General features: G+C 32.1%; 5 protein-coding genes across 8 annotated transcripts; 3 read left to right on the top strand and 2 right to left on the bottom strand.

Moving 5' to 3' along the window:
- Positions 1-10,500: 10,500 nt before the first annotated feature.
- Positions 10,501-17,818, bottom strand: LOC148310639 (uncharacterized). The gene has a single exon (XM_088258044.1). The coding sequence runs from the start codon at positions 17,390-17,392 to the stop codon at positions 10,679-10,681; it is 6,714 nt and encodes a 2,237-aa protein (XP_088114170.1). The 5' UTR covers positions 17,393-17,818; the 3' UTR covers positions 10,501-10,678.
- A 1,617-nt stretch (positions 17,819-19,435) lies between these two features.
- On the top strand, positions 19,436-35,790 carry LOC148310640 (TBC domain-containing protein kinase-like protein). Its single transcript, XM_088258046.1, has 13 exons — positions 19,436-19,859; positions 20,693-20,942; positions 21,685-21,901; positions 24,235-24,497; positions 26,606-26,852; positions 28,583-28,744; positions 29,329-29,506; positions 30,224-30,430; positions 32,437-32,624; positions 33,133-33,216; positions 33,534-33,658; positions 34,533-34,704; positions 35,399-35,790. Exons 1-13 carry the CDS (start codon positions 19,652-19,654, stop codon positions 35,516-35,518), a joined length of 2,421 nt encoding a protein of 806 aa, XP_088114172.1. The 5' UTR covers positions 19,436-19,651; the 3' UTR covers positions 35,519-35,790.
- A 4,491-nt stretch (positions 35,791-40,281) lies between these two features.
- CrebA (Cyclic-AMP response element binding protein A) lies at positions 40,282-239,166 on the top strand. 2 transcript variants are annotated; one of them, XM_088258049.1, is made up of 8 exons: positions 40,389-40,909; positions 67,498-67,533; positions 231,831-232,038; positions 234,288-234,556; positions 235,761-235,878; positions 236,947-237,131; positions 238,300-238,443; positions 238,528-238,849. In XM_088258049.1, the coding sequence occupies exons 1-8, from the start codon at positions 40,844-40,846 to the stop codon at positions 238,714-238,716; spliced, it is 1,215 nt and encodes a 404-aa protein (XP_088114175.1). In that variant the 5' UTR covers positions 40,389-40,843; the 3' UTR covers positions 238,717-238,849. The 2 variants fall into 2 exon arrangements, with proteins under 2 accessions (XP_088114176.1, XP_088114175.1); XM_088258050.1 differs by lacking the exon at positions 67,498-67,533 and having other exon boundaries at positions 40,282-40,909; positions 238,528-239,166.
- A 5,636-nt stretch (positions 239,167-244,802) lies between these two features.
- PrBP (Prenyl-binding protein) lies at positions 244,803-250,153 on the bottom strand. Its single transcript, XM_088258051.1, has 5 exons — positions 249,820-250,153; positions 249,034-249,065; positions 248,794-248,945; positions 245,820-245,956; positions 244,803-245,029 (listed from the first exon to the last, which is right to left on the bottom strand). Exons 1-5 carry the CDS (start codon positions 249,864-249,866, stop codon positions 244,948-244,950), a joined length of 450 nt encoding a protein of 149 aa, XP_088114177.1. The 5' UTR covers positions 249,867-250,153; the 3' UTR covers positions 244,803-244,947.
- Positions 250,154-251,109: 956 nt separating this feature from the next.
- Ube3a (ubiquitin protein ligase E3A) lies at positions 251,110-271,694 on the top strand. 3 transcript variants are annotated; one of them, XM_088258052.1, is made up of 15 exons: positions 251,110-251,280; positions 251,804-251,868; positions 253,885-254,021; positions 254,721-254,863; positions 257,132-257,229; positions 257,367-257,552; positions 258,071-258,204; positions 259,201-259,581; positions 261,767-262,085; positions 262,705-262,907; positions 264,088-264,269; positions 265,479-265,647; positions 266,895-267,062; positions 268,414-268,569; positions 269,548-271,694. In XM_088258052.1, the coding sequence occupies exons 1-15, from the start codon at positions 251,246-251,248 to the stop codon at positions 269,884-269,886; spliced, it is 2,715 nt and encodes a 904-aa protein (XP_088114178.1). In that variant the 5' UTR covers positions 251,110-251,245; the 3' UTR covers positions 269,887-271,694. The 3 variants fall into 3 exon arrangements, with proteins under 3 accessions (XP_088114178.1, XP_088114180.1, XP_088114181.1); XM_088258054.1 differs by having other exon boundaries at positions 251,110-251,232; XM_088258055.1 differs by having other exon boundaries at positions 251,238-251,436.
- The last annotated feature ends 16,664 nt before the right edge of the window (positions 271,695-288,358 follow it).

Here is a 288,358-nt window from a genome sequence, read left to right on the forward strand (position 1 = left end):
GAAACATAATTATTAATGTCTATTAAACTGATAACTATCATATATCCAAAATTTTCATAAAATTCATCTTCCAATAGAAATTTGTATTACTCATTTCTAATCATAAACCTGGATAATTCATTGCCTTCGTGCCCTTGTCGAATAAAATCAATCAATTGTTTTTTTTCTTAATTTTATAAGAATAATATTAACTGAAATAATTACCCCCCAACGTAAGCGCAGGTATTTGATTTAATAGTATTCCAATTGAATAACCCTCCTTTAAATCCAGAAATCTTATTTGAAAATTCCCTTTTGTAAGTGTTGCCCTGAAAAAGAAAATGTGAAAAAATAACAATTTTCTGAAATTGAGCTCTTATTTCGACAACTTATCGGATGTTTTCGCATTCGACATTTTCTGCTTGTTAATACAAATAAAATTTTCAGAACGATTTAAATATCTGTTATTAATTCCATTTTTATACTATCACAACTTGAAATCTTTCGTTCAAGATGTATAAATTTTATATAATTAAAAAATATAAACATATGCTGCTCTTCTGTAGAGGAAAAACCACTCCAATTAAATGATAATTTATTGTAGTGTATTATCTATAGTTCAATGTTAAAAAGTTGTAACTTATCTATAGTTCAATGTTGAAAAGCCTGATTTTTTCAGAAATAATGAATTTGAAATGAAAAAGAATCTAATGAGCATCTTTCTACATTTTCAATGAACCACTTTTGATAATATTTCAGATTTTTCAATCAATGGTGATATCTTACCAAGAAAATTATTTATTTATTTATATCATAACCAAAGATTATATCCTTTTCAATTGAAATATTTTAAAAAGCTACAGAGAGATAACCACTCAAATTAAACGGTAAATTATTTATTTCAGTGTATCAAGGACAATACGGCTGTCCAAACTCAAAACACAGTAAGGGACATGACATTTTTTTGTAGTACGTTTTTTTTGCATTTTTGGATTAAGTAGATTCTACTTAGTCCAAAAATGAAAAAAAAAACCTACTACAAAAAAATGTCCCTTACTGTGTTTTAAGTTTGGACAGCCGAATACATACAATTGAATGTTTAAGAGTCTAATTTATTGCTGAAATAATAAATTTGAAATGAAAAAGAATTCAACGAATATATTTTTACATTTTCAATGAAACACTTTTGAAATTATTTCAGTTTTCTCACAACCAATGGCGGAACCAAGGAAATGTTTTATTTATTTATATCATAACCAAAGATTATATACTTTTTAATTTAAACATTTTGAAAAATGCACATGGCTGTTTATCAAAAAAGATTAGTACCGTTTACTAAATGTTTGCGTTTTCGCACGAAAACTGATCAATAATAAAAAAAATAAAACAAACATACTTTGAACATCACGAATGCATAAATCACGAATCAATAAAAAAAACTTACAATTTTTAGTATCAAAATTAATATAATAAATTTGAACGCTGATTTCCACAATACCGTCATATTCCCAACGGAAAAGAGTCATGACTATGGTAATAATATGTTTCCTCTTCGCTTTATACGACATTTTATATAACATTTCATTCACTATTGAATTATTTGAAACGAATAATTGATGCATTCATTCATGAGCACCTACATATGTAAGTAGCTACACGTATGTATAAATAACACAATTTTATGTAGTCCCTAACGGTTTTTGTTAAAAATTTCATCGGAGGAGAATAAAACGGTATAAACATGTCAATCAAGTATGTCAACTTGAGAAAATGAGTCTTTGACTGAATAATTCTATTTTTACCTTTGGTAATATTATAAAATCAAAATATTAATTTTGATTTTTATAATACTGTATTATAATCAAAAGATTTTTTTAAACATTAATATTAGGTGCCGAAGCAGATAAGACTTTTAAACTTTTATTTATGTTTAAAAAAAAACAATAGTATTTATAGGTTAATATTGTTACTTTTGCATTATAAATGATTTTAAATTCAGGAATTCTAGCTTGTAAAATTGATACGTTTCGGTGCGATTAATGATTTCATATCGATCTAGATCACATGTTCTTCGGGTGCGCGTTGAATGACGGCTACCCGAGCTTTCTTTCAGACCTCTCCAGCATAAACGTTCCATTTCCCACTAACATAACCTTATTAACCTCCCCTAACAAACTTGTATATAAAATAATTTGTAAATATCTTAAAATTAATTGTATAAATTTGTAAAGGTGTATGATAACTCACTAAACAAACTAATATTACTAATAAAACTAACCCCACTAACAGGAATACTAGCACTTGAAAGTCGAATGTAAAAATTGTAAATAAAAAATAACTCTACACTGAAAAGCCATTAAAAAGAAGAACAATGATTTCGTATTGGTTTAACACAGGATTGGTCACGTTTTTTCGCAACTTTAATTAAGATTTCGATAGAATACAGTAAACAGAACAGATTTGCATTTAAAGGATTATTTGTGCAATATTAGAAAAGTAACTTTTTGGTGAGGACCTCCACAGTTCTCTGGTCAACAAAAAAACACAGTCGGTAAAACAGTTACGTTGCTTTCTCTTCGGTTCCTTGTAGAGAAAACTTTGGTCATTTCATGAGGGAAGATAAATCAATACGTATTGTATTGTACTACAAGGTAAAGTGAAATGTAAAGCAGCATTGGAAGAAGACGCATACTCGTATCCTGATTTTGAATCTTGCTAGAGTGATACTCTGCAGAGTGACCCACTGTAGACCTAAGTCACTGTTTGGAGCGGCTGCAGACAAAGCGAAAAATTACCACGTCATAGCCAACAAACTCCGTTCAGCCTAGAGCTCCACAATAGGAAGATGTAAAGTACGGGTTCATTTCTCTTATCTTCATAAATATTCGGGAAGAATCTTTTTGAGGTCTAAGCAGTGTCCGAGTTACTTATGCTAGGAGAATGGGTACGTAACCCCGAGTTATCTAGATATCGCTGCTATTCTACAGTTTCTTTTCTATACTTTTACGAGTAACGTCTTCTCCTGAACTCCTTGAAATATTAATCCATATCACATAATTTATATATTATCTCCTTGTTGCAATAATTTGAAAAGCAGGACTGATCACCTTGCTATCATATCATTAATGATTAAATAAACAAGCATTAATCGATCACAAACTAATCCCTTTGATAATAACACTGATAGAAATAAAAAACAAATCTAAACCAAAATATCATTATGTTAATAAGTAATCTGGAAAATAGTAGAAATCTAACTTTGAAATACAATGTATTAGGATTAATTTACTTTTTTTTTAATAGTTTTATAGTATATTGAATATTTATATATATATATATATATATATATATATATATATATATATATATATATATATATATATATATATATATATATATATATATATATATATATATATATATATATATATATATATATATATATATATATATATATATATTATATATATATATATATATATATATATATATATATATATATATATATATATATATATATATATATATATATATATATATATATATATATATATATATATATATATATATATATATATATATATATATATATATATATATATATATATATATATATATATATATATATATATATATATATATATATATATATATATATATATATATATATATATATATATATATATATATATATATATATATATATATATATATATATATATTTATATATATATAAATATATATATATATATATATATATATATATATATATATATATATATATATATATATATATATATATACATATATATATATATATATATATATATATATATATTTATATATTTATATATATAAATATATATATATAAATATATATATATATATATATATATATATATATATATATATATATATATATATATATATATATATATATATATATATATATATATATATATATATATATATATATATATATATATATATATATATATATATATATATATATATATATATATATATATATATATATATATATATATATATATATATGTGTGTGTGTGTGTGTGTGTGTACTGAATAAGAAATGCAGGTAGAAGTAGTAGTAGTAATAGTATAACTACTCGTATATTTCAAAACCTATACGTCTTATCAAAATTAAATACCATTTTGTAGAGTTTTCTATTAGGATCATTTTGGCCTGAATAGTTTTTATTTAGCTCTGACTGTTTTTGTGAAATTCAGCGGGCAAAGGGAAAAACCCGAGTAGGAACTTTGGGAGTGGTAGGAACAGAATATAAAAATTAAAAAAAATACTGTTAACCTAAAATATAGTTTATTTGCTTGTTTTAAAAGTCTTAACCGATTCTATTAGGATTCCCAGATAACCCTAAGCTAGACAACATATGAGCGCATCCCGGAATCGTTTTCGACTCCCGGAATTTAAATCACAAGCAAACATTTTTCGTGTTCGTTTTTCTTTTAACAGACAACACTGAGGAATTAGATTTTTTTTGAGTAAATAAAAAAAAACATACTGAAAAACGCCCATGTGTTGACTGTAGAAGAATTCATTAAAATAGTATTTACTTAGTACCTACCTTGAAATATATTTTAAATTTTATATTGCTCATGACTTTTTACCAGCATGTAGATAGGTATGCATACTCAACATTATCGTATATTAAATCAACAGTAATGTGAGCATTACAATTTATTACAGCAGCGATTCCCAACCTTTTTTGGCTCACCACTTGGTAGTACATCACACTTCATTGTACCACTTCGTAAAAATTATTGTATTTCGAGAAATTTGTTATTCTACTTGCATTACAAATTGTAAAGGGTGACTATATTTACCATAACTCAATTTATTATAGTCAAAAAACAATAAGAAAGGTTTTATTTTTTTCTGATAAAAATGAGACATTTGAACTATATATGTATATATTTCATGACATATGAACTATATATATTTCACATTTTTTTAAATAATAGATGCAAAAAGTAATTTTGAGCAACAATTTTTTGTTAAAAAAAAGTATGCATAATTAAATCATTATTTGTATAAACAAAATGTGATGCGCCGCACATATTTTTTTCCTAAAATTTACACACTGTGGGTACATATGAACAACTGTACTGCATATTATTAATTAAAATGATCAAAAATTAAGGAAAAATACAAAAGTTTACATGATATTTTTAAGTCTGATTTTTTTTATTTATTTTATGTTTGCCATTACTAAATGGTAGCCTGGAGGGAAAGCCATTACTAAACGGTAGCCTGGAGGGAAAGAGAGGGAGAGGAAGATCCCCCACACGATGGACCGATCAAATTAAGGCAGCAGCAGGCACCTCAGTGGTTGGAGCGCTACGTGCAGCGCAGTCAAGGGATAACTGGAGAAGAGTCATTGCTTCTGCAAGGGTCACAACCCTCAGCAATGAGGATTAAGACGGAGAAGAAGAAGAATTACTAAATATTTTTCGCGCACCACAGGTTGGTAACCGCTGTATTACAGCATACTAAATTACCTCATATGCATCCAAGTACTCGTAATAATAATTTTTAGCGGTATTGTGTCTGCTGATGCGACGAAATTTTGTTAGGTCAAATAATTATTTGTTAATTCTCAATAAAAGGTACCGTTACATATACTGTATGGAGGTATTTTAATATTTTGTAACATCATAAAATTAACCTATTATGACTGGTTTTCATCGTTTTGACCTGCATCACACGTTAATTATTTATAAAACTATTTATGGTCGTATAATATGGATACTTATATCACATATAAAAAATAAAATAAAAAACATTACGGTATATTTTTCTTTGGGGGCTTGTTTTATTAAGGCCCAGTATTCGTTGAGTCACAACTTAATTTTCTCTAAATCCAGATAATGATAATGATAATGTTTTTTTTTTCAAACACTGTTTTTGCATTGAAAAAAGAAGTTTTTCTTTGAAATAATTATATGGTTTTTAAAATAAAGGAGTTCTTGAAAGGTTAGGAGTTAATTAATTTTTATTTTTTTAAATTATATACCTACATGTTTTCTTAAAGACATTAAATATGTGATCCACATTCTTTAAAAAAATGCGTGGAAAGACGTGTTACCTCTACGGCGGCCGGCCGGTGATTGAATTCTGTGTTGCGTTGTATCCCCTTAAAGAATAATGCCATTTACAGGGAAGTATGAATTAAGATATGATGCGTAAAATGAGAGAAATAACTCAATAATACAACATTTTGAGTGTGTCCGAATACTTGTTCACAAATCTGGATTATCTCCAATTATAGGAGTTATTTTTCATATTATTTTTTTGACATCTCATCAAAGATGAAGAAAAATATGAAAGTCTGGGCATTTACGGGGCTTACGACCGTCATAGGTTGGTTTAAGTGATCACTTACACACGTGTAACATTCTCCAATTCTGCCCATATTTGACAACCACACTACTCAAATACTTAGAACTTCTATATATGTATATTGTTCAAATTCCAAACATATTGCTTGAATTCACTAGAGACATCGATGGTGAGATGAAAGAAGCTTTTTATTGAGCGGATATTTTTTCTTCATCATCTATGTTGAGATATCAAAAAATAGTAAAAAATATAACTCCTAATTGGAGATAATCCAGATTTGTGAACAAGTATTTGGACATACTCAGAAGGTTTTGTTTTTTAAAGATAAATATAACAAAAAAAGGATGTAAAAAGAACTCCACCGACTAGACACACATAATGGCTTGATGGACCTCTTCCTACTACTACTACTACCGTCACGCGGGGGTAGGCAGAGAGGATGGAACGCCACACTCTTCTGTCCTGACATACACTCCTCGCCTCCTTCACATCCATGCATCTAGCCATACATGCCCTCCGATTACGCAGACTTTTCACACTGCCATATTTTAGGTTCTGATTGATCTGATCGTGCCAAGTCTTTTTCGGTCGTCCTCGTTCTGTTTTCCTTCTCACATTCGCCACATATATTTTCTTAGTCATTCTCTCGCTATCCATTCGCTCCACATGTCCATACCACCGTAAAGAACTCTTCCTAATAATTTCAATTATTCCTCGTTCAGCCTAACATTCCTTTCTTATACTGTATCTTCGTTTTTAATTCTGTAATACAATGGTTTTCCACACATTCGTCTGAGGGAGCACATTTCAACAGTTTTCACTCTAAGAATTTTTTTAATGAATGCATACAGTATATGTATTTATATGTATGTACATCGTTAAAAATAAATGTCAAAAAAAAAATAGTTACTCAAAGGGGGCAATACAGGTCGGTGGAGGAAATCATCACCAAACAACTCGAAACAGTACTACCCGAACACTGCTCGGGTTAGTCAATAAAAACAAATCCATAAATATATTTGGCTCGGGCAAATCAATACCACCATGTTGGAATACGATTTGCCCGAGCAGCACTCAGACTCATCGATGCAACACAAACTCCTTGCCCGAGTCAAGCTCGGGATAAACTGGGGTTAATTGTTATTTATTTTTAATAATAATATATTGACACATTTTCATATAAATACGTACATATATATCGTAGTCATACAGGAGAAAGTGACCAAGTGCATTGTTTTACATAAACGTGATCATTGACTATTTGCTATCTTACTAGCTTAATATTGCCCTGAAAAAATTCCAAAGGATTTTAAACTTGGAAGTATAATATATTGACTAGATAAAAATGACTAACTGCATTGGTGTTTATTTTCTTGCCAAGCAATAGTGACTTAAGTGGCCCTCCTGAACATTTTAGGTTTTGGAAGTTGGTCACTTTCTCCTGGATGACTACGATATGTGTATATATATATATATATATATATATATATATATATATATATATATATATATATATATATATATAATATATATATATTTATGGAAATGAATAAAGTATTACTAAATTTAACATTACTTCTATTCAGAAACAAGTACTTTTTTTAAATTTTTCATTAGTAACATTACTTTCCTAACAATACAGATCATATATATTCGTTATAAATAAAAGTCCAGAAGTAGTTTATTCATCAACACAACATATCTACATTAATAGAGTTTATAACAGGGGTACAGTGGGTCTGTAATGAATACTATATATATGTTGAAAAGAGAATTTACTCCTATTTGAGAAAATTCAAATATGTACTAAATTTTGATTGGTGTCATGAATTTACTGTACAATATGGTTTAAAATGTTTAAGTTATTAAAAAATGTTAAAGAAGGATGAAAGTAGACTGAATGCAGTCAAAATGCAATCTCTCAGAGAAATATGCGTAAAAACGACGTATGATAGATGTTCGAATAGTTAAATAAGAAAAGAATGCAAAGCTGAGATAAGCATTATCGACAAAATTAAGAAAAGTGTGTTGAGATGGTTTGGACATGTGGAACGAATGAGTGAGAAAAGAACTGTAAAACAAATTTATGAGGCTAATGTAGTTTGAAAAAGGAGCGGAGGAAGACCGAGAAAAACTTGGCACAATCAGGTATATCAAATACTTGAAAGTGGTCAGGTTAGGAGCCGAAATGATCAGCGGTATGTAAAAGGGGATGCGTGAACGTGAAAGAGGTGAAGAATGTTTGCAAAGACAGAGTGGTGTGGCGTTCTATTATCTTTGTCTATCCCTGCGAGGAAGCGTCATGATGGTTAGTTAGTTAGTTTAAGTTTTTAGAAATACAAGTTCAGGAATGAAGTTAAATTTGCACACATTTTATATATCTACAACCACAAAAAAAAATTTAATCAATGTTTTACTAAGTAAATATCAATATTTCTTAAAATCCACTGAGACTGTATTTTCAAATAGTGTTTGAAAATGATGCGGAATGCATCGAAACACGTGTCACAGTGGATTTTAAGAAATAGTGGTAATTACTTAGTAAAACATTAATTAAAAATGGATAGATTTTAACACAAAGTGACTGCCGAATCAATTTATGAAATTTTTTAATAATATTACCTTAAGGGAACTTCATATAGAAGTAAATATTGCCTTGTTTGTTAGCAATACCATATTCAAAATTCCAAATAAAATAAAAAGTAAATATACTGAGTAATTTAATCACTTAAGAAAAAAGTGGACCTCGAAAGTCAACTCCATGAACAGACTGGAAGCATTTGAGATGTGGCTCCATCGACAAATGCTTAGAATTCCCTGGACAGACATGGTTACCAATACCAAAGTCCTGAGGCGAGCTACAGTTGACAGGGAGCTGCTGTCAACTGTCAAGGTTCGGGAGACTGCATATCTGGGTCTTGTGCTGCGCGGGGAGAAACACCACCAACTCCAACTAATATTGAAGGGGAAAATTGAAGCACACTGAGAGCCCAGTAGGAGGTAGATGTCCTGGCTGCGAATCATAAGGAGTGGACCGGCATCCCAAGTGTGGAGAAGCTGTTCCAAGCAGCGCAGGACAGGGACAGACTCGCCGAGATGATTGGCAGCCTTTGGGGACGTGAAGAAGAATAAAAAATACCAATAGAACAATACGAAGTAATCAAAATGGATAGAAAATAATTACAAAAAACGAGCTTTAAACAGTGAGTAAAAAATTTATTAATTTATAGTATAAAATATTTTAAAAATATACATATGTAATACAATTTATTGCTTATTATTATATTATTACTAAACTGATAAAGGTACATTTTTTTATATATTTAAATACATTTCTATGACCGCAGTGACCTATGCACCAAGAGGAAAAAAAGAAGACAAATTTTAGGCTGAAATAGATTTTCATAAACACACATATCGCTCACTCCTTTCAACGTCATAAATAAAAAATAGTCAATTTTAAACTCAATATTTACCCGCTACAGGGCAGAAAGTGTTTTTTTTTGCATTTTGAAGAAAAGGTATTGTTTAATAATTTTTTAAAATATACTATATATTTTTCAAATGGAGCGAAAACATTCAGGTTTTACCTAAAAAGATCTGTTTCACAGTAAAAAGTTCAAAAAGTAGCTTGATATTTATTCTTAATACATTTTCTTATATTTATAAACTTTAAAACGATCTCCTGAAAAATCAAGTTTTTTTATATATGACGTTGTTGAAAGGAGTGAGCGATATACATATATATATATATATATATATATATATATATATATATATATATATATATATATATATATATATATATATATATTATCTCCGCCCCCGTAGTGTAATGGTCAGCACGCTCGGCTACCGTTCTGGAGGTCCCGGGTTCGATTCCCAAGGGGGGTAAAATAAATAAAAGTGATTTTTTCACTGTCATATTTATTCAATATTACCCTGGACTGGTACCTGAAGCGGAGGGCTGATCACCTTTCCTTCATGTGTAAACGATCAAGATAACACTGCGTTTATATGACGCAGTGCCCTATGCACCATTGGGTGAGGATAAGGGTTTTATTATTATATTATATATTTATATATATATATATATATATATATACATATATATATATATATATATATATATATATATATATATATATATATATATATATATATATATTGTCATTGCGATGCCAGCAGCAAATATTCAACAATGTAATAAAGTAAACACAAAATAATTTTTTAATAAGTTATGGAGACATTGGCATTGGGTTGACAATGTTTTGGAGGCCTTTTTGTAATGAACGATTTACTCAGAGGATTAGTTTTTAATTACTCAGAATCCGGTGGTAAATCTTCCGGATTTTCGATTAATTCACTTGGATCATGACCATAGAGAACCCCATCTTTTTCTATTGCTTCAAAAATATCATCTAGAAAATGCTTATTTTCAGAGCCCAATATTTTTTTTCTTTGATAAACACTTTCCTTGTGCATTTTCATCGCATTCAAGAATTTCCGTTGGGTGAAATAAAGAGATGATATGCAAGTTTGAGTCCTCACAGTGTCAATATGTTTGGATCCGAGGACTTTTTTCTGTAAAGCTAAAACCTGTTCATAGATTTTCAGAGCATCATCTGCTTGGCCTTTCACTAGAAGTACAGAAGCCATATTACAGTGTGCTCTCATAGTATCGGAGTGTGTTGACCCCAATACTTTTTGCCTTGCGATGTAGACTTTTTGATAAATACTGTACGCTTCATCTAACTTTCCGAGGTTGGATAGTACCATCGCTTTATTGTTATATTCCACGAGGGTAGAGGGATGCTGACTCCCATATAATTCAAAATAATGTCTACAAGTTTCTTCACTTATTTTCAGAGCATCTTCATATCTTTTCAAGGCATCGAGAGTAAGTACAGCACGACTTTTGGCATCGTATAAATCTTCATTATTCTCACCTAGAATTTCTGTCAGCTTGGGGATAATTTGGTCTAGAATTTCCCAAGACTCCTGGTGTCTTTCTAGCCTATGCAATACTAAGGCAATATCGCTTTTCGTCACTAAGGTAGGCTCTCTATTTGGCCCGAAAATTTTTATTTGCTTATGAAGAACTTCTTTCCATAACAATAAAGCTTCTGAATATTTTGATTGCTTATACAATATTCCAGCAATCTTTTGCTTTATATATAAAGTTTTTGGATTATCTTCTCCTAGAAGTTCAGTCCTTTCTTTTACAGCATTTTCCAATAGGCATAAAGCTTGCGGGTAATTTTCTTTCAAACACATTGCATGCACCATTCTTAGAGTTAAAGAAATGTTTTTTTGCAGAATTTCCATTAATAAGTTTTCTTGAGGAAACCCGCAATTAATAGCTACAACTTCGAGCGTATCGCCATTAACATTTTTAGTATTTAGCACAGCCTTGATGATGTCAGTATCTTTAATTTTCTTTAAATCTTCAATTACATTTATGTCCCACTCTTGTACTTTTTGGAAGGATCGTTTTACTAGATTCAATAAATCAATAATATTTCTAAAATTATGCTCAGTAGCATAATCAAGCGATGTTTTTCCGTGTTCATTTTTAGCATCAAATACGACACCAGCTTTTAGAAGAGATATGACAATTCCTAAGTGGGAATATCGAGATGCGTAATGAAGCGGGGTACACTTTTCCTTTCCTACAGCATTCGGATTAGCTCCTTTCATGAGTAAAATATTACAAATCTCCTCATAGCCTTTCCAAGAAGCCAAATTTAAAAGAGTGGAGCTCTTTACACACTTTGCATTGACAATAACATCTTTGTTTTCTATTATTTTTTTTACCAAGGGGACATTATTAGATTTCACAGCTTTAAATAGGAATTTTACAGTCTCAAATTGATTTCTAATATTTTCATCGTTAGATAAATCTTGAGGTTTCCTGTGATATTTATCTAAAGAGTTATATATAGCACCACACTGTAAAAGAGTTTTAATAACATCGGTGCTTCCTTGTTGGACAGCAACATGAACAGGCCGCATGCTATTAAAATCTACAGCGTCGATATTGGAACCGTTTTCTATCAAACACTTTACTACGTCAAGGTGACCTCCTTCTGCGGCATAAAATAATGGAGAAGAACCATTTTCATCGTGCTCATCCACGCTGGAACCATTCATTATGAAGTACTGAACTACAGTTTTGTAACCCGAGCGAGCTGCAATATGTATCGGTTTCAATCCAGATTCATTTTTGGTATTAACATCACATTCTCCACTTTCTCTCAAGAATTTGATCATTTCTATGTTTCCAGATTGCGAAGCAATGTGTACCAGTAAACTGGTATTGCATTTCATTTTACCTTCAAATTCAAACATTATTTTAACATTTTCGATCATACCAAAATGAACTGCGATTTCCAATGGCGTTCCATTTTTATCATGCTTGACATCAGGCTTAGCTCCCCAAAGCAGTAGACTCTTCACAATGTCAGAACAATTGTTGGCAGCTGCTTCATGCAGCAGAAACAAATATTCTGGGTCGGCATTGATCTTAGTGTTTTGTAAAAGGACATCTACAAACTCTTTGTGACCATATTTAACAGCAATAAATAGAGGTGTAATAGTCCCGCAGCGTAAATCAACAGAGACTCCCTTTTTGATAAGCTCTTTGCCAATATTCCAATCTCCACTAGTGGCTGCTAAGTGTAGCAAGCCTAAACCATCATGGTTTTTTATATCGAGGTTAATACATTTATTACTTAATAAAGACATGGTGACAAATCTGTGTCCTTTTGAAATAGCAGCTATTAAGGGCTGCCCTCCATTCGCATTTACATCGGCTCCTTTTGTTAATAAAATATCTACTATTTCCTTATTGTTGTGTTCGGCTGCACTATATAATGCGAGAGAGAGATCCATTTTTGTTGAATTTTTATTTATTTCCTTATTTAATAATATTTTAACTACAGATTTGTGATTACCTTGGGCCGCCAGATATAAGGGAGTTTCACCAGTTAACGTTTTAGAATTTACATCGGCCTTCTTGAGGACTAGTGCTTTAACAGCTTCACTATGGCCTAAAAATGATGCTATGTGTAATGGAGTACGGTGGTTGAATCGATTCTCTGCATTAACATCTGCATTATATATAATTAAAAGGTTTATAATATTCTCATTGTTGGATTGTTCCACAGCCCTATGCAGTGGTGTATATCCATTAACATCTAAAGTGTGAACATCCGCCCCCCCTTTTAATAAAGCTTCTGTAACATCTTGGTGACCTTCTCGAGAGCAACAGTGAAGCGGAGTAAGATCTTTAAAGGCTACTGCATTAATATCGGCTTTTTCCTTAAGCAGTAGCTCAACTGTATCTTTATTACCACAATCTGCTGCTATGTGCAAGGGAGTCAGGCGTTGCAAATTTCTACAATTTACATTTAATCCTTCATTTATCAATAACTTTAGTATATCATTATGGCCTCGTTCCGCACTAAGATGTAAAGCTGACGAACCTAATATACTTGTACACTTCAAATAGGCACCGCGCTCCAATAGAACTGATACAATGTCTTTATGACCTTCCCTCGCCGCATACAACAGTGGAGTAAGGCCATCGCGTCTCACAGCATTGACGTTAGCGCCGGCATTGATCAAGAGATCCACAATTCTTTTATGTCCATTTGACACAGCCATGTGTAAGGGAGTATGGTTGAATTTTGTGTCGCATACATTTACGGAGGCACCCTTTTCTAATAAATACTTTACTATATCCTCGCGCCCAGTTTCTACAGCATACCATAATGGGGTGCAAACACAAGATGTAGCATTTACATCAGCACCACTGTCAACTAAAGCTTTTACAACAAGTGTGTGACCTTGGAATGCAGCTAAATGCAAGGGACTGGCTCTCAGCGCTGTCTTAGCGTTAACATTAGCATTATTAGCTATTAAGAACAATACTACATCTAACTGCCCATAGTCAGAAGCAACATGTAAAGAGGTAAATCCACCGTTCACTTCGTTACTGTCAACACTGACATCATTCTGAAGTAAAAGTTGAACTATTTTCAAATAATTTTTTCTCGCTGCAAAATGGACAGGAGACTCTCCTCCAATTTCTTTAATGGCAGTATCTGCTCCGAGAGATAAAAGCACTTGAACAGTTTTTTCGTGCCCTTTTATCGCAGCCAAATGTAAAGGAGTCTGTCCAAAATAATCTTGCTCATCAATCAATAAGCCAACGTCATCAACAAAAAACTGGACAATATTTTCCCTGCCATAATTGGCAGCAATATGCAACGGAGTCTGCCCATTAATATCGTGGACATTGGGACTTATATTGTTTTTCACCAGAAATTGAACAGTTTCCAAACTTGATCCTTGGGCAGCAAGATGGACTAAGGTTGACAAATCACAGGTTCTAGAATACATATCAGCCCCTTTTTTTAATGTATTCACAATATCTTCTATACTTCCGTCAATCACAGCAGTGAACATTTTCTGTTGATTCTGGATGACATTTAAATTTGAATAATATTTTTCCTCTATTTCTTTTATATTACGAGTTACAACATAACCCAACTTACTATTTTTTGTAATGAGGTTTTCAGTGAGTTCCATGGCATTGATGACCATGGCGGTGAATGAACCATTGTGAAGTATATCAACAAAAGCATTTCCGTGAGCCAGGTAGTTGCGCAGGCATCTTCCAGTTAAAAGTGGAATCTCATCATCAAGAATAAGCACATTATTAGGCAAACAATCAGCTTCTTTTAACAAGTTCAGGATATCCAACATTAAAATTTCAATTATCAATTCTTTACTGTCCCTTCTTGTATCAGGGTTTAATAGACTTATCCGACGAAAGGAACTAAACAACGGAATATTATTCATTTCTTTTGATTCCGAAAGCACCTTTGATTTGCTACTACGAAGAAAATCACTCAAAATCTCCTTAAGTTCTGTGTTTTTTTGCTTAAGTTGACTCTCAAAGTTTTGAGCTACATACATTTTCATAGCTAAATTCTTCTTCTTGACATCAACATCAATTTTACAGCAATTGGCTAGTTGGATCTTAAACTCATTTATCCATTTGATATTGCTTTTCTCATAGGAAGCGATTTTGAGGACTTTCACTACAAGGAATTGTATTTTCATATCCACTTCAATAGATATTCTGCATTTCACACTATGATGGAACAGCATTAATAAGAAAATCAATTTCTTTAATATATTGCCATCATTTAAAGAAGAGTCTAATGTCAAATTTTCCAGCATTTTATTAGCAGTGTATTTCATACCTCTTATAATATTGTTATTAGAATTATTATCAGTGCTAAAATGATGAATTGTTTTAGACAAATTTTTTAAAAAATGTAATCCACTAATATACTTGCTTCTCAAATCATTTTGGTGTTTTTGAAAATTACCAACAACTTTATAGATATCAGAGAGCAACTTCAACTCCAATGGTGTTTTCTCATCAATTATACTACTTACTTCTTCAATAAGGCTCTTTATTGCCTGATGATCTGTTGATTCATTTATTGTTTTACTAAATAGATTAATATTATTTAATTTAATAGCAAATTTACAAATATCATCTACACTATCACATTTTATTACTTGAGCCAATAATAAACGAACTTTATTTAAGATTTTTGAGTCAATTATTTCATTGATTAATATTCCAATTGCTTTAACGTCCTTCTGAATTTTGGAATATAAAAGGTTATAATATTCAGTTCCTTCCATTTCAAAAAAGTTAGGGTGAGATAAAGAGTTACGTATGTCTTTAAAAAGTTGCTGCGTTTCTTTAGGCAGGGAAAGTAACAATAGATCATGCATGGAAAGAGAAAGCTTAGGGGTTTCCAAAGAACTCTTAAGATTTTCTCCAATTATTTGCAGCGCTCTGGTAATGATGAGTTGTCCATTTCTGGTTCCGCTGACAGTCTCTTGAATCACATCAATCGAGTTTTTCATTATTTGAAGGGAATATACATCTCGCATCTCTTCAAAATCATCGTACAAGTCTTGCAGTAATGGATACTTGTCCAAGATAGACGCTTTCACTTGTGCTCGATCTTTGCTTGTCCGAATGGGCTTATTGGAGTTTGTGGTTCCAATATTTAATAGTAAATTTTCTACAGGTTGCGAAAAATTATTCAACTTATTTAATATATTTTCTTTGTCTATAAGAAAACAATTTAAAGGGCTATTCTTAGTTTGTATCATCACAGAGTGTACTAAACAAAATTCCATTTCTTCCCACGGAACTGAAGTATAAGTAGGTACCAACTGCTTTAGTAAAATAATATTTCTCGTCACAAATTTGATAATAAACAGAAACTTTTCATCTGCAGGATTATGAGAGTATTCATTTATTAGGTATCTTATTTTCTCTAAAAGCAGTTTTAACCTTTCCTTTATATCAGAAATGGAAGGCTGCTTTATTGTTCGAGTATTGGAAAAAAAGCGATGGTCGAATAGTTTGCGGTTTACCAAAAAATCCATTTCGTCCGAGAGGAGGACATTCTTCAATTTCAATTCTTTATAAGAATCAGCGAGAAAACGATCCAAGTCCTGAGAGCCATCTGGCCAGTGAGATATCAGTAAATTAAAAAGGTGTACATTGCTCGAACGAATAGCATAATATAATGCATTATGGCCTTCATGGTCATCTATGGACAGGGCGAGTATCGGGTCTATGTCTCCACAGTTACTGAGGAAATATTGTAAAATGTCAATTCTTTGTAGTTTACAAGCCAGATTGACAAATCTCACTAATTTGGAATGGTCAGAGACACTGTAATATGAGTTATGAACACATGGCGATACACTGCTCACCCACTCGAGGACTTGACATAGTGTCTTCACGCCGGCAGCATCGCCTTTAATAACACCATCCTCTATCTTTTTAAATAATTGGGCGTGTATTTCCTGTACACTAGCCTCACTGCAATGTTTGTATGCGTTGAGAAAATCATCCTTAGATTTTGTTTGAAAATTTAATAATACGTTTTCACTGTTTTTGGATTTATTTTTCTTCTTGAATTTCATTGTCACTGTGAATGATTAATCTTATTTAACATATTTATAACATGCTTAGCTTTAAAAATATACGTTACATGTAATAATTTTTTGTCAAGCGAAAATTATAGGAAATTTTAATACTTTAAAATTATTAGTCATCTGTATCTTGATGGTCAAATAGAATGGTGTTGCGATTTTGAACACTTTGAAACGAAAACAAAACATTCATATCACTATTCATATGTATTTCTTTGGCTTTTTAGTTTCCGCTCTGTACAACGCCGCACAAACTACAACAAAAATTCAACTGCATTCGATATACGATTACGAAGTAATTGAAGAAGTGAACAAATAAGATGTGAATAAATTTAGTTCTCAGAAACAAGGACTAACTAATTTGTATACTCAGAAACGACAAATAAACCACCGCAAAAATATACTCAAGGTCAAAGATTCGCAACTATTCTCAATCTGTGAACTCAAATTATAATTGAAATGTGAGTAAATATTAACTAAATATGAGAGTAAATCATCCATATTTATTTTGACCTGTTGGGAATCGAGACCGGGACCTCCAGCGCGGTAGCCAAATGCACTGACCACTACACTACGGAGGCAGACACAATTTATGTCAATTGGTTAATTCAAGATTTATTTACCCTAATTTGGTTTATTAAAATTTATTATTAGTTTTTTAAATGTCCGCCTTCGTAGTGTAGTGGTTGGTGCGTTTGTGTACTATGGTGAAGATCTCGGGTTCGATTGCCAAAGGGGAGGGGGGGGGGCAAATTAATTATTAGTGAATTTATAATCCAAAATTATTTATTTACCCTGGACTGGTACCTAAAGCGCGGGATTGATCATCTTATCTTCAGCTAATTAATTATCAATGTTGCACTGCGTCGATGCGATGTAGTGCCCTATGGACCATTTTGGTTTGGATAAGGGTTTGAAAAAGTGTAATTCTAGTGGGATATTGCCGATAAATCTGGGATACCGTTTTAAAGGTATTGAGTATTTTAACCGTATTTTACGATTCTAATGATGTTACTATAAATGTATCACAAATACAGAAAATTAAGAATATAAAAAAATACATTTTGTGTATTTAAAGCATTGATAACTTTGTGGGATGGTAGTAAAACAGTTTCCTTATCATCCATTGTTCACTTTGTGTAATACCACTTTTATAAACACTTATTCGTGACTGCCTGTTTCAGAAAATCATTCCATCTCAGGTTCAAATTATTACGATTTATTAATGACGGAATGATTTTCCTAAACCGGTAGTCACGAATAAATATTTATAAAAGTAGTATTAAATAAAGTGAACAATGGATGACAAAGAGAGTGTTTTACATATCAAAATAAATTTTAAATTTCGAATTTCAGTTAAAAAAAAGGGACATTATGAAATGGCTCGCGACGGCCAGTAAATTTATGGCGACCACGTTGTTCTCTTTTTTTCTTCCAGAGGGTTGACAGCCAGCTGAAGCCCAAAACGTGGTCACGTAGGTATACTCGTGTGGGTGGATTTTTGTTGTCATTATTTTGAAACTACAATTTCTCAATTATGATTTTTTTATCAAGGATAATTTACCAATAAATGATTTAATCATGACGGGAGCGTGTTAAAATGGCAACAAAAACTTTTGACACCAGAAAAGTACCATAAGATTGAAAATAGATATCGTGGAAATAAGTTTATTTTAAAACATTATCTGTGCCAGAGATTAGCAATTTATTGATACTGGTGACTTTTTTTTTCAGTCCGCCTCCGCAGTGTAATGGTCAGCGCGCTTGGCTACCGTTCTAGAGGTCCCAGGTTCGATACCTAGAGGAGGTGAAAATGAATATTAGTGAATTTACACTCTAATATTTATTTAACATTACCAGAGATATTGAAAGCTTAAAAATATAAATTTACTCTGAGGAGACGTTTCAGGAATTTACCACCCTCGCTAAAGAAAATTTTGACTAGGAGGCACTTGATTAAAAAAATTGGGAGTCTGTGGTCTATTTTAATTTCGTACCTATCGTGAGATAGGTATTTAATTTATGAAGTATTGCAATAATTTATAACTGGTCATATGGCAACACTCTGTTAAATGTCAGATTTTCCGTCAGATCAAATTAACTGTCAGTTTTATATTATTGTCGAGTGTGCGTTATAGAAGTGCGACTGCATCCAATTATGTGTATTTTTAATTAAAGCTGTTATGAAATTATTTTTCTCAGCATAATATATGATATAGTAATATAAAGTAAAATTTAAAAAATATATACATGAAGATGCCGGTTGTTACCGAGTGCGATGTTACAAAGTTTGGTGCCTGCACATTCTTTGCTAAAAGTTATCCCAGTGAATCTTGTGGAAGTAATGGACTTCCTCTTACCCCGAATTCCATCACGATACTTGGCAGGGCGCAGAAATTGAAGATAATAGAACATCCGAATCTTTGTATTTACCTCGATGTCATCAGAGGCAAACATGGTATGCTCTTATTTTATTTATTGTTTCGGCATTTCCTTTGTGGTAAGACATGATGATATTATTAAAGAAAACACTCGTTTTTTTTTACCACTTGAGTTTATTTTTATGACGATTAGTTTCGAAAGCTAAGCTACCATCTTTAGGTCTAAATGTAAGCTTCCGAAACTAGTCGTCACAAAAATAAACTCAAGTGGTAAAAAACAAGCGTTTTCTTCAATATTATGGTATGATCAATAACTTTTAATTTATTTACGGAGGAAAAGTAAGCCAACCAGACCAGCGATAAAAAGTATTCTATAGATATGTCCGGATAGATAGAAAAATGTTCCTAATAAAAAAATCAGTTCATTAATCTGAATATAGAAATGATGAGATTTATATGGAACAAAGACAAAATAAAGGAATGGGTTAATGATCAAGAGTTAATTCTATGAAAATTGTAAAACAGTTTATATTCTTAGTTTTTTCTCTCTTTTTGTGTGAATATTAGGTTAAAATGGTAAAAAAACAATAAAAAAATGTATGTAAAAAGAACTCCACCGACAAGACACACAAGGTGGCTTGGTGGATCTCTACAAAAACTATTTTAAATATGTTTAAAATTAAATAAATGTACCTATACAGTTTATGTAAATATTTAACAAAAATGCATCTTATAAATTAAATAACCGATTTGATTATCGAGATAAATAAACTGAAAAGAAATGCCTGCCAAGGCATTTTTTAAGGATCAGTAACACCATTTAATAATAATAATTAATAATGTTTTGAATGTAATGAATGCTATTGCTCCACTCTTCTACTTTTCTTACCAATGTATTATATTTTTGTAGAACGAATCATTGTAGTGTCTGAATACACTGGAAAACCTCTGATGGAATGTTCATCAATGAACATCGATGAAAAAATTCACATTTGCAAACAAATTGCAAATGGATTGCACGCCTTGCATACTAGAGGTTATATTCACAGGAATCTCAGTCCAGATAATATTCTAGTGGACAGTAAAAATAATGTTAAACTATTTAATTTTGGTCTATATTACATGACGGGCGAAGGAAATGATGTTTCTTTTCCAATTGGGTAAGTTCCTTTTTTGTATACAGGGAATACCTGTACATAATATTCAATACACAGTGTCCCATTAAAAATGGGTAATCTTAAAACTGGTGATCTACCGGAATATCACTACATGACCTAAGTAAATATGAATTGATATTTTAACTTTAAGTGGTTAATTTATTTATTTATTGGTACATACGCCTGAAAGGCTTTTTCTAATACTCCAATATTTTAATACAACTACCACAGATCTCACATATCGCTCACTCCTTTCAAGAACGTCATAAATCAAAAATTGTCCAGAAAATGTACTATATCCCAGCAAAAGCGGCATATTTTTAACCTAATGTTTACCCGCTACAGGCAGAAAGTGTTGTTTTTGCATTTTTTAGAAAAGGTATTGTTTAATAATTTTTTTAAAAATACTAAATATTTTTCAAATGGAGAAAAAACCTTCAGGTTTTACCTAAAAAGATCTGTTGCACAGTAAAAACTTGAATAAGTGGCTTGATATTTATTTTTAATACATTGTGTTATATTTTTAAACTTTAAAAACGTTCTCCTGCAAAATCAAGTTTTTGAATTTATGACGTTCTTGAAAGGAGTGAGCGATATGTCAGGTACATACATATATTGTAAATAATAATTTCAGGTCTAAGACACGGTTTATTCTTTATACTATCAACGTGTGTCTAAATAAACCCAAAAAAAGAGCACTTAACAGAGTCATTGCACAATAGTCTAAGGAGTTTTTGTATTGCAGACAACCTCGCTTCCTCAGTCCCGAAGCCATACTGGGTGGAGGAGGACATGCCAGTGACATTTGGAATCTCGGTATTATAATGCTGGAATTGTTCCTGGGACCATTATGGTCCGGACTAAAACCTGGTCCAACGCTCAGGAGGATCCTTACACTATTGCAGACTCCCAATCCTGCGCAACGCATCGCAAGAGAACACGATTTCTTCGATATATATCAAGTATAGTAAAAATTGCACATTTAGATATATCGTAGTCATACAGGAGAAAGTGACCAAGTGCATTGTTTAACAAAAACGTGATCATTGACTATTTGCTATCTTACTAGCTTAATATTGCCCTGAAAAAATCCCAAAAGATTTTAAACTTGGAAGTATAATATATTGACTTAGTAAAAATAACTAACTGCATTGATGTTTATTTTCTTGCCAAGCATAAGTGACTTAAATGGCCCTCCTGAACATTTTATGTTTTGGTAGTTGGTCACTTTCTCCTGTACGACTACGATATATGGTGTTTCAACATACAATATATTAGGTGTTTAGACAGACCCCCTGGCGTAGTTGGGTAGAGGCTCGACTGCGAAACTGGCGTCGCGGGTTTGATTCTTGCCAATTGCAAAATGAATTCAAGAAAGATTTCTTTTCAATTGGTCTGGGTGTTTGTGGTGTATTTTTTACATTAACTTTCCTTATCCTTCCTATTCTACCTGCAGCCTTTTAAAGTAGGGGCTTTGCGGGTTATTCCTTATAAAAAAAAACAGTATATACATATATATATATATATATATATATATATATATATATATATTCTTTTTTTTTTTTTATGAAGATACAATGAAAATGAGAATAAAAAAAAAATATTAAATTAGAGTTAGGCAATACAAAAAATAATCAGAAAACTGCTCAGTTCTTTTGTTACTCTTCTCTTCTTTGGTCCAACGTCTTTACTACTTGACGCCATTGTATGGGTCTTGAAATTGTCACAATAGTGAAATACTTCCATATATGGGTATGATACGAACTACGCACGTTAAAATGTTGTTTTGGTGGTTTCATGTACACTTAAAGAAAAAATATGTGAAATGCTCCGCGGGCCGCAAGTAGACACCCGGCGGGTCGCGGGTTGGCCACCCTTGATCTAGTCCCTCTGAGCACATAGATTTTTCTGGTTGTGCCAAGTATTTTTTGCCGTCCTCGTTCTGTTCTCCCGTTCACATTTTCCAAATATACTTTATTAGGTGTGCGGCGTACCGAAGACGTGATATTTTTTATAAGAATCATGTTAGAAGTCAATCGTAAGAAAATTTGAGATTACCAACAGTGTCTAAAATATGTTTTCATGCACCAACATTTATTTCCTAAAAAAAATAATACATACAGCCAAAGAATGAATAATTTATTAGAAATCCCTTTTTGTAAATCCAGACTTGCGCAAAGACACTCATTTTTCATAGCTCCAAAACTGTTCAATTTATTCCACAAAGACTATTTGTTAGATGTTAATTACCTAAGTTTGTGTAGATTTAAAATTTTGTTTATATTGTTTATTGAAGAGACAGATTTAAGCTCCTTTTTCTTGTAGACATGTCACTCATGTAGTACATGATTTTTTGTTTATTGTTTCGGCATTAACTTTGTGGTAAGACATGTTACAATGATTAAAGAAAACACTTGTTTTTTACCACTTGAGTTTTATTATAGACTACATGTTTCAAATGTTGAATTAAAGAACATCATAGCGGTCTTGTTAGTAATTATTTTTCGGAATTGGCAAATCACATAATAGATACTAATCACTCATTTCACTCTCATAAATTAAAATTATTACACCTTGTTCCATATAAAGGCCAAATTATGAATTATCTTGAAAATTTAGAAATCCAAAAAAACCTAAATTCTAATAATAATTTATTAAATAATATATTGTTTCAAAATTCTTCACCTTTGCTTTCCATTTTTCCTTTGTTTTCAAACTCCGCCCCTTGACTAACCCCTTCCCCTAACTTTCCCCTCTCCCTATTTAAAGAACAATTTTATATTTTATATTTTAGTTATTATACAGACCTGAATGATGGAAGTTTAACTTCTGAAACATGTAGTCTATAATAAAACTCAAGTGGTAAAAAACAAGTGTTTTCTTTAATCATTAGTACATGATTGCTAACTTTTAACTTTTTAATTTTTCATCTTTTTTATGTTTTTAACTTTTTATTTTTATTTAAAAAAAAATATTTTCTGATATTCAAGTATTTTGTATTTTTTGTATTTTATATTAACACTATTATTCTTGTTCTACTTATAATATCTATTGTATTCTTGCCAGTGTCCTTTACTATGACCTAAATTATATTGTTTACCCACACACAGGCCATTGCCTTTGTGGGATCTTTTTTTGATTTACATTTTATTCATATTTTTTGTATTTCAATTTATGTCATGTTTGTATAATGCAAAATAATTTAAAATAAAGAAAAAAAAATTACACCCTTGGTTTATTATATGTATTACATTACTCTTATTTTTCAAATCATAAAACCTTTATTTTTCCACAGGAGCTTCCTGAAGACATTCGAGATCTCATAGAATTGTGTCTTCAGATCTCACCATCCCTGAGACCTTCATCGCAAGATGTCATTAAACACAAACTGTTTGAAGGTTCTCAAGAGATTTGTGGTAAAGAGAAAATACCCGGTTTACTTGGATGCAGTATGCCATTTTTATATCATTGGTGGCAGCTTGCAGGCGGAGATATACAAGTCGAATTAAAGAAACAGGGGTTGATTAAATGTACCCCACCAATACTCTCAATGCCTATGTACGTATTCAAAATTATTTACAACATTTTGAGTGTGTCCAAATACTTGTTCACAAAATCTGCATTATCTCCAACTGCAGGAGTCATTTTCATATTACTTTTTGACATCTCATCAAAGATGAAGAAGAATATGGAAGTCTGGGCATTTACGGGGCTGACGACCGTCATAGGCTGGTTTAAGTGATCACTTTACACACGGGTAACATTCACCAATTCTACCCATTATTGACAACCACACTACTCAAATTCTTAGAAGTTCTATATATATATGAGCCAATTTTGAAATATTATTCTTGAATCACTAGAACTTCACTAGAGACATCTATTGGCGAGATGAAAGAAGCTTTTTATTGAGCAGAAACTCTTTTATTAGAATGTAAAGTCCGAATCCTGGATTATAAAAGAGTAGAGAGGTAGAATTGGTGAATCTTAGACGTGTGTAAAGTGATCGCATACACCAGCCTATGACGGTCGTCAGCCCCGTAACTGCCCAGACTTCCATATTCTTCTTCATCTTTGATGAGATTTCAAAAAATGATATGAACATAACTCCTGTAATTGGAGATAATCCAGATTTTGTAAACAAGTATTTGGACACACTTAAAATGTTGTATTCAAAATTATTTATGTAATAATGAATATTTCAGATGCTTTGGTAAATAATCAAAATGTGTTAAAAAAAACTCTCAACCCGTTCTGTGCATCAAACACGGCTCTCTTGTCTATACAAATATTGCAGCCATGCCTTGAACTGGGAGTCGTGTTAAATATAAATAAGGATTTATAGCTGTTTTATGTGTTTTAAAAACATTGATTAACTTCTTCTTTTTGTAGATCCTAGGGATCTGTTTCTGCCTCCGCATGTCGCTCTTGGGATGTTGACTCCCAGCTGTCATTCCACCTTTTTGGAGGTCTGTCTGGGGGTCTGCGTCCTTCAGGGCTTCCTTGAAGGACCATACGTGGAAGTCTGTCTTCGGACATTTATGTACGATGTTTGAATAGAAAATAGAATTTGGTTTTGAACAAGGTTATGGGTTTTTAAAAATGTGCGATTTTAGGTTCATCCGTATGACATTATTTTATTCGCAGTGGACATGTTAGTAAATAAATCATTGTTGAGCGGACCCTATAGAAATGAATGGAACGATGTAAAGTACTCCTTAAATGACCATATATCTTGTCATTAAACTTAGATTCAGTATTGTAGAACAGCGCTTATTCATTTTTATACATATATTGCTTATTTCTTCTTCATTGTGAGTCTAGTGAGTTTTCAATTAGTCACCAGACTTACTCTAAATCACCAACCTTGAAGAATCATCTTCTTCAGTTAATGCAAGGGATCCAAAGAAGACAGACGTCCTGACTGCAAAATCTGAGAGACTGGCTTAGCAAAAGCACCACATCCCACTTTTGAACTGCAGTCTCCAGAATGTGAATACTCCCGATGACAGAAGATTATAGAACTAACTTATTAACCTTCCCCTCCCGGTGATATGTATTTACTACAACTTGACTTTAAAAATGAGAAAATCGATATAAAATATAATAGGTACGGGCTCAAAATTTTTGTATTCCTCCATAATACATAAAAGTATTGTAATTTAAAGTTATTCATTTGCAGCGACGGAAATAAATAAATTGTAAAAAAATCGGGGATACACAAACGTTGTATCAGAGTATGCGTGCGTGCCGCACTTTACGTACACGTGCACGTGGCTTCATACTGTTTCCGACGATCTGATTTTAGCTGCGCACAAGTCGTCGTTCAGGATGGTCGTGTCGCTACGCTAGCTATGGCGAGTACTTGCGATATATTTTTTCTCTCTATTTTAGGTACTTACCAGAGCTAACATAACAAAATTGATACATTTTAACTTCTACTATGGTCAATAAAAGTAACATTTAGGAATTTTAAAATTTTTCCTGTTTTTAATCACATTTTCATATGGTGTACAAAATACATATCACCGGTGCATGTGGAAGTTTTTAGCACCAGAAGGGAAGGGTTAAAAAGATGATAAAATTCACCCAGTGAAGAAAAAGTACATGTTGGGCTGCTTGTATAAGAAAAACATTACAAACCTATTGAAATATTATTATTCTAGTGCTGTTCTGCTTGATGGTTGCTCACTCGGTGGTCAGAGTACCGCGCTGATGGATCGCCGAGTCTCCTTATCAGGGATGGACTTGTTGCTGACAAGACTTTCGCATATTCCTCCGAGAGAATTTTCCCCTCTCGTTGATGTACCGCAGAAAGAATCCAGTGACACATCCCGTCTGCCGAGGGTTATAAAAGAAAGAGATACGGAATACCAGTTCCATAGGCTTGTATTATTTGAAAGGCTCTTGAGGGTACGTAAATCAAAACCATGTCATATGTACCCTATAAATATTGCAGACTGTTGATAATTATATAATGTCCGCCTCCGTAGTGTAATGGTTTGAGTCTATTCCCAGGGGGAGGTCAAAATAATATAAGTCATTTTTTCACTCTAATGTTTATTCAATCTTACCCTGTACTGGTACCTGAAGTGGAGGGCTAATCACCTTTCCTTTATGTTTTAACGATCAAGATAATACTGAGTTTATATGATGCAGTGCCCTAGACACCATTGGGGAGCGATTAAGGGTTTGAATGAATGAAATGAAATTGATAATTAACATGTAAGTCCTGTTTGTGTCCTTTAATTTCTACTATTACAAAATCTAGCTTGTACGAGACGTCTCTGTCTGAGAAGTCTTTAGAAAACTGCACAGGGGTTGTTCTGTGGTGCAAGAAGGGCAAGTCCCTAAGGTAGCGTTATCATAAATACCGCTTAATTTGGCGAAGGTTGAAATCGAAGCGTGGAACAGGTGTGGTGATACAAATAAAGCCATATCGTTTAATCGAAAGTATTCACCATTAGAGACCAGTACTTGGCGTTAGCTCTGTAATTCTTTGGATTTTATTACTCAGAGACCAGTGTGCTAGTTTCTTACTGCTTACTTTGTTGATTTATTGAGACAACTGTTCCGAAATATAATCAGTCCACCCCTAAGACCCCCTGCCCAAGAGCCGCTCCTTTTCCACAAGCCTTCCATGCCGCCCGCCTAACGTAAATGTAAAAGGCAACAGTGGCGGTCTCTAGCGGTCTGTTGGGAAACAGCTCCCGTGCCGGAATATACTTATCAGCGACACTCTCAGTAGACATTTCATAATATTATTATTTATCTTTTGCATACATTTAATAATATTACATTTATCAACTAGATTTCGGATAGGTAATTCCGAAAAGTTTTATCTAATTTCATATTATCTACAGGAGGTCCCCCCGAAAGTGAAACAGTTTCTTTATTCAAGGGGCAGCATAGCATTCCAAATTACATTGGAACATCAACAAACGGTCCTTTTTGGTCCCATGTTTATAGTCGTAACATATATTCATTATATTTATAGCATATATTAATTATATTTCGTAAGTACATATGACATCGCTAATATAGCTTGTACATATCGCTCACTCCTTTCAAGAACGTCATAAATCAAAAAACTTGATTTTTCAGGAGAACGTTTTTAAAGTTTAAAAATATAATACAATGTATTAAAAATAAATATCAAGCCACTTATTAAACTTTTTACTGTGAAACAGATCTTTTTAGGTTAAACCTGAAGGTTTTTTCTGCATTTGAAAAATATTTAGTATATTTTAAAAAATAATTAAACAATACCTTCTCTTCAAAATGCAAAAATGACACTTTCTGCCCTGTAGCGCGTAAATATTAAGTTAAAAATATGCCGCTTTTGCTGGGATATAGTACATTTTCTGGGCATTCCGAAAACATGCACAACTCAAAATTGGCAATTTTTGATTTATGACGTTCTTGAAAGGAGTGAGCGATATATCACATTCTAAGAAAAGTAAAAATAAATTTTATATTATTATTTTAGTAAACTAGATTTCAAGTAAGAAACACACAATAGTACATATAAATTGTGTTATTCACCTTATCGGATTTGATGAATATATACAAAAGTACTTGTGTAAAATGATTATTATGCGTATAAAATGTCATTTTAAAATAGCATTTTTATTTTATTTTAGGGCTATCCATTTACAGCACCAATAATAAAAAGGGAAGCAGCTATAGACATTCCTCCCCTAGTCAGAGGTAAAGTTTGGGCCGCTCTTCTCGATGTAAAGGGTGATATTGAAGATCAGTATATTAGGATAGATAAAGAAACTCCAACCCCTACTGATCGACAGGTATTACATGACATGTTAAGTTATTCTGACTACTTTGTGTTAATCTAGACACGAGCCTTGCCGATATCCTTCATCTTCAGCCTCCAGCCAGTACTGATGGTTACTTTATTTATTGTTTTGGCGTTTAATTTGTAGCACTCCATTTCAATTTATGAATTAATTTTTAAATCAAACACAGATTTTTTGAGTCTACTAAGTTGTATTTTATTAAAAACACATAAAAATTCATAATGTGACAGTTATTTCGCCTAGTTATGGTATTTTCAAACTAATGTTTGTTCAAACGAAACAAACATATGGAAATCTGGGCATTTACGGGGCTTACAACCATCATAGGCTGGTTTAAGTGATCACTTTACACACGTGTAGCATTCACCAATTCCTCCCATGATTGACAACCACGCTTTTCAAATTCTTGGAATTTCTAGATATATTGATCAAACTCGATACAGACTTCTTGAACTCGATAGACTACCCGAGAAACATCTATGGTGGGATGAACCGAGCTTTTTATAAAGCAGAAACTCTTTCATTTGTATGTGAGGTCCGAATCCCGGAAGTTTATTTGAATTTGATTGATTTAGATTGAAGTGGACATACCTCGGTGTCACCAGTATTGCTGGTTACTGTGCGGAAGTGCTGGACACAACGGACTCAGAAGAATCTTGAAGGCTTGGCTGTTGAGCAACCCTCAATATGTGTACTGGCAAGGACTAGATTCTCTCACAGCACCTTTTCTCTTCCTAAATTTCAATGATGAAGGTAAGATTGGACATATTGTGACTTTTTTCAATCAGAAAACTGAATTGTGTAATGACTTCTTTAAAAAAAGCCATTACTTAATTTGTTTTTTAATTCAATAGCCCTTGTCTACACTGATGTATATATTTAAAAATGCCTCTAGTTATAAAACTGTGCACATACTGGCAAAAAACGTTGACTCTAAAGCTTTTAGCCTAAATAAAATACCTGCTATTAAACATAAAGCTGAATTTACTTTTAAAACCTCATGTATATGACATTTCAAACTACTTAGTGTATTTTGCCAGTTTATAGAACGCTGAAATCTTGTCATTAAGTCAAAATTGCATATTTTCGAGTTAACATTTTTTGCCAGTACACCCACGAAAATCTTTCTTTTGCGATTCTTAAAAATTATTTTAAATTAATATGTACTGCCACATGTTAGTATTTTCAAAATTTATATTGCTTTTCATTTTTTGTTTTATAACAAACAGCGCTAGTTCATGTACCATATATATATATTTTTAAATTAAATACCAAAGAAGACTTTTTTATAAACCAAAACGTTTGCCATGCAATTTATTTTTTATATTAATTTTTTAAATTGTTTTCTATAGGATGAACTGCAAAAAAACTAAAAGAATTTCCACGAATCCTAAATGGCTGATTTTTATGACGTAAATAACCAATATTTTTTGCCTTTCAAATATTAAAATAATTTTCCTTTTTTTTCAGCAAGGGCATTTGCCTGTCTATCGGCATTTGTTCCTCGGTACTTGAACAAGTTCTTCTTAAAGGATAATAGTGCGGTCATTAAGGAGTATTTAGTTAAGTTCTGGCAGTTGTGTGCTTTTCACGAACCGAAGTTATCGAGCCATCTGCACCAGATTAATTTTATGCCTGAACTCTTTGCTATTCCTTGGTTCCTCACAATGTTTTCTCGTAAGTTATTTTCAAAATAATATTTGCAATATTTTTTAAGCAAAACTTTTTTTATAATTGATATGATTGAATACATTTAAGTTTTGTACTGATATTTTTTGGTGGAATTGCATTTTATAGAAAAAAATAACAACTATTGGGTTGATGCAAAAGTAATGACCGTTTTTTATGATCCCAGGTAAAAAAATTTTTTTTCATAAATTATGAATAGTATCTCCTTTTTTTATGATTCCATTGTATAAAGGATGCTTTCCCTCTACTTTCTATTCAGTTTTGGCCTGGCTAGAGTACAGTAATAACCCCTTATATTTTTTCAAAATGTCGTTCGATAAAGTGCATTTACGTCATTGTTTACTTTATGAATTCCGTAAAGACAATACGGCAATGTGGCAACCAAAAACATTTGTGAAGTGTATGGAGCAGATGTCATCAAAGTTCGACAGGTACGAAGACGGTTTACAAAATTCCGATCTGGAGATTTTTCGCTCATTGATAAACCACGTACCGGGCGGCCATTGAAGTCTGATGACGATGAATTAAAAGTCATAATTGACACCAATCCACGTCTAACCATCAGGGAGATTGTGTCAATGATGGGAGTCAACCAAACAATCGCATTAAGACATTTGAAGCGTATGGGAATGGTTTCGCGGTACGACGTTTGGATACCTCATCAATTGTCGGCTGCAAATTTATTGGATCGTGTTTCTACGCGCGTTGCTTTGAGTGCGAGACAAAAACATGAACCTTTTTTGGATCGTTTGGTAACGGGAGATGAGAAATGGGTCGTGTACTACAACGTAACAAGAAAAAGACATTGGACTATACCTGGACAAGCCCCATTAACAACTTCGAAGGCCGAAATCCATAAAAAAACAGTTATACTTTGTGTTTGGTGGAATAATAAGGGTATTGTGTATTTTGAAGTCTTGGAACACGATAAGACAAGTACAGCAGAATGATATTGTCAGCAATTATCCAAATTGAACATGGTCCTTCAAAAGGATAGACCAGAATTGGTAAACAGAAAAAGGGCAGTGTTTCATCACGACAACGCGCGACCACATGTGGCTATGATGACCCAACACAAGCTAAATGAGTTAAATTGGGATGTTATCAAGCATCCACTGTATTTTACAGATCTTGCTCTTTCTGATTTTTATTCATTCCGATCACTGCAAAAAAATTTAAATGATGAAAAAAATTATTCAATAGAGCAGGTAAAAACATCCCTTACTTCATTTTTCGCATTAAAATCCACGGAATTTTATACTACTGGTATTTATAAGTTGATAGAAAGATGGGAGAAGGTTATAAGAACTGATGGAAATTATATAATTTATTAAATAAATAATACACAAGAAAAAAAAATTTAAAAAAATATATGTAAAAAACGGTCAAAACTTTTGCATCAACCCAATAGGTTGTTTTTTCACACGAATTTTATTTGACCAGCAATCGGGTTTCGTCATCATCCGACATCAGACTGGTGTTAGGCTAGACAAAATTCTATGTTATATACACAACAAGGCAGGGGTTGATGAACAAAATGAATTTCAATTTAATGAGTTTAAGTATTGTATTATAATAATAATTACATACAAGTTATGGTAAAGGTTGTAGGCATGATTTCATATAATTTTACGTTAGAAATGGATTTTGTATGTGAATTTAAACTTAGTTGAATCTGGAAACGTTGGTTGACGATCTCTTCTACTGCTCATTTTTTTTTTAAATTAAAAAAAGAGAATTTTTTTTGTTTTTTTTTATTATTTACAAAAATATTTCAATTTTATACTATTTCTGTGAGCCATTACATATTAGAAATAGGTATCGAATTGTGGTAGAGTGGGTTTGAACCGACAAACTTTGACTCAAAAGTCCGCAACATTAAGCACGGGACCACAAGCCGACACATTTGTATGGGGAAGTTTTCATGTGTACGTTATACAGTAAAATTAACCTAAAAAATATATTGAAATACTGAAATATATTTTTTGCTTTAGATGTCTTTCCTCTTCATAAAATCCTACATTTGTGGGATGCATTGCTGGTTATGGATGGATCTTTGGCTTTATACATGGGAGTGGCCATTTTGAGACAACTCAGAGATACGCTATTGGCTTCTGGATTCAATGAATGTATCCTTCTATTTTCCGACTTACCCGAAGTGGATATTGAGCATTGCATTCAAGTGAGTAACACTTATTGCTAATTTTTAAAATAATAGCCCCGGTTCCTGGTTTTCACCAATTACAAATTCTCACACTAAAGCAGACATCAGTTTGCTTTAAAATTAAGTTAAATTTGGTTTTTAGTACAGTAAATGTCGAATAGGTGTTTTATGACATTTGGTGTTTTATGTGTAGACACGCTAATATTATAACTAGGGTACAAACACGCTGTTTGTGTGATCACCTGTCGATAAAAACATCTGTAGTTTTAGAAACTAGTCATTTGAAATAAAAACTCAATTATGGGTGTAATACAAGTGTTTGATTTTTAGTAATCAATATGTCAATCCATAATGTTAATGCCAAATCAATAAATAATACCTTTGATTTACACCACAGCTGACCACTGCTTTTGCTACGATCACTAGCATCCTAATTGTTATCATATTGATATTGAATTAATATACTTTTCAATTTATCTGTGTTTATTTTTCATTAAGGTTAAATAACATTTTATTATTATTTTAGGAAGCTCTAACTATGTGCAAATCTTCTCCAAAAAGTATATCATATAGAAGATTTTCCAATGAAGAAAAAAATTTAGATCCAATGGTAAATATACAAGTATTTTTTGTTGTGTACATACTGAAACTATAACGTACTGGTACATTTAAGTTTCACTATGGTTTCACTTTCAGTTTTACATTCAAGGATATTTTACATTCTTATTTCATAGGCTCAATTTAAGTTTTATTTTCTACATAACTGAATCACTCAGTTTTCTACAACTTCTGTAGGAAGCTATGATCAACCAGGATTAACATTTTTAAGAACATATATTTTAATTTTTTTTTTTTTTAAATAATTGATAAACTTTTTATTATCAGAGTAAGGTTCTAAAAATATTTGAAAATATGAATGTATTATAGGATTCTGTGGAGATTGATGACGCAACTCTTCAAAAAGAAAAATGTCCGAGAATAAGCTGTAATGAATTCATAAAAATGATGGAGACCAAAACAGTCTATGTGATAGATATCCGCCCACACTTACAGTAAGTGCTATTAAGATTATGCGAGTGTGCCAACTTGGAAGACGAGCCAGAATCAATTTGTTGTAATTATCTACCCTCCAAAATCTTCTCATCTCTTTTCCCATGTTCCCTCCCTCCCATTTGGCCAACACGAGACGTCTCCAAGTCACTGTGTCATGCGCCATCTCCTTGGCTTCCTCCCAGGTCAGTCCTTCATCTCTTAGATCCGCTGAGTGGTTGTTAGCGGCCTTCCGGGGTCCCAGAATCCTCGGGTTGGAAGAAGAGACATGAGGGGTTAATGCTCTCAGGTGGCGTTCTAAGGACATGTCCAACTTCTCCTCATTAGGACTTCCAATATGAAGGGCTGTTGGGTTCATCTCCTCACATCCTCATTCCTCACAAAGTCATACTATTTTACACCCAGTATTTGCCTCAGGCACCCTCCAAAATAACAAATATGTTTTAAAACCACTTTTAAACAATTTAAAAACAGTTAAAGGGGTTGTGGTCCCGTGGTTAGTGTCGCGGTCTCTTGAGTCAGAGTTTCTCGGTTCGAACCCACTCTACCACAATTTGATACCTATTGTAATAGTGTAATAATGAGCCACTTAGGCTCACATGAATAGTTTGAAATTGAAGTATTTTTGTGAATAGTAAAATCACAAATATTTCTCGTTTATTATTTTTTTAAAAAAACACAGTATCAAAACAGCATGTTTTTGTGTTTATTTTTTGTTTGGTGCATTTCTCTTCTTATTTTAAAATATATACCCCCATTACCAAATATTTTCATGGGAACCAAATGATTATACATAATGCAATAAAATAATTATTTAATATTTGACACTGTATCATATTTGCACCTAGTTTTTTTAATGCGATCTATTATTTGCAGGTTTGCCAGAATGAACATTGAAGGAAGTTTAAATATTCCATACAATAGTGTTCAATTAGGAAACCACAATTTATCTTCTCTCAGCCCGCAAATAGAAAAGGATATGAGATCTGCCGGGAAAGAAAATCATACTTTTGTGATTGTTTCAAGTGAACCAGAAACTGCTGAATTGGTATAAATTTCACATATGTATATATATATATATATATATATATATATATATATATATATATATATATATATTTATATATATATATATATATATATATATATATATATATATATATATATATATATATATATATATATATATGTATACATATATCAATCTATTTTCATCCACATTTTATCATTAAAAACCGTGTATTTGAAAAAAAAATACACATAAGCGCGGATATATGCATGTATTTTTCCGTTATTGTTGACAATATAAAAAAGCAATGTATGATATCTGTAATTCAGATCAGACTAAAAATATACACATTTATTCATTTTTCCATGTTTTTTGGTATTGTTGTTTTACCATAATTAAAAAAATTTATATTGCTAAAATTTCTACAAATATAATTATTTGAACTTTGTATTATAATTTTTTTGAAATAACAGAATACTTTATATGAAACCTTCATTAGGGACACGAAAAGTTTCTTATATATATTTTTCTAATTTCTATACTCTATAATATTACTAATTTATGTGTTTTTACTAAAGTTGGTAGTATTCATTACAATAATCAAAACAGCTGGAGATTTATTAATATGTATTTTATTTTTTCAAATAACTTTTCCATAATATGACGACTCTGCAGACACAATAATATTTTCGACATGTTGATATATGTTTTAATGTGACATTTTCCATTCCAGTTTGCTCAGTTCCTGGTACAATGTGAAGTGGCCCGAGTATGCATGCTTCATGAAGGGATCAATATTCTTCATTCTGTTTCACCCCCTATCCTGAAATCTCACAATATTCCCGTATTCTAAAGATTTATTTGGTATTTTGTACAAATAAGTGCATAAAATAACGTAACAAAATAGGTACAGTAAGTCCTCTACTTACGTGATTAATTCGTTCCAAAGGTTTTTTTGTAAGTCGAAAAAAATGCTTGTGATATTTTTGACATATGGTATGAAATAATATGCGCTAATTTCAAAAAATTATATAGTTGTACATATCGCTCACTCCTTTCAACAACGTCATATATCAACGAACTTGATTTTTCAGATCATTTTTAAAGTTAAAAAATAAAATAAAATGTATTCAAATGAAAATGAAGCCACTTATTGAACTTTTTACTGTGCAACAGATCTTTTTAGGTAAAACCTGAATGTTTTTTCTCCATTTCAAAAATATTTAGTATATTTATAATAATAATAATACAATACCTTTTCTTCAAATGCAAAAACAACACTTTCTGCCCTGTAGCGGTTAAATATCAAGTTAAAAATATGCCGCTTTTGCTGGGATATAGTACATTTTCCGGGCATTCTGAAAACATGCGTAACTGAAAATTGACAATTTTTTATACATGACGTTGAAAGGAGTGAGCAATATGTGAATACAGATTAGATCTACATGCATATATTTAATAACACATTTTAATTTTTAGAAGCTAATATATAATCAGATATATACATAAATATTCCTGTGTACATACATACATAGTTACATTTAAGTACAAATTACTTACATATTTATATTCCTCTATTTAACATAATTATTGTTGATTTTGCATTGGTAGTTTTTATTTACAACATCTTTAAAGACATACTAAGACGTTTTTTTAATGATTTGTTAACCAAAATTTGGTCTTTGTGACTTGAAGTGATCCTTTTTCTGGGAGTTTTGGGCAGTTTTTATAAGAACCAAATTTAAAAAATATTTTAAAAAAATATTTGGAGCACACACTGCAAGCATTGAATTTTTTAGCTATTTTTACCCGTGTCAACCCTTCTCAATTCAATAAAATTATTTGAGACCGCTCAGTTTCACTCAAATCACGTCTTAATAAAATAATGAAGGCTTAAATGAAAAGTACAAAAAAAATTGATCTTTTTTACTTTTTTAATGATTAGAATAACTGAATAAATAACATTTCACATATAAAACTGACCCTTGAAATTAGTAAGAGAGTTTTTTAATTAACCACGCCCCTAACTGTCTAGGGTCGGGATAGCAGGTAATGAGTAGTAGGTAAAATCCATCAAAATACGATACAATCCGAAAAGATTGCAAGAATTCCAAGAGTCGCAGCATTTAAAGACAAGCCGATTCTGTAGGGGGTGCCTATTACATTTGGCCACCACTGTATATATTTGTACATATATATATATATATATATATATATATATATATATATATATATATATATATATATATATATATATATATATATATATATATATATATATATATATATATATATATTATATATATATATATATATATATATATATATATATATATATATATATATATATATATATATATATATATATATATATATATATATATATATATATCTTAGTTTGTTATAAATTTTGTGTTTTAAAATATTAATGTATTTTTTACTAGCTGATCTTTGCACTGATCGATCTCTTACATATGAGTAAATATGTATGTTTTTATAGGTCTGAACAATTAATTATAATAAAATATTTTTATTTGCCGAGCATAGCTTCTATATTGCAAGTAGAGCTGACTCTGTATTTTTATTTTTCAGTTGAAAGTATAAAACGCGTCATCACAAATGAATTTTCTAGCCAAAGTTCTTTAAATTCTCCATTGCAAATGTGTTTGTAATGTCAAATTGCTGACATAAAAAATACCATCCTTGTAGTATTTGCAAATTTCCTGTGTGCAATTTGTGTACATTGTAAGTAAATTGATTTCTTTATTAAATGGAATTGTCGTATAATACTGTCAGGTCAATGCTAACTTGCTACTTTGAATAAACATTTCTTTTAATGCCGGGTTTTACTGTTTAGAACTAGTTTCTAAATAAACTTGTTATCTGTAACTAAACCAGATTCATATTGTAGTTAAATACCTATAATTTGAGATACTAAATAAAATATTTCACATATTGTTCACATGATGTGTGTGAAATATTGGAAACAAGTAGATGATTTTATATTATTTGGGGAGTATGTTTTCTAGGGAAAGAAGGATTGATAAAGATATAGAAAGGAGAGTGAATGCTGGGAACAGAGTGAATCATGCACTGAAATCAGTTATAGCAAATAAAAACCTTGTTCCTGAGTCCTGGTTCCAACCCTAATGTATGGAAGTGAAGCATGGAGTTGGCAAAATAAGGATGAAAGTAGACTGAATGCAGAAAAAATGTAATCCCTCAGACGAATGTTCGGCAAAACGATATATGATAGATGTTCCAGTGGTAAAATAAAGAAAGAATGCAAAGCTGAGGTAAGGATTATCGATAAAATGAAGAAAGGTGTGTTGAGATGGTTTGGACTTGAACGAATGAGCGAGGAAAGAATGGTAAAACAAATTTATTACTAATTTCTATTATATTATAAGCATTTTTTTAGATTTTTTTTTTATCACAAAGAAGTATTTGCATTTTTTATTATTTACAAAAATATTTCAATTTCATACTATTTCTGTGAGCCAAAGCGGCTCATTGTTAGAAATAGGAATCAAATTGTGGTAGAGTGGGTTCGAACCGAGAAACTCTGACTCAAGAGTCCGCGACACTAACCACGGGACCACAACCCTACACATTTATTTTCCCTTATATCGATTTAGGATTTTAAAAAAAAATCTTTGGATTTACCTTATGGCAATAAAACATATGTTCAATATTTACTGACAGCAATAAAAAAATTTAATTCTCTTTACTTATTCGTTAATTTTGACTGTAAATATTAAATACTCTCCAATAATAATTTTTATTACGCAAATTAAACATTTAATTGCAAAGATCAGTAAAATATGTAACAATATTTCCATAGTATATGATTCTAAATAAGATCTCATTTTCCTGTGAAAAAACAAAATGAATTGAGAGAATTAAAATATTTTTAAATACGTTTCGAAAATGTATATTTTTTTTTCGAAATACATATACATAATATTATTTTGTATAAAATCTCATATTAAGTATAAACTAAATAACTGTTATCAATTAATTTAGTTGAAAATATATATGCATTCATTTATAAAATAGAAAGCAATATCAATTAATATTTATCTGAAAAAAACATGTATTTTTATTTTCCTAGTACTATTGTGTGTATATATAATATATATATATATATATATATATATATATATATATATATATATATATATATATATATATATATATATATATGTATATATATATATATATATATATATATATATATATATATATATATATATATATATATATATATATATATATATATATATATATATATATATATATATATATATATATATATATATATATATATATATATATATATATATATATATATATATATATATATATATATATATATATATATATATATATATATATATATATATATTTTTTTTTTTTATTTTTATTTTTTAAAGGGTTACCGCAAAGCCTCTACGTTAAGAGGCTTGTCTGCAAGTAGGATGTAAGGATAGGAGAAGGTAAATGTGAAAAATACATCACAAACGCTTGGACCAATTAAAATAAATATTTCTTGAATTTATTTTTGCAATAGGTAGGAATCAAACCCGCGACGCCAGTCTCGCAGTCGAACGTCTACCCAACTTCGCCACGGCGCCTGCCAAAGTGTTTATGAAATAAATTAAAATTCAAAATTCTTTATACAATTAGAAACATATTCTCTTCATAAAATACTAAAATTACTTTAGTATCTTTTTTGCATTTTCTAGAGCAATGTTGCGAGCGCTGTTATTTTGATTTATTTATTAAATATGTATCTAGTTTTTAGATGCTGTTAAAAAGCGTTACGTCCGAGTTCGGAATTAATCCATACACGTTATTCAATAAATGCGCTAAAAAAGTTTGAGATGTTATCACAGTTCGTATTTGCGTGGAAAATTACGCTCAAAATTAATTGAAATGCGCGTGCGTGTTGGAGTCGAAGATTGACGGAAAATACCGACCGGTTACGAATCGAAATGGCGCAGAAATTCAAATATGTGTGATAACACAAAGTAGTCTATCACTCTTTTCATATTTTGTAGCAAAAACATAATTATAAAAATGAATCCCCCAATAAATGTTGATTATGTACAAAAATAAGTATAACGAAATTAGTTTATTAGTCTTGCTTGTAGTATTTGAGTCATGGAATGCCAGACTTTTCCTCTTTTGTTTGAAAATACAAAAGAGACATTTAATAATAAATATGTTGTTATACATTACACATACATAGCATAACTGCTAAAGTGATTAAGTAGGCAGTTATTATTCGGGTCTCGAGTAATGAATGAAGAATGAATCACCTAATAGATAGGTGACAGCAGTAAGCGAAAGAATTCCGTTACATTATCTATTTATCTAGCTTTTTTAATGAAACGGCTTCGGGTAGTTGCGAATGACAAGAGATAACGGCACAGTAGAGATTGCAAGTTTATAATAATGTTATAATTCAAATATTATGTACAATTCTCCCGCAAGAAGAGGACGCCGCACTATAAAACAAGTTTCATCTCTTTTTAATTTTATGAGTGTGTAGAATCCTCGCTTTTCACACAGTTACATCACTTGTTTTGTCTCTTTTTGTCTACTCTAGTTAGTGAAGGAGGGACAAGGATACATACATGACGTTTAACCCCCCGAAGCCCTCGCGTCGAGCTTGGGCGCCGATAACGGCACGGCTCCGGGGCGGGGTCCGACTTTACTTTGCCCACACGTACTGTAGCGCGGTGGGATAGACACGAACAACTTTGCTCGCCAGTCTCCCTCATTCGCCGGTCACATTTCGGGCGCAACAGGTGTGGGCTCTGCGCTCCTGTCAGATCGCCTGTTTTAACATATTTGACTTAAACCTCCCCAGTTCGAACTTGCTAAACATGTTATAAAGTGCACTATTCACCCGCACACCCTTTCATGTGCAGACCGCGTTACACCTTTGACCTCTTAAAGTGACATTTGACAGACATTGACCGCCGGGCGTTTCATTCAACTTTTCCAGTTATTTATTTTGTGTTGTGAATTGTTTAGGATTCAGTGGAATTTATAGCCGATCGGAAGGTGCGCGCGTGCCATAAATGCGCGGACCCATGCACGTTTCGTGTTGATTTGTGTTGTGAATTGTGCCCTTCTCGAGAGAATCCGGACCCCTGACGCCTCCGACATGGAGACGTTCTACGATATTGCATCCAATGACCTGAAGGAACTGTGGGACTCTGACTTGGATACGGTAAGTGTCTTCACCGGGCAATCCTCACAATACCCGGCGCGATGTTCGCTCTCTTATCGCTTCAATTGAAAAAGACGATGATTATTTTTTAATAAGTTGTAATAATAATTATTACTCGATAAAAATACTTAAAAAAAATATTCAGATGATTGTGGATAGTTCTTCTTGGAATGTTAATTTTTGTTAAATTTATCCGGTACCTAAATTAAGGAAACTGATAAGTTGGAAATTAACACTTGTGCCGTGCTTTCGTCTCTTGGGATTCCCGGAGAACCTCCTTTCATTTCACAAATAATCAAACATATTTGCGCAAGCATTAAACTTCTAAGAATAATATATGAAACTTATATACAATTTACTTACATAGGTACTCGCATATTATTCCCTCGTGTATTATTCCAGAATTCTCAACGCGCTTTCTAATTGGATTGAATGTGTATTAGTTGTATAAGACATACCTTTTACTTTTTTTTTACAACATTTTCAATAAAAAATCTGCTTTTAAAGCATCAGCAGTAAAGATTTTCCCTCAACAAACTAATGTGCATTTTCGATGAGAGTTTTTAATTAATTCTCGAGATCTACCACAAACGACTTCAATAGCATTTACAACACAACAATTTTGATTTTTTTTATTATTCACCAATCTATCAGAGCCTATCGCTTTGTCTTTTTAATTAAAGGTTAATAAATAATATAATTTAAAAGCTCATTTCATGAACTTTGTATGTGGCAAATTCTGGATCAAAAGCGCTTATTGATCAACTAATTATAACAAATACAAAGTTTGGAACTAATTCAATATATTTCAGTAAAAGTTTAAAATCAAAACGGAGCCGGTGAGAATCTAGACCGCCATACCTTCATTTTCAACACTCCAATTTTTGTTTTTTTTATTGTTGTTGTTTTTCATACAGAAGTCTTAAACATATTAATTTAAAAAAAAATCTCACTTAATCAGAGTGTGAAATATCAATTTAAAGATTATAACCATTTTCAGTTATAGCTACTCGATCCAAGGCGTGCAGCACATGTTCTGCTGGTCTAGCAATTAAAATAATTGAAACATATAATATTTTTATCGTTCTATGTCGCTGAACTCGTTAAAATTCTATAATTGAAAATAATTCTACTTTTTTCCCTCCTTTTTTAGAAGTTCAACGCTCGAAAAACCGCTATGTAGCTACTTTAATTTACAAGCCTCCGAACACTTCACGTGTGTACACATACATATTATGTACTTACCAGTCTTTTCTCGGAAATATGAATATTTCATTAATTGCTGTATCTTTATAAAACTTCATTAATATATTGAGTTTTGATTTCAAAACTTTCCAGTGAAATAATCAATTGTGGGAAATTATTCGAGGAAAATCATGTATTTATTTTTGCAAGCAAAAGTAGTAGAGAAGTAATCGTAAGTCTGATGGATTTTAATTGTGAGAATTGGAAGAAAAAAAAGAGGGACTTTGGTTTGAGTTGCTTTTCGAAAAAAATAAGGAAAAACTTTAATATGTGTATGTATGGATTATAAAATATCTTTAGAGGGTCGTGAAGAAGATGACATGTGTAATGGGTTGATTTTTTTAGATGAAATGACCTTTATTTATACCGAATACATTGAGGTACTTTTTGGCCATTTTTTATTTATTTTTCTACCATTTTTAACCTTTTACCTATTAACTTTTATACTTAACAACTTTTACGTATAACATTAAAAGAAATGAATCAGTGGGTAATTTGGGTGGAGTTGTTTTGGTAATTCCAACTCGAGTCTGATCCTACTGAAGATGAAGAATTATGTAAAATCTTATTCGGTTACATCCGCATTAAAGTCTGCGGTTTTTCAATCTAAAAACTCTCAATACTCTTCACTCACTATGGTTCCAATATCAAACCGTTGCGGTTTCTAATTTTATTCTGAGAATATAAACACATCACTTCGTTTGTTATTATTCATAATAAATCTTACTTCGAAGTAATACAGTTTTACTTTGGTAACGTGCATTTTGATGCTTAGTTTTCACAGATTTGTTGATATCTTTCGACCGCTTATCTTAAATTTTCTTAGGCATTATAATCCTTATTTAAGGCTGAGATCTCAAACGTTCGAATTCGCCACATTCTAATTTCTCAAAGAGAATACATTTATCGTGGGTATGCCGGCAAAAAACATTAACTCAAAAATATGCAATTTTGACTTAATGATGCAAATCATAAAGTTTTCAAAGTTCTACAAACTGGCAAAATACACTAAGTAGTTTGAAATGTCATGTTTATGTGATTTTTAAAGTAAATTCAACTTTAAGTTTGATACATATCTAATAGTAGTGTTGGAGGTCCCGGGTTCAATTCCCAGAGGAGTCAAAATAAATTTTGGAGATTTTCACTCTCATATTGATTTAATATCACCTTGTACTGGTATAAGAAGCGGAGGGCTGATCTCATTGCTTTCATGCAATTAATGATCGAGATAACACTGCGTCGCTATGATGCAGTGCCCTATGCAATCTGACCATTTATTTTGTCCTCAAAACGGGACATCTACAAAATTTTACGTAATAGTATGTATATTCAAGAAAACACGAATAATTTTTATGTATTAAAATAAAGAAAATAAGAGGAATAAATAATATAAATATGAAAATATTATGTTTTACATTTTTCTGATGATTTTTTTTCTTCTTAGTATAAGTGGGATTGCTTTTAAATAAGAATGGAATTCATAGTACGATTTTTAAAATTTATCTTAACTAACAAACGTGTGTTGGTTTTTTTTTAAAACGGGACATTTCGACGTCCCGAAACATTTCTTGGGGACAGCGGGACAGGCTATCTAAAAACGGGACGGTCCCGTTCAAAAAAGGACGTATGGTCACACAACCTATGCATCATTGGGTGCGGATAAGGGTTAAAAGAAGAAAAAAGAATAGTAGTTTTAAACATGGAACCTATGAAAGTACACTTTTCATGTACTAACATTTTTCATTATGTAACTTTTATCGAACATACTTAAGTGTTTTATCAATATTAATTTGTACTCGCTTTTTTATCCCATAATTCCACTCGATAGAGGTCGCATGCGGATTGCTTGATATCACTAACGGTGATTTTTCAACTTATGTGACCTCTTATTATGTTTACTTATATTTAATATATGTAATCAAACATTGATGATTCGAATATTTTAGTATTGCATAGTAAAAAATTAAAAATGTGGTTTTTATCTGTGTTTTGTCTTTTATTACGACCTGAATTCGCGATTAGAGTTAACAGTAGTTATTTTTTGACATCTCAACATAGATGAAGAAGAATATGGAAGTCGGGGCATTTACGAGGCTCATCCGCTCCCTACGTGTAGCTTTCTATGGTATCTACAACATTTTTAGTGTGTCCAAATACTTGTTCACAAATCTGGATTATTCTGGATTATCCCCAATTAGGAGTTATTTTTTATGTTAATATTTTTACATCTTAACATAGATGAAGAAGTATATGGAAGTCTGCGCATTTACGGGGCTTACGACCGTCATAGGCTGGTTTTAGCGATCTCTTTACACACGTGTAAAGTGTACGTTTTCGTATGTTACTCTGGATATTCAGTTGAAGTGCATGATTGCTTAATCACCTTAGATTTAAATAATTGCCGTTGAGTCAATACAGTATTGATCTAATTCAGTGCCCCGTACACCATTGGGTGAGGATAAGGTTCAGTAAAAAAAAAATCCCGGGATCGATTCCCAGGGGGGGTGAAATTAAATATTAGTGATTCACTCTAATATTTATTTAATGTTATCCTGGACTGGTCCTTGAAGCGCAGGAGTGATCACCTTGCCTTCGTGTAAGTAACGAAAAAATTAACAGTGCTTCAATATGATGGAGTGCCCTATGCACCATTGGGTGCGGATGAGGGTTAGAAGAAGGAGAAGAAGAAAATAAAATCAACCACGTGCGTGTTTGTCGCTCGCCCACTTCAGGCAAAGTAAACGATAAGATTATTTGACAATCGATCGCAAATCGATATATATATATATATATATATATATATATATATATATATATATATATATATATATATATATATATATATAAATATATATATAAATATATATATATATATATATATATATATATATATATATATATATATATATATATATATATATATATATATATATTATATATAAATATATATATAAATATATATATATATATATATATATATATATATATATATATATATATATATATATATATATATATATATATATATATATATATATATATATATATATATATATATATATATATATATATATATATATATATATATATATATATATATATATATATATATATATATATATACATATATTTATATATATATATATATATATATATATATATATATATATATATATATATATATATATATATTTATACATATATATATATATATATATATACTATATATATATATATATATATATATATATATATATATATATATATATATATATATATATATATATATATATATATATATATATATATATATATATATATATATATATATATATATATATATATATATATATATATATATATATATATATATATATTTATACATATATATATATATATATATATATATATATATATATATATATATATATATATATATATATATATATATATATATATATATATATATATATATATATATATATATATACTATATATATAATATATAAATCGTGTGATTCATGGTTTTACCCGAGAGCATGTGTTATTACGAGTAGTTTACCTGCCTACGTAGTCACTAATTTGAATTGTTTTTGTAAACACTTTTAAAAGGTACTAATGAGTGTTGATTTTTAATAGATAATTGCCTGTTTCATCCGATACAGGGTATACCAGCCAAGAGGTCTATTCCAAAGAAAATATATCGAGTTAACTATGTAGTGTAGATAACTTGTATTAAGTATTTAACAAATACATTAACATTTATGTTTAATTCAGTAACATTAACTTCCTGACAAGATGGATTATGGAAATAAAAGTCGAGAAGTAATTTATTTATTATTTATTATATCTTTAGTTACCTACCTTATATTACATTTAATACAAACTATTTTTTACGCTTAATTTACATCATACCTATTCATTCTCTTTTTATTCTTCATACATTCAGGCATCTTGTCATACATTTTCAAACCCTAATAAATTATACAATTGTACAATTGCGACTCTGTTTTTTTTTTAAATGGCAGTCTTGTTTTATCCTTATTTCTAGTACCATGTTTATGATTTTTTTTAATTAAAACTATTTTATCCGTAAAATATCTAGGTAATTTATCGTTAAAAAATTATATATAAAGATAAGCATATTAAGTATAAATAAGTCTCTTTTTTATAGGTAACCAGTTGAGTTGTTCTCTCATTTTTTCTATATTCTTATATCTATTTTTCTTAAGTACTATTCTCACAGCTTATAAGTAAATAGCTTGTAATGTTCAAAGTTATCTACACCATATAGTTAACGCGTTATCTTTTCTTTGAAATAGACTCCCTGGGTTTGCATGATAATGTTTGGATACAAGCTAATGGTAGATATGTACGTAGGTTTCTACTAATAATTACTCCGAAACCCTTCAAGGGCAAATGTTACTTTCTCCACAGCGAAGAAGTGTTTAGAAAAAGAAAATCTAATAAAAGCACCAATGAGTAAGAATCCAGTACAGACATTCATTCGGAACAATATCGGAAAGTTTCTAGATTTTTTTAAAAAAGAGTACCCTTGCAAAAAATGCTTGCATTATTGGGTCATACTTTAAATATGTTTTCTTCGCAATTACTCCTACGCGAACGCTACCAAAATAAGCGTACCATAAGTATGGGTCGTTTTTTTTTTTTTTTTTTCTTAGTGGGCACAGCGATCAAAAGGTGCCAAATTTTCGACACATTTTTGCAACTCTAAATTGTTAATATTAACGATGAAGTAAATAATATTTTTATGAATGGCATTTTGGCAAAATTTAACATTGATACTAATAAGTGTTACTCTTACCATTTAATTTTGCTATAAACACCCTCATTTTTTAACATTATTATTTTATTTTTATTTTTTACCATACAACCGTGGCCCACCCAATGAACGTTCAAGAAATCAGTTTTCTGGCTTATTAGATAGTAAATTGCGCCCAACATATCGACTTGAGAATTTAGTCGATATCTTTAAACATAAAAGTTGAATTTTTTATCGACGAATACTCGTATTATATTTTCATTCAACCGGTGTTTGTGATACCTCAAGGTTATAGTAGGTACTAAACGGGGTATTACTAGATTTAATTATTTAAAAAAAAAGTTCATTATTACCTGGCTTTAAAAATATTTATTATTGTACATACAGTAAAAGTACATACATATTTAAAATAAATTACTGTTGCTTACATTAATAATTAAAAAAAAAACTGTTAGTACCATCGTTATGTTATACCCGATAATGAAAAGAAACATTTTTTTCTCCCGTTTGTAAAGGAATAACAAAATGTAAATAAAAAAAAACAATGAAATAAAATAAAATAAGAATAATTTTATTTAATGAACGTTTTTTTTATTTAAACAGGTATTTTTTTTTAAACCTACATGTTTTTAATTATTTAAATGCATGTTTATATATGTATTTGAACGTGTTTGATTTTCTATTTTTTTTGTCTAAAAAACAGTGGAACCTCTCATAACATGCACTTCTCATAACGAGTAAAAAAATGTGAAAAAGTTGCTCCCTTAACGAGTGAAATTTCGTAAGAGTTACAGAAAAAGGGCAAGTCCCTTTTTCACGACATTCACTTGCGAACCGGGACTTCCGCGCTAGTCAAAATAGAAAATGTTTCGCTTAACAAGTGTTTCGCTTAACAATAAAGATTCTGGAAAGAATTATGCGCGTTATGAGAGGTTCCACTGCATAATATTTATAAAACACCATTTCTTTTAAATTCGTTAATGGTCTCAGATAACCACTAATTATATCTCGCATTCATCTTGGGCACTTGTTTTCCAGTATTTTATATTAAACAATATTATTTTTATTATTCGTATGGCCACTAAAACGTAGATAAGATAAAAAATAATCAAATAATCCATTAAATGCCACTGCTGTCAAAAAATAAAATTCGATGATCTGCTTTATACGATACGTAAAACTTTAACTTACCTAATCCACATCCGCTAGACCAAAATATCGAAATCTTTTAGTACACAACCATGATACACGTCCCAAGAATTAACAATAAATATGGGGGTCGAACACTGCAATATATCGTTCCGAACATTTTTAAGTTGTTGCCGACGGATGTTAGAGGTCAAAATAAAATATGGAACAAAAGCAAAATAAAGGAATGGGTGAATGATCAAGAGTTAGTTTTATGAAAATTGTAAAATGATTATATTCTTAATTTTTCTCTTTTTTTTGTGTATATTAGGTTAAAATCGTTAAAAACAATAAAAAATGTATAAAAAAAGAACTCCACCGACAAAACACACAAGGTGGCTTGGTGGGTCTCAAAAAAAAGTTCTAAACATGTTAAAATTGTGATTTAAATAAATGTATACAATTAAAAAAATATATTAAAAATATGTGTATATACAACTGACCAGGACCAATGCTAAAAAAAATAATACCGTACTGGTAAAACCAGTACAAATGGTCACCTTATGCTTTATTGAACACCGATTGGAGCGTAGAGGCAAAGTGAGCTATGTGCGATTTCGCATTCTCCTCTCTTTCGGCGCTTGTCAGTTCAGTAAAGCGGAGAAATGTTACAAGTCACAAAGGTCGCATTATTTTCTTAATTTTTTGCTGTTGAAGCGGTAGAGTTTTTGTTAGTTTTCTCTCTAAATCTGTTTATGTCTCTAATCATAATGTAATGGTGCGCGTCGTCTTGGAAATTTCTATTATTTCCGTAAAATTTTAATCCGATTTGCTCTCAGCCTGATTTCTTTAGTAAAAAACTAAATAAAACCCTTTGGATTTTCACCGAGACGCTCTATGAATGCAATGATTCAGAGAAAAATGACAAATCGTAAGACGTCCAATTTCAATACATATATTGAAATTGGAGAATATAAAAAAAAAGATTTTGAGTAATACAAATTTTTATTTCGACCTTTACAAATTTTTCTGTTATGTGGAAAAGATGATATCTGTCGAGTGGCTGCCACCTATTTGTGCCCGTTTTATCAATATGTTTGTAAACTGCAGCTGTCTAGTTCACAAATGATAAATATGATTGAAGTTCCACGCCATTTGCAAAAATTATAACATCTCATGACAGGGTGATTACTCATGTGCCACCCTGTATGTATGTTTGAACTTAGACACCGCCTTGTATATGTTGTGCAACAAAAACATGTCTAGTTCACAAATGATAAATATGATTAACGTACGACACCATTTGCAAAAATTATAACATCTTCCGATAGGGTGATTATTTTTGTGCTACCCTGTAGTTCTTCAGTTATTTATATTAGACTGATCGCCTTACATTCGTGTAATTTATCACCATGTTAGTGCTGCATCAATATGACGAGGTGAATGAGATATTTTGTTTTATTTTTCGTTTGTACCGGATGTGTCATCTTATTTTGTATTGAAACTGTAAGATATGTTTTGAGCATCCACTTAAACGGGATGTCGCGTGTTTATTAAATCATCTATTTCCTGTTGATTTCAACCGATCGATTTAAATTTACATCACAGAGAATCTCGTCAGGTATTTATCAAAAAAAATTAACCGTGGAAGATTATACGTAGATATCTTGTATGACTTCTGTTATCGTAATTGGAACGTGTTCTCAGATACATTGATTAAAACTATTTTTTATTCAGTGTATGTAGCAATAAATTGTTTGTTTTTAATCCTAATAATATACTTACCTAAAAAATACACTTTTGAAGTATCAGATAAAAAATACCTTATCTTTTAAGCTCTACAAAGGTATATCACTGAAAAAAATTATATTTTACTACAATTTTAACGGATATATTATACGAGTATATAATTATGTACATCTAAGTATCATAAATTAATTTGAAATCGTCGATTGCTATGGTTTTTATTATGTGGCTTTATATAATTTATATCCTTTGTCATGTTTAATCAAAAATCGTCAATTTTCAGTTGTGCATGTTTTCGGAATGCCCAGAAAATGTACTATATCACAACAAAAGTGGCATATTTTAAACTTAATATTCACCCGCTACAGGGCAGAAAGTGATGTTTTTGGATTTTGAAGAAAATGTATTGTTTAATTATTTTTTTTAAATACACGAAATATTTTTCAAATGGAGAAAAAAAACCTCCAGGTTCTAGATAAAAAGATTTGTTCAATTAGTGGTTTGATATCTACTTTTAATACATTTTATTATATTCTTAAACTTTAAACGATCTCCTGAAAAATCAAGTTTTATTATAATATATTTGTTGAAAGGAGTGAGCGAAATGTCAAATATGATTAGTTTTGTGCCACTCTGTACAAACATTATCGTTAGAAAACGCAAGTTGACCATAGAGTATGTCTGTTTTTGTTAAAATTACCCGAAATTATTTTACGCATACTTGAAAATCTTTCTTTATTATCTATCCATTACAATCGACAGTTATACCATGGATCCATGTTTACCTTTGGTTTTCTGATATTTGCTAAGATTTAATCTCGGTCGAAACAATAGTTCATGAATATAATTCCGAACGCTAAACGTTTCATCAACTCGTAAATTGAATAAACGTTACGTATGCATCGAGGGAAGCATTTGATTGATCAGTGATAAGAACGGATCCGTTATCTAGTGATTGAATATCTGTAGCGAATAAGTGAAAGTTATTCGCAATACCTGTTTAATATCAGAGGAATGACGAGGATTATCGAGAGTACTTTCAAAACTAAATCTTCTACTGGAATTAGAACGGAAAATGATCATTTCATTTCGTTTTAAAGTAGAACATTCCATCAACAGTATTTATTAAAAAATACTATAGGTACCTGTACCCGACAACAATGTGTTGCTCTAACTCAGTTTGGTTAGGTTAGATTAGGTTAGGTAAGGTTAGATTAGTTGCTCTCACTCCGTTTGGTTAGGTTATGTTAGGTTAGGCGTCATAATAAAATAAACATGTACGCGTATTCGAGTAAAACGTTGTGCCCAAATTTCAAAGCAATCGGTGGGTTACTTTAAAAAATATAAGAATTTGAACAAACGACCATTTACACTATAATTTTTATAGATTTTTTCTCCGTATGATTAATGGAAAATAATCAATGGAAAATTATATCGGTTTTAAAATATATCGGTTAAAAAGTCAATATCGTCGGGTAGTCGGAAATATACTGTTCTTATGTTCCAAAATTATATTATTTTTTAATATCTTTAGATAGATGAAGAAGAATATCGAAGTCTGGGCATTTACGGGGCTTACGACCGTCATAGGCTGGTTTAAGTGATCACTTTACACACGCGTAACACACACCAATTCTGCCCATGATTGATAACCAAACTACGCAAATTCTTGGAAGTATGATCCAATTCCGAAACCTTGTACTTGAATTACTAGAATTTTCACTAGAGACATCTATTGGTGAGATGAAGAAGCGTATTAATAATCAGAAACTCTTATTTGAACCAGCCTATGACGGTCGTAAGCCCCGTAAATGCCCATACTTCCAAATTCTTCTTCATCTATGTTGAGATGTCAACAAAATAATATGAAAAATAACTCCTACAATTGGAGATAATCCAGATTTGTGACAGAAGTACTTACACACTCGAAATGTTGTTCAAAAATTATGTTGGCAGTAAATTTTGTTCTCATATTAGTACAGCCCTTCGTGTATGTTTTGCATATCTTGACTAATCAGTGGCGCTTATCTACCATTCATTGTGCGGATAATGAGAGAGAGATATGTATTTAGCGATAAAACTACGTTAAATGAATATGGGTCGATACAATTCCCAAAATGTGTACTTGTAGAGGTCTTCACCTAAACGTTTCATTTCAATTATAAATAATTTTCCTTGTAAGACATGCATTCTCTCTAATGACTTTGTAAGACATGCATTCTCTCTAATGACTTTTAAGGAACGTCTATGACATTCCTATCTATCATTGGATTCCTAACTGTCCAACAAACCTCATCCGCTAGTTTTTCCCTCTACCTCCTTCCCTAAACTCCCTTTTTCCTTTGCCTTCCTCATTGTCATCAACTTGTAATTTATGTTTTTTTTAATGTTCAAGTACTGTCTACCCTCTGATTGCAAACAGCTATATATGGTATCAAACGTTTTGACCAATATCACTAGTCTGTTTTTGGTTGGTTGGAATATATTGCTTTTTAGCAATAAGCTCGCCAATGTACTTATTTCTTTTCTGTACATTCAGAATATTAAAAAAAAAACATTTATTACAAATTTATGATAATAAGAAAGGCAAAGAAAAATGGAGTTTACACAAGGAGGTAGAGGGAAAAATGAAGGGAAGAGATTTGATGGACATTTAGGATTCTAATGATAGATAGTTATGTCTCCGACGTTTCTTAAAAGTTATTAGGGAAGGTGCATTTTTACAAGGAGCGGTAATCAATTCAGGATACTGTAGGTTTTCATAATTCTTATTCTAGTGCAGCGGTCGGGGAACCGGGGTAAATTACCCCAAATGGGGTAAAGAAAATTTTTTAGGGTAGTAAGGAAATTTTTCTAGTTGGCTATTTCATAAACGTATTAGTGTTTTTAAAAATTTAAACAATTCAGAAATCGATTAAACGCTAAAGACTATTCAAATTGCTCTTACATCATACAGTCCTAATTTCGAATTGATTGTATCAAACATGAAGCAACACCATCTCTTCAAAAACTGAAAAGGAAACATGAAAACTTGAATTTTCCTTTGATCCAATTTGAGAATTTTATTTTATTTGTCTATTAGATACTTACTATTTTCATATTATTTTTGACATCTCATCAAAGATGGAGAAGAATATGGAAGTCTGGGCATTTACGGGGCAGACGACCGTATTACTATTTCCATGTTACTTTTTTTTGTTTTTCGTGCAAATTAATTCAATAAATAAGTTTTATTTTAAATATACATTGATTGCCTTCTTTTCAAAATGGCGGGAGGGGGTAATATCGACTTACGCAAAAATATTTTGGGGTAATGCATAAAAAAGTTCCCCGACCGCTGTTCTAGTGTATCGTATATCCTTGGCTGCGTCCTTAACCCTCGGTTGTCCTGCGTTTATTCTATAAATAGCCGGAGATGTTCATTTTATGGTGTGGCCGTCTCCAACGGTGGTAGGAATGCCACCACACCACGCCATCTTGCATATTGGTAGTATCTGATATGTCTGTACGAATGTACCATGCGTGAAACCGGTTACCTACTTACTGCCTCGATTGTACATCTTACTATGATGTATTTATTTGAAACGTCCAATCTCGAAGGATATCTCTATATTTGAATGCTGTATTTCGCAAACGTGACAAACCACAATTTACAACATTTTGAGTGTGTCCAAATACTTGTTCACAAATCTGGATTATCTCCAATTAAGAGTTATTTTTTGACATCTCAACAAAGATGAAGAAAAATATTGAAATCTGGGCATCTGTATGTGAATATAATCCAAGATTCGGATTATATTTACATGCAAATGAAAGAGTTTCTGCTTAATAAAAAGCTTATCTCATCCCACCATAAATATCTCTCGTATAGTATCTAGAAGTTCCAAGAATTTGAATAGTGTGGTTGTCAACCATCCATGGTTAGAATTGGTGAATGTTACACGTGTGTAAAGTGATCACTTAAGATGTACACATACACACATATATATATATATATATATATATATATATATATATATATATATATATATATATATATATATATATATATATATATATATATATATATTTATATATATATATATATATATATATATATATATATATATATATATATATATATATATATATATATATATATATATATATATATATATATATATATATATATATATATATTATACATATATGTATGTGCGTGACTGAAACAATGAAAACTGCGCTGGGAGATCGTTAAAATCTTATCAAATGCATGTACCACATATCTATGTACAGTGAATAGTGAAAACATTCATTTTTGGACCTACCCCTAGCGTGTTGTGTATGTGCAATCCTCAATTTACGATATTTCGGTTAACGTTACACATGCCTGTCGTTAAACGAGGTATTATTACCGTGAAACGCAACTGTTGCACTATTTATTGTACAGAGTGGCACAAAATTAATCACCCTACGAAAGACGTTATAATTTTTTCAAATGGCGTCGTACGTCAATTATATTGACATTTGTGAACTAGACAGCAGCAGTTTACAAACACATTCAGGGTGGCGCAAAATTAATCATCATCCAATTTTGTTCATGGATAACTTTTTTTTAAATAAAAAAAAAAAGATATTGAGTACCTACTAGAAATCTTGATTTGGCCTTTTACAATTTTTTTCTGTTATGTGTAAAAGATGATCCTTTATGTAGGTGTCGCCAGTGTTGATACCTACACATTTGTGCCTGTTTTATCAATCTGTTTGTATACTGCAGCTGTCTTGTTCACAAATTTCATATATAAATGACGTACGACACCATTTGCAAAAATTGTAACATCTTCCGATAGGGTGATTATTTTTGTGCCACCCTGTATGTTGTACTATTGTTTTAGTGTCGCACTTTTGATTTGCCAAGTGCGTGGCACGACAAGTAATTTCGTCGTTATCAAGTTGTTTATTTTTTTACATACACATTTCACAAAGCGTTTCGTAGACTATTAAATATTTACGATTTTTTTGATAAAACAAAATGGTAACACATGCGATGCATTTGAAACGCAGGAATACAAATCGCTCACTCCTTTCAAGAACGTCATAAATCAAAAAACTTGATTTTTCAGGAGAACGTTTTTAAAGTTTAAAAATATAATACAATGTGTTAAAAATAAATGTAAAGCAACTTCTTCAACTTTTAACTGTGCAACAGATCTTTTTAGGTAAACTCTGAAGGTTTTTTCCCCATTTGAAAAATATTTAGTTTATTTGAAAAAAAAATTAAACAATACGTTTTCTTCAAAATGCAAAAACAACATTTTCTGCCCTGTAGCGGGTAAATATTAAGTTAAAAATATGCCTCTTTTGCTAGGATATAGTACATTTTATGGGCATTCCGAAAACATGCACAACTGTAAATTGACGATTTTTGATTTATGACGTTCTTGAAAGGAGTGAGCGAAATGTGTTCGCTTAGTTACATTTTATGTGGTCAAAAATATTGACTTTCTTTTGATTTATTTGATATTTGTCTAAAAGAGGGGTAAATTACCCGGGGAACCAGGGTAAATTACCCTAAATGGGGTAAAAAAATGTTTTTTTGGATAATAAGGGAATTTTTATAGTTTGCTATAGTGTTAGTGTTTTTAAAAAAATGAAACAATTCAGGTCTGTGCTACAGAAATCGATTAAATGCCGAAGATTGCATTCAAATTGCTCTGACATAAAAAAATCCCGATTTTGAAGTAATTGTATCAAACATGAAGCAACATCACTTCTCCAAAAACTGAAAAGGAAACCTGAAAACCTAAATTTTCGTTCCAATTTGAGATTTTTATTTTGTTTGTCTATAAAATATTTTTTTTTTCATGTAACTTTTTTTATTTATTTTCTGTGTTAATGAATTAAATACATAATGTTTATTTAAAATATACATTGATTGTCTTCTTTTCAAAATACGTGGAGGGGGTACTATTGACTTACGCAATAATATTTAATAAAATGGGCTCCCTCAGACGAATGTGTGGAAAATCATTGTATGACAGAATTTCAAACGAAGATATAAGAAATGAATGTTAGACTGAACGAGGAATTATTGAAAAGATTAGGAAGAGTTCTTTACGGTGGTATGGACATGTAGAGCGAATGGATAACGAGAGAATCACCAAGAAAATATATGTGGCGAATATGAGAGGGAAAACAGAACGAGAACGACCGAAAAAGACTTGGCACGATCAGATCAATCAGAACCTAAACTCTGGCGGTGTCAAAAGTCTGCGTAATCGGAGGGCATGTGTGACTAGATCTATGGATGTGAAGGAGGCGAGGAGTGTATGTCAGGACAGAGGCGTGTGGCGTTCCATCCTCTCTGCCTACCCTTGCAGGGAAATGGCGTGATGGTAGAAGTAGTAATAGCAAAAATATTTTGGGGTAATGGTAAAAAAAGTTCCCCGACCGCTGTTCTAATGCAACCTCAAATATTTCTGTAGATGGATGATTATAAAATATAAAATATTAAATATAATTATCGTAAACAAGGATGTTTCGTATGCTGTCTAAAACAAACGACATTTATTTATTTTGATTTTTACTGTCTTGTTGGCAAAAAACAAAAGCCTCTAATTAACTACGTAAATTACATATATTTTTATTTATTGATTTGGCGTTTAATTTGTAGAACTACATATTAATCTATGTTATAATTGTTAAATCCAACACAGTTTTTTTAGTACTAAGTTGTATTTTATTGTTAAAAAACACAAAAAAAATCGCCTAGTTATGGCATTTTCAAACGAATGTCGACATTCGTTAGACGATATTTCTTTTAAATAACCCAAATATTTATTTATTTATTTTAAAACATAAGTCATATATATAACACTCATGGTGAGTAATTTTTATTTTTATTTTTTGGAAATGGGATTAGAGTTTTAGAAGACTGAAACACAAATAAAAAGTTTAAAAGAAGTAAAAAAAATAACAGAACTAACACAGGGTGAAATATAAAATATAAAAAAATAACCGTTGTTGTAAAAAGGTATGTAAAAAACATAAGAAACATGTTTAATTGAAACAAATGAGAAAATATAACTACACAAATATCCTTCTGTGCAGTATTATTTCGACGTGCCCTGCGTAAAGTGCTCTAACTACATTTTTGTCAATTTTGAGATATTTGGTGTATGTTATCTACTGACTGTTATCTACAAATATAAACAAATAAAAAAATATAATAAATTACGCCTAGTTTTCAGGCGTATAAGACGCTATCTACATCGAATTTTCGAAATGAACTGAACTCCAAAAACGCTAACTACTTAATTTTGACATAACATAAATTTTTTAAAACGATTTAATACATTATTTCATCATGTCTTGGATGGTATAATATTCGTTTAGAATTTCATATAAAACCGTTAATTTTTATTTGATTAATTTCAGATAAAATAAAAATACGTTGTAAAATCTTCTAAGCTCTCCTGTAAAGTAACAGATTTGCAGATAGAGTACTTTACGTAGGGGCCGTCGATTTGATCCCTGACTGATATCTTACTATTATAATAACGATGTAGTGCCCTATGCACCATCGGGCGATGAAAGACTTGTTTAGAAACGTTCAAAAAGGCCAGTTTCTCACGCCGTTGTATCCAGAGGAATTTTTTCACTTTCACATTTATAAATCATAATTTCTCGTCAGGCGTCAATGGGCGGCCAGTTGACTCGCAAGAGAAGGAAAGGACCACGGGAAGATGAGACTATTATATGTAGGTACAGGGTGATAGGAAACTAAATAATATAAAGACACACACACACTTAATGTGCTTGAATTTAGTTACTCTTTCAACATTTTGAGTGTGTCCAAATACATATTCACAAATCTGGATTGTCTCCATTATAGGAGTTATTTTTCATATTATTTTTTGACATCTCATCAAAGATATGGAAGTCTGGACATTTATGTTATTATGGACCTCACATACTAATAAAAGAGTTTTTGCTCAATAAAAAGCTTCTTTTCATCTCACCAATAGATGTCTCTAGTGAAGTTCTTGCGATTAAAGAACAACGTTTTGAAATTGGTTCATGTATATAGAACTTCCAAATATTTGAGTAGTGTGGTTGTCAATAATGGGTGGAATTGATGAATGTTACACGTGTGTAACATTCCTATTTCCTTAGTGTATTCGATATTTCATATTATCTTTTGATATCTCATCAAAGATGAAGAAGAATATGGAAGTCTGGGCATTTACGAGGCTGACGACCGTCATAGGCTGGTTTATGTGATCACTTTACACACGTGTAACATTCACCAATTCTACTCATTGTTAACAACCACAATACTCTAATTTTTGGATGTTGTATGTATATGAACCAATTTAGAAACACTGTCCTTGAATCACTAGAACTTCACTAGATATATCTATAAAGGTGTTTTAAGATAAAAACTCAATTACGTAAAGTGTTACCTGGATTTAGAGAAAATCATGTTGCTACTCAACGAATGCTGGGCCTTAAATCGGTGAGCTAATGTGTTACTCGCGACTGTATGGAAATATCATGTTTCCATTTTTTAAATATCGCGATTTACGTAATGTCACTTTTACGTAATGTAATTAAAGATCATAGAAACGTAGTATTTTCATATGTATATTTTTTTTAAGTAAAAAGAGAAATATTTGTAATTTTTTATTCACAAAAATACTTCAATTTCATACTATTTTAGAGTGATAGTGAGAGTCTTACAGTTTATTTCATAGTATATAAGAGTGGATTCGAACCGAGAAACTCTGACTCAAGAGTCCGCGACACTAACCACGGGATCACAACCCGACAATACTACGGTTTTATTACTACAATTTTTTTACTTGGGAATTATATGGTTATAACTTTAAAATTTAAAATAAATGAGTCGGGTCGTAGTCCTAAAAAAATGAATTATCGAGTATCAAATACCTATCATTTGCTCGCTTCTATTATAACTTTTTTCTTCTTAAAATATTTAATAAGAAATAAGTTAGTAAACTTTATAAATGCTAACTTTAATTTTATGTATTTTTTTAACAATGAAATACAACTTAGTAGACTCAAAAAATCAGTGTTAAATTTAACATTTAATATATAAATTATAAATTTTTGGATAGTCGATAATCACCCTGTTCGGTTTTAGGTGCTTGTCTAAGCGTATAATGGGTGTAGTGTGTATATGTATATGTGCATTACACATACTTACATACTCGTCGGTACACGCTCACCACGCCAGTCCAACTGGACAAACCTGAAACTGATTCTAGATACAAATGCCTATATGTACAGGATGCTGGTAATGTCGAGAAGCCAATAATTTAGACTCGGTTTCAATTCTTGTTTTTTTCCACCCCAACTCTCACCCACCTACTCGCAGTGACTACGAACAAAGCGTGAATCTGCATGTTATAATCTAATAGGGCATTTATCACTCGGGAGGAATATCTAATATAACATACTCAACCTATAAAGGATTGTTTAAGACTTGTTTTGTGTTTATAACAGCCGATATAATTAATATTTTCATTCATCATTTTCATATGCAATATTCGCATTCGTAAAAACGTTGTTTTCGTAAGTCGGTAACGAATGACGTCACGAAAACGAATCCACACTACTACTATGACCGATTTATAAAGCAGATACGTAAAGGGATACGCTCTATAATACACCCCATGACGTAAAATTTGAGTAACGAATGACGTCACAGAAACGAATCCACACTACTACTATGTCAGCTTTATAAAGCAGATACATAAAGGGATACGCCCCATAACACACCCGATGACGTAAAATTTGATGACGTATAGCGATGTCCGTTTTTCATTTTATTGAATTGTCTAAAGTTTGAAGCTTAATATCTCCCTTACTTCTTCAGATTTCAATAAAATGTTACCGATAGTCTGATGATTTTTCATATTAATTTATAAGCCAATAATAACGCCAATAATAATATCATGAGAATGATTGTGGAGGTCCTCACCAAAATGTTACATTTCAAATATTGGACAAAAATCCTTTAAATGCAAATCTGTTCTGTTTACTGTATTCTATCGAAATCTTAATTAAAGTTGTGACAAAACGTGACTAATCCTGTGTTAAACCAATACGAAATCATTAAATCGCACCAAAAATTAACAATTTTACAAGCTTGAATTCCTCTTTAATTAAAATTATTTATAATGGAAATGTAACGTTTGGTTTGGACCTCCACCCCTTTGGGCGCTTGTGCACTACACGGAATTTTACCGTCCGGCAGTCCGTTTTTGTCAAATAAAAGTGACTACGACAGTTTATAATTATTTTATGTAGTGATTATAGTCTCCTTTTATTTTTATCACAAAAACAACATATTTTTTTACAATTACTTATTTTTTATGTTTTAAAAATACATTGAAAAAAGGCCCGCATTAAAAAATAAATATATACTCGTATTAAGGCCCAGCATTCGTTAAGTCGCAACTCAATTTTCTTCATGCCTCTAGCGAGATAGCAGGTGTTTTCACTCATGAATTACGTGAAATTATAGTAACTTTAAACATAAAGAGTAAATCCACTCAAGAGTAGGCATAGGCTATTAAACTTAAAAAGTTTAAGCCTGATTAGGGCCATTATAAGCGGTGTTGCATAAGCCGTAGCTAGATTTCAGAGTCACATGGACGTTAGGTAATTAAAAAAACTCATTTCTCTCTAAACCCAGCTAACATTTTACTTAATTGATTTTTTTCTTAAAACGCCGTTTTCGCATTGCAAAAATAAGTTTTTCTTCGAAATAATTATATGGTTTTGAAAATAAAAGATTTATTAATTGGTAGGTAGTTAAAAAAAATTCCAAATATATTCTAAAGAAAATAGGTACATATTAAAAAAAAATAGGTTCTTTAAAAATCGAGCGTGAAAAGACATGTGACCTCTCCGGCGGAATGAATGCGACTTAACGAATGCTGGGCCTTAAAAGCTACCCGCATAAGTTCACCATAATTTAAAAAAACGAGGAATTTGGTGTGAAATAACGAGATATTTTACACGCAGTTCACGCGATGTTAAGTTTATTTTACAGGTCGCCTGCATAAAATCGCACCCATACGGACAAACTGATACTTCAATGCATCCCAGTGCGTTATTATGTTATATTCTATGAATTTTCTGTAGGTCATGGATGGCGAACCTATGGCATGCGTGCCAGTTAGAGAATAGTACAAGAAAAATAAAAAAGTGGTTATACAAAAAAAAAAGATTTAGAAATTGTATAAAAAATTCAAAACATAATATAAAATAACAACTACTTGTGTATTTTTTTCCACATGAATTTTATTTGACCAGCAACCGATTTCATCGTAACCGACATCATCAATTCAATATATTTTTTCAGATAAAATGAATATAAATTGAATATTTAAAATCATTGTTTTTCAACCCCTGCCTTCTTGTGTATTTAACATAGAATTTTGTCTTGCTTCACACAAGTCTGATGATGTAGGTTACGACGAAACCCGGTTGCTGGACAAATAAAATTCATGTGGAAAAATTACATAGTTGTTATTTTTTTCTATAAAATGCAGTTCCACCAAGAAATGTCAGTACAAAGCCTAAATTCAAAACATATTAAAATAACCATGCGTATTTTCTTCGTTTATAAATGGTTTCGCAAACGACGGAAACGGAAACGACATTCGTGCATAAATAGATCGCATTGTTAAATTCCCGTGCGGTGTTTTTATGTTGTTGTAAAAAACAGTATTTTTTAATTAGGTCGATTTTTATTTTTTTATTTTATTTTCCCATTAATGAGTACTTAATTATTTTCATTTCATTATTTTTTACATCTCATCAAAGATGAAGAAAAATAACTTCTTAATAATCTTCTACATCTTTGATGAGATGTCAAAAAATAATATGAAAATAACTCCTGTAATTGGAAATAATCCAGATTTTGTGAACAAGTGTTTGGACACACTCAAAATGTTGTAAACTTTATTATTTTTCTGATTTATTAATGGTTCGTTTATTTAAAAAATAAGAAGTAACGCACACCTTTGATGAAATTTAATTCCCATGGCAAATGGCACGCGACTTACTATTACATTGAAATAAAAATTTTGGCACTCAGGCTCTAAAATGTTCGCCATCCCTGCTGTAGGTCGTTCTAATTAGTGAATGAAGTCGAGGGGTACTCTATGAATGAACGAATTGGGGTTTGCTCAGGGATAATAACCCCTATTTGGTATTTTGTTTATATCGATTGTTCCCAGCTGGAGGGCTTAGTGACAAACAGTGACATCTGAAGCACTATAACTTCGTTAAGTAGATATGATCCCATGTATTTAAAAACATGTTTTTAGTATTCATGAAATGAAGTATTGACAATACGCTAATGTACATGACTACTTAACTAATAAAAGTTTACAACATTTTGAGTGTGTCCAAATACTTGTTCACAAAATCTGGATTATCTCCAATTACAGGAGTTATTTTCATATTGTTTTTTGACATTTATCGAAGAAGAATATGGAAGTCTGGGCATTTACGGGGCTGACAACCTTCATAGGCTGGTTTAAGTGATCGCTTTACACACGTGACCTCACATACTAATAAAATAGTTTCTGCTTAATAAAAAGCTTATTTTCATCTCACCAATAGATGTCTCTAGTGAAGTTCTAGTGATTCAAGAATAATGTTTCAAAGTTGGTTCATATATATAGAACTTCCAAGAATTTGAGTAGTGTGGTTGTCAATAATGGGTAGAATTGCTGAATGTTACACGTGTGTAAAGTAACCACTTAAACCAGCCTATGACGGTCGTCAGCCCCGTAAATGCCCAGACATTTTTATATTCGTCTTCATCTCGAGATGTAAAAAAACAATTTTAATAAAAAAGTTATGTTGACTGGTCATGAGCATAACCATAACATATTTTAAATATTAAAAGCATTGTTGACTTTGTGGTATGGTAATATAACACTCAATTTATGGTTAAAATCTATCCATTTTAAATTTGAATTTTACTTAGTTAATACCACTATTATTGTTAAAATTAAATTTAAAATATTTTATTTATTGCACTCGAATACTACCTTAAAACCCTAAGCGACACACTATATTTATTTATTTATTTATGTATGGTTCACAAACGATGAAAAACACATAACATTAAATGAAATACAGTGCAATACAAATCGTTTAAATGTTTTTCATCATTTAGATGAAACCTTTAACATTGAGAAAAAAAAACAAAAAAATACAAGTCAAGGCGCAGTTTAAATACACATATAAAGAAAGAATAGAAATTTGGTCGTAAAAAAGGGTAGTTATAATACAATAAAAAGTAATGAAATAAAAATAAGAAATAAAAATTAATAACGAAATTAAACTAAGCTATAAGATTGAAGCTAGAAGATATAAGATTGTCCGCCTCCGTAGTATAATGGTCAGCACGCCCGGCTACCGTTTTGGAGGTCCCGGGTTCGATCCCCAGGGGGGTCAAATAAATATAAGTGATTTTTTTACTCTAATATTTATTCCATATTTCCCTGGACTGGTACCTGAAGCGGAGGGCTGATCACCTTTCCTTCGTGTGTTAACGATCAAGATAACACTGCCATTGTATGATGCAGTGCCCTATGCACCATTGGGGTGCGGATAGTAAGGGTTTGAATGAAAATAAGATTGAGATGGAAAATTCAAGATTTCATTTCGATTTCAGAAATATATTTATATTACAAACATATTATATTTATATTTGTCCAAGAATGGTTATCAGCCCTATCGGTAAGTTTATTTTGATTTTTATAAACAGTTTCACCTAACTCTTAAAACTTCACAACAATAGCCGCATTTAAGTATGTCTGATGCAGAATTATATACCATCAAAGCACCCATTAGCTGCCTTATCTAACAAAATTATAGTATTAAAACCTTGGTCATTTCATTAAATTCGTATTAACGAACTTTTCATCGTTTCTTAAATTACCTGTTTAAGTTTTCGCTTCTCAAATTCAATTTGATGTTTAATGGTTATTACTTATTATGTTAATTACAGTCATTTGTTGTTAATAATTATCCAGTTACAGCCGCCATTGAAATAAGATGCGTCGACTGTGTTTTTCCTTTCCCCATACTGTCTGAGAATCTTTGATAGCTGGACGTAATGTTTCTTTCATTTTGCTTTAGACCGTTAAAATCGGGAAAAAACAGATAATAATAATAAATATAATAGAACGATTTACTTCAGATCATTGTAGATTAAAAGCATAGTGAACTTTGTGGTATGGTAATATAACACTCCTTATGATTCATCGTTCACTTTGTGTAATACCACTTACGATATTACACAAAGTGAACGATGAATGATAAAGAGGTACGTGTTATTTTTTATTATTTATGTGTTTTGGATCTTTATACGTTACCATAACGTGTGTCAATTGTGATTTGTGTGCTTTGCTGAGAGGTGAGATGTATATATAATTGTGTGATTTATTTTCATTTTGATGACTTGCTCGGGCCTCAAAATTTAAAATAAAGTATTTTTATTGTAACTGATAATTTTTTTTCGGTGTCATCATTGTTTCAGTGGGAAACTTTAATATCGGGTATATTCTACGTTTCATTTGTCAGGTTTGATAAGGTTTTGCGTATAAATCTATCGAATAGGCCCTATTCAATAGGGCATTGATATAATAAAATTAGAACTAAGAAAACTAGGTCTATTGATGTGAAATCGGTTTTTTTACTGTTATTTATTATTAACACTTAATTAGGCATTCTTTCTTGTAAACCTCAATCGATGCTGTAAATGATAGCCAATTAAAATATTTATTATTGTTGCATATTTAAAAATTTCCCACTGTACTAACTATACTTATTTTGATAATATAACTTCATTTTTATTTTTTGTTGTAGTATTTATAAAATTGAAATAATATTTTCTTTATTATGTAAATGAACGTCTCTCGTCACGGGTTCTCTCTAGCGAGACGTTCATAAATAGTAGAAGAAAATAGTAGAAAAAAATTGTAAATAGAACTAATAATACATAAATAATAATTGGGAATCGGCTTGATGTTGGATATGATCAATATTCGAAAATATGAGAAAAACTTGTGTTTCTGTTCATTTTCAATCATTACTTGTCTCACTTTGGTTGTCTGTACTGATCAGTCACGCTCGTAATCACGTTTTTAACGATACTTGAATCGTATGGGAAAGGGAAATTTACCTTACAGTCTCCTTCACCGCTAAACGGTCGAACGTCGAACCGAATTACGGTACGTATTAAAATAATCTCTAATCACGCGGTTAAAACGATTTTAAACTCTCTAACGATAAAAATACGGGTCATAATTCCGTAAATATTTCTCCATATTATTTACAATGTAAGTACTCTCACATGGAACGGAATGTTCGACCATACTTATGTACTTGCATATTTTTATTCAATACATCTCGTGTAATATTTTTGATGTAAATAGTAAGAGTATGCATATTGTATTCCTCGTTTGTTTTTTTTATTATTATTTATTACTTATTTTTACACAAATAAATTTATTTTTATTTATTTAAAAGAGAAGTATTCATGTTTTTTTTTTTATTTACAGCCTCGTGTTTACATTTATTAACTCAAATGTGGTCTTATGCAAGTGTTAAATTTTTCTATTTAAATAATCATGTAATTCCATAAAAATAATGCCAAATCAATAAAAAATATAAAAGTCAAAGAATACCTTAAAAAATATTAAGATCAGTAATTTTATCTTTAAAATCAGTGCCACCTGTATTGAAATATCTCATAAAATATGGATGTATTAAAAAAAAACTCTAGGTCGGTCAAGTAGGTATGCAAATTAGCATGGTGGTCGGCGTAACGCTACATAGAAGTAATAAATTTCACTTAAAGATATTTTTAAATCTTTCTTCGCTAATGTCAAGGCTTTGGTCGCCAAGAGCTCGGTTCCTTTCTAATTACATACAAAACTTAAGAATTTTTATTTATAGATTTGCATATATATATATATATATATATATATATATATATATATATATATATATATATATATATATATATATATATATATATATATATATATATATATATATATATATATATATATATATATATATATATTTATATATTTATATATATATATATATATATATATATATATATATATATATATATATATATATATATATATATATATATATATATATATATATATATATATATATATATATATATATATATATATATATATATATATATATATATATATATATATATATATATATATATATATATATATATATATATATATATATATATATATATATATATATATATATATATATATATATATATATATATATATATATTAAAATAAATTACCAGTGCTTTCACCCGACTATACCAGAGATTTCGAGTGCTAAATTGGGAAACAGTTCAAGGAAACAAATTCAAGGAAACAGTCTAAAGCAGTGGTCTCCAAACTCAGTAAGGATGTGAGATACTTTCAGAAATTGAACTTGTTTGGTGAGCTACCTATACAAATTCACTCTTTATAGTTTGTTATCGGCCCTTATCGTACAATACATAATATTTTTATATAAGTTTAAATAAATAAGAACATCAGGTTAACAGTCAAATATGAAATACGTACTTGAAGCATTTTTTTAAAAACAATATAATAATTGAAAATAGGTTTGATTAAAAATTAGTATCAAAAATAACGAGTCAAAATAATTAGTGAAAAGATTGGCATTCACTTTCCTCCATAATGTTTTCAATTCACGGCGAGTACCTTGTCACTGCCATCCGAATGCAGTTATCAAGATGTAAATCTGTGAGTCTGTTTCTATATTTAATAATAAAATTTACTGGGAAAAATTTATATTCTATGCGAGCCACCGAAAAACCCACGGCGAGCTACCGGTAGCTCACGAGCTACCATGGGCGATCGCTTGTCTAAATCCAGGTTTATTTTGAATTTTTTAAGATTTTCCATTAATTTCGTTGTTGGGCATTTTCACTGCGATTTCCCATACCACATTTTTTTTAAATCTGGTCTCACTTTAATATCTACTATTACCAAACGTTAACACATTATTTTATCTATAAAAATCAAGTACACAAATGCATTCGCTGCAACTTCATCCTAAATGATCGCATTTCAATAAAGCATTCCGTCGTATCACATCAACGTATGCTGTTGTTTGATGTCGATTGCCAGAGTGTTATAATTCATTTGAAATATTTTTCAATGTACCTACAAGAAACGTTAATTATTTACAAACTAACTAATCACCACGATACGTCTCCGCCGGGGTATGCGGAGAGAATAAAACGCCATATCACTCTGTTTTTGCAAACATTCTTCGCCTCTTAAACATTCATGCATCCTCTCATATTTACCCTCTGATTATTTCAACTCCTGACCCGGCCGCATTCAAGTGTTTGATATACTTGATCGTGTCAAGTTTTCCTCGGTCTTTCTCTGCTTTTTTTTTAAGCGACATTCGCTTTATAAATTTGTTTTACCGTTCATTCCCTACCCGTTCGAGTTGACATACTAAGGATATTTTGACAAGAATCGGGAATTTTAACTTATACAAGTGAAAGGGGAGCTTTTTAAAGTTTTTCTTCGAAAATAACGGAATCGAACATGTTTTTCATTGCTGATATTTTTTTCAGTCAAGAGGCAATGAAAGACATTCGCCCCAAGATCATGTAAGTATATATCTACTAAAAATATATAGACAAAAAAACATTAGTGGATCACTTGCCCTTTTTTCTTTTTCAGCCTAATGTATTAGACATTTTAAAAACACGGAGATTGGACTTCTATTTTAGATATTTGCTTAGCCACATATTTATATCTCATACATACAACATTTGGTTAAGTGGATTTAATTATGCTGGTATCTACTTATTCTGCTTGCACTGATACCTTCTTATAACCCAAAATAATGTGAAAGTTCTATGTGACACTGTATCAAAAGAAACCTAAACTTTCGACGTAACTTTTATTATTGTTTTGTCCAGGGCTTTTTTTCATGTAACGCTGCGGAACGGCGTTACGGCGTTACGGCACCTTTTTTCACGGATATATTTTTGAATTTTTTTACAATCAATTAGAAATTAGATGAACCAGCGTTTGCACTAACGTAATTGCAATCCAAATTTATATTATTCGTCGAAATGATAAAATATGTACTGTGGTAATATGGTATTGTAATATTTTAATGATATTTTAATATATTTTATTTTATTTAAAAGCTTGACAGGAAGTGAATCCCGGGACCTTTTTTGTTAAAAAAAAAAGCTCCGGTTTTGTCCAAGAATAAACAATGTACGTGTATCATGTATAATATCACAGCAAAGCACCCTTGGAGTAATATTTAACGAAAACGGAGCTATTTAAATTATTCAAAATTAAAATTACTAATTACTTATCAGGTAATTCTTTGTTATTTATGTTTGTATATTTAATATGTTTGTATAATCTTAAAGAAATAACCTGCAAAGCCTCTACTTTAAAAGGCTTTGAGTTTATTTTGCAATTTGCGGAGAATCGAACCCACGACGTTTGTTTCGCAGTCGAGCGCCTACACAACTACACCACAGCAAAAATAAATAATGGAAGATGGGCAGTAAGATCGGGTAAGAAGTCGCAAAAGTTCCCAGGAAAGGATATGATTTTGTCTGACATCTATCCGCCAATTCGCTAATTACTGACCGCAGGCATTGTTCATTGCAGCACACCCTGACGGGCCGAAAATCATGGGAGGTCATGTATTATTTCTTGTGTCATGCAGAAATCCTCGGTACCTTCCCACCAAAAGAAAGTAGATTTTCCATGAAATGCTAGAAATCTCCGTGGATCCACCCCAAAATTACACATAATTATTTTTGTTATATTTGGTTAAGATCTGAGAACCTGAATTTACAGCGTGGGATAGTGAAAAGTTCACACGATTCTGTAATCACACAACCCAACTCTGCCGCAAACTCCGTGATCGCCCTTTGAATAATGTGCATATTGGTATTAAAAAATGTTTCTTGATTAGACGGTGGGGTTTTTTATTTAATTGCAGAAATAATTTTGCGTACTTCTGGGATCTTTTAAAAGATTAATCCCATAAATGTGTGAATCTGTTGTTTTGGAGTGAAAATTCGCTTTAATCAGAAGTATGTCAAATGGAATATTCATCTTTATGCTAATTACTGTGAAATCCCGCTATTCGTCTGCCCCTTAATTCATACAGCGCGTCAGTGGTCCAAAATATTATAATATAAATAGCTTTAGTCCTATATGTATAAATAAAGGTTTCGGTAATATAACATAACAATTTCAACAGATGGCACTTTGAACTGGCACGTGGTTTGTTTCTTGTAGCATGTAATATATAGAAGATCTTAAAATCAAAGTAATGTGGTATTTAATCACAGGTAGATTGGTTAATATTACGCACAGTATAAAACGTTCGCTTACACCAACCAATGACATACTGTAAGCCCAATAAATATCAAGACATCCTTATTCATTCTTAATTTATATATATATATATATATATATATATATATATATATATATATATATATATATATATATATATATATATATATATATATATATATATATATATAAATATATATATATACATATTTATATAAATATATATATATATATATATATATATATATATATATATATATATATATATATATATATATATATATATATATATATATATATATATATAAAATATTCGATGAATAATAATGATAATAATAATATAAATTCTTTATCGTTTTGTGAGTCATGTCAACAAGAAATAAATGATAATGATAACATACCTATTAATTTATTTGCCTCCTACGAATCATAACGAATTACAGTTCTAGTTGAATATATTGCTAAGTGGAAAAATAGAACAAGTTGAAAACCAAATTATACCCGAATCCAATCGTTGGATGTTGTTCGTTTTTTATTGTTAATAATACAATAAAATCAACATAGTTTGTTGAGGTTGGATGCACTTACCTGCATCTACGTTAGTCCTTGGTCTAACGTCAGAAATGTCTAATGACTAATTAACTGAAAAAAGAGTACGCATAAACAAAAAAATAATTTATTAGATTCTGTATACGTACTTTTGTTCTTATGTTACTTATAAATAATTGAAAGTTTCAATTAAAATTATTATTTACTCATAACCCTTATCCGCACCCAATGGTGCATAGGGCACTGCATCGAATTGACGCAGTGTTTTCTTGATCATTACTTACATGAAGTCAAGGTGATCAGTCTTGCGCTTCAGGAACCAGTCCAGGGTAATATTAAATAAATATTACAGTGCAAAATCACCAATATTTATTTTCACCCCCCCTGGGAATCGAACCCGGGACCTCCAGCACGGTAGCTAAACACGCTGACCATTACACCACGGAGGCGGACAAAATTAAAATTATAATTTTAGATAATTTATAAGGCGCTATTTTCGTTAAGGGGATATTTGCAAAAACAATTCGCCGTCCAACCGCCGAAGACGTTTTTAAAAGAACGTATATTGGATTTTTGTTTGTCTTTAAGAATATAAATATAGAAAAAATATTTATACAACTTTTTTTAACTCCTTACCTATCAATAACTCTTTTCTTTTCAAAACCATATTATTATTTCGAAGAAAAACTTATTTTTTCAAAGCAAAAAGCGGTGTTTAAAAAATCAATTACGTAAAATGTCATCTGGATTTTGAAGAAGTTAATTTGCGACGAATATTGGCCTTAAAGAAAATAAAGTTGCGATTTATCGTATATTGGGTCAGCGTTTCTTTTTGCCAGCGGGTAAAAATATTTATTTATTTCAAAACATATTACATACATAAATCATATATACATATAATATTCCCGATGAGTAATTTCTATTTCTCATTATGGGACATGGGATATACGATCGTCAGGTTAGGGCAGCACTAATCAGCGCCTACAAAATGCTGTTATTCGTGTACAATATATATAATTATTTGCATATGTTACTTTTTTCTCATACGAGTAGGTACGTTCTACTAGGTACTTATCTACTATGAACGTAAATTTTTGTTATGTGTCCGAAACTTCGTCAACACGATTCGCAAACAAGTTTTTTTTCTGTGGATACATTCTACTGGTTTTGGTCGGCTTTTTAGTCGGATACAGTTAAACATTAGTCAACGAACCACGTGGAAGGTTGGTCTGAAATACCGTATTTATTACTCATAATTGCGAGGTTTTTGTATTTATTAGTTTTGTTATAATTGTATTTGGGTTTTTTGCTATTCCCTAGTGCCTAAGTGATTATAAACTTGCGTCTCGGCACAAAAAAATACCGCTAACATATGCTGGATATCGACATTCGAAATAATTTATTTATTTGGCATGTTAGAAGATATTTTTTTGTGTATTAAAAGCATTGTTAACATTGTGGTATGGTAATATAACACTCTCCTTATCATTTATCGTTCACTTTGTGTAATACCACTTTTATAAATAAAAATGGTATTACACAATGTAAACGATGAATGATAAGGAGAGTGTTTTTTGCCATGATTTATTTTTCTGACAGAAATAATTGCAGTTAATGTTTGATAGTTTAAAAAAAAATATTATTTTATTATTTCATAAGTATAAAATGTATATATTTTTTCTCTTATTTTGCTTTTTTTTATTCTTCATCCTCATTTTAAATCAGAAATATATGTTTAAAAATGTCATCTCTGTTTATTTTACTGTAATAATATAGATGTTTTCTTGCACTATGCTCAGAACTAAGTACAACTGTTTTGTTTTTGTTGTAAATATATCTTTGATTATTTTTTTTTAATTTGTACAAAATTATTTTCATTCGTAATTTTGACAAGCAATCCTTGCATCGAGCATTATGTGCCTATGTAAGTCTAAGTAGGTATCGATTACACTCAACGATTTGATCGGATTTAGGGCGACAGTTGTTTGAACTAATTCTTTGTCAAGGTTTTCTTGTCTCCAACGTAAGTATATTACTCAAAACAAAGCCACTTATAAATTTTATGTTAATATTTAGTTCGAGTGAGTCTTATTCGATCTACGACGGTGTTTTCCCCAAATTGGATTAAACTGATGGGTTTTCCATGTTTTCTTGGTCTCGTATTTCTTAAAGAGAGTATCTGATTTTACATTTCATTGGTAATAATTTCTTCAAAGGAATTTCCTTGTTATTTCCTTAGTGTATTCGATATTTCATATTATTTTTTGACATCTCATCAAAGATGAAGAAGAAGTATGGAAGTCTGGGCATTTACAGGGCTGACGACCGTCAAATGCTGGTTTAAGTAATCTATTTACACACGTGTAACATTCACCAATTCTACCCGTTATTGACAACCACACTACTCAAATTCTTGGAAGTTCTATATATAATACATATGAACCAATTTAGAAACCTTGTTCTTGAATCACTAAAACTTCATTAGGTACATCGATTGGTGAGATGAAAATTAATGAGATTTGTGAGCAAGTATTTGGACACACTCAATATGTTGTATTCGATATTTCTTTCAAATAAATCAGCAATCTACTTTATTGTATTGATAACCCCGGATATAGCAATGGATAAAACATAGTTTCTCGAAAACATCTAGGGATTTGTGTGCCATTAAATCCATTTCTATCTCACTAGATATATACAAATGAATTGTTAAGTAATATATCCAAAATAAAACCCAACAATTCAAAGAAAAACACCGTTTTTCTTTGAAATAATTATATGGTGTTAAAAAAGAGTTATTGAAAGGTAAGAAGTTAAAAAATACTTTTTCTGTATATATTCTAAAAAACAAAAACAAAAATCCAATATATTAACATTCTATGGGCTTGAACAGACATGTGACCTCACCGGTGGTCTCCGGTGGAATAAATTCTGTGTTAGCGAATACCCCCTTAATTTTAAAGCAGTATTTCCCTTATCCGAACAGTATGACTATTTACATTTTTTTTTATCGATTACCACAATTTCGATTCATGACGCTATCGTCACGGGTTCACTGGCATTTCTAACTAAAGATGACTGAACAACATTTTGGTCCATTTGAATTTCGCAATTTGAACTTTTTCAGTGCGACGAATTCAATGGGCGATGCACTAAAGCAGAAAATTGTGTAATTTTTTCCTAGTATCTTAACTAGAATATTAGTTAAATGTTGTGTAGCTAAGCCAACAAATTATTCAAATTAAATTTAGTTTTCTTAATTTCTGATATTTCTTGGTGCAACTGCATTTTATGTAATATTTACCAATTAAAGCTTAAATTAAAAATGGATAGATTTTACAACAAAGTGACTGCCGAATCAATTACTAAAATTGATAAAATAACATCTACATACTTATATAGTTTTTTTTCTCCATTTTACTTGACTAGTGACCGGGTTTCGTATTTGCCGACGTCATCATATCAGTCATTTGGTAAGTAATTATTAAAATCGATTTTAAGTTTTAAGGGAAATTTCTTGGCGGAACTGCATTTTATACACAAAATAAAATAACAACCATGTAGTTTTTTTTCTAAACATATTTTATTTGAACAGTAACCGGGTTTCGTAGTTACGGACATCATCAAACTGGTTCTGTAAACCCGGGAAATTTAATAATATTCATTTTAAACCTATGCCTTGAGATGGATAGCACAACAAATTGAATGTTAAGTATTATATTTGTTGACATCTTAACAAAGTTGAAGAAGAATATGGAACTCCGGGTATAAAGGGCTTATAGGGAAAGTGACCTCTTAGGTCATAAGCCCCGTAAAACCCAGAATTTCGTATTCTTCTTCATCTATGTTGAGATGTAAAAAAAAGTGAAAATAACTCCGAGTAAAGGAAAACAAGATTTGAGAAAAAGTATTTGAACACAATCAAAATGTTGTGTGTAGTATTTATTAATCATTTTGGGAACACGTGTTAACGATAATGATAATGATAATTAGTTAACCTTGACAGCAGAATTATTCGTGTATCAATTTAATAGATTATTCAAAATAGAAGCATCTGATACGCTGTTTTTTAAATGCGCAAAAAATACTAAGCCTTTTTTAAGAAATATTACAATAATTAAAAAAAAAAAACTTAATTGTTAGCTGGATTTGTTGTTACTACGATTTTTTTATTGTTTCGGCTTTCACTTACTGGTAAGACATCATGAAATTTAAAAGAAAGCACTTTTTTTACCACTTGAGTTATATTTATTTTATTTTAACGACTAGTTTCGGAACCTATGCTTCCAACTTCAAGTCTTAATATAAACTGATAAGTTTTATTGTTTTTTTTTAGAATATCGTAGTCATACAGGAGACCAACTAACGAAACGTAAAATGTTCAGGAGGGCCATTTAAGTCACTTTTGCCTGGCAAGAAAATAAACATCAATGCAGTTAGTAATTTTTAACAAGTCAATATATCATACTTTCAAGTTTAATATCCTTTGGGTTTTTTTTCAGGGCAATATTAAGCTAGTAAGATAGATCAAATAGTCAATGATCGAGTTTTTGTAAAAAATGCACTTGGTCACTTTCTCCTGTATGACTACGATATATACTCGTATGTTGAAAAATTTTTTTTTTTAAACTCTACCTCTCATTAACTCTTTTCTTTTCAATATTTTCATACTTATTTATAAAAAAAAAACTTATTTTTCAAAACAAAAATGGGGTTTTAAGAACAAAAATCGATTTCGTCAAATGTTGCCTGGACTTAGAGTAAATTCAGTTGGACCTTAATACAATAAAACACCCGTGATACTATTTGTGCAAAATTATATTTCTACAAATGAATGATTGAGATATGACGGTATAATTATTTGTTATTGGTTCATCCTCAAAAACTCTGAATTCAGCGACGTGAAAGGCATATTTTTATAGCCATGAAATACATTGATAAAGTTTTTTTTTATGACAATGCTTGTAGTAGTATATTTTTAATCTTAATAATTCAGATAACATAATTGACTACACCAGTAATGCACATCAAATGTTGATAACTCCCTTATCAATATATTTTTATTACGTCACTTTTATTGATTAATTAGGGTTATGCAATATAGAACTTAGTTGTAGGCAGTGGCGTGCACATAGTTTTTAATCACGATAGGCAGTAAGAAAAACAAGATTTTTTCAAACATTTCTACACTCCAATAATGCGTATTTTGACGCAAACAAATAAATGAGGATACGTATTAATAGTACAGTTTTCCATATTTTTTTCCATTCCATTTGGGTAGGCACTGCTTATGTGTCGAAATGAAATGCACGCCACTGGTTGTAGGACATTGCTATATTTTCAAAAGGTATATATAATTTATCTAGTGAATTAAAAAAAAATAGTACATATAATTGTGTAAAAAAAATATTAAATAATTAGTTATTAATATTACCAGAGTTGTAATCAGCAAATTTTATTTAAAATAACTACTACAATTATATTTAAATTTCGTCATCTGGAAAATACTATCCATATACACAATAGTTTGGATGAAGGAAATTCTTCAAAATGATCTTAAATTATTAGAAAAATTTCTTTAAATGTTGTTACTATAAATATGTATACTTTTAAATATTTATACAGTCGACTTAATCGAAAATAACCTTAACATAATTTTATTTGAATAGTTGGAAAAATGAGCAGACGAAGACCGAGAAAAACTCAATGGGAAAAACTTGAAAGCAGGTTAGGAGTCGAAATAATCGGCGGGTATGAATGAGGAGATGCATGAACGTAGAAGAGAAGAAGAATGATGCAAAGACAGTCTTGTGGCGTTCTATTCTCTCTGCCTACCCTGCGAGGATTCAGCGTGATAGTTAGGTAATTAGTTTATTTCGTCGACACGTCGTGTAAGTGTTTAGTGTTTAAATATATAACATAATTTACAAGGGTATATAGTAAGGTAGAATAATACGATGATATTTTGAATATTACACATTTTAACGGTTAATAAAAGCCATACAAATTCTTTATACAGTGATCAAAATATTTATTTAGAAAGATATAATATTTGTTATTTTTTGTGTGAATCGACCTTGTAAATAAACGAAAAAAAAACCTCCTGGCAACGCTTGTCTATTTTAGTTTTGACTATTTGTTGTTTGAAATAAATAATATATTAAATGATGTTTACATTAAATGAATTTATATAGATTTGTTTTTGTGATGAGATTTTTCGACTGAGCACCTTAGTAATAATAATTGTAAATCAAAGGTTGTTTCCTGTTATTGTCTTTAATATTAAAATAAAAGTTTCAAACCTTTACATAAATATTATAATTTGTTTTTTTTTTTAACAAAAAATGTCATGGTACTAGTTTCATGTCAATTTTTTACTAATAGAAATTATATTCAAATAACATTTTAATAAAATTTAAGATTTTTTTCTATTATTTTGACGAATTAAATGAATATAGATTGTTATTACGTAAGCTTAAACATTGTTTGTTCCAAATATATATTTTTTAATTTTGAATATTAAAAAATATATATTCGGAAAAAATGTGCCGGAACGCCGTTTCACTGCATTACGTGAAAAAAAGCACTGCACATAATATATTTTTTTGTTTTTTTTTTAAAGCAATAGTTAAACGTCAATTCTTAGCAATTTTTAAGTTAATTACATATTTTTGTAATGCTTTAATAATATGTGCTGTAGCGCGTATAATTTTGTAAATGACATCATAACTGTAACATCGTTCAAAGTAGGTATACTACGACAATCTAAGGTTATTTTTTAATATAAACTCTTGATATTATGAAATCGAAAATATGTACTATGTATTTCGGTTCAAAAAGGTTATCTTACACAGCAGATATTCTCATTTCTGACCCCTGAATGTCATTCAGTAATGAATATATGACATTAAGTTCTGAAGGTAAATAATAATTTGTAATATTAATATGATGCAGCTTTAAGGTCGAAAAGTGTGTGAAACTGTCGCCACTCGCGTCATCTGGAATGATAATCTCTAATTAATTAAATCAGTGCTCCGCAAAGTGTGTGTCGCGGCACACTGGTGTACCGTGGTGATTAGTTGGTGTGCCGCGGAAAAATGTCACATACCGACAAACGAGCACGAATAATTCATGCAGCTAAAAACTGATCGGACATCAAAACTGAAATTTTCCGCAAGAGATCTAGCACATTTTTGACTGCATATAAAAAATTAAATTGATGCCTTCGAAATGTGGTGTTGGAGGCGCATGCTCCGAATTCCATGGACAGCTAGACGCACCAATGAGTCCATTCGCCAGAAACTACGCTTGGATGGCTTGACTCTGGCCAATATCTGTACCCGACGGATTCTCCAGTTCTTTGGACACGTTGCGCGTGGCAACGAGGATAGCCTGGAATGACTAGTTGTGATCAATAGCCTGGAGGGAAAGAGAGGGAGAGGAAGATCCCCACACGATGGACCGATCAAATTAAGGCAGCAGCAGGCACCTCAGTGGTTGGAGCGCTACGTGCAGCGCAGTCAAGGGATAACTGGAGAAGAGTCATTGCTTCTGCAAGGGTCACAACCCTCAGCAATGAGGAATAAGACGGAGAAGAAGAAAAAATGAATACCCACTGCTTTCAAAGCGTGTTATTGCAATTCTTTTACCAATTCCCACGAGTCACTTGTGCAAAATGGGATATTCGACTCTAACTGCTTAAAAAAAGAGAGAACGCCTGTGGAAGATCAACGAAGAGATGAAAGCAGCCTTAGCAACAATTGCTCAAAATTTTTATTGCCTGTGCTCAGTTAGACAAGCTTAGATTTTGCATTAAACATAATATGTAATACATATTTTCGCATCATATTAATTTTAATAATTAATTCATATTAAATAAACTTTGTTTTTATCTTTGCTGTACCTCTAAAATTTCTTGATTTGGCAGGTGTACCTTGAACAGAAAAAGTTTGCGGAACACTGAATTAAATCCAATACCCTTCTAAATAAAACTCAATTTAATAATCTTTTAAGACAAATGGAAAATACATCTGTGTGAGGTTGAACTATCAAAGTTGTCTAACTGTCAAAAATATCTTTTATTAACGTAATATACGTGAGAGAGTAAATTACTAAACTGCAGGTAAAATCATAATATAATACTGTTGAAGATACATCTACGAAGACATCGTTAATAATGGGTAATTTTAAAAGATCAAATTGTTTACAAATTAATGGTTTGGAATTACCCTCAAGGTTCATGTTACTTCACGCTTTATATTCTTGTAATGTGATCATCATTGCTTTAAGATTTTTTGTTGATTTAAATAATTTGTTTTATATGTAATGTACGAGTATTTCTTTACTTTTATGTGCATACGTTATGCGGATAAAACGGTTTCAGAAATCATTCGGTCAACATTACAACATTTCAATTAATAATCTAATCCAGGTCTCATGAGTTCTAAAGCCAAGACGAAGAATCTGTGACGATATTCCAAAAAAAAAGAAAAAATAACTTGAAATGACGCAACATGCGCGATGAATTAGCTGACGATTAGACGATAGCTGGTCTTCCATTTCCCAGGAGCGGACCGGAGAATGACAGGACTTAGTCCTAAAAAAAGAAGAAGCAGAAGATATATATATATATATATATATATATATATATATATATATATATATATATATATATATATATATATATATATATATATATATACATATATATATATATATATATATATATAAATATATATATATATATATATATAAATATATATATATATATATATATATATATATATATATATATATATATATATATATATATATATATATACCGTAAAGTGGGTATACATTGCACCAAAATACTGCATTTTTTCAAAAAATTGTCTATTCAGATCAGGTTTTTTACTTTTTCTGAGGTTTCAACTATTGCAATGTAATAACACAAATACCTGTAACATGTCTGATACATTTTTAAATTTTTATCTATTTTGCCTGTATTTTTTTTTTATATTTATATTTTGGTGCAAAGTATCCCGGGGTAATGTACAACTTTGCACCATGATATTTTCTCTACACTTTTCGTACTAGAATCCAAATTGATGCAAAGTAAAGGCTATCCTACAAGTTTCGTTGCACTTTATGAAGGGTTTTGGCTCACAGTTCGCTAAATGCAGATTATAATATTGTATAATTATGGAAAAATAAGACACTTGATAGAAATTTAAAAAAAAAATATATTGAAAAATCCAACAAAAATGATCTTTTTTTCCAATACTGAAGGTTCAAAATTATATAAAATAAAAGGTGGATATTAAAACATATCGTACTACATAGGTAATAGGAATTAAAATTAAATTAGGTCTAAATATGGTCAAGTTCCGGGACGGTAAAGAAACCTCTTTTGGATTGCATTTTCGGTTCTTTTATGGAACCCACTACATCCTTCCAAGAATATTGAAGAAAGTCATCCTTCATCAGCCACTTCCACGATTTGAGACTCTCCTGCATAGATTTAACAGCTCTGTCTTTCTTTATTTCCAAAATCTGTCCCGGAAATTTTTCTCCTTCATAATGAAATACAACATATTCTCCCACCTTCTTTTTTACTGGTCCTAATGAAACGGAAGAACAAATACGATAACTGGTTTCAGTCATCGTTTTTGTTCTTCTCCCTCTTCCTCAAAGCTTCCGTGTGAACTGTTATCAGTTAATGCTAAATATGCTGGAAGTTTCGATGCGGAAAATGGGATCATTGATGTAGTTGGTTCAGGTAGCATTTGTGTCTCGTCAACATTCATTTCGACATTTGGATCGTGAGCAATGCTCTTACCTGGTTCTATCGGTATCGTTTTCCTGCGTTTTAAGACTGAATTCTTTAGGTTGAATCTGTTTTCTTCCAAAAACTGTTGAAAACTCTGGCGCACGTCATCGTCGTACGCTTTTAATGGCAACCGATTAAGCAACTGACTAGTTTTAGCAACAGTCAAGGTTTTATGTCTTTGCAAAAATGATCTTATCCATTCAGAGCCTGGTACGTTGTTCTTTAATATTTGTATTCTTCTGCCAAATCTATCCAAATAGGCTATAAGAATGTAGCGGATGTTAAAAACACTCACTGGGAAACCGTACTCACTCATGTCTACTATGCAGTTTACGAAGGATTGCTCTTCGCCCTTGTCACATATCGGAGGTCCTTTGAGCTTATAGTTAATCGTCCTTCTGGGGATTTTAAAATTTCTTCAGCCTTTCTTTGACTGATTGTACCATTTCGAATGGCCTCCAAACACTGCTCCACTCTCTTCGGTGTAAAATCGCAGTATCGTCTGGCATAAGGCCGCTGTTTGTGTGTTCTTGAGATTTTTGAAAAAAATATACCATCAGGAATTAAGTAAGTACACAAAACCTATAGATATTTAGCAAAAATGTCAAGTTGTATTAGCCGTTTTAAGACTTTTCATCAAATTAATTAACTATGGCCTTTTGTGGATACTTTGCACCTGGTGCAATGTTACCCCAAATGTGGTCAATACAAGTCAGTTCTTAAAAAAATATTATTTTTACATAAACTTGACAACGTAACTAAAAAATACAGCATTTGAGAAAAGCAGGGCTTACCTACCTACGATTTAGAGACCACTCACTTATTGTAACTTGTTTCAGTATACTGATTACACTGGATTTTTTCGGACACAATTTTCAGACAGAAAACTTTCTTTACATTCGGACAGGAAAAACGCATTGAAGCAATAGCGACCGACTGTTACTTCTATAAACCAAGAAGTAGATTGAAGTGCCATCTATCAGAAACAAAAGAAAGTAGAATGAAAAATGACATGTATCAGAGATGACCAGCTCCACAATATCTTTACAGAAGGTGGTGCAAAGTATCACCCATGGTGCAAAGTATACCCACTTTACGGTATGTGTATATATATGTTTATACATATTTATATATATATATATATATATATATATATATATATATATATATATATATATATATATATATATATATATATATATTACATATCACTACACTAGTTTTTATTACTAAGTTTCTGGAATGTTTTTTGCAGATACTTTATGGCACATTTTATAAAATTAAAATTAAAGATCTTTGTTGTAACCAGTTTATTATTATTATTAGTACACTTTAACCTATTATTTTATTACTTTTATTATTTTACACTTTAAAGTGTACCAATAGTAAAAAAGTGGTTGAAATAAAGTTGTTTAATTTTATAAACTTTATTACTAAGTAGTAGCGTCCTTGTGCGGGGGTCTATATTCGCGTAAAATATATCGAGCTACAATGTAGAGACGAAAGTTCGACCGTGGTCTGGTAGCCGTGACACGGGCTTTTCACACGGTGCGCGGTGGCGGAGAAGTGTACGTAGGGAGGTGAACGAACCCGTGGAAAGTGTCGAATACTAACCACGAATCTAAAGATAAATCAATCCGAATCCGTGATTTCATTTCGTCAGGTACGTGCGATGCTTTCTACTTGATTTCTATTTGACGAAAATAATCCATTTAGCGTACTAATTATGGTTGCCCAATCAGCTACCTAAATTATATCATCCTTACGTTACAATACAAGTTACGTAATATTTTTTGACATCTCATCAAAGATGAAGAAGAATATGGAAGTCTGGGCATTTATGGGGCTGATCTTCGATATCGACGCGGATATTCTTCTTCATCTTTGATAAGATGTCAAAAATAATATGAAAAATACTCCTATAATTAAAGATAATCCAGATTTGTGAACAAGTGTTTGGACACGCTCAAAATGTTGTAAGTTACGTAATATTTTGTACCTCAAAAGCTTTGTTTACATTTTGAGTGTCCCCAAATACTTGTTCACAAATCTGGATTACCTCCAATTATAGGAGTTATTTTTCATATTATTTTTTGACTTCTCAACATGGATGAAATGCTCAGACTTCCATATTCTTCTTCATCTATGTTGAGATGTCAAAAAATAATCAAAAATGCTTTGTTAATTTTGTGGTATGGTAATCGTTCGTTCACTTTGCGTATTTCAGCAATTAATAAAGACTTTTACCACACTTTTACCACATTTAACTGCAAGTCAACTTTTGAAAATATTCTCATTGTAATTCATTTAACTTCTTTCTCTCTCTTGTAGCTATTTCATTTTAGTCTAGGTACTGTTGACCTAACAAAACTAATTTATATACTAAATACTCTAATAAATACTATCCATAACACTCTCCTTATTATCCATTGTTCACTTTGTGTAATACCACTTTTATAAGCACTTATTACACAAATGTCAAATCGTAATTATTTTATTTTAATGACCTGATGATGGAATGATTTTCCGAAATCGGTAGTCACGAATAAGTGTTTATAAAAGTGGTATTACACAAAGTGAACGACGAATGATAAGGAGAGTGTTTTATTACCATACCACAAAGTTATCAATGCTTTTAATATGCAAAATATACTTTCCTTTTTAAATATTGGAAGAAGATTTTTGACAGGTACCTACAAACGAAGGATCTAACTAAAGGGAGACACGCGCAGGCAGCTTGGAGCTGGGTGTGTTTCCCAGAAATAATTAATTAAGTAGAAGTAAAAAAATCCCACTCTGTTGTTATTAGTAACCCTTTGCACTTGTTCCAAATGTTGCCTTTTTCCTAGAAGGCAAGCTGTTCATTCGCTAAGTTAGTCAGAGCTGATGTAACGTAACGATTTGCATAATGAACGTACTCTTGCGGGAAGTACTTCGCGGGAAATTCCAGCGAACTGTAAAGTTGTCACATACGACAATTGGTCGATTATTTTCTGTTATTACTAGGGAAACTACATATCGCTCACTCCTTTCAACAACGTCATATATAAAAAAATCGTAATTTTTCAGTTGTGCATGTTTTCGGAATGCCCAGAAAATGTACTATATCCCAGCAAAAGCGGCATATTTTTTACTTAATATTTACCCGTTATAGGGCAGAAAGTGTTGTTTTTGCATTTTGAAGAAAAGGTATTGTTTGATATTTTTTTAAATATACCAAATATTTTTAAATTCTTCAATCAAGTGTCCGTCGGTTCAAAAGGTCAAATTAAAATTATACCATATATGTATTAGTTCCAAGAATGCTAGCTTTTTACGAATCCCAGAATTATATCATATACTTACTTAGCTAATTTTGAAATAGATTCAAGAAAATTCTTACTAAACTGGAGAATGGCTTTGAAGCTTCCTGCTGTTTAAACCTAAAGATTTCTAAGTTCATAAGTAATTATTTATCGATTTGGCATTTGACTTGCAGAACTCCATTTTAATTTATGAATTAATTGTTACATCAAATACAGATTTCTCGAATCGACTAAGTTGTATTTTATTGTTAAAAAATACATAAAAATTAATATTGTCACAATTGTTTCGCCTATTTATAACATTTTCAAACGCATGTAAAATGTTTTATTTATTGTTTCGGCATTAACTTTGTGGTAAGACATGTTACAATGATTAAAGAAAACACTTGTTTTTTACCACTTGAGTTTTATTATAGACTACATGTTTCAGAAGTTAAACTTCCATCATTCAGGTCTGTATAATAACATGTTATAATCAGTTATTATACAGACCTGAATGATGGAACTGATTATAACATGTTATTATACAGACCTGAATGATGGAAGTTTAACTTCTGAAACATGTAGTCTATAATAAACTCAAGTGGTAAAAAACAAGTGTTTTCTTTAATCATGTAAAATGTGTTTTTCAACAATAAAATACAACTTAGTAGACTCAAAAAATCTGTGTTTGATTTAACAATCAATACATAAATTCACAAATGATTTTGAACGTTTTCTAATATTCGTCATAGTATCTCGATGAACGCCTTTAGACCAGGGTAGTGTAGTCTATATGACCACGATCTCTATTGAGAGCACATTTTGTTTCACGATATGTGAAAGCGAATCGTGAGGATGCTCCACTATTCTCACATGTGTTGGCGTAATATTATTGCCATTTTGAATGTTGCCAACAACACGATCGCACTTGTTCACACGATATCAGGGCAGACTAGAGCTGATCCGTATTTGAAGCTATTATTCTTCAAAAAATGGTTTTCCCGTGCGCCATTTTGTTAGACTTTCACTGCGGGAAGTCTAGGTTTTTTCTTTATTTTTTTTGCATTTCAGAATATAATATAAATACAAGTACTAAAAACATATATAATATAAATACAAAAAAATAACCCACAAAGGCATGGCCTGTGTGTGGGTATACATTGGGTTTGATCCAATTTGAGAATTTTTTCCAATTTTTCAGGTAACTTTTTTTATTTTCCGTGTAAATTAATTCAATAAATAATGTTTATTTAAAATTAACACTGTTTTCTTTTCAAAATGAGGGGAGGGGCTTATATCGATGAAATAATATTTTGGGGTAGTGGTTAAAAAAGTTCACCGACCGCTGCGTTAATAGTGCAACTGCATGTTACTTATTGTTATCAACATTCGTCTCATTAATTTTGAATGTAGTACCTATGTGGTAATTCAAATATATGTAGGTACCTACTCATAAACACGAACCCAATTTGACAACGTTTTTCTAAAATAATTGAACACTCAAATTTTATGTGTAAAACAATATTATACCGATGAAAATAAAGTCACTTTTCAAGCCAATGAATATTCTTGCTGCATTCTTTAAATAAAGTTTGTTTTTAGTCTACAAAACAAGAAAACTCAAAATCAAAAGTAAACACATTAGATAGAAGCGGTATTTATGAAATTTCTTGCGGTGACTGCGATAAAAAATATACTGGCCAAACTGCGAGAAGTCTAAAAATTAGAATAAGAGAACATCGCCGTGGACAAACAAGTAATTATTTTTCGGAATTAGCAAATCATATCTTGGAAACTAACCATTCATTTGACTACCCCTAAATATATTAAACAATACCTTTTCTTCAAAATGCAAAAACAACACTTTCTGCCCGATATAGTACATTTTCTGGCCATTCAAAAAATATGCACAACTGAAAATTGTCAATTTTTGATATATGACGTTCTTGAAAGGAGTGAGCGTTATGTCCGCGCCTAGTGCTGCATATTACACAGTGTTTGGTTGACGCTGTGTTAGCTTGATTGTTAATTATGTGAAGAAAAGGTGATCAGTCCAGAAATTCTTAAATATAGAAAATAAATTATTGTCAAACAATTATATTTAAAAAATTAATATAAAAATAAATGTGTACATATTAAAATGAGTAAAGTGCATTGAATAGATCTTTTTTTACATCCTTTTGTGTCGATGATGAACTCATTGCATAGTTGGTTCATGGACAGTTGTTTTGCTCAGCGAATGGTGCTCTACTGCAACGAAAGTTTGGTGAAGTTGTCGGTATTGATGTTTGATATTTCCTAGTTCGCCAAGTCTGACCCTGATACCGCGAAATGGCTTCGCATGCAATATTGTGTTCTTCTCGCTTGTACTTTCACCGCAATTCTTTCTCCTAGTTCCTGCCACCAAACCACCTTCATACTCTGCCCGTAGTTGTGTAGTTTATTGATGCAGTACAAAAAAATAGTGACCTTGATTCAATGCACGCGGACGTTTCTATTTTTTATCTGAAGCCAATCACCATTGTTTGGTATGTAGATCAGGACAGCTAAATATAAACATATCCGAGTGGTCAGATGACTGACGACGCATGTAAACATAGCCAATAAATAAGATGGACGAATCGTATTCTTAATACCAACGTATGGATTGGATGGACGATGCCATCGTTGCCCAAAATTTAATACTAACAAGATTATCCGGATTGGCTAATATGCTCTTGGAGGGTGGAATGTCATAAGATTATCAAAACGGGGAAAATACCATCAAATGAATTCATTCCACCGGAGAGGTCACATGCCTGTTCACGCCTAACTTTTTTAAGGAATGTATATTGGATATTTTTTTGTTTTTTAGAATTCACATAAATGTTTTTTTTAATTATTTTAATTTTTAACTTCTTCCCTTTTAATAACTCTTTTCTTGTCAAAATGATATAATTATTTCGAAGAAAAATTTATTTGTTCAAAAAAATCATTTCGTAAAATGTTACCTGGATTTAGAGCAAATTAAGTTGCGACTTAACGAATACTGGGCCTTAAAGTCCACTATCAGACGTTGACTCAATGCCAAGGGCGGGAATAAACCAAAACGGAAGCAAGCGATGAATTGAAGGTAAAAATATCGCGATAGAAATTTGCCAAATATTGAACGCCTTTCTAACCCGTTTGAAGATAATTATTGAGACTTAATAAATGTATATTTATTTACGTTTAGTTAAATCGTGTTATGCAAATCAATCATCGCATCTCGCTTTCGACATTATATTACCTTCCCTGGTAGGTATCCATTTGTTATTCATTAACCGTTTCGTGTATGGTCTTTCGGTCTTTGCAAAAAATATAATAAAATTGCGCTAGGTATTTTTTGCGATTGCGAATACGTGATTAATGAAACGACTGCGTACTCTTTCAAAGATGAGTTCACTTGTTTCTCATGCTTTCGGAGAAAGGTGCTTTCCTATTCTCATTGCTCAATCGTGCCCAAATCTGTTATAATTCGTCATTAACCCTATGACTGCGCTATCAATAAGAAATTTCGATGGTTTTTAAGGCCTAGCACTTAATTTTCTCTAAATCCAGGTAACATTTTACGATTTTTTTAATTCTTAATACATTGTTTTTGCATAGCAAAAATAAGTTTTTCTTCGAAATAATTATGTGGTTTTGAAAAGAAAAGAGTTATTGAAAGGCAAGGAGTTAAAAAAAAACATAAAAATATTTTTTCTGTATATATTCTAAATTGTCCGCCTCCGTAGTGTTATGGTCAGCACGCTCGGCTACCGTTCTGGAGGTCCCGGGTTCAATTCCCAGGGGGGGTCGAATAAATATGAGTGATTTTTTCTCTCTAATATTTATTCAATATTACCCTGGACTGGTACCTGAAGCGTAGGGCTGATCACCTTGCCTTTATGTGTAAATGATCAAGATAACACTATGTTTATAAAACGTGGTGCCCTATGCATCATTGGGGTGCGGATAAGGGTTTTATTTTTAATATATTCTAAAAAAAACGAGAAAAATATCTAATATACATTAAAAAAAAAGAATTAAGCAAAGCCTCTATCTTTACAAGCTTGTCTGCAGGTAGGATAATAAGGATAGGGAAGGTAAATGTGAAAAATAAATCGAAAACACCCAGAACAATTGAAAATATTTTTTTATTGAATTTATTTTGCAATTGGCGTTTGAGTTTTGTAACCTTCTTGCAGATGTATGGTTTATTGTTATTTGACATAATTTATAGATATTATTGTTAAATATGTCTTTTTTGAAGATCGCTTGGAATTTCTCTTAAATTTCTCTTTGAAGAATTGATAAGTTTCTGTATTGTATAACATATATTGTACTTGACACCTAGAATTTATTTTATATACATATATATTTTTCGTTATTTGATAACCTCCATGTCGTCAGTGTATTTTTTTAGCAATGTATAGGTCGGTACATGTACATACATACGTTTTTGCTAACTATTTATAGTTTTCTTAATAATAATCTCATGTATTCTGACACAAATACCTTCAATGTTTTCAAGTTTAAACATATTCAGCGCTAAAAAAATGTTTGTTAGATATTTTTTTTATCATTCAAGATAACCGTTTATAGTGGAAATGTCTCAATTGCTAAGGAATAATTTAATGTACATTCTAAAATATATGATAATGTTATTTAGGTACATAAAGAGATAAATATAATAATTTCATTTATAACACAAGATATTTTAAGTATATTATTAGATTAAAACCAATAATTTTAGCTTTTCCACTTTATTTTTATTTGACCAGCGACCGGGTTTCGTCGTTACCGACATCATCAGACTGGTGGGAGGCTATACAAATTGTTATGTTATATATAAAACAAGGCAGGAGGAGAAAACAAGGAGGAGGGCAACCGCAGCGTAGTGGAAGGAGCCGTCAACCAGCAGTTCCTGATACTTCGTTACATAATTTAAATTCATTTACAAAAAATGCAAATCTATTATAACTTTATATAAAATCGTGCTCTCAATACAAAAAAAACCTTTATAAAAAATATTTTTAATATCATACAATACTTAAATTCACTCAAATTAAATTAATTTCTCAATAAAATTATATCAAATCATGATTATCAACTCCTGCCTTGTTTTATATATAACAAAACAATTTGTATAGCCTCCCACCAGTCTGACGATGTCGGTAACGACGAAACCCGGTCGCTGGTCAAATAAAAATAAAGTGGAAAAGCTAAAAATATTGGTTTTAATCTAATAATATATTAAAAATGCAATTCCATCAAGAAGTGTCAGTGGATAATATAAAGATATTTTAAGCATTGGTAGGCGAGCGAATAAAAAGACGAATGTAAAACGACTTCTTTACCAGAAAACTTTTTATTAGAAGAGTATAACTCAAGACTGTTCCACTCCTACCACCTTATACCACTCTTGCGTAAAAGAAAAAAAAATAAGTATCATTAGTATATAATTACAAGGCATCAGGTTCGCGCCGCCCAGGACGACCACTGCTCACGATTCGTCGGCAGTTCTCGTCAGAACTTCAGGACGCGGATCTGACTTGGGAGGATGCAAGGTAGCTGGCAGCCGACAGAAAAGCCTGGAGACAGTTTGTGGACTCCATATGCTCCACCTAGGAAGCGGATATGTTTAAATAATAATAGTGTATAATTACTTATAAATCAGCGGATAATAACCAATTGAATTTAACTACAAGTCCACTTTTAAAAATATTATCATTGTGATCTCTCTCTCTCTCTCTCTCTCATAATGGGTAGAATTGGTGAATGTTACACGTGTGTAAAGTGATCACTAAAACCAGCCTATGACGGTCATCAGCTCCGTAAATGCCCAGACTTAAATAGTCTTCTTCATCTTCTTCATCTTTGATGAGATAACAAAAAATAATACGAAAAATATTGTAGGTGAGTGTTAACATTACTTAAGATTTAAAATACTTTGATGATTTATATGATGTCGCGGTGGTGCCCGAAATATGCCCACGTCAATCATTAACTTACGCTCAATCGGCCCAGCATGAGATGTGTTGAGAGATGATCAAAATTGTATGGTGTTAGACAAAAGAGATCGTCGTTATCGACCGATTATGAATGCTCAAATAATAATCCAAACGATAGCGATACAAGCGTAAAAGTGAGATTATCAAATTTCGATCGGAAATACCCGGAGTTATCAATATATCACATTGCACTTACTGAATTTAAGCATGCTTGTATAAAGTGTTAGTACCATACTATTAAAATATTAAAGTAGGCGGATGTTAATGACGCTTATAAAGTTTACTACACGTCAATTCATATCCAATGTTGCGGGTACTACATCATGGGAATCGACTACATATATGATTTTAAAAATAATATTGTGAAATATGACGTCAATTATAATACATATATTTTAGTTATTTAACCGACAAAATGTAAATATTCCGTTCATTCGTCAACACTTTACGTTAAGTAATTATTTTCCTTATACAATGTACCATAAAAAAAAAGTGTTTATCACGTAGCAAGAAAATAAATAACTTTTCTTTTTAAAATAAAACAACTTTGTTTTTAACCACTTTTTTATAGGTATATTTTTGTCTCCATTTTTTTGGAAAAAAATGTATTATAAAAAAGTAGTTAAATACAAAATTGGTTTATTTTATAAAGTTTATAAAATGTGCCACAAAGTATCTGCTAAAAACATTATTTTTCAATAATATACATACATATTAATGAAATAATAAAATCGAACAATGATTTTTAGAGAATTCTAAATCGTATTATATTATTAAAAACACATAAAATTTGTGACAATTGTTTCGCTTTATTATGGCATTTACAAACTACAATACATATGTTATGTTTTCAATAATATGTCATAAATGTGTAGGATATTATCCAGTTTTAACATATTATTGTTATTAAGGTTACCTGGTCTTAAGGTTACCGTTCTTACCAATCTTACCGATTTTACCTGATGTAATGGTCCTAAAGATGCTTTTTATACACATTTTAAACAAATTTTACAATTTTTTTTAAACAAAATGGAACCCTCAGCGGTGAAAACCAATCTAAGAAGAAGTAGTAGATACCTACACGAATGTTCCTACTTTAGTATGCATATGTATTATCACATGGGTAAAGTAATGCCATAGAAATAGTAATACACATATAATTATAGGCAGTAACTGTTCTAGCATACTGTTCGGCATCTGAGTATCTTATTCTGATGCCACTGCAGCCTAGCGTTACTAACGTAACACGGGCAGTATGCATACAACGACGACGCAAGTTTCTGTCGGCTAAGAGTAACCGTTTTGTTCAGAATGGGGCAGCAGACTACGGGCATGATGGAATGCTGATCGATGTAACAGAATTGACTATTTCTCATCTTTCTCCATTCCATGCGCGTCTCGACATCTGTTTTAATATCATTGGCTGTCATTACCGACAGTTTGTGGTGCATCTTCCGATGCCTACTTTTAGCATGCACGTGTGTATCATACGAGTACATGTGGTGCAATTCTCAAAGCCTTCCGTTAATGTTGAAAGTTTGATGACATATTAGCTATTAGATGGAACTTACCTTCTGTACATCATATTTCGCTCACTCCTTTCAAGAACGTCATAAATCGAAAATCGTTCATTTTCAGTTGTGCATGTTTTCGGAATGCCCAGAAAATGTACTATATCCCAGCAAAACAGGCATATTTTTAACTTAATATTTACCCGTTACAGGGCAGAAAGTGTTGTTTTTGCATTTTGTAGAAAAGGTCTTGTTTAATTATTTTTTTTTAAAAAACTAAATATTTTTCAAATGGAGATAAAACCTTCTGGTTTTACCTAAAAAGATCTGTTGCACAGTAAAAAGTTCAATAAGTGGCTTGATATTTATTTTTAATACATTGTGTTATATATTTAAACTTTAAAAACGTTCTCCTGAAAAATCAAGTTTTTTGATTTATGACGTTCTTGAAAGGAGTGAGCGATATTAGCTATTAGATGGAACTTACCTTCTGTACATCATATTTGTTATTGAATGTATCCATCACTCGGGTGCACTATATTTTTTATTTAATTTATTTAATTTATTGAACATACTTTGTATTCGCTCTTCCGACGACTGTTCTACCTAGGTTCGCACGAATGTGACAGATGAGTGACATTAATTTATTTCGGTTATTACTGCAAATTGAATATTAATTGTTAATTATGCAGTCTTAGAGTAGTCTCTCGTAATCTGTAATGCATGTGAACCAAAAATAGCTAAAAATTGAATATAAATTATATGTTTATATATTAATAAACCATAAAATACCCACATGTGTATTAAAATAGAAGTCACAATTAATAGCCTCCTAACATAAAAAATTACATCATTTTATAGATTTTGATACGTTTTTTACCATAACAGTGTAAGACACTTTCCAAGGACTAGTAGTTAAAAAAACCTTTAAATACCGTTATAGACGCAATAAAAACATGTTAGCAAATTATTGGAAATAAATAAAATAATCTACAATATACGTTATAAAAATAATAAAGAATATTAGAGAACACATATAAAATATCGTTATCATTTCAATTATAAAAAAATGATAACAAAAGTACATTATATTACATGTTACAATCATATCGTTACCTTGTGAAAAGGTGAGTATTTTTCAATGCTTTTTAGCATTATAAAATATTTATAGTCCATGAATGATATTAATAATTTGCTCTATTTAAGGTTACCACGCAAACAGTAATCGTTTTACGACCAAAAATATATTAAACTATACATGTTTTTGTTGCACGTACATACGCAAGCTAGAGTCTAAGTGAAAACATACATACAGGTTGGCACAAAATTGATCACACTATCGGAAAATGTTTAGTTAACAGATTAATTAAAACAAAACTTTTTTGTATTTTCGTAAAAAGTTTTGTAAAATCATTGGTTTATTACATATTTTACAAATTATTATCTAATATGATCTCATTCGGGCTCAATCAAAGATTTTACTCTTGGCATCTATTATATAAGGTTTTGGCACGTGAATGCCATATTTTCATAGCGAAACCATACCCGAAATGTGGACAAAATGAGCTTTTCCACCGTAGTGCAATCAATTTTGGAGAGCCGATTCTTAAAGATTGCCGATAGATTTTCAATTAGGATTATCTCTGGCAAAATTCTTGACCAGTCCAACGCAGTTCATTGTTTTTGTGTGAAAAATTTCATAATTTTTTTGGATTTGTGGCAGGGTGTTAAATCCTGCTGAAATATTCCATTACCATTTGACCTTCGTTTTTGTATCTCTGGTAGTATCTTTTCCAGTAGAATTGGGTGATACTTCTCGCTATTCATCATCTCAGTCACTGAAAGAAGGGTCCATGGATAATACGAGTAACCTCCCAAAACATTTTTTTAGAAGATGTTGATAATACGAAAAAGAAGTTTTGTTTCAATTATTCTGCTCGTTACTGTATATTATAAATACGAATCATTTATTTTCCTAAAAACGCATTCATAGAAGACAAGGCAATGCAAGCCAAATTTAAGTCGTATATAGTTCGGTTATTGTTATTAAGTGCACGATTGCATAATGCACTCAGATGATGAAGCAAAAAATGCAGACCGATTAATCTAAAGTTTTTGGTCGTCAGATACAATATGATCACGACTTACACTATTTGAAAGTATCTTTTATAATTGGGACTTTGATTGCATTTTCTCATGCGATGCTTTGTTTAATTTCTATATAAATTCATATTCGAGTGCTGATTTGCGTTTTAAATAAAAGAATACGATTAAATGAAAAATTAATTGAATGAAAAAAATATATCGTGTAAAAAATATATACTTCTAATTAACAGTTTGTATTTCGTTAAATCGAATATGTTTTCGGTTGCATTGCAAATCAAAAATCAATAATCCGTCAAGATTATTTCACTTTTATTTTTAAGATATATAAACAAAATATGCTATAAATCCTTGTAGATAACAGACAAGGATTTGTTAGGCAACCAATAAATATAAAATAAAATAACAACTAAGTATGTAGTTTTTTTTTCACGTGAATTTTATTTGACCGGCAACCGGGTTCCGTCGTAACCGGGATCGTCGTAACCGACATCAGACCGGTCTGATGTCGGTTACGACGATCCCGGTTACGACGGAACCCGGTTGCCGGTCAAATAAAATTAATGTGGAAAAAACTACATAGTTGTTATTTTATCATATAAAATGCAGTTCCACCAAGAAATGTCAGTACAAAACTTAAATCTAACTGATAAATATTTAAAAAATTTAAGCCTTGATACATTTATTGGTAATTTTTTAACGGTCTGTGTATATGTATGGTCTCTAGTTGGGAGTGCTAAGAAGATTTTACAAATATCCTGCAGGAACGTCATTAGTCAGTTTGTCACCCGCTTCCTCAATCTGCATACTCTTTATTCTCCATTTGTTGGAGAATAAGACGTGATGCATTACGTCTCTTTACCCCGCCCTTCGTTCGTCGCTTGTGCGAATTTTAATTGAATTACTTCGCATGCAGTGTAACTTAACACGTTCACTGCGCTCAATATATCGCGAACAATCACAAATTATATTAAATTATGAAATTTGTTTTTGTATATACTAACTACTACACACTGTTCTTTTTGTGTGTAGCATTCATGCGCGGCTCATTTTTATACTAGCTTTGAGACAAGCGAGTATAAACACGAGTCGTCAAGGGGGCTTAACCTGAGTTAACACTCGCATATTATTATTTTTTTACACATAAAATATTGAGTCAAGACTTATAGTCTTATAGCGTATACTTTCAGCTACGCAATGATACTTTTAAGTCTCTACTAACGCATATTACTCACTGGGGGAAATGTAAGATATACGCGCCTAGCGCGTATGCTGCACCCAACGTGTTAATCATGGAGCGTGTATCGTGAATTGTATCGTGAGTGCCAGTTGCATTCGTGATGCGGCCACGATCCCTGGAAATGCATTGACGGATGTGATTCAAGAGTAATTTAACAAACTAGTCTTGTGAAAAATTATACAAATTACAGCGAGAAATATAAGTAGTATCGTGATTAGTGTACTACCACAACTTGATACCTATTTTTTTTATATATATATAAAAAAATATATATATATATATATATATATATATATATATATATATATATATATATATATATATATATATATATATATATATATATATATATATGTATATTTATATATATATATATATATATATATATATATATATATATATATATATATATATATATATATATATATATATATATATATATATATATAAAAGCTTGTAACGTTAATAATTTAAATCTTCACTTCTTTTAATCCCAAGCTTTTGGTACTTGACCAAATAAATAATTTATTCTAAGTCAATCATGTTAATCAGATAATAGATTCTGCATGTAAATATCACATGTTTTTTAGTCTCCATACGTATAAAAACGTTTCAAATGGATCCATCTCCTTCTCGCCACTATCCAATAAACTATCCACTTTATTGCCCGTAAGTTGTTAGATTTTATCACTAGCGTATGCAAACGGTTCATTATCCAGTGTATTAAATTATAATGCATTGTTATCCGTGCGAGAATGAGGAAGTATTTGATTTTCAGCGAATCATGTGAGTCAAAATAATTTTGTGTGAGATATTTTTGACAGTTAATTTTTAAGGGCGTTTGCTGGTGTCTGAATTATGTAAAATACGTTTTTAATAGACTCAAAAACGTTATTCTTTACTTTAAAAATATTTTTATATTCTTCTTCTAACCCTTATCCGCACCCTATGGTACATAGGGCACTGTGTCGTATATAAACAGTGTTATCTTGATCGTTAAATATACGAAGGAAAGGTGATTAGCCTTCCGCTTCAGGTACCAGTCCTGGGTCATATAAAGATAAATTAGTCTGAAAAATCACTAATATTTATTTAGGACCTAGCCTAGTTGCCTAGCGTGCTAACCACTACATTATGGAGGGGTATATTTTTATTTCTTAAGTTAGCTTATATTACAACTAATATAAACTATTATTTACACTTAATTTATATCATCTATATATATAAATAAATATATATACATATATATATATATATATATATATATATATATATATATATATATATATATATATATATATATATATATATATATATATATATATATATATATATATATATATATATATATATATTTACATCTCCTTACAGTAAACAAAACATTTAATATTTTTTAAATTTAAATTTAAATTAAATCATACATTTTCAAACCCTTATACACTAAACAATTTTGTGACTCGGTTTTTTCAACAATGGTATTCTTATTTTATCCTTATTTCTAGTAATATATTCATGATTTTTTTGTTAATAAGTATTAAAAAAACACCATTCCAATGAATGGTTTTGATCATAGTTCAATAAAAACCCCGAGAAACGGAAATGATGTGAGCAAAACGGGGTGCCAATCATTCTTTCTCTACTGGTTTATAATTGAAAATCTCCCAATATAATTAATTATGAAGATCACGTTTTAGCAGCAATTCAGTATTTAAAATCGCTTCACTCCCTCGTCTTCCGAGAACCGACTACGTCAGACCTGAGTGAAAGGCTTTCCAGCGATTCCCAAAGACAGTGTTTTTAGAGAGGTTCTTTTTATTTTATTTTAACGCTACATTGAATTATCTAACTACCTTGGAAAATACTTAAATTGCATACAAATGCACTAAAACATAAAATTTGCATTATGTGAATCTAGGTTACCGTACACCGACTGCATACAAAGTGGGTAAAAGTAATTTTACGGTAAAATTGATGAATGAATTCTTATTAACTAACTGAAACTTTCACTGAAAAAACTTAATTTTTTTCTCCAGTGTTTGTAATTCACCACTTTTGCAATGTATATGACGATTGTTATGTTTTAATGCAATATATTGTACATAAACATATAACAGTACATATTGAATATCACATAACACTTGTGGATACATCTTCATGGCATCGTCTTTTTGAAATAGGAGAAAATGTACAAATTCCGACGGTATATGTAGCGTTTAAAAAAATATAAGTCTAGTGAGTACTTAATTCCAAAAGAAAACAAACAATTTCATTTGAAGATTTCAGGAAATCGCTCAGAAAAATGTTATTTTTTAAAAAAATCTTTGCTATAAAATGATTCCGTAAACTACCCGTGTAGGCAGTTTTTATGCTCAAGTGTTTTCTGCACCAATAAATAATAGGCAGGTACTAGATGGAATTAGAGATCAAATAGTGTTCGCTTAAAATATCTTAAGACCCTTTATATGTAGATATGTACATCATTGATTCTAGTTATGTATGTATGATGCTTAAGCTGACTAAACATGTACGGGCATTATTCTCTTTAGACCTTTATTAATGGACACTAACTCGCCTTCGGGTTGTGTTATTATTGGTAATAAAAATGACCCATATCAAAGACTTAACACGTTATCCAACTAGGCCATGACAGAAGCTGTAAACTTAAGTTAGGAAATAGGGTAAGATTTTTTAACTAAGCAGACAGCAGATGTGCTGTCTTACTAAGACTTTGGTAAATATATCATTTGCTAAAGGATTTTCAAAGGTTTCTTAATAAACTGTTTGTTGAGTCTGCGTCTACTGCGTTATTAAGTTTAATACGTGCAACATAAACCGTAACGTCTAGAGTGCATTTCCACGGACACTCACCTTACAATTCCGTCAACCGTACGCTACACCGACCGTGATTTATCCGCACGCCTAGTAGAAAGTAAATGGAAAGAGCACAGCCTCGTTGAGAAAAACGTAGAATAGCGTGAACTCTTTTCGTGCCCAACTAGTTGAGTTTTGCCAAACTCTTCCCGTCTAGACCGAGTCTGCTCCGAGAGAAGGCAAATAACTCTATGGCTAGATTCCGTCAGCAGGTGAATTATCGCGATACACTTTCTTTGATCTTATCATTAATTTAATTATTCAGTTCGTACAAACAAGCGCAATGTAACGCGGGGAACAAACAGGTATTGTGACAGATATTTCTTTTGTCAATATTGCTCTTTATTTGTCCTAATCCCCTTTATATTTTTATCGTTCTTTTAATTTCTCCTGTTGGTGTGTTGTTTGACACGTACTTTTGTGTATTTAGAAATATAACAATTAAATATATGTATGTGCATTTTGTGAAGTTGTAATTAGCTTAATTACTCAATTTATAAGTTAATAGCCTATTCTAACTGAAACCTAAAATCCTCGAGTGCATCCAAAGCCTTAGAAAATTTAAATACCTTTCTCGGAAGAGTCGTAAATATGTCCGGAAAATGATTACTTTCTTGGTAACAGTAAGGGGATACTCAACACGGTGAAGTTCTAAGTTCTAACCGCGAATAGTTTACTTTATGTAGCATCGTGCATTAAATCCGTCAGTCGGTGTACGATTCATCATTGCCTACATACACAAAATTATGATTCGCCGGCAAGAAATTAAGGAGATGAAACGCCACGTCTGCCGGCTGCTGTACTTTTTGCACCGGAACTGATTAAAAGCACTAAAGAAGGCGTAGACTATAAAACTATACATGTTCACAGCTTCGGAGAATTCCGAAGAGAGTACCGACTGCTACTGATGTCGGTAGTTGTTTTTGCTCATTGTACATTATGTTTCTGAATGTCATAAAGTATCTGATTTGTTATCATGGAGGTGTTGATAGCTGGAAATGATATCAAGATAAATTGGTTTTGAAGATAATTAAGTAAACGTATTATCCATGAATGTAAGTGATATGGTCAATTGGATTTGTGAATAAGAAGGTCGATGACTCGATGTTTGCATACCAAAACAGAATGTTCGTTCATAAAAGACACCTAGGGGGAAAGACACTTTGCTTATTGTTGTACGATTGCTGTCTTATGGGAGCGTGTGTTTTGTATTCAAGCTTTGTCATTCCTCGTGAGTCACGAGTAGGATTTTGTGAATTATTTTGGCAAAAGTGGACATTCTTGGAGGTGCGCTGACCAATTTTGGCAAACCCACGTTCCGCCCATTTTTAATGAACGCTAATTAAGATATTCCTTTTTTCTCTGATCCCTTTATGCAATACTTATTGAACTAGAAATGTATTCTGGTCAAATGTAATTATAATCTTTTTTTGTTTAAAGATATTCTATTATTGTTTTTGGTGTGTTTAACTTCATAGATATTATTTATTGTAACTGCAGACAGATAGAATTCCATTTAAAATATTTAAGTAATACATAAGTAGGTATATACAATTTTTTTGTCCGCCTCCGTAGTGTAATGGTCAGCACGCTAGGCCACCGTTCTAGAAGTCCCGGGTTCGATTCCCAGGGGGGGGCCAAATAAATATAGGTGATTTTTTCGCTGTAATATTTATTCAATATTACCCTGGACTGGTACCTGAAGCGGAGGGCTGATCGCCTTTCCTTCATATGTAAACGATCAAGATAACACTGCATTTATTAAAGGAGTGCCCTATGCACCGTTGGGGTGCGGATAAGGCTTTTATTATTATTATTATTATTATTACATATATCCAAAATAGAGCAAGGTTATTGGATTGAATTCTTCTTTTATTTACATATACTGTATATGATAATATGTGACGCGTTTCGTCTTATTAAGGCATTATCAAACACTGACCATAGTTTGTGATTGATAATGTCTAAATATGTAAATAAAAGTAGAATTCAATCCAATAATCTTGTTTAATTTTGAATATATCACCCAAAAATTCATAGTTATTGATCACTAACCTAGTTGTTTCAACGTTAAATCCGCGACACCTCCTCCGACTGACTTTGCTCTCCATCCCGAGTAGGGTTTCCATATATCACCTCTATTCCTATGTGCACGAATGCGGTTTGACAGCTTTACTTGAGAACAAGTCAGTTTGTTCCCTGTTCCGACGTTACCCGCGTCGTGTGCCAATAAACCCCACCCGCGAGTGTTGACCTGAGGCCCCCATGCGTGCCGGACAAACGGTCTCCATTGCTCAAATTATTTATGTATTTATGATGTGTAGTTATTATGGGACGAAATGATCTCTCTGTTCTATGTTTGTTTAGCAACTGTAACAATGCTTCCGGTACTTCTAGATGCTTTAACCGCCTTTGAAAGAAACGCAGGCGGAATCAATAAGATACGGATGATAAGCGCAACACGGCTGTCAAAACTTAAAACACAGTAAGGGACATTTTTTTGTAGTACGTTTTTTTTCATTTTTTGACTAAGTAGAATCTACTCAGTCCAAAAATGCAAAAAAAAACGTACCACAAAAAATGTCCCTTACTGTGTTTTGAGTTTGGACAGCCGAACAGTGTACACCACTAAAAGCACACTGTCTGTTTACCTTGTCTTTTAAACTTGTCAATGTCATTCTAGTTCAACTCGTGCAAAGTGTCGATTTTTGTATTGACGTGATTTTATTTCTTTAATCGATCGTGTTAATAAATATAAGTGATTGTTTCACTGTAATATTTATTCTATATAATTACCCTGGACTGGTACCCGAAGCGGAGGGCTGATCACCTTTCCTTCATGTGTAAACGATCAAGATAACACTGCGTTTATATGACGCAGTGCCCTATGCATCATTGGGGTGCGGATAAGGGTTTTATTATTATTAATCGATCGTGTTAATAACTCGGTATAGTGTTAAACCCTATTCCTGTAATTCTTGTAGTGGATTTGAATGACTCGAATTGATTATCTTATCTCTCACATTTTTACATTTTCTCTTGAGAATGAAGGCAGATCGTAAATATGTTTATATATTTGTAATTTTTGCACGTTGTCTGTATTATTATGATAATTTTTTCTTAAATTATCTTTTAATTGGGGTTTACGCTTTGTCGGTTAAGGTTAATACTAAATAAGTATGGTCTTTAACGCGTGCCAAATGATAAACGCACTGCTGAACATCTTAAGTATGTTTTTTTCGTCGTAGATAATTATTGTTAACATCGGTTGTTCTAGCATTTACTTATCTATCATTTATCGATCGGGACTGCGATTTTCTAAAATATCGACATATCACATGTTAGGCCATCACAATATCATTTCTTATCTCCTTGAACTTTGCTCGTAGTAGTAGAAAGGCGCTGTCTATTTTAATTGCGACATGGTATGCTTAAATTGTATCTATTAATAATGTTCTAAATATTTTGTCACCCTGTGTTAGTGGGTCAATTTTATTCCTTAGCAGTTTGACAGGAATCATGTACATAAATTTTGATAAGTCTGCGGGGTAACAAAAATCTCGGAATGCTAAGAAAGATTTGTTAAAACCAAAAATATTTGCATTTTATGAGCAGTCTATAAATTATAAAGGGTTCTTAACCCGTAAGCTGCGGATCGCATCTATTGTCGTTTTTTATAGAAGTACCGTTGACTGCGGATCGCATGCATTGTCGTTTTGCAACTTTACGTACTTATTTATATCAACACCTATGGATAATTTTTTGCACTTAAATTTGGTTCGAGGCATGGATGAATTAGTTCCCTTTGATTTATTGTCATAAAATATCAAAATTATTTTAATTTAGTGTCAACTTTATCGTGAATACTTCCGGTCGGCTCGTGCTCCGCAGATACGACAGCCGCGTCTTCTATACAGCCGCCATATTTTAGGCCGCGAGTCCGTAAATGTTAATATTTTTGTGTAAATACACCATAAAAACATAAGTGAAGTGCATTGTGTACTGTAAACATCTATGATGGATATCCGAAAGTTTCACTACAAAAAGTAGGCAAAAATATGCTTTTTTTTGTCAAAAATATTGTAATGTAAAATAATCCAGCACGGGACGGAAAGTTTGACACTCGAAATCGAGCAGCTTAGAGTTTAAAATTGTGAACTGTATAAATATATAAATAGGTTAGAAGAGTCAACTTGCATAAGATTATCTGATACGATTCTGACATTGCTGAATATTATTTATTATAAACGTTACATAAATAATTTAAAAAAAACTTATTCTTTAATATTATCTATGCACAATACGAAGTAAAGACAATAAATTAACTCACAGATTATTGAAACATAATATTTGATGTATTTTATGGAAACTTCCCTTAAAAAAATATTGAAAGAAATACACGCATATCAAATTGTGGCTCATAGTAGTATAGTATTTTTTTCTTCATAATTCACTGATAATGAATATCTCCTTGTCAAAATAAATCAACCTTTTAGTTTTACTCCATTCCACCTTAGCCTGGGGTTTCTGGCGTGGTGGGGCCCAGTAATTTTATTCGGATGGTTGTTGGTCCAAAAACTGGTTAGTGGTTTTATCTTTAACGCAGAGTTCACCGTTTTGAATCTTTGATTCTCCGCTGTTTACATTGATTGATCGACAAGTGGGTACATTTCTTGCACACGTGATCACGCTTCAGTATTTTGCCCACCTGTTTGTTGACCTTTCGATTCAAGTTTCCCAGACAATTGCCTACCATTGAAATTTTAATACTGGCAAAACTCGGGACATTGATAAGCACCCATTTACCATTTTCTCTACTTTCACGTTGGGTTTTAGATAGGGTTTTAATGTTATTTTTGCCTCTCTTCCTTTTCACATCCCATTTTATTACCTACATACCTGCAAATATATATTCTAGCTCTGATAATGTTGTTATGTTAAGTTAACTTTCTATAAATTGAAAAAAAATGTATCGCTTTCTTCGACATGGAAGGTGTCAATTATTATTTTGGTTAGTCTAATGAAGCATCCGGTCTGGCAATTAATACGTAATATTACATATTGGTATCACGTATCCCGCTAAGGAGTTGGATTGAGTTGGCAGGAAGCTCTGCATTTCCTGTCCACATAACTGGACAATTCGGATGTAAATATATATATATATATATATATATATATATATATATATATATATATATATATATATATATATATATATATATATATATATATATATATATATATATATATATATATATATTATATATATATATATATATATATATATAATATATATATATATATATATATATATATATATATATATATATATATATATATATATATATATATATATATATATATATATATATATATATATATATGCCTACATTCGTTTTTTTCTCAGTGGAAAAATTCATTAATTTTTGTACTATGTATTATTGCTTTGAATAAAATAATTTATCAATCAACATATTCTATCTAATTTGTAAATCGAATCGCTCTGTCTTATGATTACTACTAATTTCAATCTACCATTTATAAAACATATTATTTTATCTCTGCGTTGATACAAATTAATTTAATTTGAACACTCAAAATACTTAGAAATTTAGGAAAATATATTGTTTTCCAAATATGCAGCAGCAAAGATTGATCTATTGCTGCAATCCGGATAAAATCATCACCTTTTTTGATTTCCCAATTCTACCTTTTTTATTATTTCGTATCGAGATAATTTAGCATCTTTAAGAGTGATTCCATCACTTCACCGATGGTTCATTAACCTAAGACATAATTCGTTTTATTGGGTCGACCCGCATTTTAACTGAGGATACTCTTCAAGTTATAGCGACATATTGGTAGATATTTTATACAACTTCGAAGGTTAGACTCGCGTTAAATTAGCGTAACTTGTTTATTTTGTCCGCCTCCGTAGTGTAATGGTCAGCACGCTCGGCTACCGTTCTGGAGGTCCTGGGTTCGATTCTCAGGGGGGGTCAAATAAATATAAGTGATTTTTTCACTGTAATATTTATTCAATATAACCCTGAAGCGGAGGGCTGATCACTTTTCCTTCGCGTGTTAACGATTAAGATAACACTGTATTTATATATATTGCAGTGCCCTATACACCATTGGGGTGCGGGTAAGGGTTTGAATCGAATTGTTTATTTTTACTGTGAAGTTCCCGACTCATGTGTTTTGTTGTCTACCAGCATAAAATTTACCAACCCTACTCGTTCCTATATGTCAATTTGTCTCGTATCTAATTCGAGAGAACCTTTTGGTATTGCATCGTATTCTTCCATTTAAAATATCGTGTTCCTTTTTAGTAATTGTATTTTACCGCAACTGTTTTAAATTACTATTTTACGTACTTGTTTATGTTTTTTGGGATGATTCGAATCTTTAAAACAACAGTAATAAGCGGAGATCAATGAACTCCGGTTTTCTGGCACATAAAATTTCTTTAAGAATTCGCGAGGAAAGCATCGCCGATAAAAATGTATTCACGTTCTATCGGAGTAATTCATTGTGCATGCAATTTAATTTTAATGCCGATTGCTTCGATTGTCTTGTGATTTTGTGGGATTGGAGATTTGTGGCGTGCAATGAATGTAATTCTGCCAACCCCTACTGCGCCCGCATAACAAAATGTCGGAATTTCGAAAGTTTTCTTACTCTCGCTGTAATTACTTTCGTAACCGTGGATTTATCGCTTCACTTAAATAATTAATATTTTTCATAACAATTTTTTGAGATCTCAACATAGATGCAAAATAATATGGAGGTCTGGGCATTTACGGTGCTACGACCGTCATAAGCCCCGTAAATGCCCAGACTTCCATATTCTTCTTCATCTACGTTGAGATGTCAAAAATAATATGAAAAAACTCCTTTAATTGGAGATAATCCAGATTTGTCAACATTTTTTTTCTGTCTTCTTGTTTGGGTAAATTATCCCATTTGTCTCCTCGTCTTCCTAAGGGATCTCAATTATCAAAAATGACTGTAATAAATTTAAAATCATAAAACTAAATAAATAGTTCACATTCTATTTTGACATCATAACACAGATGAAGAAGAATATGGAAGTATGGGCGTTTACGGGGCTTACGACCGTCATAGGTTGGTTTGAGTGATCACTTTACACACTTTATCATATATATATAGAACTTCCAAGAATTTGAGTATTGTGGTTGTCAATCATGGGTCGAATTGGTGAATTTTACACGTGTGTAATAATAATAATAATAATTCAGTTGGCTTGGCCATGTACTCCGCACGCCTCCTGAGAGCCTTAATCAAGCTTGCCTCTTTTACAAGGCATCAGGTTCGCGCCGCCCAGGACGACCACTGCTGACAATTCGTCGGCAGTTCTCGTCAGAACTTCGGGACGCGGATCTGACTTGGGAGGATGCAAGGGAGCTGGCAGCCGACAGAAAAGCCTGGAGACAGTTTGTGGACTCCATATGCTCCACCTAGGGAGCGGATATGGTTTAATTAAAATGAAGTAATAATAATAAGAAAATTTACTCCTATAAGTTGAGATAATCCAGATTTGGTGCTAAGTATTAGAACAGATGAAGTCCTTGTTTCATTGGACAAAGATTCCCTCTCCTTTTTATCTGAGGAAGCAGGATCGAGAGTTGTCGGTAATTTTCTCGTAGCGGTACCGGTTCGGGAATGCCCAAACGGAATGTGGATAGGTCGTTATCACAATGTGTGTGAGTGCACGTGTGCTTGTGGGGAATGGAAGGAAAACCAGATAATCGGGAGTGAGAGGTGGACTGACGGGTTATTGGTAGTTAGTGGTAGGTACCTAGTCAACATTTGGGGAGAGTTGGGTCGCACGTCGTACAGCAAGCGGTGGTAGTTTGTTGTAGATTAAAATCGGGTCTGTTTGTACGCCTACCTACCTTCAGTGGTACTTGTAACATAAGAGCTTTATTATAATTTAATTATTTAATAAAAAAAAATTAATAGCGAAATGTTTGTGTTTTTATTATTTACAAAAATACATCAATTTCACACTATTCCTGTGAGCCTGAGCGGCTCATTATTAGAAATAGTTGAAAATACAATTTGAACAATGTACATAAGTATATACAATAGATAAAAAAATATATACAGGTGATTTTTTCACTCTAATATTTATTCACAATTACCCTGGACTGGTACCTGAAGCGGAGGGCTGATCACCTTTCCTTCACGCTAAGATAACACTGCGTTTATATAATGCAGTGCCCTATGCACCACTGGGGTGCGGATGAGGGTTTGTTGTTTTTGATATATAGAACTTCCAAAATTTTGTGTAGTGTGGTTGTCAATCATGGGTAGGATTGGTGAATGTTACACATGTGTAAAGTGATCACACGAACCGGCCTATGACGGTCGTAAGCCCTGTAAATGCCAAGACTGCCATATTCTTCTTCGTCTTTGTTAAGATGTCAAAAAATATTATGAAAAATTACTCCTATAATTAGAGATAATCCAGATTTGTGAAGTATATGAACACACTCAAAACTTTTAAAATGTCATTATGATGAGAAATATTTTTCGAATGTTTTCTACCATTACGTATGTTGTGCTTTTTCAATCAAGTGTCCACCAGTTTGGACGTCAAATCAAATTATATTTTTTTTCCAAGAATGCTAGCTTTTTATGAATTCCAGAATTGTAGCTTATCATATAGCTAATTTTGAAATAGATTTAAGAAAATTCTCATGAAAAAGCACGAGTACCTTTTTAAATGCAAGAGGGGAGTGCCATTTAAGCTTCTCGCAGTTAAAACTTAAAATATTCTATTTACTGTTTCGGCATTTACTTTGTGGTAAGACATGATGATATTATTTAAGAAAATAATTGTTTTTTTACCACTTGAGTTTATTTTATCACGAATAGTTTCGGAAGGTCATCTTTAGGTCTAAATGTAATCATTATCATATTATTTTTTGACATCTCATCAAAGATGAAGAAGAATATGGAAGTCTGGGCATTTACGGGGCTTACGACCGTCATAGGCTGGTTTAAGTGATCACTTTACACACGTGTAACTTTCACCAATTCTACCCTAATGGGTAGAACACACTCAAAATGTTGTATTCATTATCAGTTTACATTTAGGCCTAAAGATGGAAGCTTAGCTTTCAAAATTATTCGACATAAAATTAACTTAAGTGGTAAAAAAAAACGAGTGTTTTCTTTAATAAGTGTATTCTGTCAAAAAAATATGTAATAATAAAAAATATTCAATTTTAATTCCCCGCGTCTTTTGTATTGGATTAGATTTTATATTGAAATCTCTTCGTTGGATATTCAAATTGGATAGTATGGAGAGATAATTAGCATAAAGTGACCCTCCTCGCCCCGAGTGGGTCCACGGGCCCGGACAGCCTCCCAAACAGGTCCGACGCTGCATCAGGTGCTTAGATTAGACTCACATTATGGAAGGGCTTAACCCCGCACTAATGGAACCTTCAGTCGCGGACATTGTACCTTATCGCGTTGAGAAACCCCGCACAAGTATGTCTATACTATAAACACCTTCAATTTTAAGAGAGGACAGATCAAACAAGCTTAAAAAATGTTATTTTTATTCACTTTTAATATAAGTTTTACTTAGTAAATACCACTATTTCTTCAAATCTATTGTGACACGTGTTTCGATGCATTCGGCATCATTTTCAATCACCGTATGAAACGGTGAAACACACCGTATGAAATGATGCGGAATGCGTAGAAACATATCGCTCACTCCTTTCAAGAACGTCATAAATCAAAAATCGTCAATTTTCAGTTTTTCATATTTTTGAAATGCCCAGAAAATGTACTATATCCCAGCGAAAATGGCATATTTTTAACTTAATATTTACCCGCTACAGGGCAAAAAGTATTGTTTTTGCATTTTGAAGAAAAGGTATTGTTTAATTATTCTTTTAAATATACTTAATATTTTTCAAATGGAGAAAAAACCTTCAGGTTTTACCTAAAAAGATCTGTTGCACAGTAAAAAGTTCAATAAGTGGCTTGATATTTATTTTTAATAGATTGTATTATATTTTTAAACATTAAAAACGTTCTCCTGAAAAAACAAGATTTTTGATTTATGACGTTCTTGAAAGGAGTGAGCGATATGTCACAATAGATTTCAAGAAATAGTGGATTTTACTAAGGAAAAACTTAGATAGATTTTACCACCAAGTGACTGCCGAATTAATCAATGTAGTTACTTTTATTATTCGGGATTCCGTTTATTTAATAGGGTATTTTCAACATATTCCCGAGTAATTTTGTCACATCATGTTTTTATAATAAAACAATTATAAAGTTTTGCTTTAACTTTTAAAAATATAAAATAAAATTGATGAAAATTAAAAAGTTGTTTTATAACATAAAATCCACTAACTAATATCAGTACAAAACAAAAAATAATGTAAAGTTAATTTTTTAAGGTTTTGAGATTTTTCCCTAAAAATAATTGTAAAAAACTGTTTATGTGTTTGTATATATCGTGGGTATACTGGCAAAAAACGTTAACTGTAAAATCTCTGTTTGAATAATCCCGGTTATTTAAAGCTTTTGACCTGAATAAAATACCCGCTATTAAACCTAAAGATGAATTTACTTTTAAAACCACATATATAAATGACATTTCAAAGTACTTAGTGTACTTTTCCCCGCTCCAGACTCGACAGCCCGAGATCGATTGACGACGTTTTAATCCATTTTTTTTATATCATTATCATCATCATCTTATTATTATTATTATTATCCATGTCTTTATAAGCGCCCTTGAGGTAGTATTTTACGAAAATGGCGCTATACAAATTATCCAAATTATTATTATTATTATTTGGCCAGTTTATAGAACGTTGAAAACTTTATAATATGCATCGTATACCCTCGATATATAAATACATACGCAAACAAAGTATTCTGATTCATTCAGCTTAACGAGATTTTCACAGAAAATGTTACCTCAGTATTTACTTTTCCAATATCCCGAATTATTTATGGTATACAATATGGTTTTATTGGAGTTTACTATATATGTATGTCGAAATAAAGATGTATAGCACCCATGTATCGTAAGAAATACGTTAAAACCCATTTGTTTTGATAATGTCTCTCAATATATTTAACATAGACAGTTATCATGCATTGAAAATAATAGATCAACAGCTAATTACCAAATGGTAGGATATTCTTCTTCCTTCCCTTATCCGCACCCAATGGTGCATAGGGCACTGCATCAAATTGACGCAGTGTTTTCTTGATCTTTACTTATACATAAGACAAGGTGATCACAACATTCATGGTACCTAATAATAAATGAATATTAGAGTGTAAAATCACTAATATTTATTTTCACCCTCCCCCTGGGAATCGATCACGGGATCTCCAGCACGGTAGCGAAACACGCTAACCATTACACCAAGGAGGCAGACAAATTATTCATATTATTACTGTCCCACAATCGTCGTGTCTCAGAAATGTAGCCTTAGGGAAAAGGGTTTGACTGTTTTCATGCTGTCTGTATTGTGTGCGCTATTGGTCCTTTTACCTTTTTACTCAATAAAAATTCAAAGAAGGATTTATACCATGTACATTTGAGGTAATAATTGATGCGAACTTTTTGACTTATTTAAAAAATTTATCACACTATACGGTCGATTGTTGCTACCAACGGATTTTAGAATGGCGACTAGCATACAACATTTGCCGATAACTGACTGTTATCTTCTACTTACAATGTAAATGTGACATGAAATACAATAGCTAGGATTCAAATTATTATACGAGTGTAGGTGTTATCAATCATGTATATATATATATATATATATATATATATATATATATATATATATATATATATATATATATATATATATATATATATATATTTATATATTTATATATATATATATTTATATATATATATATATATATATATATATATATATATATATATATATATATATATATATACATATAAATATGTATATATATATATATATATATAATTTTTTTTTGTTGTTTTAAATTTATTGTTATATATATTTTCTTTTTTTCAGGTAAGTTTTGCACCCCGCCACCTTCTATTGTTCATCTTGGTCATATCTTCATAACTAAGAAAATCGGTCACATAGTAAGTTTTCAATTTTTTTATTATTTTTAAAGCTAATTTTTACATCTTGGATCTGCTTTCATTAAAGTATTTACTCACGAAAAAAGATTTATCATATTTTACGAGTATATGTACATATATACGAATATGTCAAAAAGCCCTTACATAATATGTATTTGCTATTGAGTATTCTATAATATCGAATGATAATAATAATATTTTAATTACTTATAACTTCTCAATTCTTTTCTTTCATTCTTAACTATTTTTTTAAATTTTTTTATTTTCGAGAATAATGACGACATTTTTCATTCATTAACCTTATTTTTATAAAACTTATTTATGTATCTTTTATGAGTCTCAATTCGCATACCGCTTTCTTTATTTTACATTTAACTTGAGTGCTCATGGTAAATACGCAGATAGTTGTGAAATATATATATGGTCTATTTATATTTTTCTACTCGTTTTTTTTTGCAAATATTTTTTATTATGTCCTCTGCAATCTATCTTTTATGATTTATATAAACAAGCAAACGGATAATTTTAATATCTTTATCATCTCATTTAAATATACCATATTTACTTGGAACAATATTTTTATAACAAACTCAACATGTCATTAATAACTGAGTCAATAATATATTCTTTATAAAAATAAAAACATGTATGAATATATTGTACAAACAAAATGTTTACTTTTTATTTTGTACTCTACGTAAATTATGTATTTAAAATTTTTTTCTTTTCGTATCTTAAGAAATTTTAGCAATTATGGAGAGAATCCAAAAGGTTGGACATTGAATCTTCAATCAATCTAATAAAAACATTAATTTGTATTCGTCTGTCGAAATGCCTAGAGATAGTTTTCATAAAATAAGACCAATACTGTGCAATAGAAATATGCTCATATTATTATTATTATTTTTTTTTTCTTCCATCTCACCAATAGATGTCTCTAGTGAAGTTCTAGTGATTCAAGAACAAGGTTTCTAAATTGGTTCATATATATAGAACTTCCAAGAATTTGAGTAGTGTGGTTGTCAATAATGGGTAGAATTGGTGAATGTTACACGTGTGTAAAGTGATCACTTAAACCAGCCTATGACGGTCGTCAGCCCCGTAAATGCCCAGACTTCCATATTCTTCTTTATCTTTGATGAGATGTCAAAAAATAATATGAAAATAACTCCTGTAATTGGAGATAATCCTGATTTTGTGAACAAGTATTTGGACACACTCAAAATGTTGTAAAGAAATATGCTCAGTATTGGTCCCGAAATGAGATACCCTCAAAGGGTTTGACTGATTAATATTATAGCCTCTGGATGTGAAGGCAGGACTCTCAAGTAAGGTGATAAAAATAAAGTAGAGGCCATTAAAAAGTGGCTTTATCGCAGGATGTTGCGCATATCTTGAATGGACCGAACATCGGAAGAAGGCGTATTAGGTAGAGTTGGGAAAACTTAAAAAATATTTACTAGATACTACTCTTTCCATCAAACGAAGGAAAGTAGAGTTAAGATACATCATGACCGGTACCTACTTGTCCCGGAAATAATGATGGAAATGTGGAGAGCACAAGAGGTGAAAAGAGGGAATTCTGGCACCCCGGTATAAGGGAGTGAACCTCGTTTTGTATTATTCCAAGTGTGTTTTTCTATTTATTTCATTTGTATTGCACGATTGACTTATTTGTTCATTCTATTAATTACTTCCTTCAAATAATTTGTAAATTACACACAAATTCTCTCTTCGGCGATTGTCTGGTCCGCCGATTGTGTTTTTCGAGAGAAAGTTTTACAGAGTGACACTTTTTTCGTTCGCCTTTTTATTGCAATTTAATACCATTAAAATTCTTAAGGCGGAACAATTTAAGCGCTTTTTTGACAGGCAAAAATATCCCGGAGTAGATTACACAAGTACTTACTTTCTTAATTAATCTCCAATCTTGCAAATACCACGAAGAAAAGATATGTTTCTTCCGACTTTAGCATGCGTACCTTGTCTTGCTCGTTCGTGAAGTATTTTGTTGATTGATCGATATATCTGTGTGCATTGCTTGTATCTTTCATCTTCTCTGAGCTAAATCTTCCGCTATATTGACACATGACATGCATATCAACATTTTAAATATCACTCTGTGATTTTGACAGTTACAAAAAATCGCTACTCTTTTTATATGTGTATAGTGAAAAAGTTACATTGCATAAATAAATCGTATATCAAATAAAACTACGAATCTGTCAATGTTTAATCTCGTTCGCGGCGTCTTGAAAGATGAGTTAGTCTACGTTGGACGAAGAGACGGGTACGTCTCGAAACCGGTAGACATAAAAATCTCGGTGAGTGGTTATATACTAATTTTACTAACATTTTTGTAAAAGTAACTTCGGTATTCGATTGCCATTCCGATTTATTTCATATGAGCCAACCTATCCACACAAACTCCTTCATCCTCGAGTACTGAGCACGTATTTCAAAACGTGCGCCACGATCACTGCTCGAAGTGAAATATCTAAGTCTAATGGGTAGAGAAGATACTGAATTTCCCTATGGAATTATTAGTTACGTGGGTATATCGCACTTTTGTAGTGAAATTGTTATTAACAAGCCAAGATGCTGTGCCAGTTACAGTAACCGGTTGGCCAAAAAATCCTTTAAGCACGATCGCTCACTTGCTCAATCGTGATTAGAGCGCTCTCTTATTAACTTACGCAACTTTGCAAATATTTGCTGTTTGACATTATACATAATACGTACTCATACACCGGTCAAATCTTATCGTATCAATCTATGTGTGTCACAAATAATTATTATGTCAGCTTGATTTTATTAGCCGAGAGAAAAGATCCGTGAAAATTAGATACACAGTAACATTTCATACATCAGATATTTTTTTAATGTTTTTTTTTAAAGAACACTTACCATTCCTCGCCATAACACATCTTTCTTCAGTAATTCATTATCTGTCTAAGCGACCAGACTATGGAATGAATGACCTCTCGTTAACACATGAAGGAAAGGTGATTCAGCCCTCCGCTTCAGGTACCAGTCGATGGTTATATCAAATAAATATTACGTGAAAAAAATACTTATATTTATTTGAACCCCCCTGGGAATAGAACCTGGAAACTCTAGAATGGCATGCGAGCGTGCTGACCATTACACTATATGTGAGGCTGACACACAGTGTTTTATTTTTTTTTGTTTCTACAATACTTTCAAATCGAAGACCTAGAGTAATAATTGTTGGCAGGTATAAAACCGCAATATCAGTGCTTATAACGCTGTTTATCGCCATTCATGTGCATATAAAACACATGCGCTCATTTCAGTACGAACAATGTTTATCATTGCCAATTTCTTTTATTGTGCTGTAGCTTGAAAGTAGTATTACTCCTTTTTATGATTACTAAACTACGGTATTGAACGATAATACATATATAATAATAAATTTACTTGTTAATGACCACTTATTTCTTTAAAATGAAATATTTAGATTTTTTTTCTTACTAGTTTCAAAATCTATGATGCAGGTTCTTTGCTTCAAATTGGACGTTTTACAAACCAAATTAGATGTTGAACAAATCAATTTGGATGTTTCACAAATAAATTGGACGTTATTGTGTATTATAAGAAATATATTCATATAAGTACTACATATACCGTTAGTATGATTACCTCCCCACATCTTTTATTCTTAAGACTGGCAAGTGCGTTAGTCGTCAAGTTGGCAAGCCTGCGCGGCGCGCTGTCATAGTCTGTACGCGCGATGCGTACCTACGATGAAGTTTCAGACACGATTTTCAATACTACCATCATTTTTCTTCCTGGCTACATCCCAGTTTATCGTCTTTGTAGACTGCTGGGGTCAGCTCTCCTCGTCCTCAGGTTGTAGGTCCTTCTGTCCTGGACAACGTCACCTAGGCCATGCCTTCAATCACGTTATCTTTCTGCAGCACCAATGAATTTTTTGGTCTTCATCTAGATAACTTTCGAGGAAGGTCCATTTCTATTGCCTGGTTAACTACATGTTCGGGTTCTCTGCGTCGTATATGCCCATACCATCTCAATACTACCATCATGAATACCACTAAAAATATACATATTTTAAAATTTCTAAAAATATATATAAAATATTATATAACGTCCAATTGGTTTTGTACGGCGTCCAATTTGATTTGTAAAACGTCAAATTTGAAGTCATAAACGTGCATATTAATATGCTGCCATTGTTTGAACGTCAATTGGTGCCAAATCTGGATCGTTTTCTGTATTACACTGCATTTATACAGGCATAGCGGCCTAGTGACAATAATTTAATATTTACTCAACTTGTAAATTTGAAAAACATATTTGTTTTTTTTCGATCAGAACGATCTCGTGAGTGTGTCCTCTACGCTTTCTTGTGCGAGCATTGGCGTATCTACGCAAGAGTTCCTCGGGCTATGTTCGCTGTATTGTTCTCTGGTTGAGATATACATTAATCAATTTGCTACTAACTTGCTTTAAATGTAGTGTAATGTTATGAGACCCAATAAAATTTCCAATTCGAAGCCCAGATATTGAGCAATCAGATCTCGACTCCTATCAATTAACTGTCTGTTTTCCTGACAACTCGCATTCGTACAAAAAGCGGCCGTTGCTTATTTTGAACGGAGCAAAAAACTAAGTAGGTTCCTTCCTACATAATTCCACACTCGAGCCATCGTACTTGCGCGACCCACTTTTATTATAAGTATAATATTTTCAAACGGTTCAGAGTCCTACGTCGAAATATGTAAGTTGATATTTTCAATAGGTTTCAGTAGGCTGTCGCTCGATTTTGCAATACACGTAGCGCGTCAATTTACTTAAGTGTTCGAACCATCCCCAATTTGCCCTTGAATTGCGAAAAAATGCCTATAAAATATTTCCAAGACTTTACACAGATGTGGTTCATTGTTTTCTTATTATTTTTCTCTTGGTTTTGTGTATTCACCATATTTCAATCGCCTATGTTTACAAAGCTGTTTCTTCTTTTGTCAGTTGCGTCATTCTGAATGCACACTTTTACAACGCAGACTATCAATCGTGCGATGTTAACTTTGCGGACAATTTGACCAGGTGTTGAAAATGTTTTTATCTAATTGTGAATTTATATTACTTGTCAATGTGGATCGAACTTACGATATGTAACCATGCACTTGCAACTTTCATTTGTGGAAAAGATACTCCAAATTTTTCGATGGATCATCTTTCTCGTAGCTTTTCGTTTTCTTGTAGCTTTTTTTCCATTCTTACATTTGACCCGTAAAGCTCCTATATTTTTCATTTTAGATTTATTTCCAAGTTCTATAAGAAATCCAAAATTTTGGTCTCTTATCTGTATGCCGTTCGCACTTCTTCAGACCATAATTACATTTGAACAACGTAAGTATAATTTCTTAGCTTCACCCAAAGCTTTAGCCAAAATTGTCAGCTGTCCATGTACTGTAGATTAATCCAATTAGACTACATTACCCACGACAACTAGTCCAAGATATTTAACTAAACCTAACTTCTTCTTCGACTATGCTCTGCCTTCGGCATTTACATACGTCACAATGAATTAATAAAGCCAGTTTTCCTTTTGGTAATAATGACTGACGTAATTAGTTAAAATATCACAGAATATTGAATTACCTTCTACACTTTGGACTTTCTATAAACGTAATTATGTCGTATATTTTTTAAAATCATATTGTTACTATGAAATAAGTTTAAAGTCGTAATATTACGATAAGAAATATATTTACATATTTTGAACAGTAATTTGTTAGCTGACACGTCTCGTTTTTTTTTATATTCTTACATTTGTAATGTAGCCACACGTGTATTTAGTGTTTTCTGACTGAGGATTAATCAATTTAATAATATGTTTATCTCGCAATATTGCGTTTGTATAGAATTTATTAACCATATATTGGTTTCTACAATAATAAATGTCAAAGTCTGAATCACCGACATATTTTACTGGCTTTTAAAACTATTTAGTTATATCAGTTTATAGGACCTCTGCCCGACCATAATGATGCATGGAATAAATGAGAAGAGTATGCAGAAAACTTAAAGCATTAGCTTGCATCTAGGAGATAGAAGTCATTTCGAGAAAGGCAGTAATTAACACTCCGAAACACTAAAAAAATTGTCACTTGTGGGGCACATAACCTGGTCAGATAGGGGAGAGAAATACATTGCCATAGTTGAAAGAATAGACAGTAAAAGACTCGCAATTTCTTTGATTCATCCGAAAGTAGTCAAGAAGCAAGTCTGTTATATCGTCTGTGGCTAGAACAGATCATCTGGTTGGAATCAAGAATACGAAAAAGAGGCTTTTAATCAAATTGCCAATATTTTGATTTCAATACATTTTCTACTGATCCTCCCCTGAAAGATCAATCATTTTTGATAGTTTTTCGTCAATTTTTACCAGTTTTTATGTTACGATGCGTTGCTTTGCCAAGACCAGCATTTTGTTGGTATATTGGCATGCATAGTGAATTAATTAGGGTAGGCAGTAGAGGTAGGTAGTGAGGTAAGCTAGATGCTACTTACTAGGGTTGACAGTAGATGTAGGTAGTAAGGTAAGTTAGTACTACTTAGTAAGGTTGAGTTTTTATCGCGGTAAATTAGGATCGCGGTAAATGTCCGCCTCCGTAGTGTAATGGTCAGCACGCTCGGCTACCGTTCTGGAGGTCCCGGGTTCGATTCCCAAGGGGTGCAAAATAAATATAAGTGATTTTTTCACTGTAATATTTATTCAATATTACCCTGGACTGGTACCTGAAGCGGAAGGCTGATCACCTTTCCTTCATGTGTAAAACGATCAAGATAATGCCCTATGCACCATTGGGTGCGGATAAGGGAAAGGGGTTTAAATTAGGATAGGAACTGTTTTTCTGCCTATACGGAAGACACGCTCCTGGGTATATGTATTCTTATTATGACATATACTCGTAGTATTCAACTCATAGATATGAGATAGGTATACATATATGTTTAATATTAATTACTCTGGCATCAATTAGTTATTCCCTGTTCACTCGTTAACTGATTAAAATGAAGACTTCGACGTTTGTACGGCGCGCAGCGATTCAAAATAACAATCTTGATTTTTTTAGTTCTCTCGCACACTCGACCCGTTTGGACGACATTCTTGCAATACATGTAGATACATAGTATGTTATATACCGGCGTTTAGTTGAGTCGTTATTTACGTATCTACATGCATGCGTACGTAAACATTTAGGTATATCAAATGAGTCCCCGTATTGATAATGTTTATTACAAGCCGGTTTCCGGCGGCATTTGAGCCCTGTCAATAGATAATTTCGATTGAGAATCCAACGCAAAGCACATGTGGTGATTTTGATTCCGCCGCTTCTGATAAGGAAATAAAATTTAAATATGTCATTAAAATCATTAAGGGGGTGCTCGCAAACATGAAGTTCAGTTAGCGACTGGCTGCGCCCGGGGCCACACGTGTATCTGCGCACATTTTTTTTAGAAAATATATATATATATATATATATATATATATATATATATATATATATATATATATATAATGGGCTTTTTTACATGTTACGCGGTAGAACGGCGTTCTGGCACCTTTTTTTCACTGATAAAATATGGTCTTGTAATAAATATTTAAATGGTATTTAAACATATTTTTTTAAAATAAAAAGTTTGACATGAAGTGAGTTCCGGGCCTTTTTTGTTTTAAAAACAGCCCTGCATAAGTATGTGTATTGAATAAAATATTTTTTTTTTTTCAACTCCTTACCTTTCAATAAGACTTTTCTTTTCAAAACCATATATTTATTTCGATGAAAGTCTCATTTTTTCGTTACAAAAACGGTCTTTTAAATAAAAAAAATCAATTACGTTTAATGTTACCTGGATTTCAAGAAAATTAAATTGCAGGCTATCGAATATCCCGCCTTAATGCTTAGATTGGTGCTATGTACAATTTGATTTTTGGTCGACCCGAAGACCAACATGCACTATAGTTTTCAGTACAGACATGCGTTACGAGCCGAGGTTAAACGTTGAGGTAAACCGTAAGCCTTCGGGTCTACCAAAAATCGCATGTGTTAGACATTTTGTGTAGTTTTGAATGTGTGAATGGTGCTATGGTGGTAAAGGGTAGTATTGTTTGCATGCTGTGTTAGTGATTGTCCTGACGAAGAGACGGGTACGTCTCGAAACCGGTAGACATAAAAATCTCGGTGAGTGGTTATATACTAATTTTATTAACATTTTTGTAAAAAAAAAAATAAGTATAAATATTTTATTATAATGTCTACCGGTTTCGAAGCTAGCCGCTTCTTAATCAAGACTGATTAATACTAAAACACTATCTACTTAAAAAAATTCAAAATATTTTGACGGTTAGGCAAAGGACCTTGGGTAGATCTCAAGTGGCTTTATTTTTTAATTGATTAGCAGTCACAGTCAAGGGGATCAGGGCTGTTGAGTGATTGGAAACATATTTAATAACGGACTTTTGGAAAAATCGTGTATTTATTAGTTGTAAATTATTATTGATTGCCATTTTTAATTTATAATATTTCTAAGTAATCTCATTTAAGCCCTCTGTTGCATGTGTGTAATATATTTAGACCCTTATTTTTATCAAATGAGTGATTATTTTATATTAGGTTTAATTCAGAATAATAATAAATCCCTTACCGCACCCCAATGGTGCATAGGGCACTGCTTCATATAAACGCAGTGTTATCTCGATCGATTACACATGAAGGAAAGGTGATCAGCCATCCACTTCAGGTACCAGTCCAGTGTAATATTGAATAAATATTAGAGTGAAAAAATCACTTATATTTATTAAACCCCCTGGGAATCGAACCCGAGACCTCTAGAACGGTAGGCGAGCATGCTGACCATTACACTATGGAGGCGGACAATTCATTCAGAATACATATTTTTATTTAGAATCACAAAGTTACTGCTTCAAATATAATTTACATACTCTTTCACATTAATTTCTAGAAATCAGGGCACTTGCTAAATTAAAACATTGTTTGCCGCGAATCGGTAAAGTGCGGGTCGTGATAAGATTACGAGGCTATTAAAAAATACTGTGCACTTTGTTGCAAACTTCTATTTCGAAATAATATTACTCGCCATGTATGCATCAATTAAAATAATTATTGTTTTAACATAGCTACATATTTTATGCCTTACTAAGTAACTAACCATAACGCCGCTTCCCCAGGGGAAGGCAGAGAGAATAGAACACACCACACTACTCTATTTTTGCAAACATTCTTCGCCTCTTCCACATTCAGGCATCTCCTAATACACCTTCTTCTTCTTCTAACCCTTATCCGCACCCAATGACGATTTAAATATATAAATAAAAGACTCGTATAAGACCACTTTTTGAGTTTATTCATGTAAACACGACTAGTTTCGAGAACTACAGACGCTTCATCAACAAGTGAAAATACAAGCTGAGAACTGCAAATTTGTATTTTCACTCGATGATGAGAGCATTTGTGGTTCCTGAAATAAGTCGTCTTAATATAATATTAACAAATTCAGAAAGTGGTCTAATATATCGCTCACTCCTTTCAAGAACGTCATAAATCAAAAAACTTGATTTTTCAGGAGAACGTTTTTAAAGTTTAAAAATATAACACAATGTATGAAAAATAAATATCAAGCCACTTATTGAACTTTTTACTGTGCAACAGATCTTTTTAGGAAAAACCTGAAGGTTTTTTCTCCATTTTAAAAATATTTGGTTTATTTAAAAAAATAATTAAACAATACATTTTCTTCAAAATGCAAAAACAAAACTTTCTGCCCTGTAACGGGTAAATATTAAGTTAAAAATATGCCTCTTTTGCTGGGATATAGTACATTTTTTGGGTATTCCGAAACCGTGCACAACTGAAAATTGACGATTTTTGATTTATGACGTTCTTGAAAGGAGTGAGCGATATGTGATTTATTTTTATATATAAACGGTCATCTAGTTTTCGTATATCCAACTTACATTATTTTCAACTGATATAAAAAATTGATTGGTGATTGAATTGAAAGGTGTGTTGATAAGGTTTGGTCGCGTGGAACGTTTGAGTGAAGAAAGAACGGTAAAAAAAATTATGAGGCGAACGTGGAAAAAGAGGCAGAAGATTACCGAGGAAAACTTGGCACAATCCGGTATGTCATTGAAAGCGGCCGGATCAGAAGTCGAAACAATCGGCGGGTTTGCATGAGGAGATGCATGAATGTGGAAGAGGCAAATAATGTTAGCAAAGACAGGGTGGTATTGCATTCTATTCTCTCCGCCTACCCCTGCGGTAAAGCGGTGTGATGGTTGATTAGTTGGTTTTGGACAGCCCTCCGGTATAAATTATTTACAAAAAGCCGAGATAAATTTGAAGAGTTTGTGGCAATAACGACACATGTCACAAAACCCACTTTTTTCAGGATACAGTAAAAATTAAATATCGTCGTTAACATATCGCACAGTGCAGCATATTTTTCACGTGGTTTTTCCTCATCATTACAGACAAGAAATCATAAAATAAAATAAAATAACAATACATTTTTTTAAGGACCCGCAAAGCCTCTAAAGCTTGTCTACAGGTAGGATAGTAAGGATAGGGAAGGTAAATGTGAAAAATTTATCGCAAACACCCAGACCAATTGAAAATTAATCTTTCTTGAATTTATTTTTCATTTGTCGGGAATCGAACCCGTGACGCCAGTTTCGCAGTCGAGCGTCTACCAAATTATGCCTCGGCGCCTGTTATATTATTAGACATTTCGCTCACTCCTTTCAAGAACGTCATAAATCAAAAATCGTCAATTTTCAGTTGTGCATGTTTTCAGAATGCCCAGAAAATGTACCATATCCCAGGAAAAGGGGCATATTTTTAACTTAATATTTACCCGCTACAGGGCCGAAAGTGTTGTTTTTGGATTTTGAATAAAAAGTATTGTTTAATTATTTTTTTTATATATAAGTACGTAATAATTTTCGAATGGAGAAAAAACCTCAGGTTTTACCTAAAAAGATCTGTTGCACAGTAAATGGTTCAATAAGCGGCTTGATACTTATTTTTAATATATTGTATTATATTTTTAATCTTAAATAACGTTCTCCTGAAAAATCAAGTATTTTGATTTATGACGTTCTTGAAAGGAGTGAGCGATTTGTCGTTTTTGACTCGGACTTCAATTGTATCTCAAAGTTCGTTCGGTACTTCGCATTTGGTAACGGGCCTCGTTCGCTGATTGATTTCTCGTATGCTACACATAATGCTTAAATAAATAACATTATGAAGAGAGATTCATGAATATGCGGGCAGCATTGTCATCGCAGCTACTCTGTGGGACAGATATAATCGAGATTTATTACCCAGTTGAGTGGAGAGAAATGACGGGGATATCTTAAAGTCGTCATGACGTCATGACGTCATGGCCCACCAAGCTCTTAATTTTTGTGAAACAAAAGCTTGTTCTAAGGGTCTACAGAGACTCTCTTTTAAAATTAACGTTGTCTTTTACTACATCATATACAGGAACATCGTTAATCATCAGTTTAGTACCTGAAACAGCGTTGAAGTCAACAAAAATACAATTAGGAATCAACTATCTATATAAATAACAATGTAAATATTATGTATTAATTTTAAATCAAACACAGATTTTTTGAGTCTACTAAGTTGTATTTTATTAACAAAAACACATAAAAAATTATAACGTGACAATTGTTTCGCCTTGTTAGGGCATTATCAAACGAATGTGAAGATCAAATGGACTACGGTCCTTATGTAGCCATACAATTCTAAGTGACAGTTTTAACACGTGCAGCAATAATTTATGGGAGACAACAGTAGCTAATGGGGGATGTAGGTATGTACCCTTATATTTATTTTCTGGGAAAGGAAGAATTTATTGACATGGCAATATTTAAGAGAATTAATATTTTAAAGCTTCTATTACGATCATTTATTGTAGCGATCATAAAGTATTCATACCTGTTCTGGTAATAGACGTTTAAAAAGCGTCGGTTAAATGAACAGTTACTCGATTAGATTACCAAATAATGGTGCCGAATATTTCCATAATACTGCCATTTTCCAATAATGTCGCTAATTGACTGCCAAGACGTACCCTGAATATCTGGCCAGTGAATCAGATACTGTTTACATCTTCATCTTAGTTCGTTGACCTCCGAATGCGTAGGTACCTAAGAATTCATTGAAAACATACATATTCATAAATTCATACGTGATTATTCAACGAGGCGTTAAAAATCTTCATCGCCATTACGGTTTACGTAATATTATTATGGTTTTGGTAGAAATTTGTATTATCAATCTTCTCCGGATAGGAAACGAAGGTGGAAGGGGCTAGATACTATTCGTGAAGGTTGCTGGATGTCGAAATGAGATAAAAAGAGCAGTCCGTTTGTTTGACTTTTATTGTTCTTTTTTAGTGGTTTCTTGGTTGTGTGTAAATATTAGTTTATCTTTTTATTTTTTATTTCTCATATTTTTATATTTTTTAGTTTTTTATTTTTATTTTATTTTTTGTTTTCTGTTAGTCAAGTATTTTTAGTTTATATTAACACTTTTATTCTAATTTTACTTTTTATATTATCGATTGTATTCTTTCCAGTGCCATTTACTATGACCTAAAAGAAATACCCACACACAGGCCATGCGTTTGTTTTTTGTATTTTTTTTTGTATCTGTATTTATATCATGTTGTAAAATGCAAAACAATTTTTAAAATTAAAAAAAAATCTTATTCTGAACCAAATATTTGATCACTGTATTTAAGTATACATATTTTTAAATATTTTTGTATTTTACACTTTTCTTCATCATACTGTTTTCTTGTTTATGTTAATTATCATATTTGTCTCCTCGTCTTCCTAAGGGATCTCAATTATCAGAAATGGTTCTAATAAATTTTTAATCATAAAACTAAATAAAAAGTTTACATTTTTTGTGACATAGATGAGGAAGAATATAAAAGTCTGGGCATTTACGGGGCTTACGAGCGTCATAAGCTGGTTTAAGTGATCGCTTTACATACTTAATTATATATACATATATATGTATATATATATATATATATATATATATATATATATATATATATATATATATATATATATATATATATATATATATATATATATATGTATATATATATATATATATATATATATATATATATATATATATATATATATATATATATATTTATATATATATATATAGAACTTCCAAAAATTCGAGTACTGTCTTTGTCAATCATGGGTAGAATTGGTGAATGTTACACGTGTGTAAAGTGATAATTTAAACCAGCCTATGACGGTCGTAGCCCCGTAAATGCCCAGACTTCCATATTCTTCTACATATTATCTTTAGTATGTTGAGATAAGCATAAGCTGGTTTAAGTGATCGCTTTACATACTTAATTATATATACATATATATGTATATATATATATATATATATATATATATATATATATATATATATATATATATATATATATATATACAGTATCTACTCAATGAATTAGGGCCACGCAGAATTTCGCGCAATTTCTCAATTCAAACAGGAATAACTCAGAAAAAACCTTGAATAAAACAACATTGAATTTTATTTACACATGAACACTTTATTACGCTTAAATTATGCATATATTTTCATATAAATATAGTTAGTATTTAGTATTTCCACCTTTGGCAGAAATAACTGCCTCAATTCTTTTTGGCATACTTAAAAAGCACTGTTTTATCATGTTTTTTATTTCTTCGTCTTCTGACCAAATTTTTTGAATATTTTTTTTAGACAGTCTGCTGTCGGATTTGGAAATGAGTATACCTTATTTTTCAACATGCTTCATACGTTTTCTATAGGATTAAGGTCCGGAGAATTTCCAGGCCAGGGGAGCAAAGGCAGATTTTTGTTAGAAAAAAAAATTATTATTGATTTAGCCCGGTGGCAAGGTGCCCCATCCTGCATGAAGGTGTATGGACCTTCTGTTGGGTCGAGTGTATGGTAAAAGGGCAATAAAATTCGTTCGAGGACCTGCTTATAGGAATTTTGGTTCATTGTTCCTTCCACGAAAAACAACGGCCCAGGTAAATTGTTAATAATACATGACCATATCATTGTTGCAGGGGGGTGTTTGATAACTTTTACCACACAGGCCTCATTGTAACGTTCCATTGGTGTTCTCCTGACGAATCGACGGCTCTCTGTCACGGCTTCTAACCGGCACTCATCACTAAAGATGACCTGAAAATTAATGAAAATTTAAGTTTAATTCAAATATATAAGTTTATTTACTTAAATGATATGTTGAAAATTCAATTCAAATAAATACCTTTTTCCAATCATCTACCGAGTAATTTCGATGTAGCCTGGCCCATTTTAATCGATCCGCTTTCATTCGTGGTGTCAATTTTGGTACTTTTACAGGGCGCCTGCATTTCAGATTTACTTCGTAAAGACGTCGCCTCAGTGTTGATACCGATATATTTATACCCTCTTCTTCCAATTTTATTTTTAATGTTTTTGCTGATGTACTACGGTTTTCTAAGGCACTTTGAACGATTTTTCGATCAGCCCTCGGTGTTGTTTTTCTAATCCTACGACAGTTCTTTCGCCGATTGCTGGTGGCGGGTGACTGATTTTTTATTGATTTTGATATTCTGTCCACTGTTTGACGAGAAACGTTTTCTTTTTTTTGAAATTTCTCTATTAGATAGTATTCCTAATTTCAGTAGCACTATAACACTAGACTTTTTTTCCTTAGAAATGTCTTTACTTTTTCCCATTTTGTCCTTTTCAAAAAAAACACTTGTGTTTACAATTTTTTTTTATACTTTATGAACTAAAATTAAAAATTAAGTTTTTTTTCACAAGACACGATAACTATATAACCTCTCTGAACAAAACAACAACCAGAACTCAAAAAACTTCACTAATAAATGAGATAGGACTATTTTTTGAACTTTCAACTTTCTGTCTACCTGTGCTAATTAGGGACCTTTCTCAGAAAAAGGGTTAAAAAAATTGTAATGGCTTAAATAATCCAGGTATATTTTACATATTATTGAAGGTAATATACATGATATTAGATGTCAATAGAAAACTTAAAGTATTTATGTAAAATAAATAAAATAATCCAAAAGATTTCAGAGTATTCAAAAAAATAATGGGTGGCCCTAATTCATTGAGTAGATACTGTATATATATATATTATATATATATATATATATATATATATATATATGTAATAAAATAACTAGGTACCTACCCATACATTTTATTAAGTACCTACAAATAGTACCTTAAAACAGTTCTACCAACAGATGTCGCATGCGTCACTCAGAAGAAAACAAAAGACTTCCGATAATATTATTAACTGTCAGAATCATATAGATATAAAAATTATTGTAAAGATTAATTAGGAATAAACTTTTATTGTCGTTTCTTTAATTACAAAGCAACACATTGTTTATTTTATTATTATACACCCACTTTACATATTATTTACACTTAATTTTCAAAAGGAAAATATTACCACGTTATAAAACGACAATTTTGTTAATCAAAAATAAAGAAACAAAATAAAAATAAAAATGGATACTGCTCCTCAAACATTACAAAACTTACTAGAAAAATTAATACAAAATGCTCAGGTAAGCAAACATCAAAATTTAAAAGATATTTCAGAGAAGTTCATCATTGAAAAATTTACAAGCAAAAATCCTAATGCAAACCAGTGGATGGATATTTTTGAAAAAGAATGTATACGTTTTGAGGTGACAACGGATGAGAAAAAAATTGAAATATTAAGATTGTTTATGGATAAAAGTTGTGAAGATTGGTACAGTTCGATGATGATAAAATTTTCCATGAACTCAGAATGGATAGTATGGAAAAACAACTTTTGTAAAACATTTACAAACAAGGGATGGAACCATGTAATGTTTGCATTATCTTTTAAATATAACGACGGTTCCTTGTTAGACTATGCCATAAGGAAGGAAAAACTTTTGTTGGAGATGAGAAGAACGATCGACATGGGTACCTTAGTAGATCTTATTGTGGCTGGTTTACCAGAATTTATAATTAATAAGATTGATAGAGAAAAATTAGAAGATACAGTCGATTTATTCAATGAAGTAAAAAAACACGAAAACATTGTAAATAAAAAAAGGTTTTCGGATCAAAGAAGATATGGAAATCTAAGAACTAGTGGTAAAATTAAAGATAAAAGTCCATGTAAGATTTGTGAAAAATTAAATAAGGGAACTCGATATCACCCTGAAGTAACGTGCTGGTTTAGAACAAAGGAGGATGATAAGTTTAATAATAAAAATACTATCAGACATGTAAACAATTCAGTTATAGAAGCTAAGTTAAACGAAACCGATCAAAAAAACGAATAGTAACACCATTAATAAATGTCAAACTATTACTAAATGATCAAATTGAAATATTTGGAATTTACGATTCAGGTTCAAATGTTTCTCTAATAAATTCTAAGTTATTAAAACTAAAAGGAAAAGGAAACAATATGAATGAAGCAGATTTAGTAACAATTAATGGTGTTAAAAAGACAAACGGTTTGACGACTTTGAAAATAAAAATATTTGAATTGGAAAAAAACGTTGATGTATATATTATTGATGAAGAAAATTTCAAATATGATTTTTTGATAGGATTAGATATGATAAAAAAATTTAAACTAATCCAAAATGAAGACTTAAAAATAACACAAAGACAATGCTTGAAAAATGAAAATAAAAAGAAAGTAGAAAAAATTTCTACAAAATATAAAATTAAAAATAGTGAATTTAAAAATACAGAAAATAACAACAGCAAGGAATGCAAAATAAATTATAATGAACATGTAAAAGAAGAAGATTTTGAAATAAAAATAAATCATTTAAATCAATTTCAAAAATCTAAAATAAATGAACTGATTTGCAAATATAAATCCGTTTTTGCAAAAGACAAATATGATATCGGCACTGTTAGTGGATACGAAGCGAGGATAGACTTACTAGTAGACAGATATTGCAGTAAGAGGCCTTACAGATGTACTGTAGAAGATAAAAAGGAGATAGAAAAACAAATTGCAAAATTACTGGATAATAAGCTAATAGAAGAATCCTACAGTCCATTTGCTGCACCTGTTACATTGGCATTTAAAAAAGAGGAAAACAAAAAATCCAGACTGTGTATAGATTTCAGAGACTTGAATAAAATAGTAGTGCCTCAAGCTCAACCATTTCCTTTAATTGAAGACCTAATGATAAAGACCAGGAATTGCAAATTTTTTTCAACACTAGATATAAACTCAGCGTTTTGGTCTATTCCTTTACGAATCGAAGACAGAAAAAAGACGGGATTTGTTACACAAGAAGGACATTTCCAATGGACTTGCCTACCATTTGGATTGAAGACCTCACCAGCAATTTTTCAAAGGATACTAGGTAACATATTAAGAAAGTATAAACTTACTGATTTCACCGTTAATTACATAGATGATATTCTTATATTTTCTAAAACTTTTGCTGAGCACATTAAACATCTAACACAGTTGCTGGAAGCGATCGAAACGGAAGGTTTCAGGTTAAAATTTACAAAATGCGCATTTGCGTCAGACTTGGTAAAATATCTAGGTCATATAATTCAAAATAATTCAATAAAACCAGTAAAGGATAATTTGATTTCAATAAAGAATTTTCCTGTTCCAAAAACGATAAAAAATGTAAGACAATTTCTGGGGAAAATAAACTTTTACCATGAATACATACCAAAGAGTGCAATAATACTAGATCCATTGCATAACTTACTAAGGAAAAATCAAAAATTTATTTGGTGTGATAAATGCCAAAAAGCATTTGAAATAACAAAAAGCATGCTTTGCTCACAGCCCGTTCTAGAAATTTTTGATCAGGATTTACCAATCAACATTTATACCGATGCTTCTTTAGAAGGTGTTGGGGCCATTTTGAAACAAAAGCAGCCCGATGGTAGAGAAAAACCAGTGGCATACTTTTCAAAAAAACTAAATGAAGCCCAGAAGAAAAAAAAAGCAATATATTTAGAATGTTTAGCAATTAAGGAAGCAGTAAGATACTGGCAATACTGGTTAATAGGTAAATCATTTACGGTTTATTCAGATCACAAACCTTTGGAAAATATGAATCTGAAATCTAGGACCGATGAAGAGTTAGGTGATTTAACATATTATTTATCGCAATATGAATTTGAAATAAAATATAATCCAGGAAAGAAGAATTTAGAAGCAGATTGTCTAAGCAGGAATCCAGTATTAGAATCGAGTGAAAATGCAGATGAACAATTAAATGTTGTAAATTTGGTTAAATTAGAAGATATTTTAAGAGATCAGAATAAAAATGAAAGAATTCAACAGAAAAAAAACAAATGGATTGAAAAAAACAATGTCTATTTTAAAAAGGTCAAGAAAAAAGAAAAAATAATTCTTTCAGAACCGTTTAGCATCGAAATCATAAAAGACATACATGAAAACCTATGCCATATTGGAATTGGACAAATGCAAAAGACTATTAGTCCACATTACGCAGCCAAAAATTTGACGAAAAACATAAAAACAATTTGTAGAAATTGTGAAATTTGTATTAAAAATAAATCAAGAGGACAAAAGAAATTTGGATTTATGTCTCATCTAGGCCCGGCCACAAAGCCTTTTGAAATAATATCTTTAGACACAATTGGAGGTTTAGGAGGTTCAAGATCAACAAAAAAATATCTACATCTCTTAGTGGATCACTTTACAAGATACGCATTTATTTTAACCTCGAAAACTCAGAATGCAAATGATTTTATAAAACTAGTCATGAAAATAACAGAAACCGAGGATATTGGTATGCTTCTCACCGACCAATACCCAGGAATAAACTCGAAAGAATTCAAGGAATTCTTAAATGATAAGCAGATCCCAATAATCTTCACTGCAGTAAATGCACCATTCTCAAATGGCCTAAATGAAAGGCTGAATCAAACATTGGTGAACAAAATCAGATGCAAAATAAATGAAAAAGGGAAAAGAAGAGCATGGACCACAATAGCTCAAGAATGTGTTAATAAATATAATAATACTAATCACTCAGTCACTGACTTTTCCCCAAGTTATCTTTTATATGGTACAGATGTAAATATTTTACCCAACGAATTAAAACAAGGAAAATCTAATAATGACTGGATTAGAGACAGGAAAATAGCGCTTGAAAATACAATAAAATCACATAATTACAATAAAACATTATTTGACAAAAATAGAATAGGCTGCGAATTCAACGTAGGAGACATGGTGTATGTGGAAAATGGAAACAAGCTAAACAGAAAAAAATTGGATGAACTAAAAATTGGACCTTATAAAATTATTGAAAAAATTTCTAACTCAATATACAGAATTGATACAGGTCACAAAAAAATAAAATCAAACCTTTATCATATCACTAAACTTATACCAGTCCCTTCACTACAAGAAGATGATCCGGAGGACGAGTGAAAATTTTACTATGAATTTTCATCCCCAAGGGGGGAGATGTAATAAAATAACTAGGTACCTACCCATACATTTTATTAAGTACCTACAAATAGTACCTACATAAAACAGTTCTACCAACAGATGTCGCATGCGTCACTCAGAAGAAAACAAAAGACTTCCGATAATATTATTAACTGTCAGAATCATATAGATATAAAAATTATTGTAAAGATTAATTAGGAATAAACTTTTATTGTCGTTTCTTTAATTACAAAGCAACACATTGTTTATTTTATTATTATACACCCACTTTACATATTATTTACACTTAATTTTCAAAAGGAAAATATTACCACGTTATATATATATATATATATATATATATATATATATATATATATATATGTATATATATATATATATGTGTATATATATATATATATATATATATATATATATATATATATATATATATATATATATATATATATATATATATATATAGAACTTCCAAAAATTCGAGTACTGTCTTTGTCAATCATGGGTAGAATTGGTGAATGTTACACGTGTGTAAAGTGATAATTTAAACCAGCCTATGACGGTCGTAGCCCCGTAAATGCCCAAACTTCCATATTCTTCTACATATTATCTTTAGTATGTTGAGATATAAAAAAAAATATGAAAAATAACTCGTATAATTGGAGATGATCCAGATTTGTGAACAAGTATTTGGACACACTCAAAATGTTCTAAATAAAAAGTTAATTGAAATAAAAAGCAAAGAGTACCACGGTATTTGGTGTTAGCGCAATGCTGTTTTAGGTTTCAACCTTGACAGGTAAAACAGGGTCATAACGAAAATGAAAGAATGTGATAGAAAAGTCGTCGATGCCAGACAGACAAGCAATGGAATTTTTGCATTATACCCGAAGATAATAATTGTAAAAGTTCAGGCAGAGTGGTGGGGTGCAGAACATCGCAAACCTGAATGACCACAGCGGACTCATGATTGGGCAACTAGGTTGGCTTGCCCCGAATAGCGGTCAGCCGGCGGCCGGTGAAATTCGTGAGCATTTTACCTTGGAATTGCACTACATACATTATTCACCGCGTTATTATTATATTATGGCGGTGGTAACTCGTGTTGACGACATTATCGAACCATGGAAAGACAACGCCCCGTATGATTTCGTCATGGCTAATCACGGTGAAATACTCGATAAGCTTTTAGCAGTAATAGCAAAATTAACACGTGCTTTTTGCATAGAGAACCGATACTTTCGCAACTATTTTCTGCCGTTATTTGTTTTGTATCGCCTTCAGGGGGCATTACTCCAACTTTGCTTATAAGTATGTATAATTTTATAATTTTTGTTTATTTTAAAACATTTTACATATCGTTGGTACACTGGCGAAAAACTTCAACGCTAAAATCCCTGTTTCAATAATCCCTGTTTAATATTTAACTTAAAGTTGAATTGACCTTTAAAACCACATTTGTATGATATTTCAAACTACTTAGTGTCTTTTGCCAGTTTAAAGAACGTTGAAAACTTTACAATACGCATCATTTAGTCAAAATATTTTTTTTTTGAGTTAACGTTTTTTGCCAGTAAAAAAACTGAAAAAGATAAGAATGTAATAAATAATTAAACACAGGGAAAAAATATAAAATATAAATCAATAAAAGTTACAGTAAATAGGCATTAAAAAATATAAGGGAAGAAGCACTTTTAAAGGAAACAAATGAGAAAATATAACTATGAGTTTTTTTAGTTAATTCATTTTGGATCCCTGACTGGGTTCTATTTTACATATTAATTATATTAATTTGTGTTTTTATTTTTCTCTTGAAAGTAATTCTAAATTCTAAGTAATATCATATCCTAAGAGATTTATATTATCCACTGACACTTCGTGATGGATTTGCATTTTAATATATTATTAGATTAAAACCAATATTTTTAGCTTTTCCACTTTATTTTTATTTAACCTGCGACCGTGTTTCGTCGTTACCGACATCGTCAGACTGGTGGGAGGCTATAAAAATTGTTATGTTATATATAAAACAAGGCGGGAGTTGATAACCATGATTTGATATAATATTGTTGAGAAATTAATTTAATTTGAGTGAATTTAAGTATTCTATGATATTAAATAAATAAATATTTAATAGAATATATAAAAAATATTATTAATATCATACAATACTTAAATTAAATTAATTTCTCAACAAAATTATATCAAATCATGGTTATCAACTCCTGCCTTGTTTTATATATTACATGACAATTTGTATAGTCTCCCACCAGTCTAAAGATGTCGGTAACGACGAAACCCGGTCGCTGGTCAAATAAAAATAAAGTGGAAAAGCTAAAAATATTGGTTTTAATCTAATAATATATGTTATATATAAAACAAGGCAAGAGTTGATAACCATGATTTGATACAATTTTGTTGAGAAATTAATTTAATTTGAGTGAATTTAAGTATTGTATGATATTAAATAAATAAATATTTAATAAAATATATAAAAAATATTATTAATATCATACAATACTTAAATTCACTTCAATTAAATTAATTTCTCAACAAAATTATATCAAATCATGGTTATCAACTCCTGCCTTGTTTTATATATAACATAACAATTTGTATAGCCTCCCACCAGTCTGAAGATGTCGGTAACGACGAAACCCGGTCGCTGGTCAAATAAAAATAAAGTGGAAAAGCTAAAAATATTGGTTTTACTCTAATAATATATTATATCCAAATAGTGTTAAATCATTTTTTTCATATTTTTTCTTCTTAGTTTACCGTCGCCAAAAACATGTCTCTTTGTAATGTTTTAAATGCCAGTTCACGCAAATCATTAGGCAGTGAAAGGAAATATCTCTCTTTTTATTTGTCAAAGGTCATTTTTTGTGGCGAACTCCTAAGCAGTATAAAAATAACACTCATACGTATGTAATTATTAAAACTTCTCAGAATTTCACTGCGGTCACACTAGCCAGTGATATTTTAGAGCGACCTTTTGGTGGACGACGGATACATTTTTTTCCAATGCATACAAGTCTCGAGAACACGAAACTCATTAAACAAGCATAAGTAGAGAAAATTATTGGTTTAATTTCTTTTCTTAAACACACGAGATAAATAGTCTCGCCGATGTCTTTCTCGCGATTACCTATTATTAAATGTTTAATTAAGTCATATATTATATATGACTTATGTATGTAATAAGTTTGAAAAATAAATAAATACGGCACAGTGGAACAACGCTTTTGTAAACACAGGCACTAGTTGCGGCGTTAAACAAAGTGCTATAAAAAAACACTGCCAATATCGTTACCCAATCAGTTATCTTGTACAGTAAGAGAGTAAAAAACAAAACGTATTGCGTATCATGTTTGCTAATTCGCATATTCCGCTATGATAATCCACGCCCTCTCCAGCCACCAGCCACATAGCGGCACCGCCGAACATTCTGGATTCTAGAACATTGAACTCGAGCGATTTTGACATTTGAATAATTATTAATACGAGGGGCATATGTAAAGTAAGGTCTCCGAGGCCCGCGAGTCGCCGCACGCAGCGTCAAGCAAAATCTGTCGTGTTTGTTGGTCCTTCCTCCGCCCCGCTGCATAAACGGCATCCCGCTAGCTTAGTGTCGGCGCAGCATCCATTTTCGAAGGGCCCCCCGATTGTTGCTCCCGCCAAGTGAGTAAATTTTTGCATGCTAAGAAGGTTGCTCCGATTGAAATTCATTAAATGTACTGTCCTAAGTGTACTGACTTGAAAAATGTGCGGAATTGGTGCAGAGAATTTTCTGCTGGCTACCTAAACGTTCATGATGAGGAGCGCAGCGGCAGGCCTTTGCAAACCTCGCAAGCGCGTTGAGTGTTCGTCACCGTCACCCGTCGAACAATTTGGATGGAAGGTGATTGATCACCGTCCAGACAGTCCAGACGTCACTCCTAGTGATTGTCATCTCTTTCCGGCCCTTAAAAAAGACTTGGAAGAGGGAAACTTCGAAAACGCTGAGGAAGTTCAAGAAGCAGTTCCGATCTCACACGGGAGGCGGCGGGAAGGTGGTATACAAAAGTTCGTCTCCCGGATGCGGACAGTCATCGAGCGCGAAGGTGACTACATTGAAAAGTAGTTGAATGTTCATATTTTCTAACCATGTAATAAACACTGGCGATAAATCTCGTAAACTATAGAAATATAATTTATGAGATTTATCTCATCAAAATTGGTCAACGATGAATATGGGAATTTTTATATGCTCTACTCGACATTGTCAGCACTGGGATCGCGTACATAGTACCTACATAGTAAGTCGATATTTATATCGTGGTGTGTCCCAATATTAACTTAATTTATCTTGGACTTGAGATTTGATATTTCCCTTTTCCCCCTTTCTTTCTTCCCGCTCCTCTTCCAGGTACTTATATTTGACGACATGGATATAAAATTTTGTAAATGGAATGTTACAATTATTTTTTTGTTACTCATTATTGTAAACGTATTTATGTAACTGTTCTGTTAAATTTCCAAATAAGTAATCAATAAAAAAATTGCAAACCTTACTTTTCATATGCCCCTCGTATGATTATTGCTGGGCGAGCGATTGGCCGGTTTTGCTTTTTCCTCTTACACTTATCGGGATGCTGGCTTCGCGCCTTACCCACGCGTCAACAGAAGAAAAAAAACTAGTCGGCTAGTCCGGTGAATACCGTTTTTGCTGAATTCTTATTATTCCATAGGATGTTGATATACCTTTGGATGTTGAAGTGGCGTTTGAAATTCCACACGAGGCATCGTGTTGCCTGTAAGATGATTCGATATTTCAGCTTGAGTTTCGACTAGGGACAGGAGTCACCTTTTAATCAACAAGTTGGGTGCGGCGTACGCGCCAGGCGCGTACTGCGGTGCAGAATACGCGCTAGGTTGATAACAAAGAGTTAAATAACTTTAAATTATCATTGCCTAGTTCAATGTATACCCTTACCGTCTTGACACTATATTTAAGGTCAGTGTGTAACGAATAAAAAAAAATACAATATGTAATGGAATAAATAAATTTAAAAAATGAATATATTATATGCGAGTGTCAGATCACTTTTAGTTCCCTCAGCGACTCATGTTATACTCGTTTATCTCAAAGCGAGTATAAATATGAGCTGCACGTGAATGCTACACACAAAGAGAACAGGGTGTACTTTTATCTACAATTTTTTCCTTCGTATTTACCACTTTTTAAATATATTTGAAGTGCTTTTTTAAAAAAATATTTTTACAGCCATAACCCGCATAGCGTTAGATGCTTGTATGCATGTAGGATAGTAAGGATAGGGAATATAAATGTGAAAAATACATCACAAACACCCAGACCAATTGATTTTTTTCTTGAATTAATTATGCAATTGGCGGGAATCAAATCCGCCCACCCCAGTTTCGTAGTCAAATATCTACCCAACTACGCCACGACGCCTACCAATAAATATAAGAGTGAAAAAATCACTTATATTTATTTGACCCCCCCCCCCATGAGAATCGAACCTGGGACCTCCAGTACGGTTGCAAAGCGTGCTGACCTTTACACTACAATCATCCGGACAATTTATCTTCAGTGGTAAACAAAAAACTCAAATTTGGTATTTGCAACCATAATAAAATGCATCACTTTAAATAATAAAACTAATAATTTTATTCCAGTTATACTAATAATGACGACATTATTTGCATAACGTTATTTTATTCTCGTATTTTCACGAATATCTCCTAAAACAGCGTTTCTCAACTTTTTTTTTTAAATCCGCTCCACAAGATGTCAATATCCTCAAGACTTTTCTATTTGCCAAAGTTTGCCACTTCAGGTCTCCGTTATTTTGAGGTCAACATTCCATCTTTCATGTGGTCTCTTTCTCATACATCGTGCCCAAACCTAATAAATACATATATGGAAATTTTGAATACATAATGCATCGCAGCCTTTTAAATATTTGAATAGATGAACATCACAACGTCGAAATTGCTCATATACTGCGCGTCTGCATCATATTCAATGATCTCTTGTATTAAACTTAACTCTTCCTTTATAGCAGTGCTCCGCAACCATTTTTCACCTACGGCTCACCAAAATTCTTCCTAGAATTCCGCGACTCACCAAAAGCTAAAATATTTAAACCGTTGAAAAATTATTAAGTCAAAATTCTTCTTCGTGATTATTCTATACTACATTTTGAAAAAATATTATGAAAAATAATTGTCAATGTGTATTAAGAGGATATTCGCAACACACAGAATTCATTCCACCGGAAACCACTGGAGAGGTCAGATGTCTGTTCGCGCCCGATTTTCTTAAATAATGTATTCTATTCTATTCACTGGTGCATAGGGCACTGCGTCGTATAGAAGCAAAGTTATCTTGATCGTTAAATATACGAAGGAAAGCCGATCAGCCTTCCGCTTCAGGTACCAGTCCAAAGTCATATTAAATTAATATTACACTGAAAAATCACAAATATTAATCTTGACCCTCTTAGAATCTCGAATGCGGGGACCTCTAGTATGGTATTCTAACGCGCTAACCACTACACTATGGTGGCGGACTAAGAATGTATATTGGGTATTTTTTTAGAATATATACAAAAATATATATATATTGACCAATATCACTAGTCTGTATTTGGTTGGTTGGAAGATATTGTTTTTTAGCAATAAGCCTGCCAATGTAATTATTTCTTTTCAGTACATGAAGTTTAAATACATGAATAAATAAATCTTTTCGTACATTTAAATTTGCCTAGTAAACTAGCACTCTTTTTGTACATCTCGATTAGATTTTTAAATAGAGCCTCTTTCGCTTTTGTTTTTACTTCCATGCAGTTGAAACACAACGCATCAAACACGAATTTGTGAATTATTTGAAAATACATTTAATTTTTTTAGATGGGTACTGCATTTATTATTTACCTTGCTTATTATGTACAAGGTTTATAGATCATGAAGTGGATTTTTGTTTTTTCCAACTAAATAAATGTTTTTTTTTTTAATCTGTATTGGGAACAGGGGGGATAATCTAGTGTGTATAATCAGGAACATGTCAGCATTTGCTCATTGCTGGGAGGAAACCATGTTGCACTCCTCAGGAGAAGGCGGACTGTTGACTGTCATCAGCAGACCTTCCGTTCCACTAGAAAAGGGTTCGGCATTTTGTAATACATTTAAGTTACATTAAATGTAAAATATTTAAATATGTTTTATTTGAATCTGTGTTGGGAACAGGAGGGATAATCTAGTGTGGGCCAATCAGAAACTTGTCAGCATTTGCTCATTGCTGGGAGGAAACCACGTCGCACTCCTCAGGAGAAGGCGGACTGTTGACTGTCATCAGCAGACCTTCCGTTCCACTAGAAGAGGGTTCGGAATTTTGTAACACATTCAAGTTGCGATTTATTCCTATTGACAGACAGATAAATCACGTCGGATTTATTGAAACGATGTTTTGTAAAGAGAACATCTCGCATGGGGTTTAGTCACGGTGAGATTTTTTGCCATTTGAAAGCAGGCACTATCACTTATTACGAGGTCAGAAATAATTAGAAGTGGAAAGTAAAAAGCCATTGAGAAATATTGCGAACCATTCATTACCTCCACAGATGCGAGTGCCAACGTGTTATGCAATAGAAAAGATAAAAAATCTGTCTCTTGTCTTGCATCTCATGTGTGCTATTCGCAAACCGGATCTCGCCATTTTTATTAAGCCGAAAATATATATTCTTACATTAAGTCTTTTGTTGTTCGGCTTTTCTTTCGCTGTTAGATTAGGAAATGTGGATAAGACTGAAATAATGAAATAAAACAAAAATAATGCGATAAGTCAATTTTGGACATATTTATTATCATATTACTTTAATCGACTGAATTATGCTTTAACCCCACATCAATTTAAGAAGTTAATAAAACAAATCAAAGACCCATTTTAAATATGATTAATTTTATGTCAGTTTCGGGCCTCAATTTCTAAATAAATTGAAAAGAATATCTGTTTAAAAAAAATTGAAAGTAAAATTGGAGCCATTAAAATGACATGACGCGTTGACATCAAATCGATAGTTAATCTTATAATTTTTTTAAATTTAAGTTTTACCACGTAAATACCACTATTTCTTAAAATCTATTGTGACACGTTGTCAACCTTCAACGTCCCAAGGACCCAACTCTAAAATTTAGAATTAGCTTCACATACGATGTTTGAAAATGATGCGGAATGCATCGAAACACGTGTCACAGTAGATTTTAAGAAATAATTGTATTTAATAAGTAAATCTTAAAATAAAAAATGGATAGATTTTACCACAAAGTGACTGCCGAATCAATTAATGAAATCTTATTCTTATTATTATTTTACTATATTTTTTTTGTATCTGCTAGTTCTTCTAACTCATCTTCATCAAATGGTGTAAAGGGCACTGCAACGTATCGACGGAGTGTTTTCTTGGTCGTAAAGGCAAGGAAGTCAGTCGTGCGCATGAAGTGCTAGTCCAGGGGATATTAATAATATAAAAGAACAATGTTTTTACTCTATGCAATATATCACGCTGCTTGTTTTAGGATAATTCAGTTTATCCCATTACAATCCCTTTCTTAGGACAAGACTTGACAATTATATCGTAAGGTACGTCAACATTGAATGCAAGCTCATCGATTTTAATATTCTGCACATGTGTTATGCAGATATTTTGAATTTACTTTTGTTTATTTTGCTCGCCAATTCTCAGTAAAAACGTGACTCTTTTTTTCCACTTAAATCGTAAGCACTATTATTTAGTCCATATATATACTTAACGTCACGACGCGAAAAATTTAGTGATAAGCAAAAAGATGGAATCGACTATTACAAAATCTGTTTTTTTTTTAAGCCGTGACCCTTCAAATGTTACTTTTTTTTGTTCTTGTGATCTTTCTATGGCCTCTTAGTCTCATCCAAAAGTAATAAACGATAGTGCTATAAGTTAATTCGTATTGATTGATTAATAGACTTTTTACGTAATGTGTTAAAAATCAGCCAATAATGAAATTTACTGCACTTATGGAGTTTTCCAATCGATTTAGGTGTAATATCTAGGGGTTGCACTGAGCACAATAATGAATAAGAATGTAAGTATGATTATGAATATGAAGATATTATTTAATGAAAAACAAGTAAGTCGTTGGAGGAAAGAGGAGAAGAGAGAGAGAGAATCCAAGATTTGAGTTCCAATGAAAGAAAGCAAGGTTTCAGACGTTTATTGAAGGTTGACAGAGAAGATGCAATTTCACTTTAAGAGTGAATTATTCCATAGACTTGGAATACTAGGAATTACTGAAGAATGGTGTGTTATGGCGAGGAATAGAAAGTTCTCAAGGTATTTTGTTAACAAGGCATATTTTTACTAGATTACATTATCTGACAAAACTTTTACGGTATTTTTGTTTTTAATTGATATTCAAAGATCGTTTACAGATTCATAATTCGTGAAAACTATCATTTTCCCAAAGTAAGATCTTCTTTTATTTCTTCACTATAATATTTATTCAATATTACCCAGGACTAGTGCCTGAGGCGGAGGGCTGATCACCTTTCCTTCATGTGTTAACGACCAAGATAACACTGCGTTTATATGATGCAATGCCCTATGCACCATTGGGTACGGATAAGGGTTTGAATGAAGATCTTATTACAATTTTATATTCAAAAAAGCAATCCACGTATTCATAGTTTTAAAGACTGTAAGGCAGCTTGTGCACTACACGGAATTTTACCGTCCGGTTGTCCGGTTTTGAAAAAATAAAGCGACCAAGACAGTTCAGCTTGATCGAATTTACGCACACCGTGATCACGCACCGATCGAACGCACCGATCCGAAGAAAGAAAAACAAAAGCATAAGCCAATCCAAGCCAATCATCCGCTTTACATGCTAACTGTAAAAAGTGCCGGACGGTAAAGTTCCGTGTAGTGCACAAACGCCCTAAGTCATAAACACTGAAAGGAGAAATGTTATTCATAAACCTAATATAACAAAAGTTACTTTCTATTTTCTTTTATTTAAAACCATATTAATGACTGTCAATTCTAAACAGCATGTCGTAGCGTTTGATTTGATCTAATTGATATTATGTAATATACCCTATTTATCTTACTGATTGTAATTTGCAATGCGAGGAAGGACTCGGCTTTTCGTTGCAAAAAATATTTACTGTAATACCCCGTTATACGTTACCTCTATGAACGATATCTCGCTGCAACGTTATTTGTAAGATTAAACTTTATGATTGGATGATAACAACAGTCTGTAAATTTCAGGAATAAAAATTTAACGTTACATGTTTATAAAACGAAAGAATACAATTCTAGTATCGACGAAGAGATGTCATCGAATGTTTTAATGACAAAAAATGATGTTTTTAAATTTTTTTCGGTTTATTCATTTGTCACACGTTATGACGAAAAATATGATGAAATGAACGAATTATATCTACAATTCATTACATATGTTAAATGAAATATCTAAAAAGAAGGGAAAAACAAGATAACTTTTACACCTTTTTATACGTTTAACTACTTCTAACATTTTCAGTGTGTCCAAATACTTGTTCACAAATCTGAATTATCTCCAGTTAGAAGATATTTTTTTACAACTTAACATAGATGAAGAAGAATATAGAAGTCTGGGCATTTACAAGACTTACGACCGTCATAGGTTTGGTCAAGTGATCACTTTACACACGTGTAACATTTACCAATTCTACCCATGATTGACAGTAAAAAGCTTCTTTCATCTCAACAATAGATATCTCTAGTGATTCAAGCACTATGTTTTGAAATTGAACCGCACATATAGAAGTTCCAAGAATCTGAGTATTGTGGTTGTCAATCATAGGTAAAATTTATGAATGTTACATGTGTGTAAGTGATCACTTAAACCACCCTATGACGGTCGTAAGCCCCGTAAATGCCCAGACTTCCGTATTCTTCTTTATCTTTTCTGAGATGTCAAAAAAAAATTATGAAAAATAACTCCTTTAATTGGAGATATAGCAATAGGTAACTTATATACCTACATATAACAATCTCGTACAAGTTCCTACTTACAATTCGACTCACGCAGACGGATAAAAACGACAGTAATTAATTAAATCAGAATTATCTAATTTAATTTCTTTAATTGAATCGGCAGTGGTGCTATATATCTTTTTTTAATTACTTAGTCAATACCACTATTTCTATAGAAAAGAAATAGTGGTATTTAGTAAGTAAAACTTAAATAATCAAGTTTAAGCTGTGTGTTAAATAAAATAAGATATATTTTGGATTTTGGAACCACTTACATTTGAGATACGTATCGTTGTCGTTAGTCGGGGTATCGTTGTGTTTAGTATTTAGGCTGCAAGATGAGCATCGGCCGAGAAAGCAACGGTCGTCACTTCTCCCTTGACATTTGGTTCTCGCAAAGAAATGTTTCTCAGAGAAGGTCACCACGAATGCTGGTTGAATTTGAAATGTGCAGCATTACTCAGTACCCGGCGAAGGAAACAATGGAATCCACATTCCCACGTTACAATTCATCGCGGATTTAAGAACAGTTAATAAAGTTTCGCTTTTTATGTGTTTTTCTAATTCATTCATTCACACTTTAAAATTCATCACAATACTTGTGAAATTTCATGTAAATATCATAAGTATGGCACACTCAGGGGCGAGCATTCCGTATAGGCAGGAAAGCAGCGCCTATCCTAACTTAACTCGCTTGACATATCACTCACTCCTTTCAACAACGTCATAAATAAATAAAAAACTTGATTATTCAGGAGATCGTTTTTAAAGTTTAAAAATATAAAACAATGTTTTAAAAATAAATATCAAGCCACTTATTGAACTTTTTACTGTGCAACAGATCTTTTAAGGTAAAACCTGAATGTTTTTTCCCCATTTGAAAAATATTAGGTATATTTAAAAAAAAAAACAATTAAACAATGCCCTTTCTTCAAAATGCAAAACCAACACTTTCTTCCCTGTAGCGGATAAATATTAAGTTAAAAATATGCCGCTTTTGCCGAGATATAGTACTTTTCCTGGACATTCGGAAAAAATACACAACTGAAAATTGACGATTTTTGATTTATGACGTTCTTGAAAGGAGTGAGCGACATGAGAAACGCCAGAAAATATCATTTTCATTTTCAGCCTATGACGGTCGTCAGCCCCGTAAATCCCCAGACTTCCATATTCTTCTTCATCTTTGATGAGATGTCAAAAAATAATATGAAAATAACTCCTGTAATTGGAGATAATCCAGATTTTGTGAACAAGTATTTGGACACACTCAAAATGTTGTTAATAAAAGGTAGATCAATTTACGTTTTTTTCGTGTGAAATATGTAAACAAAATGTTGTAAATAACTTAGTTAACTAATATTAAAACATTGTTCTTCATATTATTCATTATTATTCATTGAGTTTTTTAAACTCTCAACGAGTGTTCTAGACTTCGTGAAATGTGCTAAGAAAATACCAATACGGATGAAATATAGGTGAATAAAACGAAATAAAACAACGAAAATTGTGAAAAGGACATGTTCCTGGATTTTTTAAATAATAAATTTGCAGATTTAGTTAAAAGTCAGCAGTTCTTTGCGTCTATAAAAATATATCATAAATAATGAAAAAATTGTGACCTATAGATTTAGATTTTACTCGGGCCTTTAACATGCTGCTAAGTAAATATGTTAAAAGGCATGTAAATTCTGATCTCATCGTTACATCGAAAGATCACAAATTTCGTAATAGTTGTTGATAAATGAGTTTTGACTTCTAACGAAATCTTCTTCAGATGCAATCAAGAAAAACGTGCGATTTTTTAGAACACGTCTACCTACTTTTTTTGAATAGGCACTTACATGGTATTAAAATGACTATTGAGATGAGTCGAATAACTCAAATTTTCAATTAAAGAGACCGGTTATTTATTTTGAGGTTAATATATCTTATTTTATTCAACACACAGCTTGAATTAGATAATTCTGATTTATTTGATTACTGGCGTTTTTATACGTCTGCGTGAGTCGGATTGAAGGTAGGTACTTGATATTGTGTAAGTCGACAAGTTACTGCTAATGTGTACGAGTCCCGTGAGGATAAATATCATATTTAAATATTTATACTGGACATTCAAAAGTCAACGGGCGAATCAGATTACCTATTCCGCTTAATTTTCTATGAAATGCGAGTGATGGGAAGCTAAAAGAAATTAATAAAAGGTAGATCAATATACGTTTTTTTCGTGTGAAATATTTTAAAATTTCAAACCGTATGCAGTGATGCCTCGCATAACGTACTTTATTTGTTCCAGAAACAAGTTCGTTATCTGAAACACGTTTTCCGTTAACAATACTTATTTTAAAAAATCGTTTTATAGCATAAAATATGGTTTATAGCATAAAAAAGGTTCCCATTTTTACTTTTTAGTCAGATTCGGATTTCGAAGAGTCTACCTTGGCTTACAGGGTGAGATTCTCATGTTTCAATCTTTGCTATAGGGCTTCTGGCTTCTTGAAAAGCCTTTCCAAGATTGTCTGTTTCTCCCTCTTTTTTTAAAACCTCCCGGAAATAACGGGCAAGGGCGTCATTGTAGAGATCGTTGGTCCTGTTGGCTACAGCTGACTTTGGATAGAGATTGTTGTTAAGCTCCTGAACTCTCCTTATTTGACCAGGATGTCCTTGATGGCAGCAGTTAAGATTAATTGATTTGATTGCTTCTTCTTGTGGTCAGATGAAGTTTGCCTTTGAGCTTTATAATGTTGCTGGACTAGAAGTGCTTGGAGCTCTTCAGTTGTCAGCTCTTTTTGGTGTTCTTCAATTAGCGCGTTGATGTAATCAAATACATAATAAGAAATGTAAATAAATGCAACTCCCATAAAAAAGTGCGTTGATGTAAGTTCGTACAAGTTCATACGAGTGTATTGACTGCGTGCGACTTTGAAGTGTCAAGATGAAATACAGTACAGTCCGTTGTGTGAGTCGCGAAATGGACGAACAAATAGTTCATTGTGCTCAGCGTTCGTTACGCGAGGCGTTCGTTATGCGAGGAATCACTGTAATATGCAGGTAGCTGATTTAGGTAAAATTTTCACCTTTCGATTTTTAATGGAAAAATGGGTCGAGAGGAAAGAAAGAACTTTCATCAATACTTTTTTTCCTTTTCTGTTCTAAGTGCATTTTTATTTGCGTACACGCTAATACTCTCAAGTCACTACAGTATTTAGAAAGTTTTACATACGAATTAGACGGTGACGTTATCGCTAAATGTTGGCGGCCTTTTCCCTGAACCAAAAGGAGGCTGTGCGCCATTTTATAATTATTAGTCATTATGACGTCACCATCATTACGCAATAACACTAATATCTCGTTCCAATAATGTCATGTTGTATAGTTTTGTGGTTATTTTAAATAAAACTTTTGGATCCACCCTCGTCAACTTAAAGTATCTACGCACTTGCAAAATTGATATAATTGGTATTTTTTAATTAACATAATATTGTTTTATGACATCTCATCAAAGATGAAGAAGAATATGGAAGTCTGGGCATTTACGGGGCTGACGACCGTCATAGGCTGGTTTAAGTGATCCCTTTACACACGTGTAACATTCACCAATTCTACCCATTTTTGACAACCACGCTACTCAAATTCTTGGAAGTTCTATATACTTATATATATATGAACCAATTTAGAAACCTTGTTCTTGAATCACTAGAACTTCACTAGAGACATCTATTGGTGAGATGTAAAGAAGCTTTTTACTAAGCAGAAACTCTTATATTAGTATGTGAGGTCCAAATCCTGCATTATAATCACACACGTGAGAAACGCCAGAAAATACCATTTTCATTTTTATTATTTAAGCTTATAATTTGACCAGATAATTTATTTACAACATTTTGAGTGTGTCCAAATACTTGTTCACAAAATCTGGATTATCTCCAGTTACAGGAGTTATTTTTATATTATATATTATATATATTTACATATTATTTCAATATGAAAACAACTCCTGTAATTGGAGATAATCCAGATTTTGTGAACAAGTATTTGGACACACTCAAAATGCTGTTAACATAATATTCACCAGATAACAATGCTTGGTGTCTGTCACTCGTATGCTAATGCAATTTGTGTTTTTTTTCATTTATTTATTTATTAAGACATATTACAAAAATAACACATAAATTATAACTATTCGATAAAGTGCGATTAAATCAGTTTGTCATGTTTTACAACGAAAAAAGAAAAAAAAAGAGACATCTTTGGTGAGATGTAAAGAAGCTTTTTATTAAGCAGAAACTCTTATATTAGTATGTGTGGTCCGAATACTGGATTATAATCACACACATCAGAAACGCCAGAAAATAACATTTTAATTTTTATTATTAATCTTATAATTTGACCAGATAATTTATTTACAACATTTTTCATACACGGGGCTTACGACCGTCATATGTTGGTTTAAGTGATCACTTTACACACTTTATCATATATATATATATATATATATATATATATATATATATATATATATATATATATATATATATATATATATATATATATATATATATATATATATGTATATATATATATATATACATATATATATATATATATATATATATATATATATATATATATATATATATATATATATATATATATATATATATATATATATATATATATAAATGAGTTACAAAATTTGTGTATTTTGTTTGTCAATCATGGGTATAAAGGTGAATGTTACACGTGCATAAAGTGTCACTTCAACCAGGTTTCCCCTATGTATTTTATATCAAAATGTAAAAAAGACTCCTAATCAGTGAAGAAATCCAGATGTGTGAAACAACGATTTGGACACACCAAAAATGTTGTGAATATGTAGATACATATAAAGATAGCAGCGTATTCGTAATAGTTTATAAATAAGAAAGTCTCATAAATAATTTGTGAGCACTCAAATAAATGATAAACGTGTATTTTATTGTTCTGCTTTATATTCTCGTGTGCAGGCACAGCCACTTGTGGACCACCGCACAGTTTGATTAATAGGAACCAGTGTTCATACAAGTACAGTAGGTAGATATTAGTAATTATTAATGTAATAAAACTGTTCAAATCAAAGTTATATGGTATATTTATGATTAATCGATGCCGAGAACCAAAGTGCGATATCATTGTTTTTTTTGTTGTAAATGATTAAACGCACGTTTCTTTTACTTTCAAAGGTTTCTATATTTTTAAATAATGTAAGGCCCAGCACGGCTGTCCAAACTCAAAACACAGTAAGGGACAATCTTTTTGTAGTATGTTTTTTTTTAATTTTTGGACTAAGTAGATTCTACTTAGTCCAAAAATACAAAAAAAACGTACTGCAAAAAAATGTCCCTTACTGTGTTTTAAAATTGGACAGCCGAACATTCGTTAAGTTGCAACTTAATTTTCTCTTAATCCAGGTGACATTGACGCAATTGATTTTTTTCTTAAAACACCGTTTTTGCATTAAAAAAATAAGTTTTTCCTCGAAATAATTATATGGTTTTGAAAAAAAAATCGGGCTTGAATAGACATGTAACCTCTCCGGTGGTCTCCGGTAGAATGAATTCTGTGTTAGCGAATGTCCCTTAAAAGCAGTATATTTTGAGTAAGTTAAATTAGATATTCCTCCCGTCTGACAAAGATCCATTACGTTAAATATTACTTGGGTTTAAAGAAAACTATGTTACGGGCTATTGAATTAAATAAAAGCATTTGAAATACTTTTATCGATCATTTTTTTAACATTTATACTATATTATGTGTTATGCAATTAACACATTATTTATTAAGGTTAATAAATCTATCATTAAAGTAATATACCGTAACGAATAGATTTACGAAAAGAGATCACGATACATCCGCGAGATATGCACTTTTGTAGAAATTTATGTTTTTTTTACGCTAAAAATTCAGATAAAACATTCGATTAGTGGTGCCAACGCTAACTCACCACGTCATCCCGAATAGCGTAGATATGGACGATAATATCAGTAGGTATGCACAGAGTGTTTAATCAGAGTGGGTAGCAGGGTTGTTTAAGTATATATTGAAGCTGTCCCACCGCATGCCCAGATCTGATACAGAAGCATCTAGGCTTTCTGACAAACCTACTCTTGCAAAGCAATTTATTTTTAAGTAAGTTGCGAAATTTATTGAAAATGTGAAACAAAATAAAATTGTATCCCGATTTTACTGTGAATTTACATTTCTTCTTCTTATTAATGGCTTTTCACCCATCTTGGGTGTCATAGCCAGTGTCGAGTTATTTTTTATTTACACTTTTTACATTTGACTTTCAAGTGTTTGTATTCCTGTTAGTGGGGTTAGTTTTTTTAGTAATGTTAGTTTGTTTAGTTACTTATTTTAGTAGAGTTTTTTCTCCATTTAAAAAATATTTAGTATAGTTAAAAAATAATTAACCAATACATTTTCTTCAAAATGCAAAAACAACATTTTCTGCCCTGTAGCAGGTAAATATTATGTTAAAAATATGCCTCTTTTGCTGGGATATAGTACATTTTCTGGACATTTTGAAAACATGCACAACTGAAAATTGATGATTTTTGATTTATGACGTTCTTGAAAGGAGTGAGCGATATTAGTATTGTTTACTCTCTCTGCCGTCGATTTAAATTAGGTGGTTAGTATTTCAATCAAATCGTGCATCAAGTTCGCGAATATATTCGCCTATCGTGTTGCTGTTGGCTATTGGGTAATAGAAGTGATGTAATAACAGTCCCGCGGGCGCTGTTTTTCTCCACTGGATCAACTTGCGCACGCTCATGGCAGGGATTGTTTCGTAATTTTAGCCTCAAGTCATGATGAATGTTTTCACGTACTGACCTATAATACTGAAATACGTTTGAAGTCATCCTTACCATAAATCGCAATCACACGATTCACCGCGTTTCGTCGAATTGTCTTTTAAGAGTAAAAAAATGGCGAATTGCTGAGCGGCCGCATATGTACGAGTGTGTGTATATCACGAAGAGAAAAAGGCTGACATATCTAGTTGTCTTCTTCTTCTAACAATTATGTAATATTTTTTGCAAATGGCGTCGTACGTCAATCGAATATGAGATTTGTGAATTGGAGAGCTGCAGAATTAAGAAAAGTGTGTTGAGATGGTTTGGACATGTAGAACGAATGAGTGAGGAAAGAACGGTTAAACAAATTTATGAGGCGAATGTAATTGGAAAAAGGAGCAGAGGAAGACCGAGAAAAACTGGCACGATCAGGTATGCCAAATACTTCAGCGGTCAGGTTAGGAGTCGAAACAATCGGCAGGTGTGTATGAGGAGATGCATGAACGTATAAGAGGCGAGGAATGTTCGCAAAGACAGAGTGGTGTGGCGTTCTATTCTCTCTGCCTATCCCTGCGGAAGCGGCGTGATGGTTAGTTAGTTAGTTAGTTAGAATAAAAACAAATTGATAAAACGGACACAAATTTGTATCGATACTGGCGAGCAGCCACTTGACGGATATCATCTTTTCCACTTAACAGAAAAAAATTGTAAAGCTGCGAATAAAGATTACCATCACTCAATTAAAAATATTATTTAGTAAAAAAGTTATTTAAAAACAAAATGGGATGATTCATTTTGCGCCACCCTAAATCTGTTTGTATACTGCAGGTGTCTAGTTCACAAATGTCAAATTTGATAGACGTACGGCGCGATTTGCTAAAATTATAGCATCTTTCGATAGGGTGATTGATTTTGCGCCACCCTGTAAAATTAGGCTGATACTTTTACAACACGTCTCGATTTCTTTCAGCCGGTCGTTTGTTTATACCATTCGCCCCGTTTCTCGAATCAATATTAACTTTAACAATAACGTTCGACCGTAACTTTTTTTTATATGTTGTATGTATAGCAACAACCCAAAACCAACGGTTTGATCGAAGCCTGGGTCGTTCAAGAACCGTTTAGCCTAGGGGTCGGCAACCTCTTGGACCAAAAGAGCCAAATGCGAGTATCAAAACGGTTTGGAAATTTTCGTGGAGCCAATTTTTAATTAACAATAATTTTGATCTAATTAATTTAATGTTTAAAGGAACATACCAGTATATTTTAAGCAACAGACTTTTAATCGGAAATTTGCGCAAATTTATACATCTATCATAGATTTTTTCACTTTAATATTGATTCAATATTACACTGGACTGGTACCTAAAACGGAGGGCAGATCACGTTTCTTTCATGTGTTAACGATCAAGATAACACTGCGTTTATATGATGCAGTGCCTTATGCACCATTGGGGTGCGGATAAGGGTTTGAATGAATGAATGATATCTTAGATGTATAAATCAGGCCAAAAAATCTTTTGACAACGCCCTTTTCTATTAACGATCAAAATAACACTACGTTTATATGATGCATTGCCCTATGTACCATTGGGGTGCGGATAAGGGTTTGAATGAATGAATGAAATCTTAGATGTATAAATCAGGCCAAAAAATATTTTGTTAACGCCCTTTTCTATTAAATAAACAGTTTTTTCACAAGAGAAAGGTTTTATGCGGGCTCAATGTACTTAAACGGCACCATCCCTCCTTCCCAACCGAACTAAAAATGAATATGCACAGAATTTTTTGTTATTGTTGAATATATCGAAATTTCTGTCACACAAAGTGCTTAAAGAGCCACACGTTGCCGACCCCTGGTTTAGCCAAAAGCTACATTTTATTATTGTATTAGTTTTTTTTATATATATTATGAATGGACGCATTCCACGTGTTTTAATCTTGTTCATTTTGTTTTTTTTTTTCAACGTTTTTTTTTCTATTGTGATTCTGATACGCAACGCTACCTTTGATGATAAGGGGCCGAAGCGGTAAAAATCTGCAAAAAATTATATATTTTTTTTACTTTAAATATATTTTATATACTATACCTTAGATACATTACAACAATGTTATTTTTATTCATTTTCTTAAAGAAAAATCAATGTTTTATTTGGAAAATATTACGGTAAAATATTATATAAGTATAAGAAGTTTAAATAATTCTTCAGATTTTTGTGCTATGAAATAAAAGATTTAAAAATATATTTTGTGGATAATATTTATAAAAGTTATTAAAAAAAAATTTCTCCTTCGATGGTTATTAACTTAATGACGTCCCTAAAAATGCAGGTATGCAAACTGTTTTTTTTCAATACTATTTATTTGTTTTACTGTTTTTTATACGAATATCAAAATCAAAACATATATCCATACACGGCTGACGCGTATAAACAAGAAATGGGCAAAACGCTATCATATTTTTAAATTTATTTACTGTGGGAACTCACCTGAACCAATTATTTTTAATGGTAATGTCGAAAAATTATAATTTTTAAGTAAATTTTATCATTATGGATGAAATATTAAGTAAAACATTTTTATTCATTTATGTTTTGCTTTTGTTTTGTTTTGTTTTGTTATCTACTGTATTTTAAAACTGAAAATCCCTTGATGTTACTACAATAATACAATTAAAGCCCGTGCACGCCTTAATATGAAATGAATTATGAACCTATTCACATTTCTCAGTGCTTATAAGGGATATAAAAAGAAGAAATAATTTAGGTTAACATAAATAATATAAAAGAGCCTAACGCACTGTAACGTTTAGTTTAGGCAGGTAGTAAGGTAAGCTAGGTACTACATACTAGGGTAGCCAGTAGAGGTAGGCAGTAAGGTAAGCTGGTACTACTTATTAAAGTATAAAAGGTACTGTTTGCGTTTTTATATGCCACGCGGGTATGTTAGGATAGGCACTGCTTTTCTCCCTATATGGAAGGCACGCCCCTGTCTGGTAGTAAGATAGTTTCTCTATATGTTTATATAAAAATTACTTTACGCCAAAATTACCTAACTGGTATGTTGAAGCCAGACAGTTAAGCTGGTACTACTAAGGTATAAAAGGTACTGTTTGCGTTTTTATATGCCACGCGGGTATGTTAGGATAGGCACTGCTTTTCTCCCTATATGGAAGGCACGCCCCTGTCTGGTAGTAAGATAGTTTCTCCATATGTTTATATAAAACTTACTTTACGCCAAAATTACCTAACTGTTATGTTGAAGCCAGACAGTTCGATGGCCGCTTATTGTTAGCCTTTTCGGCAATTCACAAACTCTAATTTCAACTGATTTCTCTCTTGAAGATGGCTTACTTTTTATGACTGTTAAGATGGAAAACAATGTACAGTTTTAACGAATATGAAGTCAATTATTTTCGCCAATGTCAATTTTTCACTTGTGGAAAATGCAATTTGTTTTGAACCGTTACACACAGAACATCAAATAAATAAACAAACCGCATAATTATATTTTTTATTTTTAGAATGAATTTTAGCTTCTTTCTTACTTTATTTAATATGTACTATGTACTATGTATACTATTTTTTTTATTAGCTTGAGGTACCCGAAGGTCCCGGGTTCGATTGCCAGAGAAGTCAAAATAAATATAAGTGATTTCTCAGTCTAAAACTAATTTAAAATTACCATGGACTGCATCAAGATGCATTTTTATGACTTGTATCCCTTTTGCTTTCGCCGGCTAAATGATTTATTTATGTTATTTTAATTATTATTTCTTTCACACTTAAATCACGCATAAATCATGTAAAGACCATCACAGTGTATGGCTATAAAATATTCCATGGTAATTAAAGTGGTAAAATATAGATTTTAACGGTTATTTCTTAATTTCTTCGCTAACGGCAAACTCCATAACTACCGTCTTATAGCCTTGGAATTCGGCATTATATTTTCTTACTGTAATTATCAATTTTAATTGTAAATGTACTGGCCTTGAAAAAATATTGGTATCTGGACCATTAAAGTTTTTTTTATGTATGTATTATTACGGGTTATTTTTATGCAAATTCTTAAATTATATTCGAGTTTAATGTCAAAGAAGCTGTCCTTATTAATCAAAGTTAAAATATTTGTGACATTTTTTATTTAAGTGAAAATATATATTGATTTCATGACTGGCCCAGTTCATGTTTAGAGGGATATTCGCAAATACAGAATTCATTCCACCGGAGACCACCGGAGACCACCGGAGAGGTCACATATTATCTGTTCACGTCCGATTTTTTAAATAATGCAATATGGATCAATTTTTGTTTTTTTTTATAAAATATAGAATATATATATATATATTTATATATATATATATATATATATATATATATATATATATATATATATATATATATATATATATATATATATATATATATATATATATATATATATATATATATATATATATATATATATATATATATATATATAGAAAAATACTGTTTAATTTTTTTTTGCCAGCGTCAAGTATTATTTTAATTTACAAACTCTTTTCTTTTCAACAAATGTATTCTTTAGGTGTACATTCATAGATACATAATGTATTACGTGTAGATACGTTTGCAAATGTAGGTTTTTGTTTACTCAAATGATTTAGTCTGCCAACATAAAGTACCTACCCATGTTTCAAATGTGACATGTCATGAAAAATGTGTCAATTTAGCAGTTTCATTGCGAAATTCCTCGAATTTTTGCCCCGTCTTTTTACAATATATTGCTAACAACGAAGGTTGCGTTTATTTATATTCCCCATTCATACATCAAAAAGTTTTTTTTGCAATTTTTTTTAATTTGGGTCGTGTCGTAATGAGTCATTTTGCAATTTGCGTTGTTTTTATCTTTAGTGTTTTTTTTGTCACTTTAGTGTTGTGATGTTCTAAAGCAGTACCTAATCATTGTACTACGACGCTGCACTGAAGTAAATGGATGGTACTTAAATTCTACCTACAAAATGACAACGATTGTAGGATTCTATAAGCTACAGATGTAGAGGTCCTCACTAAAACGTTACATTTCCATTATAAATGATTTTAAGTAATCAGGAATTCTAGCTTGTAAAATTGTTACGTTTTGATGCGATTTAATGATTTCATATTGGTTTAACACAGGATTGGTCACGTTTTGTCACAACTTTAATTAATATTGCGATAGAATACAGTTGACAGAATAGATTTGCATTTAAATGGTTTTTTGTGCAATTGTAACGTTTTGTTGAGGACGTCCACAGATATGTTATATATTGAAAAAAAAAACTTTTACGTACCGTAGAACGGGGCTACTTGAACGTTGATGTGTTACTTGAGCCCAGTACAAAAAAACATAACATTAACATCAGGTTGATGCGATGTGGTGTCCTATGCACCATCTGTGTGCGGATAGAAGAATTGTAATATTAGTGATTCGATTCAGGCCTAGGTATAAAATTTATAATGAAATAATTACACCAACTCCTGTATGGTACCGTAGAACGGGGCTACTTGAACTTTGATGTGTTACTTGAGCCCAGTACAAAAAAAAATCTGTATTTGGTCTACAATAATAAACGTATGGACATGATTCATTGTTTCCCTGACAGGTCGGCTGTCCAAATTTAAAACACAGTAAGGAACATTTTTTTGTAGTACGTTTTTTTTGCATTTTTGGATTAAGTAGAGCCTACTTAATCCATAAATGCAAAAAAAACGTACTACAAAAAAATGTCCCTTACTGTGTTTTAAATTTGGACAGCTGAGGTGACACTTATTGTCACGATACTTTGATCGATACTACGATCTAAATATTTTTTTGTACTGGGCTCAAGTAACACATCAAAGTTCAAGTAGCCCCGTTCTACCGTACCTGCATATTACACAAATGATTTGTTTAAGTGGTTGTTTTGGAAAGGTTATATGACGGGCAGTCTACCCGGTTGATAAATCCATTAATCTTATTTTCCATTTTATCTTTAGACCTCAAACATGGTAGCTACTAGTCTACGAAGTAAGACAAAATACCGGTAAAATGCATGCATAATGTCATGAACTTCATAAACGTGGTTAATAATACAAGACAATAGACCTTGAAGACTTGCAGAGTATTATAAAGTTACACTATAATGCTTTATAATATTTAAGTGCCAGGTAATAGAAGGAGTTACGTAATCGAATCGAACCGGCGCAATGGATGACCCTCCCGGCGTGAGATGGGTCAGGAAAATATATAAAACGGCTAATACTAGTAGAAGTATGAATAATAATGTTATCCAGATAGAAGAACGCCGATGAAAATAACTGTTACAGAGGTCAACAGAACATAATGCAAAGAAAAAAATATTCAAGAGACTTCAATCGCTTAGCGAGCCGTGAGAATGATTGAAGGTCGAATGAATAGCGGTTCGGGATTAATAAAAGTAAATGATATAAGAATGGTATTATTATTTTTTGACATCTCATCAAAGATCAAGAAGGATATGGAAGTCTGGGCATTTACGGGGCTGACTACCGTCATAGGCTGGTTTAGGTGAGATGTCAAAAAATAATATGAAAATAATTCCTAAAATTGGAGATAATCCAGATTTTGTATTTGGACACACTCAAAATGTTGTAAATGGTATTATTAATAAACTTTTACCGTCGGGAAACATTGTATGGCATAAAGTAGCTGTTTGTGCTTCTTCTTCTTTCTCTTCAAACCCTCATCCTCACCCGATGGTGCATAGGGCACCGCATCATATAAACGCAGTGTTATCACGAAGGAAACGTTATCAGTCCAGGATAATGTTGAATAAATACTAGAGTGAAAAAATCACTTATATTTATATGACCCCCCTGGGAATCGAACCCGGGACCTCCAGTACGGTAGCCGAGCGTGCGAACCATTACACTACGAAGGCGGGCATGTTTATGCTAGGTTAAAATTATTTTTTTTAAAGTAATAAATCGTGTTAAAAAATTAAGCCTTCGACAATCATATGGTAATTGGTAATATCGAAAATGATAGAAAGCTTTCGTAAGATTTAGAAATGTTTATGATTGAAATATTTCTGTTTCATTTTTTTAATACAATTTTACAAAAGACGGAGAAGAAGAATTTACTGGGTAAATACCACTATTTCTTAATACAGAAATATTTTTAATAATTGAGTAAAACTTAAATTAGAAATAAATATGTACTCGTTTCGCATAATGGGATTTCTCGCATAAAAATGCATTCCCTCGCTTTCGTTTCGCCTTGGGGCTAGACTCTATGCACTTTATCATTCTAGTTGACCTTGCAGCTGCATTTCTGAGTAACTACCACGTAACTGCACTTATCATGAGACCGGACCCACGCGGCCGCTGCGCTAGACGCCTATTGCACCAACTGGATACCTGTATTCTGCAAACTGCAAACTGCAAACTGAAAACTGCATGGGTGCTTACCTGACTAGCTTTTTAACCTTTAGCCGCCCAGTGGTCCTTTGCGGGACCGTGGATTACGCGTCGTTTAATTACCACCGGTCCCATACAGGACCGGTGATTGTGATACATTTCGCTATGGATTACACTGATTTATGACAATAGTGCTCGAAATGTTAGCTGAAAAATTGGCTGACGTTAATAATGTCTTTGAGATACCGATCCATCTTTTTAATTTTTGGTTCCGATAAATATTTTAGTCATGGTGCGTAATATTAGTGTTTATACCTGCATAACAAGGTTGTCTGTTGGGAGATTATTGGGAGAGGCGGATTACTTATATTTGTGTTGTTTTTATTTGCACAAATATTTCAAATTCACACTATTTCTGTGAGCCTAAGCGGCTAATTACTAGAAATAATTATCGAATTGTGGTAGAGTTGGTTCGAGCCGAGAAACTCTGAGAGTCCGCGACACTAACCACGGGACCACAAACCGACACGTTTATACTTACATTATGTTTATTTTACACAGCTTTACTCACATTTGAGCAATTCTTGATCGGGAATTAGGCTAAATATAAAGAAATTAATGCTGATAATATATACAAGTTTTACAATGATGAAATTGTTTCATATTAAAAGTGTTAAATTTAATTATTATTATATCTGTCCCTACAGTGTTCTGTTAAAAACAATGGAAATAGACACCGTGGCAATATTGAAAATGTATATTTTATAAAATATTAAGACTCTGGTACATTATTAATGTTTATTCTTTAGCATTGTTGCTTACACATGCATAATTCCACAGCAGCGCTAAAAAAACACGTGTTCACTAATCAAATACCGGATTATTTATTTATGAACTGAGCACACGTTTGAAACAGGGCTCCAACGGATCTGAGCAAACCGGACCTGGACTTGTCCAATTAAAAAAATAATACAATGTGTGTGTATGTATGTATAAAAGTATATATCTATATATATATATATATATATATATATATATATATATATATATATATATATATATATATATATATATATATATATATGTACACACATATATACACATATATCTCCTTCCTTCTTTCTCTTATCCGCACACGATGGTGCATAGGGCTCTGCGTCGTATAGAAGCAGTGTTATCTTGACCGTTAAATACACGAAGGAAAAGTGATCAGCCTTCCGCTTTAGGTAACAGTCTAGGGTCTTACTTATTTAATAAATATTTGACTGAAAAATCACTAATATTTATTTGACCCCCTTGGTTATTTATTTTTACACTCATTTGCGGGTGTTGATTTTAACTAGTCAAATGGACACGTGACCTATATTAAAGTATTGATTTGATTCAACATTAAAATTCATCTGTATAATATTACGTATCGGTATTTTTAAAATACCGGGCAAGCCTACCTTTCAACGTTGAATAATTTATAAATATCCCGGCAGTAGACAAATAACTATAAAAAAGGCAATTTAACTATTTATATTCATGAAGATGAAATGGCATTTACCAAACCAGAAATAGTACAAATCCACATTTACGTGACCCTGAAGTTATAATAGGGGTAATATTGTATAATATATATATATATAAATCACACGTTTTTTGCAATATTTTCAAACTATGCACTAACCATTAATTTATAACATTTTGAGTGTGTCTAAATACTTGTTTACAAATCTGGATTTTATATAATTCGGATATATTTTTTTACTTGTTTTGTAACATCTCAACATAGATGAAGAATATTAAGGAAGTCTAAGCATTTACGGGGCTTACGATCGTCACAGGCTGGTTTAAGTCACTTTACACATGTATAAACATTCACCAATTCTACCTATGATTGACAACCACACTACTCAAATTCTTGCAACTTCTATATATATATATATATATATATATATATATATATATATATATATATATATATATATATATATATATATATATATATATATATATATATATATATATATATATATATATATATATATATATATATATATATATATATATATATATATATATATATATATATATATATATATTATATATATATATTAACCAATTTTAAGTTAATCCGAATCAATAAATAATATCTTTATATAAATATATTGTTCAAATTCGAAACATAGAGCTTGAATAGCTAAAATTTCACTAGAGACATCTTTGGTGAGATGAATCTCACTAGACACATTCTGGCACTAAGACGTTTGTTTATCTTTGGTGAGTAGATTTCGGGTGGATTATTTTGTAACCAAATATCATTTTTTTAAAGCCGTAATGTTTACTCGTTTGTGCAGCCCTCTTAGTAAACCTGCAATGTTTATTTAATGAAACTGTAATAAAAACACATTTATTACTAGAATACATGATTGAAGTGCTCAATCGTCAAACTGCAATATCGCAGTATATCAAAATATGACAGTTAGCAACTATTCAAACATTTTATATGTGTAAATGCACATATACTCGTATACGTATGCTGACAATGTGTAATAATCAGAAATGAGTGAACTTCCAATAAGTATACATATATTTATCCTTTCAGCGTTTTTTGCAACAATTTGTTTCAGTTGCTAACTGCATTAAAAATTCATGAGATACGTTATGAGTACAGACTACTGTATTTAGGATACATTCGCATTTCTTAGAAGGAATTTCATTCGGTTAGCTATATACTTTCAAGGTATTTATTGATTTGGCGTTTAATTTGTAGAACTGCATTTTAATTTATGTATTAATTTTAAATCAAAAACAGATTTTTTGAGTCTATTAAGTTGTACTTTATTAACAAAAACACATAAAAATTAATATTGTGACAGTTGTTTCGCCTAGTTATGGCATTTTTGGACATTCGTTTGAAAATACCATAACTAGGCGAAACAATTGTCACAATTTCAATTTTTTATGTGTTTTTGTTAGTAAAATACAACTTTGTAGACTCAAAAAATCTGTGTTTGATTTCAAATTCATACATATACTTTCAAGGTAATTTGTTGATACGAGTAGTATATAAAGAAGTATATATGTACAATGAGTAGTTGATAGTGATATGAGTAGTTGATACGAGTACTGGTATGTAATCATGAGTGTTCTAGCCATCGTTGTTATTCTACTTGCATACTGCGTACTACTTTTCCATTTTATTTTCCATATATCAGTAAATTAATTCACCTGAACTTTGACTCCTTCATTTGCGTTATATTTATTATGTTTTTATCATTCCTAGATCCGAAAATCTCCTCCCAGCAATGATCAAATGCTGAGAAGTTCCTGATTGGGACACACTAGATTATCCTTCCTGTTCCCAACACAGACCAAAGCCCTCTTCAACCCCTAAACGTCCCAAGGACCCAAATGTAAAATTTATAATAAGCTTCACATACGGTGGTTGAAAATGATGCGGAATGCATGAAAACACGCGTCACAAAAGGTTATAAAATGGTGGTATTTACGAAGTAAAATTTAAATTAAAACTGGATACATTTTACCAGTGACCATTTTACCATTTTTAAGTGACTGCCGAATTAATGAACGAAATAACTGTGTCGTTAAAAAACTCTCTCTTGTTATAAAAATATTGCATCCATTCGGTAATGTTTGGTACGCTTTGAAAAATCCGATATTTTCAGTACAAATATATTGTACATAGTACAGGCAATAAAGAATGCGCGTTCTTAAAAACAGGTTATCTTTTGATCGTTTACTTCTTACCAGTAAATACTTTTTACTTATCACACTCGCTAAATTAATTACAAACCATTAATGGTTGCATTAATGATCGCGTTAATATTCATTTATGTTCTTATCAGCCATAGTTAGGCGTTTGTTAACCGGTATTAGGGTATTAAACTTGTGTTTTTATTAACTTTTAATTAAGTCGCCTGCCCAAAGTGCGTTGACTCGACTTTCCATAAGTTTGAATTAACAAAAAATACGGTAAAGGATCAGTCTTAATTATTTAAATATGATAAGTAAATATGAATGACCAATACCTGAAGAGACAAGATTTTTGTGTTAGCATGTAATTATTATACAAAAGCTTGTACGAGGACGGGTACGCTACCCCGAGTGCCTTAGTCATTGCTGGCATCCTCTCAAACATGTTGCACTCTCAGATCTTAACCCTAGATTACTGGGTATTTGAAAATAATGTAGTTTATGTTCGTATTTTATACGTAAGTTATCAAAAACTTGTCGAAATTAATTTTAAAAAAATACCAAATGTTTTGGTGTGTAATATGAGTTTTTCTTATCGCTATAAATTTTATGAAGCTCCGTTTAAAGGTATATTGAAACAGGTCATTTAGTCTAGGGTTATAAAGCTAGCATAGGGGTCGTAATTACAAGCGACTAGTTTAAAAAATCGCAATAAATAAAGTTTAAAATATCAAATAAATATTTCCATTCCATTGTTATTTTTTACATTCAATATGCTACTATCGACCATAATTACAACGTGTGGAAGGGTGAAAGTTGCAAACACTGTTATGTAGATTCCAACATCATTCCGCGAAGCCAATTAATTACCTCGAGATTATGGCCAAGATTGGTCGATGCTGAACACGTTTATCTTCCTAACACCTGATCAATGCCAATAGCAAATTCTTTTTTATTAAAATGCTTTTTTGTTCCTTAATTTCTTGTTACTTTCCAATGTTTTTACTATCACTATTTTTCTGTCAACATATGTATTAATTGGTCAATTAATTTATCGTGTTTTATCAGAAAAAGATTTAGTACTCTAGGTGTTTTGTTTAAATAAATTTGACATAATTTACATTATTGCTTTGAATCTCTTTATTTTTAATGACATGTTGTTAATGTTTTCTTTTTTCATTTACAGGTAAGTTCAACCACTTTCTTCTCCAAGTTCATACTGCAATACTTGTAAGTTTAATTAAATTTATATTTATAATAGTAATTAAAAAAATATATAAATAATATAATAATAATATAACATTAAAACTCTTGCAAGTTTTAATGTATTTTTGAAATTTTTACTATTTTATTTATATTTAAATGTTTACGATATTTTTTATGTTTCTTATTCATTGATATTGAAAATTATTATTTTAGAAAAAATGTTTTGGTATTGCTCTATAAATAAAACAGCAAGATTAGTAACATTTAAACGTAATAAATTTGTTTTTCATTGCCAACTATTGTTTAAACACTTGTGCCAATACGTTATTAAAATAATCTTAAAAACAAACATGCTAGTCTTGTAAAAAAATGAGTACTATAAAAATTTATTTCTCTTACAATATTTGTTAAAGTTTTTAATTTATTTCGTAAAACCAGTACTTATAAAGTTATCTCATTTCTTATTTTGAAAAAAATTTAAAATTTTACTTAATTTTTATTTTGTAATTGGCGGGAATCGAATCCGCATCGCCAGTTTAATACTACCCAACTACGCCACGGTGTCCGTCGTTATTAACTTTATAAATAAGTTCGTTAGCAATAATTTTCTTTACATTTCTGAAAATTATTTTGTTGATTTTCTACTACACGCAAAATTTAATTCCATTCAACAAGATACAAATATGGGATTGAAAACCAGGATTTGATTTTCTTGTTGTTATTTAACTACTTTGTTTGCCAGTGATAAAATGTGCGTAGATATTTACAAGATAGTACTAACAGCTAAGGCTAACCCAAGGATTCTTATATAAACTCCTTGGTGCGAAGTAGACTCGAGAGTGGCTTGATGATTTGGGGGCCACACGAGCTTAAGTACTCTCTTATGGTAGAGAAAGTCCAAAAGAAGTTTCTGAGGTATCTCTACATGAGAGAGTACAGCTATTGTCCTTGGCGCTACCCGACCGAGTTTCTCCAGGGTATGCTTGGCTACAATAGTCAGAGACTAGAAGGAATGTGTATTTGATTACGCATTTTTATCGATTGTTGCGCGGTATGATCGATAATCCTGAAATTATCCGGAGAATTGTCTGTAAGTTCCCGATAGTTACCTAAGAAAGCGTCGGCATAGATTGTTTCACATTCCTATATACAGGACCAACCTGCCGATGGTTATGCCTGTAGGAAGAGCTACCGCTAAGCTGAACAATATCACTCTGAATATTGACCTGTCCCATGCGTCTGAAAGAGTATTTCGAAGCGGGATCATTCTACATCTTTATCTCTTACCACTCTGTAGGCCAGACATTCTGGCCCGTATGATTCTAGTAGGCTGCTCCGTGGGCCACAGTGTCTGGTCCGGCGCAGGTATAAATTTAATAACTGATTTCTTTATCACCCAAGTATATTCTACCAAAAAAAGTCCAGATAAATACAGTCAATCTTAATTAACGTGGTCATATGAATTGCCAGACAAATAAATATTTTGGGTCCCAAAATTAGGGAACCAAAATATTTATTTTAATGGTAGAAAAACGTCGCATTTTTTTATCAGAGTAGCTGATCAGCTATGAGAAAAAAATGGTCAGAGTGGAAAAAGTTATCAATAGTATTCTGGGTTATTTTACATTTTTGTTGATGTAAACGCCTTAAATTTTAGTTTGTAATGTGTATGTTAATTATAAAATAATAAATAAATTGAGATTTAAATATAACTATTGCAAGGATGTCCCATCTGCTGCCATCGTTGTTCCAAGGACAGGCATTCGATTGTCTGAGGTGTTTTTTGGCCATTTGCGAAGAATGCGGGTGACTGACTACTCAAAGTGGCTCGGCGCCGTCCGGGATACCGTTAGAACATTCTCATTTTTCTTATACAGGAAGCAATAGCTCCGCTTTTTGTTTGGCCCGTTTCGTTCGTTTTGTACGTTTTTCCAAAGAGGCTGAATGGAATTCTGCCCATTTCTCGTTCCCTCGCGTTTTTTGTTTGTATACACCAGTCCAATTTACTCTGATCGATGTTACTAAAGATCACTCGACATGGGCTTGTTGCGAACTCACCAAGGAGTTGATTCACAAATCCTCTTAAAATTTCATCATATTTATTTATTTAAACATAAAAGAAACATAAGTCAAATATATAATATTCCCGATGAGTCATTTCCATCACTCATTTCGGGAGACGGGATTAAGGTTAACAAGACTGAAACACAAATGCGAAAGTAACAAATTAGAAATCACAGAACAAAATGTAAAATATAAAGCAATAAAAGGTATAGTAAATCAGCATATAAAAAAGGTGAGAAGCACGTTTAAAGGAAGCATGAGAAAGTATAACTAATCACTAACACAAATATCTTTCCATAGTATTTTTTCAGTTATTTTATTTTTTTAAGTGTATCTTCGTTCTAATTCGATAATCACGTGATGCCGTCATATAAAATAGTAAAACAAATTTATGAAAGGAATGTTGTTAGTAATAGAAGCAGCTTAAGACCAAGGAAAAGGAGTACATACTTTTACGCAGTGGCGTGCACAGAGAATTAATAAGGGTAGGCAGTAGAGGTAGGTAGTAAGGTAAGCTGGTACTACTTCGTAAGGTAGATTAGGTACTGGTGGCGTTTTATTATGTCACGCGGGTAGCACTGCTTTTTTGCCTATATCACTCACTCCTTTCAACAACGTCATATATTTAAAAAACTTAATTTTTCAGGATATTGTCTTTAAAGTTTAAAAATATAATACAATGTATTAAAAATAAATATCAAGCCACTTATTGAACTTTTTACTGTGCAACAGGTCTTTTTAGGTAAAACCTGAATGTTTTTTCTCCATTTGAAAAATATTTAGTATATTTAAAAAATAGTTAAACAATACCTCTTATTCAAAATGCAAAAACAACACTTTCTGTCCTGTAGCGGGTAAATATTAAGTTAAAAATATGTCGCTTTTACTGGCATATAGTACATTGTCTGGGCATTCCGAAAAGATGCACAACTGAAAATTTACGATTTTTGATACATGACGTTGTTGAAAGGAGTGAGCGATATGGAAGGCACGCCCCTGGTTATGTATATAGAAGATCAGAGTTTAAGAAACAACCACAAATAAGGCTAAAATTTGGAGCTGTCATTCTTTATCTTAACAACGGCAACAATTAAAATTATTACAGCAAACAATTACCTGGGACCATGGCGGACTTTCTTTTCTAGATTTTCTTTAGTTAGAAATCTCATGCGTAATAAATACAGTTGATTATTTATGACCCATTATAAAAGTTACACAGCTGAATTAGTAGACTCGTTATCTCTCTAACATTTTTGACATCCGTTCTACGTCTTCCGCTGTCATTCATTGTCGCAGGTAACGAAACTATCATACCTTTCACCGAACATGCCACGGACAACCGCGCCTCGACAGACGTAGAGATGGCTTATCTCTTTCGTTGTTAAAATTTCATTAGCAACGTGTATATTTTTTAATGGACCAATTTCAAAACTGCTCATTCACAAAATGGTAATTTACTATATTTACTTCATATATTAAATCCTAAAATCAAACCACTTTTTTGAGTCAACTACATCGTATTTTATTGTCAAAAAATACGTAAAAATAAAATTTGTCACAATTGACATTACTTTGAAAATGCTATAACAGGGCGAAAAAATTTACACAATTAAAAAAAGTGTTTTTTAACAGTAAAATGTCATTTAGTAGTCTCAAAAAATCAGTGTTTGATTTTAGCAATTAATATATAAATTATAATAGAGTTCTAAAAATTAAACGTAAATATTTTCTTTACTCTAATTTACTTCTGCTAAGTTAATATCATCCATTAGAAATATGAATTTAACTGCCAGAAAATTTCATGACTAATGTTTAACTGTTATTCATTTTAAATTAGTTATAGTCATCGGGATATAACCTTTCTAACTCTCATAGGGTGACCATGGTGAAGAAATACTAATATGATTAGATATTATTTTTAAGATTATTTACTCGAAATTTTGTTTCGAATCTAGGCACTAGGATAATAAAGCGACAGTTAGATGTCTGATTTTTAGTCTGAGAGATATGTTTAATTTAAAAACGTATACAATATAAGTACTGATTCAATGCAAATAAAAATTTCCAGTCCTATTCCCAACAACATTAGCCTCATAAATTTGTTTTACTGTTCTTTCTACACTCATTCCTTCAACATGTCCAAATCATCTCAACATTTCTTTCTTAATTTTACCGATAATGTATTTCTCATCCTTGCATTATTTCCTTATTATACCATTTGAACATCTATCATGCAATGTTTTGCCGCATATTCGTTTGAGAAATACCATTTCGATTGCATTCTCCACTTTGTCAATCTTTTTTAACTCAATGCTTCACTTCCATACATTGTGGTTGTTACCGGGACTCCGTTGTGTACTGCTAGTTTAGCTTTCGCTAATGGGCTTTTATTTGTAAAAAGTAATTTCAGTGCACTATTCATTATTTTCCAAGCATTCACTCTATGTCTCTTCATATCGCTATCACTTATATCTATGTCTTTATCAATATTTCCATCCCTAGAAAACATGCTACCCGAATATAGGAATTCATCTACCTGTTCCAAACGTTGACAGTTTTCTACTTTTTTACACCCAGTTCTACAGTTATCTCCCACAAAAACGGTGAATTTAGATTTGTCAACATTCATCGGCATATCATTTTATATTTTCATTTTGAAAAAGAAAATTTATGAATTTATTACTTACAAAAATACTTCAATTTTATTCTATTTCCGTGAGCCTAAGCGGCTAATTATTAAAAATAGGTATCAAATTGTGGTAGGTTTGATTCTTTGACCCGAGAGTCCGCGACACTAACCGCAGGACCACAAGCTGACATTTTATAATCTGTTCATTTTAGACAAATGTGGTAAATGAAACTAATCATAGCTAGACTTCTAAGCGTCTATCAGTCGGCACGTGCCTGAACTAGCTGATAGACGCACGCGATACTCTAAGTCGGTGTACTTGCAAGTATTACACATTACTTGGTGACCGAATGAACCGCACTGCAAGTTCATCAATGACACAATCGCATTTCCTCGATCCAAATTCATTACTACTGTAAACGGGCCGGCACTTTGTGAAAGGTTCCTGCGTTTGGAACCATCGTCCGCTGAAGAGCTGTGGCTGTTTCGATAGATGTAGTATTAGTATTTTAAGTAACTAGTATTTTATTTAGTAATTGTTAAATCAGACACAGATTTTATGAGTCTACTAAGTTGTATTTAATTATTATTTTAAAAACCTATTACAGTATTACCAACAATCGTATTTAATACATTAATTCTCTAACAATTGCCATGTCAATAGATTATTTTTTTCCCAGAAAATAAATATAAGTGTACGTACCTACATGCCCCATTAACTATTGTTGTCTCGCGTAAATTATCACTGCACATGTTAAAACTATTACTTAAGTACCTACAATTGTATCTATATAAGGACCGTCAGTCTATTTAATCTCCACATTCGTTTGGAAATGCCATAACTAGGCGAAACAATCATCATTATTAATCAATATTAATCTTTATGTGTTTTTTAAACAATAAAATACAACTTAGTATACCCAAAAAAATCTGTTTGATTTAACAATGATTACGTAAATTAAAATGGAGTTCTACAAATTAAACGCCAAATCAATAAATAAATGAACTAGTATTGTTTGGCGCCTCGTTTGGCAGTCGGATGCAGTCTTATCGCGCCCGACAATGGCTCCGGAAGTCGTAACACCAGGAAACAGACGGTTCCTACATTTAAGGACCTTTATCATCATACTCGTACAACGCCCCTTTTCCTTTTGCGAGTATATTGAACGATGGAATGCACTTATCAGTATGGTGTTTTTTTTGGGGTTCATTCACATTTTGTACTTTCTTTGCCATTGATGCTGCTATTGTATTTGAATATTTCTCAAAAGTGTTTCCTCTTAAACCCTGAGATAAGATAACGGGCAATAAATTATCTTGTGTAGCAGCCATATCTAACCAGTGGCTTTCTACACATTCTTTCTCCCCTAATTTTAAATAATAATAAAAAAATGTTTTATGTACTGTGCAATGTCAAAATAATGTCTTATATTTGTCAACTATGGATCTTTGTAAAGAAGCGCTGGAGATGCAACGAGTTTCAGAAAAATTGATTCGCTATTTGTTATGTACTAGTTATGAATGAAAATGTCGATATGTTGTTGCATGTACCTCTATACTAAATTATTTTCAGTCACGGAGAAATTTCTCAAACTACTTACATATTCGTGCCAAATTGATATCCCTTCTTTTGAAGTCGATTAATAAAGGGAATTTTTGAACAGTTAGTTTAAATCGCAATAAGTAGCAAGTACAGGCGGACCTAATCTTTCGGACATTAGACTTTCGCACAATTCGCTATATAGCACATTTAAAAAAAAAATAAAAAAAAAAAAAAATAAAATATATATATATATATATATATATATATATATATATATATATATATATATATATATATATATATATATATATATATATATATATATATATATATATATTTGCATTAATTCAAAAATATTTTGGTTCCGTGTAGTGGTTTCCCTTTCACGCTATGCGAATAATATACAAATTGACAAGAAAATGAAAATTATATACCAACTGAAAGTGAGGAAGAAGAACCTGAAGAAAGCATCAACACCTAAACAATAAAAAATATGAACAAAGCTTTTACGCATCAAAAATATATGGAAGAATGTGATCCCACAAAAGAAAAAATAGTAAAATACAACTAACTCTTGACAAGTTTACTAAGAAAATATAATTTTAATCAATGTTTTATTTTAAGTATAGTTTTAAGTACAATTATGTTTGTTTTTTTATTATTTTTTTTACATCCCTTTACTTTCAAACATTTAACTTTCGCACACATTTTCAGGAACCAATCATGTGTGAAAGTTGAGGTCCGCCTGTATATGTACTTTTATGACCAAAGGGAAAATATTGGATACAGCTATACTACGAAAGTGTAGAAAACGTAATGCGTTTTCATTATTTCTCATCCAGATAAAAGTTATTCAAAGAATACTCGGTTTAACCAAACAATAGATAATATTAACTTTAATAAACCCTTATCCGCACCCAATGGTGCATAGGGCACTGCGTCATAAACGCAGTGTTATCTTGATCGCTTACACGTGAAGAAAAGGTGATCAGCCTTCCGCGTCAGGTACCAGTCTAGGGTAATATTGAATAAATATTACAGTGAAAAAATCACTTATATTTATTTTACCCCCCTTGGGAATTGAACCCGGGACCTCCAGAACGGTAGCCGAGCGTGCTGACCATTACACTACGGAGGCGGACTGTTATTAACTTTACTATTAACTTTACTTTAATATTAACTTTACTTTAATATTAACTTTACTTTACTGATATTTTTACATGCCTTATTTTACATTCCTTCTTTTATTTTTAATCTGTCGACAGGTCAGTATTTATTTTTTCTATTTTTTTGGCTACACATGAAATCCAAACATACCTTTTTTTGTTTATCACGCAATGCAATGTTTTGCATTTATTTTTACAAACATGAATACATTCTTATAATTTAAATACCTACGTAACTAAGCATTTCGTCATAACTTTTTTCTTTGCTTTTGATTTATTTAGGGTTTTCAGTCGATTGTAAAAATGATAAAAACAATGATTTTATAATTTTCGCGTTACTATGGTACTTTAGACTTTGGCTTCATGTTAGACGTATTGTAAAATAACGAGAAACTTCTTTAAAAAAACTTTTTAATAATCATCGTCAATATTATGCGCCCCTCGATGATTTTAAACGAAATCGACCTTTATTATTAATTTTATTAATTGACATATGTATTAAATACAACAAAAAAGTTATGTGATCAGTTTCCTATTCAAATCAGAAGAACATAATACGTACTCTTTTGATGACATGCATGTTTTTATTATCATAACGCTGTACATTAAAAACATCAGAAAAATTCACTTTTGTTCAGCATTTCAGTTTTTTGTTGTTGTTGTTTATATCTGTTTTATTGTAATGTAGTTTTGATTATAATCACTATAATAGGACACTACAACTGACATAAATATGTTGTTCATGAGTAAACATAATTTTTTTTTAAATTTATTTATTTTATTTTATTCAGACTAGTATAACGTGGTTTGCGATATTTACATGCTATTTTGTAGATAGAAGCAACATGTCAATGTCCAAATACCTTACTACGAATTCGTTAATTGTAAATACTTCACATAAATAATACAAAAAATGTCTCGAAACAGAGAAAGTAGGTACTGCAATAGTTTTTTTATGATATTAAGCTGCGTTAGGTTGCGTCTGACTTTTTAGTAGCCGACGCGACCATCCTAAGGAATTATGGAAGTCTGGGAATTCACTGGACGTTCGACCTTTCATTGTCTCGCTTAATAAATGTTTTTAAACTTTGAAAAGTACTTGTGACACATTAAATTCCTTTTTTTAAAATTATTATTATGAGGTCAAAAAACTTGCATCCCTTATGTGTCACTGCGACCAATAAGGTCTACTGTGACCTCCCTCTGTCGCTAGCTCACTCTCAAGACCTACGTGAGTCATGTAGCTCACGACATGTCTTGGTGGTAAGAGCTTCACCCTCTCGGAGTCCAGAAGTGGTCCTCCAAGGATGTGACTTCGGTTACGAGCGCGTCACAGTGACAGATAATGTGGAAGGATATTTCGTTATCCTCAGTACAAAATCTGCAGACTCGGGAATCATGTGGTCCAATTTTTTGAATAACCTTATATTATTTTTATTTTATTTTACTACACGTGCATATAGAATATATTATTTATTGATTCGACATTAACTTTGTGGAATGACATTTTGATTTAAAAAAAAATATTAAACACTTGAATATACCCCACGATAAGTTTTATTTATATATAGGTACCACTTGTTTCGAAAACATACAGATGTTTTCATCTTCTGGTAAAAATTAAAACCAACGAACAAAAATGATATTTAGGGGTATATATATATATATATATATATATATATATATATATATATATATATATATATATATATATATATATATATATATATATATATATATATATATATATATATATATATATATATATATATATACATATATATATATATATAAATTTAGGATTAATAATAAGAATAATAAGAATACAATATTTTAGGTAAAAGGAAACATTGATAATAATGGTGACGTATTTTGAAACGGTATATTATTAATTAACGTTTTATCTGAATTAAAATTTTTTGTATTTCTAAATTATTCATGACTTGACCTTTATTTGTAACAGAGTGTAATAATTTAAGTGTATGAGAGTAAAATGAGTGGTTAGTTTTCATGATATGATTTGCAAATTCCGAAAAAAAATCAAGTGATATATTCAAGTGTTTAATTAAAAAAAATATTCATACAAAATATGTTTGGTTCCATCGACATATTCCATTGGTCCATACTTTCCACTAAACTGGCTAGAGAACTGCATATGTACATATACTACATGTATCATAATTTGATAGCGCAGTGTATTACAGATGACATTTTAATGATGCCATCGCATTGGAATGAAGATTGGTTGGTTTTGATTACTTTTTAACTATATTTATAGTCATTTTCGCTACAACTCTCGTTTAGCGCTAGCCTGATTTTATGTACGTACCATTAGTAAAGTACATTTCTCTCAGGTCCCGAATGTTAGCTTTTCAACGAATAAATGAAAGTATTTCGTAGTATTTCCATATCATACATATTTCACGGAATAATTACTGAAAGAACAAATCATTGCGTCGATACTGACTTATTACACCCTTTTGAATTTATTAATACGTCGCAATAAATTCATTTATATATATACAGGGTGGCGCAAAATTAATCTTAACTTATCGGAAGATATTATATTTTTTGCAAATAGAGTAAATAGTACGTCAATCATATTTGAGATTTGTAAATTGAACAGCTATAGTAAACAAACAAATTTAAGGTGGCGCTAAAAATCAATCATGCAATTTTGATTTTCAATAAGTTTTATAATAAAAATTGGATTATTAGCGATAGAAATATTTATTTGGACCTTTACAATGTTTTCTGTCAAGTGGAAAATGTGATCTTTGTCCAGTAGCTGCCGCCAATATTGATACACGTTTGTGCCCGTTTTATCAATTTGATTGTATACTGCAGCTGTATGGTTCACAAATGTCAAATATGATTGACTTACGCCATTTGCTAAAATTATAACATATTCCAATAGGGTGAATAATTCTGCGCCACCTTATAAATGTATATTTTTTCCGTTTAAATTTACTTAACATTAATACATAAGTTCTGAAGTATGTTTGAGATTTCTAATTTTTAAAAAAATTACTTTAAAGATAAAATACATTTAAAAAAATCTTGAAGTATTTACGTATAATATGTTAAACGTGAATTTATTACAATTTTTTTTTCATAAAAAATTAATATGAAAAATGAAATAATGTAATGCTTTCCTTATTGGTGTCTTTTTTGCGTGATCTACACATAATATAGATACGTTGAAAAACTTATTTTCAATCTTTGTCATTCTAATATAACACATTCTAAAGATCTTTGTTGATAAATATACATAATACAAGGAAATATTCAAACATTAAAAATGCATGCTTTATTTTAATGGAAAAAATCTTACCGGTATTGTATTGTACAAAACATTTATTTTTAAATTCTTTCAGACTCATTTTATTCTTCATACATTCACGCATCTCATCATACATTTCAAACCCTTATACATTAAGCAAATTTGCGACTCGGTTTTTTTCAACAATGAAAGTCTTATTTTATCCTTATTTCTAGTAATATGTTCATGACAATTTTTGCTTAAAACTATTTTATCCTTAAAATATTTTGGTAATTTATCGTTAAAAATTTATGTATAAAGATCAGCATTTTAAATTTAAGTCTCTTTTTAATAGATAACCAGTTTAGTTCTTCTCATATTTTTTCTATATATCTATTTTTCTTGCTTAAGTCGCAACTTAATTTTCTTTAAATCCAGGTAAAGTTTTACGTAATTATTTTTTTTAAACACCGTTTTTGCATTGAAAAATAACTTTTTTTCTGAAATAAATATATAAATATAATGGTTTCGAAATGAAAAAAGTTATTGAAAGGTAATGAGTTATTAAAAAAAATTCTTTTAATGCAAATTCTAAAATAACAAAAAAATATCCAATATGTATTCTGAAAAAAAATGGGCGTGACCCGACGACCGACTGAATTTTTATAAATGCGAGTTTGGCCTTAAACGCTTGCGTTTTAAACTGTTAATAAAAATAATTAAAAATACATCATACAAAATACATATGAACTTTTATAAATAGGACGTGAAACCTACACCTTTCTAATAATAATTTGACTGCATAACTTAATACTGTGACATTAATTTAAATGTCATTATATAAATAACACTATTAACATTCCCGTATCTACATAACCGATACTTGTTTATAGGTTGACATTTCACAAATTCATAAACTCACAGATGTATTACATGTCGAAATTTTCGACCACATTATTTTAAATATGATTGCAATTTACATTATTTTTTCGACATCTCTATATAAATGAAGAAGAATATGTAAGTCTGGGCATTTACGGGACTTACGACCGTCATGGAGGCTGGTTTATTTCACTAACCTACCATCACGCCGCTTCCCCGCAGGGGCTAGTTAAATTGTACACCTTATATAATATTTACTTGATGGAATTTTACTGTTGTACTTTTAAGGGCATCCGTACAATTAAATCTCCCTTTGTACTTTGTAATGTCCCCAATATATTTTTTTTATTTGACTGCAATAAATTATCATTATCTATTGCTACCTATCTACTTTCATTCGGTTTATCATAAAATTGTAATGCAAAAAATGACTAGTTACGCACCAATGTACAATATACGTCTTTGTAGTCATAGACAACTCTAAACGAGCAAAAAAAAAACATTTCGAAAGTTATTTTCAACGATGTTCTGGGTTTTTTATAGAGCGCTATCGTATTATTAAAGAAAACGCTTGTTTTTTTACCACTTGAGTGTATTTTATGACGACTAGTTTCGGAAGCTAGGCTTCCATCTTCAGGTCTAAATGTAAACTAAAAATTAGTTTAAATAAACTCAAGTCGCAAAAAAAGTGTTTTCTTTAATAATATCATAATGTCTTACCACAAAGTAAATGCCGAAACAATAAATAAAATGTACCATATATTTTTGATTATTTATAATCTCGTAACATTTTTGGTACATCAAAGGTTTTATGAACAATATTTCAATGTGTAATATTTTGTCAGCCTCCTAGTTTAATAGTTTAATAGCCAGCACGCTTTTCTATCGTACTGGAGGTCCCGGACTCGATTCCCAGGGTGCGGTCAAATAAATATATGTGATATTTCATTCTAATATTTATTCAATATTACCCTGGATTGGTACCTGAAGCGGAGGGCTGATCACCTTTCCTTTATGTGTTAACGATCAAGATAACACTGCGTTTATATGATGCTGTGCCCTATGCACCATCGGGTGTGGATGCAGATTTGAAAAATGAATGAAAAACTAAGGGAGGAGGTTTGATTGACAGTTAGGATTCTAATGATAAATAGTAATGCTAGTAACTATTCGTATTAGGAAAATATTTCATTGTTTTACTTTAACACTAGATATTTATCTATGTAATTAATATTGCATAGATATTCATGGATATTTTTATTGCGTGGATTGCATATTTATTTATGTATGCAATAAAACGAGCCTACAGAAAATGATTGCCGATTCGATATCGTTATAAGTGCAAATGACACCGTTGTAGGTACAATTGTAGTTAAACAATATTAATAACCTTCTAGTAACCTATATAAATTTACATAGATAACATGATACGCATCTATTCTTTTCCATCTTGTAATTTTATTTGTGACGTAACAAACTATTTAATTAGTACCTATTTATTACTACTTCTTCTTCTTATTTTTATAGATCCGTAGAATCTGTCTGTGTCGCTCTTGGGATATTGACTGCCAGCTATCTCTGCACCTTTTTTCAGGTCTGCCTGGGGGTCTGCGTCCTTCAGGGTTTCCTTTAAGGGCGATACGTGGAAGTCTGTCTTCTGACATTCTGTTTATATGCTCATTTCAGTATCGCCTTCGTTGTCGTCCCCACTTTACGATATCTTTCGTCTTACTACTTATTGTATAAAATTTCATCCTTTTATTTTAGGTCCAAACTATCGAAATATTTTCAGGAAAGCAGTTTTTCCATGAAAATAATGCAGGGAAAATTAAAACTAATAATTTAGTTTGAATTTTATAAATATTTTTGAACACTCGGGCCTCATATATCACGGTTATATTGTTCCATAAAAACCCGTGTAATACAAGGTTTGATGTTCATACAAAATTAAGGTTTGCGTTCCAAAAAAAAATCTTCATTTTTTAATAACAAACATATTATTTTATTTATTTATTTTTCTCAAAGCCGTGTTATAAAGGGCGTGTGCAAAACATGTATATACAAAAAAATATATAAATAAAAATATATAAGTGAATATTTATAGACGAATCCTTGAAATGAGTTTAACCTCTGATTTCTAACAAAACTTCATACTGTCACTTTTCGTATTGGCATTTAGTAAATGTTTGTATTAGAATCTAAATAAAAAGTAACAAATGAATGGTCACACTTTTATCAATACAATAATTAGAATCAAAACTTGTTTTATACGATGTGTAATATTGTGACAAGACTACAGATTCCTAGTAAATACAGGGATGTCCAAAAAGATGTTAGCATTTATACTATATCATTATTTGAGTCACCCTCAATGGTAACAAAAAATCAGTAATGGTTTCATAAAGATCATTCAAGCCCTGTAACTATCCGACGACTTCATGACAAATTTGTACGTACTGGGTCTTTGATCAATGACTTTTAAGATAATAGCAAAAAATTTAAATCTCATATAAGTGGTAACATCTTTTTGGACAACCCTGAATTGGCATATATTATTTTAAAAACATAGATCAAAGGTCATAGACAATAATTATAAAATTATATATAGTTATTTTACATAGTTCCGAGCGTCACAATTTTACTATAGAAAACACCGATTCTCATCATTTTGAATGTGTCCAAATCCTTGTTCACTAATCTGAGTTTCTCCATTAAGGAGTCTACTGACTTTGTATATTTGAGAGTATACCCTTAAGACTCAGCATTCGATAAGTCGCATTCATTCTACCGGAGACTACCGGAGAAGTCAAATGTCTGCTCACGCCCGATTTTTTCAAATAATGTATATTGGATATTCTTTTGTTTCAAGAATATATAGAAAATAAATTTTTGAATTTTTTAGCTCCTTACCTTTCAAAAACTCTTTTCTTTCTAAAAAATATAAAATCATTTCGAAGAAAATCTTATTTTTTTAAATGCAAAAACGGTGTTTTAAGAAAAGAAAAACAATTACCGTAGAACGGGGCTACTTGGACTTTGATGTGTTACTTGAGCCCAGTACAAAAAAGAGATTTAAATCTGTATTTGGTCTACAATAATGAACGTATCGTGACAATAAGTGTCACCTGTCAGAGAAACAATGAATCATGTCGATACATTCATTATTGTAGACCAAATACAGATCTTAATATTTTTTTGTACTGGGCTCAAGTAACACATCAAAGTTCAAGTAACCCCGTTCTACGGTACGTAAAATGTCACCTGGATTAAGAGAAAATTAAATTGCGACTAAACGAATGCTGGGCCTTAAGCGGCGCCTGATTTTCCTGCTTAAAATGCCCCTATGATAGATCCGGCCCTGATAAAAGAAATAATAAAAGCGTTGAGCACTAATAAACATAAATTATAATTTATTCTAATGGATTCATTTTATCACTGTAAAGTACTGAGGCTTATCTTTTTATTGGGCGCATTCGGTTAGTAAAATTAACGCTTTGCCCATTTATCACTTCTTTTATTAAATGAAAGTTATGATAACAGCCGTTGACAAGTAACTATTTAGTTCTGGTTAGCAAAAAATATTGTACAACCCGCGATTACAAAAAAAATAAAGAAACTTTAAAAACAAGTGACGAATTTTCAAGATAATTTCATTTAATTGTCACCCTTTAGTTAAAATGATAACTAACTTACTAACTATCACTAAGCGAATAGAACGCCACACCACTCTGTCTTTGCAAATGTTCTTCGCCACTACCACGTTCATGCATCTCCTCATACAGTGCTCTGGAAATAACATCATGAATTGATTCCACTGCAAGAAAAATATGTATTTTTACAGTACCTACACTATTTTTTTGTCCACTTCTGCGGTGTAATGGTTAGCGTGTATAGCTACCGTGCTGGAAGTCCCGGGTTCTATTCCTAGGAGGCAAGTGAAAATAAATATTAGTGATTTTACTTTCTAATATTTGTTTAATATAACCCTGGACTGGTCCCTGAAGTGCAGAGCGATCGCCTCACTTTCATGTGTTAACGATCAAGATAACACAGCGTCAATCCTATACAGTGCCCTATGGACCATCGGGTGTGGACGGGGGTTTGAAGAATGAAGAATAAGATCTATTTAATCATAACAGTAAGTAACGATAAAAATAACGCTGCGTCAATCGGATGCAGTGCCTTATGCATCATTGGGTGCGGATAAGGGTTAGAAGAAAAAGATGCATACACTTTAATTGGTAATATTGAATTGGTTAGCGACCGTTGATAACCTTATATTTTTTCTGCTGGTTTGTTACGTAATTTTATCGTCATTATTATCTGTTTCTCACAGTTTTTTCGTTCTCTAAAATGCATGATTTGTTTTATAAGGCATGTCACGCACGATCGAAAATATCGTAAAATGAATGGTTTATTATTTGATTATAACTATCGGGTCGAATTAATTCGGAAAACACATCTCTTTAACGTTGATTTAATTTTAATTGGTGGTGTTTTATGGAGTGTATGAATTGTACGAACATGGCCATATGTCGAAATCGTTTCGTTCTTCTTTCGACAATATTTAAAAAAAAGTCTTTCTTATCCATCGTTTTAAAATAAAAAAATTAAAAAACACTTCTCCTTTTTCATCATACTTCTTCTTCTTATTGGTGTAGGTATACAGCCTGTTTTTAAGAGGGATTAGCCTCCTGCGATGTCGATTTCCAGCTGTCAATCCATCTCTTAGGTGGTCTGTCCTGGAGTTGTCTACCTTTAGGTTGGTCGCGCAGTGCAATATGGGAAAGTCTGGGTGTTTCCATTCTCCTCACATGCGGATACCATTGTCTTCTTCGTTGTCTTCCCGATATAACAACGTATTCGATCTCGCATATTTTACTAATCCTAGCATTCCTTATTATATCATGTAGATTAACAAAAATACATAAATAATAAATATATAAGGATGCGTTACATGCTTTTTTTGGGGTCAAGGGATCTTGCATCCCTTATGTCACTGCGACCATATTACTTCTATTGTGACCTCCCTCTGTGTTAAAGCTCACTGCCAAGACCTACATGAGTCATGTAACTCACGACCTGTCTTGGTGATAGGAGCTTCACCTTCTCGGAGTCCAGTAGAGGTCCTCCACGGATGTGAATTCGTTTGCGAGCGAGTGCGTTACAATTGTAGAGAATGTGGATTGGCGTTTCGTTATCCTCCATACAAAATCTGCATACTGGGTCATGAAGTGAAATTTTCGTCATGTGATTCCTCAGTCTGCAGTGTCCTGTCAAGGTCCTGGTTAGGATCCTTATTTGTTTTTTGCTAAGCTTTAGAGCTTCTGTGGTGAATTTCCGCGAGTACCCTTACATTACATGTTTGTACGATGCGCGTTATATACGTTTTGTCTTACGACAATTTCTTTAATCGTGTTTTGTTCGTGCGCGTCGTGGCTAAGTCTCGAGCCTTGCACACTGGTACTATTTGTCAGCGATAAACTTATTACTTTCTTTCTCTCCTCGGGAAGTACGAGTATAATTAAACCGCAGTCACAAAACACGAAATCAATTTTCTGCACAGGCAATAATGTGAGGGTTCTCATGTTTTTACTGCCGCTCTATTCAGTTCCTCGTTGCAATCGTGATGCTGCAACAACTGCATCTGTCGGGATGGATAACTATAACTACTAACCGCCGACTCGTCTTTATTCTTCCTGCAATAAGTCCAAATCACTCCTTTCAAGAACCAATTCTACTCATTATTGACAACCACACTATTCAAATTCTTGGAAGTTCTATAAAATAATAATAATAATAAAACCCTTATCCGAGCGAAATAAAACATCTTCGGCGATAACCGGTTTTTATTTATGGTATTTTTATTTAAACTAACTAACTAACTATCCATCACGCCGCTTCTCCGCAGGGGTAGGCAGAGAGAATAGAACGCCACACCACTCTGTCCTTGCAAACATTATTCGCCTCTTGCACGTTCATGCATCTCCTCATACATACCCGCCGATTGTTTCGACTCCTAACCTGACCACTTATCATTATTTATTCAGCTTTTTTTTCAATTCACAATACAGTATTATTACAAGTACATTTTTCCGCCTCCGTGGTGTAATGGTAAGTGTGTTTAGCTACCGTGCTGGAGGTCCCGGGTTCGATTCCCAGAAAATAAATATAAGTGATTTTCCACTGGAATTGTCCCTGAAGCGCAGGAGTGATCACCTTGCCTTCAAGATAACACAACATCAATGCGGTGTATTGCTCTATGCACCATTGGGTGCGAATAAGGGTTAGAAGAAGACAAGTACGAAAAAATCATATTAATACAAAAAAGATCCCATAAAGGCATGGCCTGTGTGTGGGTATACATTTCGTTTTAGCTTATTAAAAAGGAAACTCGAATAAATACAATACATATAAAAAATTTAAATAGATTAACAGTGCTTATATAAATTACAAATATTTGATAATATCAGAAAAAAATAATATTAAAAAATTGAACAATAAGTATCTATTTACTATATAATTTTTTAATATTTCAACAAAGGTGAAGAATATGAAAGTCTGGGCATTCACGGAGCTTACGACCGTCATTGGCTGGTTTAAGTGATCACTTTACACACGTGTAACATTCACCAATTCTACCCTTAATTTACAATCACACATTATATCCCTGAAAAACGACGCTTGAGGTACCCGAAGCGGAGGGCACCGAAGCGGAATCACCTTTCCTTCATGCGTTAACGATCAAGATAAAACTTCGTTTATATTATGCATTGCCCTATGCACCATTGGGGTGCGGATAAGGGTTTGAACAAGAAAAGAAAAAACGACAGCTAAAAGTTTTATTTTCAAACTGCTTTTCATTTACAACATTTTGAGTGTGTCCAAATACTTGTTCACAAAATATGGATTATTTCCAACTACAGGAGTTATTTTCATATTATTTTTAAAATAAAAAAAATGTTAAATAAATGCCCAGACATCCATATTCTTCTTCATCTTTGATGAGATGTCAAAAAATAATATGATTTTCATTTCTTAATTTATCAGTCGTAATTTTTTTCGATTGTCTACGACCGGCAGCGGCGTGTTTAATATTTCTGTAAGATAACAGTGAATGTTCCCTTTCTTTCATTAAAGTAGTGAAGAATTCAACATTATCTCAGTTTATGTTGAATATTCTAAATGTACTCGCATATGCGTGTGTTTATATTTAAGCACTGATTACCGTAGATATTACGATGGCCATTAAAAATACACCGAAATGCTTTTAGATTTGATAAAATTTCAATATAATTATTTTCTGAAGTATGACCATATTTAATACGGCATTCTCCATTTTGATTGAAATACTATTGTAAAAGCATTTATATTAATCTTAATAAAAATGTGGTTTTCGATTTTCTGCTTTTTCGTGAAAGCTGTTTTGACAATGTCATGTCAAGCCGAAACAGCTGTTACACCGAAACTAATCTAATATAATAATTCTGTCGCCTACTTTCGAAATCCGCCAGATCCAATTTTATAAGATTTTAAAATAAATACTCTATCCTCTATCGGAATGCCAATTGTGGGTTTTATTATTTAAAATACTTATACACTTGAAAACCCTGCTAAAAATACTTAAAAACAGCGTTGTATTTCAAATTCCGCTTTATTCATGGAACTTGCCTTCTGACCCATATCGCCCAATCAGAGAGCGGGGATAGGTCAAAAATTAAGATGACGTCATTTTCGGTTTGTGTCTCGTGTTTTTTTTTAATACAGAAAAAAATCTCTATTTCACAATATTTTATCTAAAGATACACAAATCTTTTAAACATAAATGTTACACGGATAGTTTTGCATTTTTTGGAAAATCTACTTACATGGATCTGGCGGATTTTGAAAGTAGGCGACACAATTAATAGTGTTTAATTTTATATTATGAATAATGAATTTTCTCTCCATTCAAAAATGCACATTTGCAAAACCTATAAGCCAAAAACTTATAACTAATAATCTAATAACGTTTAAGAAACGTCTGAATCATTACTATTCATCATTAAAATCCCAACTACGTCAAACCTCCTCCCTTAGTTTTTTCCTCTACCTGCTTCCCTAAACTCCCTTTTTCCTTTGCCCTCCTTATTATCGTCTTTTGTAATTTATGTTTTTTTGTATGTCGATTTGTAGTTTATGTTTTTTTTTAATGTTCAAGCACTGTCTACCCTCTGATTGCAAACAGCTAAGTATATATGGTATCCAATGTTTTGATCAATATCACTAGTCCGTTTTTGATTGGTTGGAAGGTATTGCTTTTTAGCAATAAGTCCGCCAATGTACTTTTTTCTTTTCTGTATATGAAGTTTAAATAAATAAATAAATAAATAAGCAACGCGTTGCCGGGTTGAAAATTGATGTATGAATCTAGTTGTTTTAACGCTTACACAGGTCTTCTTCAGGGCCCTGTAAATCAGTATTTAAAAATAATAATTATTCTAAAGCGACGAATTGAAATGACCTTTATTGTCATTTAAAATAGTTTTATTTTTACATCATAAAATAACAATTGTATATTTTTTCCACCACTCTGATGATGTCGGTAACGACAAAACCTGGTCACTAGTCAAATAAAAAAATATGTGGAAAAAACAATACAGTTCTTATTTTATTATATAAAATGAAGTTCCAACAGAAATGTTAGTACAAAAGTATTAAGAAAAATAAAAAGTTATATTTTAATTTAATTTTATAACATCATGCTGACATTTTAATTATATCAAAATGAACTTAGTTCTAATATAACAACTTTTAATGAACGTAACATGCAGAAAACTACCGGTAATTGCACTGCTTCATAAAATATAATTGCCGTTGCATTTTTCCGATCTCAGCATTCTCTACATCCGGTTTCTAATCACGACCGTTCCGTTTCCGGTACATACATCCTCTCCACTGTGGAAGTGCTCTGTGGAAGTGCTCTAACTAAAGACTCAATTGAACGGTAATCATGATCGTGCTGATTCCTAAAGATCTATGGATCACCGTCTCGTGATCTTACCCGCTATGCGGTGATGGTATCGGCACAGCATTTTTGTGATTTTTATTTCAGAAGGGTTACTTTAAAAAAAATGCGTTCAGTTGAAATTTATTTTATTATTTATTTAAGTTTTTTTTTAAATGTCATTATTATTTGGCAGTCATCCAGTGAGAGAATGTTTCTGCCAGTGTCAAGTCTTATTTTTATTTAAAAACAAAATAATAATTATAACAATTAATACAATTTTCATAGTTTAAATGCCTTAAGCTTTATCATGTCAGAGAGTTGGTGAGGAGTTGGATTCCTACCTGTGTTAATAAGGCTCAGCATTCGTTAAGTCGCATTCATTCCACCGGAGACCACCGGATAGGTCACATGTCTGTTCATGCCCGATTTTTTTAAATAATGTATAGTGGATAGATAGATGGTTTTCAGAACATATAGATTTTTTTGTTCGCTTCCGCGGTGTTATGGTTAACGTGTTTAGCTACCGTGCTAGAGGTCCTGGGTTCGATTCCCAGGGGGGGTGAAAATAAATATTAGTGATTTTACACTCTAATATTTATTTACTATTACCCTGGACTGGTCCCTGACGCGCTGGAGTGATCAACTTGCCTTCTATAATATATATAAGTAACGATCAAGATAACACCACGTCAATACGATGCAGTGCCCTATGCACCATTGGGGTGCGGATAAGGGTTTTATTATTATTATTATTACATGTATCCAAAATTAAACAAGGTTATTGGATTGAATTCTACTTTTATTTACATATATAAGTATGATAATATGTGACGCGTTTCGTCTTATTAAGACATTATCAAACACTGACCATAGTTAGTTTTGACAATGTCTAAATATGTGAATAAAAGTAGAATTCAATCCAATAATCCTGTTTAATTTTGGATTTATCACGGATAAGGGTTAAAAGAAGAAAAAAAAACTCTTTACTTTTTAATAAGTCTTTCCTTTTTAAAACCATATAATTATTTGGAATAAAAACTTATTTCTTCATTTAGCTTTTTCACCCAAGGGCTTTACGTATACCTACTGTTTTTACAAGTTATAGTACCTAATGATTTTTTTCATTCTATTTTCAGGTAAGTGTCCATAATCAATTCGTACCCCGACGAGACTTGTGCGGCGGAGTGGGTGTTAGTTAACCCTGTTTGGGAGATGAATAAGGTAAAAGGAAATTCAGTTATAAAGAGCCACATGGGACCCCATTTAAATGCAAACCAGGTGTTTAGTCGATGAAATCTAAAATATACGTATCTCGTAAATTCTGCCATCCGAATAATGAAAGAAATTTTCATTTCGCCAATTTCCTTTCGAGAGAAGCTTTTAAACAGTTCTCCGTAATATAATTGTACCGTTTTCCACATCCGATTTTGCATAGATTGGTTCGATACAGCATTACATCGATCATAATTGAATTATATGCATTATTAAAATCGTAATTTTGGTTCTTTTAACATCTTGGAAAAGATATGAAACTGCGAGCTTAAGGCTGAGATCGTGCAAATTAGAACGTGATCGGCCGCGCTAGGAGCTAGAAGTCTTTCTGCTCTTATTTTTTTTTCTCCAGAATGTATATTGGAATTTTACTTTTTTTAATAAATATAGATTTTTGTCACGTTTTGATAATATCTATCCTTTATTTCAACAAATTTTACTCAAACACCACTTTATCTTGGAATCTATTATGACACGTGTTTTAATGCATTCTGCATCATAGAAACACGTGTCACATTTCATTTTATATAATACTTATTATGACGTGAAATAAAAAAAAAACGGTTAAGTATCCTGTGCTTATGTATTTGCATATATGGTATATATATATATATATATATATATATATATATATATATATATATATATATATATATATATATATATATATATGTATATATATGTATATATATGTATATATATGTATATATATATATATATGTATATATATATATATGTATATATATGTATGTATATATATATATATATATATATATATATATATATATATATATATATATATATATATATATATATATATATATGTGTATATATATGTATATATATGTATATGTATATATATATATATATATATATATATATATATATATGTATATATATGTATATATATGTATATATATATATATGTATATATATATATGTATATATATGTATGTATATATATATATGTATATATATGTATGTATATATATATATATATATATATATATATATATATATATATATATATATATATATATATATATATATATGTATATATATGTATGTATATATATGTATATATATGTATATGTATATATATATATATATATATATATATATATATATATATATATATATATATATATATATATATATATATATATATATATATATATATATATATATATATATATATATATATATATATATATATATATATATATATATATATATGTATATATATGTATATATATATATGTATATATATGTATATATATATATGTATATATATGTTTATATATATGTATATATATATGTATATATATATGTATATATATATATATATATATATATATATATATATATATATATATATATATATATATATATATATATATATATATATATATATATATGTATATATATATATATGTATATATATGTATATATATATATATGTATATATATGTTTATATATATGTATATATATATATGTATATATATATGTATGTATATATATGTATATATATGTATATGTATATATATATATATATATATATATATATATATATATATATATATATATATATATATATATATATATATATATATTTATATATATATATATATATATATATATATATATATATATATATATTATATATATATTTATATATATATATATATATATATATATGTATATATATATATATATATATATGTATATATATATATATATACATACGTAACTGCGACAAGCATCGTGCTGATGTTCCTACGAGACATTTTCTTATGATATATCGTTTCCATTTTTCAAAATTGTAAATATCGGAAACATGAACCGTAAAATTAGACTAGGTACTTTATCTTGTTTGTGGGTAGAAGGTCACGCGTCGTTAGGGGTTAACTGTATTTATTTTCCTCTTGATTTACTCCATTCACAGAAGAGTTAAGATTCAAGCGAACTATGAGCCCGCCTACACGGATTATGTAGCTACGGAAATCCTTAAATAGATCTGTTAGCTTGTCTTCGTTCATACATTTTGGTCATATTTTCCTCAATTTTTACTCTACTGTATTTTTCCTTTGTAATGATTAGCGTGTTTAGCAACAAAGGTAAAGATCCCGGGTTCAATTTCCAGCTGAAATCCGAAGCTGCCTAATCATAAAATATACAACTTGTCTAAATAATCTTCAGAAAAAGGAAAATAATTTGTGTTTCTAATATAATAAACAAATTAAAAATCTGAAAGTTTTGAACATTAAAACACAATAACTATATTTTTTATGTATAAAAAGGTTACGCACAATAGTATTAAGTGATAGTTTATTTTATACTTATGGAAATATTTAATTAAAAAATGACTTTTACAAATATGTAATCGAAAAAAAACTTTTGGTAATATGTAATTGAAATAATTACATCAGCATTTTTGTGCAATACAGAAATTGTGCATCAACGTTTGAGGTGAAAGGAGGTGAAATTTTGACATTTTAATAAGTGCAATCGACAGGGATCATGCATATAGTAATTTCTGCATTGATGCTGAAAACATTTTTTTATAATTTCCACGTTTGCCCTCAAGACATCAATTATTATGGAGTTTATTTAATATTATAGAAACTCTTTAATTTGTATGTGAGGTCTGAATCCTAGATTATAATCACATATATGAGAAACGCTAGAAAATATCCTTTTCATTTATTTTTAGTTTATAATTTGACCAGTTAATTTATTTACAACATTTTGAGTGTGTCCAAATACTTGTTTAAATCTGGATTATCTCCAATTAGGAGTTATTTTTTTTTGACATATCACCATAGATAAAGAAGATTTTCTTCATCTGCCTTGAGATGTCAAAAAAATTATATGAAAAATAACTCCTTATTGGAGATAATCCTGATTTCTGAGTGTTTGGGTATTTGGGTACCTACGCTTAAAATGTTGAGTTAATTTAAAGTACCCCTTGCTTTAAATAGTAAATACAAGCCTAGTCTATTTTTTGTGAGTTAAATGGTGACCCAATTTTTTACAGCTTATTGAATCGGCACCTGCTTAGGTCATTACTTTGCAAAAAAGTCTAAGTGCAAGTGGTTATGCAATACATGGTGTATGTGACCTAGTCTAGTCTCATACTCCATTTTAGTTTTTAAACTGCGCAGTAACATTTCATTATGCTAAACTGAATAGAAAGAAAAAAATACTGGAATTGAGGTCTTTTAAATTCTCTCATCTCTTGAAGGTCTTTTTCCAAGTCAATTGGTTTTATTGTTAACGTTTTGTGTATGAGTATGTAATTTACCATCACGCCGCTTGCCGCAGGGGCAGGCAGAGAGAATAGAACGCCACACCACTCTGTCTTTGCAAACATTCTTTGCCTCTTTCACGTTCATGCATCTCCTCATACATACCCGCCGATTATTTGGACTCTTAACCTGGCCGCTTTCAAGTATTAACTATATACCTGATCGTGCCAAGTTTTTTTTTGGTATTCCTCTCTTCCTTTTTCCAACTACATTCGCATCATAAATTTGTCATTAAAAGATCTGTTATTAGAAATTTTGCGGTTTAAAGGTTGTGTATGAATCCAGGGTTAAATATTGGTTCATGTTATTACTTAGAATTTAGTTAGTATTACAAAATATTTTACGTACTTACTTTTTTCATAATACTAGTTCTTAGAATTCCTGTCCACATATCAAAAGCGAATTTCACATTTTTCTGACATTTTGCTCTATAAAAAGTGTTTTCTGGGAAGCCATCTAACAAGTTTCTATTTTTGTTATATTTTTAAACCTCGTTACGTCATTCTTGCGTCAAATACACGCCACGGATATAACATTCATCGTACATATTTGAGATTTCTGTGCCTACCGCCTGTCAGAACACTTGCGTACCCTATCTTTATATAATGATGTGAATCTAATTTTCTTTAATCTATGCATAAAAATTGGGGTAACCATGATTTTTGAGTTAATTTTTTTTAATACTTGTAAAACGCATCCATATTTTTTATGACCATTGTTCAAACAAAATAGTGTACATGGTTATGAATTTGATTCATGCGGTGATATCTTAATCGATTATTTTTGGGGTGACCAATCTTAAGCTTCGAGTGTCGATTCCTAGGCTATTTTGAATTCGAATTCAAGTTTGTAGGGAGTCAAACCCGGCACCTTATGTACTCGAGCCAAACGTGCTGATCGCAATAGAATAATGAATTTTTTTTTTAAATGTGGATATTTTGAGATTCTTTACTAGGCACATTATAATCGATGGTGTTAATGATAGTTCGAAAAATACTAGCATATTTTTGACATCTCAACATAAAGAAATCTGGGTGTTTACAGAGCTTACGACCTGTCAAAGGCTGGTTAAGTGATCAATTTACACACGTGTAATATTCACCAGTTCTACCCCTGATTGACAACCACACTCCTCAAATTCTTGAAACTTCTAAATATAAAAGCTTGAAAAGTGATCACTTAAACCAGCCTATGACGGTCGAAAGCCCCGTAAATGCCCAGACTTCCATATTCTTCATCTATGTTTAGACAAAAAAAATGAATTGGAAATTCATGAAAGTGTGAAAAAAAAATTCAATTATTTCGCATACCCTATAGGAAAAATCACCCCAATCTTTTGCATGTGGTCTCTCGGGTGGATATTTACCCGCCCACTGAGGAGATCATACGTCACGTCTCACCCCCGCTGACGTCACCGCCTTCGCGTTTTCTGCCCACGCTTTGAATTCTACGGAGAGTAGGCGGATTTCTGTATGGGATTTTATTTTCTGAAAACATAATAAAAAAGCTCTGTACTTACGTAATACATGATATAAGAATAATTGATTGAATAAATTATTTTTAATTTTTGGTATCTAAACGAGGAAGATGGAGAATATGAAAGTCTGGGTGTTTACAAGGCTCTCGACCTGTCGTAGACTCGTTGAGTGATCACTTTACAACATTATTTTCCATTGCTTTTATTTAACTTAACTTTTTTATTGTTTTTATCTGATGCTATCAATGTGTGTGTATGTGTATAAACGTATTGGGTTGATGCAAAAGTTATGACCGTTTTTTATGATCCTAGGTAAAAAAATTTTTTTTTCATAAATTATGAATAGTACCTTCTTTTTTTATGATTCCATTGTATAAAGGATGCTTTCCCTCTACTTTCTATTCAGTTTTGGCCTGGCCAGAGTACAGTAATAACCCCTTGTATTTTTTCAAAATGTCGTTCGATAAAGTGCATTTACGTCATTGTTTACTTTATGAATTCCGTAAAGACAATACCGCGAGTGTGACAACCAAAAACATTTGTGAAGTGTACGGAACAGATGTCATCAAAGATCGACAGGTACGAAGATGGTTTGCAAAATTCCGATCTGGAGATTTTTCACTCATTGATAAACCACGTACCGGGCGGCCATTGAAGTCTGATGACGACGAATTAAAAGTCATAATTGACACCAATCTACGTCTAACCATCAGGGAGATTGTGTCAATGATGGGAGTCAACCAAACAATCGCATTAAGACATTTGAAGCGTATGGAAATGGTTTCGCGGTACGACGTTTGGATACCTCATCAATTGTCGGCTGCCAATTTATTGGATCGTGTTTCAACGCGCGTTGCTTTGAGTGCGAGACAAAAACATGAATCTTTTTTGCATCGTTTGGTGACGGGAGATGAGAAATGGGTCGTGTACAACAACGTGACAAGAAAGAGACATTGGATTATACCTGGACAAGCCCCATTAACAACTTCGAAGACCGAAATCCATAAAAAAAAGTTATACTTTGTGTATGGTGGAATAATAAAGGTATTGTGTATTTAGAACTCTTGGAACACGATAAGACAAGTACAGCAGAACGATATTGTCAGCAATTATCCGAATTGAACATGGTCCTTCAAAAGGATAGACCAGAATTGGTAAACAGAAAAGGGGCAGTGTTTCATCACGACAACGCGCGACCAAATGTGGCTATGATGACCCAACACAAGCTAAATGAGTTAAATTGGGATGTTATCAAGCATCCACTGTGTTCTCCAGATCTTGTTCTTTCTGATTTTTATTTATTCCGATCACTGCAAAAAAATTTAAATGGTGAAAAAAATTATTCAATAGAGCAGGTAAAAACATCCCTTACTTCATTTTTCGCATTAAAATCCAGGGAATTTTATATTACTGGTATTAATAAGTTGATAGAAAGATGGGAAAAGGTTATAAAAACTGATAGAAATTATATAATTTATTAAATAAATAATACACAAGAAAAAAAAAATTTAAAAAAATATATGTAAAAAACGGTCAAAACTTTTGCATCAACCCAATATATATGCGTAATGCATATATATATATATATATATATATATATATATATATATATATATATATATATATATATATATATATATATATATATATATATATATATATATATATATATATATATAATTAACTAACTACAACGCTGCTTCTCCGCAGGGGTAGGTAGAGAGAATAGAACGCCACACCAATCTGTTTTTGCAAACAATATTCACTTCTTCCATATTCATGCAATGCGTTCAATGTAAGTAAATTTCTACGACTTTGTTTGCATTTAAACACTTACATAATAATGTACCTTTTAATTTTAACTTCCGTTTAAATATTAGTTTGTTTTAGTATTTTAAGAACGTGATAGCAAACTGCTTATATTACAGTTTATCGAGACGTTTACAATTTAAAAAAACGGATTTTTAACATCTAGCTTTGGATTTAAAAAATAATAACTCGTCCAACTGAGACAAGTCACTGTAGTAAGTCAGACGTTATCTACCCATCATACAACAGGCATTTTTTTATTTCTTTCTGCGTAGATATTAACGAATACATTTTTTTTCTCAACCTTGCTAGGTATTGATTTAGCTCATTTCAAAGTTCACTTTTTACTACAAATGTACGTACTACGAATGTATATGTATAAATGAAAGTTTTAATTAATATTTTCCTCAACTCCAAACTGTTAATTTACAGTTATTTTTTTCTTCTCTCAGTCATTATGATAATGTGGAAGTAGGTACCGCAATGTGATTCATTATTTTGTTGATACCCATTGCATTTTCAATCACTAAACCATCCTTAAATTATTTTTAACATCGAATGTGAATACCAGAATTTACTTCCCTCTAACGCCTAGTTTCTCAAACCCTATGCCAAAAGATTTTGGCTATTCAGGAAACGAAATTGCCACAATGTCCTCTTACAAAAAAGAGGAGGAAGACAAACACATATCCGTCAAGTGGCTGCCACCAGTGTTGACACACGTTTGTGTCCGTTTTATCAATTTGTTTGTATATTGCAACTGTCCAGTTCACAAATGTCAAATATGAATAACGTTCTACGCCATTTGCAAAAATCATAACATCTCCCGATAGGGTGACCAATTTTGTGCTACCCTGTATAATATTTTAATTTTTAAATATCATTAAAGATGAAGAAGAATATGGAAGTCTGGGACCGACATAGGTTGGTTTTAGTGATCACTTTACACACGTGTGACATTCACCAATTCTACCCATTATTTAACAACCACACTACTCGCATTCTTGGACGTTCAATATATATGATCCAATTTTGAAAAATTGTGCTTGAATCACTAAAACTTCACTAGAGACATCTATTGGTGAGATGAAAAGAAACTTTTTATCGAACAGAAACTTTTTTATTAGTATGTGAGGTCCCAATCCTGGATTATAATCACATACATGAGAAACGCCAGAAAATATAATTTTCGTTTTTATTATTTTAGCTTATAATTTGACCAGTTAATTTATTTACAACATTTTGAGCGTGTCCAAATACTTGTTCACAAATCTGGATTTTCTCCATTTATAGGAGTTTTTCATATAATTTTTTATCTGATGAATTTCTCTGTTAAAAGGCGATTTTCTTGTCGTATCCTCGGCGTCCATTGGAGTGCGGTGATTCGTATCGTAAAAGGTGACTTTAAGAAGACATGTAGGTTTGTATTGTGGTAATAATCTCGCACATTGTATGTACGTGTGATGATGTATTACACCGCCAACCGCGGCGCCCGCGTAAAAAGCACATTTGCGCACCGAGGCATGGCGTAGGTTGAAGACTCGCGCGCATTTTTTTGCGCACACGCGTCATTCCCGTTACTCGATTGTTTTTTTTCTGTTTTGATCTTCTTTCCGAACCACTGGCAATGAAACGTATGGACCGAGCATAAAATATGGACTCCCGAGGCGTGTGTGCTGGAGATAGCATGCTCGTATTGTTTAATGGGATATGTAGGGCGGCAGTAATGGATCGGAAGCAAATGGAGTATGAGAGAAATTCCAATTACTGACTTCCTTGGTCCATTCTCTTTTACTGCATCCGCTATCTTAAAATAAACGCGAGGAAACTTTTGAATTTCTTTCAATTCAATCACCGTCAAATGTTTGGATAGCGTTTGATCAAAGCCTGTTATACATAAAACAATAAAAAATGTATTAAAAAAGAACTACACCAGACACACAAGGTGGCTTGGTGGGTCTCTGCAAAAAAGCTCTAAATACGAATGAATTGTGATTTAAATAAATGTATACAAATAAATAAAATAATAAAATCACATTTTGTAGGTAACTCATATTTTCCTGTGTATTTCCCGTGTGTTGGTCGCGCTTCTCACTGATGTTTCGGGCTGTGTAGCAGCTTTCATCATTTGGCCCATTTTCATAGTTACATCAGATAACAATTTTCAAGGTGTACTCTCTAATACACAAATAACTACGCGACCGGCTGCGCGAGAGGCCACTCGTATTATCCGCGCAAAATTTATTTTTTAAAAGAATGTTTTGCAAATTGATTTTTTTTTATGTTTTGAATTTTTTTTTTTCATTTTTTCAAAACTCTTTTCTTTTCAAAACCATTTGTCTTATTTGTTTTTTATTTTTTTAATTTTTCCTTTACTTATCAATACAAAAACGGTGTTTTAGGCGAAAAATCAATTACGTTAAATGTTACCTGGGTTTAAAGAAAATTAAGTTGCCGGCTTTTGATTATCCCGCCTTAATTTTGAACGACAAACCTACTATCCGAAGTGTTTTTAAAAAAAAAAAACAACTCGGTAGACTCAAAAAATCTGTGTTTCATTAAATAATTAATACATAAATTTAATATTATATAAATTAAAATGGAATTCTACAAATTTAACGCCAAATCTTTAAATAAAGTAAATTAAATGAGCCATAAATTTTAAAAAAAGATTACGAAACGTCTGATTATAGTATGAAATTAATATTTTTATATATTATATGAACCGTAGCGTGGATTGTTCGAATCCTGCTATAAAAATAAATTGATAAGTGTGTTTATTATCTATGCGCGTACGTTTGCAATAATTACGTTCGCAAAGTGACATTGTTATAATTTCAAATGTGAATTTATAATTATTGTACAAAAGTTGATAAACCCGATGTTTCTAACTACTCATTGAATAAAAAAAACCACCTGCATTCTCGTTCATTATTATCAAACTAATTCAGTACATATTTCAGTAATTTACTTGCAAAAAACATGTTTTCTTCGAAAACGTTTTAGCACCAGATAACGCAAATATATATATTATTTTATTTTAATATTGTGTAGTGAAGAGTAGATAATAAAATACTCCGTATATCCGGTTGAGTGAGAACTGTAGTACAGTGAAACCACGATATAACTGACTAATTGAGGGGAGAGGGTGTCCGCTTAAGCCGAAAGTCCAATACATAAAAATAGTTTAAAAAAAATAAATATAAAAAAATAAACACCGTAATGAGATGTAAATAAACAATAAAAAACACAAATAAAATTCAATTTATTGTATTCGGATACTCGGATATTTGTAATTATCATGGCCGCTACAAATTGTTTACATGCGGCCACAGTTGAATTTAATCACGTATTAATTTAATTTAATTTAACAGGATGTTTAATTTTATTACATTTGACCGGATTTTTTGTGCATTATATCTGAAGTTAGTTAAATAGAGGTGCGTTATATCGAGGTTTACTTTATTCAAAACAAATATCAAACGCCAGTTAGCGATGCATTTTGCCCTTATAAAACGATAAAAGTTGATGAAATTGCGTTTAAAAAAAAAACATTATTTTTTTATATTTATTTTTTATTGACATTAAAAAAAACTACCCACATACACCAAATTATATCCAACATGCCTTGTAGCGTGTAAGCCGAGTTGATCGGACGAACGGAGGATAGAGTCGCGTGGAGACTGTCCATTAAAGCAAACCAATCACCGCAAATATTGTAACCCACGAAGAAGAAGAAAAAACAGTGTTCTGCGTCATAACATAATACTGTTTTCTCCGTTTGCTTTGGAATACTTAATATGCTCGCCTGAAGCATATTAAGGCCTATTTTTTATTATTATTATTTATTAATGAATTATTTAATATATTGTTTATGTGTCTATATTTTGGCCCTCTATGCATAGTATATTTAAGAAAAATACGTTTTAATGGTTTTTGGTCTAATTGTATTATGAAATAATTAAATGAATAAAATTGGCGTTTTAGTTTTCTCACATATAAAATAGTCATATGGTTTTTCGCCCTATTTAAAACGTGAAATGGTGCGGTTTGCAGCATGGTAAAAGCAGTAGCGATAAAATTAATTACCGCTAAATCGTTACAATAGAATAGTTTTTACGAGCATAAGAATAACTTAAAACAGCGATATGACTTTTCACGTTTGTTGACTTAAAACAAATACGTATATATTTTTATCATCTTAACGGGTTTGGTGACTTTGAAATGTCAGTGAATTTTTTACTACCGTGGGTCACATACTAGCAGTGTACTGCGATAACACGTTCATACATGGAAATACACAAATTATTTTCATTCACTTATTATATACAGTATATCGTTTACAAAATCATAGCATCCATTTCATTTTTAATTAAAAAATATATGATCATGTATCACCTTCTCGCACTGAACTAAAATGACTTTGCTTCTACCAGCGCATAAATCTTCAATCTCTCACGCTACTTTATAATTTTATTCATACCACCAATGCACCTTAATATCCTGCTGAAAACATAATACACCTCTCAGATCATGGTCTATCACTTCGTTCTTCCCAAGAAAGAAATCTTTCCATTCCTCGCCATAACACATAATTTTTCAGTAATTCCTTCTCTGTCCAAGCGGCCAGACTATGGAATGAATTACCTCTCCTTGTAAAAAAATGCAACTTCTCTAATAACTTTTATGAAACGTCTAAGACATTACTATCTATCATTAGAATTGTAACTGTCCATCAAACATCATCCCTTAGTTGTTCCCTCTACCCCCTTCCCTAAACTCCCTTTATCCATTGCATTTCTTATTATCATCAATTTGTTATTTTCATAAATATTCAATTGAATATAAATTAGTTGCTTAATTAATACAGCAGTAATTTGTAATTTATATATTTTTTAAATGTTCAAGCACCATCTCATTGCAAACTTAAGGTGTATAGGTGCAAAATATAAGGTAACAAACGTTTTGATCATATCACTTCTCTGTTTTTGGTTGGTTGGAAGATAGCAATAAGCCCGCCAATGTACATATTTCTTTTCTGTACATATAGTTTAAATAAATATACAAGTCCATTAACTAAATTTGATTCGAAAATCAGGTTAGATTTTCACTTTTAGTTATGTTATTTATGATTGTAATGCAGGATGTCCTGTTTTAAATAGCATAAGTATATTATGAATGATAAGATACCATTAGAAACAAAAATGGACCAAAAACACATTCTCTGTTATCAAGTATTTATATTTTTTGTATGGGAAAATCTCATACTTTTATGATCTATGTTTTAAGTCGTAAGAAACCGGACGCTTAGTTTCTGGGACGTCTTAAATAAAAAAAAATAAAAAAACGTTTTCCTAAACGATTTTCTGTGATCTTAAAGTATCTAACGGTCTTTCATTAACAATTTATTGGTTTATAATTGTGTATTTCACCGTTTTTTCAAATTAAAATCATTCAATACCGGATGACTTTTAAAATATCTTAATGTATCATAGTACAAAAATATATAAGATTATTTTATTTAACATTTTTAAACAGGTTTCAGTAAAGCATAAACTTATTAGAAAAAATCTTATAATTGGGCATTTCAAAGATAAAAGAGTAAAGCGAAGATAAGCGAAGTACTTGGAAGTATTGTATATATAGACTTGTGCCAAAGTTTTTTTGAGTTACCTAACGTCCAAGCGAATCGAACCTGGGACATGCAGTACGGTAGCTAAACACGCTAACCATTACACCACGGAGGCGGACTTTTATTAAAGCTACATACTTATTATACTTGAATACTTCAATAATAAGTACATTTCGAATAATCACGTCATGCGATTTGCATACAGTTCACACATGAATCTACATAAATAGAGTGAAATCTCTCATAACGAATAATTCACATTACGAGCGAAAAAAAAGTGAAAAAGTTAACGAGCGGCATTTCGCATAACGAGTGACAGAGAAAGGGCAAGTCTATTTTTCACGATGTTCACTTGTGACCCGCGCCAGTAAAAACAAAAAAGGTTTCGCGTAACGAACGTTTCTCTTAACGAGTAAGATTTTGGTACGAATTATGCTCGTTATGAGAGGTTTCACTGTATCTTGCAGCTACAGCATACAAGATGTCCGTCGCTCCGCCATATTTAGTATGATCTGTGTTATAATGGCTGCATAAAAAGAACAATGAGGAGGATGTATAAGTAATGATAGAATATATTGTGTATTGCATGCACACATATGCACAATACATACTTCCACATGACAATGTATGACGCTGTAGTCATGAATGAGTTTCCGATTATGCAATAAGCTGTGTGACATTTCTACGTATGACAGATTGCATCATGATATGTTATTAAAAAAAACTGTTTATTTTTATAAAAATCCGACGATATACGAGTATGTTCCTTGTTAAATTATGTTTCTATTACTCTAATACTCTATAGACCATTCTGAATCTGATTAAATGCAAGTTGTTGGCCGAGATGTTTACAAAAAATATGAGCTTTTATTTATAAATTGATTGTATCGTTATTTATTTTCCTGAATTTCTTCCGCGTTCATTATCCTGCTAAAGTTCATAAATTATTAACCCCATTTCGAACGATAAAAAAGTGCATACAACGTAATATTTTAATGTGAGTATGTCGTCTAAATTATCTGATTAATTGCCTATAGCATGCGTGGCCAACCTGCGGCCCGCGGTCATGTATGACGAATGTATTTTTAAACCAGTGATATAAATGTGATACACTGTTTGATACATCAACAAAAATTATGCGCTAAAGTATTATCTATGTGCCAAGTCATGCATGCTGTTATAAAAATAGTGAACTATATCCGTTCGCACACTCTTCAGTATAGTCAATTTAAAGCGATCTCGAAAAATCTCAAAAACTAGTTAAGGTGTGCAATTTCAACTTTTGAAATACAGTTAGAAATATTAAGTAAACGAAAAGAAATTAAAATCTCGCACTGAGTGACCATTGATAAATGGGTTATATTTAAAATAAAATTGGCATTTTTGTTTGATTTATGTGTTCTAATTAATATTTTTGATTGTTAAACTTTTTTAAATGTTTATTACTATACAGATAATTTTTTTATTGGTTCAATGTTGGTTTTCTTCTCAAATCTGATCGTAGTAATATTTTTTTCTCACAACTACCCTGAGTGTACTTTATGATTACCTCTACGTTCAAATTATTTACAATACTTACAAAAAATAAATAAGTATGAAGTTCGTTGTTATAATTTTTTTCTAATGTCTATATGCAGCCCCTTGGGAAAATTTTAAGTTATCGATGCGGCCCGGGACGCAATTTGGGTTAGCCAGGCCTGGCCTATAGCATAACATGTATGATCTTTTCAATTAAATAATTGTTGTATCATGCGAAGTGATATGCCAGGGATCATTAGATTTGTTCTGCTCGCGTAATCACAACAAAGTATTTGCATAATGCAATAAATTGTAATATTGTTGATTTAACCTAAATATCCTGCAATGCTTTGCTTTTTTTAAAAATGGTTTTTAGTTTAAATAATAAAACAAGACCTAGATACCCTTTTATATTTTTATTTCATTTGTTCATTGATCTGATAACGTCATTACTATTATCATTACTATTTATCATTAGAATCCTAAATGTCCATCAAACCTCCTCCCTTAGCTTTTTCCTCTACCTCCTTCCCTAAACTCCCTTTTACCTTTGCTTTCCTTATTATCATCTTTTGTAATTTATATTTTTTTAATGATAATTGTAATTTATGTTTTTTTTAATGTTCAAGTACAATCTACCCTCTGATTGCAAACCAAAGTAGACACAAAATGCCGAACCCTCTTCTTGTGGAACGGAAGGTCTGCTGATGACAGTCAACAGTCCGCCTTCTCCTGAGGAGTTTTGTGCGGTTGCCTCCCAGTAATGAGCAAATGCTGAGAAGTTCCTGATTGGCCCACACTAGATTATCCCTCCTGTTCCCAACAAAGATTCAAATAAAAACATATTAAAATGTATTACATATAATGTAACTTTAATGTATTACAAAATGCCGAACCCTCTTCTAGTGGAACGGAAGGTCTGCTGATGACAGTCAACAGTCCGCCTTCTCCTGAGGAGTGTAACGTGGTTTCCTCCCAGCAATGAGCAAATGCTGAGAAGTTCCTGATTGGCCCGCACTAGATTATCCCTCCTGTTCCCAACACAGATTCAAATAAAAACATATTTAATTAGCTAGAAGAAACAAAAATCCACTAAATGATAAACCTTGTACATAATAAGCAAGGTAAATAATAAATGCAGTACCCATCTAAAAAAACCCATCTGATTGCAAACAGTTATATATGATGTCCAACGTTTTAATCAATATCACTAGTCTGTTTTTGGTTGGTTGGAAGATATAGCTTTTTAGCAATAAGCCCTCCAATGTAGTTATTTATTTTCTGTACATGAAGTTTAAATAAATAAAGCTTTAATTAAAAATAAATTGTTAAGTTTTTCCGTTTTCTTGAGGAATGGTGCTGGTGGTGTTAGAATTAATTAGATACACCTCATTAATTATTCATTATTTGTATTGGATGTGTGATGAGTGATTCTTTGAATCGGACTTTTCCGTGCTTAGCACATGGCCAGTTTTCTGGCACTCGACCATTTTCTAAACACTTTGCAATATTACAGGAAAATATAACGACTGCACTGAAAATTCTTTCTAAATATTATTTGGCATAAAAGGCTAACAGGAAAGGCTATAAATGGGTAACAGGAATAAAGTAAAACAAAATAACAATATGTGATGAAACGTTTTACATAATATAATACATTATAAACGATATTTTACATACATAATAATATATCGTATAAGTAAATAATTATATATATATATATATATATATATATATATATATATATATATATATATATATATATATATATATATATATATATATATATATATATATATATATATATATATATATATACATATATATATTGGGTTGATGCAAAAGTTTTGACCGTTTTTTACATATATTTTTTTTAATTTTTTTTTTCTTGTGTATTATTTATTTAATAAATTATATAATTTCCATCAGTTCTTTTAACCTTCTTCCATCTTTTTATCAACTTATTAATACTAGTAGTATAAAATTCCGCGGATTTTAATGCGAAAAATGAAGTAAGGGATGTTTTTACCTGCTCTATAGAATAATTTTTTTCATCATTAAATTTTTTTCGCAGTGATTGGAATAAATAAAAATCAGAAAGAGCAAGATCTGGAAAATACAGTGGATGCTTGATAACATCCCAATTTAACTCATTTAGCTTGTGTTGGGTCATCATAGCCACATGTGGTCGCGCGTTGTCCTGATGAAACACTGCCCCTTTTCTGTTTACCAATTCTGGTCTATCCTTTTGAAGGACCATGTTCAATTTGTATAATTGCTGACAATATCGTTCTGCTGTACTTGTCTTATCGTGTTCTAAGAGTTCAAAATACACAATACCCTTATTATTCCACCAAACACAAAGTATAACTTTTTTTATGGATTTCGGCTTTCGAAGTTGTTAATGGGGCTTGTCCAGGTATAGTCCAATGTCTTTTTCTTGTCACGTTGTTGTACACGACCCATTTCTCATCTCCCGTCACCAAACGATGCAAAAAAGGTTCATGTTTTTGTCTCGCACTCAAAGCAACGCGCGTTGAAACACGATCCAATAAATTGGCAGCCGACAATTGATGAGGTATCCAAACGTCGTACCGCGAAACCATTTCCATACGCTTCAAATGTCTTAATGCGATTGTTTGGTTGACTCCCATCATTGACACAATCTCCCTGATGGTTAGACGTGGATTGGTGTCAATTATGACTTTTAATTCGTCGTCATCAGACTTCAATGGCCGCCCGGTACGTGGTTTATCAATGAGTGAAAAATCTCCAGATCGGAATTTTGCAAACCATCTTCGTACCTGTCGAACTTTGATGACATCTGCTCCATACACTTCACAAATGTTTTTGGTTGCCACACTCGCGGTATTGTCTTTACGGAATTCATAAAGTAAACAATACGTAAATTCACTTTATCGAACGACATTTTGAAAAAATACAAGGGGTTATAACTGTACTCTGGCCAGGCCAAAACTGAATAGAAAGTAGAGGGAAAGCATCCTTTATACAATGGAATTATAAAAAAAGAAGATTTTATTCATAATTTATGAAAAAAAATTTTTTTACCTGGGATCATAAAAAACGGTCATTACTTTTGCATCAACCCAATATATATATATATATATATATATATATATATATATATATATATATATATATATATATATATATATATATATATATATATATATATATATATATATATATATTATAAGGTGCATAAGGCACTGCATCGTATTGACGCAGTGTTATCTTGACAGACGAAGACAAACTGATCACTCATGCGCTTCAGGAACCAGTCCAGGGTAATGTTAAATAAATATTAGAGTGTGAAATCACGAATGTTTATTTTCAACCCTGGGAATCGAACCTAGGACCTCTAGCACGATAGCTAAGCACGCTAACCATCACACCACGGAGGCGAACATAAAAGACTGTGCGGTACCCAAAATAAGTATTCATGAATTAAATCATTCGCTCTTGTTAAGGGTTAACGTGAAAAATTGCACGATGTTCTGTTATGTGTTTCGTACAACGTACACACGTGAACATACACACTTTAATTACATGCCCATCAAACAACGGCTCCATTCGTGAGTCGTCCGTAATTTTTATCATGAAGCTAACAGTAATCGTATGAATTATTACAAGTTACTGCCTCGAGATCGGGGCGTGTACTAGTATGAAGTATTTATGTACAGTGAGTCCTATACTTGCGTGATTTCGACTTACGTAAATTCGTACTTACACGATTTCAAAAAAAAATCCGTCACAAGTAGTTTGTTTACGTAAACTATTGTTTTGATGGGATAGTGAGAGAGAGAGAAAGAGAAAAACGGCACTGGCACATGCCATAGAGCGCTTGTGCACTACACGGAATTTTACTGTCCGGCAGTCCGGTTAGCATGAAAAAAACGGATGGTTGGCTTGTGCTTTTGTCCGTATTTCTTCGGATCGGTGCGCTCGATCACGGTACGCGTGAATTGTCGTAGTCGCTTTTATTTGAAAAAAAACGGACTGCCGGACAGTAACATTCCGTGTAGTGCACAAGCGCCCTTACATCCCCTCTCCGCTTTTACTGTCCACAGGTGGGATTTAGAACTTTTTCATAAATTAGATTTCTTCCTTGTTAGTTACGTGTATTTTGCGCTCAGGATGCTTTCCACGTATTTATTTAAAAAAAAAAGTTTTTGAAAGCATTAACCCACAAAGCCTTTAAGACTTGTCTGCAGGTAGGATACTTGGGATAAGGAAGGTTGATTACCATAATTATCAAAAATAGGGTAATATAAGTAATTAATAAGACTTAACCGTAACTATGCATTTATACATAAATAATTACATACGAGTACGTATTTGATTAAATAATAACTTCTGAAAAAAGGTTTCATTAAATAAATGCATACATGTTGTCACAAATCGCTCTCTCCTTTCAAGAACGTCATAAATCAAAAAACTTGATTTTTCAGCAGAACGTTTTTAAAGTTTAAAAATATAATACAATGTATTAAAAATAAATATCAATCCTCTTATTGAACTATTAACTGTACAACAGATCTTTTTAGGTAAAACCTGAAGGTTTTTCTCCATTTGAAAAATATTTAGTATATTTTAAAATATAATTAAACAATACCTTTTCTTCAAAATGCAAAAACAATACTTTCTGCCCTGTAGCGGGTAAATATTAAGTTAAAAATATGCCTCTTATGCTGGGATATAGAACATTGTCTGGGCATTCCGAATACATGCACAACTGAAAATTGACGATTTTTGATTTATGACGTTCTTGAAAGGAGTGAGCGAAATGTATTTCTTATGTATTTTGATACTAGCGCATATTGTTACTTACCGTATATAAAAAAAGTCAACAACAACAAAAAATATTCGACTTACGCGATTTTTGACTTACACGTAAACCTTCGGAACGAATTAAACACGTACGTAGAGGACTTACTGTTCTATACTCAACATTCACACGTCATAGCGATATCACGACTTCAGACTCCATGTCAAGCCGTCGCTCGTTGCTGGATGGAATGTTACTGGATATTTTCGGACCTACTAGTATAACCTGTCTGATTCCACGGAACCAGAAATTACACCATCGATATTTTGCATACTTCGTTAAAAAAAATATTCGTATATTAAATACTTGCGCTGACAAAGTTTGTTAGGGTAAACAAGGAATATATTTTGTCAATAGATTCTGCAGTCACTCTGCGGTAAAATCTATCCATTTTAATTTAAGTTTTACCTATTAAATACTACTCATGTGTTTCAATGCATTCCGCATCATTTTTAACACCGTATTTGAAATATGCAATGTTTGAAAATGATGCGGAATGCATCGAAACACGTGTCTCAATAGGTTTTAAGGAAAATAGGTATTACTAAGTAAATCTTAAATTGGAAAAGGAATATCTTTACCTATTTAGTGCGCAAATAAAACTAATGATAATAATTCAATTAAAAAGTCATATGACAGAAGGTAAGAGAAATAATAAAGATTTTTTTTAAATCATCTTTTAATGATATATTTGCATTTTTATGATTTAAATACACTATTTTATTTATTTATTTTAATGTACATGTTTGATACAGCGATGTCAAAACGTAGTTCCTAACGTGAAAACTGTAAGCAAAGGAACGAGATTTATCTAGTTTTTTTTTCTCCATTCTTATATAATTTTGGCCCACTTGCTCATTTCGCAACTCGCGTGTGTTTTAGCTTAAGCCTTTGCTAAAATCCTTGTAAGAAGTTCGCTACATTATCTCTTAATGCGATTCATTAATGTCGTGTGTTGACGCAATCCTCTTTCACGCTCGTTTTCAATACCCAATTATGCGCATTGGAAGAAATGTGTCAAGCCCATCACTACTAGGTAGTCACCACTCTCCGTTCTCGGTTCAACCTAGTTTAGTTTGTCCCAGTTACTGGCTCAAAATTAGAGATGCGCCGAGTACAAGATTACTCTGTTTCATGTTTGCCAAACCGAGTACTCGGCCGAATAACTCGGTTCAATCCATCAAATGCTTTTGGCTAACTGGACCCCAGATTCAGAATGAGATTTTTTAATTCAGGGAAATGCGAATCGACTAGGAAGATCCTATTTTTAGAATCCACTGAGACCAATTAAGACAATCAGAAAATCATTTTGGAATTGCTTCGAAGAACTAGCTTCTACCCAGCCACCGGAGCGCGAGGATCTTAAAAGCACCATCGCTCTAGAATTAGATCGATATGTAAACGAAGGATTGTTGTCAAAAGATAAAGAGTCCTTTGGAGTGGCGGGCAAGACATAAAACAATATATACAGCAGAGATAGCACATTTAGCAATAGTGTTTTTATGTGCACCTGCAAGGTCTGTGTATAGCGAGCGTTTGTTTTCATTATATTGTTTTCATTATATTTTGAAAACATTATTTAACTTTAGTTAAACCGAGTATACTCGTCATTTAAACAGAGTTATTCGGCCGAGTAATAAAAAAAAGCCGAATACGCCGAGTACGCCGAGTACCGAGTATTAAACGAGTACTCGGCCCATCACTTTTCAAAATGCACGTTCAAATAATAACGACCATCATTCACGGTGCCATTTCTTTGGCGAGATGATGCGCTTATGTAATATCCAAATACCAACGCCATGAGATGACTTTCTGTATAACTGAATAACGGAGTCACATGCTCTGATCTCGTGCATATTATTAACAATGTATAATTCAAATTAATGCACTGGGCGGATTGCAAACAAAAGGCGAATCCTGAATTTGAATTTAATAATATCTATAGGAGAGTCATAGTTGAGTGAACGATGATTTCCGTATTTTTTATTATTTCACAGTCCGCTTTGATTTTATTAACTGCGGACATGTCGCTCACTCCTTTCAACAACTTCATATTTAAAAAATCGTCAATTTTCAGTTGTGCGTGTTTTCGGAATGCCCAGAAAATGTACTATATCCCAGCAAAAGCGGCATATTTTTAACTTAATATGTACCTGCTACAGGGCAAAACGTATTGTTTTTGCATTTTGAAGAAAAGGTATTGTTTAATTATTTTTTTAAATATACTAAATATTTTTCAAGTAGAGAAAAACGTTCAGGTTTTACCAAAAAGATGTGTTGCACAGTGAAAAGTTCAATAAATGGCTTGATATATATTTTAAAACTTAAAAAACGATCTCATGAAAAATCACGATTTTTGATATTTGACGTTGTTGAAAGGAGTGAGCGATGTACAGTTTGTTCTGGCACTAAATACAAAAATGCCAAAATTGTTTCCTGACCGTTGATGACTGAATACTCTCTGCAAATGCCTGTCTCCTCGATGTCTCTGTTTTATTGTATTTTGAACATCAATCGTCTATATTTTTCGATACTACAATAGTTAAGTGCTGTGGCTGGATGCTTGAAAAATGCAGTAGGTATGGAGAAATAAACACATGCTGAAAGAGAGTAAGGTGAGAATTTATAAGAGCTGCATAAGACCGATCCACGACATACGACATAGAAACAATAACTGACACCACGAGAACAAAAAGCCTTCTAAGAACCACCGAAATGAAATAAATGTACACAATTGATAATTAATTTTTTGACATCTCATCAAAGATGAAGAAGAAGTCTGGGCATTTACGGGGCTGACAACCGTCAGGCTGGTTTAAGTGATCACTATGACTTCCATATTCTTCTTCATCTTTGACGAGATGTCAAAAATAATATGAAAAAAAACTCTTATAATTGGAGATAATCCAGATTTGTGAACAAGTATTTGGACACATGTTGTATACAATACAAATAAAATTGTTCACTATTTATAAACCTTTTTTTATTTATTTATTACCTCAATTATCATTGCTTTTCATCTTGTATTAGAATAAAAAAAATGCAATGTCAAATATTATAAAAATACGGTTTGAATATGGATTTTTTTTACCTGTTGTAACAGCCAAAACAATTTCCTATTTAAAAACGGTGTGGGAAACAGTCGACTTTTAAACGTCAATCCGAGTTTGACGTTCCGATTTAATTTGACATTTCTGCAGCGGCTGGGTAGGTACCCATTGCGGCAATACCTTCTATGCATTATGCATTCGAGTTCACACAATACAAATTACATTAATGATTTGTAATAATCTAATAGTTCAGTACAGTTTTGACATTGCAAGGGAAATATGCAAAGCAGCCTGATTTTTAAATGACGCAATTAAAAAAACAATACAATGTTTTTTATTCGTACCGCCATGCATACAATCAGTATATGTATTATTGATGAATTAATTTAGTAGATAAGGGTTAATTGGCTTTTTTTTTTACTCATGTGCCTTCTTTCCGTTTTCAAGTAATACATATATTTTTTAAAATTCTCATTTGATAAAACATATTTTTATATAGGATGGAAAAATCACAAAATTATACACAGCCTTAATAAACAATGAAGAATTTTTAATACTGCATCGATAAGTTAAAGTGCCCTACCCACCATTGAATGAAGAAGGGTTAGAAATAGTATTGATAATAATTTATGATAGTTTATTTACATTTTTTTCATTATCATTTCGGTTTTACTGTCATTTTTATTATTTTTATTGTTTGGAATATTCCTTTACTCCTTTACTTTGATATTGATTTCTGCTTTCGTCAATCCATTACATATTATACTTTACATTTTGTACATTCACAATTTAACATACTGGAATGTGTTTCTATTACTTGCTAATATTATTAACCCTTTCCACTCTGACCATTTTTTCTCATAACTGATCAGCTACTCTGATAAAAAAAATGCGACGTTTTTCTACCATTAAAATAAATATTTTGATTCTCTAATTTTGGGACACTCTGTCTGGCAATTCGTATGGCCATATTAATTAAGATTAACTGTATTTATCTCAAATATTTTTTAGTAGAATATACTTGGGTGATAGAGAAATCAGTGATTAAAGCTATACCTGTGCCGGGCCAGACATTGTGGCCCACGGAGCTGCCTACTAGAATCACACGGGCCAGAATGTCTGACCTACAGAGTGAGTGGTAAGAGATAATTAAATAAAAATAACAACTTTACAAATAGTTTTTTCTACATACATTTTACTTGACCAGTGACCGGGTTTCGTCGTACGTCATATACTATATTACGTCAATCCAGGGATTGAAAATCGTGATTTATATAATTTTCTCTTACATAATGATTTAAATTCAATGACATTATGTAATGATTATAATAATAATTACATGCATATAAGTTTTTGTAAAGATTTTAAATATGATTTGATATAATTTTATTTTAGAAATATATTTTTTTATGTAAATTTTATAAAGAATTTGATGTGTGTAAAATGATCAAATATTAATGACTCTTTCTCCAAATTCATTTGGTTTTAAATACTTCATTTATGGTTTTAAATATTGGTCGCCAAATATTGAATACTTCGGACGCTGAGTCTTGTTTAAAAACTAAAAAGTTAAAAGTCTTGTTTTGTTGAAAAACTAAAAAGAGAGCGCTCCAAAATGCGCGACTCATAGATCTATGGTCTAATACTTCTTTCACTGGCAAATTCGATTCTGATTCTGTAAATGGCGTATAATATCGCTTTTAGCTGCGGCGAGAGACTCATTACCCCGTTTCTTTATGATCGTGTGAACATGCAATTTTTTCGGTCAGCGGCAATTTCAATCAGTCTTCTATAGACGTCTCGGTAGAAATAGAAAATACAGGGCGGCGCAAAATTGATCACCCTATCGGAAGATGTTATAATTTTTGCAAATGGCATTGTACGTCAATCATATTTGAGATTTGTGAATTAGACAGCTGCAGTATACAAACAATAATAAAACGAGCAGAAATATGTACCAAGCCGGCCTATTGACGTTTATCATCTTTTTCACTTACCAGAAAAATTATAAAGGTTCAAATAAAGATTTCCATCACACTAAATCATTTTTTTTATTTAATAAAAAAGGTATTTAAAAACAAAATTGGATGATTTGTTTAGATACTACAGTTGTCTAGTTGACAGATGTCAAATATTATTGTCGTATGACGCCATTTGCAAAAATGATAGCATCTTCTGATAGAGTGCTTAATTTTGTGCTATTCTAAATCTGTTTAGATACTACAACTGTCTAGTTTACAAATGTCAAATATTATTGACGTACAACGCCATTTGCATAAATTATAACATCTTCTGATGGAGTGATTGATTTAGCGCCACCCTGTAGATGGTGCTATTCTCATTGTCCACGGGGCATTGTGTTAAGAAGCGAGACGGGGAATTTCTAACGGTCTCCACTCGACACACTTTGTACAAAAATTTGCCAGCGCTAATAAACAGTGCACTCGCCATTCTAGGCGTCATTGTCTCGAGTTTTATTTGCAAATCTTTTCGGGTTATTTGCGTTACTTTTTCTTTGTTTTCATTTCGTTTGAAACGTTGTCTCTCGATGAGAAATTGACTTAAGAAATTAATTCTTCTCTATCGATCCACTCCAAATGTAGGGCGATGACAGTGCCCCGCGTGGGAGGTTCGGGAAAACCGACGTTTTATTATCTACAAATCGTGAATCCAATTAGTTATTCTTCGATACTCCTACTATTAACATAAACATCGCTTATTTAAGAGTAAAATGGTGATTTATAATCTAGTTTCCGTCTTATGAACCTTAGTTTATATACCTCTCAGATCATGGTCTATCACTTCCTCGGCATAACATATCATTCTTCAGTAATTCCTTCTCTGTCCGAGCGGCCAGACTTTGGAATGAATTACCTCTCCTTGTAAAAAATGCACCTTCTCTAATAACTTTTAAGAAACGTCCGAGACATTACTATTTATCATTAGAATTTTAACTGTCCATCAAACCTCCTCCCTTAGTTTTTCCCTCTACCTCCTTCCTTAAACTCCCTTTTTCCTTGCCCTTATCCTTATAATCATCTTTTGTATTTTTTTTTATATGTCAATTTGTAGTTTATGTTTTTTTAGTATATTCAAGTACTATCTACCTTCTGATTGCAAACAGCTATATATGGTATCAATACGTTTTGATCAATATCACTAGTCTGTTTTTGGTTGATTGGAGGATATTGCTTTTTAGCAAAAAGCCCGCCAATGTACTTATTTACTTTCTGTACATGAAAATTAAATAAATTAATAAATAGAAATCGATAATTTAAAAATATCTTTAAAGAAGTACGACTGTAATCGTATTTTTTGTTGTTGATATTATTGTTTTTTTCTTTACTCTATTTCCGTTTTTATCCTTTTTATTATAACATTTATTTTGTAAATAAGAGCCAAAGTTACTGGCAAAAGAGTGTAGGCTTAAAAACAATTATTCATATAATTTTTTGATATCTCATCAAAGATGAAGAAGAATATGGAACTCTGGGGATTTACGGGGCTGACGACCGTCATAGGCTGAGTGATCACTTTACACACGTGTAACATTCACCAATTCTACCCATTATTGACAACCACACTACTCAAATTCTTGGAAGTTCTATATATATGAACCAATTTCGAAATCTTGTTCTTGAACCACTAGAACTTCACTACAGACATCTTATTTGAATTTTTCTGAATAAATTACGAAAAAAATCGCAACCATGAGTTGTACTACGTAAATTACATTTTACAATCTATTATTTGAAATTTACAACATATAATTTACAATTCACAATCAAATAAAAAAAATCACAATCATGAGAAGTACAGTACTACGTATGATTAATCAAAGAGGAAAATATTTTTATATGTCATATACAGGTACAAGTGTGACTCACAAGGATATTTATTGTATTATTTGTAAACGATTGGGACCTTTAAACACTCATGCCTCGGATATGACTACTTTATATCATCTCTCTTTCTCCCAATCACTCCACTGTAAATAATGGTGCGTATGGCACTGTATCCTACAATCATACCTCAATATATTTTTAAAGTCACTTACCTAATTTTTTTACGATGCTTAAATGGAAGGTAAGTTACGGAATCGCACCTTCTTTCAAATAATTGTCAAAATATTTTTATATTATTTATATAATAAAACCAACAATTTGATGCATTTTCGTTTATTTTAGTGTCATACACACTCGTATTATATAAATATGATTTATTATTAAACCATATCCGCTTCCTATGTGGAGCATATGGAGTCCACTCTCCAGGCTTATCCGTCGGCTGACAGCTTCCTTGCATCCTCCCAAGTCCGGACCGCGTCCCGAAATTCAGACGAGAACTGTCGACTAATTGTCAGCATTGGTCGTCCTGGGCGGCGCGAACCTGATGCCTTGTAAAAGAGGCAATCTTGATGGCGGCTCTCGGGAGGCATGCGGAGTACATGGCCAAGCCAACTGAATCGCCTTTTCTTGACGACAGTCACGATAAATATTAAAGTGACCGTTTTTGATATGAAATTATCTGTTTAACTTCAATTAAATTCGTTTTTTAGTATCGTGTATTCCCATTAAAATTTCGGCTATTACTTTTCGTGTACTTAAGATAATTCCATGCCGGCGTCTCATTCTTCTCAATCTAAAGAGTGGAGTGCAAGAGGGACGGTCGCCTCTGAAATATTGGCGGGAGAATCGCCATCTTGGATTTTAGTTTCTAGCCCGTTGCATTTGGAATGTGGAGTTGTCGGTTCGTGGAAAAGAAAGTGAAATTACCATAGGAAATTGACACATTTCCGGGGCAAATTGTTCGTAAATTTTTGGGACAATGTAACAAAACAACGAACGCATAGGAAATTCTATTATCTGTTCTGTAATTGAAAAAAATCGTTTGTCCGTAAAAATATGTAAATTAAATCACTAACAGATGTCTCCCGCTCCGGCGGTTTCAGCAGGAAGGGTTTGTAGGTTAGTGAGGACGAACAACATCCGGTTTTATGTGGCATGTAGATAAGTCACTGTTTTAATTAATATCATTTTCGGCAATCCAATAAAAATGACGTATGTTTAAATAATCTATTTGATGGATAAGACTCTTCTCTATTCGGGATTTTTTAAAACAAAATTCCTTTAGGTGACTCTTTTTTGCTTTCGTAATTTTCATCGTGTTAAATGTTATTTTTTCAAGAAGCATATCATAAATTACGTCAATTTTATTACATTACCCATATGGTGCCATCGGTAACCGTTATTCGTTCAATTGAGAACATTAGTTGTTTTAAACAACATCGTTTTGCAAAACCATATCCCCTTTGAAAACACTAAAAAATTATTTCTAGATACATTTAAGATATGTTTTTTCGTGGTCTCAATTCTCTGGGTACATATTTACGAGTGTGTGACGTATTTTGGTTTTAAAATAGCGCGCAATTGATGAATTGGTAATGGCGGCACCGCTGTCGACACATTCGTACGCTGACAATATGATTTTCCACTTTTTCCCAAACAGGATTTCTACCTGACCGCCTGCGCCTGTATCGAAACAGAGAACCTTTTTCAATGACAATTCTTCACTATGTCAAAACTGTTTACAATTTTGAACGTGCACCAATAACACGAGCGAAATTAAGCGCCAATTACTCAATAATGGCGGGAAAATTTCCAATTTTGTACATTGATGAATGGATAAATTAAATGTAGGTATTTCCTTTTCCCGTTGGGCAGGAAATATAATACAACAACTTTTCTAGAACATTCTACACTGCTAAAAGAATAGTGTTCATTTCTTGAATGTTTTTTGCAGATACTTTGTGGCACATTTTATAAACTTTATAAAATAGAAGAACTTTGTTTTATCCACTTTTTATTGGTACACTTTATCCAACCGGTTTCGACATGAATCTTGTCATCATCAGGGTTTATGTACCAAATTGTAAAACATTGAAATACTCATCGTTAATTACCCTTCCCTTACCAAAAACTTACGTACGGAGTGCGTGGAAATTTATATTTGAAGCACTCACTTTGTGGTTTTTTATTTTATAATTAAAATGTAACTTTGTTTTTAAATCACTTTAAATATTTATGGTGATTTAAAATAAAAGTTACATTTTAATTATTATATTTTAAAATAAAAAAAACTGTAAAGAGGTAATTCAATGGTTTTGATCTTAAAATGTGCGGAAAAGGATATTTTATTTAGTCTAAGTATGTTTTGATGTTTTTATGTCTGGTCAATTACAGGAGTTACAACGTGTATTTGGCTGGTTAAATCAATTCATACACTGTGTAACGTTCACCATTCTAACCATGATAGACAACCACATTTCTCAAATTTTGGATGTTGTATTTATGCTTCTATTGAGCATATCAACTACATGTTACTTTGTCGGCGACATCTTTTGTTGAAATTAGTAAGTTTTGAAATAAGAAACTTACATGAATTAAAAAACTTCATATTTTTTCGTCTTTGTTGAGATATTAATAAAAATCTTGATATAAATAACTCCTAAATGGAGTTCAAGCTAACACCTAAGCAAATTCAAAATACGTGAACAAAATTATGCACAAACCCAAAATATTTTGACTATAATTCCTAAATACATTTTTGACATTGATTCTTTTAACATTATAATTTAAGTAATAAACTACCATGATCGATGTTTTGGTACAGGAATTCTTAGTTTAATTTTTCGTTTAAAAAACGATTTATTGAATTTAAATTTATAGTTTCAAAATATGTTTTAGTTTGAGGATTATTCAGTTAATCTCATTTGTTTGAATAAAAGAAGACGAAAACTTCGATACGAAGGTTGTATCTATGCTACGAAGCGGAGGTTGACGCTACTAAAATTTGCGGACTTTATTTTTATTACTGCTATAAAAAATCTTAAATAATTGGGCACCGTTCGGAAAGGAATGGTATTGTTTCGAAACCGCATTCTCGGTATTTCGGTATATTGAGTCATTATTGCGGTTTTAGTGGTATTTTCTCTTTCTTTCCTTGTTTATAAAAATCACCTTAACTCCTATAATATCATATTATATATTTATTAGTCGCGATTTGCATAGGTAGCCCATTATTATTGTATTCCTACATTTATGTATTGTGTATTAAAATTCAGTATATATTTTTTATATAACTTTGTACACATTGGCATTTGGTTTTTCATAATAGTTATAATTAACATCCTTAAACGAGTAGATTTCGATTTAATAGTGTATCCCCCGAATTCTACATCAAATATATATTTTTGATACGAAATTACACACAGTGATAATACTCGATTTACCTTTTCCTCAAAGAATAATTTTATTACAAAACGTACAAAAAAATTAAATAAACTGTTGGCATTCCTCGAAGTTAATGCAATCTTATGCGTTTACTGAAAGTATTCTTATCTTATTCTATCGCGTTAAAGTCGTTATTAGCGTGAGCGAGATGAAGGCATCGAAAAGCAGCGAATACATTGTATTTAGTACGCAGTTGTATCACATCTTGTTATATTTTCAATTTGGCTGCGTTGATCATAAAATAACCAATCCACTAAGAAAATTTGACACTTTTGTGGCTTCCTTGAATATTTCAAATTGGTGCGCGCCTTTTACAGTAAAATGATGTTTATTTTTTCATAATTATGTACCTAAACATTGGTAACTGACAAATACTCTATTTGCGTATGAATTATGATTATCTTAATTTAATTTTATTTGGGAAATTTTGCAGAATAGTTATATCAATCAAGTCATTCACATAATGAGTTACACAAAATAAGTATGTACTTGTACTATTCCAATTATACCTTTTTAAATTTGTGAAAATGCCTGTAAGAGGGAGGAAAAGGGAAAGATCAAAGCTCAAGTAAAGACAAATTGTATGAAACTAGGGACACACCACAATATATATTTTCTTTTCTATTGTAAAGTTTTTTTTACAAACTCATTACCATCGGAATATTTCATGTACAGTGAGCGTTTTTACAGTTTTTATCAGGTCGCGATGTTTGATATTTACTGTGGGCTGACCACTTTTTGCATAACAGCGCTCCGTTTACAGTTACGCACCTCCAACGACCTTCGCCAGAAGAATGAATGCCATTATTATTAGTATTGAATTCCTCGACAAGTGGTCATGCCTTGAACTTGACAGGTGGCGTTGGTAGGACACTGCCCCCGCGACAGAGGAGTAGCTCTCTTAACTCTTCGTCCTTTGTGCCACAAGATTACGGTCGAACCTTTGTATGAGGACTTACTCCACTTTTTAAAAGTCGTTATAGTCCCATACTATGAACTATGATATACCGTAAGGTAAAAGAAATATAAATGTGAATATAATAAGCATAAATAAATATAATACAGTATAGGACTCTCTTAACTATGGTACTCTTAACTATGTCTGTCTTCACTGACGGATGATATATGTCTCATAAATGTAGAATTCAGTATTTAATAAGAAGAGTAACAATAAGTAATATTGTTAGTGTGATGGTTAAATTAATATTAACTTTGCAAAGAAATTCAAAATAAAGAGTTTTCAACAATAGGGAGTTCATGACATTTAATTTAAGGTCTTATAATATACCATATATATATATATATATATATATATATATATATATATATATATATATATATATATATATATATATATATATATATATATATATATATATATATATATATATATATATATATATATATATATATATATATATATATATATATATATATATATATATATATATATATATATATATATATATATATATATATATATGTGTGTGTGTGTGTGTGTATGTGTGAATGAATGAATAATTGTGACCGTATTATTAAAGCTTTAATATATATTTTTTATAGTACTGTAATCCAAATCAAATCATTTATTTTTAATTATATGTACTATGATATAAAAATATGACGTCCTTTGTAATAATTATTATTTTTATTTCTCAGCTTGATTTAGCGCGACATGAATGAGCAACCGTTTCCGGCCTCTAGTTACATTTCTATTATATAATAATATTCATATCTTTTATAAATTATACGCTATTATAATGATTACTATGGAATGAGTACACTATTTCTATGGAACACCGTCTGCTTTTTTGTACTATCTATAACGTTGGTATCTATTCATGTTTTTTTGTACAACAAACGATATAATATATGATATGTAATGTGTAGGTCGTTATTATGAATACATATGTAACATACGTAGTCCCAACGGTTATCTGAATAATATTGTTTATCGTATTAACTGAAATATTTGCATTTGTGAATTTTCACTAAAAAAATTGATTAAAAACACTTTTATTTTTCTAGTTATTTAAGATTTACGATAAGATAACATTAGTATATTGAAAATTGAAGGACTTTGGTTCGTCTTTGAGAGAAAAACATTTACAATATGGTGTATTTTAGTGCGTATGTTTGTTTTGATAATTGGCAAAAAATTGTCTCAATCCATGATTAAAAAAGAAAATAAAACGGAAATTCGTATCCGTACTTCATATTTATACATTAGTGGTACCGTACGGCGCATTTTCATAATCATCATACGCATTAATGTAAAAATATGATTTTAATCGAAAAAAATATATTAAATAAAGCATTCAATTGAAAATACCGTTAAGCTAGAAGGTGATGTTATGTATAAATTAAAAGCAGTTTTTCTCGAGTGTGTCACCTTAAAATTACAGTTGAAGCATAAAGGGTAAAAAAAAATGGGTTTCTATACTATGAAGTGAGGTTAGGTACAGAAACGAGAAGAAAGAAACAATATTTAAACATATTTATGTACATATATAATGAATGAAAATGCAATCTATAACGGTCTGCTGTCTCGACGATGAAAAGATATCCATTTTGTCGTTAGATATCTTGCATTTTACGAGCTGTTTTTTTATACAATTTCGATTAATTAAATTCCGCGAGACATTTTCTATTAGGATTAACGGTACAGAGTTAATGCGTCCATAAATAATCCGCAAATGCCTGTATGAAGCGATCTTGCCGGCCGCGCCCTGGCTGTAGATTCCTCTCGAGCCGCACTCCCATGGCCGCGTGCGGCGGGGTCAAGTTCAACGTTTAGTTCCGTATATTTACATACTCACATAATACATTCCGAGGTGGGTACACACGAGCGTCGCTTACGCACTCTGACGCAACCGGCGCCGTCCGACGCTACGTCTGCCGTGCGCTGTACACGGTGTGTCCGCGCCTTGCATCATCGCGGTGCAGCTAGAGACGCGACGACCGAAAGGCTTCTTATCGATATCGACTTTTTTCGACGGCTTTTACGTAATCTTAATCGACTTTAGATGTAATACTGTGAAGTGTTAATTAAAACCTCACCTGTCAGAAAAGTGGAATATCCGTCTAAGCGGCTTAAGGTTGAGTTAGATATTTCTTTCATCTATTGATTCGGCTGTCATTTTGTGGTAAAATCTATAAATTTTTAATTAAAATTTTATATAGTCCGCCTCCGTAGTGTAATGGTCAGCACGCTCGGCTACCGTTCTGGAGATCCCGGATTCGATTCCCAAGGGGGGTGAAATAAATATAAGTGATTTTTTCACAGTCATATTTATTCAATATTACCCTGGATTGGTACCTGAAGCGGAGGGCTGATCACCTTTCCTTCATGTGTAAACGATCAAGATAACACTGCGTTTATATGACGCAGTGCCTTATGCACCATTGGCTGCGGATAAGGGTTTTTTAAATATATTATTCAATAAATATATTCCACTTTTTACTGAATAAAACTTATATCATTTTTTAATCGGCATTAACAAATACATGTTGATTATTTCGAAAAGTACAGAGGTTTTCATCTACGGGTGAAAAGTAAAACTAACGTCTAAATAAAATATTAGATAAAAATATCTGTAGATTTTGAAACTAGTCGTGTGCAATGATATAAAAGTGGTGTTATACAAGTTTTTATTTTTTTAATGTAGATTATCAATTAAAATAGATATTTCTTATTTAAATGTAAATAATATACAAATTCTCAGGAAAACAACGCATTTGTTATATACATAAATCCGCACATATAAAGTTAACATTTTCTACTGTAAGTGGACAAATAAATATCTTTCGTATTTATGGATATTCGTATACTGTCGATTGTCGAATATATTTTTATAATTAATTCATCCATTTAATGCCACTGTCATATGTTTTTGTTTTAAAAGTAATGATACAATGGTCGCGTGTAAAAAATCGTCATGGGTTTCCCCTACCTATAGCATTATCTACTCTACTCAACACAGGTTATATGAACACTATGCGTATTAGTGAAAAAATGTTATGCTTTTTATTTATTGATTTGGCGTTTAATTTTTAGAACTCCATTTTAATTTATGTATTAATTTTAAATCAAACACAGATTTTTTTTGAGTCTACTAAGTTGTATTTTATTAACAAAAAACACATAAAAAATTACACTTGTTAGGGCATTATCAAACGTTCGTTTGATAATGCCCTAACAAGGCGAAACAATTGTCACAATATAATTTTTTATGTGTTTTTGTTAAAAAAATACAACTTAGTAGACTCAAAAAAATCTTTGATTTAAAATTAATACATAAGTTATGCTTTTTCACTATTTGTTCCAGATAGTATAGGAGTATATAAATTTTTAATTATTATAATATATTTTATTGTGTTATATGCACATGTACATACCCGTGTGTTTCTTAGTATTCTCATTACATCCATTAATTTAATTTATCGATTGTACACATGTGCGTACGTATATATTATTCAGCACATCTCTAATAGTAACCTACCGGTTCATGAGTATATGTACTTCTACTTTTGGGAATGCGTATACGTTTAAGGCATTTACTCCTATTAGTGTTCGGGTGATAATTGCCCCATACGTCAACGAAACGTTTTTCCATAAATCGTCTTCTACTTTACGAAAATAAAAGGCATTTTTGATGCATTCAACCAAGTCTAAACAAATATTCGTAAGTGAAAGCTATTCAAAAATGACGGTAGAGAAAGATCAACAAAAATATTAAATATACTTTTTTTGTTGTTAAAATATTTAATACTGGAAAAATTTCATTTATACGTAGGTGTGGTACGAAATAAAAATATCATTTTCATTCAAACCCTTATCCGCACCCCAATGGTGCATAGGGCACTGCATCATATAAACACAGTGTTATCTCGATCGTTAACACATGAAGGAAAGGTGATCAGCCCTCCGCTTCCGGTACCAGTCCAAGGTAATATTGAATAAATATAGGAGTGAAAAAATCACTTATATTTATTTGACCCCCCCTGGGAATCGAACCCGGGACCTCCAGTAGGGTAGCCGAGCGTGCTGACCATTACGTTACGGAGGCGGACAAATAAAAAAAAAATTACTGTATCTTTAAGTTAGGTAGGTACGGCTAAAGGTTTTTGTTTCAACCATTTTATGTATATTATTTTTATCCTTTTTCTCAAATAGTAACATTTTCACTCAAAACATCAATTTGACAAAATGTAAGCATGTAATGCAAGTTTTATTTTATATTTTCATCAATATGGTGTAATGGTTTTGGTTTGGTTGGTAATTAATATGGTTCAATATGGTCTAATTAAGAAAGGTGTGTTGAGATGGTTTGGACATGTAGAACGAATGAGTGAGGAAAGAACGGTTAAACAAATTTATGAGGCGAATGTAATTGGGAAAAGGAGCAGAGGAAGACCGACAAAAACATGGCACGATCAGGTATGCCAAATACTTGAAAGCGGTCAGGTTAGGAGTCGTAACAATCGGCGGTTATGTATGAGGAGATGCATGAACGCGGAAGAGGCGAAGAATGTTTGCAAAGACAGAGCGAGTTTTAACTAACTAACTAACCATCACGCCGCTTCCCCGCAGGGGTAGGCAGAGAGAATAGAGCGCCACACCACTCTGTCCTTGCAAACATTCTTCGCCTCTTCCACGTTCATGCATCTCCTCAGTACAAGTACATACATACTCGCCGATTGTTACGACTCCTAACCTGACCACTTTCAAGTATTTGGCATACCTGATCGTGCCATCTTTTTCTCGGTCTTCCTCTGCTTCTTTTCCCACTAACATTCGCCTCATAAATTTGTTTTACCGTTCTTTCCTCACTCATTCGTTCCACATGTCCAAACCATCTCAACACACCTTTCTTAATTTTATCGATAATGCTTATATCAGCTTTGCATTCCTTCCTTATTTCACTATTCGCACATCTATCATACATCGTTTTGTCGCACATTCTTCTGAGAGATCGCATTTCGACTGCAATAAGTCTACTTTCATCCTTCTTTTGCCAACTCAATGTTTCACTTCCATACATTAGAGTTGGAACCAGGACTCCGTTGTGCACTGCCAGTTTAGCTTCCGCTGATAGGTTTTTATTTGCTAAAACTGATTTCAGTGCACCATTCACTTTGTTGGCCAATTTAATATATTTTATATCCCATAAATCTTGACTTTTAATACCTCATTGTCAATATTGTTTGATTTCGACCTTTCAATAAAGTATCCATAATATTATCTGAAAATTTTAATGGTGTTCTGATTAATCTCGTTTTATATGGACTTCTTCTTACAATATCAAACTTGAAACAGGAAAAATAAATACCGCCATAAATATGTTAAAAAAATATTGAAATATACCCGTACTAGAAAGAGAAAAAAATACTTGCTCCGTTGTCTAGCTATTTTCGAATGAGGTGATTCAAGAATAAAAAAAAATGTATTTTTAAAAAGTATTTTCTAAAGGTGTATTTATTTAAATGTTTTGAATATCGAAAGCATTAACTTTGTGGATCATATTGATATATTATTTCGAGAAATAAAAATACTTTGTGTTCTGATCCACTCACATTTTTATTAACCAACTAGTTTCGGCAACAACCTGTTGCCCTCTTCAGGGTTACATTTATTAGTAATTAATGTAACCCTGAAGAGGGCAACAGGTTGTTGCCGAAACTAGTTGGTTAATAAAAATGTGAGTGGATCAGAACACAAAGTATTTTTATTTCTCGAAATAATATATTTATTTATATTTTGAAATGAATGTAAACAAAAAATAACGGGAAGTAACTCATCAACCTTACGAAATTACTTTCGGCAATCATCTTCTGAGTGATAAACCATTAAACATCTTGGTTAAGAGTCGAGATTGATGTTTTACAATCAAAATATTTTAACTGGTCTTACTAATAAGTTTATAATCTCTTCATTAATTACCATTTAAGCAATTTCCTACTTAATTACTGACTTCATATTTATACGGGTACAAGTAATAAGAACGTTTACAAAAATACACCTGTTTTTTTTTGTTAATTTATACACCATTTAAATCTCGATATACATACTTACATGAAGAAATAAATCCCTTTAAAAAATATTATAAATAATAAAATATCAATTGACCTGCATAAAAAAAGTTTTCATCGTTCTAGAATCTTTTGAATAAATATTTTTATCATTTTGTCAACTATTAAGCATTTAAACTATGAAATTTTGTATTAATTGTTATTATTTTTTTCTATTATTTTTTTTTTGTAAAAAAAATAATAATTGACACTGGCAGAAACATCCTTTCACGGGGTGACTGCCAAATAAATAATAAAAATAAAAACTATTAATTATACAAGCAGCCATTTTTTTTATAATATAATATAGAAGCAGACCTAAAAATAATAATTTTAAAACCTTCAGGATGAAGCAGTGTGCTTCAAAATCGATCAATGGTTTTATTAATTTGTACTAGCTTATATCGATTTGATATTAAACTAAAATTTCTGTAAAGTTGTGAAATAGTAAAACGCATGTTTGCTCTTCAAATATTTAATATTTATTGAAATATTTCAAATATTCGTTTTACTTAAATTCCAAGACAGCGTTATTTTTATGAAGAGTTGAATTTAAATGCTTACTTAACTAATTATCATTTCCTATTTCCTTGCAACTTAATTTGAAAACATGTTCTCGAATTATTTCTCAGATAAAAATATGTTTTTATAAATAATTAATTTTTCATGACCATTCTTACTATGTAATTGTTTTTTTTTAATTTCGTTGAAATATTCTGAATAATCTTAAAATCTATAAACTTCTTCTTCTTTAAACCCTTATCCGCACCCGATGGTGCATAGGATACTGGCGTCATACAAACGCAGTGTTATCTTGATCGTTAACACACGAAGGAAAGGTGATCAGCCCTCCGCTTCAGGTACCAGTCCAGGGTAATATAGAATAAATATTATGGTGAAATAATCGCTCATATTTATTTGACTCCCACTCCTGGGAATCGAACCCGGGACCTCCAGTACGGTAGCCGAGCGTGCTGACCATTACACTACGGTGGCGGACAAATCTATTGAAAAATACAAATATTTGTTTAGACTATTTTTGGTATTCTAGTGTTATGTATCCTCTTATACGAAATATCGCAAAATGCGTAAGTATGTAATTAGGAAAGCAGGATGTATGCAGGAAAAAATAAGAGATAATTTAATGTTGACCGTTATACTTCTGCACCGCCCCCTTCTCCCCGCACATACTCATACCTGACACACACATGTAGATATATTACATACGTGTATCTGCATACATACATATGATAGTTGTTACGTATTCTTTGCGGGTTCTGTGTGTGGCATGCGTGACGCTGTAAAATACGCTGCATTACGCACGTGGGTCACTGACCGTGAGATCCTTAAGTGACCCACACACGGACGTACCTACATACAACGACAAACATGTCGCGCGGTTATTCCATACATTGTCGCCCATTTTCTTCTTCCTTTTGGTTGTTCACTCTGTGATGAGCGTGCTTGTGCGCTTGATTAAGAAGGATGCTGAGTCCTTTTATCTGGAGGCAGGATGGATAGAAGCGTAGTGTTATTTTTTTTATTCACATAAACGCCTGGAGGGCTTTTACAAGCATAATTCATGGAGGAAAAGTAGATTTTTTTTAAAAACTTCATGTACAGAAAAGAAATAAGTACATTGGCAGGCTCATTGCTAAAAAGCAATTTCTTCCAGCCAATCCAAAACAGACTAGTGATATTAGTCAAAACGTTTGACACCATATATAGCTGTTTGCAATCAGAGGGTAGATAATACTTGAACATTTAATATATAATAAAACATAGATTACAAATTTATGAAAATAAGGAAGGCATAGGAAAAAGAGAGTTTAGGGAAAAACTGAGGGAGGAGGTTTGATGGACAGTTAGGATTCTGATAGATGGTTATGTCTCAGACGTTTCTTAAAAGTTATTAGAGAAGCTGCATTGAAGGAGAAGTTTTACAAGAGTTTAATGGGGTATAATTGTAAAACATTTATTTTAGGTATGTATAGAAGATATCAAGAGTTGTATTAATGTCATTCAGAGTAATGAAAGACCAATCTATTATATATTATTTATTTAGTCAGAAATTTCACTGAAGTTAGCTTGGAAGAAATTTAAGTTGGATTCGCTAGTTGGGGTATTGTCTTTCTTGAAACTCAAGAATGACTCAGGTGATAACAGTCCATCAGCCGAGGAAGTAACAGTAACGGATTCAGGAAAATTTGTGAAAACTAGATCCAGATGGCGACCTATGGAGTTAAAAACTGTATTCACTTGTGTTGTTCCTGGGAAATTAGACAAATCCAAGATTTTACGGGCATTACCCGTTACTCTCGTATTGTGGATGTATATAATACATACATATGTACATGTATAATACATATATATTAAAAGGTATTGACTATCTATGTTTATTGAGAAACAACAATTCAGTAGTCAATACTAATGTGTTCCATATCAGCTCTGTCGTGTTACAATACGTCTCTTGTGAATTACTAATTCTTTATTTAGGGTAGACTACCCTTATATAGCTATTGACAAGAAAAGCGATTAGGTTCATGGGACCAATATATGGAACGTGGACCATGACCGAACTTGATAAGATATTAGAAAGGGCTAACGGCAAGTTCCTTGATAAGATAATGAAGAGCTGGTAAGACTGTGAAGTGCAGATGGCAGGGCCATTACAACTCATACTCTGGTAGTCGTGTTCGAACATTATTTGGTCTCATAGAACGTCAGACTCTCGCGCCAACAGTCACGGTGCGAGGTCTGTCTTGCGCAGAACCTGTCAATTTCGTAATCTGGATCGCCTAAAGCTTATAATAATATGAAAATATATATTTTACCCTAAAAAAACTGTGCTTTCCATATTTTTATGTTGGCGGCAAAATAACAGAGAAACAGTTACGGTGCAAGGTACCAGCGCAGAGAGAGCTCCCATAATCTGAAAATATGTATTTCACGCTCAAAAAAATCTGTCGACAAAATAAAGTTGCAGCCCTGAATCCAGCACCCACAGATCTTAAAAATAAACCCGGAGACTTTATGAAGATGTTATGGGCCGTTAACGGTTTGCAGTGGGTTTTAGTTTGAAAATTTCCTGGACCTCATTGAGGCCGCATTTAGTTAGGTAGTTGTTTGGCCCCTAATAAGATTACTAACATTCCTGTCGCTGTATACCTACTAATATTTTTAAGAAAAATAATTTTACTCAACCTCGACAGGAACATTATGGTAAAAAAAAACATTTTTAAAATAACTGTCAAAATTGCTATGTGATCAATTTATATAAAAATAATTGGTAGTTTAATTTATGTCCACAGTTAAAGCCGTCCATAGGTACAATCCTTGACGCTACTTTGCTCATATTTATCCCGGCAATAATCCCGATATGACACTCGTGTTTCGCGTCAATGTCACATTGGTGTCAATGCCATCGTCAAACAATATTTAAAATAAAATGGCATACCTAAATTACAGATGATATGATGTTTGATTCTGCAGCAATATGTAAATACTTCGACAGGCCATATTATTGCATAAAAATAAGATCTAACAGATGCTTTGTGTTCACTAAACACTCACATTAGCAAATTCAACATATGCCAAAGACAAACAACGTTTATTATTCAAATAATGTACGGGTTTTTATCATATTGTAACTCGTGTATTGGAAGAAAAAAACATTTCTGCACTTTTGTTATCTAAGTGTATACAACAAAAATATGTCTACAAACAAAGGCTTTTAACCTCCTGAATACAATATAATGTAATTGGTTTAATATATATTAAACTGTCTTTAGTTATTTTTGTTAATTAGTTGTACTTATTTGTACTATTGTGTCAGGTTGTGGTCCCGTGATTAGTAACGCGGACTCTTAAATCAGATTTTCTCGGTTCGAACCCATTCTACCGCAATTTGATACATATTTGTAATAATGACCGCCTAGGCTCACAAAAATAGTATGAAAGTATTTTTGTAAATAATAAAAACACAAATATTTATCTTTAAAAAATGTATAAATAAATATGTACTTTTTACTCTTCCAGGCATTTTCTATTAGTAAGAAAATCACTAATTTGATAATTGGACAATGAAGAAGGTTAGAGTATAAAATACACTGTTAAAAATATTGTTAGTTTTCTAGTATTCGTACAACAATATCTTTGTATTGTCTCTTCGGTATTTTTGTTAATACAATACATCATTATTTATTTATTTCAACCATTATTTTAGTTAGCTTATTGAAATATTATAACATTATTTAATCCAAAAATAAACTGTGAAATTAATTTATTTTAAATGAAAATGACGTATGAAAACATTTAATTTTGTACGAGGTAGGTATGTGGTACACACACCGAATTCCTAGATGTTTGAATTAATAATTAACTTATCCAATTATAGGGCATACACTTTATATAAATATATATGTGATACGTATGTTTATATAAAAGCTTTGACGGAGAAAAAGAATACTTTTTCATTTTGTAAAGAGATTATTTTGCTCTTTACTAAAATACTCAATGCAAGGACAAGATTCAAACCTCTGCGTTCGGTGTCGATTTTTAATGAATGTCTTTTTGTTTCTTATTTGGTTCAGGTTTTAAGTGTTTTCTATTATCTTCCTCTATTTCTTGTTTTCTATTATTTTGTCCGCCTCCGTAGTGTAATGGTCAGCACTCTTGCCAGTTCGATTCCCAAGGGGGATAAAATAAATACAAGTGATTTTTCACTGTCATATTTATTCAATATTACCTTGGACTGGTACCTGAAGCGGAGTGCTGATCACCTTTCCTTCGTGTGTTAACGATCAAGATAACACTGCGTTTATATGACGCAGTGCCCTATGCACCATTGGGGTGCGGATAAGGGTTTTATTATTATTATTATTATTATCTTCCTACATTACAGATGTTAACATGTCTTCGATGCATGATGTCTCTGGTTCGGTTCCTGTTTAGGTCGTTGTTCAATAAATATTTCCGATGTCGCACCCTGTATGGCCTAAATATCGGATAAATATGTTGCATATTCAAATTGAAATACTGGTCTCGGTGTTTTCCATTACCACCAAATTAAATAAATAACAATTTTATTTAAGAATGTTCAGCATCCGATTCGGCCATGAGTATCTACGTCCAATTCATGAGTGTGAATAGGTCAGAAATCAGAATCGGCGATTATAAACCATTAAGATTTCCAGGAGTGATCAGGTCTTTAAGAACAGTGTCCGTCGATGGTTGCTTAGCATTGGAAGGGACAAGGTAGAAAGTGAATTAATTAAAGTCCAGGTGTAATTATCTTATTGAAAAACCTTTAAACTGTAAATTATTTTTGTATCTCCTGTATGTTATGTTTATAATCCAATAATTAAGAAAAAAATATTATAAAAAAATAATATAAAAATTGTATTAACATGCTAGTATTCGGCTCAACACAGGCCATGCCTAAAGAGCCGTAATACGTATAATAAATGTAATATGAAATGAACATGTATATTGAATGTATCTATGTATTATGAAAATAAATAAATAAATAAATAAATAAATATCTGTATGATCCATTAATGTGGAAGAGACGAAGAGTGTTTGCAAAGTGGTATGGTGTTCAATTCTCCCTACCCACCCCTGCGGGGAATGGGCATAATGGTTAGTTAGTTTCTGGTGTTAATACCTTGTTATGAAAGGCGTGGGTGAAATTTTCAAATAAAAACCTTTAAAACAAACATGTTCGAAAATTCTTCGTGTGAAGAGCATACTTAAATTGACCGTATCCGTTCGAAAAATATAAGTGATCGGTTATGTTAGTGAGGTGTAAACGACAACGCCCACTCGTTCCGGTCTTAGCCATCGGTTGAGTAATGCTCTTAATGTACTGTTTATATAGAGTCGGGTTGTGGTCCCATGCCTAAAAAATATATGTAGCTGTGTTCTATTATTTTTATAAAATGTAGGTTACTCAATCAAGCAATGTCAGTAAAAACATAATTTTTTTCAAATTAAAATAAATTGTCTAACTAACTAACTAACCATCACGAGTTATTAACTATTTAAGGGTGAAAAATACTTGAATCTAAAGAAAAGTTCAACTTCGAGATATCAAAACGACTACAATACCAAAATGGAATACCATACAATTCCAACAAAACTTTAAATATTTTGGAACCAAATACTTAAAAAACAATTGGTTACACAAATATTAGAAAATAAAGATATAACGTGATTTCGATCAACTGCATGTTAATCAGAAAAAAACACAAAATGATCACTCACAAGCATAATCAATAAACAGTGAGTGTAAGTCCCTCTCCCAGCATAAGAGCTTAATCTCTTTATTGAAAATAACAGCGAAATAGTTGTACTATTGTTAAACGTAGAAATGTCCAGCAAATTAATGAAATTGTAACTTTACTAAATAAATACATAAAAATCTATGTTAAGATGTCAAAAATATATTGATATTCTTCATAGTGGATTTCGTGATTCTGAATTCAATATTTCCATTTTTAAAGATATTTTCTTTTTTACCGTTGCAGTTAACAAAACAGTTGGGCAACGTTTATACAGTAGTTAACGCATTACAGAACTTGGGCACACCCGAGTATCGTTCTGTAATTACCTTATAAATAATTAATCGTCGGTTAAGTTAACAGACGAGACGGCCAGGTCGGCCGACGCGTTTGGCCATGCGAGTCTGGCCTCCGGGCGTCCGAAGCGAAGACACCGCGCGGCTTGTGACGTCGCATTTCCGCGTGCATTTTCCCAGCCTTGGCCGGAAAATAGCCCGTTCGCCGTGGGCGCGCGGCTAACTGCGGCTAGCTGCGGCTATCTGCGGCTAGCTCCGGCATTCCGCGGCGCAAGATCACGGCCGTCCGTTCACACGGGGGGCTTCTGCATTCACTTGCGCACAACAGTGCGTTTTTCGGGTGTGGCTGTGCTACTTGCTTGTCACGCACACATTTTTTAAATATCTTTGAATATTAAACAAAAGCAAGTGTTTTTGCCTAGAATTTTCACTCATGAATTACATGAATATATAGTAACTTTAAACATAAAGTGTCCACCTCCGTAGTGTAATGGTCAGCACGCTCGGCTACCGTTCTGGAGGTCCCGGGTTCGATTCCCAGGGGGAGTCAAATAAATATAAGTGATTTTTTCACTGTAATATTTATTCAATATTACCCTGGACTGGTACCTGAAGCGGAGGGCTGATCACCTTTACTTACTGTGTTAACGATCAAGATAACATTGCGTTTATATAACACAGTGCCCTATGCACCATTGGGGTGCGAATAGGGGTTTTATATATATTATTTCTTTATTAAACATAAAGAGTAAATCCACTCACGAGTAGGCATAGGCTATGAAACTTGAATATATAAAGTTGAAGCCTGAGTAGGGACATGATAAGCGGTGTTGCATAAGCCGTAGTTAGATTTCAGAGTCACTTGGACGCTAGGTAATTAAAAAAAGGGTCATTCTGCATCCACGTGCGTTTTTCGGGTGTGGCTGCGCTTCTTGCTTGTCACACACACATTTTTTAAATATTTAAAATATAAAACAAACAAAAAACAATTTACAAAATTTATGTGTTTTCAAATACTTGTTCTCAAAATCTGGATTATCTCCAATTAAAGGAGTTATTTTTCATATTATTTTTTGGTATCTCATCAAAGATGAAGAAGAATATGGAAGTTTGGGCATTTACAATGATTCAAGAAGAAAGTTTCAAAATTGGATCAAATGTATGTATTTGTAGAACGTCAACAACAAATAAGAATGTAGCAAATAAGAAAATACAGGGCAAAATTTAAAATTTAAAACGGGTACAGTAATTAGACATATAAAAAATATGAGGTAAGAAGAATGTTTAGAGGAAAAAATTACAAAATATTAAATATGTCCAGCAGCTGGTTAATTTGGGTAAATGCAATATATTGCAAGGACCTTACTCCAAACTTAGTTGTGTTTCTCGACTCCGCATGTATTTTATTATGTCCCCGTGTATTATGATGACCGATTTCTCAGGTGAAAATCGGTAACATATTTAGGTAACGCAGCCTGAGGGCATCTTATGGGCGGGTACAAAGATAATGGTCTGCCATTGTTTCTCGTAGCCCAATTACACAATGACCTTTTCACTGGAACCCGTTTTACTTTCCAAATTAGGTATTTATACAGAAGTAATGCATGCATTCGGCCTTGTGCCACTTTTCACACATAAACACGGTCTAATAATATTTTCTGCATTGTATTTAAGTATATATATATCGCTATTATTTTATTATTTATAGTAGCCGTACTCTATTAATTTTTATGTTCATCTATTTTTTGCGAACGAAAATAACCCAGTGGCTGCAATTCAGAAATAACAACGTACATATATATGTAAGATTACGTATCTGTATACGAGTATGTACTCGCAGATAACTAATTACAGATCAATATATATAATAATCTCAAAATCACAAATTCCCGCGTTTTTTTTATTATTTATCAATTGCTTTGAAATTTCGACACAACGTTGCATCCAAATATGCTTGCGTTTTTATCTAACTTAAATAAAATATACAAAAATGATAGTTTGTTCAAAATCTCAAATCTCCTCATGTTATTCACCGATTGCTTTGAAATTTTTAACTAAATCCGGGTAACATTTAACGTAATCGATTTTTTTCTGAAAACACCGTTTTTGCTTTGAAACAATTTTTTTTGTTCCAAATAATTACATATTTTTGAAAAGAAGAGAGTTTTTGAAAGGTAAGGAGTTTAAAATAATGTATATTTTTTCTATATATATATATATATATATATATATATATATATATATATATATATATATATATATATATATATATATATATATATATATATATATATATATAATATATAAATATATATATATATATATATATATATATATATATATATATATATATATATATATATATATATATTCTAAAAAAACAAACAAAAATATCCAATATACATTCTAAAAAAATCGGGTGTGGAAAGACATGTTACCGCGAATGAGTTCTGTCTTTGCGAATATACCCTTAATACTAAATTTAAATAGTATCGCTTCTTAATCAATTCTGGATTCTACTCAAATTAAAGTCGTCAAAAAGTATTCACCCCTTTCATAAAATTATTTTCAAACCCATAATATTTTCTGAAGCTTTCTATACGGTAGGTACGTGTGTAATTTAAAAATTATTTGATTAACACAGTATCAAAATACGAGACCAATTTTTTTAATGCACCTTTTATATTAAACGTTACACACTAAAGAGAGTTAACCTTTTGCATGCTCTTCATTTAATATTTAAATAAAACCGGTACTTGTCAACTTGCATAATAATATTTTCGACTCGTTTCTTCGGTCAAAAATCGCCAAACGATTGCTTCGGGAATTGGGAATTAAAAATTAAAAGGTCTATAGTTCTGTTTAATTATTAATTGATAAATGCCAATATTCGAAATGTCATAAATGTAGAAAATATTACACATGAGTACGTAATTAACCTTTAGAAAATTTGCTTTGCTTTTGCTGGTTATTTTCTGTTTTGTGAATATATGTACGATATGTTAAATTTAATGAGATTTTTTCTTTTCAATGCTCGAACCATTCTCAATTAAATGTCGTATGTTAAAACAATGTTATAATTCTTAATCACAGGTCTCTTCTTCCATTTTTTCTTGGCAATAAATCTATTTTATATTTTTATTAACATTTAACTTATTTTATTTAACGATAAAATTTCATTCTGATTAATAGAACCTACCGTTCCTTTTGTATTTCATTTACTATAATAGGATAATATCTTTCGCTTAGTGTAATGTCCGCCTCCGTAGTATAATGGTTAGTACGCTCGGCTACCGCACTGTAGGTCCCGGGTTCGATTCCCAGGATGGGTCAAATAAATATAAGTGATTTTTTCACTTTAATATTTATTCAATACTACCCTGGACTGGTACCTGAATCGGAGGGCTGATCACCTTTCCTTCATGTGTTAATGATCAAAATAACACTGCGTTTATATGATGCAGTGTCCTATGCACCATTGGGGTGCGGATAAGGGTTTGAAGAAGAAGACTCCTTAAATAACGTCATCCTCATCCATCCTTAATGATTCAAATCACGCCTCCTCAATTTTTTTTTATACTTCTAGATCCAAGAATTTTGTCACCTTGCCTTCTGGCGATCAAAACAAATCGCTTCGATCCAATGCAGTGTCCTATGCTCCATAAATATTCTATAAATATGCTATAATATTCATAAATATTCTATGTATAGTATAAATGTATCGCCTAATCGCCGAGATCAATCGGTTGAAAAGGCGGGTGAACCAAGCAAATTGTAATTCTTTTTGCAAACTCTTATCGAACAAACCTTTTGCTTGTTGTATTCCTTCCTCTATTCATTCGGTGTCTATGACCGGATTTCTTTAGAAATGAAGACGTGTTGGTCAGAAAGGGAATAAACTGCTCAAAATACAACAATAGAAGCTTTGTGCAGTTTCAGACAGACGCTATAAAAATAACAAAAATTTCAGGGCGTTGTCTTTCAGTTCGTGCTTCAAGATGTTTTAATGCTGAAATTGTAGCTTTACAATGGGGAGCTTTTATTCGCATAAAATACAAAAGATATAAATCAAGGAAAGCATCTGGATTGATATATTAATTTAAATAAGAAATGTCTTAAATTTACTAGTATAAGAGTTTCTGCTTAGTAAAAAGCTTCTTTACATCTCTCCAATAGATATCTCTAGTGAAGTTCTAGTGATTCAAGAACAAGGTTTCTAAATTGGTTCATATATACAGAACTTCCAAGAATTTGAGTAGTGTGGTTGTCAATAATGGGTGGAATTGGTGAATGTTTCACGTGTGTAAAGTGATCACATAAACCAGCCTATGACGGTCGTCAGCCCCGTAAATGCCCAGACTTCCATATTCTTCTTCATCTTTGATGAGATGTCAAAAAATAATATGAAAAGAACTCCTGTAATTGGAGATAATCTAGATTTTGTGAACAAGTGTTGACAAGTGTGGACACACTCAAAATGTTGTAAATTATTAATGTTTATTTTCTTCTTCTTCATCTTGTTTGTAGGCCTTGTGGCCAGTTTTTAAGAGGGATTAGCCTCCTGCGTTGCCGATTCCCAGCTATCGACCCATCTCTTTGGTGGTCTGCCCGAGAGTCGTGTACCATGGGGTTGGCCGTCCAGTGCGATGTTGGGGAGTCTGGGTGGTTCCATTCTCCTCACTTGCGCATACCATTGTCTCCTTCGTTGCCTTCCCCACCTAACGACATCTTCGATCTTGCATATTTCCCTGTCCTGGCACTTCTTATTCTATCCTTTAATGTTTATGAGATTTTTTAATGTTTTAAAAATACTGATTAATTGAAAGTATGTTATATTCCTTTGAATCTGTACAACTATTTTCGCAAAGCATCACATTTAAAATTTTTAAAATGATGTAGATCTTTTCTTTCAATTTATTTGTCGTTATGTTCCCTCAAATTTTAGTACGTTCGGAGGCGTCTAAAGCGACATTTATAATAAGAATCATACTTAAAGCATTACATAGGTATTTCACTAAACCAACCCTGAATAATCGTAAAGTATTCGACTACATCCACTAAATTACGATTATATTCTCGAACGAATAAAAAAATGCATTTCGCATTCTCCTTTGGTCCGCAGTCTGTAGGAACGCAATTTAATACGATGACTTGCACGAAGAACTTAAAAGGTGTTACAATAATACTATGGATCTCAGATTGAAATGAATTCAACCGTACCCTACTTATTATCTATCTAGTACTTCTAGATATTGTATAAAAGTACTCGTTATCTTAATTTATTCCTCTGTTTTGACGATCGTATGGCACAAGTAAACAATGCTGACTTCACTTATACGTATACCACTGTATAAATGGCAAAACAGCGTGGCGTGGCGCAAAATTAATCACCCAAAAATGATCACATCGGAAGATGTGATAATTTTTGCAAATGGCGCCGTACATCAATCATATTGGAAAATTGTAAATTGTGTATCAATACCGGTTGCAGCCATTTGACGTATATCATCTTTTCCATTTAATTAATATACAAAATTCTTAACTGTTCTTTCTACAAATTTAATTTTTATATATATATTTTTTTAACATGTATATTTTTGCTCTAGAATTAAACTTATTACGTTTTCTACGCAGAATGGACAATGATATAGAACATGGGACAGTGTATATACATACGTTTACGAAATAGACTACTTGAATCGACAAAAAAAATGTGATAATTTAATTTTGCGAAGTTTGACATTTCAAAGTTTTTTTATTACTATTTATTTGCTAATAATAATAATAAAGTAATAATAGCCGATTGTACCCAGATGAACACTAAATGGGCTTAATACTAGGACCACAAAATGGTATCACGACCCGCCGAGTTTCGATCTGCGTTCGCCGAAAAGTCTTCAGCGGTTATCTTTCTTTTTCAATCCGTGACGTGCGCGTCGGCAATGGCAATCGTGATATTTCGTTGCATTTTCTAACATCGTGGTTTTTTACAACTTTATTCGTTCAAATTCTCATCGTCATTCTCAATCAATAAATCAGATAAACCTTTGAATCGCCTTTTGCGAAAAATTTCGTTTTCATTTTTTTCTAACTGGACTTTTTTATTACTTTTCCATCCCTTGTGAACATGCTTCCTAGATATAAAAATTCTTGCACCTGTTCTAGGGATTCATTATGTACAAAATAAACCCTTTCGGCATTTTTGCCGCCGTAACGGTACCGAGTACCTACCGAGTAAAGTGCGCCCACCGTACGTTATTTCTCGTGTGATTATTTCGCACTTTGCAACAAATAATAATAACGCCACTCACCCGAAATAAAGCCGTTAATCGAAAGTCAAGCGAAGCAGCCGTATATACCTGTCCTGCCTCCTCTCGTGGCAGGTCCACCGGCGGGAGGGAGATGGAAGACAATCAAACTAAGGGGTCGCTGAACCCGATTCGTCTAGCCCGGATCGAACATGTTATTCCTACAATCGAAGGCTTTGGGAATAAAAACAAAATTCTTTTTTTTTTTAATCCGTCGGTTGTTTAGAATAATCTGCTCAGTGTCCAATGTCACTGACATCAGCGTTCAGTTTTTAAATTCGATCTAGAACTTTACGTTCCATCACAATGTTTGAAGTTCTATTTTCAAATTAAATTCAGAACTTTACGTTCAATAGCAATGTTTGAAGTTCTATTTTCAAATTCGATCCAGAACTTTACGTTCAATAGCAATGTTTGAAGTTCTATTTTCAAATTCGATCCAGAACTTTACGTTCAATAGCAATGTTTGAAGTTCTATTTTCAAATTCGATCCAGAACTTTACGTTCAATAGCAATGTTTGAAGTTCTATTTTCAAATTCGATCCAGAACTTTACGTTTTATAGCAATGTTTGAAGTTCTATTTTTAAATTCGTTACAGAACTTTACGTTCCATAGCAATGTACAAACATGCACAAGCATTAAGTGCATTAGGCCGTAATACACTTAAATTTTTTACAGTACCCTAATAATAAGGGTTCTGCATCGTATTGATGCAGTGTTATCTTGATCGTTTTTTACAAGAAGGCAGGGTGATCACTCGTGCGATTCAGAGTAATGTTAAATAAATATAAGAGTGTAAAATCGCTCATATTTATTTGACCCCCACCCCTGGGAAACTAACCTGGGACCTCCAGCGCTGTAGGTAGCTAAACACGCTACCATTACACCACGGTGGCGGACAAAATCTCCCAATTTAGTTATGCACAAACCAACCAACAGACATTTTCTCACGTTGCTATGCCAATATTCAGCATTCTTAATATTTTCTCTAGTTTAGAATGCACATATTTTTACAATAATTTTCTACGAGTGTAAAAATAACACTTTAAATGAAATCATGCACTTATGATCACACGCTTTGTTAAATAAAACCGTTTTAATTTCAATAATTGGATATTAAAAATCTGCGTTAAATCCTCTACCGGATTTGCATAACATATTAAATATTGAATAAAATTAATAAGCAAATGTATGACGGTACTTTTTAAAAATGTAATTTGATATTTCATACGTAGGGTACATAAATTAGCTATTCGAAAAAGCTTGCATAGTTAAGTAAATATTATTCGTCAGTTACCGATACGAATATTTAAACATATTAATTTTAATACACTCTTATCGATGTAAGATTAGAAATAGGTTAAAATAATTTTAGTACATAAAATACGCAAAGTTCAACAGCAATTACCTGAATATTAAATACAAAAAATATAAGTAATGTTTAATTAGATTGCATAACTGATTTCTTCGCAAAACAAAAAATATACAAATGAAATTTGTATATTGTGTAACTTTCACATGAAAAAAAAACTTAACACATCATTTCATTTACATATTAATTTGACCATAATTTCTTTATTTGCGAATGATATACAAACATATTTGTAATATCTAATCCAAAAGGGGTATAAAAGATTGGATTAGCGTGCATTGAATTTCATAAACGTTCTAATTTTCAAAATTGATCATTTAATAATACAATACAAATTTGGCACACGTATCCATTTTTTATCGTTTTTATATCTAATTTTATAGATCTATCCATTCTAAAGTAAAGAGTTAAATAAATTTTTTTACTGTCCTTAATTTTAACATTTTTCACCTTATTTTTTTTTATAACACCGTTTTTGTGTGGAAAAAATAAGTTTTTCTTCGAAATATATATGCAGATTTGAAAAGAGATAGTTAATGAAAGATAATGAGGTAATTTTTTTTCAATATACTTATGTTCTAAAAAAATGTGCCTAATCAATTATCACGCCACTGCCAGTATGTAGATACTTCTCCCGGAATCGATTGATTTGATGTCCTTCCTATATATTTACATATTTATTAATTTGGCGTTTAATTCACAAAATTGATTTTTATGTGTTTTTCAACAATAAAATACAATATAATTTAAATGTAACTTTGTTTTAAAATCACTCTAAATATTTTATTATAACTTAATTATAATGTCAACCGGTTTCGAAGCTAACCGCTTCTTTATCAAGACTGATTAATACTAAAACACTATCTACTTAACAAAATGTTATTACTTATTTTGAATTTTGTTTAGTAGACAGTGTTTTAGTATTAATCAGTCTTGATAAAGAAGCGGTTAGCTTCGAAACCGGTAGACATTATAATTAAGTTATAACAAAATATTTAGTGATTTTAAAACAAAGTTCCAATTTAATTCTAAAATGCAAATTTTCAATGTTGGTGCGTCAAATATAAATTATAATAAAATACAACTTAGTAGACTCAAAAAATCCTTCCTATATGTCTAAATGTGAGTTGTCTGTCGGCAGGGCATGGACGACGACGCGCTGGAGAGCGAGGCCGAGATGCACGACTGGTTCCTGCGCGACACCAAGTCGGGCGTGGTGCTGCACGACCGGCTCATGACGGACGCGGCGCTGGGCGCGCTGCCCATCAAGACGGAGCACTCCTACAGCCTCAACTCGGACGGGGACTCGGCGCCCGCCTCGCCGCGAGACATGCACACCCGCGTCGACGGTGAGCCCCCCAACCTAACCTAACCCAAAACTTACTCACTTCCCCTAACCTAACCTAACCTAACATTTACAACATTTTGAGTGTGTCCAGATACTTGTTCACAAATCTGAATTATCTCCAATCGGGAGTTATTTTTTACGTTATTTTTTGACATATCAACATACTTGTAGATGAAAAAGAATTTGTAAGTCTGGGTTTTTACATGGTCGTAAGACCATCACTAATTGGGTAAATGTAAATGTATTTTTCACATTTACCTTCCCTATCCTTACTATCCTACCTGTAGACAAGCATCTAAAATAGAAGCTTTGCGGGTTATTCCTTTAAAAAAAACGTAAGCACAAACATTGTTTCGTCTAATTGATTTTAAAAATAAATAAAAATATTCGTAAAAAAAGGTACCGGAATGCCGTTCCACCGCGTCACACGAAAAAATAAAGCCCTGGTTGTTATAACAATTTAAAGGAAATCTAAAAAAAACTATATTTCTGTACGTGCATTCTCATTATCGACACTGACCACCGGGTCGTGTTTAACATAATTTTCTTTTGTGAAAATAGATATCGAGTTTATCATTATAACCTCTACCACCGAGCTTGTTGGCAAGTGTTACAAAATGCTAAATTAATATCGTAACAATGTACATGATTGATTTATTGTTTACGCAAGTGATACTTTGTTCTCGGCAATTTCATACTCAGCTTATTATTAATCAATAATTGATTTCTCGACTATGGTATTTTGTTTATTTTGCGTACACTGCAACAAAATAATGCATTTTATTGTAAAACATACTAATGTCACTATGACAGCAACGCGGAATCTGCGTGATCGATAAACTTTGTGCTGAAGCCGGAAACGTGGATTCCACGTGATTCTAATTTGCCCTTGTTTATTGTTCTGAAATTATTAATTCACTGGCTACCTATCAGTCAGTTAATACTTCTTTTTTTTACAAATAGATAACGATTAGAAGTTTTTAGTCGATAAATAAAAGGTATAATTAATACACCTGTAGAATATTGTTTATGGTCTTTTTACTATATTCCTACCACCTGTCAAAAAAAGGGTTACATAAATCTATAATTAAAAAAAAGCTTGTAATAATGATTATTGTAATCGTTTTATCCACTATATTATATTGATTTCTTTTTTCGATTTCTGGCCCAAATTAAACAGGGAAAATGATACAATATGAATATTGACATATCATCATTATTCATATTGTACCATTCTTCTAAGATCAAAATAAAACTATTAAGTGAATTTCCCTATTGACTGTCTTCTGACTGTTATCGCACATCCATTGCATGCATTCCCCTGATTGCATGTAATGTATGCAGTGTTAACTTGATTGTTAGTATGATATAAAAGAGCTGCTTTATTATCTCATATATATCTCATCAAATATATTTCCTTCCTAGATCCAAAAATGCTGGACCATCAACCTGCCTTAAAAGTCAGGATGATGAGTCTTGCCTTTTAAGATCATTGATTGTAAACACTGCATTGTTCCAATTTGGTGCTCTATGCACCACTTGGACATGGTAAAGGCCAAAAAATATTATCAGTCTTATGCTACAGGTAGCTTCCATAAAGTTAAAAAAATAATACTTTTTTTACCCCTTCCAGGTATCAAACCTGGGAACTGTCTCACACAAGCCACCCAAATAAGATAAATTAATATTTTGTAGTTGTCAATATTGGGTAGAGTGGTGAATGTTGCATGTGTGTAAAGTGATCACTTAACCAGCCTATGACAGTACATTATGAGAGTATGGCTATTATCCTTGGCTCTACCCGACCGAGTATCTCCAGGGTATGCTTGGCTACAATAGTTTAGAGACTAGAAGGAATGTGTATTTGATTACGCATTTTTATCGATTGTTGCGCGGTATGATCGATAATCCTGAAATTATCCGGAACATTGGTCTGTATGTTCCCGATAGTTACCTAAGACAGCGTCGACATAGATTGTTTCACATTCCTATACACAGGACCAACCTGCCGATGGTTATGCCTGTAGGAAGAGCTACCGCTATGTTGAACAATATCACATTGGATATTGATCTGTTCCATGTGTCCGAAGGAGTTTTCCGAAGCGGGATTCTTCTACACCTTTAAGTCTTCTTGACTTTTAATATATACGCCTTGAATATTGTTTGTTATGAATATATTAATTTTTTGTTGAATAAATTGAAAAATTTTCTTTTTCACAAAATAATGTAAGGTTCGTTTTCTCTTTCCAGACATGGAGGACGAATGCTTTCCCGCCATCCCCCTGCGCAACGCGTGGTCGGGGGGCGCGTGCGGGGCGCGGGGCGGCCGGCCCTCCCCCCGCCCCTGCTCGCGCTCCTCCGCCTCGAGCGCGCCCTCGCCCCCGCCCCGCCCGGCCTCGCCCGCACAGGTCAAAAGCGAGCCCCCCTCGCGCCCGGGGTCCCCCGCCTCCCCGACGCCCTCGTGCCGCTCCCCGTCGCCGCAGCCCATGCACATGATCGACTACGTAATAGACCACACGGTAAGAAGTTATTTCATTATGCAATCTACTACGGAGGAAGATACACCTCATGTGTTAAGAAATTAACCTTTTGCACTCGAATGGCGACAATAAATCGACATGGTTAATTCCCCAGTAAATCGGTTGGTGACTATATGTCGCCACTATATACCGTTATGTTGTTTAAATAATAAAAAGCCAAGATACAATTCTGCTAACTAACGCAGGTACAATTCTGTCCCGTCAGTTGCTCAAGGTCTTTGCTAGCATTTGGGTGTATTCCTGTTGTAAAAAAGTAAGTTGTAAAAAGTCCGAGTGCATATTAGTATATAACCACTCACCGAGGTTTTTATGTCTACCACTTTTGAGACGTACCCGTCTCTTTGTCGGAACAATCACTACAACATAGCACTATTCACACACTTAAATATGAGTAGTATTGTTTGCATGCTCTTGTAGTGATTGTCCCGACGAAGAGACGGGTACATCTCGAAACCAGTACACACAAAAATCTCGGTGGGTGGTTGTATATTAATATTATGAATATTTTTGTAAAAAAATATAAGAGTAAAAACGACTAACCACAAAGTAAATGCTTTAGAGAATAATATAACTTAACACACTTCATACGAGAAGAGTATTTCTACCCGTGCAGTCGATTGATGCCTTAGGTCGAGAAGGGTATTTTCATCTTTTGCGCCGGCCTCATTTCAAAGGCAGAGAAGAAGGAATTACATATTTATTATTTTTTTGTTGTTATGTATATGAATATTATATACCAATCTCTTTGTTAAGGTCTTAACTATATGTACATAATTATCAAATCCTGTCGCCAGCGGTCTGCAGGCGTAAAAAATACCCTTCCAAAATGTATTAAGATAATTAAAAAAATTTTAAGTGGGGTTGGGAGGGATTGATCCTCTTTGGCGGATTATCCTATTGCTACTGAAGATAGATAGAAAAAAGAAGGTAACAGAGTCTGTTTTAAATGAGTCGTAAGACAGACCTTGCAGCATAAGAGGTGGCGGGAGATCCGATTATCTGATGTCATAGATTATTTACCATAAAGATAATTCTCCATAACCTGATGCAGTGTCTCATGACTTATTGGGCATGTAAAAGGGAAATCTTTGTTTATAAAATGATCTACTGAAGTACTTGAAAGAGCATATCCACATATTATATTTTGGAATTATGTATTGAATGTTTGTTTACCTTTTTACAGACTGGCAATATACACTTACCACAGAGCGCACTCAGAAGGGGGACACCTCTATTATTCGGTTCAAGTGGTCTTGCTTCTCTGCCTAAACTCAGCATCAAGCTGGAGCCCAATACCTCCGGTAAGTCTTACTTATATAAGTTTATAAATTGCTCTAAATAAGCCAAGACAGTGTTATGAAGCGCATGACTGATCACTTAACTTTCATGTACTTACCATTAAGTCTTTCTTAGTTGTCTTAGATAATTGCTGATTTACTTCATTGAATTTTCTTGGAAGAAAATAATGTGGTTGTTTTCCTTCGCAGTATCAGCCTTTCTACTGTTTCAACCCCTGACATAGTTATGTGTATCTGATCTCGAATCTGCTGGCTTTCACCGTTGATATTTATGGCTTTCCCAGTCTAGATTCATCATATTCTATATCATTTATACTCAGTCAAATAAAAAAAAATACAAATAAGGATTCAGTGAAAAACAGCTTGTCACCAAGAGAGTACTTCATTATTTGATGCAGTGATCTTTACACAACTAGGTGTAGATTAAAGAAATATACTGATATTCGTCATCGGGACAACGGAAGCACCCTAACATGGCATAACTGGTGTCGTCACCAGCTATGCCATGTTAGGGTTATGTTTGTTCATGATTACTTTGTACAGAAGGTTTTGGGTCAAATTCCAGTTGTCCCTTAGCACAAGTTAATATAATATTTATCAAGGGTGTTTAGATATTAAGGCCCAGATCTCAAGCGTTCAAATCAGAATACGCTGAGCCATGCAGGATGTGTCCTTACTCTCGATTTTTTAAAAGAATGTATATTGGATATTTTTTTGTTTTTTGGAATACATAAAGAAAAAATATTTGAATATATTTTTTTAAATTACTTACCTTTTAGTAATTCTTTTCTTTCCAATACCATATAATTATTTCAAAGAAAAACTTATTGTTTGAATGCAAAAATGGTGTTTTGAGAAAAGAAAAATAATTATGCCAAATTTTAATTGGGTTTAAAGAAAATTATGTGGCTAGGCCTTAATGAAATATTGCATGATAAAATAAAGTAAAGATGTTAAGTATTTTTTTATGATATAGTAAATAAGTATAATTCATACATTAATTAGGTTTGCAGGATGACTCATTATTCTCATAAATTTGAAAAACTAAGTTATATCCTTTGTTTGGTTTAGGTTTTGGTCTGCCCCCCACTCCACCGTCGTCCCTGTCCAGTGAGGACAGCGAAGGGGGCCTGTCCCCCTCCCCGCCGCCTCCCACTGCGCCCCCGGGCCCCCGAGGCCGCAGCTCCACTCACGTGTACTCGCCTGCCCACCACCAGCGCCAGCCCATCCACACACCGCTCATCAGCACTCAACCGGTTAGTCTACATATTTCCATATATATTTTTTTAAATTACCTTAGGTCCAAGTTACTCTGAAATCTAGCTACGGCATATGCAACACTGCTTATCATGACCCTACTCAGGCTCTAACTTTTTAAGTTTAACTGAACGGAGTCATTTCGTCGTAACGCAACATGTTACGATGCGAGCATTCGTATAGTCAGTACAGCGAGCCAAGCGAATTCCGAGTACTCCGTCCGATGTTCGGATGCTCACCGTGAATGTTACGTTATGACGAAATGCTCCGGTCAATCCCCACCTTTATAGCCTATGCCTACTCGTAAGTGGATTTACTCTTTATGTTAAGCGTTACTATAATTTAATGTAATTCACGAGTAAAAATTCTAGGCAAAAACACTCGCTAGAGGCATGAGTTTATACAGTTCATTGATTCTAAGTTAGCAGTGAAGTAACTTAAGTATATGATTCTTGTACATATTTCCAAATCATTTATTCAAAATACTGCTTATTTTTTAGTTTATAGAACTAGGTTATACATAATATGAAATAATCCCATTAAATCCTCTCAAAAAACACATTTCGATTAGTATAAACTAATTTTGAGGTAGTATAATTACACCTTGGGATCGTATAAGTACATTTTAGGGAAATGTGAAGAACAGTTCATTGCGAACTCCTTTTCACATTCTTGCTCAGCTGTTCAAGACAGTTCTGAAGGTGGCTAAGCAGAAAAAAGTAAGCCCAGAAGTAAAGGTACCTTTATTTTGCATTTAGTCACACAATTATTGTTGAAAAATGGTTGAGTTATGAGAGCTAAAAATGTCGGGAGATTTTACTTAAGAATTTGTTCATCGTCCGAATTCAAACAGCAAAATGATACTTTAGAGAAAATTAAGTTACGGGTTATTGATCATTGGGCCTTAATGCTAAAAAGGTATCATATTTCTCGCTTTCATAAGTGAGATGGGTTTTTTTTAATTTAAAAAGCATAATTAATGAGAAAAAGGGTTTAAAGATTTTTTTAATAGGACAAAGAATAGTCTTAATATTTCACAAACTGAAATATTATGGCCCTGAAATGATCGTTTGAAATTAGAAATGTGTAAAGAATACACATGTTTTAAATGTATATTTACGTTTAGAGATGACTATTGTTACTTAATTTGAGATTTTTCTATTACAGAAAGGCTCAACAGGAACACTAGAATTGACAGATGAAGAAAAGCGCACATTACTCGCCGAAGGATATCCAGTACCCACCCGCCTACCACTCACTAAGACAGAAGAAAAATCATTAAAAAAGATTCGCCGTAAAATAAAGAACAAGGTAAGCACATTCCCAACGTAACTTTTGACTGCAGCATAATGGAAAATAATTACAGTAAATTAATGAGCCTTTATTTTTGACCAGATATCGGCACAAGAAAGCAGACGCAAGAAAAAGGAATACATGGACCAGCTAGAGAGAAAAGTGGAGATCTTGGCCGGAGAGAACTCGGACTACCGCAAGCGAGTGGAGTCCCTGGAACAGTCAAATTCCAACCTCTTGAGTCAGTTAGCGCTCTTACAGGCCGCCGTAGCACGCGCCTCCAGGAAGTAGTCACTACCGCCGGGTGCAATCTTACTTTAGTGTTCCAACCTGGAAGTCTTCCCTGCAAAGGTCCTCGCTTCTTCCTGTATCTGAACTGGATATTGTATTCGCAGAATACATTTTATCCTTGTCGAGGCCTTTCAGTCGATCTCCTCTTTGGATTGTTAAGCTTTTATGCTTCCGCATATTATTATTGTTAAGATGTTATTATGTAAATTCTACGTGTTATGGAATTACAGTGTGTTATTGCCTCCGTTGGATCCAGCCATGTTTTTCTAAACGGAAATTAAAACGAATTAATGACTTACGTTTTCAAATCTGATGCGCGGATGATTCGGATTTATCAAGGCTCGCATTTTTTAAATAGACGTACTTTACACACTGTTGTGTTGAAATGCAGGGACGTATATTATAGTATTTTGTTTACAAAATACATATTGGTATAATTAGAAAATAAAATTAGAATTTACGACACAGCGAAATAAACTTTTGTAGAGTTCTCTGTCTTCCATTTCTTAATAGAAAAGGGTCGATGGCATGCGAACTACCGTTATATTACGTAAAATGCATGCATTGTATTATTTTGGACATTCCAATATGAAAAGCATATACCTTTATATTTTATATAAATAAATTATTTACGATATTTAGAAATCTATTTACAAATCATGCGAATATTTAATTTCATTAAAGATACATTTATATTATAAAAATTACGTTTACTATAAATCATGAATATTTAGTACAAATCACTTTTCTTATATTAAACGACTGTGTGCAATTTGCGATTGTGTAATCTTAAATATTGAAACAAGTGCAATGATAAAAGTGATGGTAAATGGTATCTGTGCCTTATTTATTACCCCCAAGATGATATTAACTACCTTCCCCGATCCTGTTCTCTCGACGAGAATACGGGACTTAGTCGGATCTAGAATTAGAACTAATACTAATGCATATTGTGCGGTGCATTCACACCCGTGAACCCGCTGTGTGATAAAGTTAGTAGTCCGAGCTGATCTTTCCATAGACACGGATCTATTACTTAATACAGATGGTCCAAACTGTCTTAGCATAAATACCTGGCATTCCATTGTGTGACCAGTTAAATTGTATTTTAAATAGTTTATGACATTCTGTATCGTTACGAAGAATAATATTAATACTGAGGCTGCTTTTCATCTCAATAAACAGCGTTAAGCTGGTATATTTTATAAACAAAATTATTTACACTATACAAATGCATGTATTGTCAAAATTTGTAAATAAACATAAATATTATATTCATATTTAGGAAGAAATGTTTTATAAAGTAATATATTTTGTAAAATTTGTGCGCTTCAGCGCTGAAGACGTCGGATGGAAGGTGTAACTACATACGTAGTTACAGCTCCCAAGTGTTAGCATTTCTAAGTAATTAAATCTGATGATATTGTATCTTTATCCTTAATAGATTACGATTACAATGTTCGATACACATTTGTACAAAGTAGAGAAAAGTAGTGTTTAATCATTTGGGTGCCTATATTGTAATTGGCGTTAAGTTCTACATTCCATACAGCCCCAAGCAGACGGTTCCATGTGAAAATGTACTTATTAACCGATGTCTCGATTGATACAATTCTCCTTTCCCCGTAAACGTAACAATGTGAAAGCTACGATGGATTCTATTGTCGCGACTAGATATTAATGGTGAATATGAAAAATACATAATATATTAAGATTTATGACAAAATCGTTATTCTAGAAGATTTGTTTAAGAAAATATTGAAAATATTAATAAAAAAAATATATAAAAACTGTTTTCTTTCATGTGAATATTTTATTCTAATTGAAGTTTACATAAATATTTAATATATGTGTTGCGTGATATTTTTGCGTTTGTAATAAGTTTTATTTGTGACTGTTTTTTATTGGTGAAATATTTATTTAAAGTCATTTATTGTTTCATAAATACATCGTTGCCAATGAAAATGTCCGCTTCACGAGAAAAAAAAATAACGAGTCTTCATGTTGTATTTATATTCGATGACCTAACCTAATCTAACCTATATTGTACCGAAACTAAGTGAGATAATATTGACGAATTACGATAAGTTATTTTTCTACTAAATGAACTGCTAGAATGAAATTTTAAATGTATAAAGAAAATAAAAATATAGCTATTATGTGAACGTTATAATATGTAATAGCGAGTTATTTAGTAGGTGTTTGTTTAATACAAGATATTGATACAACTGCGGTTCCCTCTCGTTACCTATTGCCCTTTCTATGAGTTATGATTGTGCGGGGCAAACATTGTCAACATCACTTTGTAGCACCTGCTAAAATAATAAAAGTCAGTTATATTTATCTTCTGCATTTTTATTACTCTCCATCCCAACTCCCCACTAAAACTTTATACACATTATCACATTTTTGGAAATATACAATAAAAAATCTCAGGTAAGATCTTAAATGCTAAATACATCATTACTGTAGATATTTTTATGGTGAAAATTTAAGAAACAGTAAAAATGGAATAATTTGCTAAAATTTTATGAAAATATTAATAAATATTTCAAAAATTAGACCATAATAAACTAGAGTGTGGCTACATAAATAAGAATGCAATGAAATGCTAGGACAAGAAAACAAAAAATGCTAACACAAATGGAAAGAAACTGCCATTTTGAGTTTTTATTCTGTAACAAGTTTTGCTTTACACAATAAAGCTGATTGCTGCTTTATAAAGTTTGGCGAGTTTTTTTCAAATATTCTATTCACACAAATTATAATTTGAAAATATCTTATCTGCATACACAATCATTACAAACTTTCAATAAATAGGTATTGGCAATACATTATGTAAACGAAAAAATATTGAGAAATAATTAAATGGCATTATGTTCAAACTCTTCATGAATAAAGTACAATGTCAATACTAGACGAAAGGCAAAACAAACAACCTCCACTTTAAAAAAAAATCAATATATGTACAATAGATTTTTTTTAAATTAAAGAGCAATAAATAAATTATATAATTTATATTTGAAGCACACTAACTTTGTGATTTTCCATTTTACAATTAAAATATAACTTCGTTTTATAGCGATTTTATAAGAAAGTTACATTTTAATTAATAAAAAATAATTTGCTATTTGGTATGTTAAGAGTAAATAAGTAAAATGGTCTTTGAATTGGTTACTATTTTTCATTATTCAAGGTCAGCAAACAGAGGAGTTGGTAAACATACTCAGTGACAACAATAAACGGTGAAAACAGACAATGAGTAACAAATACCTCATTTTTAGTATTGATTTTAATTTGCTGAATTGTGGCAGTATGTTTCATGTAGTATACAAATATTTAAGCTTGTACAATATATATTATATACATACAAGATCGTTGATTATGTATTTGTATTGAATTCCCAGCCCACTCGTGAATGAGTGGAAATGTACAGGTGAACAGGCTGGCTAGAGAGGCTGTAACTTTCATCTCTTTCTCCTTCACTTTCAAGTCTATATCTCAGACTTGTATTTTCCAGCTAGGCTAAATATTCCTATAATAGATTTATATTATCCACTGACACTTCGTGATGGAATTGCATTTTTAATTTATTATTAGATTAAAACCAATATTTTTAGCTTTTCCACTTTTTTATTTGACCAGCGACCGGGTTTCGTCGTTACCGACATCATCAGACTGGTGAGAGGCTATACAAATTGTTATGTTATATATAAAAGAAGGCAGGAGTTGATAACCATGATTTGATATAATTTTATGAGAAATTAATTTAATTTGAGTGAATTTAAGTATTGTATGATATTTAAAATATTTTTTATAAAGGTTTTTTTTTTTTTTTGTATTGAAAGCACGATTTTATATAATCTATTATAACTTTATATAAAATCGTGCTTTTAATACAAAAAAACCTTTATAAAAAATATTTTAAATATCATACAATACTTAAATTCACTCAAATTAAATTAATTTCTCATAAAATTATATCAAATCATGGTTATCAACTCCTGCCTTCTTTTATATATAACATAACAATTTGTATAGCCTCTCACCAGTCTGATGATGTCGGTAACGACGAAACCCGGTCGCTGGTCAAATAAAAAAGTGGAAAAGCTAAAAATATTGGTTTTAATCTATTCCTATAATTTCCAATGGGAAGAAACCAGCAAAATCAAAGGTTAATATAGTATAAAAGTCTATCGGCTGGGAATTGGACACTGCTACATAAATAGCCACCTTTTTTAAATGTATATCATTCAGAGGTCATGGTGTGAATCTTGACAAAGAGACCACCAACAATATTCTCCTTGATGATTCATCTCACTGATGCAGATCTCGGTAAATAGCACTCTTTCTAAAACCTATTGTGACACGTGTATTAATGCATTCCTCAACATGTTCAAACACCGTACGTGAGTCCCAAGGACACAACTCTAAAATATAGACTTAGCTTTACATACAGTATTTGAAAATGATGCGGAATGCATCTAAAAACATGTCACAATAGATTTAAAGAAATAACCGAGTAAAAGTTAAATTAAACATGGATTGCTAGAGTGACTGCTAAATCAATTAATGAAGAATGATAGGTATCTCATTGAAAGTCCATTTTCCTATAAATTTTACAATCACTCCTGTCATCTCTCTCCCCATCCTTAAATTATCATATCGGAAAATTTCTGGGAGAATCACGTAAATTTTTAAGAGTGATTTATTATAAATTGTAATGGTAAACTGTAACAGTAAATCGTAATGGTACATGTAATACTACATAGGACGGATTGCCAAAAATAAACAATTTTTATTAATTGATCAAATGTAAGAATTTTATACAGCCTTCCCATATAAGTACTGATTTAGTGATTTTATTAACACCATTTTGTGTAATGGTTTGGGTTAATTTGAATTCGCCATGTAAAGTGGATTTTAGACATGACAATTCCTGGCTTAGCCTGGGTTTTCCATGCACAGTTAAGGAAACTCCTTGTAGCTCATTGGAAAAATAAAGAGGTGTGCCAGAGGTATTGAGGAGAGCACCATGTGCCGCGGTGTGAAAGTCAACGAAGCTGTGCAGTAACAAACAGGTTGTACAAAACATTGGCCATAAATCCATAGTGCGCAGCGCACCAGAGGCAAGTAACTTATAAAATATTAGGGTGAATTAAGGTTATTAATTATGAACACACTATAAAAGTCATCCAGGCTAACCTCAAAACATGTGAGTCGGCCACGCTACTGTTTTTACAACTCATTAACCAAGACATAGACTCCTGTCTGGACAAAATAAACACCTAATGTAATAATCCACACTCCAAAATTGTGTACGTATCAGGGGATGAATCATACATTTCAGACCCCAAAACTCAAACTACAGGTAAACCTCATTTTGCGTTGGTTCGATTTATGCCGATTCACAATTGTGGCGATTGGTCCTGACTATGGGATTCTCCGGTTCTACGGAATTAACGAGAATAAGTTTTACCTATAATTCACACTAAACACATTTAATTTTAGGGTTAAAACTAACGAATAGGTTGCCAATTAAAATATCATCTCATCTTTTTCAATTTCTCTAATAAATACAATTTTTTAAATTAATTGTTTCGGCACTAACATTGTGGTAAGACATGTTACAATGATTAAATAAAACAATTTTGTTTTTATACCACTTGAGTTTTATTGAAGACTACTAGTTTCAGAAGCTAAACTTCCATCATTAAGGTCTGAATAAAAACAGTTTTTATTCAGACCTGAATGATGGAAGCTAGCTTCTGAAACTAGTAGTCTTCAATAAAACTCAAGTGGTATAAAAACAAAAGTGTTTTATTCAATCATTGCAAATACAATTTTGATAAAATTATATTCTGATCATTACTATTATTATGGTAATAAGTTTAATGTTAAAATAATTATTCTTAAAAAATAGAAACTTGTTTTCACAACTATATTTATACTTAACGCTTATCAATTGGCAATGATGTTCTATAATGCTCACAGCACATGTCGAATTTCCGAATGCACAAATCATACAAAATACATCACATCCTACTAATGTGTAATGACATAGATGAGCCGAACCTAACATTGACAATATGTAGTAACCGAGGGGTGACAAAATATGGTTTTTATTGTGGATTAAGAAATAACAATTATTACACTAATTACGGCGTCAAATACATTCACAGAATGTACAACGAAGGAGGCAGCAGTGGTGAATAGAAAATAAAAAGAAAACTAAACATAGAATAGTCTCACTTTAGACATTGTGATTAGAAGATCTCCGTCGAAGAACTTGGTCTCAATGATTACGTTCCCACTGTAACCAAAAATCTAATTTTATTATATGTAAGTCATTAAGGTGGAGATTGACCGGAGCATTTCGTCGTAACATCGCTCGTGGCGAACATCACCGAGCATCCGAAACTATGGATGGAGCGCTCGGCTCGGTGTACTGACTGCCTGAAAGCTCGCATCGTAACGTGTTACGTTACAACGAAATGCTCCGGTCAGTCTCCACCTTTATAGAATGCCCAATTTACAATGCACAAGTTTTGTACTGACATTTCTTGGCTGAACTTCATTTTATATAATAAAACATCAACTGTGTAGTTTTTTCCACGTTTATTTTATTTGATCACCGGTCAAATAAAATAAAAGTGGCAAAAAACTACAGTTGTTTTATTGTAGAAGTGCAGAACTTAATGTATGGAAATAAACAACAAACTTTTATGAACAAATATTTAACCAAAAGGTTTAATATTAAAATAAACTTAATAGTATAAAAAGGTTTTGATTACTACATAATTATGTCGGCAACATCAGTAAGCTGACAATTGGGAATTTATAGGTGGTGTACCACCCTATCATTAAAGAAACAACTTCGCTTTAGGGCGTGGGTACCACAATTCTATTTTATAAGTAAAAGTAGTTTTAAGTCAGTAATGACTTGAAATTTAATCCAAGATTTGTATAAAAATATAGAAATGAAAGAAACATACTTGAGTACATTAGCAGGCATCATCTGAGATTCCAGCGCAGATTCTATGATGGACTGCCAAGTGCTTGTAGATTTAGGTATAACAAATATAGAAATGAAAGAAACATACTTGAGTACATTAGCAGGCATCATCTGAGATTCCGGCGCAGATTCTATGATGGACTGCCAAGTGTTTGTAGATTTAGGTATCACAAATCCAAATTCAAAGAACCATTCTTCTAAACACCGGCCTTTAAATAATACTTTCTGCAACAAAATATTTAAAAAAATAAAGTTATGTAGAAACTTTATTATTTGTAATGTACAGTTTTTGTCCGCCTCCGTGGTGTAATGGTCAGCGTGTTTAGCTACCGTGCTGGAGGGTTCGATTCCCAGGGGGGGTGAAAATAAATATTAGTGATTTTACACTGTAATATTTATTTATTATTACCCTGGACTGGTTCCTGAAGCGCAAGAGTGATCACCTTGCCTTCATGTAAGTAATGATCAAGAAAACACTGCGTCATGCGTTCGTCTGCGTTCGATGCAGTGCCCTATGCACCATTGGGTGCGGATAAGGGTTATAAGTAATGTACAGTAGACACTCTCTTAACCGGCCTTGATGGGACCGACTCAGGGCTGGATAAGAAAAAAGCCGGTTAAAGAGAAGGTAGTGAAAAACACATTTAAAAAATCACTTTTGCAAGGAAGAAAAAAACACAATTTTGTCAAAACACTAAGAAAACAGAATTTTTATTATGTATTAGCTCACACATTAAGAATTAACATTTAACAAACTGTAAAAACTATGTACAGGAAAAAGCCACATATGATTCCGAAAATTCAAGCCTAGCTTTCCTAGAAGAGGCTGGTGAAAGCGGCGCTGGTTAAGAGAGCGTCAACTGTATTATAATATAAAATGTTTATATTTTTTACAAAAATGTTAGTAATATTAGTTTATAACCACACACTGAGATTTTTATATCTACCGGTTTTGAGACGTACCCGTCACTTCGTCAGGACAATCACTACAACAGCATGCAAACAACATTTCTCATATTTAAGTGTGTAAATAGTGCTATGGTGGTGACGGGTAGTATTGTTTGCATGATGTTGTAGTGATTGTGTTGTGGTGTATTTACTAAAGAGTGGTACCAGTGGTAAGAATGGGACAGTCCCGAGATATACTTTCATGAAAATTCAACAGATGTCACTGTAAACCTTAAACATCGCAATATAAGGAAAAAAACAGTCTACAGTCACCTAATCGGCAGACTGAGGACTGTAAAAATTCGCCTCCCACACAAGATGTGTTAATATTCAACCATTTCCACTCCCTATATAGAGTATATGGAGTCCACAAACTGCCCTAAGGCTTTTCTGTCGGCTGCCATCTCACTTGGATTCTCCCAAGACAGATTCGCGTTCCCAAGTTGGGACGAGAATTGCCGACGGATTGTTGCAAAATTTGCCTTGCAAAAACGGGAAGCTTGATTAAGGCTCTCAGGAGGCATGCAAAGTACTCTGAAGATCTCTTTAATTCAAATTTACGTTAGTGTGATGGAGCCAGGACACAAATAATTAAGGATTTTCAATTCACTCTCGTGATTGAGAACTTTAATTAAAACCTGATTGCATAACATAGACTTGATATAATATATTGTAGGCGTTCATATGACAAGTCGCGAGCCCTGTAAATGTCCAGACTTTCATAGTCTCATATCAGTAACGGCTTCATCTCTGTTAACATATGAATATTGCTGTTTGCTGTAAGCCACCGGTGGCCAACCTGCGGCCCGCGGCCACATGGCCGCAGGTCGCATACATATAAATAAATTCATACATATGAAGAATATATTTTTAAACCAGTGATATATTTGTGATACACGGTTTGATGAATCAACAAAATTTATGCCCTCAAGTATTCTATGAGCCAAGTCATGAATGTTGTTATAAAAACAGTGAACAATATCCGTTCGCACGTTCTTCAGCATTGCCAATTTAACGCAATCTCAAAAAATCTCGAAAACCAGTTTAAGCGTACCACTTCAACTATTGAACTAGATTTAGAAAAATTAAGTAAGCGAAGGGAAACTCAATTCTCAAACTGAGTGGTCATTTATAAATTGGTTTTTATTACAATAAAAATGTTAATATTGTTTGATTTATGTGTCCTAATTGATAATGTTGATCGTTAAAATTTTCTGCAATGTTTATTACTATACCAATACATTTTTTGTTGGTTCATTGTATGTTTTCTACTCACTTCTGATTGTAGTAATGTTTTCTTTCTTCACAATTACCGTGATTTTACTTTCTAATTACCTCCGCATTCAAATTATTTATAATAAACTAACTAACCATCACGCCGCTACCCCGCAGGGGTAGGCAGAGAGAATAGAGCGCCACACCACTCTGTCCTTGCAAACATTCTTCGCCTCTTTCACGTTCATGCATCTCCTCATACATACCCGCCGATTGTTACGACTCCTAACCTGACCACTTTCAAGTATTTGGCATACCTGATCGTCCATGTTTTTCGCGGTCTTCCTCTGCTTCTTTTCCCACTAACATTCGCCTCATAAATTTGTTTTACCGTTCTTTCCTCACTCATTCGTTCTACATGTCCAAACCATCTCAACACACCTTTCTTAATTTTATCGATAATGCTTATCTCAGCTTTGCATTACTTCCTTATTTCACTATTCGCACATCAATCATACATCGTTTTGTCGCACATTCTTTTGAGAGATCGCATTTCGACTGCATTCAGTCTACTTTCATCCTTATTTTGCCAACTCCATGTTTCACTTCCATACATTAGAGTTGGAACCAGGACTCCGTTGTGCACTGCCAGTTTAGCTTCCGCTGATAGGATTTTATTTGCTATAACTGATTTCAGTGCACCATTCACTTTGTTTTAATATGCACTTACAAAAAGTCAATCAGTATGAAATTCATTGTTATAAAAAATTCTAATGTCTGTATGCGGCCCTTGGGAAATTTTTAAGTAATCAATGCGGCCCGGGATGCTATTCTGGCTGGCCAGGCCTGCTGTAAGCAAGCAACAAATTGAAAAACTAAGAACACAAAGACATTTATACCTGCTCTACTCTAAATTTTTCCATTGGTTCAATGGAGCTAAAATTCATTTCCCGGGAAACGATTCGGCATTTTAGTATCTTTTTCGGGACCTTGGCTTCATGTTCCATATCCGGACATGACATATCTTCGTTATTTTGCCATAGTACTTTTCCTGGAAATAAAGACAGAATAATTGGATTTAACCATCAATAAACACATTTGTATCGTGAATTATAAATATTTAAATGAATTATATTCACCTGTGTCTCCATCTCGAAGATTCATCCAATTACTGCATTTTGTGAGTTAAAGAATTTACTATGGGGGATTTATGCAACTTTCTACACACGACATTTGCAGAATTTTTTAATAAAATTCGATCATTCAATTAACAATAATATTTGTGTCAGTAATAAGATAAACTCTAACATGTAATATACAATTTATATGAAAAAAAACAATGCAAAAATAGGTCACATATCGCTCACTCCGTTCAACAATGTCATATTTCAAAAATTGTCAATTTCAGTTGTGCATGTTTTCGGCATGCCCAGAAAATGTACTATATCTAAGCAAAAGCGGCATATTTTTAACTTAATATTTACCCGCTACAGGGCAGAAAGTGTGGTTTTTGCATTTTGAAGAAAAGGTATTGTTTAATTGTTTTTTTATATACTAAATATTTTTCAAATGGATAAAAAACTTTCAGGCTTTACCTAAAAAGATCTGTTGCACAGTAAAAAAGTTCAATAAGTGGCTTAATATTTATTTTTAATACATTTTATTGTATGTTTATACTTTAAAAACGATCTGAAAAATCAAGTTTTTTGATATATGACGGTGTTGAAAGGAGTGAGCGATATTGTAAAATACTTGCTGCTTACTATGCAATCAATGATATACTTTTCAAGTAATTCCGTTATATCCAGCGTTTGAACCTTATCGCAGAGCTCATGGTTTACTTCAAAGATGCCCATGGAAGGAGCTATAAACGTCAGATAAAAAGGGGTAGAGTTGTGTATAATAAACCGTATTAAAAAGGATACACCTGAAAACCTTTTAAAATTTCCAAACTTCTTTCGGTAGTCATCATTATCGCATTCAATTGTGCATCAAACGTTTCAATTTTACAACGCTAAATGACAATATTTATCGAGTCTATGTATACCCAATTTTGTCCTAACCATGTCTATTTTGGAAAAAGAATCGATGGTTTACACATATGAAAAATCTTACTATCCAAACAAGAAAGACAAACGTTTTGATTTGACACTGCAAAGCGTAGCAATAAAGATTATATACTGAAAATTCGCGGAACGACAAAAGGAAATTAACGAAAAAAAGACTTTCGAACGTATCACAACAATATTTTTGTACAACAAAAAGTTTTCTTTTAACCATGGATAAAAAAAACATTCTACGTAGGTAGGCGAGTGCTTATTCAGTCTATGGTAAATATTTGATGCTTGCCCATGCGAAGGTATTTTCATCCTGCCTTAGGAAAATTTGAATTATATTAGTATTCCGTTATTCCCATTAAACATTCCAGTATTCAATTCGTAAAAGGGGAATACTGGATTCGACATACTATCCATGAAATGATAATTGAAAAATTAGATTTGCATTTACAATTTTATGTGGTAACTTACATGTATCATTTTTAATAGGGAATTAGTTATGGAAAAACAGCAGTATGTACTCAATTCCGATAGAATGAAAAATATTCTGATTGGTACCCCGACTTGGGACACGTACGTGTGTTTTGGATTATTCTTTCCATTGCTATTTTCCATTTTCATTTCTGCTTTCGAAATTCCTTATTCACGAAACCGAAAACAAACAATATTTTATATTTATGTATGAAAATTGAAAAATGCCTGACATTGCAGTAGTAAACTGTTTGTTTTAAGTTAATATTTTCCAAAAAATGGAAAAAGCCTTGTAATATTGAATGAAGTGCTACTTTATATTTTTGGATCCGGTTAATACAATACCACTTATTATGTTTTTACTAAGACTACAACTGCATAAGTTTTGAACATTATTTCTAATTATTCGGTTTACTAAGGTTTATGATTAGAGTTACCATAATATAACGTCATTCACGAAAAAAAACAATCTCGGTAAAAACACTCCCTATCTCGTTAAAGGCATAAGTTTATACAATTAAATGATTCTAAGCGAGTAAAAAATTACTTGGATGTACGATTTAAATTTAACTTGCAAATTTATAAACTTAGGCACCCGCAATTCACTATATTTTTAAGGTACCTACCTCACCTGAATATTTTAATGTCTATGTTTCTATATTTAATTATTTCTTATTCTATGGTCATGGAAAACTCGTGTGATTTTTGATAGGAATCGTTTGTTGTTATTTCATATTGCATGATTTTAATATATTATCTACAACAATAATTTATTTTTCGCGTATGTAAACAGTAACAAAGATTTTTCAAGTAAGTTTTGTCAATGAGCTCAAAGGACGAGTCAGAGGAAGCTTCGAGGTGATTGTCATTAGTAAATGAATATAATTCGTCCTTTGTCTCTCGTTTATCCGTGATCAATGATTTGCAAAAATATACGTCGTAAATGTTTCATTTTCTCGTTTTAAAATAAAAGACGTATTGTTTACTTCATTCGGGAGTTTAGAGATATTTGAGGTTAAGTTATTTTTTAGAAAACAGTCGCATCATCCGAACTTGTCAAATCTGTCATTTTTTATTTTGTATTATTTTAAATCATCAATCTCAATTTCGTATTATTTGTCGCAAAATGGACCGAATTATTCATCGTATTTTATATTTACTTAAAAATTTTATGTTCTTTTTGGTTTTCGTAGAATTTATGACATAATTGACAGATGATGAAGTTGTTAGAGTAAAAAGTTTATATTAAAATGCAATGTTTCCGTAACGTATTCTAAGTAGTATTCAAAGCTTTTTTCAGGTTGAGCTTTTTGGTAGAAAAGGATTTCCATTTGTTTCATAAAAAAATCGTATACTTATTGTAATAAAATTGCCTTTTCAGGAGTAGTAAAGAAGGCAGTTCTACTCCCGACCGTGAGACCGAGATTATCACTGAATCTGCTGCAGGTAAACATAAGTTTAATTCATGTATGGTTTGTATCTTCATAATCACAAGTAATTTGTCCACCCTTAGGGCGCTTGTCCACTACCCGGAATTCCGTGTAATTTTACCGTCCAGCACGTCAGTTAGCGTTTTAAAACGACGATTGACTTAGATTGGCTTGTGCTTTTATTAATCTTTCTTCGGATCGGAGCTATTGATCGGTGCGTGAGCACGTTGCACGTTAATTTGATCATGCTGTCGTAGTCGTTTTCATTTTTCAAAACCGGACTGCCGGCGGTGAAATCCCGTGTAGTGGACAAACGCCCTTACTCTTTTTATTTATTCAAACATATACAAAAAATAAATATGTACATTGCCGGGATTAATGCTAAAAAGTAATATCTTCCAACCAACCAAATACTGACTAGTGATATTGATCAAAACGTTTGATACCTTATATAGCTGTTTGCAATCACAGGGTAGATAATGCTTAAACATCAAAAAATATAAATTACAAATTACTGCTGTATTAATCAACACGTTGACTGCCAACTACGAGATAACTCGTAGATTGTGTTCTTTGCTAGGACGCCGACTACGACTTATCTCGTACTGTGTTTACTTGCACGCTTCATGCAGGTACGATAAAATTCCTAGTAAGTATATCAGTGCTAATATGGATAGATGGCTTCTAGGAAGAGAACAAAAAATAAATGGTGGCTTACATGAACAGATTTAAATGAAAAATTAACAGAAAATATAATTATGTACTATAATTAAAGTTTTTAATAATATAATATGATTAAATGACATTGGCTTTTTAGACTGGATTTCTGACATTTGCTGTGGCAGTCAATGTGTTATGCAACTAATTTATATTTTACTAAATATTTATGACAATTACAAATTGATGATAATAAAGAAGGAAAAAGAAAAAGGGAGTTTAGGGAAGGAGGTAGAGGGAAAAACTAAGGGATGAGGTTTGATGGACAGCTAGGATTCTAATGATTTCTGTTGATTTTCCGTCATTCCGCATTTTTTAAAATCAATCTTGACCCTAATTAGTATATTAATTAGCGTCATATACTAATCACAAGTAACCTAAGCACAAGTAACCGCAAACCCAATTCCGATCTGTATAATGTTTTCTGTGCGTCTCACGCTACCAAAAGTAAGCAAATAGAACGCTTATAAGCGACTCCTCTCTACCAACAGTATCTAAAAGACACTATAATCGTTTCCTGCATGATGATGTATTAACACATTTCTGATGTGTGTTTTTACATTAGCGGACTGTTGGCCACGGGATTTGATAATTATGTACATATGATTAAGATTTTAACAAAGAGATTGGTATATAATATTCAGATAAAAACATTGGATAGTGCCTTCTTTGCTGCCTTTGAAATGGGGCCAGCGCAGATGGTAAAAATACCCTTCCCGTCCTTAAGAATCAATCGACTGAACGGGCAGAAATACCTTTTCCGTCCGAAGTGTGTTGAGATGTTTTGCGTTTGAAAGATATAGTAGAGTGTTTACTTTACAAATGTTCCAACATTTATTTATTTATTATTATCTTTTTTAAAAAGGAATTGTCTGGAGGTGGGAGAGTTATAGAGGATAGCGAAGGTAATTGTGAAAAATACATCACAAACACCTAGACCAATTGTAAATAATTTTTTTATTTTAATTTTTAAATTTTTTATTATTTCTTATGTTAGCTCATATATATTTACATTTCCTTACAATACACAAAACATTTATTTAAAAATTCTTTCAGACTCTTTTCATTCTTTGTACATTCAGGGATCTCATCATACATTTTCAAACTATTCAATTTATACATTAAACAATTTTGCGACTCTGTTTTTTTCGTAAATGGCAGTCTTATTTTATCCTTTTTTCCAGTTAAATTTTAGTTTCTTTCTTGAATTCATTTTGGAATTTGCGGGAATCAAACCCGCGACGCCAGTTTCGTAGTCGAGCGTCTACCCAAGTACACCACGGTGCCTGTATTGAAATATACCTTTTTGTTACAGTCTCACCAGGCGGTATTGAACAAGACGGCATGAAACGAGCGGCGGCCAAGAAACTCATTGAGCGATACTTCTATCAGCTGATCGATGGTTGCGGAAACCCTAGTTGTAATAACAAGAATTGTGCTTCCAGTGGAGGGGTAAGATGAAATCCTTTTCCATTTCTTCTGACCCTTAGCTGTATCGGAGCTCTTCTGTATAATTGCTTTTTTGCAATGTTTTGTGTCCGATGTAAGGACTGTCGGTATTTAATCTTTTATTTTTTATTAATTTTTTTTTCAAAAGAGAAATATTTGTGTTTTTATTATTTACACAAATATTTCAATGACATACTATTTCTGTTAGCCTAAGCGGCTCATTATTAGAAATAGGTATCAAATTGCGGTAGAGGGGTTCGAACCGAGAAACTCTGACTTAAGAGTCCGCGACACTAACCACGGGACCACAACCCAACACTATTCCCATTGAGATTAGAATTGAAACCAAATATTTGCAGTGATTGAGTTAACCTTTCCGGGAGTGAGTTATTTAATTGTATGTTCTATGAGCAGTGAGTTTTTTTTAATACCTTTGTTATCATTAAATGTGTGGATTATGGAAGATAGAATTTTTTTTTTAAATGAGTAAAAGAATATTACTTCCGATTTTCACGTTTTATTTAAAGAAAACTGGTACTTTTATCCAGGGCTTGCAAACTGTCAATCAACACATATTTCATTATATAAAGTAAAAAACGATCAACGTAATACATGTACTACCATACTCCTTTGAGAAAAATTCGCACTGTAGTATATGTACTACCATACTCCGGAAAGGTTAAGTTATTATCTCTTTTCCAGATAAAAAACCTAACTCCGAATGAGGCCGCGGCCCAAGCTATCCAGCTGTTCACGCAGGAGGCCCGCCTGTGTGAGACCTCCCCCCACAAAGTCCCTAGAACTAGTACACATACGCCTTGCTCTCAGGAGTCAAGTTTTCCCAGGTCAGTAATGTCACCAATTGTATTTGCTGGTATTGAATCTATTACTAAATGTTGTTTTAAGTTGTTTAAACTGCTATCTGTTTTTGTATTGCAATTTTTTAAAATTTGATACATGCATATCGCTCACTCCTTACAAGAACATCATAAATCAAAAAACTATATTTTTCAGGAGAATGTTTTTAACTAAAAAAAAAAAACTAACTAACCATCACGCCGTTTCCCCGCAGGGGTAGGCAGAGAGAATAGAGCGCCACACCACTCTGTCCTTGCAAACATTCTTCGCCTCTTCCACGTTCATGCATCTCCTCATACATACCCGCCGATTGTTACGACTCCTAACCTGACCACTTTCAAGTATTTGGCATACCTGATCGTGCCATGTTTTTCTCGGTCTTCCTCTGCTTCTTTTCCCGCTAACATTCGCCTCATAAATTTGTTTTACCGTTCTTTCCTCACTCATTCGTTCTACATGTCCAAACCATCTCAACACACCTTTCTTAATTTTATCGATAATGCTTATCTCAGCTTTGCATTCTTTCCTTATTTCACTATTCGCACATCTATCATACATCGTTTTGTTACACATTCTTCTGAGAGATCGCATTTCGACTGCATTCAGTCTACTTTCATCCTTCTTTTGCCAACTCCATGTTTCACTTCCATACATTAGAGTTGGAACCAGTACTCCGTTGTGCACTGCCAGTTTAGCTTCCGCTGATAGGTTTTTATTTGCTATAACTGATTTCAGTGCACCGTTCACTTTGTTCCCAGCATTCACTCTCCTTTCTATATCTTTATCAATCTTTCCATCCCTAGAAAACATACTACCTAAATACACGAAATCATCTACCTGTTCCAGAATCTCTCCGTTTACCAATATTTCACATTCAGATCTGCATTCTTCTCTTTCAAAAACCATAATCTTAGATTTGCTAACATTCATCAATAAGTCACTTTCCTTGCACACATTATACACTTTTGTCACCAACGCCTGCAGGTCTTCTCTGCTATCGGCAAGAAGAACAGCATCGTCAGCATACAAAAGGCAACAGACAGTCAAATTATTCATTCTGGCTCCAACATTTAAATCTTTCAGTTCTTTCATGCAATTATCCATGTAGATTATATAACACAATGTATTTTTAATACATTGTGTTATATAAAATATAACACAATGTATTAAAAATAAATATCAAGCCACTTATTGAACTTTTTAATGTGCAACAGATCTTTTTAGGTAAAACTTGAAGGTTTTTTCTCTATTTGAAAAATATTTAGCATATTTAAAAAAATAATTAAACAACACCTTTTCTTCAAAATGCAAAAACAATACTTTCTGCCCTGTAGCGGGTAAATATTAAGTTGAAAATATGCCGCTTTTGCTGGGATACAGTACATTTTCTGGACATTCCGAAAACATGCACAATTGAAAATTTACAATATTTGATTTATGACGTTCTTGAAAGGAGTGAACGACATGTGTATGTCAATATGAGAAGATATTGTTTACATGATGGCTTTTATCTCCGAAAATAGATCCTTAACTGATACAGGTTCAGAATTAGGAAATAACTTGCTTGCAAACGGGAATCAATGAAGCGCTGAAATCACTCACCCGTGTGCTACTGTTTTTATTGAATTGTATTTTACTTAGGTATATAATCAAGCATTGAAAAGGTGCCAGTCATCGTCCATATCCAGTTTATCACAATCAGTAATGCACTAGTGCCTCTACATTCTGTCACAGTCGACACAATATTTACGACTTTTTTAAATATTTAGATTTACGCCAATCTAAGCAAATGATATCCACCACAATCTGCCGGGACAGCTACAAATACGGCAATATCCAAACATTACAAATATATCCTAGAACTAGTAAAATCCATTGATATCATCAAAATATATATATATATAGTTTTTTAGAGCACTGTTTTTTTGAAATAAGTGCTAAGAAATGTGCTTGTGATGTTTGGACATGTTGGGACTGTTATCAAGCCTTTGGATATTAACTTTCTATCTTGAATGTATTCTTCGGTTAGTTTGGAAGGTGCTCAGTTGTATGGCAAATCACTCAACATTGCCAATCTGAGGTTAATTTTAATAGTGTATAATAAAGGTTAATTTTAATAGTGTCAAATTAATCCTTAAGGGTACAATGAATTGAATAAGAACGTATAGTTGGAAGTTTTAAGTATTTTTTAGTATGTATGTCCAAATTTTATTATGTTGTATATATGCTTAGTAATAATGGTCTATGTTTTGCAGCAATAGCAAAGATGGCCTTTCTAGTATTGTTAACGTGAGTGGCTCTAGCAAAAATGATAATATGCTTGGTAATTTTGGTGCCAGTTCCTCCACATCAGGTAAGATACAAATGAAAATTACCAACTTTTTTATAAAGCTCCTTTTGAATTTGAACAAAGCATGAATAAGTGATGAATAAAATACAAATGAAAAATGGACGGGGTTTGATGTTTGTTAATGTCCCGTGAATTTGCAGATGCGCTTAGAGAAAATAGTCCCTCGATTTTAACAGAAGAGCGGATGGAAGAGTTGTGTAGTCAGTGGGAGACAGCGCCACATCTCTTGACTCGCGCTTTGAGTGAAGCATTTAGTAAACGTTCCTGTCTATCTCTGTGTTTTCCATTAAAAAAAAAGGATGTTGTCGATGTTGAAAATCCACCAGGTAAATATATCCTCACATATATTTTTCTACTTTTTTTCACTTTCTAACATACTCGATCATTTATAATATATCTACTGACATACCTCGAGGCTCAATGACCACATTGAAACTAATATTTATTTTAACCTGGGAAGTGATGTTTTTTTTATGCTGTTGATAAGAGCATAGGAAAATAGGAAAATGGATGGTTGTGAGTGGATTAACATTATTTATTTTACTTTATTCCAAACCCTGAGGTGCAAACTTCTAAGTTTTGTATGGTGTACACATTATTTAAAATACAATCAAAATATATTTGATATTCAATTTAACCCCTACCATAGGCGATCCTACCAAATGACATCTTACATTATATTGATTTCTATTACTATAGTATGAAGTTTCTTTTTTTTTGTTTTTTATAAAACAATGACTTGTAGTACCACGAGCGTCATGATTTGGACGAATTTCTGCTAAAAAAATATCTAGTAACGAGCCATGTTTCCTGAAGTCGCTCAACATATGTATTTTTTGAATAGCTGTTTCAGAGCATTCGGGGGGAAAAGAAGCGTGGAGAGCTAAAGAAAAAGATCCTGATAAAGATGAAGACACTGTTGCAGAACCCTCCCTAGATATGGACTCTTGCAGAAGAGCATTTGAACATTTGAAAAAAGTGAGTCTTTTTTTGCATCTTTGGTGAATATCACATTGTGTTTTCAATCTGTCAGTCAATGTATTATTGAAACATGGATGTTGTTTTAATACACTGTTTCAAACATTTTTTTCATCAATCCAGACTCTAATTAGTACATTAATTAGGGTCGTAATTAGTCTCTCTCGCTCTGCCAAAAGTAAGCAAATAGAACGCTTATAAGTGTTTCAAGATCTACCAACATTGTGTATAAGACGCTTTCAAGCGTTTCCCGTATATAATGTGTCAATAGTGTAAAAAAAATTAACACAGCGAAGCGCCCTTTTGGAAGTTTTTCTTTTACAATAATGGGGTTTTATGAATGATTCTTATATATTTTTTTTATTATTTCTTTAGTTAGCTTATATTACGTTCAATACAAACTATTTTTTACACTTAATTTACATCATATATATACATATTTACATCTTCTTACAGTAAACAAAACATTTATTTTCAAATTCTTTCAGACCCTTTTTATTCTTCATACATTCAGGCATCTCATCAAACATTTTCAAATCCTTATACATTATATAATTTTGCGACTGTTCGAAAATGGCTGTCTTATTTTTTTCCTTATTTCTAGTACTATGTTCATGAAAGTGTTTAAAACTATTTTATCCTTAAAATATTTGGGTAAATTATCGTAAAAAAATTTATATATATAAAGATAAACATATCGTAGTCGTACAGGAGAAAGTGACCAGCTAACAAAACGTGAAATGTTCAGGAGGGCTATTTAAGTCACTTTTACTTGGCAAAAAAACAAACATCAACGCTGTTAGTCATTTTTAACAAGTCAATATATCATACTTCCATGTTTAAAATCCTTTGGGATTTTTTTCAGGGCAATATTAAGTTAGTAAGATATCAAACAGTCTGATCACGTTTTTGTAAAAAATGCACTTGGTCACTTTCTCCTGTATGACTGCGATATGGTTGATTTTGAAAATTTCTAGCTGGAATATTTTGTTTAAGGTACCAGGGTACGTGTACACTCCGACGCTGATAACGAGCCTCATAAGGTTTGCGGAGGATATAACGCTAGAGATGTCGATGTTCCCCTGGCTGGAGGACGTGTCGGACTGCCTGCTGGTGATATTCGAGATCCCGGGCATCGGGTCGGGGGACTACCTGGAGTCGGCGCTGCCGGCGCTGTGCGAGGCCGCGGCGGAGCTGGGCGCGCGCGGGCAGGCGCGGCTGGCACGGCGCTGGGCGCAGCTCAGCCCCGGCAACATGCGCTGCATGCTGGAGGCGCTGCAGCAGCTCATCACCATCCGGGTCATGTCCACCACCTACAGCCGGAACTACAACATCCAGGACGACCCCAGGGTGACCACGGCCACCAAGCTGATGAAGGTATGTGGCCTATCTATTGGGTTGATGCAAAAGTTTTGACCGTTTTTTACATTTTTTTTTTTTTCAATTTTTTTCTTGTGTATTATTTATTTAATAAATGATATAATTTCCATCAGTTCTTATAACCTTCTCCCATGTTTCTTTCAACTTATTAATACCAGTAGTATAAAATTCCGTGGATTTTGATGCGAAAAATGAAGTAAGGGATGTTTTTACCTGCTCCATTGATTAATTTTTTTCATCATTTAAATTTTTTTGCAGTGATTGGAATAAATAAAAATCAGAAAGAGCAAGATCTGGAGAATACAGTGGATGCTTGATAACATCCCAATTCAACTCATTTAGCTTGTGTTGGGTCATCATAGCCACATGTGGTCGCGCGTTGTCGTCATGAAACACTGCCCCTTTTCTGTTTACCCATTCTGGTCTATCCTTTTGAAGGACCATGTTCAATTTGGATAATTGCTGACAATATCGTTCTGCTGTACTTGTCTTATCGTGTTCCAAGAGTTCAAAATACACAATACCCTTATTATTCCACCAAACACAAAGTATAACTTTTTTTTATGGATTTCGGCATTCGAAGTTGTTAATGGGGCTTGTCCAGGTATAGTCCAATGTCTTTTTCTTGTCACGTTGTTGTACACGACCCATTTCTTATCTAACGTCACCAAACGATGCAAAAAAGGTTCATGTTTTGTCTCGCACTCAAAGCAACGCGCGTTGAAACACGATCCAATAAATTGGCAGCCGACAATTGATGAGGTATCCAAACGTCGTACCGCGAAACCATTTCCATACGCTTCAAATGTCTTAATGCGGTTGTTTGGTTGACTCCCGTCATTGACACAATCTCCCTGATGGTTAGACGTGGATTGGTGTCAATTATGACTTTTAACTTGTCGTCATCAGACTTCAATGGCCGTTCGGTACGTGGTTTATCAATGAGTGAAAAATCTCCAGATCGGAATTTTGCAAACCATCTTCGTACCTGTCGAACTTTGATGACCTCTGTTCCATACACTTCACAAATGTTTTTGGTTGCCACACTCGCGGTATTGTCTTTACGGAATTCATAAAGTAAACAATGACGTAAATGCACTTTATCGAACGACATTTTGAAAAAATACAAGGGGTTATTACTGTACTCTGGCCAGGCCAAAACTGAATACAAAGTAGAGGGAAAGCATCCTTTATACAATAGAATCATAAAAAAATAAGATACTATTCATAATTTTTGAAAAAAAAAATTTTTTACCTAGGATCATAAAAAACGGTCATTACTTTTGCATCAACCCAATACATTAACACACTTAGAGCGTTTGTGCACCACACGGAATTATACTGTCCGGCAGTCCGGTAAGCATGAAAAGACAGATGATTCGCTTGTGAACTTGTCCGTCTTTCTCCGGATTGTTGCACTCGATCAGTGCGCGATCACGGTGCGCGTGAACTCGAACATGCTTAACTGTAAAAAAAATGGACTGCCGGATGGTAAAATTCCGTGTAGTGCACAGGCACCCTTAGGACGGTTTAGTTACGGACTTAAGTTCAAATATCTCACAACATCTAAGAATATACCCTGTCAAGAATTTTCCTATTTCAAAACTATTTCCTCCGGAAGAGTGTGATGATTTTTAATTTTTTTTTAGTTCAAACTCCGTTAAAACAATGCAGAATGCATTTAGACCCGAAGATGGAAGCATCTGTAGCTCTCGAAACTAGCCGTAAATATAAAATAAATAAAACTCAAGTTGTAAAAAACAAGTGTTTTCTTTTAAATTTAACTAAAAAATTGTTGAGAGCCAAATTTCTTTGAAATTCTAGAAAACCTTTATTATAATATAAGATATTATTAATTTAAGTTTTACTTGGTAAATACCACTGTTTCTTAAAATCTGTTGTAACAAACAGGTATTTAAAAATGATGCGGAATTCATCGAAATACGTGTCGCAATAGACTTTAAGAAATAGTGGTATTTACTTAGTAAAACTTAAATTTCAATGGATGGATTTTACCAAAAAGTGATTGCCGAATCAATTAATGAAATTACAAGTAATGTCTTTCATGACAGTGTATATGTAAGTAGGTACTACGAATGTAACAGTTTAAACATATTAATTTACATATGTATTTATTATTTGATCAGAATAGACATTTGCTAAATGAGTTGCGCGATTCCAGATCCTGTATTACGCCAACCTGATGGCGGGCGTCATGGAGTCGAGCGATCTGCGCGAGGAGGAGATCACGGTGCCCCGGCAGCTGGATGCCCTGGGGGACGCGCTGGACCACCTGAACCCGTACAGCTCCGGGAAGCAGGCGCGGCAGGCGCAGAACGAGGACCCGCTGGCGGAGCTGCTCGGCGTGGACGTGCTGGACTCGCGCCGCCCGTACATCCCCTTCGAGGAGTTCTACAACGAGACGCTCAGCGACAACATCGAGATGGACAAGGACTTCGCCCACTACAAGACCGAGTCGCCGCAGTATCTCGATAAAAAAAGTAATTGCACTAACTAACTTAACCTAACCTAACCTAACCTAACCTATAATTACTCCAAATGGCTCCTGTAATTGCTTCACCGATTTCAGTTTTCCGACACTTTTTTTATTAATCGTAGTTTTTGTACTGGATTTATCCCATAAGGGATTATTTTCTGACATCTTAACATAGATGAAGAACAATATCTGAACTCTGGGCATTTACAGGGCTTACGACCGTCATAGGATCACTTCATGTTCACTTATCGGCCTATGACGGTTGTAAGCCCTGTAAGTGTCCAGACTTCCATATTCTTCTTCATTTATGTTGAGATGTCAAAAAATAATCCTCACCTTTACTGTCCGGCAGTCCGGTTTTTTCAAATAAAAGTGACTACGACAGTTTAGCGTGATCGAGTTCAGGCGCACTGTGATCGCACAACAATCAAGCGCACCGATCCGAAAAAAGACGGACAAAAGTACAAGCCAATCTTTTACTGTCCGGCAGTCCGGTTAGCATGAAAAAACGGATTTTTCATGCTAACCAGAGGGCGGACAGTAAAATTCCATGCAACAGCGCTCCTAGCGTGTCAGTTAAATTTTTCATTCATTAATTACTTTGTCAATTTGTTTGTCGCCAGTAAGAAAATTTTCCTTTATGAGGCATTCCTTCATTCTGACGCCGGCCACCAAGTCCCTGGGCCTGTACTACGACAACCGGATCCGGATGTACGCAGAGAGGAGAGTCTCCTTCCTTCACACTATAGTGGGCAGCTCGCCTCCTATGCCCTACCTTCGTCTCAAAGTGCGCCGCCAGCACCTCATAGACGACGCCCTCATAGAGGTACGCCTTGGACAAATTCAATCAAATGTTAAAACATTAAGATGGAGACTGACCGGAGCATTTCGTCGTAACATAACTTTATAACATTGCTCGCGGCGAGCATCCGAAACTATGGATGGAGCGCTCGGTTGCTGTACTGACTGCCTGAATGCTCGCATCGTAACATGTTACGTTACGACGAAATGCTCCGGTCAGTCTTCACCCTTATAACCTCGATTTGAAATGAAACTGAAAAATATTCTTATTTTTTGTATATTAAAAGCATTGTTAACGGTGTGGTGCAATGTAATATCCGCCTGCGTAGTGTAATGGTCAGCATGCTCGGCTATAGTACTGGAAGTCCCGGGTTCGATCCCCAGGGGGGGGTCAAATAAATATAAGTAATTTTTTCACTCAAATATTTATCAAATATTACCCTAGACTGGTACCCGAAGCGGAGGGCTGATCACCTTACCTTCATGTGTCCATACAAGGTGCCGATCAAGCGTTTATTTGATGCAATGCCCTATGCACCATTAGGTGCGGATAAGGGTTAGAAGAATGTAATATAATACTCTCTGTGTCTGTATAATATAATATAATACATTCTCTATAATTAATATAATATAAAACAGTCTCTATAACTAAAGCACTCGCTCACAAACAAAGTTACTTCCTCGGAGAACCACTACTCCGAGAAGGTGAAGCTCTTACCACCAAGACAGGTCGTGAGCTTCATGACGTATGTAGGTCTTGAGAGTGAGCTATGATACAGAGGGAGGTTACAGTACATAGAACTAATATGGTCGCAGTGACATAAGGCATTGTTCCGCAAAGTGTGTGCCGCGGCACACTGGTGTACCGTGGTGATTAGTTGGTGTGCTGCGGAAAAAAGCCTAGTTTTGTGAAAATAGCACAATTGCTCTAAATTTTGATTGCCTGCGCTCAGTTAAGTAGGCTCACATTTCGCATCAAACATAATATGATAAATATGTTACCATACTATGGTAAATATGCACCTCTGAAATTTCTTAATTTCGTAGGTGTACCTTGAATAGAAAAAGTTTGCTGAACACTGACATAAGGTCAGACAGATGATGGTTATTTGGTGTTCGAAATAAGATAGTAATGGATTTTTTTTAAACTACCGGATGTGTGAATTTTAATTTTCCTATTTTTTTTATTTTCTATTTAATAACAGTTAGAAATGGTTGCCATGGAGAGAGTCTTGGACTTGAAGAAGCAGCTGGTGGTTGAGTTTGAAGGAGAGCAGGGGGTGGACGAGGGAGGGGTCAGTAAAGAGTTCTTCCAACTCATCGTGGAGGAGATCTTCAACCCTGACTATGGCATGTTTACCCACCAGGCCGATACGCACACCATGTGGTTAGTAACAGTAGACACTTCATTAACCTTCTCCTCCCGGTGATGTGTATTTACTACAATTTGACATTAAAAATGAAAATGTCACTATAAAATATAATAGATACAAATCTTTGTATTCCTCCGTTATACTTTGTATAATGAACAATTAAGGTAACACCGCTGTGAACAGATGCAGAGCCTTATACACCACTGGACGGATAGGTGTCAGAGGAAGACATACACATGTAATGCATGTATATTTACAGCTTTCTGGGAAAGTTATCCTTAAGATGTAATTTTGTTAACCTTTCCCTCCAGGTAATATGTATTTACTTCAACTTGATTTTAGAGAATATCAATATAAAATATAAAAGAATTTTAGGCTTAGAATTTTTGTATTCCTCCATAATATAATTACGTGTTACATAAAAGTATTATAATATAAAGTTGTTAATTTGCAGCGACAGAAATAAATAAATTGTAAAAATAATCGGAGATAGAATCACCAATACACAAACGTTTCTCAGATTATGCGTGCGTGCCGCACTTTACGTACTGCTTCATACTGTTTCCAACAATCTCATTTTGGTTGCGCACAAGTCGTCGTTCAGGGTGGTCGTGTTGCTATGCTAACTACGGCAGCTACTTGCGATGTATTTTTTTTTTAGGTTTTTACCAGAGCTTACGTTACAAAATTGATATCACTTCAACTTCAACTATGCTTAATAAAAGCAACATTTAGGAATATTTACATTTTTCCCATTTTTAAATCACATTTCCATATGGTGTACAAAATACATATCACCGGTGCATGCGGACTTACATTCCAATTAGAGGTTTTCACTTAAGTAATCTAAAAATAAAAATAAACTGTCATGTACCTAAAAGTATACAGATACAATAAACTAACATTACATGTTTTTATCAAACAATAGAAATTTCCTTTATCAACTAGTCAAATAGACATCAACAATATTTCTCTTAAATGTATTAAAAGAAACATTATTGATGCCTATTACATTAAGCATTACATTGCACATATCGCAGGCTCAATTTAAAAATGAATTTTGGTAGGACTTGGTGTGCATTTTAAAATAATGTGCATTATGTGAAATAATGTTTGTACACATTAAAAAATGTTTATATGCTGATGTGCCGTCCTTTTGGTGACACAATCTAGTTTTGTTTATTGAAAAATATACAGGTAAATGTATAACATTACTGTTGCAGGTTCAATCCTACTTCGTTTGAGACAGTAGCCCAGTTTACACTGATTGGAATAGTGTTGGGTCTCGCTATCTACAATAATATCATTTTGGCTGTTAATTTCCCAATGGTTGTCTATAGAAAATTAATGGGAAAGAAAGGATCTTTTGAAGATTTAGCTGACTGGAATCCTGTGAGTTTTATTTATTGTATTTTTTATTTATTAATCATGAAACATATATTTTAAATTATATGTCCATTGATTGAAAGTATCATTGTGATCTTTAAAATCTAAGTAAATCTTAAATTTTTTTGTTATTTTTTTTCCAAAAATTACAATTATTTCACTCTATTTGGATAGTAAAAATCTGTTATTACTTAACCCTTTCCGGTCCCGCAAAATTAAAAAAAATAATCCAGGTAGACAGTTACATTCCAATTGGAAAAAAAATCGTTTGTCCTCTGCTCCACATACTGTTGTAATAGATACGAGTGACAAAAATGTAAGCTTGGAATTTAAATAAATAATACTAATGATGAAAAAACGGCTGTCCAAACTCAAAACACAGTAAGGGACATTTTTTTATTAGTACGTTTTTTTTTTTGCATTTTTGGACTAAGTAGATGCTACTCAGTCCAAAAATGCAAAAAAAACATACCACAAAAAAATGTCCCTTACTGTGTTTTAAGTTTGGACAGCCGAAAAATGTCGAATAACATCCAACATGAGACCTAAGAGGAAAATATCGATGTCGAATGAGATTCGACATTGGACCAGTTTAAACAAATTTTCGTTATGCAATTTTTCAGCGTTTTGTTGTAATATAGAATGCATTGTAACCAGAATCGGAGTTAAAACAGAACTAGACGCTAATAGCTCCAACAATCCTCAGAAACAGATGGACACCTAAAATAATACTAAAACTTTTCAACAGGTCATTTTTTAAGGAAAACAAAATAATAGTAGTTATTGTACTTGTTTGATCATATTTATCTTTAATTAAATATTCTTATGCCTCCGTAGTGTAATGGTCAGCACGCTCGGCTACCGTTATGGAGGTCCCGGGTTCGATTCGCAGGGGGGTCAAATAATTATAAGTGATTTTTTTACTCTAATATTTATTCAATATTACCCTGGACTGGTACCTGAAGCGGAGGGCTGATCACCTTTCCTTCATGTGTTAACGATCAAGATAAAACTGCATTTATATAATGCAGTGCCCTATGCACCATTGGGGTGCGGATAAGGGTCTGAATGAATGAAATATTCTTATGAAATTTTCTCATTTTATTTATTAAAATATTCATATTTTTGTAATTTTTGAGAATACAAAAATCCTATGTTATCCGATTCTCAGTTAAATTGATCCCAGTGAATGAGAAGTATGATGCATTTTTCTGTTATAGTAATAAAACAGCACGAGTTTTGGTCATTTTCAGATGCTGTATAGTGGTTTGAAGAGTATGTTAGAATATACCGAAGACGATATGGAAGATGTATTTATTCAAACCTTTAGGATATGTTATCAAGATGTTTTTGGTAATAATATATTTCATGAACTAAAAGAGAACGGTGACCAGATATTTGTGACGCAGAAAGATAAACAGGTTTGTAGATTGCATCTTGTATTATTTACGAAAGTCAAATTTTTCCTAGCCCCTTTGCCAATAAAGTGAAGGACATACCATAAACTAAGCTAGGATACAAAATGCCGAACCCTTTTCTAGTGGAACTGAAGGCCTGTTGACGACAGTCAACAGTCCGGCTCCCCTTAAGGAATTTTATGTTCCTGATTGGCCCACACTAGTTTATCCCTCTTTTCCCCAACACAGATTACAAACAAGAAGAAACAAAAATCCACCTAATAATTTATAAGGTAAATAATAAATGCAACTCCCATCTAAAAATAAAAAGCCTTTGCCAATGGAAGCTTAAACCATACCCACTTATCACTTGAAGGACTTTTCGACATTAAAATTTTACTCTATAAAAAATTGTCTTTTTTCTAATTCATTACCGTACTACCGGGGCTACTTGAACTTTGATGTGTTACTTGAGCCCAGTAAAAAAAAATATTTAGATCTGTATTTGGTCTACAATAAGAACGTATCGACATGATTCACTGTTTCCCTGACAGGTGACACTTATTGTCACAATACGTTCATTATTGTAGACCAAATACAGATCTAAATATTTTTTTGTACTGGGCTCAAGTAACACATCAATGTTCAAGTAGCCCCGTTCTACGGTACCTAAAATAAGTTATTTATAGAAACCTCGGGATAAGAGTTGACAAAATATGTTCGAAGCATATAAAATGATTATTATTATGTAATTTCCGCCTCCGGAGTGTAATGATCATCACGCTCGGCTACCATTCTGGAGGTCCCGGGTTCGATTCCCGGGTGGGAGGGTCAAATAAATATAAGTGATTTTTTCACTCTAATATTTATTCAATATTACCCTGGACTGGTACCTTAAGCGGAGGGCTGATAACCATGTATTAATAATCAAGATAACACTGCGTTTATTTGATGCAGTGCCCTAAGCACCATTGGGGTTCGGATAAGGGTTTGAAAGAGATGAAGATATAAAATGAAAACCCCTCTCGTTTAAGTTTATTTCTTGAATTGCTCTTTTGCTCGTGTTAAACTTATGAGTATTGTTGATAAAATTGTAAAAGAAAAACACTTGTTTTTTTTACCACTTGAGTTTATTTTATTATCACAACTAGTTTCGGGAGCTATGCTTCCATCTTCAGGTCTAAATATATGTTTACATTTAGACCTGAAGATGGAACCATAGCTTCCGAAACTAGTTGTCATAATAAAATTATCTCAAGTGGTAAAAAAACAAGTGTTTTTTTTAAAATTACTTTTTCATCATGTCTTACCACAAAGTGAATGCCGAAACAATAAATAAAAAGTATCGTTGATTAATAAGACATATTTATTTCAGGAATTTGTAGATTTGTATGCAGATTTCCTACTGAATAAGTCAGTGGAGTGCCAGTTCAAAGCTTTCCGGAGAGGTTTCGTTATGGTGACGGGGGAGAGTCCTTTATCTCTCCTGTTCAGGCCGGAGGAAATAGAGCAGCTTGTGTGCGGTAGTAAGGTATGCTATATTTTCCTTTCATCTTTAATTTATGACTTTTTAAAAGATTCGATTCTCATTTTTACCCTGAACGACACATCATTCAGTAAGTCCGCGGTCTAAGATTTTTTTTGAAATTCAACCTTTTTCATTAATATTCTCTCCTTCGAGAGTGATGGATTCATTAAAACGCTCCTCTAACTTTTTGATACCTTTTTTGTAGAACAATTCTGTGGTGTCACCACAGAATTTGTCTTTGCAAATATAAACCTAAAGCGAAAGCTTAACTGGCAATACACAACGGAGTCCTGGTTCCAACCTTAATGTTTGGAAGCGAAGCATGGAGTTGGCAAAAGAAGGATGAGAGCAGACTGAATGCAGTCGAAATGCAATCGCTCAGACGAATGTGCGGCAAATCGACGTATGATAGATGTTGGAATGGTGAAATAAGGAAAGAATGCATGTCTAAGATAAGCATTATCGATACAATTAAGAATGGTGTGTTGAGATGGTTTGGATATGTGGGATGAATGAGTGAGGAAAGAACAGCAAAACAAATCTATTTAGCGAATGTAGTTGGTAAAAGAAGCAGAGGAAGATATAGGAAAACTTGGAACGATCGGGTAGTTCAAATACTTGAAAGCGACCGGGCCAGGAATCGAACTAATCGGCGGGTATGTATGAGGAGATGCTTAAATGTGGGAGAGGCAAAGAATGTTTGCAAAGACAGTGGTATGGCGTTCCATTCTTATAGTTTATTTGTCTTTGCTCTCAAAACAGGCCCAAGACTTGGAAATCGCTTCCTCATTTGAGCCAAACTTATTTACCCTCTACATCTTTTTGATGTCTGCAAAAAGCCAGTGGTCGCTGGGTGCCATTTATCGATCATGGAATTATTAGTGCGTCACTATTGAAGAGCTTTCACCCTGTTATAACAGTACTTCTTTCTCCTAAATTATTATCTCCAAAGTATAAATAATGTGTTGCATTGTTTTCCAGAATTTCGATTTCAACGAGCTACAGGTTGCTACTGAATACGACGGTGGTTACACGGCAGATTCTCAAATCATCAAGGATTTCTGGTCAATAGTCCACGACTTTTCGTTAGAAGATAAGAGGAAGTTATTACAGTTCGCCACCGGGTCCGACCGGGTTCCCGTAGGAGGACTCATCAGGCTGAAGCTCATCATCGCCCGGAATGGCCCCGACTCGGATAGGCTCCCGACGGCTCACACCTGCTTCAACGTTTTGCTTCTTCCCGAATACGAGAACAAAGAAAAACTTAACGATAGACTGTTAAAAGCCATTAATTACGCCAAAGGATTTGGTATGTTATAAGAATTAAACAAAAAAACATAGACATCCGCGTTTAAACAAAGTATGTTTTCAAAATGACACTGTGAAACTGACCGAAGGTATGTTTCATTCTATTTTAATTTAACCTTTCCCTTACGGTGCTAAAAACTACCGCGTGCGACGGTGATATGTATTTTGTACACCATATGGAAATGTGATATCCTAAATGTTGCTTTTATTGACCATAGTTGAAGTTGAAACATTAGAAACGTTAGCTCTCTGCAAGTATCTAAAAAAAAATATAACGCAAGTAGCCGCAATAGGTGTTGTAGCGACATGCCCGCCGCGGAAGACGACCTGCGTGCTACTAAACACGCTACAATGTGTCGTGTACGCAAAGTACGACATGCACGCACACACTGGTTGTGTATTCGCTGTTATAGTTGCTGCAAATGAATAACTTTATATTATAATACTTTCATGTAAAACGTAATTATATTACGGAGGAATACAAAAATTCTGAGCCCCCGTTTATCGTATTTTATATTGATATTTTAATTTTTAAAGTCGAGTTGTATTAAATACATATCACCGAGAGGGAAAGGTTAGTAAAATTACATCTTAAGGATAACTTTCCCAGAAAGCTGTAAATATACACGCATTACTCTTGGATGATGTGTATGTCTTCCTTCGATACCTATCCATCCAGTGATGCATAGGGCTCGGCATCGGATCATAGCGGTGTTACCTTAATCGTTCATTATACAGGGTCATTCATTTTTCGGTTTCGAAAGAAAAGCTAAATGAAGTACACACAGCGATACATTTTTTATGAACATTTTAATTCATTATAAAGTTTGGACTTTACCACTATGTGTGAAAAACAATGTCATTCAAATTGCACTTTGGGAAGATTCGATGCATGCGATTCTTTTAAGGCAATTTTTAACCACTTTTTTGCACATTTCTGGTAGTATCTCGGCCATAACTTGAGTAATGTTGGTTTTGAATGCGTCATTATTCGTATTATTCGCATAAACACGGTCTTTTGCGTAGCCTCACAGAAAAATTTCAAACGGTGTAAAATCGCATGATTGACAATTGACAATTGACGTCGCCAAAACGTGAAATTACGTGCCCAGGAAACTTCTCACGAAACAAAGCCATAATTGGTCGTGTTGTGTGACTTGTTGCCCTGTTTCGTTGGAACCACATATCGTCCAAGTCATGATCTTCAATCACTGCCAAAAAAAATCGGTTATCATTCGACCATATTGCTCCGAATCGACTGTAACTGTCTGGCCATTGGCATCTTCGAAGAAATACAGGCCAATGACACCTTTCGACCATAGAGAACACCAGAAACGACATGACGAAAACCTATCGACATCAGTAACGCTTCCACTTAATTTTAAAATTTTTCACTATTTTACCGATTGTTTGCGTAGATGGTCGATTATGATGCCCATAATCGAAAGAGACGAAATGAATGACCCTGTACGAAGGCGAGAGCTCAGTCTTGCGTTCCAGAATCTTAGATCTGGCGGTGGAATACGTGATGTATATGTAACGAAGTTCAAATATGAAACGTACTTCAATTATCGTTAATGGTTCTGTATGAAAATTAAGTATTTCAATTTCGTGCAAATTTTGGTAGCGCAACAGTCATAGCGTGAATCTCACAGATAACTGTGTGATTCTAGTTGCGGGATGTCGTGGGGAGATGTCAGACACTTACTGCCTCGAACGTATCGGGCGTATTATATTTTGTCAAATATGTGTGCAGAAATTTATTTTGAGTCATTAGTGGATGAATTCCATCGGCCATTTTTTCTTTACCCAGTCATAATACCTCCCCCCCTGTTCCTCTCATTATTGTGTTAATTGTGATCCCAAATAATTAAGGTTTATCCATTATTTATATCATAAGACAGGCGAATCGATACAAAATCGAGCAGTCGGATAAGTACTTAAGAAAGGTGCCTCCGAATAAACCTTTGTAGGAAAGGATATGAGAAGTTTGTGCGAATTATTACGCTGCGATATGTATAATGCATTACAATTTGGTGCTTGGTTACATCGCTATCAAAACCTTTTGTGTCAAATCATTATGTATTACCGAGACCTCTTGTAGGGATCGGGTATTATCATTGAAGAAAGAGCGATATTTTATACATTGATATAACGTTATAATTGTAAGGTAGATAAATTTTTGTAACAAAAATAACTTATATTTTCACATATGATGACAAAACAGTTGTGATGCGCCTATGACAAGATAAGATGATATTAGATTTACCCACGGTTCGTCACAATTAATTGGAATCATTAAATTTATGTAGGCGAAAAGGTTGTTTGATTTATAGTAAATTTTTGTAATTTCTCCATTTTTTATTGCACTAAGTAGAAATGCCTACATTTCGAGACAAATAATATGTTCAGATAGGATGCCTTAATTGTTCGATAGCACAAAATTTAGCTACAAATTATATTTTCTCTAACTGAAGACATTTGCACAAGGTAAAAAGTACCGTGTAGCTTTGCCAGTAACAAAAGGGTTGTGCACTTTTCTTATGGCTCTTAGAAAGCGGAACTCAAATTTACATAATGATACGTCAGCTGCTCTGTCCAAATGCATCTGTTGTGAATTTTAAGCAGCCGGTGAAATAATGGCAAACCAAAAATTTTGCAACGAAACATACTAATTATTATATTGAGTCCTTATTCCATAATTTCTCCTACACTTAGGATAAGATTAGAAAATTTTTTTGTTTATGAAAAAGCCCTTAGAATTTTTACAACAAAATCACAAAATATATATTTTCTTTATGAAAATAAAATAACATTTTTATTCTATTTATTTTTTAATGATAAAAATTATCACAAATTGATAGCAAAAGACTCTGCCTTGTATTGTGGTCCTAACGGAGCAATAATTAACATTTAAGCTGATATCTTTACCCTAATTCTAAAAGGATTGTCTTATCATTCATCTTATTAAACCTTCATTTCCATCACGGTTATTTTATACAATATAAATTTGGCAAGACTAAGTTCCATCATCAGGACTGGCAACTCAATCTTCCCATATCTGATCAAAATGTAGCAAAGATCTCAAAATATACATATAAAAATATGAATAAAGCTTTCAATTTTATTTACCTGTCTGCAATATGTTTTTGAAAAAAAAAATACATAGATTTTTAGTTAAATTTGAAATAATTTTAACTAAAATTGTTAGATTTTCAACTTTGTTCAGGTACCGATAGGGTTTTCTGGGTAATTATGTCTTGTAGGTGTTTCAGGTGATTAATCCGTGTCAATCACAGATTACCTCAGATGAAAGATGTTTTAATACCATCATTACAGCATCCATCAGAGATAACATAGTGTTAATAAAAAGTATAGAAAACTTCATTGACAAAAACACATTTCTTTTTGCCATACGGGCAGACAGGTTAAACTAAAATAAATAAAATATACCTCGTAATTCTCAAATTGAGGTATAGGTTGACTCATTATTTCATTGCATGAAATGTGAATTTAAACAAATTGTGACTTGTATCGCTAAGTCAAACTTGATATGTTTCCTGATAGAATTAGAGTATCAAAGTCTCTATTTCGACAAAAAATATTTTTAGATTGTACGTATGTATGTATGTATATTATGTTTTTCAAAATCTAGATTACTTTTGTATTGTAAGTTAAGAGATTGCATTTGTATAAAGGTTTGTTAAAATTCACAGTCGATTATCGCTTTAATTTTATATTTTAATTTGTAGCCTATTTGCAAATGTAAAAAAAATATATTTATGAAAGAATTTTTTGTGTTTCATTTATTTATTAATTACACCCATACCTCGCCATACGGCCGCTCTTTATACGGCATTTCGCTATAACGGGCCTCTTCAATTAAGACATGTTTTCGATTTACGGCCTAAAATTTTTCACTGTAACAGCAAAAAAAACCTTTTTTCTTTTCTTTTCGAAAAACGATGACGACAGTGATCTGCAGGTTACCATTTCTTCTTAGTCTTCAGATTAAAGCCATTAAAAAAAAAGTATGTATACATACACATACTTTATGTAACATGAAGTTGTTTAATTTTTGTGTTTAGATTATTGTTGGTTTTGGGAATCTGTTTTTATTTTATGTACAAATATATGTACTTCTTATGTATGTATTTTTGATTGAAATGAAATTAAAAGATAAAATGCATTTTGAATGATAAAACCATGTTACATATGTAACAAATTCGGAACCGATCCCAGTGAATTTGTATTAGAATAATTGATTCCTTATATGGTTTTTTGCTTTGCGGCCAAGTTTTGTGGAACGTATCTAGGCCGTAAAGCGAGGTATGGGTGTATTTCATCCAACAATGAAAAATAAAACAAATACACACACACATGCACACGTGCATGCACGCACACAATTTAAAATTGAATCATTAAAAAATATGGACCATCGGATAGAGATATGCCACCGAAGCCGTGATTTGGCTGATTTTTTGTTTCACACATAGTCATAGATCTTTCTATCATAATAATAAAAAATTAAGATAATTCTCTGAAAACTTTTTGTTTTATATAAAGGGTCCGCCAAATAACTTTTTTTTTTTGAAAATGCTATAAAAAACATCGAGTGTAGCTTCGGCTGTGTGGCACGTAGCGCCGTCCTGTTGAAACCAAATGTTGCCAATATCCTCCTCTTCAATTTTTGTGAACAAAAATCCGTTCAACATGGCCCGATAACGATCGCCATTGACTGTAACGGCCACTCCTTGCTCATTTTCAAAGAAAAATGGCCCAATTATGCCTCTGGACCAAAATCCGCACCAAACAGTGACTCGTTTTGGGTGTACCGGCTTTTCAATGTATGCGTGCGGGTTTTCTGTGCCCCAAATACGACAATTTTGCTTGTTTACATACCCGCCAAGATCAAAATGAGCTTCATCCGAAAAGATGATTTTTTTGGCAAAATCGGCATCTTCTGTAAGTCGATCGCAGGCCCACTCAGCGAAGCGAAAACGCATTGGATGGTCAGTTGGCTTCAACTCCTGAACCAATTGGACTTTGTATGGCGTCATACCAAGGTCTTTATGCAAAATTCGTCTCAATGATGTCTCCGAAATGTTCAATTGTTGAGAACGACGGTGAATTGATGTTGATGGCGCTTCACGCACACTTTCTGCCACAACATCGATATTCTCGGGTGTACGCACTGTTTTTGGCTTTTCACGCTTTGGTTTATCGATGAGGATGCCAGTTTCTTTCACTTTTTTCACAAGATAACGAACATACGGAGCTGACGGTGCTTCTCTTCTTCCAAAAACCGTACGCAATTTTCGCACACATTCTGCAACATTACCATGATTTTCAAAGTAATGTCGCAATATTTCCCAGCGTTGTTCAAGCGTATACACAACCATATTCGCTCAGCGGAAGGATAAAACTAATTATCTGTCAAATCAGACATGAGCTAAGTGTTACCATTCACGAAATAAGCACTAGTTGAAAAAAAAAACTTTAGATGGCGGACCCTATACAATTAACATCGTGCATTATGGTTGGAATATTTAATGGAATACCTATATAAAAAAAGTATTTCGTATTATGTCAAACATTTTATGAAATTTGGCTTAATTTTAGCATGTAGTTATGAAAAATGGTACATACTTGTATGTATTTATAATGGATTGATGAAAATTTATTGGCTATAAAAATTAAGTAGAAGAAAATAAATTTTAACACTTTATTTACCATTTTATAATTAATTATCACTTTAAATATTTTTTATAACTTGATTATAATGTCTACCAGTTTCTCAAGACTGATTAATACTTTCTCAAGACTAATTAATACTAAAACACTATCTACAAAACAATCTACAAACACTATCATAAAACAAAGTTACATTTTAATTATAAAATGGACAATCACAAAGTTAGTGCTTCAAATATAAATTATACTTTATTTACCAAAAACTTTTTTTTTGAATCAAACTAATTTTAACTAAGCAACTTCATTTACTAATGTGATATTGCAAAATTTGGAATCGCAAGAGATGCATCTCTTGTAATTCCAAATTTTAATGTTGATTTGTAATTGATTGAATTTACGATGGAAAAACTGACCAATCGGTGTTTGGTCATTTACTGTTGGCAGCAAAAAGCAAACTATTCGGCTTTTGGTTACTAAATTTATTAATATTCATTTTCTTTAAAATACAATTAATCCAAGAGATTTAATATCTACAAATGAAATATATCGACATTTGTACGCAGAATATTTCCAATATTAATTTAATGAATAGGAGATTATTTACCATACCAATTTTTTACACATGTTTCGAAATTGGTTATATCTCATTTTTATCATCTCAACATAAATGAAGAAGAATATGGAAGTATGGGTATTTACAGGGCTTATAAATTGTCATAGCTTGGCTAAGTGATCACTTTACATACTTGCAATATTCACCATTCATTTTGGAACTCTCACATATCGCTCACTCCTTTCAGGAACGTCATAAATAAAACAAACTTGATTTTTCAGGTAACGTTTTTAAAGTTTGAAAATATAATACAATGTATAAAAAATAAATATCGAGCCACTTATTGAACTTTTTACTGTGCAACAGATCTTTTTAGGTAAAAACTGAAGGTTTTTTCTCCATTTGAAAAATACTTAGTATTTTAAAAAAATAATTAAATAATACCTTTTCTTCAAAATGAACAAACAACACTTTTTGCCCTGTAGTGGGTAAATATTAAGTTAAAAATATGCTACTTTTGCTGGGCATTCCGAAAACATGCACAACTGAAAATGAACGATTTTTGAAATATGACGTTGTTGAAAGGAGTGAGCGATATGTAGGCGTTCCAAAATTTGAGCCGTGTAGTTGTCAATCATGGGTAGAATGGTGAATGTTGCACGTGTGTAAAGTGATCACTTCAGCAGTCTATGACAGGTCTTCAGGCTTCCCAGACTTCCACGTAATGATTCATCTATGTTGAGATGTTAAAATGTAAAAATAACTCTTGCGTGGAGAAAACCTATATTTGTGAATAAGTATTTGGACACACTAAAGATGCTGTGGTTAAAATCAGTTTGTTGTATATTATTGTCAGCATGTTTTTTCAACAGTCAGAATATGTAATATTGCTCACTCCTTTCAAGAACATCATAAATAAAAAATCGTAAATTATCTGTTTTGCATGTTTTCGGAATGCCCAGAAAATGTACTTTATTAATTTTTTAATTTTTTATTTCATATTTACCCGCAACAGGGCAGAAAGCTTTGTTTTTGCATTTAGAAGAAAGGGTATTGTTTAACTATTTTTTTAAATTACTTCATATTTTTGAATTAGAGAAAAAACCCTTCAGGTTTTACCTAAAAAGATATGTTGCACAGTAAAAAGTTCAATAAGTGGCTTGATATTTATTTTTAATACAATTGTATTATATTTTTATACTTTGAAAACGTTCTCCTGAAAAATCTTTTTTATTTTATTTATCACGTTCTTGAAAGGAGTGATCGATATGTAACATTGTAATATGTTGATTAGGTATAGAATAAGTTTTTTGCTGTTGTAAGAATTCCCTAAAAACTCTTACCTTGGATTTTAGAAGTGCTTTTTTTTAACAAAAAAGGTCCCAGAACTCACTTCGTGTCAACCTTTTTACTTAAAAAATATATTTTAATATTATTGAAATATTCCTTACAATACCATATTTTATCATTTTGATGAATTACATATTTAAGAGTAGATTGTAATTACGTTAGCGCAAACATTGTTTCGTCTAATTGATTTTGAAAATAAAATAAAAAATTATAATTTGTGAAAAAAGGTACAGGAACGCCGTTCCACCGCGTTCCATGGAAAAAAAGCCCTGGATGTTAGAGCGAATTTTTCATTTTATTCATCCCACACAAATCGTATGAGATGAATAAAATAATAGACGAATAAAAAAGACGTCACGACGGGCGGTTGAAAAAGTCTACATGTCGAATGCCAAGATAAGGAAAATGTTCTCTGGAAAAAAATAAAGAGAATTTTTCAAATCGAAATACAAGCTAAAAAATAAAAATGATAATAAAATAAAAACCACTACTCGCGTTACGGATGACTTAGGCCTCCACACGCGATTTTTCAGTAAGAAAATGTACAGTATGAAAAAATGTTTTTACCTCACTTTTTAATAAGATCGGCTGAAAATATAGAGTACGCGTAAAATTCCATTTCAATTTTTCCGAGCGAGGCCTGCGGCGCTAGCTTGTTAATATATCATCAACACCTTATCCGCATCCCAATGGCGCATAGGGCACCGCATCATATAAACGCAGTGTTATCATGATCGTTAACACATGAAGGAAAGGTGATCAGCCCTCCACTTCAGGTACCAGTCCAGGGTAATATTGAGTAAATATAAGAGTGAAAAAATCATTTATATTTATTTGACCCCCCCCTTGAGAATCGAACCCGGACCTCCAGTACGGTAGCCGAGTGGCTGACCATTACACTACGGAGGCGGGAAATATATATTAAACCATATCCGCTCCCTATGTGGAGCTTATGCTGTCCACAAACTGTCTCCAGGCCTTTCTGTCGGCTGTCAGCTCCTTTGAATCCTCCCAAGTCAGGACCGCGTCCCGAAGTTCTGACGAGAACTGCTGATAAGAGGGAAGCTTGATGGCAGCTATCGGGAGGCATACGGAGTACATGGCCAAGCCAACTGAATCGCCTTTTCTTGACGACGGTTGTGACCTAGATTTGCTGCGTCCTACGCCTTATCTCTTCATTCCTCACAAAGTCAAAAAGTCACCACAGACGCGACAGCGCTGTACTGACGTGAAAATCAATTTATACGATAGCAATACTGCTAGTCAGCACTGACTTGCCTTGTGTTTGAAGTCAGTTACTTACTCAATGTTAACTGGCCTTAGATAAATAATCGCCCCCTCTTTTGCAGGGGCCTAGATCATTAGTTAATTAAAGTGTGTACCTATTCAAAGAGTTCTTTTAGGCAAAATTTCACAGGAAAAAGGAATTTGGAAACGGAATTCGTTTTATTATTAGGTACTCCGTATTTTGTATATTCCTGCGAGCATTAATTTTGTTTTAATTAACCTATTCACTAAGCATCACAAAGTAACTAATATATTATATAATATATTATGTAATTGAATTAACTTTGATCCCTACTCCAGCATTATGTCAAAAGTAGGTACGACAAAAGGAAAATTAATCCTCCCGCTTGAAAGGGGAGAGAGATAATTACCCCTGAATTATTTCCTCGATAAGTTAACGGGAATGATAAGGAAAAGTTTGCTTACGTTTGCAATGAAAGTTTCGCATTATCCTGTCGGATCGGCGGCGCGCGGCGGCGTGCGGCGGCGTGCGGCAGTCGGAGTCGGTAATCGGCAGTGGGGAACTTCCTTAAATACTTGCCAACAACAAAGAGATTCCTTGCATCGAAACTTACCGCAGAACAAATCACTTAATTTACTTCCTTTATTTTGCTATTCGCTCGGGCATCAAATACTCTTTTATACCCGACTTAAATGCCTTTATTTACGTTGTCTCGTAATAACAATAATATATTTTTACTACCTAAAATAGAAACTTAAGTACCACAGTCCTCCTTTGTAGTGTAATGGTCAGCACGCTCGGCTACCGTTCTGGAGGCCTTGGGCTCGATTCCCAGAAGGGGGGTTCAAATAAATATAAGTGATGTATTAATTTTTAAATCAAACACAGATTTTTTGAGTCTACTAAGTTGTATTTTGTTTAAAAAAAACGCTTAAAATTTATATTGTGACAATTGTTTCGCCTAGTTATGGCATTTTCCAACGAACGCCATTCGAGGACGTTCGTTTAAAAGTGCCACAACTAGGCGAAACAATTGTCACAGTATAAATTTTTATGCGATTTTTAATAAAATACAACTTTTTATGATGCAGTTCCCTAAGCACCATAAGTTTGTAAATAATAAAGTGACAAATATTTCTCTTTAAAAAAATTACGTTACAGAAACGAATCCATGCTACTACATTTACAGCTCTTTAAAGCTGATACATAAAGGGATACGTCCCATAACACACCTAATAACGTAAAATTTGATGACGTATAGCGCTGTCCGTTTTCGTTTTATTAAAATATCTAAAGTTTAAACCTTAATATCTCCCTTACTTCTGTACAGATTTTAATTAGAATGTTACCGATAGTCTCGTGATAAATGATAAATTTATATTTCATATAAATTTATTAGCCAAAAATAACACATCGTGAGAATGATCCATTCAAAATGATCAATGATCCATCCATACAAAAATAGTCGGAAAATGTGCGCTCCACCTGAGACGAAGTGCGTCATAGGCTGTGAAACCGCCTACGCTGTGACCTCTGGGTCTTATTTCTTGCAACGATATTTTGTCTATTCGTAAGGGTATAAGCAGCGCTGGATCCTACTCTCCCTCGCAAGTTTGTAAATAATACAAACATATTATTCGTCCCTCCCTTAGAAGCAAGTGCTGGATGAACCTAGGTACGTCTGTGTCATATGAACTTAAGTATTGAAAAATCGTAGGTATCCTGGCAAATAAACATTAACTCTAAAAATCTTGTTTGAATAATTCCTGTTATTTAAAGCTTTTGAGCTTTAAATGAAATACCCGCTATTAAACTTACAGTTGAATTTACTTTTAAAACCATATATGTATATATATATATATATATATACATATATATATATATATGTATATATATATATATATATATAAATATATATATATATATATATATATATATATATATATATATATATATATATATATATATATATAAATATATATTTATATATATATATTTATATATATATATATATATTTATATATATATAAATATATATATATATATATATATATATATATATATATATATATATATATATATATATATATATATATATATATATATATATATATATATATATATATATATATATATATATATATATATATATATATATATATATATATATATATATATATATATATATATATATATATATATATATATATATATATATATATATATATATATATATATATATATATATATATATATATATATATATATATATATATATATATATATATATATATATATATATATATATATATATATATATATATATATATATATATATATATATATATATATATATATATATATATATATATATATATATATATATATATATATATATATATATATATATATATATATCTCATGATGTGTTATTATTGAACGGAGTTCAATGTTTTGTAAAAATATTTGCTATCTGGAAAAATTCTCTAAATCTTCTTCATCTAACCCTTAACCGTACTCAATAGTGCATAAGGCGTTGCGTCGTATTGACGCAGTGTTTTATTGATCGTTACATACATGAAGACAAGGTGATCACCCCTGCGCTTCAGGGACCAGTCCAGGGTAAATATTTGAGTGAAAAATCACTTATATTTATTTGACCCCTCTCCTGGGAATCGAACCCGGGACCTCCAAAACGGTAGCTAAACACGCTTACCACCACACCACGGAGGCGGACTAAATATTGGGATAAAATCTCCAAATAGAAGTTCATTAAACGGAAGTTCAACTGTGTAATCAAACATAGACCCTTCAAATATAGTCCATAGTGAGTTAGTTAGAATGAACGCGAGTAAATTGTTCTCCTGAGACCCGCGTACGTACTTCCCCTACAATATGTGAATAATAAATAGACTTTTCCTATATTTAGTTTTCGAAAAGGAATTTTAAATCGGGTCCATGTGGAAGTTGCTGTAATTTTAGCTATGAAAGGATGGAATTGGGAGTATTTTCAGTCGTTTTTTGCGTGTTCTACCTGATTTTCGAATGAAAGTGGTAATACTATATTATTTACCAATATTTTTTTCAAGGGACTCTTACACCTTTGCTTTAGCTTTGAGAAGCTTGTAAGAGTTCTGACATTCAACCCCGAGTGCCCCATCTATCACTGTGGTTTTTATTTATCTCTCATATCTCTCACTCCTTTCAACAACGTCATGTATCGAAAAACTTTATTTTTCAGGAGATTGTTTTTAAAGTTTAAAAATAAAATGAAATGTATTAACAGTAATTATCAAGCCACTTATTGAACTTTTTACTGTGCAACAGATCTTTTAAGGTAAAACCTGAAAGTTTTTTCTCCATTTGAAAAATATTTAGTGTATTTAAAAAAATAATTAAACAATTTACCTTTTCTTCAAAATGCAAAAACAACTTTTTCTGCCCTGTAGCGGGTAAATATTAAATTAAAAATATGCCGCTTTTGCTGGGATATAGTACATTTTCCGGGCATTCCGAAAACATGCACAACTGAATATTTACGATTTTTGATAATAGACGTTGTTGAAAGGAGTGAGCGATATAACATAATATCTAATATTTCCTTTTTATCTCCTTTTTCTCTTACACATAGCAGTGATGATCTTCACGTCGAATTATTTTGCTTACGTCATATATATTCCATCAATTACACACCGTTTCTAGACTCAAAATCATATTTGTTATACTTTCTATTTTCTACGTGAAATAAAAACGCAACCAGTTCCTACCCTGCCTTACTGAGTAGTACCTAGCTTACCTTGCTACCTACCTCTACAGCCTATCTTAGTAAGTAGTACCTAGCTTACCTTACTACCTACTTCTACAGCCTATCTTAGTAAGTAGTACCTAGCTTACCTTACTACCTACTTCTACAGCCTATCTTAGTAAGTAGTACCTAGCTTATCTTACTACGTACCTCTACAGCCTTTCTTAGTAAGTAGTACCTAGCTTACCTTTCTACCTACTTCTACTGCCTACCCTAATTAATTTTCCGTGCACGCAACTGGTATGTTGAAAACAATAAAGTAAAACTGGAAATTGTAGTATACATATGTAATGATTTTATAGAAGTTCCATGAATTTGAGTAGTGTGGTTGTCAATCATGGGTAGAATTGGTGCACATTAGACGTGTGTAAAGTGATCACTCAAATCAGCATATGACGGTCGTAAGCCCCGTAAATGCCCAGACTTCCATATTTTTCTTCATCTTTGTTGAGATGTCAAAAAATGATAAATGTATATGGCATGCATGAAATTACCATATATAATTTAGGGGTAAATAAAGGGAAGAGGGATGTCTATATTTGCTATTACACCGTCCACTCGATGATATTGTTCAATTTAAAGCAAATATTTATTTTGGAGTATCAAGGAAAAATGCAAATATGATCCACTTAATAAAAATAACACCGCAAGTTTATTGAACACAACAACTGGTGCTGAAATAATAAAATGCAAATTGGTTGAATATTGGAGCTTTTCAATATTTATTTTCATTATAGACTTCACTCACCGCCATCACTTTAGGGGATGGTTAAGCTTTCAGTTTCAGGTAAACACCCCATCTCCAAACATCCCTGTTGGAATAATTACATTTTACTTAAATAAGTTATTTTGTTGTAAACAGTATCTCAAAATAATTCAAATAATTATTTCAATCCAATATTGAATTGAAGTTGTAATTAGATTTTTTGAATAGTCGAGCAGACTCTCAATTGATTGGAATCAGGAATATGAATCCAAGATATTTTGTAAAAACGAAAATAACTTCAATTGTATGTTCTACATATAGAATTATAAAAAAAATCTAAAAAAAAATACCTAAAAGGTATACGTTATCAAGTGTATTGAGTATGATTTTTGTGTCCTAAAAATAAGGTATTTGAAAGCATTGCTAACTTTGTGGTATGGTAATACAGCACTCTCCCTATCATTGAACAATGAATGGTAAGGAGAGTGTTGTATTATTTTGAAATAATATTATTTTAAGTTTCAGGTTATTCCAAGGCGAAATAATTTTGTTGCTACTTTCCCAGTACTCATTATTTAAATCTATATATTATTTACTTAAATTAAAATAATCTATACGAATGTTAATAATACTGATAATTCTGGACTATTGGATATTTTCGATCTAGCATATTTAAGCAATATGCTTAAATATTTAAAACATCAGTAGTTAATGAAGAGTGTTTTATTATTTTTTATTTCGGCAGGCGTCGTGGTGTAGTTGGGTAGAAGCTCGACTGCGAAACTGGCATTTCGGGTTCGATTCCCAGTTTGGGTATGTGTGATGTATTTTTTTTTTACCTTCCCTATTCTAATTGCAGCTAGCCTTCTAAAACCTGAGGCTTTGCGGGTTGTCAAAACGTTTACAATAAGATTTTGTCGAATCATAAGTGTAAATTAAACCGGTTCGGTTTCCAATATGAGAGAGTTCGATATCGATATATAATGCGTATTTTTTTTTCAAATTTGTGTTTTGGTCAGGCTTTGTCAGATCTACTAGTCTGACGAGGTCTGTAACGACGAAACAAGTGGTAAAAAAGTAAATAATTCTGAAAACTTGATTTCTTGGTTATTTATGTAATTATTTTGATAAAATGCTGTCTCAATCAGAAAAGTCCGTAGATCATATTAATTTATTAAAAAAATATCACTTCATTCTGTTTGATGATATTTTCATCAGCGCTTTCTATCTTTTTTGTCTGCTGGCTGTTTTTTCTTTAGCAAACATTTCGGAGGCCAGGTAAGTTGGTTAGTGTCAATTCAAAGGTTATTTCATTTAAACCCAAGCAATACAGTAAAAAATAACACAAAACGAGAAATATTATAATAATAAAATAATAATATTATAAAAATTAAAATTGTTAAACCATATAATCCGTAGGGTAAATCATTCGGTGTCAGATATAATAAATAGTTACAATTTATAATGAAATTATTTGACAGTAACACAAGTTGGCATTCAGTTTTATCCGACATTTAAATTCAAATCATTTGTACTTCAAAGCCTCTATAAAATATAATACAATTTATAAACTTAGCACAACAATTTCATTAACTTAAATGAAAATTTCCATAAAGGCTCAAATTTCCTTTGGCGCTTGCTAAAATAATACCCGACCTCGGTGAACTTGGAATTACTATAAATATTCCCATTGTAAGTAGGAAATTTCCATGTCAAATAACACTGCCAAGCTTACTGAATCGAATGAATAGCAAATTTTGCATTTTCTTCCCCCCGATCAATTTACATTATATGTATTTTACTACCAAATAAGCGCCGTAGTAACAAAACATTTTACGACTAGTGCATCTTAGAGAATTGCTCTAATGTATTATGCATGAAAGTTGTACATATGTACTCGCATACAAACAAGATGTAGCAGAGAAATGACACAAGAAAACAAAGCAATGAAAGATTCATACCAAAAAAGCAATATAGTTTTTTTTTATGAAAATGGTGTGTTGTTATTGAAGGGAATGTGGGTATGTTGCTGACAGTGGTGACAACAACATCCTGCTACCGTGTGAATACCCACAAAGTCTGGCAACGGTCATTATAGATTAGTCTTTTCTTAAAAACAGTCACTCACTTAGCGCTCCTACTAACTCAAAGAGCTAGTAATCTTTTACTGATATTCTTCCACGGTAATCAAGCTCGGATTTGAAAAAATAAAACCGTTAGTAAACTGTTTATTTTTGTTTATTGTAAAAGTAAAACCGTTAGTAAACTGTTTATTTTTGTTTATTGTAAAAGCTTTTTAGGGTAAAGTTAAAAGACTATTGAATCATTCATTATTCAGTTGACTTTACGATTGCATTTGATTTGAAATATTTTTTTTACTAAGAAAATACCACTATTTCTTACTGTGACACGTGTTTCGATAAATTTTACTAAGTATTTTTTTTTATTAAAAATGGATAGTTTTACCACAAAGTGACAACCGAATCAATTAATGAAAATTAATTGTTGGTTACTTTATTGTTTTTATTAAATATTGTTTTTATTAAATATTGAGCTTATAGCTCTAATCATCAAAAATATATCTATATATATATATATATATATAAATATATATATATATATATATATATATATATATATATATATATATATATATATATATATATATATATATATATATATATATATATATATATTTATATATTATATATAAATATATATATATATATATATATATATATATATATATATATATATATATATATATATATATATATAAATATATATATATATATATATATATATATATATATATATATATATATATATATATATAATATATATATATATATATATATATATATATATATATATATATTTATATATATATATATATATATATATATAAATATATATATATATATATATATATATATATATATATATATATATATATATATATATATATATATATATATATATATATATATATATATATATATATATATATATATATATATATATATATATTTATATATATATATATATATATATATATATATATATATATATATATATATATATATATATATATATATATATAAAAATATAAATATATATATATATATATATATATATATATATATATATATATATATATATATATATATATATATATATATATATATATATATATATATATATATATATATATATATATATATATATATATATATATATATATATATATATATATATATATATATATATATATATATATATATATATATATATATATATATATATATATATATATATATAAATATATAAATATATATATATATATATATATATATATATATATATATATATATATATATATATATATATATATATATATATATATATTTATATATATATTTAAATATAAATATATGTATATATATATTTAAATTTAAAAATACATATAAATTATCTATTTTGTATTGCATCTGTACTCTATATTGTATGCACACAATAATAAAGCAACACAATAAACTTACAAAGGTTATTGGTTTGCTTGGCTTGGAAACACCACATACCTTTGGAATTTAGACATTTTGTAAAATTACATTATGTAATTGAACATTCTGAAAATACGAGAAATTTTATCTTTGTATTTGTATCAACATACATAAAATATATGTGTTACATTAAATTGATTATTCAAAAAAATGTTTTTATTTTTTTTCCGTATTATATAATGAAATTACTTATTATTTTATACTTTTTTCATCTAACAACATAACCCTTTAAGACTGAGTTCATTAATTACTTTTTACGTTAAAATATTTTTATAGGAAATTTATCTATTTATCTATGTTAAATCAATAAATGTAATAATAATAAGTAATAAGAAGGGTCGGGTTGTTGTTCAGTGGTTAAAGTCACGGATTTCGAGATTTTTTTTCGATTTGATTTATTTTTATATCTCGCGTAGATATATTTTTATTAAAATTTTGGTATTCAACTTCGTAATTCTTCCACAGTTTTAATTATCAAAAATTATATATTTTTTATTATTCATATTTAAAATGAAATGCTCCGTTTTCTTCATTACTCTGCAGAGTAGAAAGGCTTTGATTTCAAAGGCATGATAAATTAAAACATTCTGCTGTTTTCTGGATTTAATGTAAAAGCTCTTCAGGTATTGGAAACCAACCACTAGTTATATCGAGTTCCCGAGTGCATCGTAACCCCTTAATAGAATACCTTTAGAAATGGAAAGCTTACAAAGCGATAATACTTCGTTTTCTAGTTATCTGTAAGTACAAGTATATTGCATGCAGACTACCCAAAGCTCTTTGAGTATCTTCTCTTGAAAAACTTTAGTAATTATCGGGGAATTTCAACAAACAGCCCTGCAAGGATGATGAGATAACACAGGGGTTTAAATGACTATGATATCTCTTAATTAGAGTTGATATCTAAATATCTTTTTCAATAAATAAGAAAATGATTAAAGCCGTTTTGTATAAGAGAAATGTGTTAATAGTACTTTTCTCAATCTGCTGTCTTCTTCTCAGTCTTATTCCTCATTACTGAGGGTTGTGACCTTTATGGAAGCAATGACTCTTCCCTATTTATTCCCTGACTGCGTTACACGTAGCGATCCAACCACCGAGGTGCCTGCTGCTGCCTTAACTTGATTGTTCCACCGTATGGAGGGTCTTCCTTTCCCTCTCTTCCCCTCCAGGCTACCGATCAAAACCAGACATTCCAGGGTATCCTCATTCCCACGCGCAACGCGTCAAAAGAACTGGAGAAATTGTCGTGTACAGACATTTGCCAGAGTCAAGCCATCCAAGTGTAGTTCCTGGCGAATGGACTCGTTGGTGCGTTTAGCTGTTCATGGAATTGTCTAATTACTGCTATTATTTTATTTTAAGACATTTACTGATTTGAACGAAAATTTAATTCCATGTAAACACGAATACCGCAAAGTAAAAGAAGTCCCCCAAGGAAGCTGTCGGAGTACTCTCTGGACTTCCATATTCTTCTTCATCTATGTTGGGATATCAAAAACGCAATGTAAGTTTTGCTCACTTCTTGCGGTTTTCTAACGCAAAAACGTCACGTAGCCATCGT

Source organism: Brachycentrus maculatus, unplaced genomic scaffold (assembly GCF_059751285.1).
Source record: "Brachycentrus maculatus isolate JH-2025_06_01 unplaced genomic scaffold, ASM5975128v1 h1tg000090l, whole genome shotgun sequence".
Classification (NCBI taxonomy): domain Eukaryota; kingdom Metazoa; phylum Arthropoda; class Insecta; order Trichoptera; family Brachycentridae; genus Brachycentrus; species Brachycentrus maculatus.

What these genes read in the sequence shown, in the direction of transcription:
- LOC148310639 (XM_088258044.1), bottom strand. Translation starts at nt 17,392, where the DNA reads ATGAAATTCAAGAAGAAAAATAAATCCAAAAACAGTGAAAACGTATTA.
- Ube3a (XM_088258052.1), top strand. Translation starts at nt 251,246, where the DNA reads ATGAGCTCAAAGGACGAGTCAGAGGAAGCTTCGAG. An exon ending in ATTGTGCTTCCAGTGGAGGG is followed by an intron (nt 254,022 to 254,720) that starts GTAAGATGAAAT and finishes TCTCTTTTCCAG; the next exon opens with ATAAAAAACCTAACTCCGAA. An exon ending in TGCCAGTTCCTCCACATCAG is followed by an intron (nt 257,230 to 257,366) that starts GTAAGATACAAA and finishes GTGAATTTGCAG; the next exon opens with ATGCGCTTAGAGAAAATAGT.
- PrBP (XM_088258051.1), bottom strand. Translation starts at nt 249,866, where the DNA reads ATGATGACTACCGAAAGAAGTTTGGAAATTTTAAAAGGTTTTCAGGT. An exon ending in TCTTCGAGATGGAGACACAG is followed by an intron (nt 248,946 to 249,033) that starts GTGAATATAATT and finishes CTTTATTTCCAG; the next exon opens with GAAAAGTACTATGGCAAAAT. An exon ending in ATGCCTGCTAATGTACTCAA is followed by an intron (nt 245,030 to 245,819) that starts GTATGTTTCTTT and finishes TTTTGGTTACAG; the next exon opens with TGGGAACGTAATCATTGAGA.
- LOC148310640 (XM_088258046.1), top strand. Translation starts at nt 19,652, where the DNA reads ATGAAGATGCCGGTTGTTACCGAGTGCGATGTTACAAAGTTTGGTGCC. An exon ending in TGTCATCAGAGGCAAACATG is followed by an intron (nt 19,860 to 20,692) that starts GTATGCTCTTAT and finishes ATATTTTTGTAG; the next exon opens with AACGAATCATTGTAGTGTCT. An exon ending in CAACCCCTACTGATCGACAG is followed by an intron (nt 28,745 to 29,328) that starts GTATTACATGAC and finishes TGATTGATTTAG; the next exon opens with ATTGAAGTGGACATACCTCG.
- CrebA (XM_088258049.1), top strand. Translation starts at nt 40,844, where the DNA reads ATGGAGACGTTCTACGATATTGCATCCAATGACCTGAAGGAACTGTGG. An exon ending in CATGCACACCCGCGTCGACG is followed by an intron (nt 232,039 to 234,287) that starts GTGAGCCCCCCA and finishes TTCTCTTTCCAG; the next exon opens with ACATGGAGGACGAATGCTTT. An exon ending in ACTACGTAATAGACCACACG is followed by an intron (nt 234,557 to 235,760) that starts GTAAGAAGTTAT and finishes ACCTTTTTACAG; the next exon opens with ACTGGCAATATACACTTACC.